The sequence below is a fragment of the Malaclemys terrapin genome, chromosome 15 (genome assembly GCF_027887155.1).
Source record: "Malaclemys terrapin pileata isolate rMalTer1 chromosome 15, rMalTer1.hap1, whole genome shotgun sequence".
NCBI classification, from domain to species: domain Eukaryota; kingdom Metazoa; phylum Chordata; order Testudines; family Emydidae; genus Malaclemys; species Malaclemys terrapin.
Window position 1 is genome coordinate 33,087,568 of NC_071519.1, and position 252,215 is coordinate 33,339,782.

Here is a 252,215-nt window from a genome sequence, read left to right on the forward strand (position 1 = left end):
GAGAAGGAGAGAGACGACCTATGTTCAACTTGGCCAAGTCTCCAGGGCTGGAAGGGAATGGTTTTCTGTTCTGTTTGTTCTAGGATCCAGTCCAGTTAAGTAGAACAGCAAATATTGTAAGACTCATGATAAAAATCTGAGAGTTGGCAACACTGTAAATTTATTAGTAAAAGTCCCAAGCCTGGGAGTCAGGTTATTAGCCAAGGATCTCACTTTAAGAAAGAAAGAAAGCTAAATTCCTATTGCTCATGGGATAACCTTTGTTACCTGTAATCCAATCTCATGGGTTTTTGGACCCTGACTCATGATTTGTGAACCCTTTGGGCTGGTGATGCTGCTAATACCTGTATTTTAAAAGGGCTTTTTAGGTTTAAAAAGATGCATGTCTCTTTGATAGTAACAGTCTGTTCGGGTTTATACCATGCCCCTCACCAGGGTATCGGAGAGCCTCCCACAGCACCAGAGCTCTCTCTACAAGCAGAACTGGCTTGGTGAGATGGCTCTCTCTCACACACACAGGCAGTGGCCAGTTAATTGTCTCCAATTACTGCGCAGTTACCCCCTTATTAACCAGCAAGAAGCAGATTCTTCTGCATTGTTCCATTAACATCTGCCAGGACCGTTCAACTTGTCAATGAAACAGTGCTTCGAACAATTAAATGACTGATGACACTCAACATGTATCAGAGGGGGAGCCGTCTTAGTCAGGATCTGTAAAAAGCAACAGAGAGTCCTGTGGCACCTTTAAGACTAACAGATGTATCGGAGCATAAGCTTTCATGGGTGAATTGCATCCGACAAAGTGGGTATTCACCCATGAAAGCTTATGCTCCAATACATCTGTTAGTCTTAAAGGTGCCACAGGACTCTCAATTAACATGCTGATTGGCCTCTCAGCTAATTGGCGCTGGCTTGGCCTGCTCCTTGTTGGTGGCGACTTCAGCCTTGAACGGTTCCTCAGCAGCTCCGGCCCCAGGGAAGCGGTAGCTTCCTGCAGCCATGCCCAAGAGCTGGCTCTAGAGATGCCAGGCACTGTGCAGACTGCCTTGAACAGTACTGGCCAGGGGCGATCCAGAGTCCCCCAAGCCTGTGGGATGTTCTAACTAGCATTAGAGAGGCAGTGTGGAAGGTACTGGATTGGGAGTCAGCAGCCCTGGGTCTAACCCCAGCTCTGCTGGGCAAGTCACTTCTCTTTGGGCCTGTTTTCCCCTCCCACCCTTTCACTATGCAGACAGTCCCTTCCGCAGAGCTCACCGGGTGTGCACAGTACCCTGGACCTTGGGGCCCCAGCCTGCGAGTGACTGTCCCCTGCCAGAGGGCTGTGTACTTTCCCTTGGTTGTTAGCGGCCCTGCGGACAGCCCCTGCTGCTCCTAATCCTCTGTCAGTTACAAACCTAGCCTGGGAAACGCAGCACCCTCCCCTCCTCTAAGCTCCTGGTAACCTGGCATTCGTGGGGTTGCTAGAGCGCCATTCACATTCAAATCACCCCTGGGTGAAAGGCAGGAGACCAGGAACCATAGCAACCTGCAACACACACTAAACCCCTGAGCTCAGCCCAAACGGAGACTCCTTGGAGCCCAGAAGTAGCTGCTTGGAGCACTCCTGGGTCCGTACTGCCAGCCCCGTAGCCCGTCGTCTCCTGAACCAGACACTGCCTCTCACGGGGGCGGAGGGATTCCCTCCGCCCGCCTGACCCAGCAAGCCTGGGAGATGGAATCCCTGCGGTTTGCTTGTCTCTGTGAACTGTGCGACTGTGGGTAAGTGAGCGCTCGAACAGGCACAGACAGACACACGCCCTTATTTATTTTTGCTGAAGGCTTCTAGAGCAAGACTGGATTCGCTTCGCCTTCCCCCCCCTCTCCACACACCAGACCTGATCTTAAGCAAAAGCTGCTGGCACTGAGTTGGGCAGGCGGGCTAGACGCCATGGGCAGCGGAGAAGGACATCCGGCTGCTTTATTTCTCTCGCTCTAGGTCTCTTTCTCTCTGCGTTAGTATGGAGCCGTTTTAGAAAGAGCTATCATCACTTGTACTGCTGTGGAACCTAGAGGCATGAGAAAGTCTCTGCCCCACAGACCCTCCACGTGCATGTGCATAGATATATTCTGTAGTGTTTACTCACGGCCCTGGGGACTTACAGGTTTTAACCACCTCTTTACAGAACATGACAGGGGCTTGCAGCCGTGCCCTGAGCCATGTTGCTAGTGGGTTGGGTAATAGCAGGCGGGGGGGCGGGTCATTTCACAATATTTGGTAGCTTCCAGCTCCTAGCTCCACCACAGGAGAGATCTCTTCCTCCTACCAATTGCAGCTGTCTCCCCAGAAGCTCTGAGAGACGCCGAGTAGAGGGCAGCAATTCTCAGGGGCCCATCATCCGACTGCCCAGCACACAGCTCCCAGCGAGCAGACCCGGTCGCCTTGGCGGTCACCTCCCCTGGCTCTGATGGCTCCCCTGAGGCACGCGGGCTGGATGTGGAGAATGTTCCCAGAGGGGAGGGGAGCCCGGTTTCAATTTCTCTCTCTCAGCTGCTTCTCTGTCACGCTCAGTCGACACAAGCGCCACAAGAACTGCAAGAAGCGGAGCAGGCCAGCGCCTCAGGACTGCAGGAGGCCCCAGCTGTCCCATTACAAGGCCACTTACACCCAGCCACCAAGTAAGCGAGGGAAACCAAAGCAGCCTCCCTTGGGAGCGTTTTACACATGCCCCGTGCGCCTCCCGGTCACCTCCTCACTCTTCCTCCCCTCCAGACGTGCATCCTCGAAGCAGCAAGAGGCCGCTCCGCACCCCTCCACACCCCAACCCCCCGGCCATGGCCTTCAGCACCACGCAGCGGGCAGAGTTCATTCCCTGGGAGCTGGGCCAGAGGACCAAGCCGCCTGTCCAGGTAACACCAGCACCGCAGCCGATCCAGGCTAGGCTCCTGCCATCCCCCTCTCCCGAGGGAGAAAGGAGAACCCCTCTCTCCCCACCCGCCCCCTTGGAGAAGGCCAGGGCTCTACCCCACCCACACACCTGCCATGGCAAGGCCTGCAGGCCACGGGGGCTCTGTGAATTAACCCACCCGTCGCCCCTCATGTGGGGAGGTGCCCTCTGCGGCTGGGCACTCTGGAACCCAGTCAGCGCCAACGGGGGCTGCGCTGCCTGCTCTCCACTGGGGCAGGGTTAGCGCCATGGGTCGCTCCCTGGGAGCGGCGTGGGCCCAGCAGCCCCACGGGGAGGAGACAGGCTGACCTCTCTAGCCCCGGGCACGGGGCGGTCATGTTTTGCAGGAGGCGTATCAGTGCCCACAGGAGCCCTTCCAAAGCCAGAGTCTGTACCGCCTCCACTTCCCGCCCAGGGAGCCGGTCGTGACCACCCTCCGGCGGCCCCCGACTCCCAGGCAGCCTGACAGCTCCGGCTTCCCCCACGCCACCACCACCAAGGAGAGCTACAAAGGATGGCGAGCGGAACGCCCAGCCTGCTATGGAGAGCCACCAGCCCTGGCAGGTACAGCTGGGACCCACCCCCAGGCTGAGATCAGCCAAAGGGGCTTCATTAACTTGGGGTGCCCCCATTCCACATGCCCCATCCCTGAGTCCTGGATCCCGATAGTGCCCTGAGGGCTCACCGGCACTACGGGAGCCAGGAGGGGCTCGCCAATGCCAAACACCGGGCCCACAGTGCCTGAAGCGGGGCTGGGTTGTGCTGTGCTGGGCTCTGTGCCCGGGAACATGCCCGAAGCCCGGGCTTCAGCCTGGCACGCTGGGAACACTGAGCGGCACCAGCCCCGTTCTCTCCACCCTAGGCGCTCTCCTGTCCCCTGACCAGGCAGCCGAGATGGAAAGCACCACGCAGCGAGAGTTCACTGAGAAACGCATCCCCAAACCGGAGCTGGTCAAAGGCCTCCAGGCTCAGCTCACCATTGAAGGTAACAGAGAGAATGAAAGCTTCCAGCCCCACATCCACATGGGCCTGGAAGCAGGGCTGCCCCCGCATTGGCCCGGCAGCACGCAGCCGCCCACGCTGGGTTCCATTCGCTATTGGCGTCTTAGCAATCCCCTCTCCAACCCGCGCGAGCATTTCAAGCACCGCCCTGCTGGTTTTATTGCTTCATTCCGCTCACCCTCCCTCTGCAGCCCTCTCACCCAGTAGTTCTCAAACTTTTGTACTGGTGACCCCTTTCAAATAGCAACCCCCCCCTTAAAAAGTGTTTTTAATTTATAACACTATTATAAATGCTGAGGGCAAGGCAGGGTTTGGGGTGGAGACTAACAGCTTGTAACCCCCCATGTAATAACCTCGCAACCCCCTGAGGGGTCCTGACCCCCAGTTTGAGAACCCCTGCTCTAACCAGCTTTGCAGGGCACAGGCCTGTCCCCCCCTCATCAGTGCATAACAACATCCTCCTGGTCGGGGTTAGAACCCCCTCCCCAGGCCCACTAGCCCCTCCTGGGCCCACCGCTGGTTAGCGCTCGTGCCTACCTTCTTCCTGAAGGGCTGCAGGCAGCTTCACCCCAGCTACCGCCTTTCTCCAGGCCCTTCTCGCAGCTGCCTCGCCACGCCTGTCCCAGCTCCTCTCTCCTGGGTTCCTCCCAACTGCGTTCTCTGTGCAGCCAGCTCCAGTCCCCCCCACAGCTGGGACCAGTCACTGGCCTCGCCTCCACATCACCTTCAGCTGCCAGGTCACAGCAAGGCTCATCCCGCTCCCTTAAAGGGCCAGCCTGTGACCAGGCCCTTTTCCTCTAGCCCAAGCGGCTCCCAAGGTGAGACAGTCTAGGGCAGTGATGCTCAACCTGTGGCCCAATCAGCACCGAGCTGCAGCCCATGTGACATCCTCAGGGCCATACAGGTAGTATTGAATGCGGACCACAGTGATGCTCAGCCTGTGGCCCAATCAGCACCGAGCTGCAGCCCATGTGACATCCTCAGGGCCATACAAGTAGTATTGGATGCGGCCCACAGAGATAAATAGGTTGAGAACCACTGGTCTAGAGCAGAGGTTTTCAAGTGGGGGTGTCCATCAGCTCATCTAGAGGTTTGCCTGGTTTTACAACAGGCTATGTAAACAGCACTAGTGGAGTCAGTACAAACTAAAGTGTCAGACAGACAATGACTTGTTTATGCTGCTCTGTGTATACGCTGAAATGTAAGTACAATATTTATATTCCAAGTGATTTATTTTATAATTAGTGGTAAAAACAAGAAAGTTGGCCCCTGTTCAGTACGAGTGGGCTATGACACAGGTGTATTTTGTCTGATTTTGTAAGCAAGTAGTTTTTAAGTGAGGTGAAACTTGGGGGTAGGTAAGACAAATCAGACTCTGGAAAGGGGTACTGTAGCCTGGAAAGGTTGAGAGCCACTGGTCTAGGAGTACATCTACGCTGCAAGCACAGGGATGATGAGGGGGGGAAGCTGGTACAAATTACTGGGGCCTGGCAGTCTAGAAGGGGGCCTGGGGCCTGGCTTCCCCTCCTCCCCCTGTTGTCTTACCAGGGCCTGGTAGTCTGGAAGGGGACCTGGCTTCCCCAGCTTCTCCCTCTCTGCCCCCCGTTGGCCCTGTTTAGCCAGTCTGCCCTTGCTGGGGGGCCTGAAAAAAATTTTTCAGCAGGGCCTGAACCCACTCTGAGTGGCCCTGTGCAAGCGGCAGCAAGTCTACGGCCTGGGGCTTGTGTTGGGTGCTAAAAACAGCTGTGGGGAATTTGCAGCTCGACCTCTGCAGCTCACCCCATTCCCTGGGGTTCTGAGCCCAAGTCTGAACAGCTCCATGTTATTCTTAGCACAAGCCCTGAGGACCCAGGCTCTGAGACTCCCTGCCCCTTGCAGTGTAGACACCCCCCAGGAGGCTGGTCACGGCTAGGCGTTATGATACGGCGCCGGAAGTACAGGATGGGGCTGTGCCATGTGCAGGAAGCAGCACAAAGTTTCAGAGACTTGCGAGCATGGCAGAGCTGAGCACACTGGGTGGGTGGGCTCGTTTCCATGTCATCTCTCAGCTGCCAGCCCAGGGGCTGTCTGAGCACTGAGACAACATGGAAAGCCTGGGCTGAGCTCTCCCTGGGCTACTTTCCAAACCAGAGCTGGGAAAAGCGTCCCCATTCTCTAGCCTGAGTTTGAGACCCGCTGGGAGATGCATCATTTATTAATCCGGCCTAAGACAGGGGACGCTCTTGATTTCTGCAACCCCTCTCAGTAGGGCTGGCAAACCAGCCAAACCCTGCTCCTATAGACTGGGTAGCCCCTCCAACGACTAACCCCCACCCCCTCGGCATGGGGCAGTACATTGCTTTCTGTTCTGCTAGGTGATCATGACATGACGACAACTCACCAGAGCACCTACCAGTCTGTGCCCTTGGAGAAGCGGGTAGCCCAGTCACGCGGTAAAGGAGTAGTGCCAGCAGGGAAACGAGCCTGGGTGGAATACATGACCAAGTACCAGAGCGATTTCCCAGCATGTAGCTTGTTACCTGCACGGATTCAGCCTGCGCAGCCTCCTCTGGACAACCTGGCAATCAACCAGGGCTTCAGGTGAGTGCAGCCATCAAGTAACCACCTTGGGCAGGGCTTGGAATGGGGGAACTCCAGGCAGGGCGAGGGGGTTGTCTCATCATTGCAACAAGGGGGCTGTGTATCCCTGGAACAGCAGAGCAGGTGAGCGGAGCCTTTAATAGAGAGTTAGCACAAGGGCCTTCCCCTCCTCACAGTCTGAGGAAGGCTGCGTCCAACCCCAGCAACAAGTTTTGGGAAGAGGAAGGAAACATGATTTTGTTCCTATAAACAACATTGCCAAGGGCTTTGAGATCCTCAGGTGAATGGTGCCTGGCAGGCAGACATTCACTGATATTAACGCACATGCTTACCAAACGCAGTAGCTCAGTGATGACCCCATTTTACAGATGGGGAAACTAAGGCATGGAGCAATGAAGTGACTTGCCTGAGGATGCACAGAGAGTCCTCGGCAGGGCCATGAATAAACTCCAGGAGATGCTGCAGTGATGGCTGGGGATGCAAAGCTCTAAAACACCTGATTCACCTCACCGCTGAAGTGTGTCCCTCTTCCACCCAGCACAGATTTTCAGACGGTGCAGAGGGAAAGCTACCATGGCTGGGACACCCGCAGATACCCTCGTGCCAGCCCCATCAAACTGAAAGAGGAGCTGGCAGACTTGGGGAAAGAGAGGGATGGAAAATTCAGTGGAGACACGGTGACCAAGGTAATGGGAAGGGAAGGAGATGGGGGTTAAATGGAGATAAAGGGACTCTGAGCACAGTTAAATTCAGTGAATGAATAAAGATTCTCACTCACACAGTGGGAATAAATCTAGTGAGTAGAGCACAAGGCCTAGGAGTCAGGATGCCTAGGTTAATTCCCAGCTCTGCCACTGCCTTGTTTTGTGACCCTGGGCAAGTTTCTTCCCCTCCTGTCTGTAAAATGGGAACAGTAACACTCCTTTGACCCATAGGCTGGGAGGCTTTGAAAATCTCCTCCTTAATTAGCCAGTATTTGTAAAGGGGTGTGGGCCACGCAGTTCCCATGGATGAATTGCTTGGAGATTCTTGGACAAGCCATGGCAGAAGTTCAGGATATTGTATTCTGCATTCATTCAATAAGTCAGTAACTCTAAACCAGGGTGAGGTGGGGCCAGTATCTGGGCACCCCTTGGCTTTTGTGGTGGGGGTGCAGTGGCTGCTTTGTGTAGCATGGACAGAGAATCCCCTATTGCAGTGATCCTGACAGTGGGGGGGGGAGGGGGAAAAGGAAGCTAAAGAGAAAATGAGACGGAGGGAACCTTGCCTGAACCCCCGCCCCTAGGTATCAGTGTCACTGTCCACCGTTTTGTCCTGTCCCTGCATGGCAGAAATGGGCTGGCTCCCTCTTCACCAGTGTCATTGTGACCCAGTAATAAACCATTGGTGTAAATCTTGCACTTGGCCATTCCAATCCCAGCTCCACGCCTGGAACAGCAAGCAGCATTTCCCGCCACCACGTTCTCTACGTACCAAGGGACAGACTTTTTTTTTTTTTTTTTTTTAAACTCTGCAGTGTTCTCGATGGGAGCTACAAGGTGCAAAACTCGTTTGAAAATCTGGCCATGCCTCTCTGCAATCTAGAGGTGAAAAGTGCTATAAAGAGCTTGTGGTTGTTCTGACCCTCTCGTGTCTCTTTTCAGCTCTCTTACCCTCCTCTGCCCTTGGACAGGCCTCCGGGGACTATCCAGTGGACCCCACAGTGCTGAGATCCCTCCCTGCAAAGTTTGACGATTCCACAGCCCACAAGTTCTTCTTCAGAGAGTGGAGAGTCCAGCCCCGAATCCGGCAAGGTGACCCCCACGATGGAGTCTACATCCGACCTCTGGTAATACGATGGGGGCAGGAGACCGCTCCTGCTAACTGGCTGGCACCCTCACACAACACAGACGGTCCTGTGAAAGCGGAATGCATCCAAGAGCCTCAGCACAGCCTTGTACACCAGACAAATTCCACAGGGTACCACAAAGACAGAGGCCACTGTCCCATGAATGATAATGCGCTTGAGAGAACAGCAGCCAACTCCTATTTCAGTCAGGGTCGTACCATGACCAGTGCTGCATGGACTCCCCAGGCATGCAGTCCCTGCCCTGCAGAGTTTATTATCTGAATAGACGCATGGGGAGAGGGGGATTTGAGAGACAGGCAGCATAATGGATGCAGGTATCACCTTTTAAAGAAGATGTGTGGCACTAACATGATGGGAGGTGAGGGAGTTGTTACCCAGGGCAGATGTGTAGGGAGAGGAAGCTGGTGGGCAGGGAATGAGGGAGGGGAACAGGAGCTTGGAGCAAACATCCAGTGAGGAAACCATGACCAGAACAAAGACAGCCCTCTTGCTGCAATGTGTAGTGGGGCAGGGGGTGGGGTGGGAGGGAGAGAGAGAGAGGAGGCTGGAGCTGGGCACCCTGCTGCTACCAGCCAGTGTAGGGTCCTCTACTGCTCCCCCCAGGAGGGGCACAGCTGAGACAGCAACAGGTGGTAGGGTGACCAGATGTCCCGATTTTATAGGGACAGTCCCGATTTTTGGGTCTTTTTCTTATATAGGCGTCTATTACCCTCTGTCCTGATTTTTCACATTTGCTGTCTGGTCACCCTAACAGGTGGAGGAAAGCAGGCCTTAGACTAACGTTCACCAAGTTAAACCTGGGTATTTTGAATGCTCCCCTGGCAGCACACACATGCTACCTTATGTCCCAGACCCCCTAGCAAACAGCGTTCAGGGACATCCAGAAACAGACGGCAGAGTCCAAACCGGCCATGTCTGTCTGCCCCCTGTACAGCCCTATTGTATATTTACAAGTGCCTTATCTCATCTGTTATTTTACATTGGCAGTGACAGAGAATCTACAACTGACCGCAGCAACAACAGGGGAAAAACCCCACTTCCTTGCTCACACACTTTAATATTTCCTAAAAGCAATTTCCTAGTTTTCTCCAGTTCTTTCTTTTTCAAATGTAATTACCTCTGGTCCACATGCGGAATGGAAAGGAAGCTGACAGATTGCTGCAATCTCTAGTTAGCAGTTGGCTCATGTTTAATGTAGGCATGGCTGGGGCAGGGGGTGCTTTGATAGCGTCTCCCAACACCTTGCAGTGTAAAATACCAAAAAAAGGGACTGAACTCTGTGACTGTTTGGATTTCTAGGGCAAGTTTGAAAGCCAAACTACCACACACAGCACATTCCTGCCCCAGAGAGCAGAGAAGGTGAAGAACTGCAAACCAGAGCAGAAACCCATCCGAGCACAGGGAAAGCAGGATTTCTCCACCATCCACAGGGAGTCTTACAGGTACAGCTTCTATCTCTTTCGGTGATCAAGTCCAGGCAGGCCATGGCAACATTCTGATTCCTGCAATGCAACTACGGCTCCGGTTGCACCAGTCAGACACATAACTGGGTTCTCAACACTTTCTTTTCCAGGCCTATCCCACTCCCAGTCTGTCGTTTGCAAATGTACCTGATCCAGCAACAGCAGCAGGGAAGAGAAACAATTAATTCTCTTGTGCCCGTTAAAGCCTGATATGCAGTGTGGATCCAGGTCCCTCAGCCAAATCAACTCTGTCCCCAGAATGCTAATGGGCAAACCATTACTAACTAGACAATTTGATAAACTGTTTTTTGTGCATCTTAGCAACATTAAAATGGCATCTAAAATCTCTGAAACTTGAGTGCCTACACTGCAGAGGTGTGATTGCAGCTCGCACAGAAGTACTCGCACTAACTTTAATCTAGCTACCATGGCTAAAAACAAAGATGCAGCAGCACAGAATAGGAACCCAAGTACGTACCAAGGGTTCTCGGCCGGCTTGTACAGCCTGCAGGTCTTCACTGCCTCTTAGCCAGGTGAGCGAGATTCAAGCTAGCGTGGGTAAGCAATCACCGTGCAGACACATCCTAGAATAGCTGCCGTTAATTTGGGTGTTGTGCATGGATGTGGTGGTGGTTTAAGTTACAGCAATACAAAATGTAATGGCTATTGAAATTATTCAATAATTTGTACCTAATTTCATTGTATTTCCTGTTTGTTTAAGGATTCTGTAGGAATGCTGCCATTAATATTTTAACACTAGCTTTCAGAGTGCATTAGTCTATTTTGCATTTTATTTTAAAGATAATAAAAATTGCTTGTGCTTAGTGTTAGCACTTAAATGGTCCTGATTAAACAGATGTGCATTCCTCAGCAAAAGGGGTGTTCCCAACTTTCTCTCTATCTGAAGAATCCCAGACAGTAGTTTTCTGCAAGTCTGGAGTAACAGAGGAGCACCAGCAGCACGTGACTTATCAGAAAAATCAGATGACAAAAAAATATTTACATAATGTACCTCCCATAAGGCTTTATGGAAATATACTTAGAATGTGTTTTATGCTACATATGCCATGTAACATATCTCCGTAAAGGTTATGATCTACTGAATGTATTAATCCTATTTGTATGCATGTATCATTTGAATGTTGGCTGTGCACTGGCTTGATTTCTAAATAACCTTAGTAGAGCATTTGGTCAGTTCCTGGAGAAAGGAATGTTGAAATTAAGTACCTAATCAAGCAGCACTTAAAGGACAATGGATCTTGGAATGCTCCAATCCACATAAGATGTCTACTTGAGGACATTCAAGGTAGCATGTAAACAATGGATGCTGTAAAAACTGAGTCATGCAGGGACATGTGACTTGCCCAGGTGATTCCTAAACTCCATCTTGGAGCTGGACTTTGCATAGGAGTGAGGAGGGGGGTCTCCACCCACAAGAGTCTATTTAAACGCCTGGGAGACCTCTCCATTTTGTCTTCGGCTGGCTAAAGAAAGAGCCTCTCCACCTTTCAGGACACTTGAAAGAAACTGGAACAAAGGACAGTGTGCAAGGGGTGTGAGTGATTGCTGGACCCAGGCTAAAAGGAGTTTAGCCTGTAAAAGGGAGCATTCTGGAACTGGTGAGGATCTTATCTGTATTCAGTTTGATTAAACATAGATTTATGCATTTTATTTTATTTTGCTTGGTGACTTACTTTGTTCTGTCTGTTACTACTTGGAACCACTTAAATCCTTTCTGTATTTAATAAAATCACTTTTTACTTATTTATTAACTCAGTATGTATTAATACCTGGGGGAGCAAACAACTGTGCATATCTGTGTTATAGAGGGCAAACAACTTGAGTTTACCCTACATAAGCTTTATCCAGGGTAAAATGGATTTATTTGGGTTTAGACCCCATTGGGAGTTGGGCACTTGAGTGTTAAACAGGAACACTTTGGTTAGCTACTTTCAGGTAAAGCTGCAGCTTTGGGGCAAGTAATTCAGACCCTGGGTCTTTGCTGGAGCAGATGGGTGTGTCTGGCTCAGCAAGACAGGGTGCTGGAGTCCTGAGTGGTAGGGAAAGCAGGGGTAGTAGTAGTAATCTTGGCACATCTGATGGCAGCTCCCAAGGGGGGGTTCTGTGATCCAACCTGTGACACATACATCTATCTCAAGAGGGCAAAGGCCTACAACTTACATTGACTTAAAGCCAGGGGTTAATTTTTTTATCATTAATTCAAACAGTAACCATAGTGAAAGATTGATATCTGCCCCATGCATAAGTTTATCTTACACATGTGTTTAGAGCTGGTCTTCACCAGGAACTTAAATCAGAGCTACTTGTCTCAGGGCTGTGAAAAATCCACACCCCTGAGACACACTTATGCCAGCTTAAACCCCACTGTATTTTTAAAAAAAACACACCACACACAGAGCCAGCTAAAAAACATTATTATTTACAATTTTTCATCCAGGTTACAGGACTGTTAAAAATTTAACCTGTTAAATAAAAAAGGAGCATCACCTTTTGACAGGGAGAAAACACCACTCCACGAATCACATTTCCTAAGAAAGCCTGTACACTATACTTCCCACCCAGCACCCTCATGCAGCATAAGAACCATGGGAGCCTAATTCCTATCCCAAGACCCAGACCGCCACTAAGGCAAGGACCTTCCATGGAAACAGCTGGGCATTCAACACCTTCTCTCTGCAAAGTAAAGAAAGAGAAAACTCCAACGGCCTGTGAGATCAGAGGTGCTTTCTCAACACATTGTCTCTACCTTAGCTGTGGCTCAGAGTCTTGGTAGAGCGGTCGTCTTTTCTGAAAGTCAGATTTCAGGTTTAAACAAACCTGCAGACAGCAATGCTGTGACTATGCAACTGCCAAGCTAGCTTGGCCCTGTCAGCCCTTGTGATAGATACCAACCCCTTGCCATCAGATGCTCAAAATAAAAATCACATTCAGGGTAGTACATTTAAACCCACTATTAACTGAATCTTTCCATGAGCAGTTAACCTAGACCAGCTGCCAGAGTTTCTAGCCAGGATGGGTTTGTTGTCAAATACAACAAAAGAGTTTCTCCTCCACACCCCTCTCTCCAAAAACCCCATTTAGGAAGGGACCAGACAGTGATGTTTCACCATATGGCGCAAGGCATTGTAGGAAATATTCATCTACTTAGCATAGCTCAGAACTAGGAACAGGAGGGGCTTTCACAGCCAGTCGGGGAATCCACATTGCAGGACAAAAGAGCCACTTCAGGCTCCTTAGCAATGACATCAGGCAGACTTGCTGGGGCACAACAGCGACAAGCCAGCTGACGGTATTAAACCTATGCTGCCACCACTGCCTACAAACCCCTGTTGAGCTCCCCAGAGCTGAAATCTCAACTTCCAGTTTACAATCTTGACACACAAAAGCATAATTCTCTGAATGAGTTTTCTTTAATCCTCTCCGCACCCCAGAGAAGCACCTGAGATTTGGGACACAACTGAAAATCAGCAGATCCCAAAAACACCTCCAGGGAACCAAGAGTTTGGCTGAAAATAGGATTACAAATGTATTTACATATAATTTGTTAAAAAAATATTAATGCCAGAAACTGGTGTCTCTTCTGCATCTCACAGCAAGTCCAAGAGAGCAGAACTGCTCCTGCAGGTAGCTGGATACTGCACTTTCCGGCTGCTCGCAGTAAAGCTGTAGGAGTTCTTCTCTGTGCTCAAGGGACCCAAAGTTTCCCGCCTTCTCCTCTCTGCCTGACTGGAGAGAGTGACCTGTTTTCATCCTCTTCCAGGAGCATCTTGAACTTTCCTTTAGAGGCAGCCTTCTCACCCCCAGGTCATCCATTTTAACACTGAATGCTAAGTGTTAAAGAAGAGGTGTTCAAGGAAGAATGAGCCATTCCTTACAGCTCTTGCAATGTCATTAGGTTGTACTGGGGTCTCACTTCCTCCCCAAAGGGGAGCCAGGAGCAGTCTTCCATTTGGTTTTCTCTTTTGTTTACATGTCCTCAACACTCCACTTATATGCAAGCTCCTGAACTGCCTTCTTGCTGGCTAGCCTGGCAAAGCGCTTCTGTTCAAACCCATTGGACCTACAAAATAATATCAACAAGAGTGTGGGTTGGTGCACAATATACTTTACCAAGCCATTTCTGAAAAATGAAACCTTCTGGAACGACCAGATGGCTCAAGCTCCCTTCCATTTCTAGATTGCTGGCTCAGTTTCAGCCCCATCTGTGGTTAACAACAGCTGGTGCCATCTGGTGGCAGTTCAGTGGCCACTGTACAGCAAATTAGGTGGGTCTCCTTCCAGTTTTTCATGATAAATGTCCCGACTGCAAAGGCCACGTATCCCCACATTGGCAAGACAGGCAAACTATGGAGATAGGTCTCCCAGCCCACCATAGCAAGGATCTGCAAATGTCAGCACTGAGGCATATTAGCAAGGGGGAGAGCAGAGTGTGGGAAGCACAGATGATGAGAAAAGGGCAAGTATTTTCTGTGAAAAATTAAACACATTTCATGGAAGTTTTTGATTTTTCATCAAACAAATTAAAAAATTGTTTATATTCAATACAAAAAAAGAGCAGTTGGGGCCCTGCTCCCACCTCACTGGAAAAAAAGAGGGGAGGATGGGAAAGGGGAAAAGAGAAGGGGGCAGGCACTTGAAAAAAACTGAAACCCAATAATTTGACATTTCAATTTGACCAACTATTTGTAAAATTGCAAACACAAACATTTCAATACCACTGAAAAGCCATGTTCACCCCCCAAAAATGCAAGCAACTCTAACGAGAAGCCTGCAGTGCTGCTTGCCAACAGAGGACTCTGGTCTTCTGGGGTGTTGAGCCAGCACCTCACTCTGGCATGAAATTCACATAATTTAAAAAAAAGGTTTGGAAGCTCAGTAAGCCAAGATACTGTGTGAAAACGCCTTTGTGTGCAGGCAGTACAGCATACTTCCCCCATGCTTTTGTCTGCGTTACCCTGGAGCTAAGGGTAAGCTCTTCAGGGCAGAAGCCCATCTGTTACCTCTACCACCATGCTAGGTGCAATACAAACCGATGAGGAATGCCTACCTGTCCACTCCATCCCAGCGATACCCAGGCCATAAGTTAAACCTGTTCAGGGGAGGTGCTGGTCCATTGTACCTGGGCTTCTCTAGAGACAGAGAAAAGCAGCAATATAATCCATTACTATTTCAGCTCAACCATGTGGTTACGTTATCATCAATCTAAAACAGCATACACACACATGCACTGACTGCTGAGCCAGCCAGCCAGATCGCTGAGCGCTGACCATTATTCATGGAGAACTTCCAAATACCACCTTTCATCTAGATGAACTCCGTTGGTTCACAAGAGCACAGCACTGTTGTTCACCTGGTCTCTAAGCCAATCAGAACACAGCTGGCCAACAACAGTACAGTGAGTCATTACCACTACTGCACTAACAGCCACCAAAACCAGACTGATCCGTTACGGTGAGTCTCGTGCTGTGCGTTTATTAACAGCCGCCTTGCTCATCAGTGCCTCACCTGAGCCCTGAACTGCCATAACCTAAGTACAAACCAACCTTTCTTATCCTTGCTCTCTTTGGCTTTCTTCTTTCTGATGAAGTTAGCCATGGGGTCCCCTTCTCTCTCCTTCTCGCGGAGCATCTGATCCAAGTCTTGGTCATCAATGTAACGAGCCAATGGCTTCTGCATCTCCTTTACGGCATCCTCCACATTCTGCTGCTGCTGCCTATGCTGGGCCAGGCTTGGAAAGAAACATACAAAGCCTTATGGTCGAGCACGTCAGACCCAGGGCACATCCTATTGCTTGCTCAGTGAGCGTGGCTGATTGCAATCCTGGGCTACCAACAAGTGTACAGCACTCACAATCCACACACCAGTGCAGGACAGGAAGAGTCAAGAGATCTCTAAGATGAGAGAGAACATTTGGTGTACAGGTCCAGAATCTCAGTGCCTGGTCAGTGCTCCCTGGGAAAGGAGTCCAGTGGTCTCAGTCCAGTCACAAGCGGGCCTGCATCCATATCACTAAAACCACCTTCACAACGGCCATCTTTGTTGGCAACAGAGGTGTTACATCATTAGGGGGAGGGGATGTTATGCCATGGAAGAGGACTGAGCAGTTTGCTATTGAACCCCGGGGCTTCTTACCCCTTGCCCCACTTGGCATAGAGCTCATCTCTCTCAGATTTCGCCTCCGCCTTCTTCTGCTGCTCAAGTCGTTCCTGCATAAGGTCCCTCTTGCGGCCTGACTTGTCTCGAAAGACTGTTTCAGCATTTTGGGATTCATCTGAAGACATGAGAAGTTGCAGGTTAGTCATTTTAGAACATTTCCAAAATCTCAAGTCAATTCAGTCCATCACTTCTACGCACTTCAACAGCCCTGTGTTTTGGTTGGCTGAGGTATATTTTTTGTTTTTAAAGTATTCCAACCTCAGAAAAAGGTCACCAACCAGTAACGATAGAACCACAACCACCAGTTTCTAGCCACTGACCACAGCTGTCCTTGTAGGTAGGCTTACTCAAATCTCAGTCTGACCCGGTTCTTTTAAGAATTGCTCACTGATCCTGCCTAGCACCTTGATGCAAGTCCCAAAAGCTTCAGCCCTCTCTATTATTATTTCATGGGGAGCAGTGCTCGGGGATGGGAGGGTTCCACCATTTACATTTCATTTACTTTACAGGCCTAGGGCCCTTCATTTTCAGTTTTTATTTAATTTAATTTTTCCCAGGAATTTATCAGTGTTTATTACCGCAACAACAAAAACAGATGAAAATCAGTGCAAAAAACTATTAATAATGTGTCTGGGTAAGTATCAGGGTTTATTTTGGTGAACGGAAAGACGGGAAAAAAGTATTCAGTAGATTGATTAATGCTTTGAATTCCATTCAATGTGGTTTGCTACAAAACTAAAACAGATCTCAAAACACAATGCCACTTCTGAGTTTAAGAAAACAATACATCTCTAATCCCCAAATAAAACTTTTCATTTGAATAAACAGTTTACTGTTGTAGGCTTAGAACTATGAGTCTATAAATATTTACATTTAATAATTGGGCCACATTGTTTGCAGTGCATAAACTCAACTTCATCCTTTTCTCCTGTTTTGGGGGTTTTCTTTAAACTTTTGAATACTTGTGTTCTGAAATGTATTCTGACAGATTTTAATTTTCTTCCCATTTTAGTGTGTCAAATCTTTAAACCGTTATCTGCTTACAGCTTGAAATGTGTACATGGCGGGCATGAGATGTATCAGTAGGTTCGGATGCACACGCACTTCCGAGCTTGCGGGCATGCCTGTTTGTTTATTGTGTGTATCTTATCTAGACTAATACATAGCCTTACTTCAACAGGCAGTTTTGCATACACACAGACACACACAGACACACACACACACACACAGTATTGTATTATCGTAATACATATCTCTCATGCAATGTGTTGTAGTTTCCTAATAAAACAAGTTATTTTTTATATATTTGAATGATACAAAAGTAGGGTGAAAATGAGAAAAAAAATGAATACTTTTTGTAAAACTTGGGACTTTTTTGGTAAAAAAAAAAAATTTAAACTGAAAATGAAGGGGCTTATACAGGCCCCACCCATGACACCACCCTTGAAGGCCTTTCGGAGTGCCTAGATGCTACCCCACAGAGAAGCACTTCAGCCAGGGCCCACCACACCCCAAACCCCTACAACTAGCACAGAAAAAAGCAGTAGGAACCAGGCTGTAGGTTGAAAGCAGGTTGATGCCCATTACAGTCTCATTAACTCTTTACCTTCCAAGTGTTTGTTATTTCTATCATGTCTCCTGAGCTCCTGCTGTTCTCTCCGCAGCAGGTCGGCTGACACCAAGCCAGCTTTACCCCCAGAGAGCATCTGGCTGGCCTGCAAATCCAAAAGAGATACCACACATTACCACTAGCTGAAGGCTGTGGAGGCTCATCCATGTAAAGAGCTGGTGATCTCAGTCCAGTTCTTAGGAGAAATGTCCACATCACCAAGCCACCTCCCTCCCCGGGGCAATAACTGGCTCCCTTGTGGGCACTCTCAGCAGACACACAATGACCGAGTGGGGCAAGAGGACAAAGCTATTCACTCATCCTTAGCAATGCTCACTGCAGGATGGGGTGAGGCAAGTAGTGAAGGCAGCATAGGAAACTTATACCTTACAAGCTTACCCTCTGGTCCTCTCCTCTCTCCCCCTGGAAAGATCTTTTAGAATCTGGGCCTCGATGAGGAGGCAAGAGGCCAGGAGAGGTCCTTGAACCGTGGAGTTTCTTTCCAGCTGCCTGACTCCTTCTGGGAGGAGATAAATCAGAATCTGAAGACGTGTTCTGATTCCTCTTGGGAGGAGAGAGTTTGGAGGGGGAGTCACGGTGTAGCAGGCCTGGTCTATGACTGTTCCGCAGGGGGGAAAGGTCAGAATCAGACGAGTCCTGGGAACTCTTCCGTGCCAGTGAAGAATCAGAGTCATGTCTCTTGCGCCTTTTAGGCGACGGAGCCTGTTTAGGCTTTTTATTGGCTGGAGAAAAGCCTGCAATAATATGGAGATATCAAATTATAATCACAGAAAAAAATACAGTTTGGAGCCCTGTAAAAGCCTGGACATGCTAGCGTCTGAGGTGCGTCTCTGCAGAGCTAAACTAGCCAGTTTGGAAACCAGAAGAGATGTTAAACATGCCATGTCATAATAGGGTACACAGACAGCTAAGCCCTGGGCACTCCTTTTAGAACTCTATATCAAGCACTGAGAACAGCCCCGACTGGTCCTGGAAGTTATTTTGAAAATCCCTCTTCTACACCTATAAAAATACTGGTACGTACACTTAGGTATAATCAGCATTGCTCCAATAGTTTCATTCCTGAATGAGGCTATTTCCCATCAGCATGGGCTAGGTCAGCGGTCCCTCTTGGGAGGAGAGAGTTTGGAGGGGGAGTCACGGTGTAGCAGGCCTGGTCTATGACTGTTCCGCAGGGGGGAAAGGTCAGAATCAGACGAGTCCTGGGAACTCTTCCGTGCCAGTGAAGAATCAGAGTCATGTCTCTTGCGCCTTTTAGGCGACGGAGCCTGTTTAGGCTTTTTATTGGCGGTCCCTAAGGCCACCTCTTCACGTGCGGGGAAAAAGGATATTGTTAACATTCGCTAACACGTGTTTGAAATAGTCTTCTCTTTGCGTGGGGTTCCTTTTACTCGCAATTTGCCTTTGATATAGGCACTCTGGGTTGATTTTTAACCCCTTGCTAAGTCTGTGCAGAACAGGACTGAGAGACTTAGCTTTACCATTACAAAACGTTCGTTACTGGGGATTTTTGTACTTCTTGTAAGGTAAGTCCAAGTCTTTCCATCTTTAACTTACCAAGAAACACTGATTCCAAATCCCACGGCTGGCAGCAGTGTGCAAACATGGTCACAGACGGGGGCCTGACAAATGTTTAGAAATAACACGAACTTGAGTGACTTGCTGTTCCCAAGAGCACCCGGCTAGCACTGAATGATCTCATACATACTCACCTCTTGTGCTGCTCTGTTTTTTCAGCCCACTAGGTGATCCAGTTCTCTTTCTCCGAGATGGTGATGGGGCTAGGTCAGAACTGTCTCTGTTCTTCCTGAGGGGTGAAAGATCTGGAGTTATCTGCCGCTTATGATGTGATGAGGACTTGTGTGGGAAGCCGGATCTCAGATTAGATCGCTCTCCTTGGATTCCTCCCGGTAGCGATTTGTCCATAGTTTTCTTGTTTTTTTTTCCTGACACTGAGTCGTGGTGGCCCCGGCGGGGCGGCGACAGGTCCGGCGAGTCGCGGCAGCCCTGGCGGGGCGGCGAGAGGCCCGGCGAGTCGCGGCGCCCACGGCGGGGCGGCGAGAGGCCCGGCGAGTCGCGGCGCCCACGGCGGGGCGGCGAGAGGCCCGGCGAGTCGCGGCGCCCACGGCGGGGCGGCGAGAGGCCCGGCGAGTCGCGGCGGCCCCGGCGGGGCGGCGACAGGCCCGGCGAGTCGCGGCGGCCCCGGCGGGGCGGCGACAGGCCCGGCGAGTCGCGGCGCCCACGGCGGGGCGGCGACAGGTCCGGCGAGTCGCGGCGCCCACGGCGGGGCGGCGACAGGTCCGGCGAGTCGCGGCGCTGATTCCTGGATAGAGACTCATCTGAAGAATCATGACGCTGCCTCCTGGGTGGAGAAATCTCAGGCGAATCATGACGACCTCTCCTGGGAGGTGATGGTTCAGATAAGTGTTTAATTTTCTTTTGTTTTGTGGTTTCTGAACTGGAAATAAAAACAAAACAAGAGGTTTGTAAAGCAGCCAGCAGGGTTTAAAGCCCTGCTGAATGAAGCGCTGGTTACCAATTCACATTTGGTTCTCAGTTTCACAGACAGACGTTCACACAGATTAATGCCTGAACTTGTCACCTCTGATCTGTCACTACCAGGCCAAAAACCCCAAAAGGGTTCCTATACCTGGGCCCTCTGAGCTCCAGCCGGGTTGGCACTTAAATTCTACCGGAATCACTTTATGATCAATCCACTTAATAGTGGAAGGGGCTGAAACAGATGTTATGGGCAGTCGGAATATTTTCAGGAGTCATGTGAGAATTTAAAGATCCCAAGGCTGTTATGAAAAGGAGGGAACTCTACTGTCCTCATCACATTCCGGCTTTGCTTGCCAGCATGCAGCCATCTATATTTTCCCTACGTATTTAAATGACTATGGAATAAATCTGCTTCCTGTGTTAAAGTTCTGGGTATTATTTCTGTACACTGTATTAGACAGTTACTGTGTTCTCCCCCAGAGGTGAATGCATTTTAGCGCTGAATAAAGCAATCCTCATATATCCCTTACCTACATCATAAGGCTTAACTGTAAAGTACTGAGAGACCACAACCCCAGGCAAAGCCCCATACCTTGCTGTAGACTTGGCAGCTAGAGAAAGGTCTGAGCTTTGTGAATCTTCATTCTGATCTAAAAAAAAGAAAAGAATCATCACTTAGATTCTTATCATAGTGGACCACAAACTAAATATGAGTCAACAGTGTAACAGTGTTGCAAAAAAAGCAAACATCATTCTGGGATGTATTAGCAGGAGTGTTGTAAGCAAGACACGAAAAGTAATTCTTCTGCTCTACTCCGCACTGATTAGGCCTCAACTGGAGTATTGTGTCCAGTTCTGGGCGCCACATTTCAGGAAAGATGTGGACAAATTGGAGATAGTCCACAGAAGAGCAACAAAAATGATTAATGGTCTAGAAAACATGGCCTGTGAGGGAAGACTGGGGCAGGACGATATGATAACAGTTTTCAAGTACATAAAAGGTTGTTACAAGGAGGAGGGAGAAAAATCGTTCTTCTTAACCTCTGAGGACAGGACAAGAAGCAATGGGCTTAAATTGCAGCAAGGGAGGTTTAGGTTGGACATTAGGAAAAACTTCCTGTCAGGGTGGTTAAGCACTGGAATAAATTGCCTAGGGAGGTCGTGGATCATTGGAGGTTTTTAAGAGCAGGTTGGACAAACACCTGTCAGGGATGGTCTAGATAATAATTAGTCCTGCCATGAGTGCAGGGGACTGAACTAGATGACCTCTCGAGGTCCCTTCCAGTCCTATGATTCCTCCATACAATGAGAGCACATCTCAGGATTTATGGGGTACATGCTTCTTCTGTTGGTGTTTCATTTTTCAGCTTGCAGAAGCAAAACACTCAGGGGAAGGGGATGGAAAGTTAGCCCAGACATGCTCCCTAGATGAAGTCAGACAGGGCTCCCTGCAAACAACTAAGAAGGCCCCTGCCCTCACATCTTCTGCAGATGATGACTACGCTCACTTTCACCCTCAGTTCCATTGATGACAACCTGACAACTGCAGGGCACCACCTTGCTGAAGTCAAGTTGAAGCTCTTGCCTTTATCTTCAAACCCATTCACAAGTCCCCCCATCCTCATCTCATCCTGTGTCCTACTGTATCCCATCAGCCCCTCTGTTCTCTGTACAATGCCAGTCCTGAATCTCTGTTCATTTCCTTCTATCACTCTCCATGTGTAATTTTCCATGCTGCCCTTTCCTGTGGAACACCCCTTCTAAGCCAAACCATCTCTCTTCGGTCAAGTCCCTCTTGAAAGCCCTTTTCTTCTGTAAGGCTCATAAGAAGATATATGTATTGAAATGTGGAATGAAAACCCTATAAAACCTAAGTCTTCTCCATCTCTGGGTTACCCAATGTTTCCTATCTTCTACATACCTATCTTTAAGTGTAAATTATTTGGAACAAGGACTTACTACATTTGTGGGGATTGAACCAAGCTGAATACTTTGCTGGGGATAAAACAACCACAGCCACCACTCCAAGCTTACCTCCTAAAAGCTTCCATTTACTATTTGTCCGGAATTCTTCCATCCGTTTCACTTCTTCTGGACGCTCATCAATAAACTCTGCCACCTGAATGCAACATAGCAGAGTTACAACCCAGGAGATTTTCTACTCTCAAAAATAAACACACACAGGCAACTAATGTGGTTGCCTGTAATCCTCGATTATTATGCTGCACAGACTTCTTGTACATTGATATCAAAACACACAATACTGCTAACGCCTCTGACTATGTATTAGTCTCTGGATTGTTCTCTGTAGCTCTAGAATGGAACACATCCCTTCCTACTTAAATAGCAAAGTTTAGCTCACATCATCAATTGCATGGGCTTATTTGATTTCATTACAAGCGGTTGTTTTAAAACTTTTCAAAATATTTCTCTCATCTGTTGCTTTTGTTTTGCAACAGCTCTCCACTGCTTCTTTTTCATTTAAAAATCAATCTCTAAAGACCCACCATGTCAAGCAGTCTCAGCTCAAAATTTAGATTTGGCTCAAAAACAGGAATTAGCAAAAAAATTTCAATCAATTCCAATGGGAACTTTATTTGTCTGAAGGCAAGTTTTAGATATAAACAGTATCTGTTCACCAGACACTGAAGTTGGGCTACTGCAAAAGAAGCAATAAGTGAAACTGATCAGTCTAATTAAAAAATTTTCCATATCTCAGGTGCTGTTAGTAACTCAAATAAAGGCTTTTAAAAATATGATTGTTAACTCAATAACAGCCCATTAAAAGTTACTAGTGACAGTCTATCTACGCACAGTATGTCATTGGAACCTGTACTAGACAAAGCACAGGAGAATACGCTCTAGCACAGTAGTCCTCAACCAGGGGTACAGGCCCCCCTTGGGGGCTGCCAGCAGGTTTCAGGGGGGCCTCCAAGCAGGGCCAGCATTAGACTCGCTGGGGCCCAGGACAGAAATCCAAAGCCCCACTGCATGAGTCTGAAGCCCAGGTCCCTGAGCCCCGCCGCCCGGGGCTGAAGCTGAAGCCTGGGCAATGTAGCTTTGCAGGGGCCCCTGTGGCATGGGGCCCCAGGCAATTGCCCTGCTTGCCACCCCTAATGCCAGCCCTCGGTTTTATATGCAGAAAACAAGTTATTGCAGCACAGGTGGGCCGTGGGGTTTTTATAGCATGTTGGGGGGGGGCTCAGAAAGAAAAAGGTTGAGAACCTCCTCTGCTCTAGGAAGCAATTACCCCCAGAAGAGGAACATGAGTCATGAAGCATAATAGTAACTGAAAAGCACTTAGAGACCTTCAGACACTGGGCATCCTGGATTCTCTATGGGACGTGTAGTGTAAAACAGCCCTTGTGCAGCCACATTTTTCACATATGCTCTGGAACAAATCTGACACTGATTAAGGCCAACAGAGTTGCACCCACTTATGCTACTGGTCAATTTTACGTTTGATTTCTGAACCCCCTTCACGGAACAGCAGCTCTGCAGGGTCAGCTGCTCTCTCCTTTTGCTATAATGTTGTTTTGTTAATTTTTTTAATGCAAGATAGAGACGTAGTATCAGTCCCTACCCGCAGTAGCTTACACACCAAATGCTGCCTTTGCTGATGGTCGTACAAGGCCTAGCCGAATGAGGCTCCAATCTGCTTTAAGCCTTTAGATCTACGGCAATGCATATATAAAACATTTGAATGCAAAATATCATTCTTTCTAGGATACTAATGAGATCTCTCTACGGTTAAACCAGACAAGTTATTCACTTTGTCCACTTACACAGGCAGCCATTCCCCCGGCAAGTGTTTCCCCCCATGATGACAGCAGGAAGTTTGTAGGGGTGCTGAATACACTTAGTAATTTGGTTTTTGATAGCACAAGCCTCCCGACCCTAGAGTACCCACCACAGGCAGGTCCCCTTCATCCTCTGCCTCCTCCTCTTTCTCTTGTGCAGCAGAAATGCTATTCCAGCTCACATCATCATCCACTATTCGCATCCTGAGAGGAGGGGGAGAAAGGTAGTGGCATTAGGAAATGACCATGGCTCAGGGGAGTACAAAGCAGATGATTGAAGCAATAAGAGGCATTTGTGTCCAATGTATGCAACTCAGGTGGCAGGCAAAAGAAGGACCCTCAGAGACACAGCAGTTGCTTTTTGCATCCCCATAGTCCACTGTGGTAAGAGCAACTGTCCCCAATCAGCTACCTGGGGGGGATGCTCTAGATCTACCTCTCCCCAGACCCAGTGAACAGTGCAGGGGGAGCAAGAAAAGAAGCTACACAAGCCCCAAATCCCCTAACACACACTGGAGATAGGGATAGATACAGGGGTTCTGGTCTCAGAGGCAGGGGAGATCCTTGGTGGGGCCCCATGGTTAAGGGGTTACTTGGGGATCCTTCAGAAGTGAAAGTGGGGGAGGGCTCACAGATTCCAAGGGCAGACGGGACCATTGCGATCATCTAGGTTTTCAACCTGCGGGCAGCTTGTGGTCCAATCAGCACAGAGCAGCAGCCCACATGACATCCTCAGAGCCATACAGATAGTATTGGATGCAGCCCACAGTGGTAAACAGGTTGAGAACCTGACCTCCTATATAGCATAGGCCAGGGAACTTTACCACAATAATTCCTAATCTTCTATAAAAACATCCAGTCTTAATTTTAAAAACGTTTGAGATAGAAAACCTTGGTAAGTTATTCTGATGGTAAATTAGTCTCACTCTTAAAAATGTACACCTTATTTCCAGTCTGAATTTGTCTAGTTTCAACTTCCAGCCACTGGATCGAGTTCTACCTTTCTCTGCTAGATTGAAGAGCCCGTTATCACATATTTATTCCTCATTTAGGTTCTTACAAACTGTAACCAGGTCACCCCTTAACCTTCTGTTAAGCCAAGTAGTCGGAGATCCTTGAGTCTGTCACTATAAGGCAGTGGCTCTCAACCTTTCCAGACCACCGTACCTCTTTCCGGAGTCTGATTGGTCTTGCGTACGTACCCTCAAGTTTCACCTCACTTAAAAAAGACTTGCTTACAAAATGAGACATAAAAATACAGACGTGGCACCGCCCACTAGTACTGAACAGGGGCTGACTTTCTTGTTTTTAGGAGATAATCAACTGAAATATAACTATTGCACTTGCCTGTATCTCAGCGTATAGGAGAGAGAGCAGCATAAACAAGTCATTGTCTGACATTGTAGTTCGTACTGACCCCACTCGTGCTATTTACGTGGCCTGTTGCAGAACCAGGCAAGTCTCCAGAGGAGCTGATGGACCCCCCGGCAGACCTCAGCACATCCCTGAGGGAGAACCGCTGCTACCGGGCACATTTTTCAACCCATTCATCAGTCTCATTTCCCTGAGCGCGGGGAGGGGGGAACCCGGGGGGGGGGGAACCCGGGGGGGGGCGTTGCCAGGGGAACCCTTAGGGCAGCGTGGGGGGGTCCCTGGGAGCAAGGGGGGGCTAAGGGCTGGGGGAGCGCCGGGGGCCGAGGAGGCCCTGGAACGGGGGGGGGGGGCAGGGCACCCCAGAGGCAGGGGGACCCCGAGGAATCCGGGGGGGGGAACCCGGAAGCGGGGGGAGGGGCGATCCCCCCCGGCCCGGCCGCTCACCCCCTGCCGCTGCTCCCCGGCGGTTTCTTCCTCCGCTTGCGCCTGCCGCCCTCCGGCTCGGCCGCGGCCCCGCCCAGGTAGCGCCGCAGGTACTCGGCCTTGGACAGGCCCGGCGCCGCCATGGCGGAGCGGCGCAGACGGGTCGGCGGCGGGGACAAAACAGCGCGAGGCGCGCCCCGGAAACCGACTGGCCCCCGGCCGCTGCACGTGGGGCGGGGCGAGCGGGCGGGCGCGCGCTTCCGGCTGCTCACGCGCTGCGCAGGGCGTGTGACGTACAGCGAGCGCTGGGAGGGGGCGGGGCACGCGGCTCCTGCAGCGGGGAGTTCCCTTGGTCTGCCCCGCCTGAGCCGGGGGAGGGGGAGGGGAAGGGAGCTCCATAGGCTGCAGCAGGGTAAATTATTAAAACTGCCTCTCCGGCCATTAAAACCTCAGGTAAGGCAAAGGGCCCTGCTGGCTGCAGCCTTGTGGGGGCGACCCCCCAGGCTAGGTTATAAGGAAGGTTAAGATTTTGTCATGGAGAGTTTTCGTAATGGCACAGATAAGTTCCAGGCCACACAGAAAATTCACAGCAGGCCAGGACCTGGCTGACTTTTACTACAAAAAAAAAAAAAAAAAGGCCATGACAAACTGAAGAGCTCAGCGATGGGGTCTCCCCACTGGGCACAGGGGCTAGGGAGTTTTGGAGGGTCCTGCTGGCTGCCATAGGCTGAAATCACAGATTCCATGGCTTGCACAACCTCCACTTAACAAAACAAAAACAAACAAAAAAACCATAGCTGTCCTGAGAAGAAGCCAGCATCCTCTTTGCTCCTACAAGTGGTGCAGAAGAGGGCAGTACAGCTGCCCCATTTTATCTCAGAGGGAACATTAAACAAACCCAGTTAGTTATTGTCACGTTACTCCTTTTTTATTTTGAGCAAAGCTAAATACATTGAACTGCATCTACACTGCCAAACCCCTTCTGTGGGGGAAGCATTAGCCATAATCAGATTGTGTTGATCCCCTCTTAATCATTGTTAGCTTTCCTTCCCACCCTTCAAACCCAAGCTTCTCTGTGCTTGGAGTCTTCTCAGATGTGAGCTCGAGGACATGCACAAAAAAACAAAATGACACATGAACTATGCAAAAGCAACACTTGGTTTAATACTTTACATGGGAACAGATTACAGAGACAGACAGTGAGAGTGGTTTTCATTTCAAAGTAGAAGTGTACCATCAGTCTGGAGCCACTAGCTGCAGAGCCAACAGCTGCTCAAGGAGGGGCTCGACTGATCCCAGTTGATGCATTTACAGGTGTGCAGGGAGACAAAGAACACAACTGAAACCCAGGCAAACAGGTTGTTTACATTTTTCTTTATACAAGTATAAACCTCCAAAACAATTAACAGACTCAGAACTTTTGACCTTAAAGGCTGCCCACCTGCCAACTTCCAAAAAGTAAGTTAAGCAGGTGTACCCTCCAGCTGTCCAACAAAAGGAAAAAGCTTGCTGCCAGTGCAAGACAGGGCAGCTCCTTAGCCCTATTGTAATTAGTAATAACTTAGTGAAAAGAGTTTGGCTTTTCTGTCCCTCCGTGTGCTGCTACCGCTCAGAGGTCAGCCCAGTTTCATAGCCCTCAGTTCGCATGTCATTGAGGCCCAGATCCTCATTCTGTGCAAACGTACGCTCGTAGTGCTCCACTTTTAGCTCTGGATCTTCTTCTGGAGCATAGACGTTCTTCGGTTCAAAGAGAGAGAGAGAGAACATTAGTTGTGCTTTGGTATGGGTCAGAGCCGAGCATAGCTGCGTGTGTTGCACTTCTCCGGCAAGTCTCAGCCAGGGATCACAAAGCATTTTACAGATAATAGTTGAGCCTTACTCTCCCTTTTAGGAGGGCAAGGATCAGCCCCTTTAGAAGTGAGTTATGTGAGGCAGAGAAATCAAGTGACTTGCCCAAGCTCCAAAAGTCAATAGCAGACAGAAGCAGAGAGTTAGGATCCTAGCTCTCAGCCCCCTGAAGAACCATGCATCTAATTTTTTCCTACCACCAGCAATGGAATCACCTCCTGGAATGAAGGCAACCAGTTAAGGCACAGGGGCATGGAGGTGAAATTATCTTCCCACCTCAGTCCACCCCCAAAGTGATTCCTTGGTTGTTTTCAATAGCATGGGGTGGGGGAGAGAAGGAGAAGAGAAAGAAGGTGTGCATCTGTGGATTTCTGCATTCAGAAGACCCTAAAAAGGAAGTCTCATTACAAGTGCTCAATACTCTACCTGAAGGTAGCTGTTCCCTGCAGGATCATCCAGAATGAAGTGAGCCTCCATGTGACCCTCCATAATCTGAGGAAACAAAAGGCAGATTAACAGCTTCAGCACCTTTGCTGAAGAGTTGCCAGGACCCCACATGCTCCATTTTAGCAGTGATCAATCCTAAAATCCAAGTCTCTGCTGCATCTTGCAGGTTGTCATCACCACACTCACCTATGCAGAGGAGCTACAGAAGCCTTATACACCACTCGAAGAATGCACAGTGCTTTCTAGACAGAACATTTCCTGTGCATAACAGCATTCACTCAAGACAGGACATGCTTCAGGTGAGGAGGCTTAGAGCAGGACAGAGTTCCAGGCATAGGAAGCCGCATGACAGTAGTGCTTTGCTATCTAGTGCCTGTTCAGATCATGAACAGTTGCGACATTTGAAGGTTTGAGTAGTCTGGTGTAACAAATTAAGAGAGTGCGTCTCCCAGCCCCATTATCCAAGATGTTCAGGAAACATACTGCAAGCCAATGACAATCTGTAAATAGAAGTGCAGCTTCTCACAGCTGTCCACACTGGACAAGGAAGCAGTAATCTAATATGGCTGTGCCTCCATCTCCCAGCATGCAGTGCTCCATCTTGACACCCCCCCACCCATCAATTGGATCACTGCATGCTGGCAGACACAGCCAAAAGTGTATTATATTACTCTTCTGAATACTGGCTACTAGAACACTAATACAGCCAGTGATTTGATCCAAGTCCATGATGCATATAGTTCTAGGTACTAGATTTGGAGATCCTATGGCATGGAGGTGCCCCAGAGCATTAGCTCAATGTACATGGGAAGTTAGCCCCCTTTGGCCTGGACAGTATTGCAGCATGGCTGGTTTGCCTCATTTCAGTGAAAGGAAGGCTCTGCCCAACCTTTAGGTGGCCCAGAGGAGGGATGCTGATCTTTAGTCTAGCTTGTGTGATGGTCTGAGGTCAGGGCAAGCTTCAGGATTACTGCCTTCATCGGGTGCAAGCATGTTGTGTTAGGAGGTATTCCCTGCCTAATGATGTATGGAGCAACATCAGTGGTCCTGAAGCAGGAGCCTCAAGCCCCCTCCCTGCAGAAGGCTTATAGCATGGCTACACAGGACACTGATGGAAGGTGGGAACTGAGAACAGGATGGCAGGGTAAGGAGGGGTAAACTTTACATGCCTGCAGAGATTCCCCAAAGTTACACACTTCAGACTTGCAGCAATGCTGCCAAAGAACGCATCTGAGCAGGTCAGTCATTTGCCAAGTTCGGTGTGAATAGGACACCAAAGCTACTAACCTGATATACCTTTCTGCCAAACTCTTGGAGCTTCTCCACTCTGCTTGGAGTGGAGCTGTCCCCCAGAGTGAAGGGGTTTTTCACAACCTGCAACAGAAAACAGGCTCTTTCACACTGTGCCACACTGAGTTACTATTGCTGAATACTTTGTGGTACCTGCATGTGAACCATGCCCAGCCTGGCCCAGGGCATTCAGGGGAGCCCTGGGAAGTCCCTAGTTAACAGGAATTGGCAGCCTTCTACAATAGCATGCTGCTCTAGGTAACCCATAATAGGCCTTTGAAAGCTCGTTCCTGTCTTCAGATCAGTCAAGGGCAAGTCCTGCAGCTCAGCTCAGAGGGGAGAGGGGTGTCTTAAGAATCAAGATCTACAGGGCAGAGGCCCTGTACAGAGTTCTCAGTCACACTGTGCACTGGTTACAGATCTCTTTGCTTTCAGAAGCAGATGTAGGAGCTAGAGGGACACTGTCCGTTCCATCTACTATGACCTCAGCCACCCACTTCTACAGCCTGCCTTCCTGTGGGCATCAGTGTGCCAGAACAGAGTAGGCATTAAGCTATGTCACATATCAGAGCTGCCCTCAGTTGTTCAGAAGGAGGGAGCCAGGACTGGCAGCACATCCAGAGCCTAGGGAAGGAGTGATTGATGCCGCTCTCAAGTAACCCTCCGATTCATGCACTGATTGGCTCTAGGGAGCAAGGTGTACAAGAACAGTTGGAGTGAAACATGGAGAAGGGGAGGGAAGACTTCTGGAAGGACAACCCACCTCTCCCCAGAAGAGGATGCAAGCCACTGCGAGTGGCTGATGTGCTCCCCCCTCTCCAGGCAGGGTGAGTGAAGGCTGCAGCATAACATGAACGACTGCGTTCAGTGGTGCCACGCACTTGCGCAGCATATCCAAGTCTACAGGAAGCTACAGGTACTCAGCACTCATGGGGCCTATGCATCCCAAATACAGGTACAGACCTCAGCTAAACAGGAGCTTAATATAGGCCACTTACCAGATTTCGGATATCTTTCAGCAGCCCCTCCAGAGTAGTGAATTTTCCCCCCAGCGCTCCCATGCCAAGCTCGAATTCCAGCTCTGGAATTTCCACACTACACGTCTCTGACTGTAGAGAACAGAGAGACACACGGTATGCTTAGTTCCAGGTCATCCAAAATGGTGATGTGCTAGAGAGCAGCTTCCATCTGAGAGCCAAGACCACAGAAAGTCTATGGTGAGCTGGGAATAAATCCCAGAAGCTCTAACTAGGCCCCATTCCCTTCATCAGCAGGGCCAAATTGAGAGAAGAGGTCCCAAGAAGCAGCCACACACATTTAGAGATTATCAGATATCTGAAGGAAGAGATTACCTTTAGTAGATCTCTCGTCATGTCTGAAGGGTCTGTAACACGAAGGGTGATCCTGGTACCCAGCGGTTCTATTGCTCCTCCAGATTTAACCTAGAGACAATCTGTTAGAGTTAGTTTACAAGTGACAAAAGAATTCAGAATATTTTAATCCTCTTGCCACTACAGTGTGCTTTAATAGTTGGTGTATGTCTTGCGTCTAAGACCCTGCAGTGGGCCAGTCAGATCTGGGGTCAGTGCCTCAACCTTAGGTTTAGGACAGATTTTGGGGATAGAAGGGTTAGTCTCCAAGTCAGCCACTTAGCTCATAGACTCATAGACTTTAAGGTCAGAAGGGACCATTATGATCATCTGGTCTGACCCCCTGCATGCTGCAGGCCATAAAACCGTCCCTACCCCTTCCCTGGACTCTGCTGTTGAAGTCCCCAATCCTGTTTTAAGTGACCTCAATCGGCAGAGACCCTCCTGCTAGAGATCCCTGCCCCATGCTGCGGAGGAAGGCGAAAAACCTCCAGAGGCTCAGCCAATCTGCCCTGGAGGAAAATTCCTTCCCGACCCCAAATATGGCGATCAGTAAGACCCCGAGCATATAGGCAAGAGTCTCCAGCCTGACCCGTCAGCCATTATACTATTTACCTACCATTGCTTGGTTTTCCTCGACTACTATGTTTTATCATTAAACCATTCCCTCCATAAACTTATCTAACTTTATCTTAAAGCCAGACAGGTCCCTCGCCCCCACCGTTTCTCTCGGAAGGCCGTTCCAATATTTCACCCCTCTGACGGTCAGAAACCTTCGTCTAATTTCAAGCCTGAACTTCCCCACGGCCAGTTTATATCCATTCGTTCTCGTATCCACATTAGTACTAAGCTGGAATAATTCTTCTCCCTCCCTTGTATTAATTAATTAACATACTGTGACAGAGCTGCAGGTATTTGTTCCCATGCTAGCCACTCAGCTGCTGTGGTCTTACCCACCTGCGTTTGCTACAAAAGACATTTAACAAACCCCATCTCTCCTAGTCTCCTCTGTCCGATGTGTGATCCAGGAAGCCAGATTATGATAAGGAGTGGGGTGCAGGCAGGGGACAGACAGAAAATTCCATCCCTTTGGAGAGCACAGAAGAGTGGCATGTTCCGAAGACGACATAGTCAGATTTGCAGCTCACCTCATTTGTCCTGTGCCCACAGGCCTCGCAGTTTGTAGCCATGATGATCACTTCCTTGAAGTGTGGAATTTCTGGGACAGACCGTTAGGAAGTTTGCCTGAAATACCTCCAAGACAAAGAACTTCTGGCTTCCTTACAGAGGACTAAGCTACTTCCCAGCCCTATCAGCCTTGCCACGCAAGGATGCAATTGTCTTCAAAAGAGCATTCAAAGGAGATTAGCATGTCAGTGCCAATGCAGGTACTGAGCACCAATGCAGAGAGTCATGTTGACAGGCACTAGTAGATTTCCAGCCTTTTGCTCCTATTTAATGGGATCATCCATCAGGATTCAAACATGAGCTTGTTTCCAAGCTATAAGTAGCACTTAGCTGTGTCTCCGGAGTCACAGACTTTGCTATCCTGGGTCAGACCTTTAAGCCTCTCTCTGGCAGAATACAAAGCACCAGGCCTGTGCACAATACTGAACCCCACCCCCTCTGCACAGGAGGAAGAGGCCAATTTGTACGGTCACATAGTCCCATCAGAAGGATACGCACTAGCTTCATGTTAGTGTTGGCTGGGGCGTTACACTCAGGACAGTTTGTGTTGAATTGTAACACCTGCAATAGAAGAACACAATGAAGAGTCTGATCTGTTGCACTATGAGCACTTACTTGCCTAAAGACAGATACCAAAGAATATTGCAACCAGGAGCAACGCATGAATTTAGCTTCCATCTGGATACTTATGGCCCTGATCACTGTAGCTTAGAAAGAGAATTAGCCCAGCAAATGGGGCAGTTTAGGTATCCCTGTCTGTGTGCCCAATACCACATGCTCCTCAGAGCAATCAGGACAGAGCTACAATCCAGTTAGCCAGCTCCAGGTGGCCAACAAGGAACATTACTCACTTCATTCCTCAGATCTTCCACAGAGTCAGCTGGGTTCTCATCAGTCTCCTCCACCTGAAACAGCATAGAGGCTAGTATCAGTATGCCAACTCAGACAGTTATACCTCATACATCTTCCCATTCATGGATCTCTGAACAGACTTTGGGGCAGGGTGGAAGAGAAGAATGCCTCTGCTACTCAGCAGCATCCCCTCTAGCATATAAAGGAGGGCACAGACTAGGATTTGAAGGGCATTTTGCCCTTCCGTTATGGAAGACAGGGACTGCAAAGCAGGAATGAGGGAAGAGCTAACATACACCTGCCAGGCCTCCCCTCGCTTCCGACTTTAAGACACCTTCCCCACCCAGACGCAATACCTCAAGTCCAAGCATAGCATCCTGTTGGGCAGTCCTCCTGTAATGAGTAACCACAAGAGCGTCATCTTTCTGCGGCGCACGAGGATTCTCCACAAAGCTGTTACCTGAGGGGTCGTCTATGATCTGACAGAAGGAAGTATAAGGAAAGTCTTCAGGAATTCTCCCTGTTTTGCCCCCAAAGAGAGAGGGGCAGATGCATTCCCTCACCCTCCTGCTAATACTTACAAAGGTGAAAGAAGAATCCACTTCCTTCAGCTGCTTGAGTTTGCCAATAAACTCATCTATTTTTCCTGCCACATCTTTGTCTGCTGCCTGTGAAAGGAGAGACACTTAAGATCGGATTGGATCTTTGGTACCAGCCTAGACCTTCAGATAGGCCTGTCACAAGCACAATGGTGAGCCAAGAAGTGTTCTCAGCTCATCATCTAGTAGGGGATGTGTAACCGTGATAGGTGCAGAATTTGTAGTTAAGTGTAAACCATAAGCAGACATCTGTTTTGAGATTCCCTTCTTAAAGCACCTTACCCTGCGGACTGGCTGATCCTGTTCCAGGCCAGCGACAGCTCTGTCAATTATTCCCTCGATAGTGGTAAGAGCTTGATAGAGGAAGAAAACAGACCTAATTAAAGCATTAAGTACACCAGAGCAATGTTGTTAATCTTCTAAATTTATCATCCCCAGCCCACCAGTCCTTCCTAGAACTATTCATTCCCCCAGATGGGAAAACAAGAACTCTTAAGAACGCCTGTTTTTTTGCCCTGGTAGGTCTAGTCTCTTCCCTACTCAGACAGCACCATCCAGCTGCAGATTCACCATGCACACGTCAGTGGACAGAAGCCCACACCTCCGATAAAAGAAGCTGCTGCTGCCTACATGAGAAGCATCCATGAAGGAAGAGACGCCTCAGGGCTAGGCTGTGACACTGTCTCCAAGACACTGCAGGATTTGGGGGAAGCGAGCTTTCAATGCTAGGCACTGACTAGCAGCAGGATAAATTGGGATCCAGAGTACAAGAACGGGAGATATTTAAGACAGTAATACCACAGAGCCTAGCTCTACCCACCTCCATCCATACAGCCATCTCAGTAAAGCTGGGCATAAACTGATTCACACCAGTACAAAGATCCAAACCCTTGTCTAGACTAGGTCATACTCAGATAGAGTAGCCGTCCATTCCAGTAGCCAAAAGTTGTTGTTATACCAACACCTCTGCTAAGCTACCAGCCACCCCAAGCCACATGCGAGCTCAGATTACATACCTACCTCCTTTCTGAGAAAACGCAGGAATTTCAAAGTCTAGCTCTGGGATTCTAGCCGTGGCACAATCTGTCTTCACCACTTCCCTATTCATATCCTGGACAGAACAATTTATAGGAAAGATTAAAAATAAAGCTACAACAGGCCAGGAACCCTACACACGCTGAGCAAATAAGAATGAATTCAACCCTGAGAAGCACATGGGAGGATGCTTACAACTGTGTTCCCAAATAGAAGATCATTCACACACACACACACACACACCCAGTGAAACCAGTGTTTCCATTCACTGTCTCCCTGGGCTGCTTCTCCCACCTGTTATTTTCCCATACACCTCAGTTCATAAGTAGAAAGTTACGCTTGGATGGTTGCCACGCTAGGCCACCCCCATCTGCTCTGCCCACCTTGTAAGTGCAGATACATCAAAGCATCAATGAACCCGACAAAAACAACAAACAACAACCTTTTCTGATCATAGCTGCCATGCATCAGGGCAAACACTGATCCACTGACTGGCTCTCCCTTCCTCAAATGCTCACAATGTCTCCACAAAATAGCCTGTTTTAGCATGTTGTGTGGACATCTTACACCAAAGTACTTCCCAGAAAGTCAGCATCCCATTAATCAGGGGGTAGCCATGTTAGTCTGTATCTACAAAAACAACAAGGAGTCTGGTGGCACCTTAAAGACTAACAGATTTATTTGGGCATAAGCTTTCGTGAGTAAAAACCTCACTTCTTCGGATGCATCCGAAGAAGTGAGGTTTTTACTCACGAAAGCTTATTCCCAAATAAATCTGTTAGTCTTTAAGGTGCCACCAGACTCCTTGTTGTTTTTGCATCCCATTAATGAGCAGTTGATAGTGTCTCATTAAATATTAGTTACTTTACAATAGTCAGAGAAGCAGATTTGCTGCTGTATTGTACTCTGAGGGCAGCTGTGACTTATACGCAAGTATTCACAGTCCTAGGGTCTTGGCTGGAACCTGCTTACCTAAATTCCACCCCTTTCAACCCACGCTATACTTTCAGTCAGGATGCACAGGCACCAAACATGCTCTTCAGAGACGCAGACAGCCCAGGATCAGCCACTACATTTCAACAGGCATCAGAAGTGTAACCTGTGCTTATTCAGTGGGACACTCCTTCCCCCTTCAGTGGCTAGGCAACATGTAGGTTCATGAGCCTGCTACAACATTGACTAGAAGAATTGGGTCTACTAGGTCAGGCAGTAGGTACTCAGGCTTTTATAGCACGAGGCCCCAGATTCAGTCTGCACGATCAACAATATACTCAGGGGCTTCCTATTATCTCACAAGTGCTGAACGCTTAAACTCAGGCCATTTGTATCCCCCAAGCTGAGGCTTTTGATAGCTTGGCTGTTTTTCCACAATTATGTTTTTATTGATCCAGACAAGGCCAGTGGCGACTAGGATACCTCAGAATTGCCAGGACATCTTCCACCCGGCGCTAAGACGCTACCGGCCATCAGGTCTGGACCTGGACCTGCCCCCGGCTCCCTCCCAGAGGGGCCGAAGCGAAGGGGCCCTGGCTCACCTGCCGCGCAGTAGCCGCGAGGGTGTAGCGCACCCCCTGCTCCTGGATCCGCCCCACCGACTGGATCTCGGTGTTGGACCATGCGCAGCTGCCGCAGGTAAAGGAGCTGACGATGATCTCTTTGAAGAAGGGGATCTTGGTGAGCAGCAGCCGAGTCACCCCCTGGAAGAGCAAAGCCAAGGGAACATGGAGCAGCTGCTCCCACCCCCCCCCGCCGCGCGAGCCCCGGGCCAGGCGAGCAGCTGCCCCCCCCTCCGTACTCCCGTACCCCCCCCCCGCCGCGCGCGCCCCGGGCCAGGCGAGCAGCTGCCCCCCCCTCCGTACTCCCGTACCCCCCCCCCGCCGCGCGCGCCCCGGGCCAGGCGAGCAGCTGCCCCCCCCTCCGTACTCCCGTACCCCCCCGCCGCGCAGGGCGAGCCCCGGGGCGGCCCCTCCCCGGCCTCACGTTGCGGTAGCAGCTCATGCAGAGGGACTCGATCTCGTCCGGCTGCTGCTCCTCGTCCTCGGCGCTGAGGGGCCGGAACAAGGGGCCGCCCCGCACGGACTCCAGCTCCCTGATCGCCGACATGCTGCTCTCTGCTTCCGCTTCCGCCTCCCGGCCACCCTCTGACCCGGAACTTCCTGAGCGGGCCACGCCCCCTTTGTAAAGCGATTGGGCGGGGCGGAGGGGGAGCCGGAGCGCTCCGCGGGCCTCGTGTGGGCGGGAGGAGCGCCTCCGCTACGTCACGTGACGCAGAGCTACTCCCACACAGGCTTCAGGGTTGGGCGTAGGCCTCAGCCTGGCACAGGGGATGGCAGGAGGCTGAGGGCGCGCACACCTCACCAACCTGTTCCTAGCAAGGATTTGGGAAGAGGGGTGGACAGTCAGGGGGCAAAGTTTGCAGACGCTACAAAATTATTCAAGATCGTTAAGCGCAAAGCTGACTGCAGAGAGTTACCAGGGGATCTCACCAAACTGGATGACAGGGCAACAAGATGGCAGCTGAAAATCAGCGTTGCTAAATGCAAAGCAATGCACATTGGAAAACATAATCCCAACCATACATAGAAAATTGATGGGGGTCTAAATTAGGACAACATCAGTTCAGTGTGGACCAGCGGTCAAAAAAGTTAACAGAATGCTAGCAACCATTAAGGGATAGCTAGTAAGATGGAAAATATCACACTAGAACTGTATAAATCCCCAGAATATCCACATTTTGAATACCGCACGCAGCCCCCATCTCAAAAAAGTTATATTTGAATCAGAAAAAGTACAGCAATAGCCAACAAAAATGCTTAGGAGTATGGAATAGCTTCCCTATAAAGAGAGATTAAAAAGACTAGGTCTGTTCATTTTACAAATGAGACAACTAAGGGAGGATATGATAGAGGTCTATAAAATCATGAATGGTGTGGAGAAAGTGAATAAGGAAGTGTTATTTTCTCATAACACTAGAACCAGGAATCACCCAATGAAATTAATAGGCAGCAGGTTTAAAACAAAGATGGGGAATTGCTTCACACAACTCACAGTAAACCTACAGAACTCATTGCCGGGAGACATTGTAAAGACCAAATGTATAACTGGATTAAAAAAAGAATGAGATAAATTCATGGAGAATAGGTCCATCAATGGCCCATCAGGGACACAACCCCATGCTCCAGGTGTCCGTAAATCTTTGACTGCCACAAGCTGGGACTGGACACCTGGAGATGGCTCATCAGTAAATTGCCCTGTTCTGTTCATTCCGTCTGAACCATCTGGTACTGGCTACTGTCAGAATACAGGAGACTGGGCTAGATGGACCAATATGGCCATTCTTATGTTCTTGTGTTATACTGAATGCCAAGATGCTGAGCTGGGTTTTGAAACCCAGATATATGAGTACAAAGTTGTGGAGCGAGACAAAGCAATGTGGCTCCTACATAGCCTTTAAAAGTCTACACATTGTGATAATGTATTTATTGTGCAATTTCAACAGAAAAAAAAAGGAAAAACCAACTCCAAAGAAATCTAACAACATGTAACTTTATTGAAGCAGATTTGACAGTTAAATTGCAGGGGAAGAAACCATAAAACTGGTATAGCAAATGGCATATCAATACCGTAGTGGCAGTGGCTTACAACATCCAAACACCTGAATTCCCATCGACTGTTCCATAAAAAATGCTGTGATTATAGAGAGGGATATTTTATATATACACAGAATGTGCAAGGAAAGTGTTAACCCTGCAGAGTAACCTAAGTAGGGTGCAGTACACTAGCAGCATGTACTATTCACTCTAGTAACACAGAGAAGATTGTTAAAGTCCAGAAGTCCAGCTTCAAGAGTTTAAAAAGAATTCAACATTTCAACTCTGTATTAATCCAAAGACATACAGTATGGACCAGATGCTGGACCTTTTACTCCCATTGACTAGTACTTACTCACCTGAGTAGTCTCACTGAAGTCAATGTGAGTAAGGTTTATAAAACTGGGCCATATATATATATATAGTGTATGCTACAGGTCAGAGGTTCTCAAACTGTGGGTCGGGGCCAAAGCTGGTGTTAGATTTGCTGGGGACTAGGGCCAAGCCAAAGCCCAAGCCCAAGCCCCACCACCCAGGGCTGAAGCCCAAACCCAAGCCCCACCACCCAGGGCCAAAGCTTTGGCCCTGGGAAGGGGGACTAAGGTTACATGCCTCCTGCCCAGGGCAGAAGTCCTTGGGCTTCAGCTTTGCTCCCCACACCCCCAGCCCGGGGTGGTGCGCTCAGGCTTCGGTCCCCCCCTCCTGGGGTTGTGTAGTAATTTTTGTTGTCAGAAGGCGGGGGTGGGTCATGGTGCACTGAAGTTTGAGAATCACTGCTATAGGTAATTACAGGTATGGTACTTATTCCCTCTTTCCTGCTGCTGAGATAAGCACTCTGCCCATTTGGCTTTCAAAAGACCACAGCAATGCTAGTTTGTGGAATTATTTTAGTAAAATGGCATGATTCAATACGGAGTCACAAAATTGTATCCTTCTGACAGAAGGTGACTTTGTGGCTTTATCTTTCTAAGAGAGAGCAGGTTGCCGTGTTTTTTCAGCCGCAGGGGCCTGCCGGGCAGTGAGGGAGGGGCTGGCTGAACGCCCGTCAGATTTGAGAACTCTGGACTAGCACTGCAGCTAGACAAAAGAGCTGTACTTATGTGGCACGAGAAGCCATGTTGATGGCATGTTATAGTTGTCCAAGTCATGGCCACAAGTGTCCTTAGCCAACAGTGCAGTAGAGTAGGACATGACCTCTTGACAGTTTTTCTTTTCCACTAGCATGGTTTAAGCATGCGCACGAGCACACACACACACTCCCCTCTCTATACACAGGTACAGGATTTCATTGTAAATCGCTGCTTTTCTCATTTAAACTCTGGGAAATATCCTTCCACAGAGAGTCAAGCCGGACATGCAAATCCTCCAGAGGTGCTGAGCTGTCCTGAAACTCCTCTGAGTATGAGGACAGTGGAGACAGTTTGAACTTCATTTCTTCTGTCTCCCGGTCAATGGTTCTGGTGAAGTCGTCTATCTGGAGGAACGTGTCCCTTCTGAACTCCTCAATTCTCTGCTGCACTTCCTGAGCCATGCCCTCCATGTAGGGGTCCACAGCCCAGTGAGGGTCTACAGTAGTGCCAGCAATGTGCTCCCGGAGGCCACTGGGGTAAAGGCGCAGCTGCTCCTTGAGGTGGTTCAGATTCCTCTGGATCTTCTGATGGAGATCCCTGGCATTCTGGGTCAGCTTCTCAGAGAGCTCCTGGATGTACTGACTGAGTTTTTCCGGGCTGACTTTGGTGTGTGGGATGACGTTTCTATGGAGCTCTTCCACGTTGCGGTGGATCTCCGTCACCAGTCTGGCAGCGTACGGATGGAAGACCTCCTTCACTTGGTCAGTATGAAAGGCTATTTTATTGGCATACTGAGACACAAACCTCTGAACCTCATCTACACCTTCCAGAAACTGGGCCTTCACGTCTCGAGTGGGGGTGAGGTGCTGCTGGAGCTCCCTAGCTTTCAGAATGACCTGATCCAGGAGCTCTTGGGTGAATGGGGTCAGCTGGAAGCGAAGCACTTCCAGGTTCTTGCTGATTTTTTGGTGCACCTCATCCACATAAGGAGACAGTTTCACCCTCAGGCCTTCCAGCTCCTTCCTGATGAGCCTTCGCAGGCTGTCGGAGTCTTGGTAGAACCGGGGCTGAAGTCCTCTGTTGAGTGGGGCCAGTTTCTCAAGGAGATTTCCCATGTAGTTAACTCCTTCTTGGATACTTTCTTTCACTTTTCTGTAAGAAACAACAGACACATACTTCTAACTGCCTGAGCTCTGATTCCTCGTCCTAGCCCTTTTGTTACTTTACTAGCAATAGTGACTGTACAGTTGGGCACTGCATTAAGAAAGGGGGCTCTCAAAGATGTATAAAGTACTAACTTTTCACCCCTTGACACCTGGGCCTTGGGTCTCATTTTAGAGTAATCCCTTGTGGACTTTGCCCATAGAACAAAAACTACATGGCAGAATTCGTCATGAGTCTAAGCTCAGGAGAGGCAAGCAGGTAGTGGGATAGATTAGGAAAGAGGTGCATTGGCAGAGCTGGAATGAGGGTCATGAATGGAATAGCAGGGAGGGGATGCAGGTCAGGAATGAGGGGCACTGGCAGAGCTGAGTTGGGGTATCACAACTGCAATAGAGCCCTCAGAGAGCTGGTTGCATAGCACTTGCCTATGTTGTTGCTGGTCTAACCAATATTACCAGTCACGCCAGTCTCACTGTCCTGTCTCAGCAGAGAGCCCTTGCCTGTGGTCCTTGCTCCCAGTCTTGGCTGCTGGGCCGGAGCTCATATTCGCCAAGCTGCAGGAATCATTTTTGGGTTTCCACTGGGCTTTTCTTTGTTGTATTTCAGTTATTATTGGGTAGGGCCAGTTGGGGGATCTCCAGCCACATAGGGGATGGATAGTATTGACACAACAGATTTTGGAAATGCCAAGATGCCTATATATATATATGAAGGTTTTAGGGGCACTATGCCTCTCTAAAAATCCATCAATAAACCAATCAGCCTGGAAGCAATTGGAAGGCAAAGTGCAAGAACCAGATGTTCTTTGGCCTCTGACAGGGCAATGGGCTTCAGGGTACTGCCTACAAATTCTTTAACCCCAGAGAACGAGGTACTCACTTGATCTCTTGATCCAGCTTCATGCTTTGGGTATGTGCCATACTGTCCTTGTCATGAGTGAGCTGGCTGAGGTAATCCCAGAACCCATTCCTCGCCCGTTCAGCCTGAGCAACTGCATGGGTGGAACAAGAGCATTTAACAGAGTGACCCTGGGAGAGCCTTGGTGGCAAAGCATGAGGTTGGTAGCAGGGACGTGGCATGGGGGAGCTCTGTGAAGGGAAGACCTGGTGTTGGGAACTGCTCTTAAACTGATGGAGTTCACAGTCTGTAAATCCTTGAGACAGCGTTTTATCCCTGGGATGCTCAGGAGGCTTCTCTACACTGACAAGTCCCAGGGGCGCCCCCTCCCCAAAGTAATAAAGGCCCTGATTTCCAGAGCTGCAGCCCCCATTAACTTCAGTGGGCGTTCTGGGTGCCAGGCCCAGCATAACCCAAAGGATTCGTCAGGGGGGCTGCCTCACATGACACAACAGAAGTGGAGGCCAGTGGCACATGTTGGGTCCAGATGCTTGAGACTCCCGTGACAGGGTCAGAGCTACCCTGCCTTGGGGTACAGCGATAGCATCAAAGGAGCAATACATGGGGGACTTGTCACTGGGTCATCTTACTGTGACACCTTTCTTGTCTGGGGCGAGATGGGTCAACGGACTTGTCATCTCCTGTCCCAAAATACTATCTCGCTAAGCTGCATCCTCCTGTAAGCAGCCAGTGCCCCCTGCCACGCAGCTGAATCCCCAGCACTGCCCCGACCAAGGACTTTCCACTGTTGTGTCTAGAGCCAGGAAATGAGTCCCTGCACGTTGTTATAGAGAAGATCACCAACCTGAGACGGTGGCCAGGAGCAAAGCCAGAAGTGCAGCTTTGTGAGACATGGTCAGTCTGGTCACTGGGCTGGGACTCTGCGGAGAGAAAGCAACCAGAAAGCAGTTAGTGGAGTTCCTGCCATGACCCAGGTTTTGCCTTCACTTTATCGGCTCATGGGGTGGGGGCCAGGTTCATTTTCCAATGACTGGGTCTTCTGTCTGGGTTGTTGCTTTTTGCAATGACTCTCTTTCGATTCAAACACATTTCAGGTGGGGATTTAAATTGCAGCTGGATGGCACAAAGTCCAGATGGTGAATGTAAAATACAGCCAGAGGCCAGATTCTGATACCCTCCCATTGAGCAGCACCTTACCGCTTCATTGATTTCATTTCAGTGGGGCCGCTCAAGGTGTAAGGCATTCTCAATGTGAGTAAGGGTATCAAGAACTGGCCCCCTTGGTCAGCAAGATAAACTGCCTCTGAGTGGGAACAAACGATGGACACAACCTATGGTTCCTGCTCCATGACTAGGGCTTCCTAGGCACTATCATAATACAAATAAATAAATCATAATACAAGTTCAGTGGTCCTTGTGAGGAGAGCACAGGTGACCTCAATTTGCACACATGCATGGTAATCACCCCTTTGTGTCAATATCACCGTTGGTTTGAAATTAGTTATTCCAAATGATCAGAGAGCTCAGCTGTGCACTGGGCACTGTTTTCAAGAAGATAACTCAGAACAACCTCAGGGGAAACCATTTTAACAGATCCGTCCACTGACGTCAAGGAAAACTCTATAGCCCTGATACAGGTTCATTTCCAAACTTCTTACAGTGCTCTAAGGTGAGACCGCCCCCACACCTCACAGCTTTATGCCCTTGTGGGAATCCATACAAGAGCACTATACCCTACTAAAGCATCTTTCATCCAAGGCTTTCAAAGATCTTTGCAGTCTAAGTAATCCAGCATCACAGGCCACTGTAGCACCAGTAGATCAGCATTGTTATCCCATTTTATAGCTGGTGAAACTAGGGCTCATAGAGATGTGACCTAGAGTGTGTCAGTGAAAGAGTTGGGTCTAGAATTCAGGAGTCCTTCCAGTTCCCTGCTCTAACCACTAAACCATATTCCCCCCGATGCAGAAATGGAACCCAGGAAACATGACTCCCCGTGTCCCTATGCACTAGGTAACATTTCAAGAGGTGGGAATAGAACCCAGGAGTCCTGACTCACAGCTTTCTGCTCTAACTTCTACACAACATTCCCCGGAAAATGCCTTGAGCTGCTGCAGAATTAACGAATTGTATCACCTGCACCTTACCTAGCCGCTGTTCACCTGCTGTCCTCTGTGAGTTGGACCCTGGATCACGCTGCTCACTTTATATATGGAGCAATATTAGGCAGAAGTGCTCAGGTGACAAGAGGTCCCACACGCATCTGCATGTAAATACAACGTGGAGGTTCAAAGACATTCTCAGAGCATGACGTGAGTACCAGTCATCTGACTGGCTCTCAGATCACTCACCACCCTCGCCCCACCCATCTACCAGACCAGTTCAGTTCCAGCTACCCCAGCCAACCACCTCTCTCCCCAGTGGCTTACAAACAAAGTTAACCCTTTGCATGCTGCAGAAATGTATGTGCCAGACATCCTCCTAAGCATCCACTGGGCTAGCAAGTTAGAAAATACCAGAGCTCCAGGGTATCCAGGAACAATAGCCAATCACAGGTCCTCACCTTTCTCTTCTTGATGGATAAGATGGTATATTACCAGTGCTAAGAGAGGCCTTGCTGGTCGCGCTGCCCAGGTCTCTGGATTCGGGTGAAGCTGGATTTGGGGCTGACCTTTGTATCCCAGTCTCATACACCAAGACAAACAGCACTATCTGTTTGCCTGGCTTGATAGTTCTGCCACTGGGTTCCACAGCTGCGCAACCAAGTGTGAGCTGCCAATCCTGTGGAAAAGGCAAGAGGTTATTTGCCCTGAAGGGGGTAGAATCCAAGAGGGGAAAGCAGGGGCTGTTAACCTTTTGGAAACTGGCAACCTACAGCTGCACGTCCCCTTAAGGGAATTTGGATTACTAGTGTTTTATTATCATGGTAGCGTCTGGAGGCCCCAATTAAGATCAGTCCCTATTGTGCCGGGTGCTGTACAAACACATAGTGAGAGTCTGTCACTGCCCTGAAGAACTTACAGACGGACAAAGGGTGGGGGAAAGGAAGGGCTATTGTCCCTACTTTACAGCTGGGGAGTCTCTGACAGAAAGGAACTGAACCTAGATCTCCTGAGTCCCAGTTCAGGGCTGTAGCCACAGTACCCATCTTTCCACCGGAAGCTTTTCTTTGCAGGAACCATCTCTCTGTATCTGTCTGCACACTGCCCAGCACAAGGGACCCTGATCCCAGCTGGAGCCTGGTGAATAGAACTATGAAATATAATAATTAATAGCAAAAGGGGGAAAAGATTTGGGAAAATGGTGCCTTTTTGTCCTGAGCCATTTCATAACCCAGACAGCTCATCTTTTGCCCAGTTTCAGCAAAATGGCTATTTGTCCATCCAGAACACCCAACATGTAACTTTTTGGCATGTTTTATTCATGTATTTTAACCGGTGAAACAATTTCAAATTTTGTAAACAACATTTTAAAAAGCATATTTGTCACTGAAAAACCAGCCATGCTGAGTGAAAGTGGGGCCAGTTTAAAGTGAAAAGCCGCGTTTGAGAGCGTTTTCCAAAACCGAGCCATTTTCAAACATTCCGAACAAATTGTGGGCCCCAGGCTCCAGGCGCCTTTGACTGGCATTTCAGATTCTCCACCCAGAGCTTCTCCTGAGGACGGCAGGCGAGGAAATGGACAGCACCCGGAAGGGTCAGTTCATACCCGTCACACTGTTTGACAGCCCCCTGTGTCTGTGCTGATGCAGAAGCAGTGACCAGCAGCACACTGAACACAGCAGGCGAGGCAGGTAGGAGACAACACGAGACATCTCCAAGACATCTCCAGCACACAGGTGATCCATGGAGGTGTACGAGGATCCTACCTGAGCTTCACTCATACAACCAGATGCAGAGCCCTGGGGCTCTGTGCAGCATAGACTGTGCAGGTGCTTCGATCTCCAGGCTGACTTCTAGACCGTGCACTGCTACTAAGATCTATACGTTATCTATACGCTTCCACTGGGCTCAGGTTGCTACAGCAAACCAAAGCAACGGAACAGCTGGTGAACTCTGGTCTGGGCACACTGGTGTGTTAGTGCACAGCTGCTCACAAGCACTGGGATGCTGGCACTGCATTTGAAATAGGAAAACAAAGCTTGGAAATATTTGTTTTGAGGGAAATGAATCAAACTCTGTAAACAGTGACGGGAGTAAACTCCTCAGACACTGTCTCTCCACCTCCGATTTGCTTATTCCGAGAACTGATCTGCAAACCTTTACCTCATTTAGCTTTTGTATCACATTAATACCTAAGGCCTTTCTGGGAAACAGGCAGACAGGGTACTTCATGTTTTCAGCCTCTTTCCCAGTGAGGATGTGTTATCTGCATGCAGATTAGAGGAGGTGACAATCCACGTATTTGGCAAAGTCCAGCCTGAGGCAAGGGTGAAGTTCCAGGCAGTCACTGACCCTCCTCTGACACCAAAGTTCACCTCTCTCCCCTGAGCCATGCAAACAGGAGCGGCTCACAGGGCGCAGGGCTCTGCTGCAGCCCCATTTTCCTCTCCACCTGATCCCGAAGTCACTCTCCAGCCCGGACAGGTAGCTGGGGAGCTGCTCCTGCGTGATGCCTATTATAACTCCCTCTAATTGGGCACCTTCCAGCCCCTGGAGGAACGTGGCCCTAGTCCATCAATTTCTGCCATTATTATTATTCCATTTAAAACATTTTTCATGTGAATGTAGCACTGGGGCGAGGTAGCCTGGGGATCTAGGTCCTCTCCGCATCTCCGGGACAGGAGCAGCCCATGTAAAGCTCCCCAGAGTGCCTCACACTGACCTCCTTAGGGCTGTGAGAGGCGTTCAGTCTCCAGGGCCCGTTCAGCCCCTCGCCTCACTCCTGAGACGGCCCACAAGGGGGCCAATTAGTGCCGAGAATGAGGCTGGTGTTTTGGGGGACATGCAGAACCGGCCACTGGGGACTGGAACGAGGCCATCAAAAGAGCCATGAGCTGGGGACAACTTTCCGCCTCTCCCTGCCGGAGCCAAAAAGCTGCTGAGAAAGGAAAGATGTGTATTGTTTATTGATGCAGGACTGAAGAACCCAGAGACCCCACCTGAGACCAGAGCCCCACAGTGCTGGGCATTGCACAGAGTTCACAGCCCAAGTCTCATGAGCCATTCCCACAGGCCTTCCCCAGCTTCTTCAGTCATGTGAGTGGGCTCGTCTCTCTCTGCCCTCGTTCCCCAGCCCTGCTGCCCTGCTCCACCCCCTCTCCAACGGCTCCACATGCACCCTGCTCCTCAGGAAGTCGATTCTGATGCTGAGTTAACTTGGGTTTCTGACGGGTGAAGGTGGCTGGTGTGGGCACTAATGATCAGGGCAGCCCAGCCAGGAGCAGGACATGGAGAGTAGCAGGTATCTAAACCACATAACTGGTCTGTAGTGTTACAGTAGTGACCGAGACCCCATTGTGCCAGGCGCTGTACAAACACAGAGCAGGAGCTTGCTGGGGCCCCTGCATCACTCTTTCCCTCTGCAGCGAGGTGTCTCTTGGGGTCTCCCATGCAAATACAGAGCCAGCCTAACACTGCTTAGTTTGTGAGAGCAGCCTGGCGGCAGATTCGGTGTCACTTTGGGGAGCGAGTTGTGCACGCAGCAGAAATCCAACCATTATTTCCGAGGGGACGTGGGTTACAGTGACTCGTCTTCACAACTGCCTGAGCTAGCTTGCTGCTGCCAATGCAAGCCCTCTCCTTGCCACCTTAATCCCAGTTAATCCCCTTAGTCCCAGTTTGACCCTCCTCATGGAATGCTAATAGGTAGGCCCAGCTTCCTAGGGGCCGTTGGGCAATGGGAATGCCTAGTGGGCGCTAGATAACCCACTATCGCTCTAGATGCTGTTTGCCTAGCATAGCACTCGCCTGGACTTTAGCAGGGCTGTCCTTAGAGAGATGAGGGGCAGTCTGGGCTAAAGCCAGTGCAATGCCGGAAAGCTTCCCCTTGCAGGAATGTGGATGATGAAGATGATGATCAAGGCCCAAAGAAGCCCTCCACCCACAGGTGTCAGATTAGCACCCCAGACGAAATCAATGCAGCTGTAAAATAAAACGGACCCGCTTCAGCAGCTTCCTTCCTGGGGTGTCTGAAAGAGACAAAGCCCTGCTCCTCATTCGTTGCGGACAGTGCAGCGTAAGAAGTTCAGTGCACACTCACACACGCATACGCAGTCACACACACAGAGAACAACAAAACAACAGCACTGGGCTGACCTACCCAGCGTTATGAAGGCATCTCCTCATTTGGGGACTGTTCAGAGGCTGGGAATGTGGCTATATGGTTTGGATTCAGAGCAACGCATTCAAGGGCTTCCGTTGCTACATCACCAACATACCGGAGTGTCGGCAATCCACCCCTCTAGATTACAGCTTCACAGCGAGCACGGGGTGGTAGGCACCCAAAATGGTTTTCATGCATTGGCCATTGAGAGGCCTCGTTGAAACAAAGAGGTGGGTGGGTCTCCAGCCCCTTGCTGCAGGACAGGCATCCCCATCACTCACAGCACTAACTAGCTCCTCGTTAGCAGCCTCAGCCAAGGGGATGAATGCACCGTGGAGCCTGCAGTCCCTTCTCCCCCCGGGAGAGGGAGCCCTCGGGCCAGGGCTGTGACAGTGTGGGGAAAAGCTGTCCCTGTTCCGTGGGTAGAGACCCTTGGGTGGTCAATCCAGCGTGATGTTCACTTTGAACCAAACACTAATAATTCCAGCCCTGGGGTTTTGCTCCCAGGCCAGGCTGAGCTGCTGCCGGCCCCATGAAGAGCAGGGCCAAGGTGGAGTGATTGCTGTCAGAGCGCACAGCTGGCAGACAGTCACAGCTGCATATCAATATGGCTCAGATGTTAACAAACACCACCGCTGTCTGTAGCTAGCAGCCCTTCATGTGTCCCCAAACCACGCTCCCTCAGCTGGGGGTGTTCCATGGTCCCTCAGACCAGGTCCTCGGGTGATGCAAAGCACCATACCTGCATTGACCTCAAAGGAGCTGCACCGATTTACCCCAGTGCAGGGTTTGGCTCCTTGTCTGTAGATGAATGACACACTATTAGAATAGGAAGTGGAGCCCGGGAAAACCAGAGTGCCCTGTTCCCAGGGCAGCAAGTGTCTTAGCCTGGCAGAAGAGGACCCCTGGGAAACCCCGTCCAATCCTGGGACACAGGATCTGCTGCTCAGAGAAGTGGAGTGGGGCAGAGTGGGGGGTGCACGAGAGCTCACAGCTGGCTGGTGGCTGCCAGGGCTCAGGAGGCGATTGTAAGGGGGTCATTCTCAGGCGGGCAAGCCAGGGAATGTTAATTCCCAGGGTTGGTCTGTTTATCAATCCACATTAAAAATGTTTCCCCTTGGATTTAAACCTCCCTCTGCAGTGTCTGTACCCCAGACACTGCAACAAGTGTTCTCCAACTAGCTCAATGCGTGGACCACAACCTAACAGAGACACTGTCTTGTGGACACCTCCCCTCCCTGCTTCCATCACCCAGCCCCATGCCCCACACTATTCATGACCATGCAGACCACCTTGCGTGGAGCAGGTCCCTTTCCATCCCCCACTGCCCAGACCCTGCTTCCCTCCCATTGGCAATCACCCGGGTGTATCCACAGGACATCCCAGCACAGGGCTTTCAACTGGTGAGAAGAAAGAAAGAAAGAAAGAAAGAAAGAAAGAAAGAAAGAAAGAAAGAAAGAAAAACCAGACAATCTTTTTCCCTCTCCCCTCATCCAGCCTAGTTTATCCCCTGGTTTCCTGTTCAGACTCACTGGAGTGTACTGGGCTCATTAATTTAACAAATTAGACACTTTATCACGCCACTAGAACTGGGAAGGGACAGCACCCCCCACCCCATGCACCCAAGGAAGAACCTAGGGCCTCTGCAGAACCAGTAATAGCAGAATGCATCTCGTATGGGTCAGGCTAAGAGAGAGACAGAGTCACCATGTGCATTGCTGTGTTGCGTTTTTATTTCAGCAGATACAGTAGGTGCAATTTTGGAGTGAGGGCAAGGGCAGGAAAGTCGGTAGCAGCACAGACAGTCGTCCAGCATGTGCAGGTCTCCTGGCAGTCACAGCTCCGGGTCCCTTTCCCGCGCTGTGGCATGAGCTGTGGAAGACCAGCGAGCCCTTGAGCCTGTCCTGGGGCTGGTTCCAGTGCTCTTCGCCCCGGGCTCTGAGGTAGACAGCGGCTTGCCTTGTGCAGTGGAGGTGAGGGTGAGCAGGTGGCGATAGGAAGCGAAGCCGAGCCCTCTTAGGAATCCCCTTAGTTTTCGATCTGCTTGATGGTGCTGAAGAAGGAGGCGACCTTGTCCCGCACGTCCTTCTCCAGGAAGCTGAGATGATCCTCCACTTCCCCAGCGTAGGGGCCCAACTTCTGCCTCATCTCCTCCACCTTCTGCACCAGCTGCTTGTTGAAGGCCTCCCCGTAGGGGCCCACGGTTTGGCGGAACTCCTCAATCTTCTGTTCCATCTGCCCGCTCAGGCCCTCCACGTAGGGCCCCAGGGACTGGCGCAGGCCCTCGGCATCCGTGCGCAGCTTCTCCTTCAGCTCCTCGGCATAAGGGTTCAGCTTCAGGCGCAGCTCGTCCGCGCTCTCCGAAAGCTTGGCCCGCAGGTCCTCTGCACCCTTCTTCATCTGGAAGGACAGGCCCTCGAGCTGGCGATTGAGCTTGTCCTGCACGTCCTGGGCGTAGGGGGCCAGTTGCTTGCGCAGCTCCTCCACGTTCTGGTCTATCTTGACTTGGAGCGCGTCGGCCAAGGGCGCCAGCTTCTCTTTCATGTCCGCCACGTTTTTGTCAATCTGCTGCTGGAGCTGCTCGGCATAGGGGGCCAGGGATGCCTGGAGGCCGTCCACGTTCTCCTGCAGCTTGTCCCGCAGCTCTTGGGCGTAGGGGGCCAGCTGCCGGCGCAGCAAATCCGCATTCTGGTTGACCTGGCCACGCAGCTCCTCGGCATACGGGCTCAGCTTCAGCTGCAGCTCCTGGACGTTCTTGCTGATCTGCTGGTGCACTTCGTCGGCGTAAGGGGACAGCTTGACGCGCAGGTCCTCCAGCTCCTGCCGGATCTGCTCCTTCAGCTTCTCCGAGTCCTGGCTCAGCTTGGCGTGCAGCTCAGTGGCGAAGGGGATCAGCTTCTTCTGCAGGTCCCCCGCATAGGAGTTGACATTCTGGAGGTTGTCCTGGAAGAGGGTGCTGGGGGAGAAGGGGAAGGGAAGCTCAGCACCTGGAGTGTCTTTCATTGATTCACTGCCCACTCAAGCACCGTCCCCTACCCTGTACCCTTGCAACTACAGCTAGCGGCATTTCCGGGGTACCCATCTCTGTGCGCTCACCCTTGTCGGAGCAGCCCTTGGCTGCAGACCTGCCTGTCGGTGCCTCTAGGGAACCCCATCTCTCCCAGCTACCCTGCTCCTGACCTGGTGGGGGGGCACGTTTCCCTGCAAGCCTGTTGTCCCCACTGTTTTGTATGAGAGTGGGTCCCTCCCGCTTAGTGGGGCAGTGGGTCTGGCAGGCCATACGCCCTTGTTACATCAGGCAGCCGGCTTCTCTTTCATTGCTGCTTTTTGCTCTGGTGTGACTGTTTATTCTGGTTGGATCTCCTAAAACCAGTGCAGAGAAGCAGGTACCAGCGCTTTAGTCTCTCCACCCGTGCCAGCCCCAGGAACCTGCTCAGGTCTCATCCCTCCCACGGGCTCCAACACACCCCTCCCTACGGATCGCGGCCTCACCCGCCCACCCGTGGGGGCCAGGGGCTGCTCTCAGGTGCACTCACTTGAGCTGCTTGCTGATTTCAGATTGCTGGATCTGCTCCATCGTCTCCTTGGCATTGCCGGTCAGCTGGGTGAAGTAATTCCAGACCACATCAGCCACCTGCCGGGCACTGACATCTGCATGGGCCCCTATGGAGAAACGAGCACCAGCGCTCAGCGCCATGTGCAGCCAGCCCTATGCCTGCCCCACCCCTCTCCTATTCCCAGGGGCTTTCTTTCCATCCAGCCTCGCAGAGCATCCTACATAGCCCTGAGGCCACATCTCCAGGTCAGGCCCTCCTCACTCCCTGGAGCCGACCCCGGCAAGACAGGAGCAAAGAGTCCAGTTGGCCACGGCTCTGCGGAGCAGGATGCTGGGACGGGGACAGGAGGCAGCCCGAGAGGGCCCCCAGCCCCAAGGGCTGCACCCACCCAGCAGGAGAGGCTGCTCTCCCTTACCTGTGATGGCGAGAAGCGCCAGAGCGAGGGTGACAGCCTTCAGAGACATCCTGCGCTGTTTGGGTTCAGGGACCAGCCAGGCAAAATGAGCCACTCTGCAGAGAGAACAAAATGCATCAGTCTCCCCGTGCGCACTGACCCTGCTCTTCCCGCAGCGCCCCCCCGCCCATGCTGAGCCCCTCGCTGTCACAGGGCAGGCTGGGACAAACGAGGTAGCTTGGGATTCCTCCCCCTCCTCTGTCCCCCCGTCAAAGCACCCCTTCTTCCTGCCGGGCTGAGCTCCCCGCAGGGACCCCGCAGCTCAGCCATTGACCTGGAAACGGCTGCGGTTCCCAGTGCCCATCTCACCCACCCACTGACTCCTCTGGACAGACCCGTAGCCCCTGCCCGTCTCCTGGCTGCACCCCTTGTAGGATGCCCCTGCAGCCGTTCCCCAGCGAGACACTGTGCAGTGACCACTGCCCAGCAGGGCCTGCGGTCTCATGCTCCTGCAGCTCCCTGCCCCAGGGGTTAGCTGTCTGCTGCTCCCCCTTCCAGCCAGCTGACCTGTGCTGCTGCCTCTCCCCGGCTGCCGGTTGTGCCCTGCTGGCCTGTATTTATACCGCAGCCAGCAGCCCCCGCCGGCTTCCACGCAGGCTGGTGACACAGTCCCCAGGGCTTGGACTTTAGTAAGGACACAACGTGGAAGCTCCTGACGTGTGCACGGGTGTGTCGTTATCTGCTGGGACGCGATGCTGGAGATGGGGGGGGGGGCACTGCAGGGAACCAGGTGTAACTCACGGCAGCCAACAGGCAGGACATGGGAGAGGGAGAGCAGAGCTGGACTCAGCCCAGGCCATTTGCTGGGCTCGTGTCTGGGACTTTCCACTGAGGCGGCCCAAGGGGGATCCCGTCTCCCTCCCCCTGCTCAGCAGCTAGGGAGAGGTGTTGTTAGTCAGCCCAGCACAGCAGGTGGCTCTGCAGAGCGGGGAGGGGGCTGCCCGGGGAGGGGGCTCTGGGATAGCGATTTTTATTTCGCAGGGTCAGGCCCAAGAATGAAGCACATTTTGCCCAGCCAGGCACAGAGGCCAGGCCGAGTCCCGGGCTGCATGTCTTCCTAGCCGATACAGGAGGGGAACTCTCCGCTAGCAGGACAATCACTGGCAGCCTCTGCTGTGATTATGCTCCCAGAAAGAGCCCGCCTGCCCCCTGACCCCCCGGCCATCAGTCTCCAGCACTGCCTGCAGATGCGCCTGCTGAAACAAATTGCTGTGAAGCTGAGACATCTGTAATCCTGCTTGCAGGGGTGGATGTGAAGCTGCTGTGGTGGTAAGAACCGGGGTGGAGGCATGCAGAACACTCAGGCTCTACTGGCTCCGCCACTGGCTCTGGAGCAAGGCTCATCACCCGGCTCAGTGCCTCAGTTTCCCCTTCTTGTATCATGGGCAAAGTACATTTAACGTCAGTTCCACCCTTTGGTCCTCACTGCCCCCTCCCCAGCCAGCTTCACTGCCCGCATGGAGCCCAGCTCCCAGGTGCACCGGAGTCCCTGTCCGTACTGATGCCCTGACGGACCCACCCCACACAGGCTCCGGATGGCCTAGCAAGGGGCCCAGTTCTTATACATCCGTCCCATGATTTTGAGAAGAAAAGTCTCTGCGCTGAGCCGCCCCCCGGCCGTCTGGGGCATCAGAGCACAGGGGCCACAGGGCCAGAGCCGCAGCTGATGTGAAGCAGTGCAGTGACTCTACTGGATTTGCCCTGATCGCCACCCGCTGGGGATCCGACCCATTGTTTGTCATTCCAAGTCACCCCCACACACACGGTGTGTGTGTGTGTGGGGGGGGGGGGTGCGTGTGTGTGTGGGGGGGGCGTGTGTGTGAAGGGACATGCATGACGACATATCATGCAAAAAGACGTCACTGTGACCAAGCCCCTAAACTCAGTGTGGGTCCTTCTCCCCCCACCCCATGGGCCATTTCTTCAGGCACTGCCTAGCAGGCCTGGCCGCTCCCCATGCTGCAGGTGGCCAGGTGATGGGCTGCTGCCCCAGCTCACCCGGATCAAGGGTCCCAGCTGAGGAGGGAGGAAGCAGTCCCAAGAAGGCTAAAGAAACGTCAACAGCCCAGGCCTGATTCTCCAGCTGTGCAGCAGGGCGGACGCTCGGGTCAGGTACGGGGAGCTAGGGACAGCGCGTGCGCCCAGCCAGCCCTCGAGTGCGGAACGCCTGTGCCCCTAGAGCTGCAGACAAGCACGCGGTGTGTGTACAGGGGGAAGGGGCGTGTAATGGCTTTGGGAACACTGGAGCCAATGCGACTTGCTGTATATCCTGTGGGAGGAGGGAGCAAGCCCAGGATTTCCGTATGAGGCGCTGGCATTGGACAGGCCTTGGCAGACGCAGGCCCAGCCCCACTCAAACCCCACAGCATGCTTAGTGCCAGTGTGTGAGAAGGCTGGGGGCAGGGGGCGGATCAGGGGCACAACAGGAGCCCAGCACAAAAAGAAACTGATTTTGGAACTCTCCCACCCCCAGGCCCAGGCAGCCCAGGCCCCAGCTCGCACGGTGTCCAGCTGGCAGGGGCCGAGAGGCACATGGCAGAGGAAGCCGTCAGCGCCCAGTAAAGACTAATTGCCCAGGAGTCTCCCACAGGAGGGGGAAATGTGTCCCAGTCCCAGCGGACGCTGGGCTGCGTGAGGTCGGGGAGCCCTAGGAAGCATTAGCACAGTGGCCAGCAGTGCAGGTGCTGCTTGTCGAGCATTTCCTTCAGCTTTGCCTCAGCCAGGGCCTGGCCACGAGCTGTGTCCCCAGTGCTCACTGACCTACCCGGCAGGGGCCGTGCTCAGCACACTGCAGGATGAAGCCCAAGATGCTTTGCCCCAGGCAGCCGGCACAGTGCCCTGCTCGCCACGGGTCAGTGGCGGGTGCAGAGCAAATCTAGCCTGGCCCAACCCTGCAGCTGTGTCCAGGGCAAGGCGGGTTTGGTTATGGGCAAAGTGGCTATTTGGTTTTCCTGCCCAGCGCAGGGTCAGTCTCCCAGCAGGGATGGAGGGAGGCGACCGCTCTGCATGGCCATGCTCCACTGCTCTGCTGGCTTTGGGCAGGGCTGGATTGAGCAACATGGTCTGCGGGTGTTTGCTAACCAGACGCTGGTGTCAAAGTCCTGGCTTCCAGCGTGGTACTGCCAAGGCTGGACGGGAGGCAAAGTCTGAGTGCACATTGGATGCACCAAGGCTCGGCTCCGCTCCACTCCCGCCTCTCGGACTCAGTGACTTAACGAGGGCATAGGGCCTAGGTGTATGCTGTGCCCGGCTCTGCCAACCCACCTCACCCTTCACCCACAGCACCCCTGTCTCCAGCCCTTCCCTGTGCCCGGCTCCGCCAACCCACCTCAACCTTCACCCACAGCACCCCCGTCTCCAGCCCTTCCCTGTGCCCGGCTCCGCCAACCCACCTCAACCTTCACCCACAGCACTCCCATCTCCAGCCCCTCCCTGTGCCCGGCTCCGCCAACCCACCTCAACCTTCACCCACAGCATCCCCGTCTCCGCCAGCCTTCCCTGTGCCCAGCTCTGCCAACGCACCTCAACCTTCACCCACAGCATCCCCATCTCCGCCAGCCTTCCCTGTGCCCAGCTCTGCCAACGCACCTCAACCTTCACCCACAGCACCCCCGTCTCCAGCCCTTCCCCTGCACTCTGGATCTGCTGATGTATGTCAAGTCTTGCCCTGTCGCCTCCTCCATCTCCCACCCTCTTCTTGACAATTAGGCCCCATTGTACGAAATCAAGGCTTGCTTTTGTGATGTGTCCAAATCTGCAGCAGGGAACAGACTGCGCTTCATTCTCCTTGTGAGCGAAGGCGCCGTGCAGCCAGCTGCCAGAGGCTCATGTTTACCCCTGGAATTGCCCCAGTCTGGAAACAAACTGGATCCAGACAAAGGAAAAGCCAGTGCTCTAAAACTACATCTGCCTGGAGAAACCATCACTGGGCCGGGGAAAGAGCGGCCCAGTCCCACCTGCAGTTCCACCAGATCGGCCAGAGGAGAGTGGCGAGCTCCTGGGACAGCGTCTCCAGCCGAGCACTCCCCACAGTGCCCTCACTGCTCCACGCAGCCCGGCGCTCTGCAGCTCCGTCTCAGCCCAGCCCCAGCCCCCGGGAACCCTGGCCGGCATTGGGGCACCCAGCGCAGCCCTAGAGCGGCAATTGCTGAGCATACGGCACAGCGCTCCCATAGGGCCCCTCCCAGGGCAGCACGGAGACCACGCCGAGTCTTTCCTCTCTTGCTCATTGCAAGGCTGAGGGCCTGCCCCAAATCCACACTGGGAAGGTGAGTCTGTGACGTGGCTGCTGGCCACAGCCCGTCTGTCCTCTCCGAGCGGGCGAGCCCCTTCCTGTGGTAAGGTGGATACAATCACCAGTGACCGGGCTCAGAAGCAGGATCCCAGCCGGGCATGGCTAGCAGGGACCCCTCACCCAGCACAGAGTCCCCGTTGGGCTGGGACGTGGGCAGGGCCCTGGCTACGCATTCCTCCTGGCACCACTGCCCTGGGCACCTGGCAAAACGAGCATCTGCACAACCGACAGGCCCCTCAGGGCCGAGACTGGGGGCAAATGTGCCTTTAACCCGCCGGGAGCTTCCCCAGTTGTGGGGCCAGCCAGGGGAAAGTTAGATAGTCTTCGGGGCAAGATTAGCCCCATTCCCCTGGCCACACACCCAGCTTGTCCCTCATCCCAGGGGCTGCAGCCATTGGTCTCCTTCGTGACCATAGGCAGGGGGGGCCTGCGGGCTGGGGGGAGGGCTATTTCCCACCCCCTGGATGGCACTCGCTGTCCTGCGAGTTCCCCTCCCTTGCCCTGTGCTAGCGAGCAACCCGCCTTGTAGGAGTCCTGGCTCGGAGCTGCTCAGCGCTGAGACAGGGCTTGGAACGGGCCCTTGCCCCCACGAGGCATATCCCCCACCTGACATCATAGTCTTCGCTTGGTGACATCACAGTCGGTTCCATGGTGGCCGCTTATGATGTCACAGGGCGCGGTTCAGCCCTGAGGAGGGGAACGAGCAGCAGCGGGAGGAGATGCAGCCTGAGCGTAAGACAAGCCACCTAAGCGCTGAGGGAGAAATGGAGAGCGCCGGATGGGCACAGCTGCAGGCGTCCGCACAAGCCTCCCCCCGAGTTTTCCTAGTTCACATTTAAATGTCTCCCCACAGCTCGTCCCCCAGCCGGAGGCAACCCAGAGCTTCCCCAGAGCTGCAGCACATTGGCTCCCGGGCCCAGGCTGCAGCTCACCTGCCATGTGTTCTCACCGGTTCACAGTACAAGGTGACTGGGGCGCCGGGCTAGTGGCAGGGCTCCGTGGGGATGACGCCCAGAGTCCAAAGAGCCCTGGCCGCAGAAGGCCCGTGTGCAGGACACCAGCTAGCTGGAGACCTCAGGGAGGAAGATGCCAGCAGCAGCAGGATGTCCCGGCTCATGCTGAGAGCAAAGCAACGCAGGGCTGGTCTGTGCGCTCATACCATCCCTCCCCTACCAAACCCAGCAAGCCTGGAGCCACAGAAAGGCTGAACTGCTTGTTACCATGCTGGTGTCCGCTACAATGCCCAGAGCTACCAATTATTCCCCCGGTGAGCAAGTCTCTCTGGGCCTCTGCTCCCCACTTGTGAAAAGGGGGAACTTCCTGGGCCAGTCTGTCTCTCTGCTGCCAGCTCCTTGGGCAGGGACTGTCTGTGCAGGGCTGGGACCTCTGTTTGCTGCTGTAATATCCCTCAGGGGCCTCCTCTCCAAACCTCCACGCAGCTCAGCTGTGCTGGAGCCTGGCCTCCTTTCCGCTCACTGCCGCAGGTGAGCGGGACGTGCTCCGGAACTGGAAGCTAGCAGGGCTGCAGCTGGTGCTTATGGGGGTCAATGTGACTGGGGAATGACATGGCCTGGAGCCCTGGGGGCTGTCACTGGGCCAGAGCCAAAGGGTCATCAGAAGCAGGGTCACCCTGCTCCTCCTCTCCCTCCCTGGGGGGGAGCAGGTTGGACCTGGGTCTCCACTCTCCATGGGGGAGTAGCTGGACAGGGCCCAGAAAACTCCTCAGTAACCAGGCAATCCAGCTTCCCACGTGGGCCCTGCTGCTCTCTCTCCGCTGCTGTGGTGCTGGCACTGCCCCTTCTGCCAGCCAGGACAACGGGGGAGCAGCCAGGCCTCACACGGCTCTTGGTGCCTTCAGGAGCCGCTGCGCTGAGCACAGGACCAGCGTGCCCCCCGGCAGTGCAGTCCCGCCCCAGGCCCTCGTGGCAGCTAGTCCAGACCCTGCCTGCCCCCAAAGTCAGAGCAAACCGGAGCTGGATCCAGTGCCCTGCCCACCGATGCAAGCTGGATGCAGGCCACTGGAGGTCACTCTTGTGCCATAGACAGAGTTGCCGCCTCCCCTGGGCCCAGCGGGTCAGGGAGCTCGGGACAGGCTGGGGTGTGGAGCATCTCTCCTGGCAGCACTCACCTGGGGCCCACCCCCGAGAAGGGGAGAGCCAGATAAGGAGGCGACTGCAGGGAGTTAGAGGCTCTGCAAAGCAGGGAAGGGATCCCTGTCACTGCTCTGCACTGACCACCGCAGGGGGGGTGTGCGTGTGTGTTACACACACAGCCTTGGCCCCGGTTTGCTGAGGGATTTCTCAACTCCCCGATGGCGCCCTGCAGCCTGACCCTGAATATGTCTGGCAGCAAGAAAGTGAGCCATAAATGCAACCCCCCGCCTCGGTTCGGCCAAGCCACCCCGCTGACCTTTGCCCAAACGGCCCCTGGAGGCCGCTTGCTGGGGCGGGTATAAAAGCATGAAGCCGGGGCTCTAGCTGGTTAGCAAAGCCCAGGAAGCAACGCAGCCAGGTAAGCCTGGAGTTTGACACGTTAGCTCCTGGGGCAGGGGCTGGGGGGGCACGGCTGGGGCTCGCGCCCCCCTGGAGGTGAGTCAGCTGCACGTCAAGCCGCAGAGCATCACCGCAAAGGCAAAGCAGTCCTGGCTGCAACGGGGAGGAGATAACAGGGAAAAGCCAGTCCTGCCCCCGGTGAACCAGCCTCCAGGGTCCCCGTAGGACGCCCAGGGAATGCCACTGGGCAGGGGCACTCTCCACCCCCGGGAGGGGTGTGCAGCTTCATGGCACGACCCCCCCATGCAGACAGGACCATCAAACCGTCCTGCATGTGTTCTGAGCCAGCCGCAAGGCGCTGCTCCGGGGCCTGCGCTCGCAGGCCAGGCTGAGGCTGGCAGCAGGGCGGGGGCAGTGGGAACAGCCCACAGCACTGGCTCCAAGGCTGGGGAGAGCAGGACAGGACCCAATCTGCCTGAAGGGACTCTGTGTTCTGCCTGCTGGGGCTGTCAGTCCTCTCCACCTCTGCTGGGGAAGCTGCCAGACACACACACGCGGCAGCCTGTGGAGCCAGAGAGCAGGGAGCTGCTGCAGGCGGAGACCCCAGGCTGCGCGCTAGCCCCAGACCGGCTTAGCAGAGCCGGGGTGCATGGAGGGAGGCAGTGTCCTTCCCCCAGCTTGGGGCTGGGGCATGAGTGGGGGGACAGACGGGGATGCCTGTTTATTCTGAGCCCCCTTGTTTCCAAGCCGTGGAGCTGAACCCTGCCGCCCGTTCTGCCCCCATAGCTCAACTCGCGGGGGCCGCTCGCGTCCTGGCTCCCCACATGCCAGGCTGGAGCGGGGCTGGGGTGTGAGCGCTGGCCCTGACACCGTACAGCCCGCTGGGTTTGCAGCCGCTGGCTCCGGGGCCAGGCTGTGCCTACGTGTCCAGAGGGGCACAGCAAGAGGCTGGGGGGACTCGGTGCACCACGCCCAGCGGGGAGCTGGCTGGCTTTGGATCCAGAGGGCAGCTGGGGTGGGGGACATGGGAGGGCGGGTGCCATTACGCCGGGTGAGGGTGCTGTCACTGGGACGGCCCCTGCAGCCCTTCACTGCTCTGCTGCTCTCTCCTCAGCCCGCACCATGAAGGCCCTGCTCCTCCTCGCGCTCCTCGGCCTGGCACTGCTCGCTGCCGTGGCACGTAAGAGCCGCCACCCCTCTGGGGGCGAGGGAAAGGGGGGCAGACTTGGGGGGGAATGGGGGAGGAAGGAATCGGGTATAAGCAAGAGATGAGAAGGGTGGGGGGGAGCAGGTTGGGGGGGTGAGGTGGGGAAGAGGGAAGAGGAATCATGCAGCCATGAAAGTGCCGTTAGTTACGATGCAGCAGGAGGCAGAGAGGGATTCACAGAAACGTGGGGCTGGAAGGGACCTCGAGAGGCCACCCAGCCCATGCCCCTGCACTGAGGCAGGACCAGAGAACCTGGACCGTCCCTGACAGGTGTTTCTCCAACGTGTTCTTAAAAACCTCCAGTGCCGGGGACTCCACAGCCTCCCTTGGGAGCCTGGTCCAGACCTTAACTAGCCTTAGAGTTAGACATTTTTACCTATTCTCTACCCTAAATCTCTCCTGGCTGCAGATTAATCCCATTACTTCTTGTCCTGCCTTCAGTGAACATGGAGAACAACTGATCCCCGGCCTCTTTATAACAGCCCTTAACGTATTTGAGGACTGGTGTCAGGTCCCTCCCCCATCTTCTTTTCTCAAGATTAAACGTTCTGGTTGCTAACCTTGCCTCATAAGTCAGGTTTTCTAAACCTTTGATCGTTTTTGTTGCTCTTCTCTGCACTCTCTCCAGTTTGTCCACATCTCTCCTGAAGTGGGGCAGCCAGAACTGGACACAGGACTCCAGCTGAGCTCTCCCCAGTGCCGAGTAGAGCAGGACAGTTATCGCCCATGGCTTACATACAACAGTCCTGTTAATACCCCCCAGAACCTCCCACCCCCCTTCCCCACACGGCTTGGTTTGTGCTTGCAGAGGCGGAGGCCCCCGGGGAGGAGGAAACCATTGTGAAGAAGGTGCACGATTATGTCCAGCACGTGGCTCAGACGGCCAAGGACGCCTTAACCAAGGTCCAGAAATCCGAGGTGGCTCAGCAGGCCAGGTACGCCCCCCCATCCCTTCTGGCCCAGGGGTCTCCCCCACCTCTCACCACAAGCCCTTCCCCTTCCCACACCTGCCCATGCACAGCCAGCATCCGGAGAACTCTGGCGACCAGGCTAGGGGCAGATACAGGGCTGGGCAGTGCCCAGCTGTCCGCGGGAGCTGCAGAGATCCGCCCCCGGGAGCAGCGAGCAGGAGCCCTCAGCCCCCTGCTCACCAGTGTGGAATAAGTTGGGGTACAACCCTGGGCCCAGGAAGCCGGTGACAAAGCTCCTGTGACCTTGAGCGTCCCACAGCTGCAGGTGAGGGCCATGGGCACTGCAGGGTCAGCACCCGAGTTGCACCCGTTCTGGCTGAGGGCCCCGAGCAGCTGGTCTGCTCCCAGTGCCTCTCCCGAGAGGCAAACACTTGGCTGGCTCGTACCCAGCCGCCTTTGCCAGGAGCTGGGAGTGCTCTGCTGGGAGAGGGAGAGGGAGCCGGAGCCGTCACACCTAGGCAATGGGGTGCAGCAAACCCCGAGCGCTCTGACTGCCCCAGAATGCAAACTGGTTCATTCAGGGGCATAGGCATGAGACCGAGCAGGGGGCTCAGTCCAGTCCCTCGGAGGACACAAAATACCCCATGAATCGGTCTTCTAATTGGCAGCTCAGTGAAAGGGCAGGGACTGAACGGGCCATGGACAGATGGTCCCCCTGTGACCCCAGGACTGGATGGGGGAAGCTGGCATTGCTACTACCCCTGCTGCACTTGTTCTGTGGCGAAGTGCACCAGTCCCATCAGTCCAGCCCAATCCCCAGCCCCCAGGGGATGCCCTGTGGCCCAGGGGTTTCAAAGAGTTCCAGGCTAGGCAGCGTGATTATAAAAGCCATGCCCGACCCTGCACTGCTTATTAAAGCAGCATTTTATAGCACAGGGACAGCCCCAGACCCACAACACCCCGTATACGGTCCTTCCCTCTCTGCCCCCGCATGCGTGTAACTCACAGCTTGATTGCACTGAGTCATATTATTAAAGTGGCTATCTTAGACCTGTGCAGATAGGACCCCCCTTTTAATATAACCTCCTCCTCTGCTCCCCCCCCCCCCAATGTGTGTTGAATCCTTCAGGGACTGGGTCAATATGCGTGCTGAGGACGTACACCAGTTTTGGGATGTGCTAAAGGACAAGTTCTCCGCGCTCTGGGAGCAACAGCCGCCTGGGCAGTGAGCCCCACATCAGCAGCTCTGGTCGGGTTCTCAGCTGAGTGAGTGCAGGTGCAGGATGTGTAATGCAAATTGTAACCAAATTGACTCCCTGCTCTGGGCAGAGAGCGCAGCATCCTTCCAGCTAAGCACTGTCCCACCTGCCTGCCTGTCTGTCCAGTAACTCAATCTCCACTCAGCGTGGCGGGTTCATACGCTACTTCCACTGGGGCCCAGGAGTTTTGGTACCAGCTGGTGTGTTGGTTTGGAGGGGCTGGGTTTTTTTTCCTTATAAAACATCATAACTCAAAGTTTGTCATGTATCTTGCAATAAAATGAAGTAAACTTGAGATGCATTTGGTGGCCTTTACTGGAGTGTTGCAGTGAGCGCGTACACAGCTTGTATGCAGTGACCAGTGCGCCCAGGAGAAGCAGGACAGTGTTTGAGAAGCTGTTTGCATTCTCTGTGCAATACCCATCATTAGGTAAAGGCAGTGCTGGATTTTGGGAGTTCATAGCCCAGGCACCTCTGGGCTTGCTGCATCAATTATGAATGTAAACAAAATTGCTTGAGCCCCGGCACCTCTTTCATTACCACTTAGACTCATTGGAACCAACTAGGATTCGGGAACAATTGCCCAGAATGGGATTTATTGGCCAATGAATCACCATCCCCCAGGCTAGGACTCAGGTGCGTGCCCTGGCTCCCAGTCCAGCCCCAATCCTCCAGCTATGCAGGCGGACGCCCATGCTTGGCACATCCCAGCTCGCTGCATGGCAATGAATGAAGTCAGCATTAGGCCTTTCGTGCATCCCCCCCCACACCCCTTGTGCCACCTGCTTCTTGGGTACCTAGGAACCGCAGCTGCGTTTCTAGTGGAAGGAGGACAGGGGAATGGGGTGCTGGTTACCTAGAGGAAGATGCTGCTTTAACAATGGCTGCCTAGAATATGCTTTGAAGTACAGAACAAGGCCACTGCTGTGGTTGGGGGCTCCCCGCCCGAGACACCGGAGAGGGGGCTGGATTTTCAGAAATTGCTCAGGATCAGGCCCCTTCAAGGTGTCTGAAAATCTTGGGCCAGACCGCAGGGTGGCTGTTCTCCCGGCTAGCGTCGAGATGTGGATTTGGCAAAACCTACAGCCAGCATAGCCGGGTGGGTGGTTATTGTATGCAAACCCCAGAGCTGTGCAACACAGCTGCCCCCCCCCACACACACACACACCTTGTAGACACGCACTGCTGTGCGGCAGACCCCCACAGTGGGCTCATGGCCTGGCCCCGGCCCCAGCAGGTTGAAAGCAGACGGAAACAAGGCCTACAAGGCCTGTAGCTCAGGCTGCAGCCAGCACTGCCGGGCTGCCAGATGCGGTCTCGAGAGCAGTGCACAGAGCCCTTCTGCTTTGCTACAGAGGGGGCAGCTGGCACCAGGGCCCGGCCGGACGCCCCATCTCGGTGTGATGCTGGGATGTGGGCTGGGTGTCGCGCACACACTAACCACCAAGATGGCTGCAGGAGCATGAGCAGCTGAGTTTGCAGGACCCAGCTCACGCCAAGCTAACCGTCCCACCCTGCTCGGCTCTGGTGAGGCCTCAGCTGGCAAATCAACCCTTTGTGCCTCACCCACTCTGTCTTGGCCAGCTCCATGAACAGCCCTCAGCTCTGACCGCTCTGCACCACCCCTGCCACCAGCCAGGCCCAGATCCTGCCCCCGAGCTGCCAGCCCCAGCCGGCTGCCGCTCCCCTCAGAAGCAGGTTTATAACAGCCCAGCTGAGCCGCTCCATGCACAAGGGACACAGCTGAACCTGAGGGGCTCATTCCCCTGGGGAGCTACAATGGCCTCACCCCTTGTCTGCTGCCCAGCACCCCTCAGCCCCACATTCGCCTCTCCCTCGGGGCTCCCAGAGCTCTCAGATTGGGCTGGGCGTTGTGCACGGCCCTCTCGGCGGCTGGGTCCTGTGGGAAGGTGATTCCGATCAATGCCCCTTGGAAAGAGCCACCCTGGGGCAACCTCCCGCTCAGCTCAGGGTGTTCTGCAGGCCTGCACTGGGATTGCTAGAGCGTGGGAAAGGGGGGACCTGGGAGGGCTCCCCACAGGGTCCCCTCACCCCGTCGCCTGCAGACCATTCCTCTTCCTGCCCCCCAACCTCCCTCCTGGTCTGCACAGCCCCTCCCTTCCCTTCAGTAACCTGCAGCCCATGGACCCCCGTGAGCCCCCATGGAGCTGTGTCTTCCCTGCCCCACAGTGCCCTCAGCCTCCCATTTGGTGCTCCCCACCCCCCCGGGAAATCCCCTGCAAACACAAGCTCCCAGTAACTTAAATCACTTTTATTTGACAAAACAAACAAGAACGAAAAGTTCTGTGGGGGGGCAGGGAGGAGGAGATGGGAGCCCCGAGCCTGGAACAGGCAGGAGAGCTCTGGGCAGGATGTTCCCAGCAGACTGGCCTTCGCCGTGTGCTGGTTTCCACCCCAGCCCCCGCCCCCCAGCAGAGGGACCCTCGTTCTACAGCGATCGATCAGTAAGTGACAGCCACAAAGGGCCGAGACGCTTGGCCCAGCGCTGAGGGCGCCAGGAGGAGGAGGGAGTTGAGCACACCTGGTGTCTTCACCCAGACGCGCATTAGCAGCAGTGGAACGCAGGGCAGTGGCTGATCAATTGGGGGCTCATTGTGGCTAGGGGAGGGGGTGTCAGTCCCTGGCCCGGTGCCACTAGTTGGCCTGGGCCATGTTCTTTTGGAGGTTGTCCAGCAGGGTCAGGAAGCGGGTCTTGAGGCCCTCAGCATAGGGGGTCAGGCGCTCCTTGAAATCCTGCACGAGGGGCGTGACCTTCTCTCGGAAGGCGGTGAGGTGCTGGATCACCTTGGCCTGGTACTCGGCAGCCTGGGGGATGCCCTTCTGCCGAATCTCCTGCAGCTTCTGGGTCAACTTCTGGCGCAGCTCGTCGCTGTAGGGGGTCAGGTTCTTGCGCAGCTCATCCACGTGCCCGCGCAGCCGGTCCCGGGCCTCCTCAGCCACGGGGGTCAGCTTCTGCTGCAGGGCCTCCACCTTCTGCTTGGTCATCTCCTTCAGCTCCTCGCCGATGGGGGCCAGTTTCTGGCGATAGATCTCCAGCTCCTCTGTCCACTTCTTGTAGAACTGCTCCAGGAAGGGCTGGATCTTCTGTTTCACCTCTTCCATCTCCTTGGTCAGCTCCTGCTTCAGGGCCTCGGTGTCCTTCACCCACAGCCCCCAGGTCTCCTTGTAGTCCTCCTGCAGTTTCTGCGCCGCCACCGTCAGGGAGTCCAGGTTGTCAGACAGCTTCAGGCTGCAGGAGAAGACAACGGGGCAGGGGTTACACACTGCTGCATGGCCTCTCTCCTGGCAAAGCCCAGGGAGGCCCTGGAGATGCAGCCTTGTTCCCAGAAGGGATGGGACGGTACAGCCGGCAGATGGGGACTAACTCCCACGCTCTAATCCCAGCTCTAACACCGCCTCCTTCTGGCCAATCACCCCACCCCCGCAGTTTCAGAAGGGTTCACACATTTTGGGTGCCCAGCTTGAAATGCCCAGGGCCTCAGAGTGGCTGACACCCCAGCTCTGGGTCAAGTCAATGGTAGATTTAACCTCTTCCAAGCCTCAGTTTCCCCAGACAACCTGGGGACGACAAGGCTCACTCAGTTTTCTGGTGGTGGAAGGAGGGAGAGTGCTAGATCCACTGCAAAGGTGAGGGGTGTCACAGCTGTCAGCTGCTGTGCAGTGTGGGCCACTGGGCACCCCACCGTGACAGCAGGGACAAAGCGCTCCTTAGCTCCAGGGGAAGGGCTTTGTGGTCACCATTAGCTCTTGGGTCCTAGGGCCTGACACACAGTTGAGCAGTTCCCATTCCAACCAGCAGAGGGCAGTGGCGCCATGTGGGGGGTGGTTTCAGAACCGGGGGCATCCCAGACTGCACATGTAGGGCCCAAGGCTATAGGGCCTGGTGCTTGACCTCCTAACAGCCCGCTCCTCCCCAGAGTCAGCTACTTACTCAAGCTGTTTGCCAACTGCAGAGGTCTCAAACTGGGCAATGGCTTCCTTGCCACTGGCCTTGACGGTCTCCAGGTAGACTTGGACCATGTCCTTGAGGCGATCCAAGGGGGTCTGCGGGTCGTCATGCTGCCAGAAGTAGCGGGCCTGAGTCCCTGCAAGGAAAGCACAAGAGGGCTCAGGACCAGCTCCCCAAGCCCCAATCCAGAGACGCTCACCACCTCCTGCCCAGATCCGCCCCTGGGCCGGAGCTGGCAGCTGCTTGTGTTACCAGCCGCAGGCTGGGTGGACAGTGCCCGGCTGTCCCAGCCCCCTAGGCAGGAAGGGTTTCCTGGGGGAGCCTGGCTGGTTTTACACAGCTCTGGTTTGGAGAGGTTACAGGCTGGGTCCTGCAACCGGGGGCAGTGGGCTTACCTGGCCCAGCCAAGATTATAGCTCCGGAACTCCTGGCTCCCAAACCTCTGCCCGCTGGCCCACCCTGCCCCCTCTCTGACCCAAGCGTGCCCCACGCTCTCCCTGCTGCACATCGTCTCTGCCCCCTGGCCCAGACAGGTGCTGTTTTACAGCAGGGTAGTCTCCAAACCGCTTTTAGAGTCACTCTAGGCTGGATGCCTTCTGCAGAGGTTGCTTGGGCCTGGCCCCTTGCACAGCAAGACACACGGGCCTGCCCAGGGCTCTGACTTCTGGGGCATCACATGCCCTGGGCTGAACACAGCTCCTGCGCCCTCCCTGCTCAGGGGTGTCTGGTTCGAGACTCGTGCTGGTTTCTGGCCCTACCTGTGAGGAACAACAGGGCGAGGATCACAGCGGATCTCATCTTCGGCTGCGTCTCTCAACCTGGAGAAGGCAAAAGAGTTTGAGGCTCAAGTGAACAAATAGAAACTGCTTAATGGAGCGAGGAGATGCCAGTCGATGATTAATCGCTGGAGGATGGTGACAATCTGGGACAAGCCTGGCTCCTTCTGCCATTATCCCCCCCACACACACACACTGTCCCCAGGGGAGAGCCACTTACCCACCTGGCATTGCCCCATTCTGCCCCTGCCCATTTAAAGCATCTCAGGGCTCTGCACCAGCCTGACTGGCGAGACCATGTAACAAAGGCCATTGGGTGCCTTTACAATGGGGCGAGCAAGCACCCAGAGGGAGGCAATGGGCAGATTAAGGGGTCTAGGACTCATGATCTTTCTGCTTCCCAGCCAGTTCTCCCAGGGTGGGGTGAGGATATCCCCTCCCCTCCATCACCTCTCACAGCAGTTACACTCCAGGGCAGGTTTAACCTCCCAGCGCAGCAGGGCCGCACAGAGCAGCACCAATGCCCCAAAACAGGGCAGGACTCCCCAGCTCTCACCAGGAACGGTTCCCAGCAAATCACACTCCTAGAAGGACTGAGGCGCTTACCAGTTTCACTGCTTCCTGCTGCTGCTGCTCCTCCTCGAGTGTGGCTTGTGCGTCCCCAATGCTGCTATTTATACCGGAGAGGGGATTTATCACGGAGATAAGCTCGGGAAAGCACTCCCAAGTTCTGATTATGTGGCGCTTAGAGTTCAAGGATCGAACACATCCCCGCTGCGGACGGGCGCGATCAAGGAGCAACTGCCTGGGAGGAGAGGCCAGAACAAACAGGCTCCTGCAGCGGGAGCCTCCAGACCAGCTAGGCTGTTTACACTTTGGCTGACCCAGATTTTCCAGCAGCCACACTGGGACCCCTCCCTACCCCCAGTCCTTCAGAAGCCCCTGAGATTCGATGGGAGCCGGTGGGCAAGGTTTGCATCCTCAGGACACCTCAGGCCCCCGCCTGTTTCTTTTGAAACAATTAAACGCACACTAGCCACCACTTACACCCCCCCCAGCCCTAAAGTAACCACTCGCAGGTCGCCTCGTGTGCCCAGCGCAGGCCAGGCCAGCGCTCAGGCAAATGGGAACCTGCCAGGCAGATAGCGCTGAGTCCTGTGGTGCTGTGTGCCATGGGGGGCATAGGATCACTGCGATGGAGGTGGGGCTCAAAGTCTGCAATACCAAACGCTCCGGCCTCCCAGTACCCTGCCACGGCCTCTGACAAACTCTCAATTCCCAGGCTCAGCCCTGAGGACGACCTCCAGGGCCGAGACTATCCTAAGCCAAGCCACCTACCTAAGCAATGCCCTGAAGAACAGGGGGCTCGCCCCATAGCACTTCCCCTTTGGCCTGTATGGGGCCAGGGGAAGAGGGCTCAGGCCAGGGAATCAACTCCTTTTTCTGGCCATTTAAATGGACAGGATTCTTCACAGCCATCGCAGGAGGCAGCCCTTCGCCGCCGCCCACCCTGTGGAGTGTCCCTTGGGCGGCACAACCCTGCATTCAACTGGCTGCGGGCCGTGTGGTGTGAAGGGGGATTAGATCGGCCCTGGGCAGCGACCTGGCAATTGGTGCAATCTGGTCCATTGCAAGGGAAACGATTTGCTCTTTGCAGACACGGGCGTGAGCTGCTGGGATAATTCAGCAGCAGAGAATTCACCCCAACTGCACCCAGGGGATCCGATCATGGGGCCAGCAAGGGCTCCTGCTGAAAGACGCCAGCATGCTCTGGATTTACTGCACCAGTTGCTTCATTATCACACGTGGCTGGTCCAGCTGGCTCCCGCCTTTCTGGCCTGGCTCAAATTGAGAAACGGCACCGGGATGGGGCGGATCTGGGGCACTCAGGGCAGGAGCTGCCCCAGACAGAGAATGAACAGGCACTACCAGAAGCCAGGGAGCTTCTTAAGTGAGGTCTGTGCTACCTTTAAAAACAATTGGCTGCATGTGGATGCACAATGAAGTCGATCCATTGACAGTCAGTGTATTAAAGGTCATCTAGCCTAGGGAAGTGCTTGTCCATTTGGAAAGAACGGGCAAAGACCTCAAAGACCTTCCCACCCCCTGACACTTCCCTACGCCCAGCCCCTGACCACGCACCTTCCAGCCATGTGTTAGTACAGTGGTTTCCAACCTTTTTTCATTTGCAGACCCCTAACAAATGTTGAATGGAGGTGAGGAACCCTTTGGAAATCTCAGGCATAGTCTGTGGACCAAAGGCTGAAAACCGCTGTGTTAGTAAGTTTCATCCTGAGGCGTTCAGCTCAGGTGGCGCTCAGCAGGTCGAGTGAGTCTGTTTCCACATGTTATGCAGGAGCCCCCATTCTGTCTATTTCAGCTTTGGAAAGTCAGGAGATCACCACAAGGGAGATTTCATATGGCAGGTTGGATAACAGACAGACAAACATGCAGCAACTGGCGAGCAGCCAACCCTGGCATACTGCAGGGACGCTATTCAGAGAATCCAAGTTGGGCTGGCTTCTCCTTTGCATCAGATATTGAGCAACACCACAAACAAGAGATCACAAGATCATAATCATGATTTTATTTGTCATGATCCCACTGTCCAACTAAGTTACTAGTTGCAAGTGACCCACAAAAAATGGACTAAAGATTTACTGAAAGTTGTTTGTTTTTAGTCCAGCATAAACGAGGAAGAAAAAATACTTCGGACATTTCCAAAAAACAGAAATAATAGCAAAGTATATTAATATACATTCAACATATACTGCGCGTATTGATTACTACAATACAAAGCAATGATAAAGTGTGATACTGCGAAATGGCATGGTTAAGCAAGTCCCTGCTTTTCTTTTGGATGGCTACTGTCGGGCGACTGTCAACTCTCCCAGAAATACAATGTCATGTAAACAAAAGGAAAACAAATCAAAGGTACAGAGCAATGTCAAAGCCTTTCAGTGTTTCTTGGTACCTTCTCACTGAAGTCCGGCAAGCCCTGTCTGGGTCCCCCACCCCCACCCCAACACACACTGTCTATTTTATATGTTAAAGAAAATGTAACTTGACAACTACACACCAATAAAACCAGAGTGACATTAGGCTTTCTAGAAACATTGAGCTGGGAGGTATGTTTGTCAGTTGCAGATTTCTTCTCTCCCCTCCCCTCTCCTTTTCTTCTCATTGCAGGTCCATTGATGACAATTGCCAGGGGGGGCTTTGGGGAAGAGATGGTGATAGCAAATTAACCTTTGCCATGCTGGTCTCACACTTCCTTCTGTGCAAATTCAGAGGGTTGGATTGATTTTTCCTTTATTTAAAAAAAAAAAAATTCCAAAAAAGTGTCAATAATAGGAATTTTCAGTTGTAGCTTTTAAAGTTCCAAAGGCAATGATGACACAAAATACTCCCTTAGCCCCAACCACTGGAGGGGGCATTGGTTTCTATCAGTCAAGGAAAGAAATTAAAACGAATGAGAAAGAAGAGATCTATGCACATCTGAATTTGTATAAAGGAGAACACCACTTCTGCCACTGGCACAAGAGAAAAAACCAGTCACAATTACAATGTCATTAAAAAGAAATAAAATACTTTGAACAAAAGGTGCAAGTCACAATTCAAATAGAACAGAATCTAGTTAAAAATTTCTCTCAAACAGAAATTCCTTTTGTCTTTTATTAATAATAATAATAATTATAATAATAATAATAAAAACAACATTTACCATAAAACAATTCCTACATGATCAGGAGGAAAAGCTAGAAAAACAAAGAGAAACAACCTGTCTTCTTTACTTTAAACTGAGAGGTGGGGAACAAAAAACAAATCGGTCGTACATGGGTTTGAAAGGAAAAGGTATTAAAAAGGGGGGGGGGGGGGGGAAGGAAATGATCCTTTTAGCACAATGACCAAAAAAAAAAAAAAAAAAAAAGGAAAGAAAAGCAGACAAAGATGAGAGAGACAAAGCGTATTGCACCACTGCTGGGTGTTGGAAGAACCAGTGGGGTGGAGGACGTAATCGGACAGGGGTGGGTTGGACAGGCTAGCATTGTGGTAAGGGAGACTGAGTTGCTCTTGCCCCAGAGTAGCTCTGGGCCCTACTATCAGTTCAGATGCAAAGGATATGGAAATAAAACTACAGCGTGGCCTTCTTCTGCCCATGGGGCTGGGCTTGTGGGGCGTGGTGTGCGCTGGAACCCTGGAAAAACGACTCTGGTTTTGGACTTGGTTTTCAGGAGCTCTGCTTATTGCTTGCCAAAGGACAGAGCTTCAAATTCCCTCCCTGCCCCTTGCTTCCCCTATTCAGGCAGGCTCCAGGAAGGCATGGGTCCCATGCTCTCCTACTTGTCCCCAGAAAAAGAGGATGTTGGGCAGGCCTTAAGAGCGGGGTAGGATGAAGGGGAGAACGCCTGAGTCTGCACCATCCGTGATTGCCTGGCCCTTCGCATTTAAAACCCCCTCCAAACCAAATGCAAAACTCAAGTTCCATCAATCCTTTCACACAGGGTGTAGGACTCAGGTTTTCTGGTTAGCTCTATGATAGCTGAAGTTACAGGCAAATGTGGCAGAAACAAAAGAAACCAAAGGAACGACACACTGAGGAACTGATTATGAGGAAAGGAGCCACGATATTTCAGTGAGAAATACTATGGCGATTTGGCGCAATGCTGCTAGATACTGTTGGTTTAAAATGGACCTTTTCATTTCAAAGCTGTACACAAAACCTGGAAGAGAGAGAGGAGATGGAGGGGTGTTAAAGGCCAGGACAAGAGACAGACATTTCTCCTTAAACATCCCTCTGCCCGCCCCTTGCTCCAGCCTGACACGGCCAGCTACATGCCCCGAGCGCTCATGCTGCCAATGCCACAAGAGGTTTGAAAGAAAAGGGAAACGTGCACAAGGAGGGGCTGCGCGCCCCATGGAGGTGTGCCCACTGCTCCAGGCAGCTAACAGGATCATGGCAGATCGACACACTACCATCTGGACGTGCCGTGTCCTTCCACCAACAGCAGCAGCGGCTCCTGAAAGCTGCCCCTCCACAGAAAGGGGACGAGCTGAACAGACAGGCCTGAGTCACTGTCCAGCTGTTCAGAGCTGCCTCCTGGCAACCCCAGTGCAGAGCCCACTCTCCCCACACATCACAGTACAGACGGAAGATATTGCTGCATGTGCTTGTTCTTGCACAAATGACTGAGGCCTTCCCTCACCAATCCCTGGGCTCCCACCCAGAGACTACACAAAGCAGAAGTGCCGAGTGGCCACTGAAGGTCACCAACAGCAAGTCTGTGAGGGTGGCACTGTCAGCAGTGCAAACGACTGACCTCTGGAAGCTCGGCAATGACATCCTCTATCTTAAACTTCATTCTCAGACCCACAGCTGGGGGGGGAGGGGGGTGGGGAAGGGGAGGGCAAGGAGTTGTCTAGGGATATCTAGCCCCTGGTACTGGATATCTACCCTAGAGGCAGAAAAGGGAAGATCTGAACTTACAGAAACAACAGAAAAATACTCACTCCCTCCTCCTGCTACACCCCAGCCTGCTCCATCCCAAAGGGCACCTCCGGGTGCTTGTAGCTCAGGAGGACGTCTGTAATACACGTAGATGGATAACAAGAGGTGTTTAAATGCTGGCTGACATCAGCTAGATTTGGGTGCTCTTGACCTTCCAAACTTTCCCCACAGTCTGCAAGACCAAAGAGTAACATCAGAGTTTGTAGGCGAAAGGGAAAACACTCTCACTGCTACTTGGGATGGCTACCAAGGGCCAAGGAGAGCAAAGTTGATTGGAGCTTCTGGCAGAGGGCTCAGGCAGGGCCTGAGGTGTTGAGTGTGGGTCAGGGCTGGCATGCAGGGTTGTCCCTCGTTTTAACGGAAAGTCGTTGCAGTGAGCATGACACAAAACCCTTTGCCGATGTCACATCTACCTAAGAAGCACACCGTGCTCTATGTGCTACAGCCCAGCTGTCTCCCTGCTGCTCAGGGCATACGGGAGAGGAGATGACGACAGACCTTGAGAAGCATGTGTGGAAATTTACCTGGAAAGGACTCCAGCCAGTAGCGTGAGCTTCACAGGAATCCAAGACAAATGTCACTATACAGGGAAGCCACTATGTGCTTAAAACTGCAGCACAACCCAGAATGACAAGCGTCTGTAAGGGCTGCACCAGAAATAAGCACCAGCACACGCTCTGTGGGGAGTTTGGTAACAGTGCTTAGAGTTAATCAGTGCAAGCTTTCAATACACCTCAACTCTGACCTGCAACAACTCCTGATCTTCCAGCCTCCACAGCTCTGCCAATGCAGATCTATTATTCCAGCCCTTGGCCACGCTTAAACAGGGAATGCCAATTGTACCATACTCTACAGGATTACAACATGCCTAGCACACTGCTGGCTCTATGCACAGGAATACCACCAAGGGAAGGGACTCTGGTGCGGACCTATATCTGATAGATGAGGATGGCACAAATCAGCGTCACTTCTGACCCAAACCAGATTGCAGCAGAATTCAATCACCTCTGCAAGATGCCTTTTCCGCCCCAGGGAAGTCCTTACCCTCGCTCTCCCTGGCATGTAGCTGCTGGCTGGCCATGAGCGATGACTGGCTGAGTACTGCATCAGACATCCGAGCAGAGCTTAGTGCTTTTCCAGCCATTAAACTCATTCCAGGCAAGTTATCCAACTGGACCTGAGGAGACGGCAGAAGGAGACAGAGTCACACCCCAGTGCTCCCCCAGGACCAAAGGAGACATTCACAAGCGCACATTTTCTTCCAGCACACTAGTAAGTTATAAGGAAAGTTACACCAGGCCTGGACTATGACAGAACTGCTTCCTAACCCCAAAGGGCTGATGTAGACGGTACTCAGCGCAGCTGTCCTTGCTCCTCTCTCTCAATGGCTGAGGCCGCACTGCTAGGTTGTTCACCAATATTGCCTGGCTGGAAGTTTGGTTCTTTCGCAGAGTATGAGACACTCTGGGCTGTATTCATCCCTGCTGCAACTCAAATGTTTTCAGCAGAGGTACACTAGGGTGCGCTTGACCCTGCAGGAAAATCTCATATGGACTTGGGTATATGTGGGTAAACTAGGCAATACTTGGTTAGCCACAGGTGGGAGATTTCACTTTGGGGTTGGTCTTTGCTAAAAGCACTTGAAATCCTGCCTGGTACACAACGGACATGCCATTGAGACATTCCAAAGGCAGAGGGGGAAGCATGTTATCGCATTGCTCTGCACAGCGCTGGATTCCAAGTTAGCCCTACAGGTTTATAAGCTGGTCTGTATTTGGCTAGTGAATGGCCTATTTGCTCAGCCCTAGAATGAACACTTCATAGAAAGTTTTACACGGTCTAGAACACCTGGCAGCCATGAACCTTCTCAAACCTACATAGGCATCATCGCTGTTCTGTATGGTGTGATGTCTCTGCAAAGTCCTGGGTCTGTGGTGTTCAATGGAAGCTGGTCTTGCAGAATAACCCAATCCATTATGATTGGGCATCTCCATAGCTTGTCCTGGAGAACTTCTGTCCATACAGTTCCCTACAATGGATTCTTGGAAGTCAGACAAAAGAGAAAGGGGGTTAGTATAAAGAAGCCAGCGGTTTCCTGAGTGGTACATAACATGGAGTAACTGCCTTAATGAAGAACTCTGGTAGGATCACAGCAGTCAGGGGGGATGAATTAACAATCCATTAGCCTGTGATGACTGTGCAAAAAGGATCAACTGAACATATACTTCTTGTTCCTGACTGAGGAGCACAGATTTGTTTTTCCTTGACTCCAAAGACCCTGGCTGGGCTGCTCTATTGAAGAGGATTTCACGACTGGCTTGACGACCGATCCCAGTCACAGCTAGCAGTCGACCGGAATCACACCACGAGAACTCAGAGGGAAGAATGCACAACTTCTGTCTCAATCAGATACACAATATTTGAGGAGAAAGAAACATTATCACAATGCCTGGAGACACCCACACAACCTCGCTCCTGTCCAGTACTAAGACAGCCTTTTGCTCCCACTTGTTTGAAGGGGTCAGACGTGCCAAAAAAGAGATGTTTATGATTTCCGTATAATGAAGGTCCCAGAAGGGCCGTTCTGCATAACCTTGGAAAAGGGAGTTACCAAGACACTAAATCTGTATCAGACCACTGCTCCTTGCCCTTTGCAAACATGTTTGTAGGAAACTGAATATCTGTGCAAGTATCCTGCCTGGCAAAGTCCATCCATAACCTGCTGCAGGAGCTGCTGTGTCTGAGGGCAAGGGTTACGTTTCTATCAAGCAAAATCTAATGTTACTAAAGGTCACATCGGACTCCGAATGAGCGAGGAAACCTCTCCTCGTTCACTTCTGTCACACACTGAGCAGACTGTTCCACTAACCAGCCCTCTCTTTTTTCTCCAGGCAGGCAGAACAAGCCAGCTGCTCTTTACACAAGCTTTACAGCTCTAGGGGCCTGATACTTGGGAAATCATGGGATCAGTGAGGTTGAAAGGGGAGCATCCACCTGTTAGATCATCAAGAGAATCTGCTGCAAAGGCAGGATACACAATCTCTGCTGGGGACCTACCAGGCATTCAGCTGAATGCGTATCACAGCACCATGACGAGGCCCTGGTTCAGTTTTCCTGCTCTCCAGGCCACCAGGTGTCGGGAATACTCAGGGACAATGTGACCGCTCACGGGTCAGAGGAAAGGACCAAACACAACTCTGGAGCTGCACTGAATAGCTCCTCCATTTCTCCTTGGGCACAAGGACAGCTGCCTCAGGGCTTCAGAGGTCCTACCTCCTTGACTGGGAAAAAAGGAGCTGCCTGGTGCAGTGAATGCAGAGGTGCTGCACTGCTTTGGAGAGGCCCTTTCCAAAGTCAATATCAGACATTCAGGGACAAATCCAACCTGGGTGTCACTCTACTGGTGCCTATGGAGTTATTCCAGGGATAGCTGTGGTCTCTTTGCTTTGGCAAGATTTCATGCCTGGCATTTATCGTAAATGATCTATTCACTGTTTCAAGAATGACCCTGTTCCCAGTGAAACTTTTAGCAGAACATCCATTCATTTCAGTGCCATCTGGACTGGGCCCCAAACTGTGCTGCCCCAGGAAACTAACACAATTCAGGCATGTGGGGGGGACCTGCCCCTGTCCTAAGGAAGATACCACATTTTAGCAAAAGCAACAACATGGCCGCCCCATTCCCAGTAGAGAACATCCGTCTCTCACTCTGCAGCCAAACAGCACTTCAGAGTCTGGGATTCCTGCTCAGCAAATGGGTCTAGACTCCAGGTCGCTCTGCATTAACATGTCCTGGCTCGCACGGACGGGGTGTAGGTACAGAATCTGGGTTCAAATCTTCCTCTGCATGAAGAATGGGGTTTGGCAGCCTCTTGTGCCAGCACTCCCTTTGCCCACTGTCCAATCCGATCTAAGTGGCGTTATCTGTGATCAAACCAGCTTCCAACTCAGCTGGCAGAGACAAGTGTTACATGTGGCTCAACTTGACCGTCTATCCGTACTATTCCTCAGCCATGCCAGTGTCCCTAGCCCCTCCAGCGTATGGCCTCCCAGCTCCCTTGCTGGCCCCAGTGTTTTGGGGGGAAAGGAGGGAGTTGAAATGCACTGATCATGCTGCTTTATAATCACAATTACATGGTACTTCACCATGCTGCGGTGTTATGGGAGCAGATTTTGCAATAATACAAGACTGGGTCTTGGCTTTGCCTCCCTCTGCACGGCCACAAGGTTAAGTTCAGTTAAGAGTCTCACTTTCCTGGAAAAACAAAAGAAAACTTGAGTTACCCTGGAAAACCAACTGTTGGAAAGAGGCTGTGAGAAAGAACTGCCACCCACCCACGGCTCCGGCTGCTGTTCAAACTGGGGGAGCGGTTGTCTGAGTGGGCAGCTCACAAGAGCCTGCAGCTATCAGCAACCAGCCTCCAAGTGCTGCACAAAGAACATCAGTACAAATCTTGAGTGAGAGAGGCGCACAGTTAGCAGCCCATGAAACCCAGTAGCCTGCCTCCACTAGGGCAGCCCATACACCTGAGGCTCCAGGGAAGGGAGGAGTTCCCTCCTGAACCTCTTGCTCTATACAAACAGCGCACCGAGCAAGAAAACCATTTAGCACTTGCAGCTGCCACTGCTGTCAGCACTTCTCATGGTCAGGCCCAGGTTACACACAAGCTGGAAGGCTCACATTTGTATCCATGTTTCATTGCAAACCCCAATCTAAATTCTTTCCTTCCCCCACCTGCTGCCTGAGCAGGGTAACGCTCCATGGCGGGAGTCAGTTATCCACATCTGCGTAAGACAGACAGTTAGGTTCCCACTTCCCTGCATAGCTTCAACACAACAGATGTGACACAGCAGTGATCTGACCCTCCCCCACATTAGTGAGTAACCTCCAGAGCTACTAATGGTGTTTGGGGGCTGGAAACCTGGGCTGGGCAGCGTTTTCGAAGCTGTACGGCATCTGGAGCACAACGATGCCCCGTAAGCGAGTCACTGAAATCCAACCACAGCTGGTGGGAGCCTTCATCAGGATTTAGGTGACAGGCAGCAGTCAGTGGTGGCATGCCCCCCAAACTCTACGTAACGTCCCAACACACAATCACACTTCTATGGGGCAAGTACGTGGACCAAAGCACTCACCAGGCATGCCAGAGAACTGTAACCAGGACCAGCATACTCATCAGTGTATAGACCGAAGTGCAAGTGACCGGGAAGTGGCTCATAATGTCTCAAGCATAAATATCTGCTCTATTGTTTACACAATACATTTTCCTCTTAAGGGAAATTATAATTTAAAAACCATTCAAACATTGTCAATGTAACTAGGGGAGCTCAAAGACAAGGCTGACAGTCTAACCTTTGGGGGAGAGGGGGCTGGGAGGGCAGAGAAATCATTCAAGAGAAACCATCACAGAGTGACACTTGTTTGGGTTAAATATCCCCCAGCAGTACTCCCCCAGTCGCTCTTCAGTGTGCATGCACAGAGCTGCTGCTAACATTTGGACTGTTTTGTATGCAACAGAGTGGAAGTGAACTCTTTAGTGCTATTTACATGGAGGTTTTATTTCACTTAATTGTACACAAGTGTGCCTGGGTCGCTTAAATGTTAGCCCAATTGGAGCAGGAAGAGTGTAGGCTAGATTCCAACTGGGTTATTAAACACAAGGAGGAAAATAAAGGTCAGGGGAGCTCCACCTTTGAGTATAATGTACTATATTAACACTCCCAACAGCCACATGCGCACTCCCGCCTCTTTCAGAACGGCTTGCACAATTCCTGGTAAATGTTGACTTCTCTTTACTCATTTACAAAGTCTTGCAGTCTAAAGTCCTGCTCTCCTGTGTATCGTGATAGTAGCAGAGCAATTAGTGGGGCACGAGCATGGCTTTTGGCTTGTTTAGTCATTCACACCATTTTACATGCAGTTTATTTAGCTGTGTCAATAATAAAAATGACCCAGGTCAGTAAAAAACAGGAACTCAGAAAAGAGGAGTTTCCAGAGCCTGCTTGCACTAGGACGGCGCTCTCCTTGCCCAGGGCCAGGCCTGGAAATTGAAGCCCAGCAGAAAAACTGGGGTCTGACAGGGCCAGCGCACTAGTGATCTAAATCACCCAAGGCACAGCGAACGAAGGCCACTCCTCGCCCTAGTCCTCACTCTGAAGGATCCCGTTCGTCTCACACGCACACCTGCTTGAACACACAACCTGACCAAATACCTGTGGTTATTGTCTCAACATTAAGCACTGCCTCCTGAGTGGGCAAAGCACCAGTACAGCCAGGGGGTCAAGCGAAAGGTGGTGGCTTCAAATAAGATGCATCTCATTCCTACAGCAGATACAGATCTACCCTGCTCAGGCCTGCCAAGTGGTACTGCTCAGTGCCTTCGCCCCTCTTGAATGGGTGGGCAGGAGATTAATTCTAAACACACGGGATGCACAGAACTACAATGCAGGGAGAACAGTCATTTAAAGAGACCGCATGTCATGCTGCTCTGTCTCCACAGTCACAGCGGGTGGGGAGACCAGGAAAGGGGAAAGTAGTTTCCACAGGACCAAAAGCAGGCCCGAGCCACTCACTAGGAGCAAGTTTAACAACCAGTTTTCCTAAATCAGATCATTCAAGCTCGTTCTGGGGCTCCCAGTCAGTGCTCTCTAGTACGGTAGTGGAGGGCGCTGGCCCAGGAAAGGACACCGTGCACTACAGAGTACATTTCATTGACCCATGTAGCACTGCCTGAACTTGGGGGCTGCTGATTAGCGAAGGAGGAACCAGTCACAGTTTTGGGCTGTCGGGATAATTTAACACACACGTACTCCCTTAATTTGGGACACTAGATTTTTTTTTTTTTAATAAAAAAAAACAGATAAACCACCCAACACTTTGCAGCTCATCTCTAAAGGCAAAGCAGGAATCCAGGGTCTTTTTTCATTACCTGCAGGTTATAATCATCAAATTCCAAGTCCTAGGAGTCTGGCAGTGTCCCTTTATTATTTAACAATTCTCCTCCTCGTTGTTTGGTACAAAGTTTGTACGAGTTCACAATTTACTTACAGCCTTAATAGCCAAAAGATTCTAGAAAATTCTGCCCTAAGTTGACTGTCACCGAAACTCCTAGTTCTGTCTGATATACAGAGTCATCTCTGCTTGCACGTGGTGTGTATCTGACATTGGAAGAGGCTGTTTCATGTACACAAGTAGCACTAAGTCTTACCTCTGCTGGGCACCTTATTCCTACTGAATCCGGTAGCTGGCTGATGTCTGTAATGATGCGTCCCCAATTCCTGCCCCTGATTAACAGTTCCTAGCAGAGATTCTGGGTCCCCATGCCCTCCTGCATTTAAAAGCAGTGGGTTCTCATGGCCACCTTTGGTCAATGTATTTGAACTCTTAGTGTCCGGAAAGCTGTCCCTGGCACCCTCACATGCACAGTCCTCCTCCATGCTCTCCGAATGGATCAGAGCTGGCTGGTGTACATACCCATGTGGTGCCACGGCTGCAGATACCTGCTGGATACATTCTTGTGCCCTGATTTTTAAGAGCTGTTGGGGGCTGTTGTGATGGTACGTGTCAGCATTCTGATAAGGCACAGACAACGACGGACGCTCTGAGAGGTTCTGTCCCAGGCTGGTGCTCATATTCCCAGCATCTCCTTGGCTCATATGCCTGAACAACTCTTCAAATTCTTGCTGCTGCTGCCGCCGCTTGATGAGCTGTGCAAATTCTGCTGGGGGCAGTCGCATGTCCGTGTGCCCCGTGAGCGAGTGCCGGGGGGAAAGCAGTCCCTGGAGGATATGCGGTACCTGCTGGTGTCGGCTGTAATCGGACGGAGTTGGGGACAGCAGTGCCTGCTGTAGTGCCGATGCCGTGTAGTGCTGCGGCTGCTGCTGATGTGCACTTTGAGGGAAGCTAGGGAACTGGTCAAGTTGAGGGACCTTCAGGGCTTGCTGCGTTGTGGGGAATCCCACCCCTGCTGATGGGCTGTAGTTGCTGGGGGATGCACGGGCCTGATCGGAGAACAGGTGGGGATGTAAGTGCACCTGGTCATAGTTAGCAGGGGGATACCTGTTCATGTTCAAGCTGCAAGGAAGAAACGACAGTCATTGTGTTGCAGCAACCAAGAGTAAACCCATGAATGCAGAGGAGGCCGCCACCACTCAGGCACTCTGCACAACCTCCCAATCAACTCCAACAGGCTGTACATGTTCAGGGTGGTGGCTTGAGCGCCTAGCTGGAGTGGAACAGAGGGGACCCAGGTTTGCCACTCAGCATCTCTTTCTGGGAGAGCTGAAGAGACCACACACTCCACTCAGACCCTGCAGAAGAGCACATGCCCCAGGTCATCGATGACTCTGCAGGGCCAGGTAAGAAGGAATGTTTCAAGTCTCTGGAGATAGCTGGGGGAGCGTAGATGGAGAAAAGGTGCTGTTAGAGGCAGAGCCCGCCTGTCGGAGCCAGGGCCGGCTCTAGGCACCAGCAAAACAAGCTGGTGCTTGGGGCAGCACATTTTTAGGGGCGGCATGGCTGGTGCCAGAATGCCGCACCTAAAAATGTGCGCCGGCCGCCCTAGCTCACCTCCGCTGCTGCCGCTCGCACGCCGCTGCTCCCCCTCCCTCCCAGGCTTGAGAGCCTGGGAGGGAGGGGGAGATCCCGAGCGGTCGCGGCGCACGAAACAGCTGATTCATGCGCCGCTGCTCGCCCTCCCTCCCAGGCTTGAGAGCTTGGGGGGAGGAGGCAGGGCTGGGGATTTGGGGAAGGGGCGGAGCTGAGGCGAGGCCGGGGGTGGGGTAAGAAAAAAACGGGGGGTGGCCGGGGTGGCCAAAATTGTTTCTGCTTGGGACAGCAAAAATCCTAGAGCTGGCCCTGGTCGGAGCTCTTGAAGCTAGTGTAGGCTCCAGACAAACCAGGCACGAAAGGGAATTAGTAACAGTCTCTGTACTTCTTTATTTCTCCCCTCTTATTAAAGCACAAGACTCTACTTAAGCAGCGACCTGCATTCCTAGAGAGAAAGCTGGCTTCCTACCCCGCCTGGCTCAGGAGTTGTGCTGACTTCACACAATCCTCACCCCTTGGCTGTCTGACACCCATGCCACTAACAAAGCCCTGAAGTCGAACGCCATAACGGGACCAGCGCATGGCTGCTGCTGGCAGCGAGAGCTGTGCTCAGGAGACGGGCAGCCAGCCTTGGCACACGGAGCCGTGGTGGCAGAACTCTGACCGGCCCTGGTTCTTTTCTCCCCCCTCCCCGGGTTAGCAGAACAGTTAGAGAACGGCTTACCTGTGTGACTCTGCACTATCAGCACTGAGCTGCTTGGACAGTGGCCTGTGCCCGTACGTGAGAGAGGCCATCAGGTTAGCGCGATGCTGCATTTGGATCTGATTAGCACTCGGGTTGATAGACGTGCCTCGCGGGTGCGGGGACATGCCCTGCCCTGCCACAGCTGCCCCTTGCAGAAGGTTGTTGCTGAGCATATCTCCGGGCTCTTGCACTTGGATGGTGACTGGCTGTGGCTGCGGTTGCTGCGCCATGCCCATGCATGTCAGTGCCACGTTCGGGGGAGGGGAACAGTTACCAGACTGCTGGAAGATCGCACTGTGGGAAGGCATCCCTTGGAACTGGGACTGAGAGGCCGCACCTACGAAGAACAATCCCTTTGAGTAACTGCACTGAGCTGCTGCAAGGCTTGAGAGCACCTTCTGTTTAACAGATACAGCGTCTGATGCTATCAGGGCCAGAGGTAAGATTTTCAGAACCAAGCTGCCTTTCAGTGGGTGATGAGGCGTGCACCTTTCCTGACTATTCAGAGCTAAAGTTTCACCCTACTACAGCCACAGCTAGAAATACTTGTAAGGTAAAAGAAACAATACCAGTATAAAGTTATTTGCATAATCAAAGAATAATATCCCTCCTCCCCGCCCCCAGAAATGATAAGCAAAGACCTCATGACAGGTAACAACATATTCCAGCTGGCAAGTACCGCAATAATACCAGCCCCTTATGCCAGATGGAGACATCGGCTATCTGCGCCAGGCACTAGAATTTGGAGAAGACATGAACTGTTTTCCCAAGCGCTCTATAAAGCTGTAAGGTTCTGACAAGTGGCCTGCACAATAGGAGGACAGATGGCTTGGTCCACTCAGTGCTTACCATGAGTCTGCAGCATGCTGCTATTCCCAGGAGGGGGGCTGCTATTTGGCTGCCTGAAGAGATGATTATTAGGGTGGTTTGGGGGTGGACTAGATGGCTGAATCCGTAACCTACACAAGAAAATAAGCATCTTCGTAAATTGCTCTTCCTGATAAAGACGCTTGTTCATGTTTTAGAACTGAACCCTAAGTGCTTTTTCAAAAAAACAAAAACAATATAAAAAACTCCTTTAGAATCTTAAAGGCTTTGCAACATAATTTCTATTTTATCTTCATTAGCTAGCTGGATAAGGTAGTATGGCCCAGTGGTTAGAGCACAAGTCAGGAATCCTGAGTTCTATTCCTGACTCACCATGACCTATGGCAAGGCTCTCCCACTCTGCCTCAGCCTTCCTCATCTGTAAAATGGGATGATATTTGCTAGCCAACAGAGGGACTGGGTGGGAGGGGGAAGGGTCTAAAGAGTGTTTGTAAATGGCTTGGCATTCAAAGTGCTAGAGAAAGTGTTCATACTATTATTGAAGCTCATTTGTTTTCAAGTTGGCCAACAAGCAGCAGTTCCATGTCAATTTAAAACAATGTTATGCCATCAGGTTACTTTCAAGGTTCTCTTGGACAGAAATGTTAAGAGCCTGATTGCCAGAGACTTGCTCCTACAGCTCCAGCTGCAGCCTGCACGTGCTTCTAGGAATGAGGCCCAGTTCTCTAAGGTTATATGCTCCCAGCTGGCTCTGGGACAGGCCTGAGTACATCACTGAGTGACAGCTCCCGCCCCTCCCCGCACTTTACCAAAGCAAACCCCTTTCTTTACCTCTGCAGCTGGTGGGTGAGCAAAGCTGGCTGGTTTTCACATGGAGCTTGCAAGGGTGGAGATGGCTGAGGTGGGCGAATACAATCCTGAGCCAGGCACCAGAAAGAAGGGGAACAAAAAGTATTTGCAATTAGTCAGTTCCATCTCGACTGAGACAGTTTGGACCATAAATTAATCAACCTGAGACAGAAGTTCTCGCTATTCTACCAGCTGTGCATGCATTGCTTTTGAAAAGCCTTCCCCCTTGTTCTTCATTACAGCAGGTCGGGCACTCTAACTTGCCACATACACAGTTTTTGTTTTCGTCCCTAGTCTCATGTGGCCATTCAACACCTCTACTGCAGGAAAACCTGGCTAGGATTCAGGGAGCATGGTCCCGGTTCCAGTACCTGAATCTGCTGATGGAGAATTTGATGATGCTGCTCCTGCTGGTACAACATGTGCTGCTGCTGTGTCTTCTCCAGAGTTCTCTCGTCCATATGCCCACCATACATCTTCTGTAGTTGCTCACACTCCTGTAATGAATTCAATACACCCACAACATGATCTCTTCCTGCACAGCAACCCTGCTGCGCAAAAAAGGCTTTCACTCTGCAGTCTCCAGAGCCAGAGAAAAAGAAGAAACTGCAGGACAGAAATCCTAATCCATGTAGTTAGCAGCATGTGTGCGCATAATACCAGGGTCATCGCAACTCTCTCATACAGTGGGAAAGAAATAGATGCTCATGGAACTAAACTCATGGGCTATTTAGTCTCTTTACACTGCAATTGCAGGGAGTGCAAGTGAAAAGCATCAGACATGAAAACCCCAAGATTAAATTAGCATCTCGTGCTCCTGCTGTGCTGCACAGGGAAATTCCTCTCTCGGGGCCAAATCCAACTCCAACTGAAATCAACGACAAGACTCCCCCGGAGGTCAAAGAGAGGACTATGCAATTTATGCCACAGCAGAGCAAAATGGCCTTTCCATGACCGCTATGGCATGCGATGGGACTTCACTGCCATTAAACACTGGTGAAGGCACCAGTGGCTTTTAGCAGCCGTGGCTAAGAGGATTTTCAAGAGTGTTCTTCAGTCTGGTTACTCTGTGCAACACCACGGATTGTTATTCAAACCAATCAAACAAGCAGGCCAGGCCCAAGAACCAACCATTTCAACTTTGAAATGGGATTCTGGGGACTGGTTTCATTGCGTGCGAGTCTTGGGAAGAAACTCAATGACAGTTTCTAGGGAGCACAGGTATCAGGGCCCACGTTCCTCACTTGAGCCTGACTTCTCGGACCTTACATGTGTTTCTACAGTGATATGTCAAGTCCCCAGAAAAGGGGAAGCCCCCAAGGTCCCCAGGCTGCAGCTGAGATGAAGAGGAGGATGGCAATTCTACAAAGCACACTCAAATACCCAGAAGGAGGGAGAGGATATGCTCCCCAGCTGCAGCTCTGAAGAATGTTTAGATCCAGGAGACAAAGCAGTAGGAAAGGTTTCCTCTACCAGTAAGTCAGTGACCTAAGCTAATTCATTGCATCCCTCTTCCTTCCTTTACCTGCTGAAGCTGTTTGATGCTGCTGTTATTGCCCATTTTCTCCAGGTGGGCTTTGAACGCCTGGATGCTGGCAGCACCGTCAGAAAAGCGGCGAACCGGGGAGAAGCGCTCAGTGGGGAGGTGCAGGGTGTTTGAGTCCTTGTAAACAGAGCTGAACACATGGGGAAGTGGGTTAGTGAGGCCAGCTGAAAAACAAACTCAGCTACAGAGACATTTTATTTACATCAGCTCTGCCAAGTTCTGCCTGCCCAGAAGTTCTGTTTCTGGGTGAGAAGTAAAGTGCCATTAGTTTATTCATCACCCACATGGTACAGGGTTAGCAAGTCCATTTTATGCTAGGGTAGGTACATTTTCTCTAAGATTTTGGCAGTCTGATTTATATCCTACCTAGATTATAACAGGGGCCCCAGTCTGTAACTGGCCATACGACTCGGCCTGGCACTTGGTTCCCCCGACCTGCAGAAACCATTCAACTGCTAAGAACTGAAAGGCGTTTCTCCATCTGAGAGCCTTTTTCATTCACTATACTTTGGAGTTTACACAGTGACATTTTTGCTAAGCTGGAGCATCCCTATATTCCAGTGGGATGGGAACACTTTGTGCTATGAAAAATGGTTGCCTGTTCATCTATCTGAATTGGGGAAGTAGGAGCCAGTCAGGAGTGCTGCTGTCTTCGACGAGGTGATTCTGCTGCTGAGAACAGTTGTCTCTCTATGGCAAGGCCTGTTCGCTAAGAGGAGACCCTAACAAGCACAGCCGGAGCTTGCCTGCTCAGTCTAGTTCTAAAATACAGTCGGCCAGCACCGTAGGAATTCTCATTTAAACAAGTCCAGGAGCAGGACCAGCATAACAACCTCCCCCCCAGTCCCAGCCCAGATGCTTTACTTGCAGGTACACCTAGAGAGAGACGTCACTGAGAGAAGAGCAATCCACGGGATTTCCAGGAAAGGAAGAAAACTGGAAAATACTCATTTGTGCATCAAAAGGGGCACCAGTAACCCTGACTTCTGTGGGAAATGGAGGCTTCCCATTTGAATGCCAATAAAGCTTAGACCATCACCTAGCAGTAAGACCTGCCCTCTCTCAGCACACACACAGGCTTCCAGGATCTTCCATTTCCTAGATGACACATGCGGGTGAACCCATCAGACTGGTTTATTCCAAGCACTAACACATATCAGGCCTTGAAGATGAGGGAGTTTTAATCTGAACACGTTCTGCCAAATGTTGCATCTCATGTGACCACAGAGGGATGGAGCGGGGGCGGAGGGGGGTGTCAAACAAGGAAGCTGCACTTGTAGGGGGCCCTCAAGACAAAACCAATAATGGCAAAACAAAAGTTTTAGAAACATTTCTAAGTCTCCAGTACGTGCAGATAAAAACAGCCGTGTCACAGCACCAGTGGATCGGGGTGGATAAGATTCACACCCCAAGGGTAGGAAAGACACTGCTGACTACAGAGCTATCAGGTCTATCCTGCAGCCACTCTGAGCCAGAGGAGAGGCCGGCATCCACGTTCAGAGAGGCACTAATCCCATTGTGGGGGGATGATGACAACTTTGTTTCCAGGAACAAACTTCCCTTTCAATCTGGGTTCCCACATAGGAGTCAAACCCAAGCACACTCCTCCTCAAGACTACATCTTTAAGAGTATTACAAAGCACTGCTCTCTCTCCACCCACAGAGCAAACACTAACACATGAGGACCCAGTTAGTTTTCTGCCCAGATGGGTTTAGCTTTGTACCAATTCAATCCATACAGAAAACGAGTGGACAACAGTTTGGCTGCAGCAGTGGTCTTTGTCTGTGAAAGGCCCTTAGGGAACAAGTCTTTAGAGCATTCCTGCGGATGGTTTGGTTGTAAAACAAACAGAAGATAATCGAGCTCCATATAGTAGTGCTTCAAACTGAATTACGTTAGACAGACAAATTGGTACTTTAAATATTTGATGTATGCACAGAGTTCTCTGCTGAAGCCTGCTCTGAAAGACCAAACGGAATCTCTGCGGGAGAAGCTACCCCTAGCAGGAGGACAATTCTCATTCATGTTGTAACATTTCCAGGATGTCAGTTCCAGTTAGTTTCACATATTAATGTATTTCAATTCATTACGATTTTAGATATGTTCCAGCTAAGGTTAGAGTTGGCTGGCTGTCACGTTCCCTTTCTGCCGGTCAGCAAGCCAAATCTGTCCATCTGACCTTCCAACTCGGTAACGGGCAGTGCAGCAAGTGAGGAGCATGAGCATTGTGCATCAGGTTCCCAAGCATGCTAGGGTGATGCACGGTAACCCTAACCCCTGGCTCTCCAGACTGGCTTTCTAGACTAACAATTGTTGAGACCTTTTTAAGTACAAACCAGTTTCAAACAGACTACATTAAACACCAGAATAAAAGCTGAGAGCTGTTCAGTAGGCAGTACTTTGTGGCTTACTGCAGGTTTTGCCACACTACACGACACAGCCTTCCACTAGCTCTGTCTGAGGTGTACAGAGACTTCCAGGTGCTTGGTCTGGGGCCAGATGTGATTTTCAAGCTCCTCTCTTTTGATCTCTGCAGGTCTGTAGTCCCACAGGCTTACAGGCCTCTGCTGTGACATGTAAAATGCTCATCATTGTGAATCTGGAATGAGCCAATGCTCTCCTGTGCATGTGCAAACAGAGGAGCAGACACATGATGAGAGATGAGAGCCAGTGGGGGCAGGGTAGGCTCATTCTAAAGAGCCTTACAACAATCTCTCAATGGCTTCGTTTAAACCTCCATTCTGAAGTGACCCTGGAAGCAGGACATACAGTATTTTCTGTTTATTTACTTTGCAACTGTTTTTCTTCTCTTCCTATAAAGCACTCGGTGACCCAAGAAATCTTCCTCCTCCTCTCCTGCCTCCCTACAAGTGTTTCTACCCAGGAGTAACTCAGGGTTTATCTTTTGTCTTCTAGAGTTCCAGCGTGGCACCAATGCCGACTCAGTCTGCTCAGAGTTCACCTGATTACACCAGCGCCCAGCTCAGCAGGTATCTGGCTACAATAAAGAGTGCTTTCACAAGCTTGCCAGTGTGAGCTGGTTAGAGGATTTAACATGAGCACAAATCTGGTTTTCTCGGTAACTACTTTCTCAATTGTTCAGCAACTGAAATCAAAGAAATGAGCATGACAGTTTACACTTATGTTACACCCTCTGCTTTGGGGTCGGGGTGCAGTTTTTAAGCTGTGTCTGAGGCAGTAGGGTCTCCAATTTGCTGCAGCATCAAAGGACTCTGTAGAAATAATAGTTCTCCAAGTCAGGAGGGCCCTTCCTCCAGAATTTTAGCTCACTTGGATCCAGTTTTGCAACAGTTCCCTCAGTCACAAAAGTTATAATTGTTCTCCCCCAGATTAGAAACAAAAAGACAAACGGGGAGCTTTGCACGGAGACTCTGCAGTGGAAACACACAACTCTGGTGCAGTGAGGTATCTAAACCTACGTATAGTTTACTCCTGGTGCAGCCTTTCATACAGCATTCCACTACTGAATATTCCATAGCAGATTTACTACTCACTACAGGGTTGAGCCTTCCAGTACATTAACAAAGCTTTCCACTAAACTGGATCGTTTAATCTTAATCCCAGCCCCGGGGCAAAGGCAGCCATCCTGGCCAATCATCTCCAGCCACAGAAGTGGGACTGGAGGGGAAGAGCCAACTGATCCCTGCCCGTGAGTGCACCACGCATTTAGCAGCTGAGGAGCCAATATCTATCCAACAGGGCCAGCCAGCGTCTGCTTTGGGGGTCTGCTGCTTTCTTCTTTTAACCCCTTTATGCCAAGCTGGATTTTTCCTGCACTCCATTCAGACGACATCTGAGCGGGTTCCCTGGCACAGAGCTGCCCGAACGGCCGGTGCCATTACTCACCGGTGCTGATCGGGTACCAGGTGTGGAGCCCAAGCCCGGGATCGAAAAGACTGCTGTCCTAGCTGCCTCTGCAAGTCTGGAGGGATTTCAGCTGTAGGGTTGGTCATTGCCAGAGTGTGCCTTTTTGACCTATTTGCCAAGTATCTGCAACAAGCAGGAGCATATTTTATAAATGGAAGAGACTGACGGGAATACTCCAAAAGAAGGGAGCAGAAGCAGATAATCCAGAGTAATTAGGAAAGGAAAATGCTCGCTGCAGTGCTCGGAGCCTGCTGTGAGTTGTAGAACACCCATGAAAGAGCAAACCGTACTGCCAATGTCTGTCCGATTAAAGGGATGTTAACTGCTTAGTGGAGGACTGAAGTCATAGCCAGTTTTATTCCAATGCCAACCTTGGTAAGAAACAGAACGACCATTCACCATCTCAGGAGAAAAGCCCTACTTCATCTCATGGGGAATTCTCAAGCACATTCATTTAGATCTAGTTTCAGTGACTAGTTAGTTTCTGTAGGGATTCTTTCTCCTAAAGTGGTGCTAGTCTGAAGGGTAATAGCACTGTCTGCTTTACATCATATGCACTATGCCCATGGGACTGTTTGCGTGAGTAATGCTTACAGCTCGGCACCGTGCAGACAGACGCTGTGCACGTTCCCCTGCGTGGCTCAGCCTGCGCACTTCAGTCCTCACCTGCAAACGTGCTCAGTCTGGAGTCTGAGCAGAGATCAGCACGCTGAATGGTCCCACATCGGATGATGGCATTTACGACATCGCTACCACCGCTGGAGATTAGGCTGCCCTTTGCACTGTGTGTGTGATCTAACCTGGATCTGAACGTAGGTTCAGAGAGAGGAACAGCGTGTGTGTAAAGTGCGCCATCTAGTCCCCACTCTTGGACACTTCGAGCAGAGCCTGGGAATCAGTGTATGGAGGCTGCACCAATGATGCCTAAAGCAGAAATGGCAAGGGACAGTGAGGAGCTAATTCAGCCCATTCCCTTCCTGGAGCCGCAGCCCTCTGAGAGCTTCCACCTTCAGCTGTAGACTAGTTCAGGGCTGGTTTGGGGATTTTTAGCCCTATTGTTCCCTTTGTGTTTTTGTTGGATGCTAAGGCAGGAAGGGCCTGATTCAGTGAGATGGCAAAAGGTGCAGCTATCCTCGGATATTCTTCAATCTTGGGCAAGCACCAGGACAGCTCTCTCAGGTGCTAGCAGTGGTGGAGACACTGACAAGGTTTGAGGACAGAGTGGAATCAATGCCTGTACCTGGACTAACCCTCCCACCATTGCTAACTCAGGTGAAGCTGCATTGGTGATGAGTTATGGCTACAAAGATTCCTGGCCTCCACAAAGCCAGAGGGTAAAATGGGGGTTACAAATACTTCGATTTGATTTCTTTTTAATGTCTGTAACTAAAACCTGTACAGTAGGGGAAACAGCGGCACTTAAAACTATGGCTCTGCAAAAAGCATTATCCATTGACACAAAAAGCAGCCAGTTAACAGAATGACGAGTACTTAGTGGTGTGGTGACTTGCCAAAATCTGAGCCATTAAATGTTTGAGATCCATTAGATGGAGACAGGGCGAGTTTCCCAAAGAGCTTCACAATTGTGGTTTGCTACAATCACTTTATTTCATGGCTCCAGGGAACAATCCAATCATGAACTGCAAGTGTTTGGCTGAAAAAAAAAAAAAGTTTTGCAAGCTCCGAAGAGATGTGATTGTGCCCTGGGCACGGGGAATGGAATGCACACTATTTCAAGGTCAGGCAACCTAAGCAAACAAGGGCAAAAGTTGCTCTACGGTCATTGCAGAGGGCATTCAAACCAGTGTTCTGAAAAGATAAATATTAGCTCCTGTCCCTGGTGTTAATCCTGTTTACTCTTCTGCTGGTGATTAGTGGCATGTCACAGCGTAAGAGGGTGGGGAGATGGAGGGTTAATGTGCACCCATTAAGCACAGTTGAAGCCTGGTTCCGTCCAGCGGCTATGGAGAATGTGGCATGAGCGCACACAAGAAGGATTTGGGGGCAATAGTTTCAAAAGTAGCTAAGCCCCATTTTCAAGGGTGACTTAGGTACCTCAGAAACTGCATCCCATGGACTTACAGTGAGACTTAGGTTCCTAAGTCCTGCACACGTTTTTGGAAGTTTTACCCTTGGTCTCAAAACCCTACCTGCCAAGCCTGACTCTTGGAACCTCGAAGGATTTGGCTGAAAGAGATTTTAAAATATGGGCACTCTAAGCTTGGGCAGATGAGGACACATTGGCAATTTGCCAAGAGCCGCAGGGCTGCATCTTATTTGCCCCAAACGGAAAAGGCTGCAGCTTTGTTCAGCTTTACAGTCTGGAGTGGTGGCCCATGGAGACTGCAGGTCCCAGCTTGCAACTTCTGCTCAGATCTGAGCAGCGCCGTCACTGGAGAGTTCTGATGCCAAGAGACAACGTTCAGCATCGACTGAGGGCAAGGCTTTTGTCACGACAGAGCATGTCATGCTGGGCCCTGCAGTGTCTGCGGGCCATGCCTCCATAATAAAGATGAGAATGACCATGGGTGGCACTGTATAGCTTCTTAGGCCACACTTTGACTACCCAGAATGTGTAGACTCCTAACCACTGGAAGTAGAAGGCATTTTTTAACGTGTACCATGTTTGGCTGTTTTCTAAGGTCAAGTAGCCAAGGGAATCTTGGCACATGGCCTGGACAAGCCACTGTTGTACCCAAGTGTCCATCACCATTAGAACCCTTCTGTTTTACAGCACTGAGACCAGTGGAGTTTACAAGGGATCTAGGAAATTATAGGGAATTAAATGGCATTAGCAGCAACTCCCTCACTTCTATACCTGCCTGCTGCCCACCCGGTAGCTATCTGCATCCTTCTTGGAAGGACAATATCCATAAAAGTTGAAAAAGAGCCTGTTCTCGCCAAGTTCCTGCCCACCAAAACTGGGGAGAATCCATGGAACTTAATAAGGAGGATCATCTGCACCAGTTGCTTAGCAGAAAAACTAGCTAAACAAAAGCTACACTGGAAGTATTAGCAAGGACAGTGTTAGTGTTTTCAGTACATACTTTGGCTGGGGAGAGAAGTGAAGTTTCAGGGTCGATATTGGACCACCTCTCACATGTCGGAGCAGACTGTTTCAGGACCTACTGCTATGGCTAGAAGTCTAAATGACTACAGATACCCACGTTTTTATCAAACTCACTTCAAGGCATCAGAGTTGGATGTTTACTGCAGGTCTTGGTCCAAAAGCTGCACAGATAAAAGGAGACCACTTCCCCAAGTCACTCAGCAGGGATGAGGGAGGGTGCGGTGTCTTAGCACTAACTAGGCAGGTTAGTTTGCTTTGCATGCTGATGCACCCTCAGCAAAGGAGTTTAGTGCTCAGAGAGATTCTGGATACCCTATTGTTCAAATAGCCTGCAGAATTTCAGGTTGTTTTACTGAGTTATTCATTCGCCTGTTAGCGTCAGGTAGGGTAACTGCCTGGTGTAAACAGGCACCCATAAAGGAAAAGTTGAAACCTTCACCATAATCAACACCTGCAGCTTGGGATGAGGTTGATTAGTTGGGTTTTTTATAAATCAGCTTTAGGGCACCACAGGGTGAGCCTCTCCAGCAGCACAAGGGGAAAGGCCAACGGATGGGATGTTACCTCTGCACAGCTTCCTGATCCGGCTCCCCATCGGAGCTCTCCTCATCCACAGGGGTAACTGCTGGCACGGCCTGAGGAGAGAGGAAAGGGGAACCATGGGCTCCAGAAGGTGGCTTATTTAACACTATCTTGGGCTGCAGAAACCTGACTTTCTGGAAGAACATTTAAGTACCAGACATTTGGGGGCACTCAGAAACCTCCTCCAAAACACACCCTCACCATTGCACCCTTACATAGTGCAACCTATATAGGGGCAGCTTCTTGTGGTGCTAGCAGGAAATTCAGTAATACACATACCTCCAGGGGGAAGCACTGCCGACATTAACACCGGCAGATTTTCCTTTCTCTCAGCAAATAAAGCAAGAGAGTTGCAAAGCAACCTTAGCAAGAGAGAGTTACAAACATCATGCTCTTCTCAGCACTTCTGAAGAGGAGAAATATTTCAATTACTACTACTAAATGAGAAATAAAAGGCCCATTCAGCATCAGCACGTGACATTTCTCACAGCAGCAAGATGCCTGGCCTCTAGTGCTAGCAATTTTGTGCAGGTCATTAATGGAAGGAGGAAGATACTCAACTGGACAGTGAAAATAACATTCATCTTTGAAAACATACAGCTATGCCCCAGACACAGACACTTCCAATGGGAAGGAGACAATCAAATAGGGGGCTGGCTTGAGGAACACGTGTGCCCCCAATGGTCAGCACTACTCAGATAGGGGCTATAGCCAGACAGCCAGGCATGCCAATTCCAAACGCGGGGCTCTCTGGCAGCGGTGTCACGAAGGAGGAGACCAAAAGCCAGACGCTAAGCAAGCAGCAATGCCGAAGGATCTTGTGAGACAGGGAAGGGCTGCCGGGAAAGGAGAGGCGCTTGTGATGCACATGGTAACTGAAGGACCAAAGCAGTTTAAGTGCCAGGAGCACAGGCATCGTGGGAGATGGAGGCTACCAGCCCTTCTATACACTGCACCGAGGAGACAAGACCAGTCAGAGCACGGCCAGGAACTTGCTGATACTGGCAGTGAAGCCACCGTCTGTTTTAAAAGGTTCCTTTGAATGCCGCTTCAGCTTTGCCTCTGGAGAGCAGGTAGGTAGAGAGGGCCAAGGGAAAGAGTGAGGAAACCCTCCCAAAAGGGAACATCATTGTAGGATGAATGTCCCGGAGGAAGGAAAGCAAAAGCAAATGGCAGGTGGCGAGTCCCTGCCAACGTTGGGAATCTGGCATTTCATTCCCTGTCCGCCCCCGCAGTTCTTTCGCACACGCCACTCCTCCCCCCCGCTTTCACTGCCAGCAAGAGGACAGGTTTGTAAACACGCCACCAACTCTGTTCTTCCTTTGCTACTTACTGGCGTCATAGTGACGAGTGGGGAAGGACCTCGAGGACGCTTCAGCAGTTGTTGTGCGTGCAGCTGGATGTTGGCTCCACCGTCTGAAGCCCGCCGCCCCAGAGGGCCCATTCCATTCAACAACTGCAGAGTCGGGGGCTGCAGCAAGGACTGCTCCTAGGAAGAACACAGGGGAGTTATCACGGAATACTCCTCCTCTAGTGCCTCCCGATGGAGGATCTTAGAGCTCTGTATAAATACCAAGGAAACAGCCTCACTGGCCTTGGGTGAGGGGAAGGATCTTCCACACCTTACTCCTGGGGAAACTGAGGCACAGAGTGGTGGAATGACCTGCCTGAACTTGGTCAGTGGCAGAGCTGGGAGTAGAACCCAGATCTTCCAACTTCCAGCCCTGAGTTTCAGCCACAAGGCAGGCTGGGCCTCTGGGTTTCACACACTTGGAAGCCAAGGACCACGGCGTGATCTATTACTAAAACCACTGATCTCCCGTCCCCATCAAACAAGTTTCTGAATTTCAAATTGTGGGGTGTTTGTTTGCACTCAGAACGACACGAGGGACAATCCCAGCAGTAAGCGACAGCCAATAGAACTAAGGTCCAGGCTCAGCGATCAAATCGATCATTAAACCTATGGAGCAGACTCAGGGCGTCTCCAAGAGCACCAGCCTGTATCTCTGCAAGGCACTGGCTGCAGTTGTGGGGAACATACATAGCAGTTGGTACCTTGTACTCCAGCTGGCCAGTTGGCTGCAGGTTCTGCATAGGCAGCATATTGTGCATGAAGTTCATGTTTGGAGTCACCTGCAGGAACGGTGCCTGGGGAGTGACACGAGGGAAGCCTGGCAGGAGCTTCTGGAGATCTTCCATCACTTCCGTGCTGTGCAATCACATTCAGAAACATGGGACTTAGAAATAACCCAAGCAAACCAACCTATATGTTTGCTACTGTCAGCTCTACTTCTCACTGGCTTTCCCGGTGGATTTCTCCAGCTCAGGAGTGGGGCCTGCACCTTAAATGTAGCAAGTTCTTCCCTTAGGTTCTCAGAATTGGGATTTTCCAGCGCTAACCATTGATGTAAAATACAATTGCACTTGGCATCATGACAGTCTCTAGACACTAAGACATTAAAAATAAAGTGGCTCATAGCTTTCCGACCTCCTTTGCCTCTCTGGCCAACACGGCCCCCAATTAAAATCTAGCCAGAAATAGCAACTGATTCATTGGGGTAAGGAGGAAATTGTGTCCCTGCCTGAGAGGCCTGCCAAACAGGTCACTGGGAAAATGGATTTTTCAAGTGAAAAGACATGGATTTCTGCTATTCAAGTGGCACCCGACTCCCTTCCCCACCCAGCCAAGATTATGCTTTCAAGCAAGAATCCCACCCTGCCATTCCATTCACCACAGAGCTAGATATGCCGGGAGCAAGAAAGCAAAGGGATTTCGCTCCTAGATATTGAAGGGTGGGGTTTTTGACGTGTGTTTTTCCCATTAAGATATGAATCCATCATTTTAGTAGATTATATAAAACCTCTGACCTTTCAACAAGAGCAACCCAAAGGTGTAAGAGCGTCTTACAACCTCCAAATCAAAGCACTGTACCATACCCAGGTGCCTCCAAGAGGCCATTAAAAGCCAGAGAAACATCATCCATGAATTCATAGAGAATGCCACGGGGGTGGAGAGGGACCCTTAAAAAGGCAGGAGTGGGTTCCTTTGCTCCCACTCAGGAGAAAGAGCCCGATACTAACCGTGGGTCTGCGACTCCAACAGTGTGCCTTCTCATTGAGAGATAGCGGACCAGGGCTTCAGGGGATGGCTCTTCCCCTTCGTCACTGTCCAAGTTCATTGTTCCATCAGTCTAGGGTGGGGAAAAACACAAGAGGTTTTGAAAGCAGGTGCCAGAAGCCCAGCGTGTCACTAAGAAAGGGTGCTCACAGGAGTCAGCAATGGAAAGCAACTTGCCTCTATGATCTGGTTCTCAGGGTTGATGAGCTGGACTTGTGGCACATTGATACTCACGGGGTTGCCTGCCTGTTCCGCCTGCAAAGCAGAAGGAATCAAAACCATAAACTGGGGGGTTTCTTTTCCATTTTAAAACCTGCAGCAAAGTCCTTCAGGTTGTGACTCTTCCTACAGGTCAGCCACTAACAGCCCAGGTAGCCCAGTGCTCTTCGGGGGGGGGAGGGGGAATCGCCTTCTTCCAAACACATTAGCCACTTGCAGACGGGATCCCAACTCTACCTTCCTCCTCCTCTCCCACCCATGCTCCCTTCTCAGACTCCTGCCATTGAACCTCAGCTGCATTCCCAGATGCTGCACAGCAGAAATTGGAGCATTTTCATGAAAAGCAGAACAGGGTTAGGCTCCAGCAGCATGCTGGTACAGCCACTTGGGGCTGAAGGGGGGAGATCCAGGAGCCAGTTCTTAACTGTTCTTTTCAGCCTACCCCCAGGAGCTCCTCTCTCTACTCCCTGCACCTCGTGCGCCCCTTCTCACAGCCTGACCTCTGTTAAAGCAAGTGTCTGTTCCTCAGCAGCTCCTGCTGCCAATGGCAACAGCTTCCTCACACCAATCCCAGGTCACGGACTCTCCGCTTCTTAACCCCGAACATCCCCCCCCGCCCTTCGGCCATACGGACGTCTGCCACGGCATTACAAGGTAACTAGGTGCAGCGGGTTTGCATGAAAGACACTAGACTGAATAAAGTTGCCGTCTCATGGCCAGAAAGTTGCAAACCAAGAGTACAGTAACATTGACACACATGAAAACCTCCCACGCAGGCAAAGACTCTTCTCATCTCTCCTTACCAGGGTGAGGACGTTCACAAAGGAACTCAAGTTATTTTACTTACCCAGCTAAACAAACAAGCTCTGACCAAGCTGAGCTTTGCAAAGCTGGGGGAAGTAATGACTAACCCTGCAGCGATGAAACAACCCCATCTATGTGGAACCCACCTGGATGTTAGCTGGTGTGGGGAAGGCCATGGTCCGTGGCACACTGGGAGGTGCTGTAATGCGCAGATTCTTGTGTCTCTTTAATCGGTCGCACAGCAGGCTATAGATTGCACTGTAGTGATCATAGGCATCTGTCCTTAGTGACTAGCAAGGGAAGGATAAGAAGAGATTTTTTTTTCTAGTAATGAAAATAAATCCCCTCCCCCCGCAGACCCACTCTGCAGAAGAAAGTGTTAATTGGCAGGTGTGACCAGCCACCAACATGACATTTACCAGCTGCGGGCGACAGCCCAGTAACAGAGGCACTTGCAAGCTGGTTGGCGTTACCTGTAGCGTGCGCTCTTTGTCCAGCCCCATCTCCACCATTGCTAAGAGCACGTCTTCATTCAGTGGTTCCATCTGCCTTTCAATCTTCAGGTGCTGACATTCTGCTATTAACTGCCAGGGCACAGAAAGACAGTCAGTGCTCAGCACCCCAAGGGCGGCCAATGTTCACTAGTGGAGCACGCCATAAACCACCAGTGCCACAAGCCTACAGCTGGAGCGCCCGCGACCCATGCTGCAGCTCGGCACAGTATCTAAACACTGAGGGTACAGTGGCCTGCCTGGGCAAAGCAGGAGCAGAAACAGCACCTCACTTCACACTAGCATGTGATCTTGGGGGCCAGCTATGTCCCATAGCCAATGTGACTGGAACCAGGATTCCAGTGGCCTGGAGATACCGAGACTAAGAGAAAGATGTAAGATGATGAACGATCTAGAGCCCAAGAGAGGAGAGGGCACTAAGACAAGGACGACAGCGAGTAAGCTGCATGGCCCAGTGGGGAGAAAGAAATACCAGCATACTTGCACTTGGGAATTGTGAACTCTTAACACAGGACATTCATTTGGTTTTGAGGGTCCTGTGGCACCTTTAAAACTAACAGAAGTATTGGGAGCATAAGCTTTCGTGGGTAAGAACCTCACTTCAGTTCTTACCCACGAAAGCTTATGCTCCCAATACTTCTGTTAGTCTTAAAGGTGCCACAGGACCCTCTGTTGCTTTTTACAGATTCAGACTAACATGGCTACCCCTCTGATATTTGGTTTTGAGCCGCTCTAATGGTCTCCAATGTGCACACAGGGCCAGTACTCAGCCCTCCTCCCTAAAGCCTGCCTACTGGACTCCCCACACCCTTTCTGCTTGCTCACCCTGTCAAACTCTGCATCAGCTTCCCCAAGCTTCATCCACTTGTGTTTGCAGATCTGTTCCATTGACAGTCGCTTACTTGGGTCCAGCACCAGCATGTGGCGGATCAAGTGCTCACATTCTGCAAGAGAGCAACAAGAAAATGAGTAATTCAGTAGCAAAGGGCAACACCTCCCCAGGGACACAGCTTTACACTGTGTCGAGAACAAGGGTAGATTTTCAAAGTAACAGACAAACACACTACTCTGTCTACAGGGTCATTGACAAACATGCCTTGTGTCAGGCCTGATTCAGTCATGGACACAAGTGTGGGATTAAATTCCAGACATTTGTTGTCTGAGTTTAGCATCTACAAGGACTAGGCACACGCTCCGCCCAAAGCAAAATTAAAACAAGATCTCCAGCTCAGCATAGTTAAAGGGACCCCATGCGGCACTGTGCAACAATAGCCCTCAGTCCTCAGATGACCAGAAGTTAGTGACTGCAAGAGGTTTTGCAAGGCACAAGGGCAGAAAGACCCCAACGCCCAAGGGTCATCAATGGCTTCTGCCACTCAAGAGCATTGGTTTTCTTTTCATTATGGTGATGTGCAAGACAATGTTGGTGCAGACCCTGGGTTAGTACAGCAAAAATCAACTTTCGAAGTCTGTGGTAACATTTTCATTGGATTTCGGTTTTGCAGAAGCTTGCTTTGAAAGCATTGATATTTGGGGCCAAATCTGTCTGTAGATCTTTAGACCTGAAGAGCTCTGTGTAAGCGCAAAAGCTTGTGTCTCTCACTAACAAACAGTTGGTCCAATTATCTCACCACCTTGTCTCTCAAATATCCTGAGACCACCCGGCTACACCACCACTGCATATATACCTTTAATTCAGTATACTTCCCCCCCTATAAACCACCCAATACCAAAGTCCAGTTTTTGAATGAAAGACGAACTCACTCTTTCATCCAACAAGCAACCATCAGAATCAACCCTGTGATGTTTGTTACAGCCTGTAGGTGGCACACGTCTACTCTCCACCTACTTGTTTACTCTGGCAATGCAATAGGGCCCATATTTCAGGGTTGAAGGGCAAACCACAATCACCATCTAACAGGCTGCCAAGGCAGGATTACCAAATGCAGGCTTAATGCAGGAAAACACATTTCCCCAACTTCCTTACAATAACAAGCACCACCACACCTGACCTAAGCTTACACCACGTAAACTGATGACAAGTTCAACCTGAAGCCAGAGAAAGTGTCTTATTTTCAAATTAAATTTTCCATTAAAGCATGCTATAAAGTATGAGCTGGAGTCTCCCCCAGTAAAGATGGAGGCTTGTCTGTAGTTAACAACAAGTTATACATTTTCATGAACATTATTTTTCCTATTTACAACACAAGGATCTCTTAAAAAAAAAAAAAAAAAAGAACACAGTATAAAATTAAGATGCAAATTCACAGTGCAGATGTTTTTAAAAAAAAAAAACAACTATCAAACTGGTTCAATAAATTAAGTGGCAATTTAGATGTAAAGGAATAAAACACAAGTTGTTCCTTTCACATCAGGCCTAGCCATAAGCTGCTTAGTTTTTAAATACTGACTCTTTCTTATCTCAGCCATTAAAAATGCCCAAGCACCACACTGAATTCCCCTTGTGCAGTCACTGCCAACTGCAGCAGCTACCGCTCACACCACTTATCTAGCTCGCACATTTGCCAACTGAGCCTTCAGAGCAAGAAAAACCTCAACGTATTTCAGTGAAAGAAGATACACAGGGATCATTTTCAATGGAGACTGCAAGGCACCAGCCCTTCGACAGCAGAAGTATGCAGTTATGAATGAATCCGGGGGTGGAAGGGCGTGGTGTTACTGTGTCTCATCTCTAAGTGAGGAGCATTGTGGCTGTCCCAGAGGTTGGACAGATCTAGGAGTGCTTTAGATGCTCTACACATTTTAGTACAATATTTCTGCCTCAGTGGAAGTATTCAATTTCTTTCACTGAAGTCTCAAGGACTCAGGATGGAAGCATAGCAGTTAACAGCTAAGCCAAGTGACTGCACATCACAGGGCACGTACAGGGCAAGGAGTGATCAGCACATCAGGAGATAAGGTGGGTTTTCATGTGGCTGATGCATGCCAGTTGTCACATGGTACCCAAACCAGTTTGCCTAGGGGTCTGTTCTCAAGCCTGCTACTGACTCTGCCCGGGCAAGTCACCACAGCTGTCTGGGCCGGTCTCCTCGTGTGTAAAATGGAGAGGACATCCCCTCCTTTGTAAAGCACTTTGTGAGGAAGACTGCTATTGAAATGCTAGGAATTACTGCTATATTACCATTGTTCTAAGAATCCCTAAGGCACACAGAGCTTCTACAGCTTGTGAGCACAACGGAGGGGGACAGAAAAGGACAGGAGGAGCCTTACTTCTCCCTTTGGACAACATACAAGTGCAAGAGGACATTCAATGAAGATGAAAAACAAGCCATTTAAAACTGATAAAATAATGTTTTACAGAATCCATAATTAACCTGTGGAATTCTCTGCCTCGAGGTATCAAAGCTGAGGATCTTGGGATGATTTACAATAAAGGATTAGGCATTTATAAGGACAATGGGAACACCTGGGATAAGAGAGAACATATTTTTAAAGGGAAATAAACCCTCATTCCTTAGGGCCTGAGCCACTGTGTAACGAAGGTTAGGAAAAAGCTGCCTCTGTGGGCAAGTTATTCCATAACTGCCCCCTTGGGAGTTTCTTGCACCATCTTTAAAATCAGCTGGTGCTAGTCACTGTTCGATACAGGATGCTAGAAGGGATGGACGGCTTGTCTGATCTAGTCTTGCAAGTCTAGACCCAAGTATCTTCCCATGATACACTTTTTACAGCTTTGGTGGGTTTAAAGAGAATTTGTATCTGAATGGGGCTTTGTTGGAGTTTAATAGAGACACAAACGGGCATTCCACAGACACGAAATGAATGAAACTGAAAAAGCAGCCAAGGGCAGCACAGTCACCACTGCCATCCGCATTACAAGACCTTGCAAATACAGCCATCATGGGACTGTTCCCAGGAGAACTCCTAGGACTCCTAAAGCAAGGCACCGAGAAGAGGCAGAGGGTGAAATTAACTCTCTTTAAACCCTTCATTGTCAAACTAATAGGAGACAGCTGGTGTGGCTGAACTGTCGCTTCAAGTGTTGCAGGCTGAGGGCAGAGAATGCCATGAATTCTTCATGGTCACATGAAGTTGCACAGTGCTTAGCAAAAGCACAAGGCACTTGTTAACCAGGAGGCTCAGAAGGGATCTGCTGGAGAGAGAGAAACCAGGGCAGTTTAAGCACCTGTAAAGCAATCCTAGCTACACACAGCTCTTCAGCCACTTCTGTTCTCCTACTCCTGGAGCTGCTCAACATGCCTTTTCAAATGGCTCAGCCCACCCCTCCAGGCATTCCCGCCCTCCCCCTTTCTGCAATGTGTCACTCATGAGCTAAGACTTCAAAGACGGCCTCAGTCTGGAGAAAGCCCAGAAGGAAGAGGAAATAAAGCCTCTATTAAATCTCTAGAACATCTGCTTCTGGCAAAGGGGTTTATTTTTCATGAAACAAAAACACTGAAACAACATTAAGGCTCTAACTTAAATCAACCAGAGCAAGGACATGTAGTTAAGGGTGCCACTCTGTCCCTTCCTCGCCCAGCTGTGCACTGCAAAGATCTCAGACCATCAGATGCTCCTACATCTGACATAAAAGTGGCTTTGCACTTTCTTTTATGTCACTCCCTATGCAAGAGCCAGGTTTCTTTCCCAAATCCACATCTTTGGTGAACCCTCCCTACAGAGGTTTCTTGACTGACTAGCTCTCCATGGCATCTTGCCTTGGCAGTGATATCCCATGCATCATTCCTGGATTAGACTAATTTCTCTGCCTTCCCTTGTTTTTGTGACATACCATGTAAGTGGGCCACAAGGAATAACTGAAGAAGTCATTGATTAGTACATACCAATGAATCAAGAGCTTGTGTGGGGTGGGGTGGGGGATATAAACGACAGTGACATTTAGAATTCACTGGCTTATCTTTGGTTTGGTGGCAGTTAAGCTCTGGAAACTCAAAGCTTCAGGCTGGGAAGCCTCAGATTTAGTAGGCAAGCTAAACTGTATGGGACACAGAGACCAGACAGGCTTCTTGTGACTCTCCATCCTGCAGAGATATTGCACCAGAACAGGGAGAAGGGTCTTTTGTTTAAGAGAATTAATGAGAAAGCCATTCACATAGAGCTAAGATCAACGGCTTCCCTGCCTCCAGCCACAGGCTCTTCAGAGCACAACTCCAGTGTATTATGGCTTAAGAGCCTAGCAGAAAACTTCTTTAGGAAACCAACCTAAACAAAGGAAGGTACCATAATCATCTGTGGCTGTTGGATTAACCCAGGGACTCTGACTTCCCAAAGGGGTTGCTGTGCTCCTGTACTCTGCTACAATTACTTTGGATCTGACAGCTGGTATCTTGACACTGGAAAGTTGCAAGCCACACCACTTTGCAAAACTGGCTTGGGAGATCACAATATACTAGGAGACAGATATTAAATGCTATGCCAATTAATCCCCCTCATCATCTAGCCTGAAGCCCTGAAAGGAATTGAACTAGGCCCAGCATATCGAAGATGGGCCTTTTGACTGGCTTCTGTTTCAGTCTCTAACACACAGCTCTGTTCTTGATTAACTGAACTCAGGGCTGAGTGGTGTCTCCACACACAGAATCATAGAATATCAGGGTTGGAAGAGACCTCAGGAGGTCATCTAGTCCAACCTCCTGCTCAAAGCAGGACCAATTCCCAACTAAATCATCCCAGCCAGGGCTTTGTCAAGCCAGGCCTTAGCAGTTTTAGCATGCAGCTTTAGCAGTAGCCGTGCATGCTGCATTCGCCAAACACATTACAAATGATGCTACTTGCAGCTCCAGTGATAAAATGTTTATGTTCTGTTGCTTGTAGTTCAGTCACAATGAAGTCTAATCAATAATGATTCAGCCATACTGTCCACTGGAGATCTCTATTCTCTCTGGCAGCGCAATTATTCACTGAAAATTAATTTTCCTTTAGTTAAACATCTGCCCTTTAATGTTGCAACTACAAGGTGGGTGATCTGCTCTTAGAGGCTGAGTACAGTACCATGCTGTGCATTCGCAATCAGAGGATTTGTGTGCGCACACAAGTATATCAAGACGGCTGGTCTGAGGCAGGCACAGTGCCGGCAGGAACTGGGAAAGCTTCCCCCTCCACAACTCTGCCAATCCATTTTGATCCTGCACTAAAGCAGCCCTCGCTGGGCTGATTCCTACCCACACACAGACCTGCAGTCCAGCCCAGGCTGTCCCTCCTCCGGTGCACCTTCCACCTCTCCCAGCCCTGACCTGCAGCTGCTCTGCGGTTCCTGAGCTTCTCTCCTAAATTCCGACAGTGCTCCTGAGTCTGGGTTTGCAGCACCCGCCGCTATTCCAGGCTGAAACCTCCGATACGCAGTCACTGTGCATTATGCCGAGCAAGGAGAGGTTTTGGAAGAATGGGGAACTCTGCTGAGCTCAGCAAACCTCCCTCAATTGGAATCTAAGTCAGGGTTTGGACCCAGATCTCCAGAAGTGATAGACTACATCGTTCAGGGATTGCGTTGCTAAAATCAGCCCGACCAAAAAGCAGAAATTAAATTCCACTTTTCCTCCTGGAGAACAAAGCAACCTGAAACCACCTGCCCTAGGCCCCCTTTTCAGGCAGATCTGTTGATGGGACCTGCCTAGCACAAGTGGCTATGAAAGAGCCCTTAGCCTGAGAGCAGCTTAGAACCAACGTTGGTTTTACTAAACTCCCAAAAGTCTAAAGCGAAGGGAAACATTTGCATTGACGTGAAGGGGCTTTGGTAACATGCCTTCCCACAGCACACATGTAAAAATGGACGCTGCTTTCCTGGAAACTGAAGCAGTTATGTAAAGCTAGTGACCTGTATAAAACCTTCCCCCATGTTCCCGAATGAGAGAGGCTAGGGAATTGCATCATCTTCTGAAGAGCCAGGACCACAGCGAAGTTATCTATCCACCTGTGCTACAATGGCAAAGAATCATGAAGCAACAGAGTAGAAAAAGCAACATGCTTCTCCTCCTCAGTTGTACTCCCTACAGCAGCATTTCAGCCTGGTCGCACAAGGACACGGAGCCTCACCAGCACCCGAGCATTACCTAAGGCACATGTAAGTTACAGGAGATGCTGAACACTTCACTTTACCTCCCCTCCTTAAGTCAAACAGTTTTCTATGCTGCTCTTATGCCCCTAAGGCGACTGTCCTGAACTCTGCAGTGTCTAGCGCATTCTAGTGGAACTAAACGGAGAACAATTAGTGGGTTTTTTTAAGAATTTCCTCCCCCGTTCTGGCTAGCTGGGTGATTCTAGCATTCCCTTTCCCTGCCCCTTACACTAAACCCAGGTGGCCCAAGAACTGCCCAAGATTTAACTAACTGTGATTAAGGCTGCAGCCTTCTGAAAGGGCAAGCCTGCTTCATTTCCAACCAATTTGTCAGCTCTCTCTTGTTCACAGATAGGGCTGAATGGATGTTCGTCTCTCAATGCCCATAACACAGCTCAGAACTGCAGGATTAATGTCCAAGGTAAGGTGACTCGCTTTACCTGCTTCTCTGGAGGTATGTGTCTATGGGGGGTTCATTTAGTGTTATTTTGAAGTCTCTCTCCACATTAGGGGCCAGATTCTGGCCCCGTAGTTGTGATGAGCAGCCCCATGAAGTTATCACTCAAGAGCTCGTCTAGACAGGGAGGCTGCTGTGCAATAAACCAGGGTGTGAATAAGTGTCCACACAGGGAGCTTATTCCACACCAACTCCCGTGTAGACACTCGTATACCACACTAAGAGTGCCTTTGTGTGGGTCAGCTTAATCCAGTTCCTAAATGGACTAACCTAACCTGCTCAAAGGCAGGCAGTGCAGAGTAAGGGTGGCCACGTGGGAGCAGGTGTAGAAAAGCTACCGAGCTTTAAATTCACACCTTCGTTTATTCAAAAATAGCTTCCCCGTGTAGACAAATCCTCAACGTAGGAGGGCAAAACGTGGCTCCCAGTGGCACAGCTACCATGCCAAGAAGGGATTACTCCTTCTTTGTTATAGGAAGGTTTGTGAGTGAAGATCACTTTGCTAGTGATACAAAAGTTTGGGAGAGTTTCCCAGCTGCAACATGGATCTGATCATTAGTTCCAAACTTCTGCTATCGATTCGTTGGGGACTCTGGTGGAAATAAAATTCAGTATCAGCCAATCTAAAATACAAGGTACAAGAAAGGAAGCATGCGCATGTGCACACGCAGTTAAGTGTCAAATTAAAAACTGGGGTCAACTTGTGAAAGACAGAGAGATTAAATTAGAGCTGAGTATACTGTAGACAAGCATGGTACAAGCTGCCTACAATTTAGCCCAAACATATCTGCCCTAATCTCCTCCACAACTCTGACTGTGCAGTCCAGGCTTCCGCGTAAGCAGCAACTGCCAATGGTGTCAAACTATACAGGGAAGATGTGAGATAAGCAAATATGTACACAGGAGTAGGACAAAGCCTCTCAACTCATCTTTTGACCCCAGATTCCCCAAGATGAGAGCCTGGTGAAGTAACTCACCCACTTGGCTTTCAAAGTATTTTGTGCATACAGAGAAGAGAAGGATTCAGGGTGTGCAGGAAGTATGCATGTCTTTCCCTTTGTCTCTTCCCAATGTGTATCCAAATGACTTCTCTGGTACTTGAAAAGCAACCAGTGTATTTGACATAATTAGTCATGAATGTGAACTAGCATGCCCTGCCAAGGTGAAAACACTGATGGAAACAGCATAGCACTTCAGTATTTTTATGTCCTGTCTAGTACCGTGGGAAGATCAGGAGTGACCTCAAGATGACATGCATTAAAAACAAAATACTTAAAATGCACTCAGAGCAACTAACATTAAGAATTTACGGCAGACAGAACTGTGGTAATCTGCAAACCAGTCTCCTGAGGGCGTCTTTGAGAAGGAACATTCAACCCTAAATTAACACACTAAACGCCACAGCTTTATTAAGGAAGCACTGCTTATTAATAATGAAAGCTCATGTCTAAGTCATCTGTGTACTGTACAAGTATCATTTACAGGACTGATGTATGCGAAAGGCTCACTTAGACACTATCTTGCAGACTTGCTAAGACAACAAGCCGCTCTGGACATATTCCAGCAGACGCACGACACTCCTCCAGCTTTCACGATGCCAGGGATATTTCAGCTCTTGAGAACCAGGTCACTAGTGGTCACTGAAATGCAGTGAGAAAGAGAACCAGATGAGGCCAGTCCTGAGACAGATGGGAGTTATGCACAAGAATGTGCTGCCCTAGCAGCAGTCCTTGAAGAAGGCTGCACAGAGCACTGTCCCTAGCTGCAAGCAGGATACTGTAGTTTCACACAGCTAATGTGTATGTGTGGAGAGAAAGGGGGAGGGGGAAGGAGGAGAAGGAAAGAAAACACTATCTGCAAACTCCTGCTCAGCGCTTCAGTCCATCTACCTAGTGAAGAAATGGATTTTTCAAAAATCCCTGCAGCCTCCCACCGCTTGGCAAAGGAAGTGGAGATCAATTTACAGATATCTCCCAGTTCCCAATAGCTATATTGGCATGTACATAAAGTCAGCAACATATTTAAGTAGATCTAACTGACTTTTAAAGGTTAAATGTTTGAGCACAGAGAGACTGGAGCCCTTTTACACATTCACAGGTGAGGCTCTTCGAGGAATGCAATGCAGCTCAGCTTTATGGCAATGTGGCTCTGGACTAGCCCTATACTACGTTTAACTACTAACCTACCCTAAAGGAACGAGAATAGAAAAAAATCAAGCTGATCAGTAACTAGCCATCGGGAAAGCAGGCGTGTGTCTACTCACAGAGCTGCAGACAAGGAGATCCAACGCACAGCCATTTTCAGAGAGAACTTGGTTTTATTTTAAATGGAATCAGAAATTCTCCTGAAAGATTAGCTTTTCTGTTGAGCCTAGAACACGCTCCAGTCCAGCAGCCCACGTATCAATGTCCAGTAAGTGGTCATGTACCCAAGGGGGTTCTCACAGACAACGAAGACAAATTCAGGATTATTAATAGTATTTACCAGAGGACCCGCAAAATTCTCTTGCCTTAGGGAGAAATGGTAAAAGGTTCCAGATTCCTAGGGCCTGGTGTGTTTTCAGACTTTCCACCTTACAAGAGTTACTAAAAACCTGCCCTCACTAATATTTTAGTCATGTATTGACAGCAGTCTATGATATGCAAGGTTAGATATATGGGAACTGAAATTCTCCAAAAGAAAATTGATTTAGAAGTTCTCAGGAATTCAGAAATCAATACAGCTTACATGTTAGATATTAGTGCTCAACCCATACAGCTACTTGATGGGTAGAAATGTCCTTTATCTGAAGATAGAAACAAAATAAATGAATTCAGCCAGCTGGTATTGAAGCTCAACTGTTCCAAAGACACTCAGAGCAGGAAGCCTCGGACAGTGCCTGCGAACGAACAGTTTTAGAAACCTCAGTGCAAACAAATCTGGCCTTACCTGTGGACATAAAAAATGGAATGCGAAATTTCCCACTAAGCACCCTTGCCCGCAGATTCTGCAGAGTACTCCCATCGAAGGGCAGAGCACCACAGACCAGCACATACAGGACCACACCAAGACTCTGTGTTCAAAACAAAGATTTGACACACATTAGCAACGTCAAAGGGGACATGAGAGGCTCGGCAGCCTGCGGGGAACAGCAGCAAGTGTAGCTTTTGGAAGAATGCAAACACAATTAGGATATTGCCATCGTTTAGCAGCCCCAAACTGATGCTAGCTCAACCTCCCAAAGACATCTGTTCAAATGATAAGCCTGAGATAGGCCTGCTCTTAGGCCTCAAAAACAACCCTAAAATCCCAGCCCTTCATCACCACAACGGGAGACTCTGGGTAACTATCATCCCCAGTGTAAATCCACTTGGTTCAATAGAGTTACACAGTTTGTTAAATTCAGTTGTGGCTCTGTGGCAACTGTACATCCACCTAGAATACGCAGAGCTTAACTCATGCCGTGCTGCTCGCCCACCCTCTGGGCCCCTTCTTAAAGCGCACAGATGATCCGGCCAGGAAAACGGAGGGATGGCAGGAACTGCACGGCAACAAACCTCCTGCCCAGTTTCGAACCAGGCCTGTAAGGCTGCAGAGCTGTTACCAAACAGCTGACGCCTGTAAGGGCGACGGTTTCCAACTACTAATTGCTGTGGGATGGGAAGGCAGCTGCTAGCATTCTTCATTGCGCCCCTTTAAATGCTCTGTTCTGAGGGATATGATCTTTATTTGCTACAAATAACTACACCAGGTCAAACCAGGTACCAGTGAGACGTTGGCTATTCTGCTTAAGGGATTCTAACTCTTAAGAGCAAATCAAAATGTACATATATTTCTAGACAACTCCTACAATATTAAGTCCAGTGCCTTATAACAAGAAGTATGCAATTTAATAGCTGGAATAAAAAGTTACATTTCTTTGAACAACATTATTCCCACAAATGGGGCCTTCCTACAAGAAATGAATTCAATGCTTTGGAAGCAAAGCCACATGTAAAGAGCTGGGATATGAGATCAAAGCAAATATAGATATGTTCACTGCATACCCAAATGTCAACCTTCGGCCCATCATATTCCTTCCCTTCAAAGAGCTCGGGGGCCGCGTAGGGGGGACTCCCACACCAGGTTTTAAGCAGCTGGCCAGGTGTGAAGATGTTACTGAACCCAAAATCTGAAAGAACAATGAGAGAATCGATTAAACGAGGAGTACATGACCCATTCCAACTACTGTAAGCATCAGATGGTGTTTGTGTAAGCAAACTGCTGAGAGATACAGTCCAGTGAAGTCATGTGCAATCCCACAATGGCTGATTGCCACTTGGACCCAAGACAGGGAAAAAGAGCTGCAGATGATCTGTGCTGAACCCAACCAGCAAATTTGCAGCTTCTAATAGGGGGTATAGGGCACAAACTAACAATAGAGGCAGAATGCTGACAATAGCATATATTTGCCACATAAAATATACACACCATCTGCTTAACCTCCTTAAAAATGCCAGGAACCTAGCACCATTAGGACTGTGTCAGAATCTGCAAATACAGCCACCTCGCTTATTATATACACAGTTCTTACAAGAGGTGTTTTTCTTCCATTTATCAGACACGTATCTGCTCTTGCAGAAGAGACATGTTCTAGCAATTAGACTTAGCATTAGGATTTCAATTTACATTCAAAAGACTCTACATGAAGATTTTACATCAGTTTCTGGCCTCCATCCTTCCAGCTGTCAGTTTCAAAAATCTCACTCTCATGATCAGAGCAGGTGTTACAGCTAGAGCTGTTGAAACCAAGATAAGCTGAAGATATAAAGCAAAGAAAATGGGAAAACTGGGTTTTTCATTTGCCAGAAAGTGCTTTATTCTTTTCTGGCAACCTGAAAGCCCCAGTTATAGGGCACATCTTCACTGGCAACGTTAAAGTGCTGGCCGCAGCCAGGACTGGCTCCAGGGTTTTTGCCGCCCCAAGCGGTGGAAAAAAAAGCCGCCGCGATCGCAGTTGCGATCGGCGGCACTCCAGCGGCAGCTCCACTGCGCCGCTTTCTTCTTCAGTGGGAATTCGGCGGCAGGTGCTTTCCTCCGAGAGGGACCCGCCACCGAACAGCCCAACGTGTCGCCCCTTCCTCTTGGCCGCCCCAAGCACCTGCTTGCTGCACTGGTGCCTGGAGCCGGCCCTGGCCGCAGCAGCGCTTTAATGTGGCTTGTGTAGTCACAGCACAGCGCTGGGAGAGAGCTCTCCCAGCACTATAAAAAAAAAAAAAAAAAAGCCACCTCCACGAGGGGCGTAGCTCCCAGCGCTGGTGCACTGTCTACATTGGCACTTTACAGCGCTGAAACTTGCAGCACTCGGGGGGTGGGGTTCACCCCTGAGTGAGAAAGATGCAGCACTGTAAAGTGACAGTGTAGACAAGACCATAGAGGACAGCTCTGCAAACTGATCCAGCCATTCAGAAACAGCGAACAGTAAACCCTGAGACTGAAGTTAAGAGAAAAGTCTTGGTAACCAAACAGCAAGATGTGGCCAGCCAGCCAATCATTCAAACAGCATTTGTGCTCTGCGGGTGATGACAGCATTCCACACGGATTGCTTTGCCACCTCCAGTGTACCGTCCAAATCCCAAAGGTGGTTTTTGCGTGTGTCTGCAGGTGTGGAGAAAGGGGTGGAATTTGGGAGACAAAGGTCTGCATCTCATACATACAACACTGTTTCAGCTCAATGGATATTAAGGGTTCCCCTCCCGCATTGCATCAGCAGAAAGAGCTTTGCCCAGAACATGGTATCATTAACCGTTTCTTCCCTTTTTCTCTCTCCAGTCAAGGAAAAGAAAACAAAATAGCATGATGCTGTTTACATGCCACATAAACAGCAACACCTTACAAGCGGAATTCTATCAAAGCTTATTTGCAAATTGCTTTGCCTTTGGATGTTTATGCTGATAATGCCCCAGTATGAGCACGAATGACGTTAATGCACACCGACCAGGGCCCACATCAGTAACACACTGTTTTCATAGTATTTGCATGAGAAGCAAATCTTCATATAGGGCTTCTGAGAGAGATGGTGTAAAAGCAGGGAAGCCAGTGAGGAAATAACCTGTCTCACAAATTCGATGTGAATAAAAAAAAGCAGGGCACCAAGGTGCAAGAGAGAGTACAGCTGGTAAAAATAGAAATGTCTTATGATGAATTTAGTAAGATTAACTTTGACCCCCTAACTGCAATGCATGGGGGATAACATTAACATCTTTGGCCAAAGCACCAATGAAACACAGGCTCCAAGCTTTGTACTTCAAGCAGAATTAGTCTCAACCTAGCACTTTGCTAGGTTAAAATCTGCTCTCCAACAGTCCGCTAGAAATATGGAGAAATGGAAAAGAAACTGGCCTTTGGTATTTATGGAGGTGGCAAGGTGTATTCAAGATGCAGAGATACCAAGAGATGAGCTCAGTCCTTTACACTGTGAAGATTTTTTTCCCCTACTTTCATTTTGCAAAACTGTCACGAACATTTCCCCACCCCAGCACATAATCTACTTACCCATGCTTAAAAATCGTGATTGATAATGGAAAAAAAAAAGTTTTATTTTACTTGTTCATCAAAAAAGTTACTCCCCGGGGGCAAGCAGAATTATGCAGGTCTGGCTTATAACACTGAAAGCGCTGGCATCTGGATAGACACACACAACTGCCGAGCGTATCAGACAAGATCTCCATATTTCAAAGAGGGAACTATGAGAAGAACCAACAATGGCAAGCAGCCATCTTAGGGATTCCCATAGCTCCTATCGCCAGAGTATCTCAACACTGCACAAGACGCCTATTTAACTTTGACGGTAACATGTTATTCCATACCCTCCAACCCACTGCCAACCTTCCTCCCCATCCCCATCCCAATCCACATGTTTCAGCTTCTCCAGCGATCTTTGCCTTTTTCCGTGCTGACCCTTATTTGGAAAGCTCTCTCCAGGATGTGCTCCATGAGACTACCACCCTCTTCTCTTTCAAATACCTACAATGACATCTACAAAAATATTAGCCAGCTAACTGATGGGGGCTGGTCATGGTAGGGGAGAGCTGACGATAGTTTAAACAAACTTAAAAAGAAAGAATACGTTCGCTTTATCCTCATCCCACCCTTCAGTAAACTGCTCGTCATCTTACAGAGAATAAAAACACCAGGGCTGTATTTCTATTAACGGAGGGGGCCCGGCACATTGTGGTTGCTACTGTAGTACATCACACCACATGAACAGGACAGTTCAAGACCAAAAACTACTTCAAAAATCAGCCAACAGATTAATATAATAAACTCAAATTAATTTCAAACCCACCACTTGCAACTCCTTGGGTTTTGCACAATGTTGGGAACCAAATAAATTACTCTGGCTTGGCAAATACAACAACATTCAGCCTAAGGGACTGATTCACAGAAACAGCACACAGCTTGGAGTTTCTCTAGTCCACCTCTGCAAACCTTTGAAATGTGCTCTCATGCTTGCAGTGGGACGCTTGGCAAGTCACTGAATTCCAACTGCCAGGCAAGCACTAAAGCCTACAAAAGTGGGCTGCACCTTTAACAACAAACCATGTGCAATCAAGCTTAAACGCAAGTTTTTCCTCAAATAAACTGGCATGTGCTGCAACTTCGGTAGCTAGTTGGCATGGTTTGGTTTTTTATCCCTAACATTCTGCAGGAAGGCAATGTGTTCCAAAGAGCTTTAGAGCATTCTTGGGAACCATTACCATTATTAATAGTGAGCTCTTTGCAGCTTGAGAATCAGGGGGAGGAGGGCAGAGAGGAGAAAGGATGATACACAGAGGAAATGAAAGAACAAGACAGGCAACAAAACCACAGCTCCTGTCTCAAAGTGTTAAAGGCAGAACTTAAACAAGCTCCTCCCACCCAATTGTTAACACGAGCAAGTCTATAATCTTCACCACAAGCTGCAGCAAACCTCAATGGCAAGTAACCAGAACTACAACCAAGTCCAAGCTGAGATTTTTTTGGGAAACCATCCTGGCTGGGATTGTCCAAATGGCCTTGGGAACTCAGCTCTGACCCCTGTGGGTCCTCTGACAATCTGAGCCTAGATGCATAACATGCACATTGCTATGTGGCACATACAGGCTATTGGCAAGTCTAAAAGACTCAGGCCATGTATGCGAGTGACAGGTGGGTGCAGAACTCAATGACGTGGAAAAGCTCAGACACAAACAATAGGTATGAACATCTCAGAGTATCAGCTGTTTCAGTACTCCACCCAGTACTGATAGCAGATTTTAAATGCCTGCACCTCTCTGCTCACAGTCCATTTTTAATACATTTTCCCCCCAAAGACATCTTAAATCCGAGCATCTCATTTGACAGATGAAGCACTTGTTGAATAACTTAAGTCTGGTAGGACGTTTAGGTGGCTTTAAATAGCTTTGGTCCTAGCTGAACACCGAACCAGTTATTGTAGAAACAATGATCCTAACTGTCACTTCTACCAAGGATATAGTCCCAGGCATATATGTAACTGGGGCTAAAACAACACAAATGCCTCCTTGCTTCAACAGCATGATCAGAAAGCTCATGGTTGCTAGCCTTCGCTGCTACTCTTGAACCAAAATTATCCGTACAGCAAACAGAAGAAATGTCTCAGGACTCTGGAATCAGACATGTAGGTAAGGCAGCCAGCAGATCCTAAGAGCACTGGTGTTCATTTTGCATTGTGGCTGGGCTTCGGTGGGGAAAATAACTCACTTTGAAGAACTTCCTCTTTGCACAGCATTTCAGACTTCACAGTGATTCATGCCTTTCAGCTCTACAGGGAGCTAGAATCAGATGGCTCTCTTTGATATGAAGTCCTGCTGAACGGCTGGAAATAGTTTTCCAGAACCCACCTGTGCTTAATGAACTGAGGTCAAATGTGGGGAGGAAACAGACTTCTTAAAGCTGTGTGGCGCAAGGAGGGAATATCTGTGTGTGAGAGGATTTTAAAAGTAAAACTCTGCTTTTTAAACAAACATACTTACAGTCTATGAGAACTGTCACAGACTGAGGGAAAATACCGGTTTGCCTACAGATCCACCTACCAGAGCGCAACCAGGATGTTGTCCACAAACAGAAGAAATGGAGCACCCTACAGAGCACTCTTACCACTGGTCAGGACTGAATGTAGCCACAGCAGCTGGGAGAAGGGGTCTTAGGAAAGCCATTTTTATTATCTGAATCAGCTAGAAGTTGTTAACTAACCCAATGGCTGGCACTGCAGTGGAAGCCCTGCCATAGGCTAGGAGGGGGAACTCCGAGATGGACTAGCTGTGGTATATTCTAGCTCTGTTTCCATAGAGCACTAGAACCAGAAGGGGACAGAACATCTGTACAGTAACTGGCTTTTGCCTTCAGAAGGTGGAAGAGGTTGAGGAGCATTCTTGTTAAGCGATGGTCTTACAGATGAGATCCTCTTCTGAAAGTGGCTTCCAGGATGGCCCTGGTGTTTACCGAGTGTCGCAGCCCCTGGGTGAACTTTCTGACTGTAAGCAAAGAGAAGCACATTGCCAAAAACTTCTGACTCTCACCCTTTGAGCAGATACGCTGGAGAAAAACCCTCCACGGGAAGAAGCAAGCTAGGCAGCAAGGCAGAAACATTTGCAGGCGTAAGAAAGTGCTTTCTGTTCACCTGCAAGTGAGAATAGCAGCACTGCCAACTTCCAGTCATTGTTACTGCATTTTACTTAAAGGCAGTTACTTAACAGTATTGCACTTACCAATATTCAACCATAAAAAGAACACAAAGCCACATACAAAAGCCCACTACAGAATCAAAGTACTGGAAGCTACCTCGAGAGGTCATCTAGTCCAGTCCCCTGCATTCATGGCAGGACTAAGTATTATCAGACCATCCCTGTCAGGTGTTTGTCTAACCTATTCTTAAAAATCACCAAGGATGGAGATTCCACAACCTCCCTAGGCAATTTATTCCAGTGCTTAACCACCCTGACAGTTAGGAAGTTTTTCCTAATGTCCAACCTCAACCTCCCTTGCTGCAATTTAAGCCCATTGCTTCTTGTCCTATCTTCAGAAGTTAAAAACAATCATTTTTCCTCCCTCCTCCTTGTAACAACCTTTTATATACTTGAAAATTGTTATCCTGTCCCCTCTCAGTCTTCTCTTTTCCAGACTAAACAAATCCACTTTTTTCAATCTTCCCTCATTAATCATTTTTGTTGCTCTTCTCTGGACTTTCTCCAATTTGTCCACATCTTTCCTCAAATGTGGCACCCAGAACTGGACACAATACCCCAGTTGAGCTCTAATCAGCGCTGCGTAGAGCGGAAGAATTACTTCTATTGTCTTGCTTACAACACTCCTGCTAATACATCCCAGAATGATGTTTGTTTTTTTGCAACAGTATTACACTGTTGACTCGTATTAACTTGTGGTCCACTACGATCCCCAGATCCCTTTCCGCAGTACTCCTTCCTAGGCAGTCATTTCCCATTTTGTATGCGTGCAACTGATTGTTCCTTCCTAAGTGGAGCACTTTGCATTTGTCCTTATTGAATTTCATCCTATTTACTTCAGACCATTTCTCCAGTTTGTCCAGATCATTTTGAATTATAATCCTTATCCTCCAAAGCACTTGCAACCCCTCCCAGCTTGGTAGCGTCCACAAACTTTATAAGTGTACTCTCTATGCCATTATCTAAATCCTTGATGAAGATATTGAACAGAACTGGACCCAGAACGGATTCCTGCGGGACCCCACTCATTATGCCCTTCCAGCATGACTGTGAACGACTGATAACTACTCTCTGGGAACGGTTTTCCAACCAGTTATGCACCCACCTTATAGTAGCTCCATTTAAGTTGCATTTCCCTAGTTTGTTTATGAGAAGGTCATGCGAGACAGTATCAAAAGCTTTACTAAAGCCAAGATATACCACATCTACCACTTCCCCCTATCCACAAGGTTTGTTACCTTGTCAAAGAAAGCGATCTGGTTGGTTTGACAAGATTTGTTCTTGACAAATCCATGCTGACGGTTACTTATCACCTTATTATCTTCTAGATGTTTGCAAATTGATTGCTTAATTATTTGTTCCATTATCTTTCTGGGTATATTCTGCTTATAGAGCAATAGGAGCTCACTGGGAAGTTCACACTGGCAGGAATTGGGGAGTTTCCCATTACCCTCCAATGGGTGATTTGCAAGTTCCTGTAAAACTGCAGAAGCTGGAGAGCGCTTTGCACATAATGCCAAAGATCAGACATAATGCACTTCGACAATACTAACCATCTCACAGCATGCTATTTCCCACAGAGCTACACATGCAGTGCAAAACGGAACTACACAAAACATGACCCCTTTGCTTCCTTTTTATCTTGTATACTTCGAGAGGCAGTGTAGCCTGGTACTCAGAACAGGGGACTGGGCAACAGGATTTCTAGATTCTATTTCCAGATCTGCCAGTGACGCTATGTCCCTGGATAGGTCACTTCACCTTTCTGTGCCTCGGTCCCACTCTGTGAAATGAATGAAGAATACCACATGGAGGCTTGTGAAGCCCTTTGAAACACTCAGTTGAGGGGAGCTATAGAAGTAATATCACCTGCCTCACAGGGAAGAGGTTTTTAATTTAGAGATTGTTAAAGGGCTTGGCAGTAAGGTTCTGCTTATCTTTCATCCTGTCTGTACAGTTCTATGTATTTCTCAAGTATTCATTCTGGGGGGTCCTGCAAGAAAAAAAAATCAGCTGCTACCACTTTTTGTTCTTGACATAACAGAATCACCGGTGTCAAATTATAATTGATGGGATCTAGGGACAAAACTAAATACTTGGAAAATCCTGTACTGTAAATCAACTTTTCCAGGCTGTTCTTCAATCACTACCAAGTCTCCCTGCCAAGTAAAACAACACTACCACATGGGTGGGAACTATCTTCTAGAGACCATTCTGGGAGCAGAGATTGGGAAGGAGAATAGTTTCCAGCTTCCTTAGGTTTAAAAAAAAAAAAAAAAAAAAAAAAAAAATAAAAAAAAAAGTTTCCACAATTTTCAAACATTCACATAACTTGTCAGCATGTTCATATGGACATTTCTTCAGGGAATCCAGCCGCATTTCAGATTCTGCCAAAGTTATTTCTGAAGAGTTTTTTTTTTTTTTTTTTTAATTGTACATGCAGGAATTTTTCCCACTCATCATAAAAGAGAAAGTCTAAAATTATTTGTAAGTGTATTTGCATACGGCAGACATAAGAATATACATTAATCATAAATAAGGCTATGATTTTGTCACGCATTTTTAGTTAATTTCGTGGCAGAGGTGCAGGGGGATCCTCTAGTCATGGAAAGGCCGCCACCCAGAGGAGTGTTGGAACATGAGCCCAGCCCTTCAGCAGCACCTCTGGCCCTGCTCCAAGCATTGTGACCTATGCAGGTTTGGGCTGTTCACCTTTCCATCTCCATCAACCTGCCACTCGCATGCCACTGTCTGCTCTAAGAATATCTTAATTCTAAATAGTGATAAGCAAAAAGACTAGGAACAACATATTTGTAAAGAAAGTTAAATTCCTCTGCCAGACTTGTGACCAAAATACTGCGATTTAAACCTAGAAAATGTACATCTCGAGATGATGGCTCACTAAAAAAAGTTCCTAAACTTGGTAAATCAGGTCAGTATTAAAATTGCTCCCAGACTGAGTAGTTCTGTGCCAAGTCACAGCCCGAAGCAAGTTTCAGTCAAGTTATAAATCCTTCTAAAAGGGGTTCTATAATTAAAATGCTGACAAACCTTTCACTATTTCAGCTCTGCCAGGTACTACAATATGGATATTCACCTAACCATTGAAAAGGAAAATGCACACACACATTATAGAGGGGAAAAATAAATACACAGGGAGGCAGAGAAAGGAATCATTCACATCGGACATCAATCATATGTGCCACCACCGGAGCAGCTGTTAGCATTACACTCCAGCCACTGGGCTAGGAGAGAAAGATGAATCTGAGGCGCTCTCCATGGATGCCTATTTATCAGGACAGCATGGAGCTCTTTCCACAGCTTTGGCATTTGCTGGGATCCATGCATCAATGGAATTAAATGGATTGCTATTTGCCATCCCAAAGGGAAAACCTGTATGGTGAGGTGGCCAAATGGATACAAGACCTGCCTTTGTTTTGAGCAGACATTCACCATTCATATGTATCTAAGTGACATTAAGGACTAGCTGGTGTATTCTGATCTAAGCCCAGAGAGTTTAGATGGTAGACTGATGACAGCCTCTCTGGCAGCATAAAAAAAAAAAAAAAAAAAAAGCAGCGATCGTGATTTGCGGTGGCAATTCAGCGGAAGGTCCTTCGATCCGAGCGGGAGTGAGGGACCGTCCGCCGAATTGCCGCCAAATAGCTGGACCTGCCGCCCCTCTCCGGAGTGGCCGCCTCAAACACCTGCTTGCCAGGCTGGTGCCTGGAGCCGGCCCTGTGTGGAGCTGGACAGATCAGACACATTTTCATACTGGGAAGCAACACAGACACGAAGGTCTGTGTGACAACAGTTTAGAGAGTGCCTGTAACATGGGCTTGACTAGAAGGCATGCTAGCTGAAAAATATCCACCCATTCCACCAGGACTTATTGACGCATGCCAGAACAACAGAGGCTCCTATCATTGTGCAAAGAGCCCGTTGCTGAAAACGTGTACGTGGCCTTGTTGGATCGTCTTCAGCTTTCTGCTCCGTTCTTGATATACTGCTAAGTGAGACGCTATTGTGGTGATTTTCTCTCTTCAACACGAAGAGAACGGAATTGATCAAAATCTCTTTACTTTCTCTCAGCCTCTCTACCACTAAACTTTGTCGTCTTTATTTTTCCACACTCCCTACCTCTCGTTCACCCTGCCCCACTTCTGAGAAACCCTAAACTGAGAACAGGACTCAGCCTCGAGGTCAGCCTCTAGTTGTGTCTCACACATTGGAAAGTGATTGGAACACCATAGCTTTTGTAACACCAATACTGCCTGCAGAGTAAAAGCCCAGTATTTAGCACCATGAAGGGGGATATAAATCAACACACTATAATTTATCAGAGCAGTAGCCGTGTTTGTCTGTATGCATAAAAACAACGAGGAGTCTGGTGGAGATTAATCTGTTAGTCTTTAAGGTGCCACCGGACTCCTCATTACTCTATAATTTGTCATTTGCTGGCTTTGGGCCACACAGAAATTTTAAGTTTCCTTTAACTGAACGGTGCTTCCTTCTTTCTGAATAGCATAAACAGCGAGTGCCTCCATTTATCAACTTCTAACAGCGGTTGCCTTCCTCCCCCTCCGCTAGCTCCCAGCTCACCTGCTATTTTGATGTTAAGGTTAGCATCCAGCAGCAGATTCTCTGCCTTCAAGTCTCTGTGAACTATGTGACAACAGTGACAAAAGTGGACAGCAGCTACAATCTGCTTGAACTTTCTCCGAGCTTCTTTCTCAGCCATCCGTCCATGGGCTACCAGGTGATCTGTAGGGGACCAAGAATAGAACAAATGGTTATTGGCACAGGAAAGACAGGCAGGAAATGGGCATCTGGGGTACTGCTAACAAGAAAAGTAGAGGGATAAAAAATAAAAAGCAGTATTTCACCATGACATAATCTCCCTCCATTAAGAAGTACAAGCTTCAGTCCAATTAATGCTTAGGTTACTGGAGAGTGCTAAAAACTCACTGAGAATAGAAGGGCATTTTTCAGTTACAAGGGGCACGTTTTCATGGGGACAGACGATACTCAGAACTAAAGACTAACTCCTGCACTTTCACACACACATTCATCAGAGGAGGAAAGAAAGAAACTACCCAGCAAGGGGTTGGGCCTACTCCGGGATCCTCCTGACTCAATGGGTGCAAAATTGGGAGTTATGTTAGGGCTAATAAATGGTGTCACTATGACAATTACTCATGCTGTCTGCAAGCCAAGAGAAGTGTCATAAGGCTGGAGGCTGGTCTGCATTTAGAGAATAACTACACTCAGCTGTACAAGTAAAGATACATTTTGGAAGTATTAAACCTTCTGTGCAAGACTCAATCCAATCTCTATTAGAAACCAAGATACCATCTCACGTGTGTGGGGGGTAGACTGGCAGACTATCCCACATCTCCCTACAGAACCACCTGGTGCTGGCCAGCATCATAGATTCTAGGACATCAGAAACAGGATCCTAAACTGCATGGCCCTTAGGAACTGCCAGAGTGGATCAGACCCATGTTCCCAGGGCTTTGGAGTGGAGCCTGGAGCTGGAGCGCGGAGCAGCTCCGGGGCAGTGGAGCTGCAGGTTTTTGCCTGGAGCTGGATCGGAGCCGGACCACAGCTCCAAAGCCCTGCATGTTCCTACAATATAAATGCTCCTATTTTATCAACAGGATTCTAGTGACTAAACCCTATAACACAGAGGAAGACTACGAGTACAACTCCCTAATGTATGCCCATATGTATTTCATTTTTGCAACACTTCCTGAAGCGAGGAACATTTTAAAATGTACATCCAGGAATTTGCCGCCCTGTGCCTTTATGCTTGCTCAAATTTCTAGGTGTTTGCTGTTTTAATAAGTGACATTCATGTTTTTATATATCTGCACAAGTGTCATGAAGTGAGACTTTCTGCATAACTAATTCATCATTGCAAAAGTCAGGTAAATACTGCTCCTGGAGAAAGTCTGGGTACTTAGATATTTTGTTGGAATATTACCTTAATTTTTTTAAAAAAAGCATTTCATTTCAATGTAACATCTGCTGAAGCTGGGCTTGTTGTTGGAAATGTCCTGTCCAAGTACTGACCCAATTTGACCCTACTTTGCTGATAAGATCAGAATGGGAGGTGGCATGACTGCAAACCAAGATAAATTAATACACTTTACATTTAAACACCTTTACAAGGATAAAGCTTTAAAAAGACAGGATTCATCCCAAGAGGAATTGTGTCAAACTACTTGGCTTTCAGTTTTGGAGAGAGAATTTCAACCGGCAGAAATACAAACCCAAATCCACAGGCCTAGCCAAGTACCCTGATGCGTCTCTGCAAGTGTGCACAAGGGCAGGAAAGGTGGACAACGAGATAGGGAAAGCAGCTAGATTATTGTAGGCAACTGAGACTGTCAAGGGGAAGCATCTCTCAAGAGCCTAAGAGAGATTTCCTTGAGGCTGTGCCAAGCAAAGTAGCATTCAAAAATCTACCTCTCCTATTTTATTACAGCAGAGGTTCTCAGTCTGTGACCCATGGATCATTCAGTGTCCACAGAGCACTTGGGGACAGTCTGAACAATTGACAGGTTCAACTATAGTGGCTCCACCTCCTTGCTTCTATCTTCTACTACAGGCATTCCACGCTCATCTAGGTAATTGAGGAGACAGAGAGGAAACAAGAGCCAGAGACTCCATCAGAATTATTAGAAAAAACAATGCAGTTTCCTAATATTTCTTTGCTTTGTAAGGAACCACCCTAGGTGTTGCATGATTTGCAAATGGGGTAGGAGGTGTTTCCCACAAGGGGACCACACTGAAAAAGCATGAGGAATCCTGGTTGAAGGCACACTAGAGCGCACACTAACCAAATATCCCAATATTTACAAATTGTCTTGTTTCCCTTACAAATGGGAAGAGCAACTTCATACACAACCCTATCCCATTATCCTCACTTGGGCCCATTCTCTATCTACAATAGCATGCATCAGGAACAACTACACAATAGTGCATTTGTTTCATGTGTTTCAGAGAGCCTCATCCGATTTAAAAAGCTGGAAGATCGCTACTGCTTGAGATCTGAAAAAGCTACTGTAAATACAGTTCATGGCACCTACTGACTTTCTTGTTCAAAGCAATAAGAAAAAAAGTTAAGGACACACCCTTATTACCCTTCATATCCTCCAGGTTAGCTACACAGCACTTTGTGCCATAGCGGGGCTAAAAATCAAGCTATGGAACAGATTAACCAAACACCAAACAAAACGCATAGGTACTTTTTCTTCTTACTCCTGTCTCTATATACTTCAGAGAACATATAACTGTTAACACCTAGACTCCTTGAGAAGGAGTTCAGAAAGAAAGTGTGATAGGCTACTGGAATGCTCTCCAACCCCCCACTCCCATGAATAAGGATGCCAGAATCACACAATCTTTGAAAGCAGACAGAAATCAATGACCCCTTGTAATGATGCTTTATGAATGTACACTGCAAAGAAATGTAACAAATGAAAACTCGATGTCACATCCTCCCACGTTTTGAGAGGCCATTTATTTTAAGTGAACTGTTGATCTGACCTCAAAAGGCCCCCAAATCCAAGGCCTGATTGCTTCAATATATTTTACCTCATAAACTGCATTAATTAGAGAGCTTGAAAGAGAAGTCCGTTCTGGAGAATAAATACAAACCACTTCTGAAGGTTTCCCATCAGGTGGCTGCTTTGCCAAACCACCCATTAATTAAAATACCAGAGACATAATTGTCTTGCAATAAATACTAATTACAAAGATACATCAAAGCACTTCTACTTGCTTCTGATGAAAAGTAATTCATTTCTTTGGGGGCTGATTTCTAATGCAGTTGGATAGAGTCTGATTAATTTCCCCCAAAAAACTTGCCATTTAAGTTTAATTTATTCCTACAGCCATGTACGTAGTAAGCACATCTGCAGCGAGTCTTGGAAGGGGATACATCCCCTATTATGATGTGACCCTTCAAACATTTCCTGCCAAGTGCAATGCCTATTACCACAAGTAGTCCCAACAGAGCCCATTAAGCACTATGCTTTACCATAGGTTCTTTACTCATGTGAGTTGTCGCATTGACAAATGGAGCATGATTCAGTGTAAACACTCCCATAGATTTCAACAGGCTATGGAGCATGTCCCAAGCAAATCAAATCACTCTGGTGCTTCAGTCTTTGCAGGATTGGGAACATCATTTGCAAATGTAGTAAACACACCTGATAATACAAAATTCCAGATTCTGGTCGCTCAACACTGAAAATCCACATGTGCATTTTAAAAGGGTTCTTAAGTGTCAGTACTGAAGGCAAGAAATCAAACTAATTATTCAATAAGGAATATTTCTGGAAGGTTCCCATGAGCATATTATGCTCTATCCAGATTCAAATACCAATGAGGATGAAAACATGCAAGAATAGAAACTGTACTTTGGTCATTGTTAAAACCACATTTCACAACCTAGAAAGCAATTGCCATTTCAGGACTTCCGTTTGTACAGATTTCAGGTCTTCTAATCAGGTTCTAAGAAATTTAATCAATCTTAACTATGTCAACCAGATATCACCACTTACAAACAGACTGGAGGGATGACATGACTTGTAATTTAAGACCACAGTTTGTTTAACACAAACAGATTTTGGGACGGCGTTTGGGATTGCATAAGAGAATCTCCTGTCACCCCACACTCAGGTCAGCTTCTGCTATGACAACTGCCACTTTTACCATTTGTTTTTCAGCTCCCTTAGGCATCATTTCTCAGAACTCTACCCTAACATTCAGATTTACACAAACATTTTGGTTTAATAAACACTTCAGAGTTTGATTCTTAAATGAAACTCTCCCAGACCTGTCTGCACACATAGCACTGTCTCCTCTTTCAGCACGTACGGCTTCATTAGACTGCAAAAATTCCTTTAAACTTAGATGTGAAATTTCACTACCATGAAGAAAGCCAGAGTGGAGGCCCGTCCCTGAGCTTTGCACGTAGGCACCACACTTGCAAAATGCTGACATTTCTGTACAGGCTCTAGAAGGATAAAAACAATGAAGCTACAGAATACTTCACATACCACTGAAAGCAACTGTATTCTGAAATTAACCATTACCAGCTTAGTCTGCAGAACATCTCTTGTGCAAGGCAAGTCACACTTGGCCTAAATGTTGAACTGGGGGCCTAGCCACCTTAGTCCCACATGCATCAAATCCAGAAGCACAGGCTCTTGCAGCTGAATCCTAGGCATTCAGTGTTATCCTCAAGTGTTGTCTTCTGACCAGAAAGCCGGGTGTGACTCCACTTCAGGTTCTTTTCTAAAAGGATCAGTCACTGCTCTCCATAGAGCTAATATCAAGAGACCAATCCTGCTCCTGCTGACTTAAACAGAAACAGGATCAGGCCCAAAGGGAAAAGGCATAAGGCACAGACTGGGAATTCAGCAGATTCCATTCCTGGTTCAACAATACACTCCTTGTGCCTGACCTAGGCAAGTAGCTTCCCTATCTGTAAAATGAGGATAATACTGATCTATCACACGGAAGACATGTGACACTTTAATAAAGTCTGCAGGGTACTTCGAGACCCTGTGATAAAAAGGTCTTAGAGACTGACATTCTAGCCAACCCCCTTTCAGTGACTGGCACATCAGGAGTGTCATCTTACATTTCTATAATGGTAGCACCTAAAGCTCAGGGTTCACTTGTGCTGGATGATGTACATTTAGAGAGAGAGAGAGAGAGAGAGTGTGTGTGTGTCTCTGCCCCAATCAATAGGCAATCTCAACAGACCAGATAGACACAGGGCAGGAGCAGAGACAGAGGCACAGAGATCAAGTGACTCACACAAGGTCACACAGCAGTTCGGTGCCAGGGCCACAAACAGAACCCAAGCCTCCTCACTCCCTGGCCAGTATCCTGCCCATTGATCATACTGCCTCAGAGTTTTCCCTTAAAAGTACAAAACACCACTACACGGACTCATCAGTGTGTCACTTTTATTTGTGGCACGTATTACTGTTACATCAGCTAAAATACCTTTCAATTAAGATTAGGGGTGCAAATACTCTCCCTCTCCACTTCCCCCCACCACCCCTGTTTGCTTACTCTATGCATTGACAGCAATTTGCGTAGTCAGTTTCATCCTCTCTCTTGCATAGCCAGTCCATTTCCTGTTTTGTGGTTGGTCTGAGAGAGAACCTTTCTGAAGTGTGATTGCAAACATCCCAGCCCCTGGCAGGGAGACTCAGGAACAGGTGGGATCTGAGATTAACTCACCCATTCAAACCAAATTGATTCCAAGTGGATAGTATGCATTTAAACACCTGAACATCTTTATTATTATTTTGAAACATGAATGCCCTGCCCTTCCAACTTGCACTGGCTCTCACGGACCTCTTGTTGCATTTCTAGAGCAAAAGGCTGGGAATGTTTTTAACTGAGCCAGTTTAGATAGTTTTCAGAGTAGCAGCCATGTTAGTCTGTATCCGTAAAAAGAACAGGAGTATTTGTGGCACCTTAGAGACTAACACATTTATTTATTTATTTATAGTAAGGAGATATAGATACATATAGAACATGAAAAGGTGGAAGTAGCCATATCAACTCTAAGAGGCTAATTAATTAAGAGCCACAAGTACTCTGTTCTTTTTAGTTTAGATAGTAGGTGTGTGAGACTTCATGCAACACAGGAATCCGGTAGTTCTGACCACCACGTTCTCTTACAAGAACTGCAGGTCTAGCAGCACTCAAGCACAGATTTCAGAGTAGCAGCCGTGTTAGTCTGTATCCACAAAAAGAACAGGAGTACTTGTGGCACCTTAGAGACTAACAAATTTATTAGAGCATAAGCTTTCATGGACTACAGCCCACTTCTTCGGATGCATATAGAGTGAAACATATATTGAGGAGATACACACACACACACACACACAGCATGATCAGGTGGGAGTTGTCTTACCAACTCTAAGAGGCCAATTAAGTAAGAGAAAAAAACTTTTGAAGTGATAATCAAGATAGCCCAGTACAGACAGTTTGATAAGAGGTGTGAGAATACTTGCAAGGGGAGGTAGATTCAATGTTTGTAATGGCTCAGTCATTCCCAGTCCTTATTCAATCCTGAGTTGATTGTATCTAGTTTGCATATCAATTCCAGCTCAGCAGTCTCTCGTTGGAGTCTGTTTTTGAAGTTTTTCTGTTGTAAGATAGCCACCCGCAGGTCTGTCATTGAATGACCAGACAGGTTAAAGTGTTCTCCCACTGGTTTTTGAGTATTATGATTCCTAATGTCAGATTTGTGTCCATTAATTCTTTTGCGGAGAGACTGTCCGGTTTGGCCAATGTACATGGCAGAGGGGCATTGCTGGCACATGATGGCATATATCACATTGGTAGATGTGCAGGTGAACGAGCCCTTGATGGTATGGCTGATGTGATTAGGTCCTATGATGATGTCACTTGAATAGATATGTGGACAGAGTTGGCATCGGGCTTTGTTACAAGGATAGGTTCCTGGGTCAGTGTTTTTGTTCAGTGATGTGTGGTTGCTGGTGAGTATTTGCTTTAGGTTGGGGGGTTGTCTGTAAGCGAGGACAGGTCTGTCTCCCAAGATCTGTGAGAGTAAAGGATCATCTTTCAGGATAGACTGTAGATCTCTGATGATGCGCTGGAGAGGTTTTAGTTGGGGGCTGAAGGTGACGGCTAGTGGTGTTCTGTTATCAAGCACAGAGATTCCCTCAGAATGGAGAGCCTTTGGCAATGTGCCACACACAGCTACATACCATGCCTCAATAGCTCCCTTCTTCCGGACGCTCCTTCTGCACCTTGGTTCCCTTGAGTAAAAGACAGGTTCCCTTTCCTGCCCTTTTGCTATTGAGGGCATTTCACAATCTGGCAGGAAGGGGACTGGGTTTTCTGCATTTTTACAGCCAGCACACTCACTCTAAGACCTTCTGCCTTTGTGACCGATACAAGAGACACCCTCTTGATTGCGCTACGAGAGCTGCTAACTCAGGTGTATGCAAGTTCCTTCCATTTCCCAGGACATTCCACTGACTTTCAATCAATAGGCAAGAAAATGCTGCGTTGATATTTTTAGCTTAACTGCAGCAGTGAGTATCTTGGATTATCGGCACTAAAGAGGTGAACCACGTTAGGATGATTTTCTGTATAGCAGAACACGTGCTAAGTGAATTATATTAATGTGTAAAATTATATTGTCAAGCAGTGCTTGTTCGAGTAACTGTCATCGGTTACGGTGCCCCCCAATGGGATTTTACAAGGCAGACTGAATAATTCTATATGAGTGTAATGAGTCCGATGGAGGGGCATTCTGAATCAGAGCAAAAAAGAGAAGCAGAGGCAATCTAGATGCCAAATTATGTTTTATCTGAAATCCACTGGGGTACAGTACAAATCAACGAAGTGGGGAATAGTCACCAATAAATCAGAGTTAATTGGTTTAGCAGGAACTACTATTTAGTGGATCATAAACTACTGTAAATTATTGCTGTTATCTCCTATATACTAACTACTATCATCTTAATCCAACTCACTTTGTAGGTACAAATTTGTATTTATGAAATAACAGATTTTTTGAATGAGAAGATACAATGCATTAGAATATAACCCCCCGAGTTATATGCTCCCTATTCAGTTTCTCAGTTTTCAGCCTCTGTAAGCCCAGAGTTTGGAGGACAAACTCTTAGGCTGTTTAGTTATAGCTTGGGCAATCATCTGATGCAATTTTTATTTACTGTTGAGAGTTCCAGCTTAAATAAAGACATGTATGCTTTGATACAATGTGTTCGCTTCTTGACTCCACATTTATACTTCGCTCTTTTCTGTCTTATAGTCCCCTCTCTGACAAATTTCTCTATTCCTGTCACTTCACCTTGCATGCCTTACGACACCATCTGGGCGTTTTGTTTTACAGTCCTTACAGTTTTCTTACTTCTGCTACAGCTCACTTCCTCCTTATTTCTTCTCCGTTTCTCTTTCATTACAGTTTATCTTTTATTATAGCTTATTTCCTTCACATTTCATTCTTGCTTTATCTTTCTCACTGTTTTCGTTTTTTCTAATAATTTCTTAGATAACTGAAGAGTCTCCAAGTATTTATTCTTCTTGTTTAACTGCACTGTTCTTCCTTTAAGTTTTCCCCTTTTCCCCTTATAGCACTGTCTTCTCTCCTTCTAGGTACTGTCCCTACTATTCCTACTATCTGTCTTTCCTGTCCCTCCTGAACTGGACGTTCTCCCTTTCAGCTCTGTTCCTGGCATTCCAGGGACACAATTCGGCCCCGCTGTCCCTATCCTCTGGCTCCCCACTTCCTGCATCCCTTCTTTTCCGATGCCAGTTGCTGCCTCACTGGCTACTGGCCTCTCCCCCCCAACTCTAGGCAGCCTTCCTCCGGACTCCACCAGCTGTTTCCACTACTGTGCTGCCTGTCTGCAGCTGCGTTGGGCTGGGGGGCAGGAAGGCACTCTCCCTCCTACTCTCTGCCATGGATTTTTTCTTTTCCCCCAAAAAACAGCCCCGGGCTCAAGCTCACCCCGCTTCACTGCCCAGAAATCCTTGGAGTTGTCTAGGCCGACCTTGACCCCACCCAGAGCAGCTGTTTTGGACTCCCTTTTTAAATAAAAGAAAAACCAATATGAGGCTGTTTCTGAGCAGTCAACTTGTGCTGCTCCCATTGTGTGTTTGGCCCAACAGCCTCCAGTACAGGTGGGGCACTCACTAGCACTTGTGAGCTTTTGGAAGATGCTCGGAATCCTTCTGGGACAGCCTGGGTCGCAGTTGTGTGTGCCAACGGCAGGCTCATTCCATGGAGGGAGCAGCTTGCATCACTCAACAGCTACCTCTGGATGGGTTGACAGGCACAGACAGGCTCTCACAGAATCCTAAAATATCAGGGTGGGAAGGGACCTCACGAGGTCATCTAGTCCAACCCCCTGCTCAAAGCAGGACCAATCCCCAGGCAGATTTTTTCCCCAGTTCCCTAAATGGCCCTACTCACAACCCTGGGTTTAGCAGGCCAATGCTCAAACCACTGAGCTATCCCTCCCCCCTCCCGAACGGTCAGTGGTTCACCCAGGAGAACTGTAACTTACACGTTACTGCCCTCCCCATATACAGCAGCTCTCTCCCCCCGTGGCTGTCGGTCCCTTATCCATTGCGCTGTCCCCCCCAGGCTAAATGAGCGTCCTTCCCCTGGCCAGGGTATCTCTGCATTCCAGTGCTTATTAGACAATAACCCATGCTCCTTCAATCACTGCCCTAGAGTTTCCATTTTTTCACTAATTCCATATTTTTTTTCCAATCTCATTCATTTCCTACATGATTTATCAACGCACAGTATCCAACTTGTCATAATGACCAATTAGAAACAAAATGTCCTCAGATAAATGTAGCTAATTCCAGCCATGTGATCACTCTGAAGGAGTGTAACAATCTGGATAAAAAAAAAAAAAACCCTTTCAGGAAAACAAATCAGTTGCAAAAATGTTTTTCATAGAAAAACGTAGAAGAATAAATGTCACTGAGATAAATCCACAAGCTAATAACTGGAAAATCAGATAGTCCCTAGGTATTCCGCCATATTATCCACCTATCTTACGTCAACGAATAAGATGACAATGGATAAGGGCACTGGACCCAGGGAGCTTGGGTTTTAGCCCTGGTTCTGCCGATGACATGCTGAGACACCTGGGAAAGTCACTTCTCTCTGTGTGCCTCAGTTTCTCTATTTGTAGAGTAGGGATAATGATACTTCCCCAGCTATAGAAAGTGCTGTGGAGATCTATGGATGACAACCCCTATATAAGAGCTAGGTATTAATAATAAATATTTGAAGAAAAATAATCTTGTGAGTTATTTTAAATTAATCTCTTAATTTAATTTTTGTAATTGAGGGTTGAAGAGTATTTGTTGTTGTTGTTAATATTAATGAGTAAATAACAAACAGAAACATGCGTTTAGCCTATTTTCTGTTTGACCTCTCAGATAAAGGAATGCTGTCAAGACAGGTGGAACAAAAATGTGACCTACCTTTAAGAGGTACATGTATTTGTTCACACTGTCAAACTGCCAGCTTGTGTGCATACAGAACATGTACAGGGCACAGAACACAATGATGTGCTCTGCAGTGCTTTGACCCTACAGCACACCACAAGCAGCTCTCCATCATTCCCGCTCACTGTTGTGCCTGGCCGCTTTCATTCTTGAAATGAATGATCACATCAATCGCAGCTGAGTCAAAGAACTCGTTTACATGTGGGCCATTTGGAGGGCTTCTGAGCACACACTGAGCCTGTCTAATGAAAGCTCAAGTAGACAAGTACAGCAGCTCTGGCTGGAGCTAGCCAGGACTACAGTTCAGAAGAGCTAACAAGGGACAAAAACAGCTAAGCTTTGAATTTTAACATTCTTGAATACTGATGCCCTTCACAGCCACACCTATTTACAGACATTATCATCCCTTTTCCAGTTCAAGAATTGAATCCTATGCTCATATTGTGTAAAATGTTACATTTTGAAAAACTTTTGAAAATTTATTTAAACACTTCAAAAATCACTTCAAGTCACATTACATACAGAAAAGCCTACAGACAGTATGCAGAAATGTATAATGCAATACCTCACACATGATACAACGGAAATGATCCTTATACATGAGCAATGTTTCTCTTTCTTGACATTTTCTGAACACAGAACATTATGGTTGCACTTCCCCCCCCCTTATTTGGGGGTTCAGTGCAGTGGTTTCACTTTAAAACTTAGCTTGTACGGCCACACATACTCAGAGAGCATTAAACAAGCAGCCAAAACTCTCAACACAGACATGTAGCACAGAGGGGATCTCCCTGGTGTTCCAGAACAGTAGATAATGGGATTCTTGCTGAGGCTGTTCCACCAATGCACCCTGTACCAAGCTGTGATTTTTGCCATGTTATGTGCACGGAAAAATATTCTACTCATACAGCTGTAGGAAGGGAAGCACAGCTCTTGAGATGATGATAGGTGCAAGCATGCAGCCTATTCCAAGCCTGCTTACCCACACATTTTGGCTGGATTACCAACGGAAATTAAAAGTCACTTTAAATACTGAATATGTTAAACGTTTCCCCTTCTCCAAAAACACCTTAGTCTTTTTACAGTAGCTGCACTGTAAACGAATAGCAGGGAGTTATCACTACAGCTGTTGTGAGAAGGAAGATTCCTCCAAAGACGTTCACAGTAAATCCAGTGACTCCAAAAATGGTAGATACTTGAATGAAGGAAAACCTGGTAAGCAAATTTTACCTACAAAAAGATCTGTCGTACACCTTCTGATTTCCAATCTCAGAAGGCAGCCTGCAGTACACTTAGACTATTTCTCTTGACAAAATGAAGATGCGAGATTCTCTTCAGTGTTGTACATGCTAATGATTGCAAGGAAAGATTATTTTCCAAATGGGCTTCTGTTTGGTTCCCTCCCCACCTCCAATAAACTGCTTCCCATGTTAGAACAAAATGTCTCACTGGCTACTCAGGAAACTGTGCTGGGATTCTGGCTTCACTCTCTGAGATATAAAGTTGGGAGTTAATGGACCTTGTGTGAAGTTTGAAAACGGTCAGAACCTACTAGAGAGAGGTAGACATTGTCATTTACCTTCTAGTACATAACTGATAACTAGATGTATCTGCTCACAGCCACAACTGAAGCTATAGTATGGGGCAATGTACTGTAAATTAGCAATTCTAATTATCTGAATTTACTACAGCATAAAATATCTTAGAAAACAATTCAATTTATGCTTTCTATTAATGTACAGGGCTATTTTTGTAGCCAACAAAACTCTTCCAAGTCTGCATATGAGCTTGCTAGTACATACACAGTTCTGGATAAGAGGGAAATACTTGGATCATATCTGCCAAATTCAACAGGAGGAAGGGGGTAAAGAGATAGTTTGCCTCTTTGCAGTGACCCACAGAAAAGCAAAGCCTCCCACTGTGTGTGCGTGAAGAACCATACAATACTGCTACTTCGTAGGAGGTGAGAATTACACCAAAGAGTAAGCTGAACTTCACAAGTCTGCAGAATTATGGGGCATCTGACAGTACAGAATTAATGGGAACTTATGTTTCGAGCAGGGGTTCTCAACCTTTTTTTGAATCAGGTCCCACCTTTACATTTTTTGTTTGCCACCCACCCTAATAGTGAGAAGGATACTGCCACCTAGCGTTGCTAATGTGTTTGTATAGCAGAGACCAGGCAGATTGCCTAAATCAAAATGTAAGTCAAGTGGTACTATAAAAGCGCACCTAATCTGTCACTCAGAGTCTCAATGCCACTCGCTCAAGTTTGGCCCGGCAACCTGTCCATCATGAATTAAAAGGTTCGTTGTGCTACCGCCCCCCAGTTTGAAAACTGCTGCTTTGGAGAGCTAGCAGAAGGCTCAGCTGGGCAAAGTTAAGTGTAGATTATCTGAAAACCTATTGATTATCAGGTATCAGAGTAGCAGCCGTGTTAGTCTGTATCCGCAAAAAGAACAGGAGTACTTGTGGCACCTTAGAGACTAACAAATTTATTAGAGCATAAGCTTTCGTGGACTACAGCCCACTTCTTCGGATGCATATAGAATGGAATATATATTGAGGAGATATATATACACACATACAGTGTATATATATCTCCTCAATATATGTTCCATTCTATATGCATCCGAAGAAGTGGGCTGTAGTCCACGAAAGCTTATGCTCTAATAAATTTGTTAGTCTCTAAGGTGCCACAAGTACTCATGTTCTTTTTGTTGATTATCAGTTATAACTTGTTTCCTCCTTAAGTTGCCCCTTCCTTAGAGAAGCAGGAATCAAAGGAGCAGTGGAGGATAATGGGAGAAGTAATGGATGTAGATTCTTCCATTAATAATTACTGAGTCATTAGCTATTAATTACAAAGGCATTGAGAAATGTCAGTACGTTAGATATTTTATTTTATTTATTTTTAAAGGTGCTTTTTAGGCTACTAGAACTGTTACCAGCAATTTATCGTTCAAGTCTCTGGTTATTTACCCACAGATTTTTGGTTTGCTTTCTCTAAAGGAGGTAGTATTGTCTAGACTAGCAGAGCAGGGGACCATGCACAGACCAGAGTACTGTCTCAGTCAACAGCCCAGGGTCACATAGTGATTTATTCAATACCTCTGTGCCTCAGCTTCCTCATCTGTAGGCAGCAAGTAACATTTGCCTACATCCCAGGAATCCTACAAGAGACGGAGATCCTTGAATAGCAAGTACTATAGAGGTGACAAGTATTGCTTTACTTGCTGCTGAGAACTGAAACATCTGCCTTCCCTCTCCAACATGTACAAGAATAGCCAGGAAGCTGTTCAGACACCGCAGATATTGCTTACCACACATTATAACCCTTCCCCATAAGACATGAATTCCAATAGGAGCATTTTCCCGGGATCCAGGTAAAAGGAACAACATTCAGGATAAAATGTGAAGAATTTTATAGCACTTAGCAGATTTCAGCTCCCAGGAGGTGCTTTTGTGTTGGCATAACTTGGACTTAACTTTTCCTATGAAGTTTGTAATTTTGCCACAATGACTTTGCTGTGAATTGGTGAATCCCTGCTTCATTAAGAGCTTTGTCCTTTGTTACACCCTCACGTCTCCTCCAGCAAAGTCAGAGCCTTTTCTTATTTTCATGGCAAACATAAATGTTGACGTTAAAGGAGATATAATAATCTCAGTATTGACTGAACAGGAATAAGTCAGAGAAGACTAAATAAAGAGAGAACTCTTTGGCTTTTGCAGATGTGTCTCTAGATTTTGCTCCACACCGAGATCAGAACAATATTACCTAGAACTGGGTTTAAACAAAGTTATTAGTGTGATTTTCAGACCTGTTTTCCTGACCAAACTGAACAAGACTCATGCGAGATAAACGGATACAGATCAACCTTGCAAAATACTGACTCAGTTACCTGGGGCAAAGAACTTTGACATGTGAGTAAAATACCATCAGATTTTTCATTAGTCATCATTGTAAAAGCAATTTTGTGATTCTAAGGCAGTTACCATTATATGGTTTTCAGACAAACACTGGTCAAGAAAACCCAACTAGAACCGTGTTAGCAAAAAATGGAGTTTTAAAATGATGCTTCTAGGCTTTAGAATGCAGGGCTAACAGGTCATAAAAAAATATCAGAAATCTCAGAGAAATCATATGATTTGAAGTATAAAAGACTGCAGAGCTGCAAGACGGCCCGTCAGCTTAGAGGTCACTAATATCAAACACCATCGCAGCTGCAGCCAATAATCTCACATTACAGCTTGCCAGGAAGTGAAGTTTTTAGCACCTCTTTAAAAGGCAGTTCTGAAACCAATATGCAATACATTTAATCCCAAGTGTCAGCATGCGGATGAAGAAAAATGGAACTGCCTCTAAGAATGAACCTCTTCATCCCCCTGACAAAACACAGACGATGCATTTTTAAATGGAATGGTTTATTTTTCCTTTAAGTTAAATGATTGTATTCTTTATTCCTTTGTCAATGGAAGTTTCCAGGGCTGAAGGACAGGAGATATGAGGCAGCTATTTTCAGCTTACTGTAGTTGACCAAGTATAATATCTGATTAAAGAATGCAATAAGCGTACTTACCAAATATTTCCCCTCCGCTAGCATACTCTGTCACCAGATAAATCATCCTCTCCGTCTCCATAACCTGAACACACAAGGATACAAAGTGACAGCTAAAGAGACTGCCCAGTGTAAAAGGAAATGAAGCTAATTGGAATTTTCTTTTGTTACTTGTAACTTTGACACAAACCGCTTTCAGCAAATTAAAAAGAAGTGGATTGCAATGCTTTAGAGAGCAATGGCGGGGCGGGGAGGGGAAAAGAAGAATGATCATTAAAGGGGCTATTTTAAACACTACTTAAATCCTTCTGCATCCCACCCACAAAATATTCAGTTGCTAGTCTCCACTTGTTTCAAGAACCTCAGAGACTTCTCTGGGCTGCCAAGACTGAAAAGTTCACCTTCGGATTAATCATTCATCACTCTGAAACACTCAAATAACTAGGGACACTTTTTTCGAAAGGAGGGACTACCTGCCGAATTAGTAAATGACTTTCAAATGACTGAAGATCTATCAATCATAAAAGCGATTGGCTCAAGAGCTTTGCTCTAGGGAACCTTCACATTTAAGCGAGAAAACAATGCCAATCTTTATAAAAACCTTCCAGGGCTCTCAGTGGGCATGGAGCTCTCCAACAAATGAAGGCCAGTTACAGTATCAAAACTAGTTCTCCCGTTTTCAGCAAGCCAATTAAATGCCAAAATTAGTCCCTGGGAAAGGTCAGATAGTTCCACTACAAAGCTGACTTGCTCTAGTAGCCATAGAATAGATGACCAGGCCACAGTAAGTTTCTCTATGGACCCATCATGGTAACATCACCCCGGACGATGGGAGCTGCAGAGGTAGTTGCCCTGGTGATACCAGGGTATGCCAGAACAAGCCGAGGGTGCGGAAAAGGATTCCAGTTTAATTAAAAGGCACAGCCCCAAAATAACATGTTTTAAACAGGCCAATTTCTTGACCTCTTACTATCGACACTAAGAGCATTAACACTAAGAGAAGATTCCAAATCTAAACATTCTTTTAGCTTTTCATGCTCAGGGCTCAAAACACTCACCTCACCTGAACGTGGAGTAGACAGAGCAGAGCGGCTGAAGCTCCATGCTCCTTCCCACGAGGGACGGGGCAAGTCTGGGAGCAGATGGGTGTGGGGGCATCGATCCTTTCAGAGGAGGGACGTGTAGAAGAAGAGAACAAAGCAGCCTGGAGCCTCTGCTGCTATTTTAGGCCAGGGGAAGGGGAAGGAAAGCCAGGGAGAAAAGTGGCTGGAGCAGTTGCGTTTTTGCTCAGGATGGAGGATGAGAGTCAGGGAGTAAGGCAGCCCAGGTGCCACTACTGGTTTAACTGGAGGGAATGGATCTTCTAGCAGCAAGCTTCAAAGTGTGCCCACGAGTGTGTATGTGTGGGTGAGTCCACATGGGTAAGCTGGTGGATGTAGGTAAAAGAGTTTGAGGGGACACATTAAAAAATTAGAGAGTAATTCTCTGTTCGGATTTCCCTCTCCTTCCTTCCACTTCCCCAAAAATCCGAGAGAATTTTAGTATTAATGCATTTGCACAAAATAGAGGGGGAAATCTCTGGGGAAGTGGAAGGAAGGAGAGGGAAATAAGGATGTGAAAGGAAAGAGGGAGCACTGCACTCAAAGCATTGTGACAAGATCCAAGGGTGGGATTTTCAAAAGCATTTGACTGATTTAGGAGTACAAATCCCATCGACATGAAACCTGTACTCCTAAGTCACGGTTGTACTTGTGAACCTCCTTCCCCCAGGACTGATAAGAAAGCATGCAGAGATGCCCAGCTGGAACACTTGGCCTAAGAAAGGTCAGGGACAGAAAGCTACCTTTCAAATGTTTATTAAATAGGAAGTTGGCTGACAATGCACAATTACACGCAATACATTGATCTTTTACTATTTTAAATTGCATAGCAGTGGCTTTGGCAACAGTAGCTTTTATGGGCACGGCAGCACAGTTTTTCCACCATGGCTTCAAGGACTAGTCCTTGGGCAAGCTGATCTCTGGGAAATTTTCCAAGCCTCAATTATGCTATTAATTTTACGCATTGCTTGAAACTTGGACAACAAAAATTAAGGAAGTCAGTTTCATTTTCCAGTTATCAATGCTGAAACAGTTGGACTGCAAACCCTTCAGGTGAGCTTGGTTTAACATCCATGTTTCTGCAGGATTTTTAAAATCCTGAAAACACTGATTACATTTAACTTTTCCAGAAAGTCTAAATAGTCAGCTACATTTGAGATGACAGTTCCTCTCATGCTGAGAGAGACACTAAGCACGTTGGCTCTTGGTAAGAGTTTGGGCTTGAAACATGCAACCTTTAGATTAAAAAAAGGATGTCCAATCTGGACAACTGCAGTTCTTTAACCAGCAGGTTTTGTTTCTTTTCCCAGAAAAGCTAATAAATGAGTGTAGCAGAGACAAGCCCTTAGATTCAGAATGTGCTATCCAGCTTTACTCAATTGTCATGTGATGTGGTTAACAGTTGCCACTTAACAGTTACTCCACATATGTGCAAACAAAACATCTGGGTGTTTTTTACATCTTCCTGTTTCCAGGCAAACCTGGTCTCTTACATTTTTTCAGGTACTGGAGACACCTTCTCCTCTTGCATTTATTGGTTTTGAGTGTTACAAACCTAAAGAAATGTGCCATTCAGATCTTTAATGAATGGCTGGGGAGGAAAGGCTTTAATGACAAAAGGGCTTTGATTTCAGGTTTAGCAGGTGTTTTATAACAACCATGCACTATTTCAAAAATCAGAATAAAACTTCTGTGGAAAGCACCCCCTAGAACAGCCAGCTGAAAAACACCACACAGAGGATGCTGTGTTCTAACCCTGGCGGAGCGGAGACATGGCTGCCATCTCTCGGCGTATTCTCTCTGGGGCTTTATATTGTATAAAATAGGTTGACAAGAGCTTTTGGCTCAAAAAAGCGTTACAGGCACCAGCTCTTCCAGAGAGGATATTGCCTGTGCATTGTCACCCTGTACAACTCTTCAAATGGCTGTCACAGGCATCTCACACATGGCTCTTTGGCCAAGGTATCAAGTCATTAACCTTTTCCACCCGAGATTCTCAGTTTTAGTTCCTCTGAGTCTAAACAGCCACTGACTGCAGTGAGACAATAACTAGACGCAGCTTTGCCTCAAGCAGACAGCAGCTGTTTCTAGGGGAGGGCAGTCTCTACCAGTGCTCATGGTGTCCTCTCCTTGGCAAACATACAGAGCCCCCCATTAAATCACAGGGAAAATAAGCCCCTGAATATTGCAACCGATACACCAAATGTTCAAACTGTGTTGCCAGCCAGCAGAGACAAGTAGCTACAGACACCACAGCAGACTTTTGGTTCTAATGCATCTCTGGCAACCCAGTTCCTTCTCAGGCTAAACTTAATGCACGCCGAGCCTGAGAAGACAACGGCATTTTCCCTACTTCATGATCCAGCCCTCAGGAATGGCAGACAGACGAATGTGACAGTACACTCCATTGGCTCACACAGAAGCTGTCTCTGCTTTCCAATTTAATCCATTGTTTTTAAAGCAGGAAATAAAGGGATCCTACTTGTTAATTCTATTTCTGCATCTTCAGCTCAGCAGATTGTAGCTGAAAGGCAGTTCCGCTTCAGCCTGTCACCCAACAGGCAATATTGGCAGGATACAGGAAAGGGAGTCCTTTTCCAGATGGCCTGGTCAAGGAGGTCCAGGACCAGGACCTTTTACAAGACATTTAAAGTTTCACCAAGGGTTTAGTCCCCATTTAGTTCTCCATTCACTTCACTCAGGTGCCACATCACTTCTGGATCCCCTCTGTTGTCCTACTTGACCCTTTAGTGAGAGTGGCACCTCCAGAGCAGTATGTACAAACCCACACCTCTGCACAGAGCCGAGGGGCTCATCCCACACTGCATGCAGCGGGGACCTTTCCCTGGTGCTTTTTGCCAAGTAAGGAAAGCCAGAAAAGCTGGAGAAAAAACTGCAACAAAATACTGGAGTGATGCTACCACCGTTACTGTCAATGATCACCTTCCACTGAGGACAACACAGCTAGTCTAAACTGGGAAACTGAAAGGCGCACAATAGCCATAAACAAACGGAAAGAGGCTGCCCTCAAAGGACATTTGATCTTCCAGGAAAACAGAGGACTAGCGACTGAAACACTTTTTTTTTTTTGGGGGGGGGGGGGGGGGAGGAGGAGGAGGAAGAGTTGTTTTTTTAAATCAAGGTATTTTGTAACCCTGAAAATAGATTTTTTTCCCCCATATTTTACTCTATTGAAAGTACAGAAACAGCCCTATATGTGATGCTACTGCACAGGGTAAGCCTGTGGCATAGCCCGCACCAGGAGGGAAAAGCCCATTACACAATGCTCATACCTGATATAATCGGATAATATGCGGGTGGCAGAGCATCTTCATAATCTGAACTTCTCTAAAAATCTTCTTGAGGTTCTCTTCATCCAACTGTGTCTTGTCAATGATCTTTATAGCAACCTGGCAAAGAAAGAAAGAAATGGGTCACTCACTTAGTGACTATACAGAATTAAGTATTTGTATCACCATAGCGTCTAGGAGTTTCATCAAGGACCAGGGCCCCTTGGTGCTAGGCGCACACACAGAACAAACACATGGTCCCTGTCCCAAAGAGCTGACCATTGAAGAATTGTCTAGCTGATTCAGGAAAATTCTCCCACTTTAGTACAGACTACGCTCCAGCAACATGCAGGAGATGTATTTAATTTTCTGATCGTTAACGAGAAAAAAGAACGTATGCCACTGAAGTGTGCAATGCTGATCTTGGGGTTTCATGTTTTCCCCTCTTCCTATAGTATCTGAATGGTCACCCTAGCACCAGTGACTAGTTAGAAAAGAAGCTTCCTGGAATCCTGGATTGAGTCCCCAGAAATTCCCAGCTGCCATTTGTTCAGTTTACAAGTCAAAAGATGACTTGCAGCTTGTCGCCACTGCATCTTAATTAATATACAAGCAGCAAGGCTGTCAGGTTAAGTGCTGATGAAAGATGCCCAACTCAGCCTGAACACTGAAATCCTGTTTGTCAACAGAACAGGAACCGCACAGGCAGTGACACTGCAAGACACACACTTCATCCACCAACAACTTTCAGTCACCGCAGATCTGGACTGGACTTGAACCAGGGGTGCGCATCATTACCAAATCCCTAAGCCATAATGGGGGGGAGGGGGGGAGGAAGAAGAGAGAGAGAAGAAAATTTAAGGCACCTATGAAAATTGGTTTAATCTTATCTGGGACCACAAACACCTACAGTGTCTTAATCACACAGTTACGACCGGGTATCACTACAAGACAAAGTTAAGTTTGTTGGGGTACCTTAATTGTGCATTTCCATATCTTAGCATGTTTGATTTCTTTGATGTTGACCCTTAACAGTGAATTTCCTATGTTTATAATGTTTGGTGTTGGGATAATTACATCATCCCTGCAATATGTTTTACCCTAAATTACGGAGATTTACTCTCATCCTTAACTCTACTTTCACATAAAATTTTGCCTGGGAATGATAATTCAGATAGGAAGGCTCAAACTACAATCTTTACACTCCCAAGAAGTAGGATTATTTTAATTCATTTTATGAATGACACCTCAGTATAGAAATTGGAGAGGCTTCAAAGGGATAGGAAGTCAGTGAGAAAACTGAGGAATCAGCAAACTTTGTCAGCTTTGATCAAAGCAAGGTTGAGAACAGACGACTGGCAGGGTCAAGCCAGCAAAACCTTTCCACCTACAGTAAAACACAGCCAAGGAGTTCAACGTGCCAGAGAAAAATCACTGGTACCTTCCAATGCCTATCATCAGAAACCATGGGAATGGGATGTAAAGTGAGGGTGGGGGAGAGAAGGCTTATTTAATTTAAAAAAGCCTCAGCAGACAATAACAAAAAAGCCTTCCTTAATCTCAGTGTTTTCCCAAAAAGATTATTAATTCATGATCAACTGAAGCATCCGTCAGAAACCCACACAGAAGGAAACTGACAGCAGTGAAATTTACTTTGTGCTCTATTTTTGCATAACAAAATGTTACCCTCTACGTGTGGACTGGTGAACATCAGCACCGACAGGATGGTTTGTAAAAATCCCACTGTAGGCAGGTGGCCAGTTAGTTATGTGTTTGGACATTTAATTGTTCAGGTAAGATACTTTTTCATGAAGCACAACCTACAGTTTTTGATGTTTCTTATTTAGCAAACCTTACTACCTCCACCCAGCCGATCTTTAAAAATTCCACATCACAAAGAATTCCTTTGCTTCCACCCCAGACAGCCTCCTTCCCTCTGCTTTCCCATCACTTCTTTGCAGTGGCATTAAACTGCTCCTCTGCAGCAAGCCTCAACACCTATATGTGCCTGTATTTAAGGTATCAGTGCATCACATTCCAGAAGATGGAACTCCACATATATCACCACCTGCATAATCCAAAGTATATAGGTTGGAGATGGACACGTAAGCTGCCCTCTACCCTAGCCTCATTCAAACAAGTCTGAATCCCCATCTTGTTACATAAGCCGGAGTTTCATTCTCTGCATCTGTTTTCCTTCACAGAAGCTATCTAAGCTCACATGCCAGCTCCAGACCTAAAAAAAGCAACAAAGAGTCCTGTGGCACCTTATAGACTAACAGACGTATTGGAGATGTATCCAGACCTAGACACTGTGTTATGTTTGATCGTGCTGCCCAACTGCATAGAAACTGGGTCCTCATTGTTATCAAACTGGCATCAAAGGCAATGTGAATGATCCATCAGCTTCTAAAAGATGGAGATGATTTCTGCTTAGATGGAGAACATTTAGTTTGTGATGAAAATCAGTTTAATCTCATGCCTGACTTTTTAATAGGTGCTCATTAAAAAGTTAGAAGCTATTTTTAAACAATGAAAAAAAGTGATTAGGTGAAAAACAAAGTCAATTTTTTGAATGCCAGGGTAAATTGTCTTCTAAAAAGTCCCATGCTTGTCTATGCATACAGAAGAAGTGTTTCTTCTCTTGAACTCCTTTCTACTTATCTGATCCAGTAGTAATATGTAGGCAGAGCACACAAGACTCAAGGTTCAGATCAGAGACAAGAGTCAGGTCTACTGTCTGAGGCCAAAGAACATACCCATCACGAAACATTTCCCCTCTAGTGCTCATGGGATTTGCCTGTGGAAACCCTACAAGGGTATAGTGCTGGCTACACAAATATGCCAGGAAACTGAAATAGGCAGGCACTTCCTGAAAAGTAACACTGCATTTTCCCAATTTTGAACTACGCTTTTAAAATATTGAGCTACACTGGAAAAATTAAAAAGCTCTGTTAAAGTGTGCCAGTAAAGGGGCTGGGCTTTGATCAGATGACAGCAACATGTGTCCATCATACATGGAAACAGATTGTTTAAGTGAAAGCACCTGGATAAAGGACAGACGTCTGTTCTACAAACTGTTTGAGCAGCTGCACGCTGCTATAGTCTGAAGGGAGAAAAGCTAGCTCTCACCGCATCGCTATCCACAAACCATGCCAGAGTAAAAGGATAAGCAAAATGGAGTCTGCTCTCAAAGACAGAAAGGAATACACCGACACATGCTGCGGGCATCTGTAGCAATGCTGCAAAGTCAAAACCCTCCGCAGCACACATCCACACACAAAATATGCATGGTCCACTCTAACCAAAACCCCACCCTACTAAAAAATAACCAGGACACTTGGCAATGCAAGAGTGACCGCTACAGTGTGCCAACAGGTGATGAACAAAAATGAGTCCATGATTTGGGGATCCACCAGCAAATTTTCTGTTTAGAGTTGGCATTTCACACTAGAAAAGAACCACAATACAACATTCTGTGGTGGTATTTCTTTGATTTTCTAGTGTTATTTACAAAGACAGCCAATTGCAAGGAAGGGTAGATACCATAAGCCACCAAGTCAGAGTGGCATGGACACACACATAGCAACACCCTTGTAATGATGTTCCCGAAATTTGATTAAAAGCCAGACCACAGCCATACAGCAGACCAAATGCCACATTTTTTGCAATACTGAAAATTCTCTGCAGATTCCTCATTTTGGCCAGAAACTCATTCCTGGGATGATAGGGCTTCAGAAAGCCCAATGGATTCCCCCTGTCCCTTTGCTGGGAGGCTGTCAGAACAGGGAGTAGCAAGATACCAAGAGGCCCCACTTTGGATTTCATTTCAATATTTTATAAAAAATGTTAAAACCACACAGAAGTGATTGTTCGAGGAGATGTGATTTACCTAACTACATTAAAAACAATCAAACACTGAACTGGAGAAACTGGAAATCCCAACTATAGAACAGCTTGTCTGTAGAAGACTACAACATTTGCTTAGAGGGCAAGCATTTCACATACTGGGACATGCCATGTCAACGGACAAAGAAACCGCACTGGCACGAGATCTGAAACACACATTCACTATTTGGAAGTAATCTGGGAAGCCAGAGAACAAGATCCCCATCACATTATGAGTTGCATATTCCTACCAAATGCTGCTCTCAGTTGTGGAGAGAGGGGGAGAGAGGAACGGGTTGCAGGCTCTTTCAAAATCTGCATTCCAACAGTAAGATTGTCCTGAGTCCCATGAGCACAGCTACATGAGATAGAACAACTTTATTTGTGGTTAGAGAAAGCTCACCCAGGTCCTTTCCCAAAACAGCTACAGCCCTACAAGAGATAGACCTTTTAAGTCTTAGCATTACCCAACAGTTCTATAGCTGCATCCACAATACTAGTTAGCAACCAGTGGTATCACCCCTAATAGCTCTGTTTTAAATGCAAAAAGGTCCTGGGGGCAGTGGCTGCTTTTGAAAGGGGGAAAACAGAGGTAAAATGTAAAAACACAGAGAATATGTTTCATAGTTACTTAGGATCCTTGAATCAGGATAAATAACGGCTAGCTGAATAGCTATGGGATTAGTGTGCATGAAATTTCACATCCGTGTAGCACTACAGACTACATGAGTTAAGGGCTTTACTCTGGCATTCGCACCTTGAATGCAACAGACTCATATTGCATGTGGAACTGAATGTTACCATAGCAAACTGTAAACAGGCAGGTAAACATAAGGCTTAAAACACTAAAGAACATGCCTAACAGAGGACATTTGCTACCTTGGAATTGAACACTTGCTCTATCATGGGAAAAGCACTTTTCAAAAGAGAAAGAACAGCCAGATGAGAGGAGAATCCAAAATACCCCAGAGACCAGGGGTCGGACTGTAAGCTCCACTAGGCAGGAACATGTCTGTGTGTCCTGTACAGCAGCAAGCACATTGTCACTGCTCCGCTAATGAGCTATAATTAATAGTAAACAATCATAAGAACGGCCACACTGGGTCAGACCAAAGGTCCGTCTAGCCCAGTATCCTGTCTTTCGACAGTGGCCAATGCCAGGTGCCCCAAAGGAAATGAACAGAACAGGTTAACATCAAGTGATCCATCTTCTGTCGCCCATTCCCAGCTTCTGGCAAACAGAGGTTAGGGACACCATTCCTGCCCATCCTGGCTAATAGCCATTGATGGACCTATCCTCCATGAATCTATCTAGCTCCCTTTTGAACCCTGTTATAGTACTGGCCTTCACAACATCCTCTGGCAAAGAGTTCCAGAGGTTGACAGTGCGTTGCATGAAAAAAATACTTTGTGTTTGTTTTAAACCTGCTACCTATTAATTTCATTGGGTGGCCCCTTGTTCTTGTATTATGAGAAGGAGTAAATAACACTTCCTTATTTACTTTCTCTATACCACTCATGATTTTATAGACCTCTATCATATCCCCCCTTAGTCGCCTCTTTTCCAAGCTGAAAAGTCCCAGTCTTATTAATCTCTCCTCATACAAAAGCCGTTCTATACCCCTAAATCATTTTTGTTGCCCTTTTCTCAACCTTTTCCAATTCCAATATATCTTTTTTGAGATGGGGCGACCACATCCACACACAGTATTCAAGGTGTGGGTGTATCATGGATTTATATAGAGGCAATGTGATATTTTCTGTCTTATTATCTATCACTTTCTTGATGATTCCCAACATTCTGTTTGCTTTTTTGACTGCCACTGCACATTGAGTGGATGATTTCAGAGAACTATCCACAATGACTCCAAGATCTCTTTCTTGACTGACAAGGAGAGCGGTGGCACCTTAAAGACTAACAGATTTATTTGGGCATAAGCTTTCGTGGGTAAAAACCCACTTCTTCAGATGCATGGAATGAAAATTACAGATGCAGGCATTATATAATGACACATGAAGAGAAGGGAGTTAGCTCAGAAGTGGACAGCCAGTGTTGACCGGGCCAATTCGATCAGGGTGGATGTAGTCCACTCCCAATAATAGATGAGGAGGTGTCAATTCCAGAAGAGGAAAAGCTGCTTCTGTAACGAGCCAGCCACTCCCAGTCCCTATTCAAGCCCAAATTAATGGTGTTAAATTTGCAAATGAATTTTAGTTCTGCAGTAATTTTCACTCCATTCATCTGAAGAACTGGGTTTTTACCCACGAAAGCTTATACCCAAATACATCTGTTAGTCTTTAAGGTGCCACCACTCTCCTTGTTGTTTTTGTGGATACAGACTAACATGACTACCCCGTTTCTTGAGCGGTAACAGCTAATTTAGACCCCATCATTGTATATGTATAGTTGGGATTATGTTTCCCAATGTGCATTACTTTGCATTTATCAACATTACATTTCGTCTGCCATTTTGTTAATAATAATAAACAATAATAATTAGCAAAACATTAACTCAGCCAATCACCTGGATGTTCCCTAAGCCTTTTCTTCCATCAGTTATGAAAACTTACCCTCCACCAAAACTACTTTATGGTTCCATATACAGTAGAACCTCAGAGTTATGAACACCTTGGGAATAGAGGTTGTCTGTAACTGAAATGTTTGTAACTCTGAACAAAACATTATGGTGGTTCTTTCAAAAATTTACAACTGAAGATTGACTTAATACAGCTTTTAAACTTTACTGTGCAGAAGAAAAATGCTGCTTTCCCTTATTTTTTTTAGTAGTTTACATTTAACACAGCACTGTACTGTATTTGCTTTTTTGGGGGGGGGTATGGGGAGGCGGAGGAGGGGGGGTCTCTACTGCTGCCTGATTGCGTACTTCTGGTTCCACTGAGGTGTGGGTTGACTGGTCAGTTTTTTACTGTATTTGTGGAATAGAAATTTCAAGTGTACATTTTTAAAGTTCCTCAAATAAAATATACAGATGACAGTTTTCTGCTTAAAAATATTATTGGTTAAAGCCAGTCAGTTTTGTAGTAATTGCACCCACCACACCTCCATATCCTCAAAGTCTGAACTTCCACCACACCTTCCAAAAGATCTCCTCCAGTGCTGTAGTTGCAGAGTTCAGGAGTACGGGGTAGACAGTACCCGGTAGACAGCACAATGCCCTCTGCCCATCCCCTAGAATTCTACCTTCATGCTGACAAGCCCAGGAGGAGATCATCTCCCCTCAGTCTCTATGGGGACTGTTGTGGGGAGAAAGTTACCGTAGTGAGAAATGACCAAGACTGAACAAACCTGTCCAGTTCACCAAAAGGTTCATACACCTCAAACAAGGTTTGCTTTTGTTATGAAGTTCTGTAAAGCTCCCCTCCTGACTCAAAGCACAGCCCGGAGATCTGAACTGCAGCTTGGCACTCGGGACATAGTTCTATTAAGGGTCGCTCCTGACAATCTGATAGACTCCGAAGTTTTGAAGTTACGGATTTCAAAGAATAAAAGAGTAAGTGCTTTATCTAAGCATCACAGCACTGGATTGCTGGGAAGCCCAGGTGGGGTGGGGGGTGGCTCTTGACTAGGTACCAGGGTCTTTACTTCAGATTTTAAAATAGTGCGGTTGTGTACAGTAATGCCCTAGAGTCACTGAGGGTGTCTACTACAGTAAAAATGGCAGACAACCCAGGGCAAGCTGTTGGCAGATTCTGAGGTCTCAGGCTCACATGGGAATGGCAAGACTGTCACATGCACACGAAAAATTCCAGCTCTGGTTTCAAAAGTCACTCCTGCTTGAAATGACAATATCCAGCAAACCAATCTGGTCACTGGGATTAGAAGCGGCTGCCTGAAACGGAGTTAGAGCTGAGGGACAGGGTGAAATGGCAAAAAATTAGGCCCCTTTCTCCACTTCCTAAAATTGCAGGGCACTAACAAGCTGTGATTAATGAGGTGACAAATTGCTGCTGTCATGTTCTAGGCTTGCAGCATTCTTCAGAAGAGTAACCTCCGTTGTGCAGCAAATATGTGAGCAGTGCAGATTTTCATTAGTTACACTTTTGATAAGCCTACAATATGTGGTAAAGAGGACAGCGCTGAATGGCAGACTGGAAAACTAAAGGAGTCACATGGGACTCAAAGATCTCACAATCACATTCTTTTCGCTGAGAGGATTTTCCCAGTAAGAACAAGCTTTTGTAAAGCTTAAAAAAAGGGGGAGGGGGAGAGGGACTTTCTTCAGATGGTGGCAGCGAAGATGGCCCTGAGAGCTATGAGAAGTTTAAAAGGACAGCACTGTACATGGGAATAGGTAGAGTATTCCTAAGCAGCTTTATGTTTTTTAAAGTCACATTTCTGAAGCTATAGATCTGCTTTAGGGAAATCGGACAAAGCCATATAGCACAGCTGTGTTAAGCTGGGGGACATTTCATGGCCCAATGCAGGACAGATACAGATAGTATATTTTGGTCAGTGTCTCAAACCAGAATAACTGAATTATTACGCTCTCCTCTCTGACATCTGACTGATTACATTAGGATTTGGTTGGCTATGTTACACGACAGTACGTGAGAGATATGAACTCATTATCCAGCTGCACTGCTGTGGACTTAATACACTATCTTTAATAAAAATATATCAACCACAAAAAATAATTGCGGTCACAAAGGGGACATAGAAAAATACCAGCTAGAAGAGCTATGCTGTTGTAGCCGCGTGGTTCCAGGATACTAGCAAGAGAAGGGGGTGAGGTAATCTCTCTTGTCACACTTTCAAGCCAGAAGACCTATCCTTTAAATAAATGTTTGTACTCAAAGTTTAATCCAATGGAAATGCCCTTGAACAGACCAACACAGTCACTTAAACAAGAGACTTGGCACTTTCTAAATAAAGGTTCTGCACAGACAAACGCTTTGGGTACCAGAGGTACATAATATAAGAAGATCATTGTCTCTTGGGAAAAGTCTGGGGGAAGTTACCTGTGCTACAGACCCAGAAAACACAGAGCTTCCCTAGGAGCTTGCAAGAGGCAATGAGGGTTAAGTTGGTACAGGTCAATTTCCACGTTATCTCTCAGCATGGAAGCAAGAAGGGCAGAGGGGAAGTTGGGGGCTTAAACAACGAGGAGTCCAGTGGCATCTTAAAGACTAACAGATTTATTTGTGCATAAGCTTTTGTGGGTTAAAAACCCACTTCTTCAGATGCATGGAGTGAAAATTACAGATGCAGGCATTATATATGACACATGAAGAGAAGGGAGTTACCTCACAAGTCATCTGTCAGTATATAATGCCTGCATCTGTAATTTTCACTCCATGCATCTGAAGAAGTGGGTTTTTAACCCATGAAAGCTTATGCCCAAATAAATCTGTTCGTCTTTAAGATGCCACCGGACTCCTTGTTGTTTTTGTGGATACAGACTAACACGGATACCCCTTGATACTTGGGGGCTTAAGAGCATTTTCAAAGAGACAAATAAAGTTGTTTTCTCCATGCTGGCATTTCCCGGCAGCCTAGTCTCCTTCCTCATTATAGATGATTCAGGTTTTCACCACAGTAAAACTGGCTCTGACCACATCAGCCAAGCTGACTTCCTCCAAGGCCTAGTCACAGGGAAACAACTGAAACCAATGCTACCCTCCCTCAGAATGACAAGTCTCATCAAAAACTACCCCCTCTCCCAGAAAGGGGTGGGGAAGATTCTTTTCACAATGGTTGGCCAGTGAGCCCGAGCACTGACAAAAAGCACCACACCATCTCGCATGACACCTTGAGCACACCAGAAGGTGGAAGGTAGCAACGTAGGAGGGAATTAGCTCTCCTTAGTTCAGCCACTGAAAACTCACACAGGGAGGAAGTGCTGCTCACCTCATGGAACCAGAATTATGTCTCTATTCTCAGACATTGACATGGATACTGATCCCTGCCACAAGGCAAGTTAGAAGAGGCTTGTGAGTTAATCTGAAACCTTGGCCTGAAATACAATAATGTATTGTTCCTATACCATGAGATGGTTCACATGGTAGGGACTCTCTCTACTGATCATACGAGGTGCAGCCTTCTGTTAACCTCTGGCTATGTCTACACTGAGTGGCACAGCTACGGCACTGTAGCTATGTCGCTGTAGCTCTGTAGTGTAGACACTTCCTACAGCAACACAAGGGGTTTTTCTATCGCTTAAGGACCTCCAGCTCCTTAAAGCCATGGTAGCTAGGTTGAGAGCATTCTGCCATCAACCTAGCTGCATCTATACCGGAGGTTAGGAACTTAAATTTTATTTCCCTAACGAGTGCCTGTTCATTTCATGAGCTGCATAATGAAATGTTCAAGTGGGTGATTAACTGACTTCTCCATGATGTCTAATGGCAATTCCTCCTTACAGATTTTTGGATCATTAGCTCCCTTAGAAGGGTTGCAAGAAAAATGTCCATCAATTGCACTGTTTTACATAAGAAACCATTTCAATCCTCATTAACCTACTTTCTCCAGCTGTCCCAATATTGTTCTAATACCCTGGCGTGGCACTGAACTACATTCGTACTCTGCCTGGAGAAGAGGTAGTGGGCAAGATTTCCAAAAAGTGCTTAAGTGACCTAGCAGCCTAACAGGACTTAGGCTAAGTCACTTAAGCACTTTTTGGAAATCTTATCTGGCTGTCCTAACAGTACTCACAGGTTCAGCCTTCCTACAGATTACATAATAAGGCGGGGGGGGAGGGGGGGGGTTGTGATTCAGCCAGAGAGAGAAACGAGAGAGATTTTAAAAGTTCACAACAATAAATTAACACTCACTGATCAAATCAAGATCTTTGCTCTGCCTCGTTGCCTTTCACCTTCCCACAACTACTTCAACACCATAGATTTTACTCTCGGCTTTTAGTGAGCTATATTGCAAGAGCATATTAATGTTTCCATGGGATGCCTCCGGTGATTTGTAGTGGGACATGGAGGCATTACTTACGTGTATGATATTTGCACAAAGAGGTCTTAATCAAGATCAGGGCCTCATCATACAAACATGTAGTAAAGAGAAACTCCCTGTCCTAAAGCATATACTATCTTGGTTCATTAACAGATGCTACAGCTGGGAAAGGTGAAGATGGAAGATAGGATAATTCAAGCATATTTTCATATAGACTAGCTGTGTGCAAAATATAACCCACTGCCTACCGAGCCACCCATCGCTGACAAAAATGTAGTTTAAGTTCTGTAGTGACCTTCATTAGTTACTATTTCACAGCAGTTTGGAGGCTTCTGAAAGGAGTTGGCACTATCAGCCTAGTTCTCAATAAACAAGTATTCACATCTCTCTCAAACACACACACACACCCCCACCTCAATCAATGTTCCTGTGGGCAGTCTCAGGAAACAAGGCACGGGTTGGATCGATACGAATGATAAACTACATCTCTATTCTCAGAGGACCACCTTCCAGGGCAAAGTTGAGGTGCACGGGCTAAGCAATGTGAGGAAGCTTACACTGCTGTTGCTTATGCTGTAAAGTACCGACTCTGTGGAGACAGCACATCAGTTTCCATTGCTGATAACCCAGCTTCTTCACCTGCATTGAATTCCTATTTTAGCTTCAAAGACAAAAGTAGCCCCACACTGATAATGAGCATCAGAAGAAGTGTGGGCAACTCAGGTTTCACACTGCAAAAGAAAGGAACATTCATGGTGAAGGAGCCAGAAGTAATAAGACTTCCACAATATTCCTTTACCTATCTGAAAAGAGAACTCCTCAGGAGCCCTATACAGCGTGCTGAAAGCTGGCGAGCACCCACTCTCAGACCTTCTGTTACCATGTAAAGTATGTGGGGAGTACATTAAATGAAGTGTAAATCAGACTACAATTAGAAGTGGAACAAAACCATAATCCAATTTCTTAAAAAGTGAAACACTAAAACAAAATACATCTGAACAATTAACAATTCCATTATCAAAAGCTAATGAAGCTTACAGATTATAAAAAACCATGCCAGCTCACAGCATACGTGCTGCTACCAATTAATAAAGTGTTCCTTCAATTTCTAAAACATTTAAGTGTTTTCTCACTCCCTTGGATCAGACTAAAATTTAACCTAATAATTTGAGAAACAAATTATTATATAGGAGAAAGGTTATTTAAGCTCTAGACAGCAATTTAGGTGAAGAAGATACCTCTTCAAACTGAGAATTGCACTTTGGGGTCTTGCTCTCAACAGCCCAAAACAGGGGGTTTCAGGGTGGTTTTCACTTGAGTGGTGCTCTCTATTTTTTGGATTCTAGCGCCATATCAAGAGTGTGTGAATTTGCCAGGCAAAAAGCATTGGAAATTTCAACTGCAAAACACTATAAAGGAAAAATAGACTGCGAGGCTACCAAGGGAGAGGCACTGAAATGCTACATGGAGAAGCCCAGAAAAAATGTTCCCTTATCACGGATATTGACAATCACTCACTGCGCTGAACATGAAATCATAACGGAGAAAAACTACATTTAGGACAAAAACAGCCACTCAACATTTTCAGTGCAAGTCTCATGGCAGGACAAGCAACCATGGAATGTTAACAAAGATATTAACTCTTGGGGCCACCAACCTAATGCAGCAGCAGGATTGTATTCAGAAGAGCTTCAGCTCTCGCAGTCCTCTCAGTTTGTATGACCTAATGCAATCCAGTATGAGGAACCCTTTTACTATGGTTAAAACCAACCTCCTGGGGCCTCCCAAAGCCTTTGGGTCTTATAACTGCCTGCCTTGCATCCAAGGAATCTGTCTCTGCAGTGTTATCGCTATGGCACAGTGAAGGCAAAATACTCTTCCAACTTATAAAGCTCAGAATCAGCCTTGGGTTTAAAAACCAAAGACTGATCCAGCAGGACTCATTTTTAAGAGCACAGGTGACAGTCTTGGACTGCTCAATACTAAGTGCTCTGCCATTGTGCTCCCAAATAGGACAGTGCTGAGATAGTTCTCATAGCTGCTCAGACGGCTCCCAAAATATAAAGACTTAGCTACAGGCAGGAAGGCTTTAAAGCAGCCACACTCCTCAGAATAAAACAACTCTGAAAGGCTTGGCACCTAAAAAAAAAAAAAAAAGGCACAGAATTTCCATTCCGCATGTTTTAAGGCCTGAACACTACTCTGGTCAGTCTTCATTATGGTACAAGAACAGGTACTAAGTGATCCAAGGACTGGAAATGTGGCAGCAGTGGCACAGAAGAGAGAATAAGTAGAAATACGAAACCCGCTTTCTTTAGGCAAACAGAGAGGCAGTAGCAGGGAGCAGAGGAGAGAGCCTGATGAACCTGCATATAGAAGAAGCGACAGCTGCAAAATCAGGTGGGACAGCAGCCAGAAGGAACATGGAAAGGGGAGCACAGCACGCCAGGATAAGTAATACGGAAGAGCAGTACCTGAATATAGTCAGAGGAAAGCAGGGGACACTCAATAGATAACGCAGGAAAGAAACAGCTCCTCCTAGTGAAAGCTTAGACTGATTTTGAAATCGACAAAATCACTATCTACCTAGCGCTAAAGGAACAGACAATAGTGAAATAAAAAGTGATGGCGCCATTTCAAGTATTCCTGACAGACTTCAGAAGACCATAATTGCGCCAGTCACTATGCAGTCAAGCATTGAAAAGTCTCTTCTTGGTATCTGTCATCCTGCCAGGAGATGGGCTCAGGGTCTGCAAATTAACTGCTAAAACACCTGATCCCATTGACTTTAATGGGACAAGGATGTGACCTTATGTGCATATTAGTGGCTGTGTAATGAAGATGAAATGGAAATATTGAGCAGAAAGTTAAATTGCATCCCAAACATTTTCCTTTTTAAAGAGCAGACCTTGAGACTGCCGGCTTTGGCTAACTCCAGCTTTCTCCTTTCCAAGCTTCCAAAAACCACCGTCATCATTACCAAGTCAACAGCCAGAAACATTTAAATTGCTCTTTTTTGACCCATAATTTCCCAAAGTAGGTCAGGGCTGAATGTCATTATTGGGTTTTTCATTCTTTCAAACCTATTGCAGTGCAATAAGCCGGCAGAGATGTAGTAACGGAGGCAAAATGCTGCAATAAATTTCAGAAGCACATACAACTTCTACTTTTGAACTGTTGTGTTACTAAGAATGTTTGTACTCCTACAGCGTTCAAAGGACATCTCAGAAGGCAAACAGACCAAAGATCTTACTGAGTGATTGTTTAATCATCAAAAACATAGCTGCCTGGAGAACAGAACCAACTCACTATTCCACACAAGCGCAGTCTGCTAATGCAGCTATGCTCTAATGTTAGCTATCACTTTACACGCATGCATTAAAGACCGGTGGGATCTCTCCACTGGAAGACAAGGTTTACAACAAATTAAAACCCTCTTCCATTGTCATTCAGACACAAAACATCGAACAATATAGAGGAACAACAACAAAAGGGGTGGGGGAGGGCATTTGCTTTAAAAGCTAGTCCATATCAGATATAGGGTAGGAGAAAGGCAGGCCAGAATATGAGAGTAATGAAAATAACCCACTATGATTGCAAAGAGATGAGTTCATGAACCAGCTAATAGCAAATGCTGAGTTAGTGCTAAAACCTCTTCCAGTAAAGGAAAGCAAAGAAATGGGAAGTCAGAGGATTACATGCAACCCTATATCAGCAACTAACAGTGCAGGGCTGGGGACCTGAAAGGACATGCTGTGCTTTTTCCAACATTTATTGGAAAAGTTCCTGGGGAGGATTTTAAAATAGCAAATGTTAATTCACTACCAGTAAAGAAATCACACATTTTCATTACTAGACTCTTGCTTTCTAGTGACAATTACAGTGATGTTCATCAAAACATGTGTACTTGCTATTTAGAAATGTGATGCCTACTTGGATGGCTGCACAGGTGCATATTTGTGCTAAGTATAGAAATCTCATATTATGGTCATAATTATCCCACGTAAATGTGCATAATGGGCACAATACTACTCCCAAACAGAAGTGCTATTGGTGTAACTTCACCCATAGCAGGGTGTGATACTACACCCCATATTCTTCATAGTGATATTATGTTATGATTATTGCATAATTATAATGCATTTTCTAGAAGACGGGTCATGTGAGATGTCATTGGAAAAGTTATAGTTTGCTGAATACGATTATCCTATTTGCATGCATGTATCGTTTTTCTATCTGAAGTTATGAATATTGACTATATCTGTATTTCAAATGTAGTTACAGTCTAGATAGCTGGTTGGGAAGGACCTATTCAGGGCAATGAGCCATTGGGGAAAACAACAGGCCTCAGGAGAAGCTTCCCCCTCCCCCCCCCAACCTGGTGAGCCTTCCTGAGAATGCTCCAGACAGCCTGTAAGTAAGGCCTGCTATGACTCTACAAGGGCATGTGACCAGACCACATGACTCTGGACTCCATATTGGGGTGTCTGTATTTTTCCACATACTGGTCTGGGAACTGGTTTTGGAACAAAGGGTTCCCATCATATGCTAAAGCTATATAAGGAAGGGAGTGACCTCATCTCTTGTTCTTCACTCCCCACACAAGAAAACTCCTGGAAACACCTAAGGAACTGAAGACTGAACCGGGGGAAGTGCTGGACCCAGGCTAAAGGGATTTCTAGCCTGTGTATTTAAAACCTGAGGATTCCAAGCTGCAAAACAAGTGCAGCTTGGGCCCTGAGAATCTGCTTGTACCATCACTCAGGGTAAGAAACTACTAATTCATATCCAATCTATCTAGTATGTTAAGCTTAGTTTGAGTTTTTTGTCTATTTGCTGGGTAATCTGCTTTGATCTGTTTCTTATCCCTTATAATCACTTAACATCGATCTTTTGTAGTTAATAAAACTTGCTTTATGTTTTAATTTAAACCCAGTGTGCCTTTAAATGAAGTTTCTGGAGGGATGGAGGGAGGAAATCTCAGCTTGGTTCAACACAGGCTTGTTGCATTTCCTCTCCACATTGAGGGGGAGGCGAACTGGCTAATCAATTCATAACTGGTTTGGACCAGGGCAGGACAGTACACCTCTAGGGTCCTAGGCCTGGAAGCTGGTGGTTATTTTGGCTGTAGCCTCTCTATTGTTAGTTTATGAGGTGCCTGGTCAGATAGCCTGCATGTAATTGCTGCTGGGTGTGTTCCTGTGTGAATGCTGGTGGAAGTGTAGGACCAGGAGCAGATCTGCAGCGTGTCACAGCAGCACAGTGTGAGAGGGAGCCCAGGCTGGTGGGTCAGAGGGCTCAGTGGTACCCCACTTCCAGGTGGCACCCTGGGGGGAACCTGTCACAAGGTACACACACACACACACACACACACACCCCGCCACAGTCCCTACCCAAAGAGTTTACAATCTCAAAGGGCAAAGACAAAGTAGTACAATGTTACCAGTTGCACCTTTAGTTACCATTATTCTATTTCAATTATTGTAATAGCTGCTACTATGATTGACAGGATTATTCTCATTTCAGTTGAGCTGGGTTACACAGAGCACTGGAGGCCTCACAGGACTTGACTAGATACCCAAGAGGGAAACTGAAATTCTGAGCAATATTCAATTGTGTTAAATTGATGTGTATGTTAAAGAATGTGAGGGGAACAGATGAGAAAAATCTTAGAATGAATAACTATTGGTTACCATAAAGTACACAGTACTGAACAAAGAGGAACTGTCTCTGAATTTAGGTATTTGGAGAGGAAGATTAAAATAATTTAGAGAGATTTTTCAGCCACAGAGACCTGCATCCTCCATTTAGAGTTCTCATATGCAGTTATTAGTTGGTGGTTAAAAAAAACTACTTCCCGGTAAGACACTGGAAGTTGGTGGAAAAACCACTTGAAAAAAAATCTTTGCATTTGAGCCTGAGACTACAAAAAGGAGAAGTTAGCATTCTGTCCCCTTAGGATAGATTGCCCTGTCTGTCTTCAGTGACTGAAGCTCAAATAATAATTAATTTGACACCTGAAAAGTTTAACAGTCAGGGTGGGATGCTGTTAAATACTCCCTGGGTCAGTACCATTTCTACACTCTCAGTTTGCATAGCAGCAAGCTCAAAGAAGGGAAATTTGTAACCTGAACTATCTGAGAGTTTCTCCACTTGTTGGCCTCTCTACTTTTCCTCTAACATCATGCTCAATTCTACATAGTCAAACCCAGAGATTTGTGAGGCCAGAAGATTTTATTTTTCCAACTCTCTCTAGCAAAGTTCCTGATTAGCAATTGTGCACCTTCCTCAACCATCTGATGGCCAACCACACAGGTGTTTGGAATTTAGCAGGATGAATAGATTTAAATCAATGTAATTTATATCACCAGTGTTAATCATGATTGAAATAAGCAAGCAGGAAATCTTGATTTAAATCATACATTTTTGCAGTCCTATTTTTAGTTATTTTCCTAAAGAAAGGTTGATATAACTAAATATAGCCTTGCCACTAAATTTGGTAGTTTTTGCTCACCAGCAGGCTACACTATATCTATGCACATTTAAGCAACTATATAGCTCAATACACATTTGTTCAGATTTTAATTTATTTACGTTTTATGTTAGAAAATATTGCATGATGGAATTCTTATTTGATTATTAATTTTTTAAACTAGTAATTTGTAGCAAACTACATTTGGATATAACTAGGACTTCAATTAAAAATGCACAAAAACAGTATTTTAAAATTATTTTATTAGTTAAAAAGTTTAATCACTTAAATGCAAAACATGTTTTGATAAACAAAAGGAAGCATCTGTAGTTAGTGAATGTAATTGACTGTTTCTGATCACCATGTCTTTCAAGATTTTAGAACTAGTAGAGCTCATCCTCGTACATTTCATTTTTATTGATAGATTGAAAACTGAAAATGGGCCTTCTTGCTCTTTTGACTTCCAGCTCCTTTCTTAACTTTGAATGAACTTAGTCATTTAACTGAGCTAGTTGAATAATCTGAAAGAAAATATTCTCTCTGCACCTGCAGAAGAAATTACTAGTGTCATAAATTGGTTTAGCACTTCAACAATCTGGTTCCAGATGTTTAGCCAGTAACTTCCAGCAGTTCAGTGGCTTGACTTTAAAACTTTGGCAGCCAACATGTGCTGCTTGAATATTCGTTTTTTTTATTTAATTGAAATGTTCATAGATTATAGTAAGTTCAGGGCCTAAGTCATTATTTCAAATTTAATTTTTAAAAAGAAAATTGTATTTAATTTTTTTTTTAAAGTCAAGATTTAAATAAAATCTATTTGATTTTTTTAAATCAATTTTGATTCAGGAAAGATAGTAGTCGGAAAGTAGCAATGTCTTTAGATACGTGTTCAGCAGACTGCTACAGGGGCCATCTCTCCTAAGAGGATAGGGAGGGTTCCCAGGGCAAAATACCAGATCCAGTAAAAAGTTATGATATTAGAAGCAGTGCAACACACGCCACAGTCAAAACGGTCTAGCTCAGATCTCAGTGAGCACAGAGCCAAAGAATTTCTGCACAAGGCTCCGCACAATTTCTTTGCAGTAACAACTACAGTATTTTGAGCTATGAATTCAGGAAGCCATTACTACTGGAAGCTCTGAACAGTAAATACTGGTTAGAGCAAGAAACTAAAGGGCATGGGTACACGGGAGTCTACCTCTAGGGCAGACTCAAGGCACTTAACACATTTCTGAATGTCTGAAGACTGTCCAAAGGAGCCTTTGTTCCATTTGTAGTTCATGTAGGGATCAGCGGAGGTAAACCATAAACATTTGTATCCAGGATCCAACGTCTGGGGAGCATCCAGCCTAGCCTGCTACAAGCATGTTAATCACTATGAGTTAACTAGCAATAAGCGTTAGGTTAAAAAAAAAATTAAAAGCCCTAAAAGACTAATTGGTTTGTCACTATTATTAATTGTGAAGCAGACTAATTATACCTCCATTCTCCGAGGACAGCACAGTACCAACAGACCTGCTACACCTGTGATGTGATCATAAAGAGGTGGCCTGATTGTTCTATTGGTCACACAAGACTATAAGAGATAAGAGTCGGCACTCAAGAACCATTATACCTGGAAGGTCTCCAAACAGGCTATTTCACATTTGTGGGAGAGAAGGGGGAGAGGAGGAGGTTTATGACACTGGAGGAGAGGTGATGTCCCAGGTAGACAGCTCTCAGGTCATTTAGGCTTTGTAGGCCATAACCAACTACCCAAATTCCACCCAACAATCATGAGGCAGCCAGTGCAGATCTTGGAGCACTGGTGTCATGTTCCCAGCACCATGTTGGGCTTGATAAACAATTAGTTGCTGTGCTCTGCACTAGCTTCAGTCTCCGAATAGTTTTAAGGTACAGTCCCACATAGAGCACATTGCAATAGTTAATTTTTACATAACACAGGGGTGGATAGCAACTGCAAGCCCCACATCCAAAAGGGAAGGATAACCTCTTGACCAGACGTAGATGATAGAAAACTGACTGGCGGTCAGGAGCCAGTCAGTTACAAGAATTTGGATTTTGCAATGTCTTATATGGTAGGTGATCAACATATACAGGAAACAGGAGACACTGACAGTTTAACGGGCATGTATATTTCCAAGAACATCACATTCACAGATCAGTTTGGGGGGGGTGAGTGGAAATGTCCTATATCCAAAACGCAACTTTCACTAAGATTCTTAAAGGAGTCTGATGAGAAATTCCAAGAACTATGTGCAAAAGGGTCACTAAAGAGTTGCATATTCAAGTAATGTTTCACTTAGCCGACACTATGAGAAACTGGTCACCACCTTCCCGCTTGCTGATTTAAATCATGATTAAGATTGGCAATTTAAACCACTTTGATTTAAATCAGTCCACCCTCGGTCCCAGCCACACCATATATTTGAAACAGACCAAGGACTACTGTGTTAAGTGGGTTCCCTGGTGCAACCATTTTCAGAGTGTTATGTGCCCTGTTCTCAGAAAAGTCTCAGTAAACATAGAATCTGTGTTCCCATCTAACAACCTGGAGGAAACGAACTTCATCAGAAAGGTCTCCATTTGTTGTTGCCATAATCTCTTTTGTTGAAGGAAATCTTGGCTGATGGTACTGCAGAATTTCCTGCCATTTGCTACCTTGACAAATAAAAGTGCCAAATCATGGGCCAAGACAATCCATCACCTCAGTAGTGTGTCTGTTTGTAAATGGAAGTGAAGAAAAAGGGAGTGAACAGATCACATCACGGATTAAGCAGACTGTTGGAGGAAACAGTGGCCCTGTTACAGGAGATAATGCCCTCTTGGTGAGATTAGAAATTAATACAAAAATCCTGTTTATCGATTTAAATTGTGGCTAATATTCATACATGCTTGCTTGAAACAAATACTGTCCCATATGCATCAAAGAAAATAAATTCATGCTAGCACTTCAAGTCCAGACAAAGGAAGCAAGGAGAGAGGCTTAGACACCTGACCAAAAAAGCACTGGATCATACACTGGCTATATATTACTCATTCAAATAGGGAGACTACAGCCATCACATTTTTCACTAAGCAAAGCACAACTAGCAATGATCAACCCACGCATGCTGGCTGCTTAATGGAAAGATGCTGAACAGAAAGTGTTTTGTTTGACTTCTTGTGTAACGTGACCTTTCCAGCGCAGGCAACTAAAGATCACAGTGGGACTTGAAGAGGAAGCCCATGTGAAAACAGGTTTGAAAGTGTAACTAACTATTTCGTTAGTAGCATTCATTACAGATACTCCTCTACAGTCCATCTAAACAAGCTACCAATATGCAAGCTCTCCACTATAATTAGACCAAAAAAAACACACAAAAACACACACACTTGCTCAAATTGAGAAGGATGGCAGAGGATGTTGCACTATTCACTACAGAGGATATTTTTGCAAAAAGCACTTGAAGATTTAAAAACCAAGCAAGTCTGCATAATTAAATCCCACATGGAGTATTTATTTCCATATGCGGATCACAGCATTCTCTGCCTATTTACACAGGGAAATGACAAGAGCGTTCTAAAAAGTATTATTCATATAATATTACCTATTTGTGACATCCCTGAAGAGACAGAGTTGGAGGATATGCCAACATGGGTATATTGGTACTGCCCTCTCAGAGCACAGAGGAACACTCATTTAATTTCCTGATCAATGAGAAAATGCAAGTATTATCCCGATCATTCATAGTCAGGAGAGCTGAAAGTAACTTTCTTTTTAAGTTGAGGACTCACATGTGGATGCTACTGAATTAAACTGCAGCTGCTTTCAAGTGTGATGCTTTTACATTGATCTTTTTGATAGCAAGTGGATGTACTTGTACTTCTCCTCACAGCCACATCTAGTTGCCAGTAACAATTAGTAAGAAAGCTAGAATGCCTAGATCTTTTGTGCCAGATTTAAAGTTACCAATATCACAAATTCAGACATAAGGGAGGTATTCTTAAAAGCACTCATTAGTGGCCTATTTCCATGGAAATTAATGGTAAAACTCCTATGATTTCAATGGGAGCAGAGTTAGGCCAATGTCCAGTGCTTTTGAAAATGCCACTTTAAAAGCTTTGCCAGAATTAAATACTTTATGGGACAGATTTTAACAGTTACGCATATGATCACATGCAAAAATAACTGGGGCAACCTTGCGCTCAACTTGAATGCACGACAGCGGCGCACACTAAGGAATCTGCAGGTGCAAATGGCTAATGAGATGCCTAGGAGAATATTAAAGATGAATTTTGTAATTAATATTTCAAAAATCACATTATACACATGCATTCTATGTAAATTCAGTGCAGCAAGGAGCTCCCAACATTGGAGGAACAAGTATACTCAGTGCGAATAAGTTACATTTAATAAATTAATGAGTTAATGTTTATCCTTCTAGGTTACTGTTTAGCCTTCTAAATTAAGACACTAGAAAAAAATTTAGAAAAAAAAATATTCTGGTTTACCCAAGTGTTATCTGGCTGAAAATTAACATCACCTGACACAGTCAGTTTTCATCCAAGTCTAGTCAAGTTTCAGTTTGTGAATGGGGTTCTGTAACAGAGGTTGCCTGCAATAGCGGGGGACTGGACTCAATGACCCAGAAGGTCCCTTCCAGTCCTATGTTGCCTCTCAGATGACAGTGAACCACTTTTGGCATCTTTGGAGAGGCAACAGTGTTAATACTGACCATTCAAATTATAGATGTGATGCTAACACTGTCGTCCTTCTTTCAAAGGCCAGCACCAAGAAGTGATAAACTGTCAGAGACAGCATCAGAGTAACAGCTGATCTCAAAAAAATATTTTGGCTATAGACTGCAAGTGCATCTTCAAACAAACAGCTTTTTTGTTACCAGTAGTGAGGAAAGCTTCAAGTTAAAGCTACCCTCTGTTGTATTAATTTAGATGGAATACAGAGGCCCAAAGACATCAACATAACCCAGTCACTGTCCAACATTAAACAGTGTTAAACAAGGTCCAGGGTTTGTTATAGGGAGACCTCAGCCTGCTTAGTCCCATAGCGAACACATCATTAAACATCCTTTATTAAAGATAAAGAAAAGAAGGAAAAACCAGTTAAAACATTGGAAAGTATTAAATAAGGCTTTCATTTTAACAACATTCCCTTGTTCCCTTTTCCTTTAGCTGGGGAATTTTTAGAAGAACCCTCTCCCCCCCCCTTGTTTGACAGTCTCTTAGACTGTATCAAAAGTGGTAATTGTCCTGTGGGGGAAACAAAAAGAAATTAGTTGTGATGGGCTAGAGCTTCTTGTTGTTGCTGTTTAAGCCCAACCCCATTTCATCCAAGGTGATGTTTGGGATTCAGCTGGAGCTGACAGAAGTGGCAATGTCATCTGGGTCTCACTCTCAGGCCAGAACATCACTCAGGATCAGGATGATAAAGGGGGTCCCAATGAAGTCGCTCACTCCACTAGCCTCGGTCTGTTCTTCTGCTTTTTCCCCTGAAGAAATATTTCTTTAAGGACCCCAAAAAAGGAGTGATGGGTGGACTAGCCCATTACCTTACTATTTTGTCCACCAGCTAGGCCTAGTATCCAACACATCAATTTTGGTTTGTTAATTTCCAGTTCCACATCTTCTGTTTTTCCCAAGTATGATTTTAAAGTAGTCCATGAATCATATCAGGAGGCCCTTTTGTTTAGACTAATTCAGTCTCTCCCCTTTTCGTACCTTTTCCCATCATCATTTGTTGTTATAGGTGACTGTGACATCTCACGAACTTTCACATTTCTACAGGTGAGCTTACAATTAGAGTAACCTATAGGCCTAATTATCACAACACCGCCAAAGCTAAAAGCTCGTATTTTGTATTGCACTTGCAGGTATTTTGTATTATAGTGTTGTTACAAGGGAAGTTTACCAGCATAACTATACTGGCCTAATCATGCCTCTAAATTTCACTGTATAGACAAGCCCCTAGGAACATCAGCTCTTTCCATTATATCAGCAACTCACCTTATTCACAACAGCAGCCACAACAGGCGGCACTAGCTAATGATCCGACTGTGTAAGAATACAATGTGTTTATTTAGGAAAAACAGAACTGTCAGAAGTATGAGTCTTCCTTTCCGCCTCAAATTCCTTATGGCAAACCTGTCAAATATGAACCAGAAGTGCTCTTGGTACAGAACATCAAGTCCACAAACATTCCTTTCTCTAAAAATCAACTAAGAGGGCATATGCCTAGTACAACAGTGTTATAACCTGTCACCACTGTAGATCTGGGGCCTAGTTACTGAATGGAGTTCAGAGAGAGAGAGAGAGAGAGAGAGAGGTGTGTCAGTATCACAAAACCACCACACACTGGGCAGTCTGAACAGAAGTAACAAGGATTGGTTAGAGCACAGTGCGCACAGCAGATGAGGACAGAGATTCGCTGGCAGAGTTGTGTGGGAAGCCAAGGACTGGAACACCAGATCATGCTGCACGTCAAGCCTGAGGTGCACTAAGCTATGTGGGGAGTCATAGCTGATGTCTTCCTGAATATCATTCAGTTAAATGGTGCAGAACCAGCAGACAGATCCTTTTAGCTGCAGCCTAATAAAGGCTACGTCCAAATGCCAGCATTAAATTAGGTTACCCAGCAGTGCCATTGGCTTCAGCCACTGATGCACTCAGCCAGATCTCCCTGAGAGAACAGATATTTCTAATCAACTCCAAGACCTGAGCTTTTTCTATATTGAGACATGCACACTATGTCTGATATGATTCCTCTCTGGTTTCCATTCCAGTAGGTCACCTAGCCAGAAGGGATCAAAAATATAAGCCCTGGAGAGATAGAGGGGAGCCAGTTAACTGTATCCTTCTAGTTACTCTGACACCAAGCTTCTACGTGACAGAAACCTTTGAAGAGCTCAGGAACACAGCTCATTTGGAATAGATAAATCCCAGGGGAGTGAGGGGATCACTTCAATCAGACGATACAAGGGCTTCACTGAATTCCAACAGCACAAAAAACCAAATGGAAACTTAAGGAAATCAGAGAGACAGAAAATGTCTGTGACATTAACGGTGGGAGCGAGCCTGGAAGTGCTGGAGAGCTACAACATAGTTCTGATGCATGCGTTTGATGATGCTGTGCAATATTTGCACACAGTGCATTATTATGGAGACTCAGTAACAAACAGTAACTATACTTTGATGTCCCTTAACACTGACTCAGGGCTTACTCTCTCTCTATCAACCCATTCCTGCCAGAGGAATGGAGCACATCTGCTCCAACATGCCCTATCTGGCATATGTGAAGCAGGACCCATGTGATTAGCACTCTGGTCAGTTCAGATCCATGGACTCCAGAGGAGATACAGCTATCTGGTACCATATTACCCATTGCTCAGTCCTAATGACATAGCCAATGTCACAATTTATGCCCCAACACCGCAAATATGAGGGGGGTGCAGCAGTCCCGTTGCATTCTTCACTGACAGCCAACATTGATCAAGTCATTGCACAAGCAAAAGCAACAGCCTCTCCTGTTTCAGGAATTTAAGTGGGCAGTTGGGCCTGCAGGAGTGAGCTTCCACAACAGCACAGGAGGTAGAAAAACACATGGGGTTTGTCCACACATCCCACCACACGGCAAGGTTTGGTTCAACCCTTTGCGTTCGTTTTCACAGAGTTCTTCAGACATTCATAAAACAAATCTACTAGCAAAGTTTCTTCTCTTATTTGCTCTACAGTCTTAAACAAAGCCCAGATAAACAAGCAAGACAGTCATTCAAATGGCAATGCACATATTACTCACATCTGGAGCCACTTTTCATTGGCATATGCACATTAATCAATGCTGGAGACAAAGAGCTGAACTTTAGGCTTTTGTTGGTGACCTTACATAACAAATGCCGGCTTTGCAGTGTGCTGTTGTATTGCAACTCCTTGTCTTTGAGTGGTCAGTCTGATGGCACAGGTGCACATTTTTCAAGTGAGCTGTCACCATAAATCTGCCTGTGTCTATGAGGCTGCTAATAGGGTAACCTATCCACAAGTAATAGTTGTGTAATTTCAAACAAGAGAAAAGGTCCCACAAAGGGGGTATTTGCTCTTCAGTTTGACATTCTAACAGGATAGAGAGCAGGGCACCTTTTACTGAACCAATGTAACCTCTTTTGACAGGCTTAAAGACTAAAATGGAAGAGTCTCCTCTCTAACAGGAGCTGACTGGCTGGCCAGCCTTCTGTAGTCTTCTTTCCAGCAGTTCATATCGATACTGAGAATCATTTTTAATCTCATGAGAAGAATAAAATTGCCAAAGGGAAAAATCTCCATTGCATGTATGAAAATGACTGAACAGATCAGCCCAGGCCATTTTATAGCAAACTGGTGGCTTGAAAATAAATATTGCCAACACCTGAAAGATGGAAATTTGAGGACCAAAGTGTTTGGTGCATTAAGAAACTGCATTTGCTCAACAATGAAGTTCTCACCTTCTCCACATCCTACACCACCTCATGTATTTTGCAGAACACGAAGAAAATGCTGAGGGCATTTTGAGAAAGTCAGTAGCGCCAATTCCTCTAGGTCTGTTGGGGCTTTCATACTCTACTTGTCTAAGTACTGTTCTCTGCTGTGACCATTCCTGGCCCACAGAGGGACCAAGCAGTTTTATCCAAATGACAAAAGCGTAACATTCAGACCTACAGTTCAATATGCCAGCTAAACACTGAAAGGAGATTGTTTTCAGATGCCTGAGCAGCAGTAGCCTATAAGCAGCCCTGGGATCTCTGCATCCCAGGTGGAGTGGCTGGTGTCTCAGAAAGTAAATACGAGAATAATACTTGCTCTTTATTTTCAAATTTTAATATTAAACTATACTGCCGTTGCAGTCTTTCCTTTGCAAAAAAACAAAACAAAACAAAAAACCCCACACGAGCAAGTCTACACACAATATTCCTGTCTGTCTTTCCATTTGTGCCGGGATCTCAGAAATCACAAGCTAAATGGAGTCCTACTTGGTCAGTATTTAGAAGTGAGATCTTGAAGGAAAAAACCTGTGCTGTGAGAAATACATTTGGTGGCACACTTTCCTCTGAGTACTGAATATAATGCTCTCGCATTGTGCTAAAGAGATCTGTGCTGCTAGACATGGCATCTTCTGATTAAGACACCTCTTGTCCCCCAGCTCCTTCTTGCAGTCATCAGAGAACCCACAGCACTGTTTGTACGAGCCCTGGGGAGATCTCAATATTACTTTTCCTCTCAAAATCCCCCTTCTGGCTTTAATTAGATGCAGGATTCTTCTTCACTTCCTGTCCTAAACTACTTAATACTGCTGTGTGCTGTTAACTACCAAGTTCCACCCCAGAACAGGGTAGGGTGCACTTCAGAGTTGGACAGAGTGGATGTAACAATTCCTAGAGGGGCTTTATGAGACATCTGAATAAAAAGAGCATGCGGACCGTAGAGGAATTATTTCCTGCTCCTTATCCCAACCCGAGTGGTCAGAGACTCCCTATAGCAATGTCATTTCTAGGCACAATGGAATGCATCAAAAGGGCCATGGCGGGCTCAGTAGAAATCCTTTGGTTTATGCATAACGATTTAAACATTAACTTCAACATTCAAAACCAAATCCTCTCAGAGTTCCTTAGCAATGCAGTTCAGTCAGCATCCACAGTGAAGGGAGTTCAGAAACAGGTTTGACAGTCGGATGGCAATGAACTAATTTAGTCCTTTGTCTTCCTCCTACTCTATACGCCTATTCACTTTTGCAGAAACTCCGGAATTTGGGATGGTGTCCTTTGGTTGTTCAGCTACAGGGGGGATGATGCAGCAGCACTGTATGTTGCCTGCCACACGGGGGATGTTACTGTATCAGGAATCACTGTCAGGTAGATCACAAGCTCACCAGCACAACTGGAGAGAGAGAGAGCGAGCGAGCAGAAGCAGCATGGGTTAAAATAATTCTGATCACCATTTGTATGATGCACTGTTGCAGGGATGGGGAATTCTATTTTCCTTCTCCCTCAATGGAATTTATTTTATATGCATCTGAAGTCTGGAGTAAGACAGCTACCAACTTAAGGGCCTGATCCTACAAACCCTTGCTAACACCAGCAATCCTTCCTCCTGAAGTCAAGAGTGACTACTAATCTCACTACAGGTTAAGATTCTTTGTATCTGATGTGCGGCAGGCCACTTGAATCCACTTGATTATAATGAGGACTGATAGCAGTCCACTCAAGTAATGAAATGCATGTGAAAGGCTGGAAGACTTCAATCCAGATGTGTAAGTGAAAAACTGCAACTTGTGTAAGTCCAGTGTTGTAAACTCTTGCGATTTTATCGTGTCACGATATTTGGTATTTTTCTTAAGGCCCCAACTCTTCAACTCTTGTTATTTTATGAGAATCTCAACTTTAGAAAAAAAAAGTTAATTTTTAGCCTTGTGGTTACAGAGAAAAGTTTGAAAACGTGTCCCAGATGCGCCCTCAAGGTTTAACGAACAGAAAGCAAATAAAAAGAACCCAATATTTTTTTTTTTTTTAATCTCATGATCTTTCAACACTTCGGTGGAGATAGCAATACTGGAAACCATTGATATCCTAGATGTCCAATTTCTACGTACTTGTCTAGATGGGGAAATTCAGCAGCATAATTATATCTGTATAATTATATTACTATAGCTGCATTGGTACAACTCCCGAAGCGAACAATTTTATTCCCACATAGACTTATACTAGCATAACTACTGCAGTATAATTATACTGGTAAGTTTCCCCAAGCCCTAAGAATGTGCATGTTTGTGAAAATGGAACTGAAGCTACTGAATTCCAAAGCTGAGTTTTGAAACTTTTGGCAGCAGTCATCTTCTTAATGGAAGCAGTAGACTGTCTGCAAACGGAAACATGACATTCCATGTTCTGGTAGCAGTGGGGCATGAGAAAGGATGGCAGTTGAGCACAGCAAGTAGGACATCTTGGCCGTGATGTAGCACTTCCAGACCACCAGTCTCTGTGCTGAGTTCATCTAGCGAATTACCAGAAAATTTGCACTCTGTTGTACAGTAAGAGGTGAAAGTTTTCCCAAATAAAGTTGCTCTTGCAGAGTGAGTGTGAGGCGTTTCATGCAGAATGCTTCTACTGTTCTGGAGGCTGGGGGGCTGGGGAATGACAGTAACATCCTGCAGGCTTGGGTACTCAACCGACAGGTTGAAGATTTTTGGAAGTAAGAAATTAGCAGTCAAGAATATCCTACAAACAGTGAGTAAGATAAAGCCTTCTCTCCCCCAAACTGTGCCTTCATTTCAGTGGAGCTATTGTAGTCTGTATTCAATATGACCCTATTCTCTTATGCTCGCCACAATCACCCCACAGTCAGTCACCAGCACTGCTTTTCTACACAGTCCATTTCCCCCAGTCATTTAATTTCTTTAAAGAAAAATAAACCTATCTGGAGAGTTTAACATTACCTCCAGCGGCTGCTGAAAATGCTAACGTAACACACCTATCATCACAGGTTTTGTTCACTGGGAACAGAATGATGACTGGTAAGTTCCCCAAAAGAGGCAAGGGAGGTATTGCAAGAGACACTCTGAAGAGGAATAAACGAGCCACTTAATCATACTGCAAATAATGCTCACTCACTTTTGTAAAGCTGATCAGAGATGATACAAGTGCCAAGTGCCATTTCAGTCAACAACAAGGACATACCGAAATAGCAATTTTCAGCTGTAAACCAAGAAGCAGGTCTACCTGCAGAGCAGGGGAGGCAGCCTAAGCAGTTTGCACAGGAGCATGACAGTCACCCTCAGGTTTGTTGACTTGATGTGTCGGGAATGCCTCCATTACACAGTATTAGCATGATTAAACATGACTGGTCAAAAGAGTTAGCAGACAGGATACTGACTAGGACGTAGCTGTCCATGTAGACTGGGTCAAATCATGTCAGCTAAGCACAATTTGACCCAGACCTGACAACATTTGCAGGCTCAAGTGAGAAAAACCAGCCCTGCCACTGCCTCAGACAGTTTTGGAAGTGTGTATAAGATTTCTTATACAGTAGAATCTCAGAGTTACACCTCGGGAATGGAGGTTGTTTGTAACTCAGAAATGTTCCTAACTCTGAACAAAACACGGTGGTTCTCTTAAAAGTTTACAACTGAACATTGACTTAATACAGCTTTCAAACTTCATTATGAAGAAGAAAAATGCTGCTTTCCCTTTTTTTTTTTTTAATAGTTTACATTTACCACAGTACTGTACTGTATTCACTTTTCTTTGTCTCTGCTGCTGCCTGATTGTGTACTTCTGGTTCAAAATGAGGTGTGTGGTTGACTGGTCAATTTGCCACTATGAGGTTCTACTGTACCACATTCTTCACTCAGGGTCGTGTGTGAAGTCTCCTGGTCCCAACTGCTGCTACCCTTTCTTCTTTGGCATAGCAAAGGCTGCAATTTTCTGACACTAAAAGTCAATGCAAATACATAGCAAGATTTAGCGATCCAAATTCTAGATGTTCAGAACCAAAGGATTCAAGTGAAAGGTGTATCCAGCATTTCATTGCACTTTTTGCTACAAATCAACCCATTCTGTTTTCCATTTAACAAATCTGCATTGTACGTACTCTACCCCATTGCCCTTCTATTTAGTGCTCTCTGTTAGAGGGAAAGAAACAGTCAAACTCGGAGGCTGGTCAAACTTTCGGGAGTATCCTCTAATGGTTAAGAGTAGGCCTGTGCAAACGAGGACTCCCGACTCATTATAAGACTTTGGCTATCCCTTATAAAAAGATGATGATACTTCACAGGAGCTTAACTAACATCTGTGAATGCTTTTAAGGTATGGCTACACTGCAGTTAAAAACTTGCAGCAGGCCTGTGCTAGTGACTTGAGACCACGGGGCTCAGACTAAGGGGCTGTTTAATGGTGGCAAAAACATCCAGGCTCAGGCTGGAGCCAGGGCTCCCTTCGACATAGACTGGCTACATAGGAGGCCTTACAGCGGTGCAGCTGCAGCAGTACAGCTGTGCCGCTTTAAGGTCTGTCGTGTAGACAGCCTTAGGCTATAGCTACACTTGCAGAGTTTTTGCGGTCAGTTTCCAGCGGTGATAGTGACAGGTTGGTGTACTCACTCACTTCCACAGGCATCAGAGTGTTTACATTTGAGCATTTCCATTGCCGATGAGAGCAGCGATCCCACAGTGCAGCTCTCTCCATTTTGATGATAGGTCTTGTGGAAAGGGGGCAGAGGGGATCACGGGGCATCCTGGGTCCCTGAACAGCCTCCTCTCCCCAAACACTGATCAGCTCCAGGAGCTCAGTATTTGCTCCGTGGAGCAGGCATTGTCACCTGGCCAGAGAAGTGAGCACTTGCCGTGAACACAGGAAAGAGTTTCAAAGTTCCCAGGGCTTTACTGGGGGAGGCGTGGGTGTCTGTTTACCTGGCATCAGAGCAGCAGAGCTGCTGGCCAGAGTGATCACCTAGACACTGTGGGACATCCTGTGGAGGCTAAAAGCTCTGTAAACAGGAAGAACGTGTCTTCACTTGCACATCACTGCAAAAGCATCACTGGTAAGAGCTGTACTCCTCTCATGGAGGCGGTTTTCTTTTTGCAGTCAAACTTCTGAGTTTCACCGCAAAAAGTCATTGGCAAGTGTAGACGCTCCCACAGTTATTGCACAAAAAAGGGACTTTTTCCACTTTAAATTGCAAATGTAGGCATGCCCTTATTGAAAGTTACATTCAGAAATGGATAATACTGGTAAGAGTGAGTCAGTCAGTCAGTCTCTCTCATACACACACACTAACATGCTGAACACTTCGAAGTTTATTGCCACTAGTTCTATTCAAATTAAAAGTCAAGAGTTATCGACTTTGCCTACACACAAGTTGCACTAGGTTGATTCACAAACTGGTTTAGGTTAATTTAGTTAAACTGGTGCAAACCCCTATGTGGACACACACAACCTGGTTTATATAAATGTATAGTAACCAGCCTACATAAATCAATTTTAGTTAAATTGGCATAACTCACGGGCAGACAAGGCTTAAATCCACTCTTCATTCAAAAGCAGGTTTAAGCACAGTGCCTCAGCCTAGTCCCAACCAGACATTTTCCCACCACACAATCTGGCTTGCTGGCAGTCTGATTGAGATGCAGAGACGAAATACAAATCAAAAATGAGGTGAGGGTACGAGGGAAATCATGTTGAGGAAGTTACCCAGTACTGGCCCACATTCCATGGAGCACGGGCCAAGTGCTCTGATTACCCCCTTATTTTCATGACACTGGCTATGAAGATAATGGGACACGTCTGGAAAGGCCTAGTAAATCAGACGATACAATGCAGGTTGCTCAAGTCTATCTGCTGTCTTTCCCACACATGTACAGAAGTGCACATCACACTGCATGTGGGAGTAGAGATGAAAAGCAGCTTGCATGTGTTCAGCTCTGCACCTCATCATCAGAGGAGAAAAGCGGAGAATCTGAGGGGGAGAGAAAAGAGAAGGGAGGAGAGGTGCAAGGACGTCATCAGGGGGCACAGATCCTGCGGGAGGCCAGGTTGCCTGGAAACAGAACAAGGAAGAAGAGGAGGAAAAGCCATTAGTTGGAAGAAAGCTGAAATGCTTTTTATAACGCGAGTTCAACCCGGGCCTCAGTAGGGCCATTGTGGGGAGACTAATCAGCCTGGCTCAAGATATTCAAGTGTGTGCAACTGCTGCAGAGACTGATTTTTTTAAAAGTACATTTCAAACTGTACATTAAGTACAGTGACCAATTCTATTATCACGTGAAATACGTTAGTGAACTAAAACGTGAGAGATATAAATTTACGTTTGCTTCCTTTCACACCGGTTAATAGAAAGATCGGTATAAACTCTATTGTTATAGCTCATGACATCACAGTCTAGAACAAAAGGTTACAGAGTCCTGTGACAACAGCTATCTATACCTCCAAGTTCATACAAGCCAGTCTAGAGATCTATTCTGATCCCATTTAAACAACTAATATGCAGTTAATACATGGATTTTACTGTACTGATTTAAAAAAAAAAAAACCCTGTGGAAGAGCAGACTATCAAGAGTTCATCTACTCTGTCAGTTGGGCCTGTTTGTGCTAACATTAGTGATACCTAGTGTAATATTCCAGTTCATGAATGCTGAAATCTGGACATATCTGAGAAAGTTGGGAGAAGATGCTGTAATCACAAGACACTGTCTCCATCCACTGACTGGGAGGAAATCACACTCAAGCATTTGTACTGGTATAGCTGATTGATGAGAGTTAGCCACTATCAGAATGAGAAAGGCACAGTCTGTTCCATTACTGGGGGGCTTCCAGCTGAATATTATTATGGTTAATTCCATAACAAACCAACAGCACTGTTCAACTCCTCTGTACACCACTGACCTGGACATCCCAATGAACAGGTAGGGGTGGGAGTACACAGAGGAACTCATTCATTTGTTCATTTATAAATAACAATCATCTCTTTACTTTGGGGCTTTTCTACAGCAGAATATTTTTCATTTGTACTGTTTCTACGGATTCGACTGTTAAGGTAAATACATACAGAGGAACATCTGAAAAAGGTCTCTGGAACAGGGGCTGTCTAATGGAGTGCCTCACACTCCAACAAAAGATTAATATTATACTTCACACCTGACTACCTATTTATGTGAGGTTTTTAAACTCTTTGAGATGTACTTTAGATTTAAGACACTTTCTTTAGATGCACTTCTAAAATCCTAAGTGCATTTTATTGCAAAACTGTCAAACAGCCAATACTAATAAAACTAAAAACCAACTGTCTCTAACAAGGTCAGATCAGTGAAACAACTGTGATAAAATATCATATTAAAGTGATAGGATAGCTTGTAAAAGTAAGAGTGCATCCTATTAAACTGCAACTGATTTACTGTTACTGTGACCAGAACCAATTGACAGTGGGAGCAGGACTCAGGCCAAACATTTCAGCTAACATGTCCAATTCATTCCGCCTGCCAGTGTCAAGACCAGCTTGTAAGATCACCTGTCTCTTAATGAACATGTTTCTTAGCTTACTAATGTTCTCGCTGCTGTCAGCAGAGTTGGAGGGAATAATGTCAGCCCAGCAAGCCTGTTACTCACTGACACTATATTAGAGCACTAGAACATTAGACAGAGTTGCTTAGCAGCAGTTTTGGAAACGTAGTCACATGCAAGAACAAAGTTGTCACAGCAGGCTGTGTACCAAGAATGCTGAACAGCAGCCGCCACCAGTCTCTCTGCTGAGAAACTGAACTGTAGAGAATAGCTTCCCTGCAGTGTGTTTGAGGAAAGATGGAGGAAGAGCCATGCTCAATCTTTTTAAAAGTATGCTTTGGGAAAGACCAACCCCCCAATACCAGCACAGAGTCCTTACAAAGCTGTTGGGATACTGGGAATACAACAGATTCAAAAAAATGGAATACTACTGTAGCAAAGCCCGCTAAATATACACTTCGCTCAAATTAAGACACAAACAATGAATACTTTTTGATGACAAGGAAAGAGTTTGGGGTCAGCATTAATAAAGCTGTTAAGCAAACAATCAGATAATTATGAAGCTGGAGAGAGAAAGCTATTCTGTTCATGCTTCCTCTGATGGCCAACCTGATTGCTACTGGGTGCTTTCCTGAGCAGCATGCACATAATCTGCAGAAGTTAAAGAAATGCTTTTTCAGGCCCTGTAAGATGTTCAAAGATAAAGCAACAGCCTACTCCAGATTTAGAAAATGTAATACCTGAGACAGTGTTCTGACCAAATGATTAATGTGAGAGGCACATGTGACATAAGTGCAGCATATTAAGCACGGATGGCTTTGAAATGAGAATTTTGTCCTAAACCTGGGAGATCACAGCTCAGAATTCACTGACATGGTCATGCACTAGTAAAAACGATGACAAGTTTTTCAATACAACATTAGGGCATGACTGGGAAAAAAAAATTTAAGAACCAGGCGCTTTCATCACTGACAATTACCCAAGTGTACGTGGGGATTTTTCCATTATCCAGTGATGAAGTTCACAACTGGAAAATGACTGCAATGACACTACTAGACATTGAATAAACCTGGCAGGAAGGAGGAGGGGGAAGTGGTTTCTTTTCAGTCCAGTATTTCGACAACCAAATTGTGGGAAAAGAAAAAGCAAATGACAGCTTAAAAAAAATAAATAAATAAAAATCCATAGATTCCAAAGCCAGAAGGTACCATCATGATTCTCTAGTTTGACCTCCTGGCCATAGAACTTCCCCAAAGTAATTCCTGGAGTATATCTTTCAGAAAAGCATCTAAACCAGATTTTTAAATGGCCAATAATGGAGACTCTACCACCACCCTTGGTAAATTGTTCCAATGGTTAGTTACTCTCACTGTTAAAAATTTATGTCTTATTTCTAGTCTGAATTTGTCTAGCTTCAACTTCCAGCCATTAGATCATGTTCTACCTTGTCTCTCCTAGACTGACGAGCCCATTATCAAATATTTGATCCCCTTGTAGATACTTATAGGCTGATCAAGTCACTCCTTAACACTATAAGGCACGATTTCTAATCCTTCAAACATTCTCGTGGCTCCTCTCTGAACCCTCTGCAGTTCATCAATATCCTTCTTGAGCTGTGGACACGAGAATCAGACTCTGTATTCAGGTAACAGTGCACCAGTGCCAAACACAGAAATAAAATAAAGTCGCTACTAGAGATTCCCCTGTTTACGCATCCAAGGATTGCATTAGCCCTTCTGACAACCGCGTCACACTGGGAGCTCAAGTTCAGCTGATTTTCCAACAAGATCCCCAAATCTTTTCCAGGATAGAGTTCCCCATCCTGTAAGCATGGGCTACATTCTTTGATCCTATATGTATACGTTAAGGCATAATAAAACTAATTGTTTATTTGCACCCAGTTTACCAAGCATTCCAGATCCCTCTTAATCAGTCACCTGTTCTCTTCATTGTTCATAAATCCCGACTGGATTAAAAAAAAAAAAACCACACACACACACCACTCAGGGAAGTTTTTAAGAAACATTCAAACAAGTTTCCAACAAGCGCCTTCTGCAGATTGCCATGATCAGACAGCAGTTTCTATGGAAACACAAGTAAGCATCAGAGCCAGTAAGTAAGCATCAGAGCCAGTAAACCTCTTGTTAATTTCCTACAGTTGTGAGTGCCCAGGATCATGCAGGTACTGTAGTCAGCAGTGTTTTATATCTCAGGGATGAATTATCTTCATTTCCCAGACCTGGTGATTTCAGGAAAGGAGATTCAGCAAACCAAGGCCAGCCACATTCTCACAGTGATGACCAACCCATCCAACACCGCCTTTAATCACTTTTACCTATTTTATACATATACTATACATTATGGCACCATGGGATTACACTCCTATTTTTGGAAAGGGAAAAAGACAATGCTTTGGTGTGTTCCAATCACCATAGCATCACTTTGCTTTCATTCCAAGCGCACTGTTCATGCTGGTTTTTCTTGAGTGTGTTAGGCCCCAACAAGGAATCTACACCATCTACAGCAAGATGGGTTTATGCCCGGCCAATCAGCCACAGAGCAGATTTTTACCGTTAGACAAATTACTGAATAAGCCCGAAAGTTTTGGCACAGGAAGAACGAGATGTATACAGCTTTTATTGATGTAAAGCGGCCTTTGACTTGGTTGATCATCGCTCCCTTTCTGCCTGCAGGCTAGTGGTGCATCTGGCAAGCTCCTCAACCTTCTCATAGAAATGCACTGCCAAAGAGTGAGCTGTGTGTGCTTACATACTAGGACATCCGCTTAGTGAGAGTACAACAGCAGCGCCCATCCAGGTTGTGTGGCTGTCCCTAATCTGTTCAATACCATTATTGATCAAATGATGGAAACTGTCACTAGCCACATATTGAGAATGGTACTACTTGACTTTTTCATAACAGAGCTGGAATGTGGATGACGCTGCTATCTTCGCATCCTCACAAACTAATCTCAGCAATTTCCTGATATATTTATGGAAGAAGCAAGTAAACTTGGTCTTCAAGTCAACTGGAAGAAAACCAAACTGATGAAAGTGGCTGATAGACCTCTACCCCGCTACGTAATCAATGGACAACGTGTTGAATTTGTCAACTCATTTTAGTATCTTGCTCTGTTGTCACTATGACGAGGAAAGTTGCCTTGCTGACGTAAAACACTGAATCAGGAAGTGTCATGCAGGCTCTTTGGAACTGTCTGTTGCATCAAGGCCACATATCAATTCAGACTAAGATGCGTATCTATGAAGCAGCAGTGGCTTCTGCCCTTTTGTATAGCTCTGAAACCTGGGTCACACACATACAAATGTGCCAGTTGGACTCTTTCAACATGAAACAGCAACACCTATTGAAGGCATAGAGTATTTTCATCATTACAAACGCGGATGTCAGGCATCAAACCAACTAGCCTAATAGGTCTTCCCAGGTGACAACGCCAACTTAGGTGGCCTGGCCCTCTGCTCCATATGCTGGCATCCATACCAGCCCACCAGCTTTATGCATTCAATTCAACAATAGCTGGATGGGGAAGATCTCATCGACAGCCTTGTGCATGCTGGAGGGATGTCATGACTTCCAGCCTCGCCTGCCTCAGCTTTAATACAAAGCGGGCAGCAACACTGGCAGGAGACCAGGCTCTCCAGAATCAGGTGATCTGAAGTATACACTTCACGTTCCACGAGCAGAATTAATGAATGAATAATGAATATACTTTACACAAGCATACGAAAAAGGACAAATTTGCAGAGTGGTCCTGTTACAGAGCTGGGGACTCCTGAGTTCTAATTGCTGCTGCTGACCGGCTGTGTAACCTTAGAGAAATCCCCTCACTTCTGTGCCTAAAGTTTTCCCATCTGTAAGTGGGATCTACACCTCCCCCCTACACACATTGATAAGTCTTAATTAGAGACAAAAGGAGATACCATCAATGGCTAGAGAAATGGTTTTTAAATAAAAATAGTACCAACAATGCATGACCACACTGCTTGTATGTTATCTCTCTGTCCCGTCCCCCCCACCCCCCCAGCCCCAGCACTGTTCTTCAGGGCCAGGCTGTTCTTCCCTACATCCCTGTCTACGGCTTAGCACATTTGGGGCATTGTTGTAATAAACAGTAATTAATAGATGTCTATATAGCATTTTGAAGATGAAAAGCATTGTGAATGCTAAGCATTTCTTCAAGTATATGACAGGTCTCAGATCTCAGTAATTTGTCCCGTTTGCCCAGAAAGACATCTGAAACCTGTATTCCTAGAGCAGACAGAGCATCTGAACCAAATAAAGCAGGAAAATATGAAAAGTCAAATCTCATACACCAAATTTTAGCCCAGAGCAGATCCTAAGGATCAAGTTATCAGCTCCTAAGCAGAATCACAGTGAACATAGCAAGAGTCCTTAACTACAAGGCCAATATTGCCACTGTGATTGGTAGAGTATAGAACTCACGCATGTATACTGTTTACCAGAGCTAACACAGGCCCCAATCCTTTGGAGTACACCCCTCGTGCAGCCCTTCTGCCAACAGGACTGGGGCCCCAAGTAATTGCAGGGGTCCACTCAGACAGAGCAGTGTGCAGAATCAGGCCTTTGTAGCTAGGAACATTTATTTATAAACACACACACTTGTTCAAGCTACTGACTCAGTCAGCCTCAAAATATTGACTATTTGAGATACTTTTTTAAAACAGCTACTGTTTACATCTCAGAGATGCATGCATTTAATTCAGTGTTTTTATGTTTCTGCCAAACCTAGTAACTTTAGTCTGCATTTGACCCTAAGAGAGAACTGAAATGATCGAATCACTCACGTACAAAGCTGTTTAAAAGACTACAATATTACTTACAATTCCAAGAATGCGACAGAATCAAAAATATTACCCTGCCAAACCCAAGGCCTTCAGCATGCCATCTCCACTCCCTGATTCAATTATAACTCTCCTAATTAGCTGATTTAATGACTGGTAAAAATTATTGGCAAACAAGATCCATTTCAAAATCTTGTGGTCAATCCCACCACTTTGCTTACATACATTTCAGATTCAGCAGGTAGAGGTCCCAGAGTTTAACAACGAAGTGGACAATTTCAGAAAGGGCAGCAACACTTAAACTGTAAGAGCTAAAGACTTCAAATATATTAACCCTCAAAGAAAAAAGAAAAAAAAAAAAAAAAAAGAGCACCAGAAAGTTGCAGCCCTGCCCAGCCGATATCACATGTACTGAATTGCTCAAGTGTTTCCTGAAATCTCTATGATGCAAAGTGACTTCTCCCCACACCAGATATCTATTGTTGTTACTTGCACTGGCCCAGAGGATATTAGCTAGTCATATTAAAATAAGTTGCACTGAAACCTCCACAAGGTTACAGCAGTGTCTCTGCTGCAAAGCCAGCAGGCAACAAGGTGGTAACGAAACTCCATAACTAGGTCTTCACTACAGGGGGGAAGGGGGTCGATTTAACATATGCAAATTCAGCTACGCGAATAGCGTAGCTGAATTCGACGTATCGCAGCCGACTTACCCCGCTGTAGGGACGGCGGCAAAATCGACCTCTGCGGCTCCCCGTCAATGGCGCTTACTCCCACCTCTGCTGGTGGAGTAAGAGCGTCGATTCGGGGATCGGTTGTCGCGTCCCAACGGGACGCGATAAATCGATCCCTGAGAGGTCGATTTCTGGTGGGTAGTGTAGACTTAGCCTAAGTATCAGGATTACAAAAAAGAAAATGAGTTCAGAACTTTTTAAACTGACAAAAGAGGCAAAAGACCATCACAACAAGTCAGGAAACTCATTAGAATCATCCAAACCATACCTCAGTGGAATGGGTTTGACACCTGTAATCCATAGCCATGTTCATTTAACTTCCAGGTTTGGGGTTCTTCCTCATTATTTTACACCACAGTCAGTCATTGTTCCCTGCAATACCTTCTCCCCGCCTCCAAACGTTTCTGAAAGTCTCTGGAGTAGGGAGGGGGCCATAAGGACAAGGTGGTAGTAGTAGTAATAATGGCCAAGTCAAAGCTCACTACAGCCCATTAACCTTTTTAGGGCTGCTCTACACCCATCTTTTGGCTTAGAGAATTACAGGCTGCTTTTGCCTCCGAACTTTGACAAATGCAAGTTCAGTAAGATTTAAAGGAAAGTACCAGAATGGCAGTCACCCATTTTTCACTGCAGCTTATGTTTCATTACAAAGTTTGGTTCAAACAAAGCCATAGAAACACACATACACTCTCTTTCTCTCTCTGTCTCTAAGAAGCAGAAATCTGGGGGGTAAAGGTACCTAACCAGAAACACATGCTCATTCAGTCCTTCCTCCACAAACCTCTCAATAAGCCACTAACAGCCGCCTGAGGCTAGAGGAGATTCTAACACTTATTTCAATTAATAGTTTGCTTGTGTTGTCAGTGCCAAGTGTCTGCTTCACTCTTTACCCTTTGTTGCTTCATTTTACTCCCCATGACAGCTTCAATTAGGGTAAATGCACATTTCTGGGGGCCCATGTCAAAAATTAGTTTAAAAATTCATCTGTCTTATGACAAAGCCAGCTATGAGGGAGGCCGGGTTTAAGAGACAGCCTTCTGCTGCAATAGCTCCACATACTATCTTTTTAAAGAATTGGCTTTCATTTTGGTCTACAACTAATTCATAGGAGCTGACAGTCCATTTCTGGCACAAATACCTGGATTCAGTTCAAGGAATCAGAAGTGGTTTAAGCACTCAACTAGTAGGCTACTCATCTAGAGGTGAAAAAACATGCCTAGAAAGCTAAAACTCCATAAAGGAGCAGCCTCTGGGAGAAGCATAGTCAATTTGAGTGTTACACAACACTCACAGCATTAATACTAGTTTTAGGACTATCTCACGTAATAATAGGATCACCCGTCAGCAAGTGTGAAAAATCAGGACAAGGGATGGAGGCTAAAAGGAGCCTATATAAGAAAGACCCAAAAATCAGGACTGTCCCTATGAAATCGGGACATCTGGTCACCATACATAATAACAGATGTTCCTCTTCATTTGTGAGCCATAAGAAAAGACGAATGAAATCCTACGGAGTCTCAATGGCAGAGTCTTTTACATTAACGGGATTGCTACAAACCTCTCACCTTTCTGAGGGATCCCGCTCAGAAAGCTGGCACTTGGTCTCACAATACACAGTACCTTCCCCCCCACAAACACATGTGTATAGAGTTTGCAAGTTCCAGAAAGGCATTCCCCCCCCCTTTTTTTTTTTTTTAAAATCAAGATGGCAAGGAATCCCCCTCTCTCCTTATTTTCAATGATTGTAACCAAGTGGAGGAAAAGAGACATTCTGTAAAGAAAGGGTTGTTGATCTACTGGTCAGAGTAAGGTACTGGGAGGACATCTAAGTTTTATCATGAGTTCTGGCTGATGTTAAGCAAGTCATTTTCCCCTCTGCCTCAGTTTCATGACCCTGTACAATGGAGTTACTATATACCTACCTCATGGGGTGCAGTAAAGCTTAATTCTGGTTTAGAATGTTTGATCCTCGAATGAAAGGGACTATAGGAGAGGCAACATATTATTTGTACCCAGATACTACACAGAGCGCTACCAGATAGACAGGAGGGAGGTTAGACTATGTCAGGGATCAGCAACCTTTCAGAAGTGGTGTACCGAGTCTTTATTCACTCTAATTTAAGGTTTCGTGTGCCAGTCATACATTTTAACGTTTTTAGAAGGTCTCTTTCTATAAGGTTTTTAAAATGTTTAAGAAGCTTCATTCAAAATTAAATTAAAATGCAGAGCCCCCGGACTGGTGGCCAGGATTTGGGCAGTGAGAGTGCCCCTGAAAATTAGCTCACGTGCCGCCTTCGGCACGCATGCCATAGGTTGTCTACCCCTGGACTATGTGTTTATGACTCACCATTGCAACCTGTTGGATCACAATTATGCTATATAGGAATCCTTTAAAGAATTATACTCAACACCCTACCACTTTCAAACACTTATGTAGGACCACTATGACCACAGGAAGGAATGGGCTTGGTGGGTTAACAGCCTTTGCATAACTCGCTGGGCTTGTGGTCCCCAAGGTATACAGCAGAATGGGTCCAGGTTGGAGTGTAAGAAATAAGAGGTTCAGTTCCTTGTCAATACTGAAGTACATTGTCAAAACAAGAGCGTCTCAGACTCTGAACCAACGTGTCTCATGCCTGGTTAAATAATAATATATGGAGATATACCTATCTCATAGAACTGGAAGGGACCCTGAAAGGTCTTCGAGTCCAGCCCCCTGCCTTCACTAGCAGGACCAAGCACTGATTTTGCCCCAGATCCCTAAGTGGCCCTCTCAGGGTTGAACTCACAACCCTGGGTTTAGCAGGCCAATGCTCAAACCACTGAGCTATCCCTCCCAGCAGCCCCTCCATGTTCCAAATGCCTGTGCAAAATACAAAGCATGTGTTGTGTGTGTCCTGGCTTAAGGTCAGGAATGGAAGTGAATTTCGTGGCCTCATGCTTGTAGCCTCCATTCATGCACACTCTAAAGTTAAAATAATGATATATGCTATTTCTGAAGAGTTGGCTCTCGGCTGCAGCCCAGGACTCAGGTGCCTTTGGAGAGTTTCAAGGGGAAATCTGAACAGTGCCAGAGCTCTCGATGCCTGGCTCACATCAGTGCTATTATAGTTCCCAACTTGCATGAGCAATTGATACACCCACCAATTTCGTAAGATAAAAAGTGAGGGGTGTGTGCGTGCTTTCTGAGCTGGGAGACATTGCTATTTTGGAGGTGGATTTCAGAATTGTGATTTGAAAAATCTAATTTTAGCTTTTACATTTTGGTCTGCTACTGTAAATCAAACTCTGAAGAACTAGGACACCAGCCAACACATGAACATGGGCAGAATAAGACTGGGCTTCTATAGGCATTTGGTGTGAAGAATAATGTTCTTAAAAGATTTAATTTCTTGGGAATGTTTAAATACTGAAAGACAAACACTGAATCTGAGCCATGCACTAAATACAGGTAAAGGCAGCAAGGGCACGTGGGTGTAAAGCCACAACCTGGAACTCACTCAATGCCTCTCCTTGTAAACCCTACACTCAGGAGCCTGCAGAGAACAAAGCCTCTTTATCCTCACACAAACCACAGGAAAACAAAAAACAAACAAATAAATCCCACCTAAGGAAGCATTCTGGGGTCTTAAACAAAACAAATCTGCAGCACTAAACTTTATACATTTGAATTTTTGGATTGTGAATTTTTGCTATTACACGCACATGCTGCTACAGATCAGTTAACTACTAAAAACTCAGGGAATTACTAAGCAATAGCTTTATATTTGGCCTGTACATTGATGAAGCAAGCAAGCTGGTTTAATAGTTAGAGTAAAGGTCAAGAAATCAGGATTTGATTTGCTGCATGTCCTTCCTGAGGCGACTTGAGTACCTCAATTTCTCCATGTGTATAATGGTGAGAGTATTGCAGAGCTTGGCTCTATAAATGCAGTGTACTATTCCTGTCTTGTCTTCTGGGGTTTTTATCCATCGTGGGGAAAACCAGATAAACAAGTACTGATACTATGCACTTAGTGATGTTTTGTTTTAATTAGACTTGGTAAGCTGGTCAATTGAGCATTTATTATTTGACCATGGTCAAATACTGTCAAGTATTCCAGCCAGAATGCCCTGAGGTAGGCAGCAGCCTACCTGTCTGGTTGCATCATGCTGCTTCTGTCTGGTTTAGAACTTTATTTCTTTGTGCTTCACATATTTCTAAGTTAAAATAACTTAAGTAACTTGTTTTTTATAATAAAACAAATATCCAAGGCTAAACCTACTACAAACCATGAACTCTTACGCTTTTGTTACTGACCCAATGACTTAAAATATTTGACAATATTTAACTAATATTTGACCAGTCAAATGACCAATTTTTGGACTGATCAAATGTCCAACTCTAGTTTTAATAGGCTGAAGATAGTAACTTTCTCAGAAAAAACAGATACAGATACTAAATTAGTTTATCATAATAAGGAAAAAGAGTATAAACAGAAAACAAAGTAAGAACCGTGTAACCAAATTAGCCCCAGCTAATAAACAGAGAAGGTACAATGAACAACAGCTCAATAAATCCTGTAAACAAGAGATATAGAATGCAAAACGGCAGATGCATGTGGCTGCTGAGTGAACTTTGTATTTCAAAAACTCCAGCCATTCACAACTGCATGTGAACAGGGCAAAAAAAAAAAAAAATATATTCAAACAGCACAAAAGAATCATTTCTAGATCCTACTTTGTGGCGTGTGTTCTTCTTCCACACCCGTCAAACTGTTAAGTTCTGCTGTGTCCACTCTCGGAGGATTCTATTCAACACTTTTCCCAGGAAAAGCAAGTGTGTCACCCATTAACACTAGCAGGGCCAGCTCCGGCATTTTTGCCACCTCAAGCGGCACGAAAAAATAGAAAATTAAAAAAAAAAAAAAAAGCCGCGATCGGCGGCACTTCGGCGGCAGCTCTACCACTGCCACTTCATTCTTCGGCGGCAGGTCCTTCTCTCTGAGAGGGACTGAGGGACCCGCCGCCAAAGAGCTGGACGTGCCGCCCCTTTCCGTTGGCCGCCCCAAGCACCTGCTTGTTGCGCTAGTGCCTGGAGCCAGCCCTGAATACTAGTGGGAGTGAAAACTTGTACAAGCCTTATCTCTATCCCCTTCAATTTAGCAATGGGAAAATGGACCCAAAATCCTCTGCTGGCTAAATACATTAAATTTAAGTTCTTGTTCACATGCTAAGTACTAATGCAGGCAAGTTTATCATATAGTTCATAGTTTTTATAGGAGCTCTGGTGTATAAATTCATTTTAACATTCCTCATCCCATACAGCCATCGGTATTTTCTTCATGTAGCACAAGTGGGAATGACTGCAGATTATGCCAAGCACTCATTTACCAGTTTTTGCTAAATTATCCTTGCAGAAGTGCATCCAGTAAGAAGAGAGTGAGGCGTTTGACAGTAACTGAGCATCCAACGCTAACCAGAAACACTCAGGAAACTCAACCATGCAGAACAAAACCTAGAATTTAGTCATCTAATTTTGTTAGCTGGCTGCATGGGAATTTTGTAACCAAAGTCAATTTAAGATGCCTCCAATATAGAGACAACATGTTAGCACAGAACTGGGAGACCCAGAGACACAAATTGAGAAAGTTAGACAAACTCTAACTTCATATACCATATGATCAAACTTGTTAGTTCAGTCTGACAGGGCTGGCCATTTAGCTCAAGACTTCAGCCACAGTTCTGATTCCCTGCCTCTTATCACCCTTTATATAGAAATACCTCCAAATGCTGCTGCTACAGAGTAACTCTGCACAGCCAGAGTGAGAAGGGCACCTCCCCCGCTTTGCAAACTTGGCAGGTTATGTGAGAATTGGTACAACTAGGGTGGGCAAGCTGGAATCATGAGAACAGTTTTGGCTCCTAGATTAGAAGCCTGTAAAATTGGAAGCGGCACGCCATTTGTTTAAATTACCTTCTGAAGCCATGCTCCATATGTCAGAGTATACAGTTGCACTAGTACCACTGAATGCTACCAGGAGTAAATTGTTCCAAGATGCACATCTGCATTTACCAAAGATCAGACAGACAGGCTGCCAAGTCAGAATTTGACTCTCCCTATTCACTGGATTTTCTAAGGCACTTCTAACTGAAAAATTCCAAAATGGCAACTTGGAAAGGTAACAGTATTGGAGATATTTTTAGCATTTTTATTGCCTTCGTCTGTCCAATTCAAGGCAAAGGCCTCCCTAAGGTGTCATTGGGTATTAGCTTTAGGCCAACCAAGACCATAAGACTTAAAACTCCCTCTTTACCTAGATACTTGTATGACCTACATGGTTGTAGTGCCAGAGATCTTGTTATTAAATACATGGCAAGATCTCTCTTCTCTCTCCCACCACCTCCAGCCTACATGAGAAAGAGCTCAATTAATTTAAGAGGGAGCTTTCATGTCTCATGCAAAACTTTTCACAAACCAATATGGAAAATGTATTGAGGGAAAGCCAAGTAAAATAAATTGGTTTTGCATTAAGTTCTCAAAGCCGTGAAGTCCATGGTCACTTCTCTCTTAAAGGAGAGAGTTTTCCAGTTTAGGTCCAGCTCCTGCAAAAAAACTTGTCTCATGAATTCAGCACATCCCGGTTGCATTCAAGTCCATGGGAACCGAGCTGCCAGAGAGGCCCCAGGCACTGACATAAGACGGGTGATCTCTCAGGTAGCAGGACCAATCCCAGAGAGGCCTTTCACGGTCAGGACACAGACCTCAACCTGGACTCAGTTTAATAGGGAGCTTTTGCAGACATCGAACCATCAAAGATGGGCTCACAGTGACCCACGTTCCAAAACGCAGCAGACTGTCTGCCTAGCATCAGCTGGAGATTTCTCAGGCTGCATGGCTTTGCTCCTACGTATAAAAAGTTGCTATAAATTAGGCCTGAAAGTCACAAACATGCATCACTGGACAGTGCCACACTGGATAGGATCAGGCAAAAATCTTCTCACCAGTTGCAGATGAATATGGGCTATTTCCACCATGGCTGTTCAGATAGCTAAACTCCTACAAGTCCAAAATGAACATCAGGGTTGTCAAACAACTTAATCTCAGGGCAGACATCCTCTGCAGCCAGAAGCATTACAAAGGAGACAAATTCTTTGAAGCTCTTCCTTCTTCCTATCAGCGTTGCCTCAGTCTTGTCTGTCTGTCACTGGGAGTCCACAGTGAACATAGTGCACTCTTGTGAAAACCTATGCAGTGCCCACCCACAGTGTCTATACTTCAGTCTCTAGCCTTTGAGCTTTGCTTCAACTTTGATTTCTGCTCCATTTTTACTGTACATATGGGTAAAAATGTTGTGTTTTGTTTTTAGTGGAGAAGGGCTCAGACTGAACAGCTATATTGGATAACATGTTGCAGTAAAACTATCTACTTGCCTTCTGAACCAGGAACATCACAAGACTGCTATGTAAATGTCAAAACCCATGTAGTTCACTGGATTGCAGTTAATCTGTTTGTTGCTTGCTGGTTAACACTGTGACAAGCAATCATGAAAGATGCATTTGTATCAGATTCCTCAATAGTGTGTCAGTACTGTATGCACTGGGACACCGACAAATCTAGAAATTCTCACCCAGCGGCTCACACAACCCAAGCCTATATGTGCTGTAAGTGTCACAAACAGCCAAAACCCATTTTTAAGGTCAGGTTTTGATATCATTTCACATAGTTCTGAGTACTCTGTTCCCAAGACACTGTTCTTTGTTTAGGTTCTGAATGGAAACCAAGAGCTAACAACAGGATACTTAATTCTTAATCACTAACTTACATCATTCTCACCAACTCAGAAAGCATTACCTCAACCACAAAAAGCATGACCCTGGTTTTAAGAAAGTGTTCTGAATTCCCAAGACTTCTATATTGGATCAACTTTTATTTACAAGCCAGTCTCTCCAAAAGCTGAGCACTGTGCCTCAACAGAGTCTCCAGTTTTTAGGATTCAGTTTATTCCACAACCTATACATTGGTCAACCCATTTCCAAAAGGAATATAATGGGTTCTGAGCAGAAGCCTGGAGCAAGAAGATTTATGACAGCCTTGCAAGATAGTCCAGGAAAAGCCACCATCCCAAGCCCAATACCTTGCTTATTCATAGTTGACACTGATATTTTATTCAGATACTAAACTCCATTACTAGGCCTTTGCTAGCTAACGCAATGTGGCAAGTCGGATTTATAGCGAGTTCAATTATGTGTTCTTTTGCTTAAACTGATGGGCACTGAAAGTCCAAGAAGCTGGAAAAAAACTAACAGAATCAAGGTTTAATTTTTAAGAATTCAAGAGCTACACAGACTCCATAATCCAAGATCTTTCTATGCAGCTGCAAAGTTGTACATAAATGCTACATAGCTCTCCACTGGGCACATACTGAACCAATTATACAGGAGCCTTGTAAGACCCACACAGCCTCAGGAGCTACCACATTATAGATCAATGTCCTTATGTAAGACACAGTGACGTAAATACACTCTCCCTTAACACATGGAGAGAGCAGGATGAGTGAGCCTGAAGGAATCTCAGATCACATTTCCATCTTTCTCTACTCATTCACTTGTATCATTTGCAATGACCTTGCTCTCCAGGGACATATATTACCAGAAGTAGCTATACAGGATTTCTATTAACTTAACGTGTACCAGTAAGAGAAGAAAGCTAATATCTTGCAAGGGTGAGAAGTAATCTTTCCTTCTTGTAATGGAGACTGCAAAATGCTAGTATATTTACTGGTTGTGAGGTTAGAAATGCTAGAGAACTGGAAACTAGAGAAGCAAAAAAATGTCAATATTTCAGCTACAATATGATCTCATTGGAAAGAGACAGAACCAGAATTACTTGCATTTCATTTCACTTTCTTCAGGGTACAATAGTGTGGGGAAAAACACTGACTAGGTGGGCACTACTGCCTCCCCCCCTTCTTTTGGGGAAAGGGCATGTGCAAGGGAGGGAGAAAGAATTCAGAGTGGGGGGGGTCCCACAATGAAGTCACATAGTCACACCAATTAGGCACTATTTAAAAAACCCATATGCTTTGAGTATTCTTTGTAATGTGCTAGATGATACTCTGTATGTAGGGTTTCATTCAAGGATCAACTTGTCTATAGGATTTTTTAAAAATTAACTCTTGAACAATATATATTCTGTATAGCATCCCTCCCAAAACTACCCTGAGTCACCCAGTCTTGTTTGAGCAAAAAAGTATTCAGCATGAAAGTGAGTGTCCTGGGCCCATTAGACTAGAGCTGGGCGAAGAAGTTTTTTCCACCAACTCCACACACACAAAAAAGCAGCAGCAGCAGATTCGGGTCAGTCGAAACATTTTGCACATTTGTGTTGATTTTGCCAAATTGTTTTGGGTGGTAAAAAAAACAGAACCTTTTGATTCAAAACAAAGTCATTTCCTGCAATTTCATTTTCACAATGTTACAAGAAGGTTCAGAATCTAAACAAAATTTTGTTTGACTTGAAATGATTCTCTCCCTCACCCTCCGGACACACAATTTTTCAGATATGACAGTGAACCGAAAGAAGACTCTGTGTAAGCTCAAGTGCTTGCCTCTCTCACCAACAGAAGTTGGTAAAATAGTTATTACCTCACCCATGTTGTGTCTCTAATATCCAACACAGCTACAACACTGCATATAGTGAACCGAAAAAAGTCAGTTATTTATACGGCTCTACATTAGAGACACATCAAGTAAAATAAATGTGCCTGAGATAACATCAAAAAACAGCCAGCCAGCCAAAAACCATCCCAACTTCCTGGTAGGGCTGAAGGGAACCTTATAGGGTCATCAAGTTCAACCCCTCAGGGCAGGTGAGCCCCCACAGTAGAATGAAAGCCAGAAAGCACAGATCAAGGAGTGCTGGGAGGTGGGTGGTAGTGACAGCTAACCTGCTTTATACTGCCTCACTCCTGTGCTTACTTCAGAGATGCAGAATCTGGTTTCTAAACCCTATGAGCACAGCGGGTGCATTGCTACCATGACCACACCATGTGCTGCAATCTTTCCAGGAAAATCTCTTTCAGAACAGGCATGTATCCTGAGTGCCTGCCTTCTGGGCAACGTTTATTTGAAACGCTGAACTGTAATGCATATGTTTGTCTGTTGGCTTTAGTATCCAGAGTATCTTCCAGTTTGACAGTAAGTCAGTTCTATACATTTATTTGAGAAAAGCGCTGGGGACAGCAGCCTGATGAGGCATGTCACTTTCAGGAGCTACACACTGCAGAAAGGGTCAAGAATATGAAAACTGGCATCTACTTTCCTTACCCGAATTCCCCCAAAACATTCCCCAAAGCCAGCCAAGCTCAGCAGCTGCGAGTAATTCCCAAGGAATCTTTTCCCAAGCAAAGTTAGCCAAACCCTACAGCTTCATCCAAGTAAAAAGAGTAGAGCCAGTCGCTGGGCAACCTGGCCACTCACTTCATGGAAGCTTCTATTTCTGAGCATATAAACCAGATCTGTCAGTGTAAGCTAAACCCTCTCCATTAGTTAGCAGAAACCCCTCTGTTACTATCACTGCAGGAAAGCCACCTTCCTATAGTTCCTGCAGGCAAAAAGACAGCCTCAGATTCACACACGCAATTTACAAGTACACAGTGCCAGATTCCAATGGAATTATCCCTTAATTAATGAACCCACCTCCATTTGAACTTTGACAGGTTTTGGTGGGAGGGAGGAGAGAGAAGAGGCAAATGAAGCTAGTATGTCTAGAAAGTATTTATGTTAAGGAAGACAACTGCCCCTTGTCTGTCCCAAAGTAAGATTTTTTTCAGACATGTAAGGTTTGGTTTCTATTATTCAGGTATAAAATGGAAAAAGGGCTTCTATTCCAGAGGGTAATAAGCAGCTTTCAAACACAGTATCTTCCACTGGGTAAACAAGAACTTTTCATTGGTAATGGAATGCTGGGTTTAACCACTGGCAGATTTTTAGAAAATAAATAAAAGTGACATCTGAGATAACTATAATAGGCTAGAGTACAGTATGTTCATCTTTTAAAATAACCACAGCACTGCTAAAGAGTAAGTCATTCTCACCAACAAGTCTTAATAAAAATGTGTTTCTTCCACTCATTACAGGCTACAGTTTCCCATAATTATGCATCTCATTCTGCCCATCACCCTAAAGACAAGACAGCCAGTCTCTGTAGAGAGCAAAGTATAAATCAGATGTTAAAGAGACTAACCGGGCTATCATTATATACAAATGACCTACAGAGACCTAGGGTTACAAGAAAAGAGAAGGAAAGCAGTGACTGTAGGAGGAAAAAAAATAAATCAATTTAGTACTTAATATTTACACTATACTTAACTGTTAAAACTTTGAGAATGTATTGAGAAAAGTAAGGTATCAGAAGGAATATGTATAAACAAGATGCGGTTGTTGATCATTAGTGTCTGTAACAAAAGGTATTAATGCTTGCCCTAATTGTTAATCTAACAGAGACTTGCCTGGGACGGGGGGAACCCCTGTCCCAATGTACTCTCCCTTTGCTAAGTGTCAGGAAAATAAACTGTCTCTGACTTGTTGCAACCAACCTGAGAGTGAAGACTGTTTTCTTCCACAATAGATTCACAGCATAAAAACGAAGATAGCCCTATGACTGACTGGCAGAGTAGGAATGGTGTAGCTAAAGCACCATTCAGCTTTGATAGTTACTCCACAGGACATAGAAAGTGAAGAACATCCTGCTTAATGACCTCAAAATGGTGAAAAAATCAAGCTATTCTGTCATTTTAAATACAAATATTTCCAGCTTCTCAATCTGTACCATGGAGGATAACTTGTGTATATAAAATATTTTAGTATAGTATCTGTAAATCAATTTATTTGCTTGATCAGCAGTTCCTAAACTATGCTCCATGGACCACTGCTCATCCATCATCTAGTCTGAAACAGCAGATAGACGTAAGGAGCTTCCCTTGCAAAGAAGAGTGGAAAACTAGGAGGAGCATTGGCCCACAAAGAGGAACGTAAGCTTTTGCTGTAGCTACCAGAGGAAGCTGCCTGGTTGTGGATGGGATCCTGATTGGGAGGGGATAAGAGCTGTGCAATTGCAAATGATAGAGAAGGCAGGCCAAGAGATTCTCCCTGTAGTAAGATGTGGTCCACACTATGGGAGTTTGACAATACCTCTCCTAAAAAGTATTGCCAGTACTTAGAGAATGTGTTGGGTTACCCTCATGCAGCCTCTCAGAGATACAGTAACCAGCATTATTAAATGCATTGTTACACAGGCTTCAACAGGGATAGCTTTAACACTGAACTGTGTCTGTTACTAAAGAACATACCCCGTTTCAGGGTGGCGTTAAAAAGCTGTAGCAGTGGAGCGTTCAGACAACATACGCTGAGATGCTGTCCATATAATCAACTCGCAGGGAACAAAAAGGTCCAGCTGTCAATGCTACTTGGTCTCAAGTTTTCACAAGCAGAGTTCCCCAACACAGAGACAAACTGAGCCCCTGGGTCAAATGCAAGAACAGTCCATGTGTGTAATCCAGCCTATGAAAATGCTGCTCTTAAAACTTCTCCCAAATAAATGGATTGAATGACTGTATCTCTAGCATAACATCTTTGAGACATGACAATGAAGGAGGGTGAGCGAGATGCTGGCATAGCACCTCATTAGAGCATAGTTAAATGCACTGGTTACTATAGTGACTCTCCTCTAGTGATGCTCTGATATCTCCCTCCATTCATCTTACTGTAAAATGAGAACTCTTGGTTTTGTCTGTCTAAGGGGAAGCTGGCTCTGACTGAGGGTAAACAGTGCTGCTCAGGCCCTCTAGGGGGAAATTAAGAAAAAGAAAAGACATGCAATGTCATGAAAATGGAATGTGAGAGAAAACTAAATGTATGAGGACTTTTTTTTGGGGGGGGGGGTGGGGGGGGTGGAGGAAGAATGTAGCGGCAGGACAGCATTACAAACCCAAGCCTGCACTCAAGTCACTGAAAACACAAACAGTGCCTTTAGCAATATCATCAGCTTCATGCTTAAGTTCACTTTCATTGAGGGTCTTGAGAGATACTTTGGTTTACAAGAAAAGCTATGCATGTTAATAAAGTGATTCATTTGATAGGAATGTTCAGTTATCCAGATGCAATGGAAAAATTCAGAGATTAAAATGCTCCATCTCCCATCCAGGTTTAAAGGTTATAGTAGCGTATCTCAAACATATTACTCATCCTTGCTTCAGATGTATTCCGCTGCAGAGAAGATGTGAAAAAATAAAGCTGAATAGTATTAATGGTTTTCATTGATTATAGGTACCAAAACAACAAGGGTATGAAGATCCGAAGAACCTGAAACAAGATCTGAAAGCACTGAAATTAGGCCCCATTTGCTCAACACCAGGAAAGAGTCACTTCCTGTTTGAACCTTGTAGGTAGCAGATACTCTAGATAGTTTTCTATTCTAATCCTCTCTTATTGTAGCATTAGAAGACACCTTAAAGTACACAGCGCTCTAAACAAAGAATTTCATTCGCCAGTCAGAAGAACATACAAAAAGTGTCTGTCTGCACGGAAATATAGTAACCATTCATTCCATGCACCATGCTAGGGCTCAAAAGATTAAGGAATAGCAACAAAGCCCCAATTTTCCCCTCGCAGAACTTATCACACACGATGGGGAGAGAGCCAGGTAAAATGGCCCAAAATAATTTGTTAGAAAGTAAAGAGAAACCCTACATACTGAATCTCTTACATACTGGATATGCTTGATACAAGATTTAAGACTTCTTAATATCTATTTTTGATCTTGTTTGCCAGCCTCTGGGTTCCTCAGGTTGGGACAATCTCCAGTCTTCTTCCTGAATCCCACACAGAAAATGGTCTTGATGGTCTACTTGCAGACACATTTAAAAAGCCATTCTCAAATCCACAAGCATTCTGTACCTTTGTGAGGAGCCAAGAGGGAGATAGCTACACGTCTTGCTTAGTTGTAGACACTCACTCTGTTTTCTTACTTGTCTTTAAAGGAAAGGTCAGAAAATGGAGATCTCCAAATTGGAGTTCTTCTAACCCTTCCCTACAAAGGTTTGTAAAAGAATTTGAGTTGGCCAAGATGAAGTGGGGTATCAGTTCTATGTCTGACACATCCTTTATCAAGGCTACCAATGATACTTGCAGGGAGATGACCTCCAAGTCTTTTCTAACTAATTTTATGATCCTGTGACTTTATGGATTCAAAATACAAATGTACAACAACCTCGCACTTCTCCACAAAGGCCAGCATGCTGCACCTTAACTTCCTGCAGGGAGTATGGGGGCGGGGGGTAGACACATGTAATGAGTTTATTTAACGACAGTAGGGCCTTCTTCAGAAGCAATAAAGATGGCCTAGTTGTCCTGTGGTCTGTTGAAAGAAAAATGTTAGAGAGACAGAGTTCAGAGATTGTTTTGGTTCACTACAGAAGTAACATTACTTCCCTTCTCAATGAAGGCTGGTATCCATGTGTTACTGTGACTAGCCTCTATCTCTTACGGAATTCTTTTTTGCAACTAGTCTGTCAATAAAAGGATTTTCATTACTTAAAGCTCAGGCCTTCCCTCTTTAATATGAAGTCCTTTTATGGGGGAATTGGGATATGGAGCTCGCTGCTAGGACACTCGTCTGGATGCAGCTCAAGTTGCACCTAACTGAAAGGTGGTATCATCCAATGGCCTTTCAGTGATGTAGGCAAACCTGGTGTGTTCTCAGTCTAGTTGCCAACTGGAAAGAGTCTACAGTACAGCACTGGTCTCAGCCAAAAGGTCAGGAACTGAATGGGCATGGAAGTTAGCATCCCTCTCCCTCTTGATGTACTTCCAGCAGCTCAGCATTGAGTCATTATGTGGGAAAGCTTGCCTTAGTATCACACCCCTGGGAGCCTAAATGTCCACATGAGCTGTCACTGGCATTTCAGAAACATCAATTCATTTACTTTAACCCACACACAACCCCTTTCTCCCACAGCAAGTCTGGACATTGGGCCAGTACACCATTTTTCCATAATATAATCTCATGCTTTTTGGAGGATGTGTCATTCACTGTCTTTAGCATAATTTACTTCACCAATTGTAACTGACAGGTGAACAGAAAAGGTTCATTAGTTACCAAGTACTTTTAAATAACCTTAGGTTACTGACGACTGCTCTCTCCTATGTCAAATGTTACAGGACCAGGCTTGTTTTCTGTAACAATGACCTAGTAGCCTTTTACTGTGATAGCACGCCCTGTTTGCTTGATTACAGTGGCTTAGAATGCTTAGCACACTAGTGCCTGAGAAAGTGAAAGGGGTCTGTATGCTCCAGTGTTTATTTCTTCTTTGGGGCTTCTTTGCTGGCAGGTATTTAACAGATTGTCTTTTTGATAGGAACTGTAGAAATAAATAGTTCTCTTGCCCTCAACCATGGTTTAGAGTTTTAGTCAAATGTATTTTCCCTTCCATTGTGCATGTCTTTCATAATGTATATTTTCTCTTTCACTAAAGAGGTTAGTTAACCTCAGGAAAGAGAGATGAAGTTTCTTAAGTTTCATAACGGATTTAACTAATGCTTTTCCAACCCACAAGGAGTCTCTGTTAGTTTCCCCGTCAACTGGTAAAAGTATACGAGCAGACAGCAGACCACTATATACTTAATACTCACACCAAAAGGGTGGGCCCACGATGGTAGAGACTGGATTGCCCTTGGGTACACCATTCATTCTCAAAGCCCATCCTGACATGGACCTTTACGATGAGGTCTATTAAACCATTTTACTGTAGAAGCACCCAGAAGCCCCAATCAGTGTTAGGCCTCCACAGGACTAAGCACTCTAGTAACAAGGTCCCCAACTCCAAAGAATTTACAAGCTAAGAAGGCATGCGACACACAAAGGATGGTACAAACACAAACATAAGCAGTTTTTGTGTACATTTACTGTAAGTTATAAATAGTCCATTATCCCATCTGATCCTCAAACTAAACCATCACCAATTGTCCAATTTCTTATTGGCATTGGAGGCCTAAGGATAACAACTTTGCATGTACACATACCCTTCAGCTCAGGATCTCAAAGCCACTTAAAGGCGGATGAGCATTACCCCTCTCAAGAAAAATGAGGCACGGGGAGGTGAAGTGACTTGCTTAACAGTCACTGATGCAGTGGCAGAGTCAGATTCCAGAGGAATTTTGGCTGGTTAGGGGAAGGAAGGGATGAGGCTTAGGCCCTAGCTAGTCACCTAGACCTAGAGGTGGTGGAGTTGCTGAGGGTCTCCTCAGGACAGAGAGAACGAACAGGAGCCTTAGCAAGTAGCCCTTTGGGGGGGATAGAAATGTTGATCCCCAATGGGTTGGATTGGAAGGGAACCCCAGAGACGAATGACGACACCCAGAGGGGAGCGGTTAGGCCACTAGTCTTAGACTCAGGAGACCCAGGTTCAACTCCCTGCTCCTCCACAAACTCTCTGTACAACTTTGGGTAAGTCATTTAGTCTTTCTGTGCCTCAGTTACCCATCTGTAAAACGGGAACATGTCCCTACCTCACATGAGTAATGGGAGGTGCTCATAGTATGGTAATAGGGGTTATGTCAGTGCCTAAAATAGGTAGGGAAAAGATTTTGATTGGTGCTGCCCTAACTGGCTTTGAAAGTGCGGATGCTACCAGATAAAGGCAGGAGTATTGAACCACCTCTCTGGATGCACTACCAGAGGCAGACAATCTGGATATGGGTAGAAGGGGTGTAGTCAAGCCCTGGAGCCACGTTGGCAAGTCGGGGCAGCCTTCCGCATCTTCAGGAAGAAAGGAACAATCACGTCTCAGGCTAGAGGAGTGGGTTGGGATCCAGAATTATTATTTCAGCCTCAGTAAAGCTGAAGTTGAAGACACTTGGTAAAATGCCATTTAAGAAATCCTAGGGCTTAGTAGGATTCAGCAGGTTTAATCAAACTTAGGACCATGAGAGTAAACAATTCTCAACCAAAGTGTTACATTCCACGCCGCTAAAGAGGAGGCCCCAGTTCTGTTTAGGTGCTGAAAGGATAGAAGACGATAAGTAGAGGTTTTTGCTGATTATAGCAAATAAAAACCATACAGCAACCTTTGCTTGAATGGACCTGGAAAGGAAAGGGGATGGGGAAGAGAAAAGAAAGATGCAAAGAGGAAGGCAGGAAGTCCTTTAAGACAAGTTTTATCCCTCCTTCCCTCATTCACTGAGCAGGGAAGGAAAGGCTGCTTACCAATCCAGAAATAAGCAGTAGTCACAAAATATTCCTTTAACAGTGCGTGACCTGTCTAGTTTTAAAGACTCAAATCAAGAAGTCAGCAGCCAGGATGAAACTCCACTTTACGTTCCTTCAGGGAAACAGCTACACAATCTAACCAATTTAAAACCCATCAGTGACCTGCATAAAATGAGTTTGTCGTGTCATTGAAATTCCTGTTGATAGATATCCACAACAACAAAATCAACCCCTATTTCTTAGGGAGCAGAGCGGCCTGGGAATGAACAGGCTATAGCATGAACTTTCCTTTCACCCAAAAAATGGTCCCTGAAAATCAGGGTTTAGACACACTGGCAGAAGATTAGACGCCCCACCCCCAGCTTGTATTCTCTCTTCTGTCAATAGCAGAGACCTCTTGTGCAAAGGGCTGGATTTACCATCACTCATGAAGTTATTCACATGCATTATTTCACCCTTAAATCTATTTTTATTTACTTAGTTTCTGGCCCTCTTGATTGCAGAGTAAAGTTTGAATACATGACTTAAGTACACACCTAAAAATTCAGAAGTCAGAAAGAAAAAAGGGTGCTTTTTACTTGAAGCCTCATGATTTTTAAACCAGTCTTATGGTTTTTGAGCTCTTCAGATTAGATGTATTGCTTTTGTTACCTCCAATTTTAATCCAATTTGGGGACACTGGTGAGCTCTTTCCAAAGCACAATAACCTTACTGTTCATCTAGACAGTAGAGGGGTCAGACTGTTACAACAGCAAATTTTTAAATTCAAGTCAATTGAATCCAGAGGTGCTGCATCACCAGCAAGAGCCTCACCATGCGCTAGTCCAGATAAGAGTTTCTGAAAACTCAAGTTAACAATTACTGCCTAGGGAAATGAACTAATGAAGCTGCAGCTTGACTGGCTACAGGAGATTATTTCAGTGACTGACAAAATTTGGAGCTGCTTGGGTCTCAATTAAGTGATGAGAAAGTCACTAATCTTGGAGTTAACTGTGCAATGTGTTGCCACCATATCAGCAATCCAAACTGCTTTTAGGCAAGGTCCCCAGGGCTGGTGCTTCAAGGAAATTACCTGTACAGATACCTGAATCAATCATATCAGCATAAGAGGCCGGGGAGACATTTGGAGGGAGGAGAACAAAAAGACTTCAAGAGAAAGGCTTTAGAGAGTTGGGAGATGACTTGTAAACTGGGGACATTTACATCCTTCTGTATTCCTCCAGCAAACATCCCTCACTCCAGTTTATTTTGGAGGGAACTGAGAAGATGGGGGAAGGCACAAGACGATAGATTACAAGGGCGGGGATTTGGGAGTTCATCACAGTGGTAGGTAATTTTCCCCACTCCAAAATGTGGAGGCTCAGCTATCTAGAGAAAAATTAAGACCAAATGAATGTTTGGAGAAAAGAGTTTCTAAACTGAGACTGTAGGATGACAAGTTTCAACCTAGAGCACTTTAAAAAAAAAAAAAAAAAAAAAAAAAGTCAACATCAGTTTATGGGACAACAGAGCCAACCTTACACAGCATTACTAGTAACAGAAAGCATAGCCATAATGTTCATATGGCACAAGAGTGGATCAACTCCTCTTGATAAATCCTGTTCTTTTATCAATGACCTAGGAAGTATTAAAACAGGCTTATGACACACAAAGTGAAGCAGTAAATTATGTCAACGTTTACTACAGAGTGAATAATATAGAGTAAGTCCCCCATCTCCAACTGAACACTGCATAATCCAGTGTTCCTCACAGGTACCATGGATCACCAATGGTTTTGAGAGTAATACAGTCCACACAAAGGTTTATCAATTCTAGTTTTAAAACATTTCCTGATAAATTACTCCTGCTTTTTGTTCATGTTTGCATTGTCCTCTAGAAGAGAATCTTTTCTCTAAAGACTCCACCGCTGGATGGCTGGTATGAAAGGTGGGTTTCTCGCGTGAACTTGAGGCAAAAGGATTCTCAATGCAAATTCTAGTGGACACATGTCCCGTCACAGAAACTGAAAACTCCATTTTGCAGTAATTGGTTCCTGGATTGATAATTTCAACAGACACCGCAAAAACAAAATGTATCATGAAGACATGAACTAGCCGTTCTTAACGGAAGCCTTCGTAGTGCTGGTCCTTCCAGAACAGACTTGAAGCATGCTGTGGAAACTTACACAGCCATTGAGTGGGCCATACTTGGTCTCTAAGTAAACAGAAGAGTGCTCCACAGCTGTTGATCCACCACCTTTTGTGACAGTAAACATTCAGTGAAGACATCGCTGTACTCAAATCGTAAGTGTAATGAGCAGCCATAGGCATAAACAGAGGCTCCCACTGTACATTTATCCAGACAGGATGAGCCAGGCACTCCTAGTAAAAAGTAGCTGGAAAATATCAGCTTGACAGACACTAAATGGGCCTCCACGGCCTTCATCCATTGAAAACATTACTGCGCAACATCCTCATCTAATATATAGGAAGAAATTCAGACTTCAGTCCAAGCACATAAGCCTATACAGACACCCCATTATTTTACTTTTTAAAAATGTGCACACACCACGATGCAATCAAGGACCTATAAAGACAATCTCTACCTCATCTATCGCTTGCATTCTTGCTTTGGTTGTTCCCGTACTGCCTAAACTTCTTGTCTAAATAGACTGTAAGCACCTCACAGAACCTGTCTTCCCGTCTCAAGTGCCATCAGCCCTATAGATTTGTGATGGTCCCATAAGAGCTCAGCTAAAGATGTTCCCTACTCTTGTTGATTCATCTTTTGTCATCCTTGTCCCATCACTTCTTCCTCACCCCCTTAGTCCATAAGGAAACCATCCAAGTGGGAAATTCACAAGAGAGTAGCACCAGATGTCATTGTAGGAGAGCGTAAACTAAAAATAGTTATGTTTGAGGACTAGGAATCCCTGCAACTATGAAAGAGAACTCCCTTATGAAGCTAGAGCCTGTGACAGAATGAGCACAAGAGTAAAGCTAGCGAGATTACATCACTTTGAAACCCAAAGATGGCCTGTGAGCTGTAACTAGTGCCCGTTTTTAGGTGGGCCACAACTAAAGCTCAGCATCACCCCAGTCTGCAGCAGCACAGACATCCAACTAGACAGACTGCTAATTAGATGAAATTCCCACATTACTATTTTACTTTCCCAAAGGCAGTTTCTATACTTCACTGACAGTCTGCGCATTCAGCTTGTTGCCAGCTATGGCAATCTTGTTGTTGTTTAGAGTCTGCCCATTTTGTTTCTTAAAGCTCCAGCTCTAGGAGTCATGTAAATACATCAGAATTTTAGCTTTCATTAAAAACAAAACAAACAAAAAACCTTTCAAGCTTTTTTCCCACTGACCAGAAGGGCTAGAAAGTGTGGCTCAACTGCACCCTAACTGGTCAGAAACCAAAGAAAATGAACCCAAAATGGTTTAAAGTCTTATGATTTTCAAATAAATCTCAATATCGGGGGGGCCTGACTCATGATTTTTTTAATATTTGGAGTTGATAAAACTGACAGTCCAACACGCCCCAACACGTGACTCAGGCTACTGTGCCTACAGAGCAAGGACCGTATCAACATTTATGCAGATCTGTCCCTAATGAGGTGCCACCCTTTCTTTTTGCTTCTTGCCAACTGAACATTCTTTCACTGGAAGTTTACGCAAGGTTTAGGTTTATCACCAGAGAACCTTTGATATTAGCGATCAGACCGGACAGATCTAGTCCTGTCCTCGCTACTCCCCTGCTGGAAGAGAGGCTAAGATTTCCCAGATCTAGACACACACACACACAAAGAGGTCATCTATTTCCTAATCTCTAGGCATCCTCAAAGTAACTGAAATACCCATGTCCAAATAACACTGGCATAATGAACAATAATCCTGCTGCCCTCTAGTTATTTCATATTTGAATCCAAGGTGAGTGGAGGTCGCAGTAGCCTTGGATTGATGCTAGCATCTTACAAGAAGCCCAACACGGTGGCTAGCTTCATGCTTAGACCGGCACATGCCCTAGTGATATGCATGCACTAGGATCTCCAGGATAAACATTGTTATGCCTTGCCTTTGTTGGCTATCACACCCAAGAGCACCTGGAGGAACCCACTAAAATAAACATCCAAAACCAGAAGTATATGGGCCCTTACATTGTACTCTACTGCTATATGATGTATTAACAAGCCTACTAATTCACATGGGCACAAAAAGCAAGAGAGGTGGAAGATTTTTATTTTAACAGCAGCCATTGTCATCTACTAGTCAGTTCTGCTTCAACCTCGATTCAAGGTGATGTGTTTGGGAGGGGGTATAAGAGAAGTCAGGGCGATATAATAATACTGCAAGACAGTCACACAAAGAGATTATGGATGAACAGAAGCATGAGTTTCACTTAGAGTTGTAACAATCTTGTACTTCATGAGAAAATATTGCCTAACTAGTCTAGATTAATTTTGCCACATGTGGATCATTGAGGGTAGTCCTACTTGTGCAACTTTAAAATCTAAAACAATGAACTTTAAGTGCCACCCAACTTACTTTGGTTTAGTGACATTAACGTGCATTTCATAATGTTTTGAGGACCTGAGTTTTATTAATCTGTTTAAATAGATATGGTTGACAGCAGCTTTTGAATTACAGCCAGTAGCGGTCCTACACTGGACGGTTTCTGAAGGTACATCATAAACTAGGGCATGTCTACACTACAGCCCTAAGTTGACCTATGTTAGGTTGACTTACAGCCACCGCAGTAATTATTGCAGTGGCTGATGTCCACACTATCCTCCTTCTGTCGACTGTGTGCGTCCTTAACAGGAGCGCTTCCACCAACTGAAGAGGGGCAGTCTCACCCTAACTACACCGACACAATTCCACCTCCACAAGAAGTGGCGTGCTTATGTTGATGTAGTAGGGCGCTTATATCAGCAGGACAAAGCTGTAGTGTGTACACTGACATAATTAGGTCAACATAAGCTGCCTTACAATCAACTTAACTGTGTAGTGTAGACCACGCCCGAGTCTAAACCGAGGTAAGAAAATTCTGAAATATATTTTTCAAATTGATGTAATTTATGAATTACCACTCAGTTATGTCTAATTTTAATCAGCATCTCCTACTAACACAGCTTCATGAGAACATGAATAGGTCACACATGAAATCAAATGAATCCCCATTTCCCTCCCCCACCACTTTGGTGCCTATCATTGCTCTGCATTTTATGCACCCACAGAAAGCAATGGGAGTTTGAGGTCCCTAAGGAATACTAGATTGGAATCCTGGGTCTGTATTTCAGGATTTTTTTCTAGTTAAATTAATCCCTAAGGCAAAAATCTCACCCACACCAACTCAGTGTTTAAATCAGCTAGCAGCATCTCTGCCTTCCTACTTACTAATGGTTCTATTAATATTGGGCATATAACTAGACCCCCAGCATTGAAGTTAACCATTCTTCAACCATTCTAAAGCAAAATGAAGTTTTCCTTCCTTCCAACACAAGGAGGAATGATACCATGAACAACATGCACGTTAAGATATTAAGTATTTTTCTTTACAAGGCTCCAAAACACAGTTAGTCCAAGTAACTTCTCCCTCTGCCCCTGACACCCTTTAAATTAATCAGACAAAAAAGTTAGTTCAATTTAAAGCAAATGATCCAGCATTAACATTAGCACCAATACTTAAGCTTCTGAAATTTCAAAATCCACCCTTAGTAAAATAAAAAGTATTTTACTATATACACCTTATTTCTAAGTTTTTTGTTTTTTTTTAAAATAGGGCTAATCAAAGTTAAGCTTTTATACATGCCAGGGTGCCTATGCACCATCTCCTGTTTAGACAAGAGTACTTGCTCCCATGGCTATTTTAATAATGACTCATTCAAACAAGCCGGGGCACCCTGCTAGACCACACCCCAAGCTGCTGACTTAGAGTTTGTGATGCAAGTCTGTTAGGAAACAGTGTTTCCCTCTTGAATGCCAAGAGGCATAGACCTGGTCATTAAAGCACGTCGAAACAGGATGCATCATTGTACCTAGACTGTTCTGGCCACAAGAAGAGTCATGCTATTTTATGTAACTCAAAATAGTTTTAAGAGAATTTTTCATGCAAGTAGATGTTTAATACAAACCATTATACACTAGTAATTTAAGTCTAGCCAGGACAATATCTGCACAGAAACATCAATGTAAGCTTTAAATGAACTACACTTAACAAGAAGCTAAAAGTTTTGAGTTTTGTTTTGTTTGTTTGTTTGTTTACAAACTAAACTGGTAGCACAGAGGTCTAACAGGAAAATTCCAGTTCATTTGTCAATAGCTGCAATAGCGGCGTGGAGGGTAAACTTAGAAAGAAAACAGATAGGCTAAGTTGATTATAAAATATTCCAGTTTTTATTCAATATTGCTCAAGCTGTTTTGATCTTTAATATTTGTGTTTCACAAAAGTCAAACCCTGGATGAAATGTCTTTGTTCATCCTCCAAGGGACTTGCGATATGCCATGTGCAGCTCCATCATGCCTCTTAATTCCACCCGTTTGTAGTTATTCCTGAAACTACAACAGTATCTGTTTCAGAACGTAAGCCTGCATAAGCCTCCAGAAAGCCTTTCCAGTGGAACCATTCCAATGAATTCCACTTTTGTTCCATGAAGCATATGAGAAAGTCAGAGTCCATGACAAGTGCTAGCAATAATTGCTGTATCGGTTTCCACCTCTGCCTGGAAAGAGCAACGCCTGTAACTATCTGCAAACTATAATCCATGTAATACCCTGCTTAAATATGAAGAAAACAAGCTCTTGACTAAAAGCATCATACTAACACCAATTAGGAACCTCCTGCTCCAAGCGCTGCAGAGTATGTACAGTGAGCCTGAGTGTGAGCCTCACAAATGGCAGGTGGAATTTCCTGAACGATTGAAGAATTGCTAATGAACACTTCACATTGCAAGCGCATTGACTGAGCATCCAATTACGTCTGAAGGTAACAATAGGTAGTACACGACGAGATTCTTTCACCTACTACAGTGTGATTCAGGACCGGCTCCAAGCACCAGCGAAGGAAGCAGGTGCTTAGGGCGGCCAATGGAAAGGGGCGGCACGTCCTGGTCTTCAGCGGCAATTCGGCGCGGGTCCCTCAGTCCTTCTCGGAAGGAAGGACACGCCACCGAATTGCCGCCGAAGAATGAAGTGGTGCAGTAGAGCTGCCACCGAAGTGCCGCCGATCACGGCTTTATCGTGTGTGTGTGTGTCTCTCTCTCTCTCTTCGCCGCTTGGGGCGGCAAATAAGTTGGAGCCGGTCTGGTGTGATATCAGTGTCACCATGTTCTCCTCGTAATCAGTTGCTGATTGCAAGACCAGTAAATACTGCAATAGATTAAAGATCCAATAATCACATTAGTACCTTAGCTCAAAGTAAAAGTTATTCACAATTTTTCAGTGAGAGTAATTTAATTATGCCCATCATTACAGAGGACTAGACAATCAAGCACCTGGCGCTCTGCTGCATGAAATGTAGAACTAGTTAGGCAATATTGTCTCTCATGTGGTACAAGACCGTGTAAACAAGAGTTGATTGGCTAGTGGCATATGAAGATTGCTAAACAGTTACAACTCTAAGCAAAAACCCATGATGCTGCTCATCCATGATCTCTTTGTATGAATGTCTTGCAGTATATTTTACCAGCCTGGAAGTCGGAATGCTGAAAATTTATCTACTAGATGGAGCTGAATCACTAAGAGTGTTACTGTTGCTCATAGTCTGTTATTTAGAAACAATCATGATGACCAGGTAGGTACTTCAAACAGGGATTTGGAGATTTTAATATTTAAATCCATTGCACCTTTAAAAAAATAGCCCAGATGTTTTGCCAAGGTCAGAATTCACTTTTAATCTCCACTTGCGAAAGTGCACTGCTGTCTTATTAATCCTTTAATAGCAAGGCAGCTTTACTCGTCCAGGAAGCATTAAAGCATTCTTGTTTGCAAGTGGGATGTTTGCAACTCATGCAAGAGTTTCAGAGGCAGACTATGTCTGCACATCTTCAAAAGGTCTCCATCCTGCCATGCACATATTTGACCTGCTTTCCTCTCATCCTGCTGTCAGGGTGTACACTTGGCTCGGAGACTCTGTTGCCATGGTGAAAGCTCTGACACATGTACTTAGTTTTCTCACAGATTTCCTGCAGTATTGTGAGCTACTGAAGTACAGCACCTCATTGTAGATCACTAGGGCATAGAGGCAGAAGAATTCTCAAGGTCAGATGTGACTTAGCCAAATGCTCTTTTCCAGCACCTTCCATTTCCACACTGCGGGAGCTGTAGTCCCAGCTACACCAATTAATATCACAACTTGTCCTGTCTACATTAGGATTTTACATGCGTCATCCCTCTCATTGTAAAAACACCCATTTTTCCTAGCACTGATATGGCCGTGGGCTTTTGAAAATGTTACCCTACATCCTTAAGTTAAAGGCAGCTGGTTTGCAAAATAATGTATTCATTTAGGCAGTCACTGGAAGTTTGACCACCCTACAGAGCTGCTGCCAGGCCACCTTCTTCAAGCATTTGGGGGAAGGTGGGAGGCAGGCTCCAATCGTGATTAGTGTATTGAATAAAATACCTAAGAAGAGGAGAGAAGTCCATTATCAGAGTCTAATCTTGTAACGGTTTACTTTTCATGAAGTGTCCAGAGCACATGAAAGGTGCTTGAAATAAATCTCGGGTCTATGACCAATTGGCAGAGTCCCTCAAAAGGATTTACTTTCATGGTTGTGTATAAGTCAAGAAAAACCTATGCATCACTTTGCTATATGTATATTTTTGAAAAGAAAATATCTTCATTGTGCTTTTTAGCAGGAAATGAAACAAAGTTTTCCCTGCTTTGGAATGAAAATAATTTATATCCGACCTCCTGATTTTGGGTGAAACGCTAATAATTCAATTCTTGCTGCTGACCTCTCAAACCTCAGAAGCTGAGAGTCCCCTACTGTCATGCATGTTTTCATATCATTGTCCCTTCACTCAAGAGGACACAGTATGGAGACATGGATGATTCCTGACCACTGAAACAGAGCAGGATTTTTGTGAATTTTGATCCTTTGTTCACAAGTAGAGGACAGCATGTTGCCGCAGATCTACAAGTGAGCAGTAACTTTAGGCCTACCATCCTTCAGTACACTTTTAACAAAGGCACTAGCAGCTGTCTCCTATTCCTTCTTATGGAGACCCTCCCCAGTTCAGTGGGAAACTTTAGTAAATCCCTTAGTCTAACTTGGTCTATTTCAAGAGAAAGGGCTCAGCATGTTTTGACCAGCCAACTCTGTCCTGAGGAAAACCAGACAGTATTTGCAGAGGACCTTTGATTTTTTTGCCTACCCACCTTCGTCTCAAACAGTTGTGAAGACTAAGCTGGAGTCTTCCGATATCGGCAGGATAATTTATAAAATTTGTGTAGTGCATGCTCTGATTTATCCTTCACATTTTTCTGGGTGGTTTTGGTTGTTTAGAGTTGAGCACGTCGGTGGGGAGAGTGGTGTACACGTACGAGCCTTTACTGCAACCACAATAAAGTTAGGATGAACAATCAGCGTACTTCCCTGGGAAAGCTGCCATTTTGAGTACATTTCATTTGTTTTCCCAGGTCTCCTCTAAAAGCTATTTAAAGAGAGTGAGTAATTTGTTATTCATTTAATTCATTCCACACTATCACGTGGGCATCCAGAGCAGGTCTGAAAGGTTAGTGGCTATAATCTTCAGTCTTATAATATCTCCCCTAAAGAGTGATGTTTTCCATTCAGCTAAACTAGGACACTTCCCAATCTCCACCTATACGGGTCACTCCACTTTAAACTCCATTGGCCCAATAAGTGAAAATGACAACCAGTTTTATCCCCTGAACCAAACTGGAATAAGCAGCACATTTACAACTAACACATTTGAAAAAGTGAGGTTACATGCAGGCCCACATGTCTGGCAAATGACTAACTGCAGAAGCAGCTGAGTGGGAAAATACCTACATTCAGACTTCACTATGCTTTTAACTATGAATTGGTATTCTTAGCTAATCTGAAAAAAATTAATATTCTGTTCTGACTGAACAAAAGTTTCCCCATACAAGTCAGCCAGTGTGGGAGAAGGTACACCCCCTGCTTCTCTGCAAGGGCCAGGATTTCTCCAGAGGACATAAAACACCCAAACAGCAAGGAATGTTATGTAGGTAACTATTACTTTAATTCCCCCCATCAATTTGGTATGATTGGAAGTAAATTACTAGCAGCTGAATTAACTGGCAGCGAATGGAAAGTCAAAGATTTATCTGAAACACCCAAAGGAGCTTTTGTGAAAACCCTTGAAGTCAAAGATTAAATCTGCACTGAGAATCAGCCATGAACTTGACTTTTCAAGCCATGATCTCACTGGCAACCAATAAATCGCTGTATATTAGTGACAACTGGCCAGTTCAGACAGAATGCTTGAGATGCAACAGGCAGGCGCTGTGCACTGCTATTAATGGATTTCACTATAACCAGCGGTCATAACAGACTTGCATTTATATGAAATTTGTTTATTAGTGCAGAGTAAAATGCCACTGTGTGTACCAACTAAACTTACAGGAAAAGATCTACCACCTCAAAGTAGCTACAGGCGGTTGTTACCAGCCTCAGGAAACAAGAAACCAAGGTCCTATTTGAAATGTACCCCAGAAGAACACTATTCTGTTTGTGTCACCTTGTTATGACAAGATAACCCAATATAACTCAAGTGCTATTTTATCCATTCAGTTTTGATCTGGAAAGGCCAATATGATTCTCTATCGCAGCCCTATGAGTGTCAACATGCTATTTGGCAAGTGTGAAAAAGCTTATTTGTATTCACTAATGTCTCTAGCTACTCAAGTCCAAGAGATGCCATGCATACCACCAAGGCCAATATTTATCAATAACACTCCAGTCTAGATGATAACCACTTGCAAGAGTCTAGTGCAAGGATTTCCTTCAAGTGTAATATCTTGAGAGGAAAAATGAAGTGCTGAGACCAAGACTTTTCATCTTTAGTTAGTTAACACTACTGCTTTGGACTTAATGTTGCACTAATCTAAAATGTAAGTGCACACAGAATTATGCAGTTAAAGTAACTGGCCAAAAGTAGATATTTTTCTAGAGCAAAGGCACTTAAGGACCCAAATTAGAGTTCAGTGCCTCACTATACAAAGCACAGAAATAGAGACAGTCCCTACCCCAGAGAGCTTAACTGATCAGTCTCACGCTACATACCTGCAAGCCTTTACTTAAAGCAAAAATCTGTTCAGATACGGTGCATCCAACAGCCACAAATAAGAATCCACTGCAATTTAGCATATTATCTTATCAAACTGTTATACTTAGCCTTAATTACACATCGCTAACAAGATCTTCACTTGTAAGCTAAGTCTTCAACAGGCTTTGAAGGAATAAACTAATGTACTTAGGTTCAGGTGAAATTTGAGTTTTGGTGGTTTCAATTCAGTTGCTTTTGGCAGTCTATTGAGAAGTTTAAGACTTAAATATATTGCTATCTCCAGAGGTACCACAAACACATGGAAAACAGCTGATGAGCCAGAACAGGATTCCAGTGAACCTAGTTCCTCAAAAGCAGGGGGGGGGGGATGGGATTTGTAAGCATTTCCGTCCAGAAGACTGCCATGTTTTTTTACACATCACTGAACTCTATTGACAATCCTTTGCCAGTCACACACACAATGAAAACGTTACTGTTCCGTAAATGCTGCTCGCTGTTATACCAATTGCCAACACTACATCACACAGGGTTCTCAGGGAATATGAATGAAAGACAAAAGCAGACAGTTCAGTATGTAAACACCCTAACAGGACAGAATGAAGAGAAACTGTACTAAGCAATGGGGAACCTTAATGCAGGAAACCGGTTTTTACAGGAGATTTCCTACATAACTGCATAACATTTAGAAATGTTATAACGCTACTGACATGTTTAAATCGGACTCAAACAGGGGCTAAGCATGCTAGGACAAACAGATCTCCGAAGGGGACATGAAGCGCTCGATAGTCTAGGGCTGTGTGTAAGCGTAACTATATATGTAGAAGGTAATGCTCAAGTTTCAAAACCCATATTTTAATGGAGGCACCTTGGTACCATTTTTCAACCAGTCTTATTCCCATTAATATCAAGCCATGTGTTTCCCCTAATTGAGCATGGACAATTGTTGGGGCCCGGCTTTGCCAAATCACTTAAGCCCTAGCTTCAGTCTCTCAGTTGCATACTGGCATCCTATGCAAATTCTCCCGCCCACCCTCACCCACATCTCCAAAATCTGATAAATACACAATAATGTACTAGAATTACATCAGGTGCTTTAAGAAACTGAAGGCAAAGCTTCCAAGTGGTAAACCATATACAATGACAGCACAAATTGAGAGATTCAAATGTTTTGTGAAGAGACCGATTATATCAACCGTTAGCCAAGATACTTTTGGTTGTATAATATCGAAATAAGAGACTGTCTAGAATGGCTCGAGCAATAAGCTCAGTCATCTACAAATCAGTTGACTCATCCCCAGATTGGTTCCCATGAACTTCTTCCACTGTTTTTAAACAGTTCTACAAAAGCTAACTCTGAGATCTTGAAGCTGCCAAGATAATGTGTCACTGAAATGTTATTTCTCACCGTGTGCACGCACATGTTTATTAAATTAGGGATTCTTAGGAATTCTTGGCTCCCAGCTTTTTTGTGGGGTGGCTTTAAATCAGTGAAGCATTTGGTGCTGAAGATAAATTGCACAGATTTTTGAACCCAAAGCAGGTAAGTCACTCTGAGCCAACCACACTTAATAGTGCTTTTTATGCACTATGGTGGTGTGATACTGGTGAACAACTATATCTAGGATTTTGGTTCCAAATCTTGTTGATCAAAAATATAAAGCGAGTCACCGTATTTGCATACCTAAGATTGCCAATTAGTTACCATGGCTACCAGGAGCTTGGTTTTGAACTATCATTACACAGAAGCAGGCAGCAGCGCTACCTAACCCTGGTTTGAGTTCAGACTAGCCATTGCCTCTGTTTCCCCTCCTTGGGCACGCCTATGTCTTTGACATGCTTGACACACAAGCCCTTCTTGGGATCTGGGTTTATTAACAAAGTTCAAAAGGAAACAAACACTAACCCCAGACTTCCTAGCTGGCTCACAACTTTTGATGCAAGGTTCTTGTCCTGTTCCTACTGAGACTTTCCTTTCCACACTCCATTCTTACTAGTCAACTCCTAATCCCTACCAGCTGGCACCCACAGGTCCTCTGCCTGAGAGCTAAAGCAAAGACAGCACTGGCCCATCCTACTTGGTCAGAAGAATGGGGATCTTAAGGTGACGGGCATATTATCAGCATAGAAAGAGTATCTCCAGTCCTTAGTGCATGCCCTCTTCTGTGACAATAAAATGATTTTAGAGAAAAATTAGTGCCACAGTATTCACCTCAGAACTGCAAAGCCGAACACTATATCCAGAATTGCTGGATTAGGAAAAAGTTAACAGCTTCCCAATTAAATTTTAAATCAAATATTACCACAGTACCATATACTGGATTACAGCTGGCTGAGCAAGTACGTAGCTGATCTAATAATAATTCCCAGCATGAATTTTCATTACAGAATACATAAAGCTGCTGGAGGAAGTTCCAATAGTAAAAGTGAAATATGCACGCTGTATGTTAGTGTTAAAAGTTCTTCAATTCAACAGTATTTGGCTACTCTAACCTAGCACAGTTATGTCTTAATAGAGAGCCCATAGGCATATATTGGGTCTTTGGCTCATTTCAGTCAATCCAGACTGCCTTGGGATATCATGTCCATCCTCGCTGTTTGATTAGTACTGACCAGTGAAATGAAGCCATTTCTTCCCCCACTTCACCAAGATGCAGCCAACTTTGTGCTATATTTGAGCACAAACTGTGTCAATTCCATTGGGTGTGGGAGTTTGCGTGTTTGTATGATTTGATTTAGCTGAGGCCACATAATTCCCTTTGATGACCGTTCGACAGAATGAGAGGTTTCGCCTCAGCTACAGAGACATAGGAGTAAATTACCAGAAATATCCCAATGACTAACAATGAATCATAGTCCTTCAGGGGTTTCTTCACTTGAGCGCTAATGCATCATATTAATCCCCTGGACTGGCATCGAGGCCTAGCCTGTAATCCATTGCACTCGTCTTAACTAGATCATTTTAAAACTCTCTCCTGTTAAACTAGTGCATACTTCTAATGTGGATACTCAAAATCAGTTTAACCCTTGCTTATGTCAATGCATATGAAGTTGGTGTTGCTGAATTGACATAAGCAAGGGTTAAACTGATTTTGAGTATCCACATTAGAAGTTTGCACTAGTTCAGAGGTCGGCAACGTTTGGCACGCGGCTCGCCAGGGTAAGCACCCTGGCGGGCTGGGCCAGTTTATTTACCTGCTGACGCGGCAAGTTCGGCCGATCGCGGCCCCCACTGGCTGCGGTTCGCCGTCCCAGGCCCACGGGGGCGGCGAGAAGCGGCACGGGCGAGGGATGTGCTGGCCGCAGCTTCCCACCGCCCCCATGGGCCCGGGATGGCGAACCGCCGCCAGTGGGGGCCGCTATCGGCTGAACCTGCCGCGTCAGCAGGTAAATAAACTGGCCCAGTCCACAGGGTGCTTACCCTGGCGAGCCGCGTGCCAAACGTTGCCGACCCCTGCACTAGTTTAACAGGAGAGTTTTAAAAATCATCTATTTAAACCACTGCACGTTTTCATAAAAGACAAGGCCTAAGCACATCAGTGGCAATTTTTATCTCTGATATTTATCACAAATAACTTGTGATTTTAATATCAATGATTTTGGGAGCAATGAAGTCACACCAAGCTCCACACACAGTGTTCGTTCTGAATAAACAAGCAGGCATTCTGTAAGAGCAATTAGGAAGAGAGTGCTGTTTAAAATGATATCCCCACCAACATGTCAACTTGCTACAGTTCCTACAATCAAGTCAAGACACTAGTGAACAGACTTGCACTGCCTTCTGTGATTTATCTGCCCAGTGAGAATTCTAATCAAAGTTCTGACATGCTAACGTTTGAGTGGGGTGATGTGGCTTAACAAATATGCTTAAGCAGTCTTGCAAAAAAAATTTTTGCTGCAGATAGTAAATTCAGTTTTTTATGATTTTGGCAAGGATAAGAGAAGAGGGGAGTATTTGGGCTAGCAACTTTACAGGACAGTTGTACAAGGTTTCAGTACTGTATGTGTTTTCTTGCGGTTAAAGATTTTTCCACAGATTCTCACAATAGTCTGATCTTCCCTTAAAAAGTTGGTATTTACACAGGTACTTCCTATTGGTGCTATTTTCCTAAAGACCTAATGCCATGTATCTGTGCCACTAGGGAGAGAACAAAAAACAGTGGCTTACACAGATGATATTGTCACTTAGCCCAGTACTAAGAAGGAAGACACTAGCCCATCAGGACACTAGTCATCACAGTACCTGCTTTTTTCCTTCAGGGAGGCTGTTTTTGTGCCTAGCCTATGAAATAGAACTTTGACCATCAGTTATTCTCTTTACACACACAACCTTCCTGCCTCTTGGCACACAGCTCCAAAGCCTCAACAGAATAAGCAATGAAATGCTGGGTTACTTTAGGGCAAAAAAGTCAAACCCACAAAAGCCTCATAGGGAAATGCCTTCAATGAAAACATGATACTCTAAGAGAACCCCTCACCCCAAATCTTCTGTTCCTCTTCAACAAAGCTCATCTAACCATTAGCACCATCTTACCTCACACAGCTAGGACACAGGTGTATTATAAGCTGGGAAGGGAATGCCTTAAGGGTAACAAGTAAACAAGACATAACCTTGCCTAACAAGCTGCCAGTGACAAGCTGGGAGAGCAGACTGCCTGAAAGCCATGCTTGATTAGACTATTATCCCCTCCAAAAAATGCTAAGCAAGCACTAGGTTCTTTAGACCAGGAAGGCCAATTCATCAAATTCAAAATTAGACTGTTAGAGCTCTATCAGCTGGTAGTGATACACAAATCCTGTTCTCAAGGTCTTCGGTGTAAGCTGTCACCAGGACAGAGCCTGCTACACAGGGTCTCATGCTCAGCAGTGTATATGCATTCATCTGTTGGCTACTTGTAAATTCCTTCGTACAGCTCAGAAATGTCTAGTGAAATGCTAGATGCCATTAGTCCAGCATGCAATCAGTAGATAGGAAGTGAAGACAGTAAATATGCTGGACCAGAAGACCCTTTCCTTCTCTTAGGAATTCACTAAGCCTGGATATTCAATGGCCGAAATACAGTGGCTCTTTTGGAACATATAAGCAGCAAGATCAGCACCATGTGAGCAACATTATACTGCATGCCAGAGGAATTATTTGTGATTCACAATTAATCAGGGTTTCTTATGTTTGAGAGAAAAAAGAAGCAGAAAAAATGTGCACTAATGGGTACTGATGAAAGGGAAAGTGACTAACAAGGTTACCATATTAGCTTCTCACATAGTTCAGTATGAAGCTAACGGCAAGAGTATTAACCTGTTTCTGTTTGACACAATACAGAGAGATTGGTGAATCACAGCATATTGAACCCAGTATAACACCCCTCCACAATCATAACATGGAGTGCTCTTAGCAGAGGCTTTGGGGTTACCTCATGCCCACACTTCTCACAGGCTTGCTCAAGATGGGGAACAACTGGGTTGTGCAAGGAGCAGCCCTTACTCCCCACCAGTAGCCCCTCTGAGAGCAGCTTTACTTCCCACATTTTACGGAAAACAAGAATCCAGGCAAGAATCACTGTGTCTCCCTGAGCCGCTCACATTCAGGAGCTACAATGCCATAGTCATAGAAACAGGCCCTTTCCATGGCAGCCCACTCCCACTACCAGCTGAGTCAGCCAGCCAGATCTCATACTGCGTTTTAAGTGCTGTGGACCCACTTCTGTCTGAATTCAATGCCAGATTCATTTCTTTGCCTCAAAGTTACTCATGTATAGGTCTAAGTCTAGAATCTAATTAAGCTATGTCTTTGATAGACTACAAAGGAAGAAAAGTGTTATTTCTATTGCAAATATTTGGGAGGCATTCCAGTTTGACAATGAGGGGCATCACAGAAGTAAATAGAAGAATGCACACATCAGTTCACCACTAGCATTTCCACTACTCTCCCAGCTTCTGTACCTGAAATAGCAGGTCTATGTCATGCCAAGGCGTTAAATTTACCCTGAAACCACCATATTTGTATCTCAGATAGAATTTTTTTTATGGACAGCCTGAAACTTCTGTACTCTAAGTAAACACTGCTTGAATGAGTGATACTTTTACCTAAAAAGAGTCAGACCTGCTCTGGGCTCTGCACGTTATCTAGTTCTATAAACCCAAGAATATACATATGTAGCTGGAAGGAACAGAGTATGGTCTAGTAGATCAAGCACTTGACTGGAAGCCAGGAACTCCTGACACCAAGTCCTTCGGTGGCCTTGGACAAGCCACTTATCCCACGTCGGGGGGGAAACTGAGACAAAGTTTAACACCTAACTCTCATTGGTGTTTGAAAAACCCAGTAAGTGCATCACAATGGGTTGTGAACTCACGGTAACATCTCAGTTTACAGAGGGGGCTTGACATACATACTGATGTGTTCCTTGTTAAAAACAAAGAGTCAGAAACTGCTCAATAGCCTGTAGTTACATGTCCTCATAGCAGAGTTGGAGTAGATCACTGCATGCTGCAGCTGACAAAAAGGAGAAAAACAGGTGCAAAATGCTTTCAGGACTATAACATCTCTGCTGTTGTGAAGACAGATTTTAAAATAATACACTACGCTTTACTACACTATCCTGAATATGAGGGAAGGTGAAGGTAGATGTGCCACAGTATATGCAGTCAGCTCTATCAGCAAACACCATTCAACTCTTATGAAAGAACATGGCATTAAAAACAACTCCAGTGTCTGACCAGAGTTAGAATACTAATAAAGTCACTTGGATGATTTATAAATGGAAATTGTGCAGTGAACAATCCATCCAATAGGTCACTTGGAGGATTTTTAAAACAAAAAACAAAGACTGATTTTTGTGAAACACCAGAACACTGACAGAGGAAGGGAGGACAGGAGGCAGGAAACAGAAATGGAGAGATGTAGCAAGATATCCTGCAGGTGCCTAATTAATCCTAGTCAGAGAAACAACTCCAGTTCCTGTCCAGCCATCAGAATAGCTCTGTTTTACAGCATACTAGATTCCAAGTTTGCATAACAGGGCCTGAAAGTAAGTTGCTGGCTTAGTTAATACATAAGCTGTCCAGCTATGCCTTTTTATTTAGTTAATTCCTGTAGGGATAATTATGACCCCAAGCATCCTGCCCTTTAGAATGATTAATGTTTCCTTTCACAAGTGTCCCCAACATTACTGACCCATATTTAAATTGTGAAATTCAGTTGTGTAAACTACAGTCTTGTGTCAGCAAGACATACCAGACTATTGTTGTGAAGTATATAGAATGTGGGAACATACTAGCTATGCAAATAAAAATATGTCCTAGACAGTTTCAAAATGGCTACAAATTATAATACTCAACCTAAGTCAGTGGTTCTCAACCAGAGGTACGTGTACTCTGGGGCGTACCGCAGATGTCTTCCAGGGGGGTACATCAACTCATCTAGCTATTTGCCTAGTTTTACAACAGGCTACATAAAAGCACTAGTAGAGTCAGTACAAACTGTCATACAATGGCTTGTTTTTACTGATATATATACTATACACTCAAATGTAAGTACAATATTAATATTCCAATTGATTTTATAATTATATCGTACAAATGAGAAAGTAAGCCACTGTTCAGTAACAGTGTGCTGTGTCACTTTTGTGTTTTAATGTCTGATTTTATAAGCAAGTAGTTTGTAAGCGAGGTGAAATTTGTGGGTACGCAAGACAAATCGGATTCCTGAAAGGGGTACAATAGTTTGGAAAGGTTGAGCGCCACTGATCTAAGCAATGTGTTATGAGTTTTTTGTTTATTTCTTTTTTCAGGTGGGAATGGAAGGGGGATCTACAGTGTTTAAATCAAGACATACCCAGGTGTCACATCAAAGTCATCTGAACTTGCAATCAAACATCTCAGATCAACAGGTAATCTCTAAGTTCACACAATGGTAAAAAACTTTAAACTGTACCAAGCAGGTTAATCATCATCATTTAAAAGTTATCAACATTTGCTGTGATTACTTTCGGAAGGGCACAGTTCCAGTTTGAGTGTCACTGAAGAATAAACTAAGGTTCTTCCAGTGAGAAGTCAGAGCATCAAATCTGTTAAGCAATTTGATTCGGCTGCTAAATTTTAACATTGCACTATCCTTCTGTGCAACTGCTAAGGGAAGATTATTGCTGGAAGGGGCTGCTGGCGGCATTGACTAACTTTACTATGCTTGAGTTTCATGATCAACAATGTTTTTAGTTTCTTTACTAAACAGGATGATTTCACAAATATTCCGTTTAAGTAATTTTCCTTGAGTCAAACAATTTGTTACTATGAAGAAAACAAACCCTTCATGGGTTTCATTTTGGTGCTTTCACTGCCCTCTTAAACAACAGACTTCCCATATCCCGTTAGCCCTTTCCGATTTACTGAACACAGATTCCTCCCAACAACCCCCATCTTTCTGATGGAGCTTGAAATAGAGCTTTTTGATTCCCCCCTTGTTTGTACATCACAGTCAGCAGTGTCCAAACTACTGACCGCTCCTGAGGAGAGCAAGAACAGCATAAAAACAAGATTGGGGGAGGACATAGGTCCTACATATGAAGTGATTTTCTTTCGTTTTCCCTCTCTGTTTCTCAGACAGAGGTGAGTTTTGAAGTAAACTAGACTAGAGTTTCCTGGTGCTGAAGATTTTCAGTTTCCAGTTAGAGAAGGGAAACCTGCTCACATCTATTGGAGGAGAACTTGAAAATACATAAGCTGCCACTATAATTTCTATCTTTGGGTTTAAGGATTGAAAGCATCCAACATCTATCACCATACCATGCAATATATACGTCTCCTATATGGAAGAAGACAATTAAGTTTACCGACTTCAAAATTACAGATGCAAGTGGCACAGGCCTTAACTTAGAGCAATGGCTTTTCATTAGCGGAGATTAAGTTCAACCCATTCTTAGATCATTTGGTAGTCTCAATCCACGCACTACTAGCCACCTGGTCATAAATAGGCCCGTCAACGGTTAAGTTTGTGTTCATCTTTTCACTATCTTGCAAGATCTTTAGCCATTCACCTGCAATAAACCAACTCAGTGCTTCAATATTTCACAACCTTCAGAATTAATAATGCTCCATACAAAGCCTGACTCAGCTAGGAATGCTGAAAACAGGAGCTCAGCTAATAATCGAAGGGCTGATTTCTCATCAAGAGGCTCAGTTTTCAGCATTTAAAGCAACTAAAGTGGGAGCATTCCTGCTTCTATCAGCAATGTTCAGGAAGTGTAGTTTTTAATCACTGGGCAAGTAATGATCAAGCCATAAGAAACAAAAGCTGAAATACAGGCTAGACTGTAGCATTTTGCAATTAAAGGCAGAGGCATCTCTGAATGTTGTAAATACTACATATACAAGTGCAGCTAATCCAGTACTAAAAGATACTGTAGGTATTAAATTACTTTAGATTAAACTTTATCAGCCCCTGGGACAAGTTCTACTCAGGCAGATGGGTGTAAATCCAGAATTTAAGAAAATGGAAGAATTACTTTGTGGTTATACTAGTGTCACAGCAGGATTTGGCTCCTAAAATTGACATGGCAATTAAAAAGTGCAAGCCAAAAAACTCTTGATAGGCTGACTTTCCCTTGCTGTCAAATTGCTGCTATAACGGACAGAAGCATAGAAGAGATGGTCTGTGGTAGTAAGGACCCATCGCCCTGCTGGACCAGCATGGCCCCTGATTAAGTTTCCATTAGGGTTTTTAGGACACTATTGCTTTTACATAGGATCCCACAGAGCACTGCGCTGTTGCCACTCCCAGCATGTACTAGCATATTCAGCACTAAATTCTGGAAGACAGAGGATGGGGTACTAAAAATGACAATATGATACTTTTATTAGTTGCTGGAATGTGACTTCTGATATGAAAATAAGTGATATACTCATCAGCTAATCTGTACCTCAAAATGACCTGCCTGCATATGGCAAATGTTTGGTCAACAAGTCTTTTCTTCCTCTGTTTTATTCTTTACAGTTTATAGTATAGTCCTGGAAGAATAAAACTCTTTAAAAAAAAAAATCTGGGGAAAGATAGGTCTTTAAACTGAAACATAAGTATTGCCCTTTATTAAGTTAGCTAATAACCCCTCCTTTCCAAAAGAGTCAGCTCTTTTTTCAGGTTTATCCATGTGAAATTAATTAAATAAGAGTCAGGATCAAAGCAGTCGCATGACATTCAATAAGAAAAACTCTTCAGGACGCTATTTTCACTCGTGAGAACTGACGAAAGGTCTGTGGTGAAGAGGATGGCACCAATATCACAGAGACAAGGTGGGTGAGGTAATATCTTTTATTGGACCAACTTCTATTAGTGAGAGAGACAAACTTTCAAGCTTACACAGAGCTCTTCCTCAGTTAACAGTCATTCTGACTAAACCCAACGCTATGACAATGGCTACAGAGTTCAGAATCCACCATCCAATTGAGAAAGAGCATTTTCTGCAGCTTCTTTTGTTACCTGTGGCTGTACCAACAATTCATATGCTAGACCAGGGGTTCTCAAACTGGGGACCGTGACCCCTCAGGGGGTTGCAAGGGGGTTACTTGGGGGTCGCAAGCTATCTGCTCTGTGGGGTGACAGCCCCAAGACCCCATTAAATTGAATGACTGCCCCCCCCCATTTTTAATGTATAAGGGGGGGGTCACATTCAGAGGCTTGCTGTGTCAAAGGGGTCATCAATACAAACATTTGTATCATCAAGGCCTGGGAATGTTATATCAACAGGTGCTAGCCCTAGCCAAGTTGTTTAGAGCAACAACTTCTTCTAAAGTAGACACAGGCAGGAATGAGGAGCCAAAAATATATATGACAATCACACAAAACAGGACATTTCACTGATTGGTGTCAGTGATATAGAGGATCAGGGTCTCACAAAACCTAATACTGAGAAATGGTTTCACTGTTTGGTGTTTATGGTTTAGTTTTAAATCAACAGTTTTTGTTTTGGATCTAAACTTCCCCCTGAAAAGTTTGTAATTCAAACAGTGCAGCAAAAGAACCAGAAAGTGAAAGTGACCAATACATTTTCACTGTCCAAGATGAACAGCGCAATTAAGAAATGCAGATTGTGAACAAAGCATAGCTGGTGAATGATAGAATTTTAGAACCTTTCAGTTCAAGAATTTTGATTCTCCATCTACCTGCACAATCTGATTTTAACCCTTTAGCAAGCCTTTAAAACATAGCCAGAGACATTGTCCATCACTATGTTCTAAGCCACACTGCACAGAGAAACCTCAACACAAGTAACCAGTTGCACATGCTAATGTAGTGCAGGGCTCCTGACATATCCATGTGCAGCCGCAGTTGCATAATAATAGTGCAGCAACACCACTGACCAGGGATATTGAAACCCAGCAACTAGCAGGGTATGGCAGAGTCCTGAAGGCCCTGACCCACACTGAGACCCAGCGGGGAGGGTCACTCAATGCAGCCTTCTCACTGTGTGGGGGCAAGGGCTGGCAGTGAGGCACTAGGACGAGTGGCTGATGTTCCAGCAGCTGGAGATGAACTTGGAGCCTGCAGAACTGAGAATTCCAGCCCAGGCACGAGCCCCCCCGGGCACAGGGGATGCCCAGCAGACCACGGGGCACGTCACAGCACCCACCCTCCCTGTGGGATTGGGGGGGGACCAGCCCCCGGGGTACCCCATGTATAAGGCTGTGCATACTGCTCCCCATGGCATGCTGGGGGCTGGGGTGACACCAGCCCTCTGCTGCGGGGTGACGGCAGGGGGAGCCCTGCTCTGACATCAGCAAGACCCCAACAAGACTGGGTCCCCTCCACCCCCGCGGTTACCCAGGTGACCAGCCCCATGCACGGCGCCCCCCAGCCCGACCTCATTCACATCACCCAGGTCACCGGCCCCCCAGCGCCGGGCCCAGCCCCCCTTTACCAGGTCACCAGTCCAGCCCCCACCGCCCCACTACTCACGTCACCGGGCCAGGCCCCCCGCCCCTACCCAGCCCCGCTCCCGATAGCCCAGCCCCCCGGTCCAGCTCACCGGCCGCCCCCCCTCACCTTGGCCCGGGTCACCAGGTGGGTCGCCAGCTTCACCACGGCGAAGTTGCCCTTGCCGATGGTTCGCTCGATCTCGTAGTATCCGATGCGGGCGGGGCCCGGGGGCCGGGGTGGCGGCGGGGCCGGGGGCAGCCGGGACCCGGGGGCTGGAGGGGGGGCCCCCGCTCCGCCGCTCGCTGCAGCCACCGCCGCCATCTTGTTGCGAGGAGCAGAAACTCCCCCCCTCCCCTCCCGGGGCTGCGGCACCGCGTGAGCTCATCGGCACGGGGGCGGGGCCACCGCTGCCATGGCAACCACCGGGGGCGGGGCCCACTGACGCCAACAAAACGGCCACCGCTTCAACGCGTCACGCCGAGCCGAACACGGCATTGGCTGGGCCGGGGTGGGGCCCACCACGGAGACGCGACCGGGCGCGGGAGGGGGCAATCCCTGGGGAAGCCCCCCGTCTCCGCGGCTAAGCGGGCCCTGGCGCAACGGGGCGCAGTCTCCGCTCCCCCCTCAGGGGCCCTGGGGAACGGAGACTCCCTCAGTCCCGCTCCCCTTACTCCTCCCCTCCCTTCCCCCCGCACGGGGACATCCCCCTCAGCCCCCCCCCGCACGGGGACATCCCCCTCAGCCCCCCCCCCGCACGGGGACATCGCCCTCAGCCCCCCCAATGGGGACATCCCCGCCCTTCCCCCCGCACGGGGACATCCCCCTCAGCCCCTCCCCCATTGGGACTCTGCTTCTCTGCCCCCCCCCGCACGGGGACATCCCCTCCCTTACCCCCGCACTGGGATCCCCTCAGCCCCCCCGCACGGGGACATTCCCCTCAGCCCTCCTCCCCCCGCATTGGGACTCTCCTTCTCTGCCCCCCCCGCACGGGGACATTCCCCTGAGCCCTCCCCCCCCCCCCGCACGGGGACATTCCCCTCAGCCCCCCCAATGGGGACATCCCCTCCCTTACCCCCGCACTGGGATCCCCTCAGCCCCCCCCCCCGCATTGGGACTCTCCTTCTCTGCCCCCCCCCGCACGGGGACATCGCCCTCAGCCCCCCCAATGGGGACATCCCCTCCCTTCCCCCCCGCACGGGGACATTCCCCTCAGCCCCCCCCCGCGCGGGGACATTCCCCTCAGCCCCCCCAATGGGGACATCCCTGCCCTTATCCCCCCCAATGGGGACATTCCTCTCAGCCCCCCCCCCCCCCCCCGTATTGGGACTCTCCACCTCAGCCCCCCCGCCGCACGGGGACATCCCCGCCCTTCCCCCCCACACGGGGACATTCCCCTCACCACCACCCCACCACCCTCACTGGGGACTCTCCAGCTCAGCCCCCCCCACCCACAAATGGGGCCATACCTCTACCCCCTGCACTGGGACCATCTCAGCCCCAATGAACTAGGACACTCCCTTTCTGAACTCGGACACACCGTGACCCCTGCACCACCACCCCCAGGATTGGAATCTCCCATCTCTGTGACAAATGCTGCCACTCGGGAATCCTGGTAGGTGTGAAAGGGGATGACTGGAGGAGGATGACCCTACTGTCCAACAGCAGGACAAGGAATTAAGGGACACCTCAATCTGCAGAGCCCAGGGTGTGTAAAGGGACAGGCATTGCAGATGCAACAGGATCAGAGAAGGAGACAGCAGCTTTAGGTAACTGGGACCAGAACTGGGGAATTGCTGTAGTCCTACAGACTGTTTCTCTTTTTACCAGCACTGCATATTATTAAGGAATTCTATTCTAGTCAGATTGTACCCATCATTGTGGTATCGAAATGCCTTACTAGACATATATGTACAGTCAGGAGTGTGCATGTGCACAAGTTTCATGGTACCATTTGGTATGCAACAAGTTACTCCATAGCCAATATGAATCATTGGGTGTGACACTCAAAGTGACGGACTTCAAAATTTTATTAAACACCTCTCGGCCACAGGTAACTAACTACTAGAGACGGGACTCAACGGTGAGGTCCAGGAGCAGCACCCTTGTAAGAAATTCACGCTCTCCCCATCCCAATTGCTGGAAATAGGGAGGATGTTGAGATTCCTACAATTCATGGACCCTGCTTGGGGCTCCATTTTTCAGTCTTTATCTAGCCTCTGTATGAGAAATTAGAAAATACCAATCATCCTCCACCTGTTTGAAAGGAAGTTCTCTACTACTCTACCACTTCGCCTCTATGTTTTTGAGTCTTTTCCCATAAATAGCTGTATCTTCTGCCTCTGGCATTGTCCATAGCTGATCCAACCAACAGCAGGATGAAGCTGATATCATACTGGACAGTTTCTGTGAACAGTACCTACGAAATTGACCAGCCTAGTTAGTTTCTCTGTAATTGCTATACAATCATAAGGGCTAGCTGGAAACTTACATTTCTGCTGAAGTTGTTGTCTTAGACTCTCATGTTCACCAGTTCCCACTGGTTAGCTCCCCTCTCACAAGAGAAGCCAGCATGTACTGGCATATCTCTGGAAACATCTGCTAAATGCAGCTATAGTGCCAGCAAACGGATTCAATTCCTAGGATTTAGTGTCTTTGTTTAAAATGTAAACTTTGGTACCAAGTTAAAAATGTTCCAAAACTAGAGGATTTTCCCCATCAGATTATAATATGAGGACAAACCAGAACCCTGGATCCAAACACACCTGAAATTTGAGAAGTTCTCAAAAAAAATCCCTAAAAATATTTTTTTTAAAGAGGATTCAAGGCACCAAATGTGACCCAAGAGCCTCAATCAAAGTAATACTTTAACATAATTTCTGGGTGTAGGCAAAACATTCAGAGCTAAAATTGAGAACAGGACTTATACCAAGAATACTTATAATACATTTGTGGTGTGCACCCCAACACCAAAGATGTTTTACTTTTAGTTGTTTACCAGAACACAGGCACCAGAAAATGCAAGCTACCAGGAAGTCTAATTTTCCAGAGAGAGGCAAGTACACAGTGTGTTTGATACACCCTCTCCTCTTGATTAAATATGCTCTGTCAGTAAAAGTTACTGCCAGTACCACCAAATGTGCTTCCTAGCCAGCCGCTGTAGTCAGACTATTCACATACATCAGCCTATTGTTCTATGTAGCTACAGTTGTGGTTTTATTTTTGCCCTCTTAAGTTTTAAAGAAAAAATTCCCTATCTTCTAAAAAGCTTCCTGAACAAGAACTTTTGACTGTAGTGACCCCAGCTGGTAAAGCACAGCCAATTGCAACTACAGAATGCTCTGGCCAACAGGCTGTTCATTATAACATGAATATCATTTACAAGATCACATGCAATCTAGCATCCAAAGCTAATCCCTCCCCTTCACTAGTCCCCCCACCCACATGCCGGTACTGACCACATAGGTCCAGAAAATTCTTATCTAAGCTGCAATACTAGGATTTAAGCCAGACTTTCACTCTGTTCCAGAAGATTGAGACCATCAAGAAGGAAGGAAGTGGGTTTTGGTGGGATAGTTGCTCCTGCCTATCATGAAAATGCCAATCACTGAAATTGTCTCCTGTCCATGTCGGTACCGATACACATTGGTGCTGTTTGGCAGAAGCCATCACTTAGTGATCAGTGCACTACTTCAGCATTAATACTTCAGGCTTCTCACAGCAACTCTATTAAGATATACTAGATTATTCAGACTCTGTAGTAGCCACTAGCTTCAGATTTTTGCCCCCAAGCTTCATCCCACCACCAAGAATTCTACAAAACAAGTTTTTTAATGGACTAGGTAACTTTTTAGAGCTCTGACAATGGGAACCCTTCTACAGAATCCCCACCATCTGCAATTATAACAACTGACTTTCATGGTGGGATTCTGAGTGCTGAGGGGGCAATGCTGTTTGTTTTCAGGAGTGCCAAACACCTGCAGATTCTATGGAAATCAGTGGAAAGCACAGCTGCTCAACACTGCTGAAAACCAGGTCCATTGTGTTTATATTTATGGACTATTTGCAATGTTTTGTGTTCCACTGTTCTACTTAATTGTACAGGTCTCTTCACTATGCCAAAGTCACTGCCTAGGTTGTGGGAGTTTTAGTGCTTATGAAGCAGTGACTACAAGAAGTACAACTCTGCCCGTTACTCTGGACTCACAGCACTCCTGGTTATTTCTGTCCTCAGCTCCTCATGCAACTCTCACTGCATCTTATTCCCAAACTGCTCCATCTCCTTCTGTTGCACTTATCGTCCTCTTCTGGTCAGAAACTAAACTGCTCCAATTAATATCATGGCTTTATGATGTGGAAAAGCCTCACTCCACATTACTCTGTCACTAATTCTTGCAGAACAGTGTTTTGTATTGCAGGATGTTCTAATAGGTTTGATACAATATAGTGTGGGTATTTGTCTAGTATCTTTCACTAAAGGCTATGCAGCCTATTCCATTCAGTATATAGACTGAGACAAGGAAGCTACTTACACTGTACTCTAGAAGCAGTTGTGCTAGAGGAAGGAAGGCCAGTTTCTTGAGGGGCTGGAGGAAGACAATAACAGATGAGACAGGGCACTGAGGCTCCAGAAGTAAGGTTGTATTAACAAGACTAGGTTTAATTGTTCAATGAATTTAGATAATACAGAGGGGAATCTGTACAGTGTGTCAAACTGAGCATGGACATAAATTCATTAGGCATTCATGTTGCATCAAGGCTGAATTCTAACACATTCTTATTGGTCTAAAAGTACAAAAAATAAGGAAAGTTGGGGATATTGAGGGTATAAAAGAAGACTCGAAGGGCAGCAACAGGACAGTGAGAATCTAGGACAGAGGAAGCTACCTGGAAGATTACAAGAAACAGGGATTCAGTTAGACAGTTCAGCTCCTACTTATCTATGCCCAAGGTAAAAATACAAAGAAAAGGGCTAAAGGGAGGTTTCCAACAGAGGCTATTTATAGCCCAGTCTTAAACAACAAAGACACATAAACTCTCCAAAAAACCCATTTAAAGATCTTTGGAGACTAGACAAGGAAGTATCAACTTCTCATTCTTCAAGGTTAAAGTAGCTATCACCGAACTAACCTTGGCCTACCCCAAGGGCAACAAAAATTATCAGTTATCAGAGGGGTACCCGTGTTAGTCTGGATCTGTAAAAAGCAGCAGAGAGTCCTGTGGTCTGACCCAGTATGGCCATTCTTATGTTCTGTCCTCCACACCTCCTGTTTTTTTGGAGGCTCATATTATAACACTGCCAATTTGCTCTGCTGGGGGCTTTTATAAAGAAATTAATTCCCATCATGCCTAGCAGCACGGTTGAGGCCACCTTAGATGTTCCCTTTGATGGACAGGCACTCCAGCCAATCCATTGGATAGCAGAACTTACATCATTTTCTGTTAGTCCAATCTCTCTCTTCCTCTTTCTCTCTTCATTCATCCATCATTAATTCACTGCATAACAAGCTCCCCTGGAACAAATTACCTGTCAGGCTTGGCCATTGGCCATAGCACTGTAGTCACTGCTGTGAAAAGGAAAAGGAAGCTGGGGCCCCAAACCAGAATCTCTCTTCCTTTACCCTCAGTCGTGAAGCCTGTACGCTGCTATGTTCGAGTCTCAGCATTCCTGGCAAGTGAGGCCAAGGTTTTACTTTTCCGGATTTTGAATGGACCAGAATGGCCCTCAGAGTCCAATAAGGCAGTGTGTGGCTGCCCTCTCCCTTTCAGCACTGACCAAGGGGAAAAGCTGAGCATTGCAGTTTATTATTGATGGCGAATTCAACCTGATGGGCCATTTCTGTTCTGCTCGCAAGGAGGAAATATTCGCGCTCCCTGCATTTTGCTTTTACTTTAAAACATTTCATTGCAAATCACTTTTTGCCCGCAGTGCTCAGAGCCTTAGTACCTTGTAAATGAAACCTATAGGTTAGGGATACAAGGAAGAGTTGATCTGTTACAGTGAAACATTAGTCTGCCTTATTCGCTATTAAAATGGGGTAACTATGTCTATTTCTTTTATACACATGCATATCTATATCTGCTTATCTAGCAGGAGACTGATATCTTTGACTATAGGGAGCACAGCTCTGCCAGTGCACTACACTCAGCACTGCAACATCCCCTGTTATTCCCGTCCTGAGTTCACCCATCCAAACTTTGCCAAGGCGCCTCAGTCTTAATCTGCAGCACCTCCATCCTTTCCAGCTCTGTGAGCCTCCCCTAACCCCAAACCAACCATTGTGCAATGGGTGTGCATGCACAGGTACACAGGAGCTAGGGAGGGAGCAAGTTAAAACCACTTCATAGTAATCAGTTACCTATAAGGACTTCATTGATTTAGACACAGTCAGTGCCAAGCAAACATGTACACTGCAATTTACACTTCAAGGGCAATGAGTAATAATTACAGCCATTGTTATCTCTTCTTGTTTCCTTTTCTTAAATTTCATTTAAGTCTACAATGGTTCTCTTCCCTAGCATTCAGCTGGGCTTGTACTTATTCATCTGTAAAGATGCTTTGTTCCTTTTGCAATGCAGGCAAAATAATGCATTTTTGAGCTTTTAGAAAGGTCTACAGTTCTCCTGAGATGCTTGAAAGCTTGGGGATGGTGCAGGTGTCAGAACTGAGGTGCATTAGCAGTGCTGTTTGGGGAAGCATGCACACCACTTACTGCAGCCCCGAGCACTGCAAAGCAGCACACACCCAAATGTTCATGTGTGGACACTGAACAGCACTCAGGCCAAAATGTAGCAGCCCAGTGTTGCAGTTTGCCTCTCTTTAGTCTTGTCATTGCTGCCGGTTAATTGGGTCAGACAGAGGCAGGAGAATGAAATCCAGCATAAAACAGAAACAGCCCTCCAAAAGGGTGGATGGTGGAAACTAAAATGGACACCAGGTGACCAAAGAGTAAGCAGCCTGAGGCATACTATTTATCTGCCAGAGAAAGAGGGGTAGCTCAGGACCTCAGCCCTCCGTTGTTGTATAGGCTGGGGTTCAAAGAGCTTTGTGTGCTTCCACTCTAGATGTTAACGGAATCCAGCTTTTAACTCTAGCAACTGACATCAAATCCACAGGAGATGAGAATGTGGGGCCTGATTCTCAACTACCTGGCACCTTGCATAGCCGTTTACATAGAGGCAAGATTTGGTGGCATTTTACATCCTTTTCACAGCTTGAAATGACAAGGTAATGAAGAAACAGGCCTTGAATTTTTTCAGTTTTCTACCCCAGGCTCCTCCCTGCCCCTCTCCCTGCTCACACTTCCCCCCACCCCCCCACCCAACACACCCATACACTCAGTAAAAGACTTTGGGGGGGGGAAATTGTCAATAAGTGATTCACCCGGACAGTAGAATGACCATGGAAACTGCTCTTATTGTACCTAGAATTCAAGGACTAGCTGCATCCCTGGGGACTCTGCCACTCCATTCACTTCAGGGTAAATATCCCTGAGATGAATTTGACCCTGGTATTTAGGTGGGGAGAGGAGCATCTATGGATCCCTGGCCCTATATAAATTTTGTTGAGGAGGGAGGAATTGTCAGAAAGGTGGCAGGCCTGCAAAGAAAGAGGAGTGGGATTTGAAGGGAGTAAATTCAGGCACAAGATGTAGATAATGCACAATGATGCCGTTTTCAGATGAAATCTACAATAAAACCCAAGCCTTTTACTCAGAGATTATTGTCCTCACCCTCTCCTAGGTCAATAAACATAGAGCTGAGGGCTCTGACCTCATCATTAATTTTTTTCACCAATAAATCTTCATTTATCTGCATCTGTCGTTCATTAAGGACGTTCCACAGAACTTTGTTGTCAAGGTTGCCCAGGGAAACTGCTGAATTAACCTCAAGTGGTCTAGCTGTTGCCAATGGCAACACTCTAGCTGCATCTCCCCATCAAACAAGAGACAGGTGTGCTAGTTATGTATTTAAAAAAATAAATAAAAAGCAGCCAATTGCTTGTGGCCCTGACTTTATGTAATAAATATTAATCTTCAACCAGCCTGCAGTGTGTGTACATGGGAAAAGCCTGTCAGATATGGTGAGAATTCATTGCTGTTGTAAATATCAAGGGAACCTCTAGCACAGAGACCGTCACCAAGGAACATTTATGCAGTGCTTTCTTTAGATTTCCTCCTGGTGGCTGCATCCTTCATATCCGTCCCAGGTCCAGACAGCATAACCAAAGAATACATGAATTCTCCTTCCCCATCCTATCAAAATTGGCCAGTGTGGGAGACACCCAGATTAATGACAAGCAATGAAAAGTGCCTCGTCAGTGTCTCCTAAATACATGGGAAATTATACAATTTACTCTGATTTTCTGGAAAAAGCAAGAAATAATACATTAATTAAATAAACAGGTGATTTCTAGGAACTTCCACTGTAGAATATGCACCCCGCTCTGCTGTCACTTTTGTATCGGCAGATTGGGCACAGGGTGCAAAGTCTGACTTTGGGCACAGACCTATTTTCTGGTCTCAGGTTCCCAAGTCACTTAGGTGTGTTTAAAAAAGGAACCCAAGGTGACTTGAATCACTAAAGGAAGCCTAAGATCACCCTCATGGCTTTCCAATATTTGTCAAATATTTCCAAATGAGGGATATTACATATGTAACAGAGGAGACCAGGGTTTCAAATGGTATGGAGTTCATTTATTTTAAACATGTATAAAGTTTTCTCTAACCTCACTTTTAAGATTCTAGGTTTCTATTATTAAGTATCACTTACATGGCACTGCTTGAGTTTTCTCTGTATGATTGTCACCAAGTGATGGTTTGCAGATGTGGAAAATCACACTTAGCTTTGATTCCTTTAATCCTGCCCAGATTCAGCTTCAACTTTTAGATTTAGGTATCTCAGGAAATTCTCATTCTTGAGTGGTCCTCTATGCAAATTATATTTGGAGGGGTCTTCTGAGCTACCTCTGATGCCTAAATGCCATTTCATCCATCCAGCACAGTCAGAAATCTGGAAATTCAGCATACAGTACATGCCATTCTCGTGGCATTGTCCTGAGCATTGCATATATCTGAGACAGTAATCTCAGACCCGTTTCTAGTGGGCAGGTGTCCACATCACAAATCCACCAGGAATATAGAACGATGTGCAGTCACTACCAGACACAGCTGGACTGAAAACAGTGGCATCAGGTGAAAGTCTCTGGATCCTCTTGATCACCAGAACCACTCTGTCTCTTGCTGACATTTTGCTAGTATGTAATTTACATTTCTCATTACTGAAATTTAATCCATTGCTCCTTGATCAGCTGTCTCAGCCCCTGTAAAAGCCTTCACATTGTTTATTCTCTCTATTATTGGTAGACTCTTCTTCTGCCTCCCCTTACATTCCTTTTCCCTTACACTGGTATCATGTTTAGTTCCCTCGTAGATTCTCTCTTCTAACCTGCAGCTGATGGGCCAAATGTAATCCGTAGCATTATAAAACACGTCCTCTCTGTAACCACAGGGAAGGACACAGATGATGAACTGGAGGACTTTATTTTTGGTGAACTCAATAACAATTAATTGTCCTTTTCATACTGGGTAGAATTTTTTAAAGCACCAAAGTGATTTAGGACTAATCTGACTGGGGCTCCTAGGTATTTTAGGTGCTTTTGAAAATGCTACTCAATATACATAATATTTGAATGGCTGTCCTGAAGCTGTACTGGGGTTCATTCTCTGCAAGAGAAGGGTAGAAGCAGTTACACCGCTCTCAGCACCTTCCTCTTGCTGATTTAAAAATGGCATCGATCGTCTCCCAAACCACTTGGCCAGAATCTTCCAATCACAACTACGACACAAGGATGGTATTTAGAAAGTGGGAATCCTCTTTAAAAGCTAACCCATGAGTTGTCGGAGTAACAAAATAAATCTCTTTAAATGGTTACAATATTCATGCAATGTGTGATTCAGCCACTGAGAAATCAGGACTTGAATCAGGACAACCTTTGTGCCACAAGTAAGCTGAGAGTCAGACTGTGCTCCTCCTTTAGGGCTGTCCGAGTGGATATTTTAGGAGAATGGTGATAGGATAGTGAGGTTTCCATCTCTCTGTACCTCATTCAAAACCAGATTAGGTAAACAGTCGTTTCCATTTGATGACTATATGGCAGCCTGCATGGAGTGAATTTGGTAGGTCTCAGTTCAGTTCCCAGTGGATAGCTGTCCGCATCACACAGCCAGAAATAGGTATTAACTGGCTCCTTTGTTATCACTGAGTCCAAGAACCGAATGACATTCTCTCTCTCCTGTGCCTAGTCTTCAGTCTCCAAAAAAACTATATTCAATTTTTTCAAATATCTTTGCCTAAAGTTAAGCATTTAAATAAGTAACTTGATTTTTCAGAGATGCTGAACACTTACAGTTCCTATGGTCTTCAATGGAAAATCATTGGGTCAGTTATCTGATACCTAGATATGGATTTAGTGGTCTGATTTTCAAAAGTGCTGGGCACCCAACAGCTCCCATTGAAGTCAATAAGAGCTGTTGGGAGACTTAGCACTTTGAACAAATGGCCATTAGGTACCTGATTTTAGGCACCCAAGTTTGGAAAGTTTGGCCTATTGTTATAAACTGATGTGTGAGCACCCCCTATTGGCCAAGCAGCAGTTGAACTAGTATATCCTTTTTTATAGAACAGTGTCGATATAACCAAAGCTGTATGTGTCCAGAAAATTATGTAGATAAAATGAGCTTCTTAATTTCAGCATTGTTAGAAATACAGGGGGAAAGACCTGTGTCTGCCAAACTGACAAAACTGGCAACTAAGGAAATGTCATTATAATTCTAAGAGGGTGTTACAAATAATGGAGATAAAAATGTACAACTTATTTTTAAAAATATGTAATAGTTTTTTATAGTTCCAGTTTTAATAAACCTTTTTCTTACATTTGTAATGTGTATATAGTTCTTTTGACAAATATTTTCTCCAAAGCAAATGACTCTGTGTTTAAAAAAAGTAAATCACTGCCAGTAGCCCAAGGCTCATGAGAAACCATACAGCAACAAGGCACTCAGTTACTACAATGTTGTGCACCAGAGAGAGAGAGATCAAACCTTAGTGCAGAACCCAGTGTTCATGATCACACCTGAAATAACAAACCAGTGCTGATTAGAATCTCAGCTGTAACAAATCTTAAATAAAATCTTGTATTTAGATTGAAAGCTCTAAGTGCTTGTGAGCTCTTTGTGGAAGGGACTGTTTTTTGTTTGTACACTGCCTAGCACAATGGGGTCCTGGGCCATGACTAAGGTCCTAGATGCTATGATAATACACATAACAACAAATTCCAGTCCAGTGAAGCCCAGCACTGCTACATTGAATGATAACATCATCTCACTGCAATGCTATGCATCATCATAAGAACGGCCCGACAGGGTCAGACCAAAGGACCATCTAGCCCAGTATCCTGTCTTCCGACAGTGGCCAATGCCAGATCCCTCAGAGGGAGTGAACAGAATTTGGCAATTTATCGAGTGACCCATTTCCTGTTGTCCAGGCCCAGCTTCTGGCAGTCAGAAGTTCAGAGACACCCAGAACATGGTGGTTGAAGAACCCACCCGCCCCCATCCGTTGCATCTAAAGAACTCACTCAAACAACAGGTTGTCAAATTATATCAGACTATCATCGCATTGCACCACAACACTGACACACCATGGCACCAAGAAGTTGTACTGGACAAAAGAAGTCCCCGCACTGTGACAGTGGATCAGCGGGATAATCGAAGTGCCATCGTTCTGTGTCACCAGCCTGGGCAAAAATGTCATCTCACAACAGCAACATGACCTCAGGCAGGCAGGGTCCACCTGGGACCCCACGCGTGCCATCATGATGCCCAGTTAGGTGACATCATCAGGTTGAGCCACGGCCTCATCGTGGATGAGGTCATCACGTCAGCACACGCATCGTTGACATTCGGTTTGCTCATCATGCTGAGCGATGACGTCATCACACCGAGCCACTGCCGCGTCGCCAATGAAGTCACACGTCACCGGGAGGATCATCGTTCTGTGGTGACACGTTGCGCGGTGACCTCATCAGGCTGTGCCATGTCCCATCACAGCACCAAGCCCCCCCCCGCTGTCCCCGCCAATGGGGAGCGAGGCAGGCGCACGGGCCCCTGGGCGCCCCCTAGGGAAAGCCCGGAGACGGGCTGGGCGGGATTTCCGGCACATCCGGCACGTGATTGGCAGGCGCGGGTGAACGGAAGCGGAAGCAGCGTAGCGCGCAGGCGCAGCGGCAGTCTGGGCTCCGCGGGGGAGGGACGCGCCGCCCGCCCGAGAGCGAGATGGAGACGCGGGGGGAGCCGCAGCCGGCGTGAGTGAGAGAGACCCGGGGCCGCGCGCGGGGCCCCTCCCCAGCGCCTGGCGGCGGCGGCGGCCCTTTGCCGCAGGCCCGGGGGCGGGTTCGCGTGGGCCGGGGGGCAGCGGCCTGTCCGCCCGCCCGCCCGCCCCGGAGCGGCCGTTTGGTCTCCCGCTCGGGGCCCCATCCCCGCAACGGGCCCGTGTCCCCCGGGGCCGCCTCTCGCCAGCAGGGACAGGGTGGGCGAGGGGCCGGGCGGGCTCGTGCGACCGAACTCCGCTGTGTCTTGAACCTGCCCTGTTCTGGGCGAGAGCGTGTTTTAGTCTGTGTGTCTGCTTGGCCCTTGGCTAACAAATCATCATAGAGTTGATCCGAGACTAGCAGGGCTGGAAGGGACCTCAGGAGGTATCTAGTCCGGCCCCCTGCTCAAAGCGGGACCAATCCCCAACCAAATCCCCAAATCCTTAAATGGCCCCCTTAAGCATTGAATTCACAACCGTGGGGCTGGTAGGCCAATGCTATGTGCTGGGAGGCAGTCACTGTAGTGACGGGGGTGGGGCATTGGGAAAGGGGACTGCTCCTCCATGAATTCACCATGAACTGCTCCACCCTGCTTCTAGGGTCTTTCCCAAAAACACACTTGAGAAATTAAGTGTAAGCATTGTTATCACTTTGCCTGTTACCTTGGAAGGTGATTAAATACAAGACACTTGAATTTAAAACCTTTCCTCTGGACACAAGAGATTTTGAAGGCAATAGTTATGCTGAGATAACTTCTGGATTTTTATTTATTTATTTATTTCAACCAACCAGGAGTTCTGCTTGTGGCCAATCTGACCAACAGCCTCTTCACCTCACAAACACGTTAAATCTACTCTGTGCCAGACTCTACCATCAGACACAGCCATAATAATAGGATACGATTCCGGAATCTGTTCACGTCACGGGTGGAATAAGATTCTCAATCCTAATGGATTTGGGTAGCAAGGGGGAGGAATACTGTAACAGACAAGTTCTAACTTACTGGGGCAATGTTTCTTTTCTTCCTTTGGCATCTCTTTAAAAACTATGTGAATCTTCTGGTGAAAGGTGTTGAGTTGACAACCAGGGGACTGGAGTCCTCTGTTTGTCCCCAGAATAGCCAGCTTCCTCCAGACTGCACCCGCCAATGTGTTTCAATGTAGCCTTGAAAGGAACCCTTTCAAACGATGAGCGTAGCTGAGTCTCTCATTTACTATATGGTCTTTTGGAAATAGACTGTCAGGCTACCAACAGTCTAGCTAAGGCCTCATTATTTGCTCTGCCCCCGTTGCCGTCTGGTGGTGCACATGACTTTATAAAATTATTTCTGAGGGGATGGGAGTGGGGAGAGTTATTTGAGGCAAGAGGAGAAATGTAGAATTTGTATATACTGTCTCCTGATTTCCCTTAATGGTATATAAATGTCCATGATTTAGTCTTGCTGATCCACTGAGTGTAAACATTTTGTATAACCTCAGATTTTTTTGCATAATCTTTTTATTAGTCATTTTCCGTTTTTGAACCAAGATAAAACCAAACATCAGGGATGTGCTATTAGCAAAATTATCATCATCTGACTTTACAAGGGTAAAATGGAAATGATGGATATCTGTAGCTTTGAATATGGAACTTCAAACCTTCCCAGGTTATGATGCCATATGTCTTTAAAGAGGGACTTTCACACTGGGACATTGTCTGATGCAAACAGTTTTGCCACTTTTCTCCTGCTGTAACTATCAAATATTTGTTTAAAGAGACGCTTCTTTTCCTCACAACTTGGCTGCTTCATTCCTACTTCATTGTGGTATCAAGTTCAAGAGGAGGAAGCTGAGTGGAAACTGTTGTTCTTTGTAATCATAATGGGAGGTGTACGAGTAAAGAGAAGACATTTCTGTTAAAGGATAGAGGAGAATTCTTAGACCTCATTCCACCTTGTTCCAAATTGACCTATATTCCTGAAATGGAGCTCTAACTTCTTGCTCACCCATCTGGAGGTGTAAAAATCCTTTGTCTAGTACAGGATCAATCCCATATGCTTGTGTACGAGAGACTATCATCTGTACTATGATCCACCCATTTTCATGTCTGTTTCCCATTACCTTGTATTTCTCAGCATTGCATAAAGTCACGTTTGGGTCTCTGATGCTGTGTGTTCTAGGCACATTAATATTATGCTAGAAGAGGGACTGGCCATTGTTGGGTGGGTGGAAACTAATAATACACTCATGGAAAAATACCTGAATCTATCAATACTGTAATGCTCTTTGCCACTGCAAGTGAAAGTCACTGGTCAGTTGATTAGGTGAGACTTTATTCCCTACATACACCTGCATACTTTGATACCACAAAACAGTTATCTCTGCCAACCAAAAGGGTTTCAACCAGAGTTCTTGCCAAAGATGTGTTGGTGGAGATATTGTGGGACTTGTAAGTGATAAGTGTATTTAGGGTTATTTAGGTTATTGAATCAAATCATGTGACTGAATTTTTAAAGGGCTGGTTAATTTCATGTCCATTAGTAATAGCTGTAGCTCAGATCTCATCTTCAAGACTCATTCCCCTCTTCCCATACTGTGCTGTATTTAAAGATGAATTGGATGTTTATATGGATAACAAAAATATTGGCTCTAATAGACTATGCTGCCCCATAAAAGTGTTGGAATGAATATAAAATCTCATGTTTCATGTCTTAAGACAATCTCTAACTGTTAGGGGTTGGGATGAGACTTTCATGGAGTCTGATTATCCCACGTCTGTCTGCTATGGAGTTCTTGACCTTCCTCTGAAGCATTTGGTGCTGGCCACTGCCAAGGACAGGATATTGGATTAGATGGGCTGACCACAGGTCTGAACCAGTATGGAAATTCATATGTTCTGTGATCGGTGAATTGAGTTTTCTCCTTTCTCTGAAGCATAAGCTATTGGCAACTGCAGGCCACAAGGCCAGATGGAGCTATGTCTGATCTGGTGTGGCAAACTTTTCTTGTGTGCAGTAGACCTTTTACTTCATTCACTCTAGGGCAACATTGACCCAGAAGGCTTCAGGAAACTTGAAACTGTTTTCACCAAAATGAGTAAGTGCTGTTGTGCATCAAACCCTTTGTCTCCATAACAATACTTTTATCTATGGTTGTCAGCCATTAACATTAGCATTTCCTGTTGTGAAGAGGGCATATGTTGTGTAAGCATAGTTTTGGCAAATTCTCCTTCCAGTGCAAGGCTGTGTGTTCTGCTCTTAAATGCAGGGATAAATGTTTATGTAATGCTATGTGACTTATTCCTTAGCAAGAGTCACTTGAGGCGAAAAATGTTAGAATAAATATTGGTGTCAGTCGCCTCTTGTGTCAGAAAAGGCTTGCTTTCTGGGAGCGCTGTGTTCTCCCTCCTGTTACTCGCCTTGGAGTTCTTTGGGTACCTGTGTAGCGGTGAGAGTAATGCACAGAGTGTACTTGGCACCTGAACTTTATAGGGCAGCTTGTAAATGTTGTGATAGATTCAGTTTTTGTGGATAAAGCAGTTATGCGGGTTGGATTGTTGCATATAAAAGAACACTCCAAAATTGTTTTCCTCTTTATGATAATACAGTAGAGCCCACTTCTATAGTCAACTTGGCTCACTAGATCACTCTGTTTCTAATGGTATAGTATGAATGCCCTAGGTTTCACTGCATCGTAGTGAGCAAATTGCAATTATGCAAACAGTGAAACCTCTTTTTGACAAGAGAAAAATTACTTCTAAGAATATTTCACAGTATATGTGTGTGTGGGCATGTATAGAGCACAAATTGAGAGAGAATGCAAGCTTACAGAGCAAGATAACATTAACTATCAATCACTAATGATATTTTGTCTGCAAAGACTTGGAAAGAAATTACTCTCCCCTCAGCTTGTATTATTCTATATATGTTACTCAAAGGGAAGCACTAGTCTGTAGGGTTAAATATGAAAATACTTTAGAGCAAATATTTTTAAATGTAATTTTATGATTTATGATCTCTGGCACTTGGATATGGGCATTCCCTTGCCCTATTTGCATGTGCCAGAAGGGACCACCTGGTCTCTCTACATTTTGCATCTAACATAAAACTACCAAAGTGAGGGGTCTTAGGCTTTCACCCAACTTTTTTCATGGCTGCATATTTCAGTCACATTCCTTTCTTTCCCAAGTCCTATTCCTCTCTATCTCGTGTGTGTTGGCTAATGGTATTCTCCACTAGACTACCACACTGGCTTCGGAATAAAGTTTTTTGGTTTATTACATAGAGCTGCAGCTAAAGATACTTCGGAGGTGCCAGCCCTGTGTGGAATGCTAATGTTTTCTGCTTAGACCCTCTTGGGCCAATGGAGATAGTTCATTGTCTTTTGAAACCAGTTAATCCATCTGAAATGTATATATGCAGTTGCAGTCTGGTATTGTACAAGTAATGGCAAATCCTCTGATAATTAGAATCTATACTGTGTTATAGTGAATAATAAACATGCGTGAGATAGGTGCTTCTGCAAAGATTGCCCTAAAATGAACTTGCTATTATTATTAAAAGGTTGTTTTCACCTGTCTGGATGTCACTGATCAGAAGTTGGTAGAGTGGTTTCAACAAGATCATGAGGCAGGGACAATTCGGGGTTCCTGCATGGAATAAAACTTGCTTAAGTGAGTCTTCCAGGCATATTAGCTTTCAGCAGAACAGATGCAGTTCTTTCAAGCTAAGCTACTGCTGGTCTTGACTCCTTGTACGAGTGTATGGCAACAGCTCTGGCCTCTTGAGAGTCAGAGCTTGATTTTGATCCTTGGTATATAGCGTAACATATATTAAATGTTCTTTCAACAGGAATAGAATGAGCCAGGGAGACTCCAACCCAGCAGCAGTTCCACATGCAGCTGAAGACATTCAAGGAGATGACAGGTGGATGTCACAGGTAAAACTGAAAACACAGCTGACAGATAGGATCCTCTTTACTAGCAGATTGTGAGGTAATCAGGTGCATGATGAGCAAAATACAGATGCTTACATTTCTGATTCTGTTCGCAAATGTTAGCAGCGTTATTGATGGCTTCCAGTAACCTGCCACAATAAAAGAGGCAAAAAGCAGCTTTGTGCCATGACCTGCAAACCACATTTTGAAATAGAGTTCCAGAAAGATATTGCAACTGGCTCATTAATTGGGAAGAATTGCCAACCAATTTATTAAAAACTGGATAGCACTGAAGTGTGTAATATATCCTGGCAGTTACAAAGCTGAGAATAGCTGAACTCAAGTGTCTGGACTCGGAGTCTCCTGTTCGTACAACTAGATTGTTAAAGCTACTTCTAGACAGGGTGAAATAGTCTGAGGAGACTTGTATTGTGACTAGCCAGCAACCTGAATGACTATAGATTTAGAATTGCTGAACACAGTATCTGGAGCAAGCACCCCCTTTGTGTGTGGTGCATAGTGTAGCCTGAGGGGCTCTGAGTTGTAAATGAGTGGCCATTTAAAATGTCAGAACTTGTCTATGCCAGGGAGAGAGCAGGCAGGGAGGAAGTTCCAGCAGTTAAGGAGTTAAACTAAAGATATGTGCCTGAGGGGCAGACAGGATGAAAAGTCACAAAGTTTGGCACCAGAGGAACTGGTTGGGCAACTATCACTTTCTGTGCATGGGCTACAGATACCTGTCAGCTGGAGCTTATGTTGCTGCTTTCTTTTAAACAGCACAACAGATTTGTCTTGGACTGCAAGGACAAGGAGCCCGATGTGCTGTTTGTGGGTGATTCCATGGTGCAGTTGCTACAGCAGTATGAGGTATGGCTGGAGGGGATGAAGTTGTGGGGTTAAATGAGTGAGATGGTGCCTCCCTATCACTTCTAGTCCAATAACTGGTGAACCTATGCAATACTGACAGTGCCTCCCTGTCCTCGGGTCCTTTCTAATCTTACCTCCACTTCTACAGCTGCTTTCCAAACCTCGATCCCTTCCATTTCCCTGTGCTTGCCCTAGGCTTCTCCAGTCCAATCCCGTCAGCCGCTTTGAACCTTCACCCCACCCCTTCTTTCCCTGAGGTCATTTGCAGCCTTCTTAGTTTCACCATACACACCCGTTTCTGTCCCTCTATCTCACTCTTGCCACTCTTTCTTACTCTGCAGTTGCTGTGTGAGCCCATGTGTAGATTTAAAATGAATTCTGTCCTCTCTTCTCCCACACCTTCTGTATTCTAGATTGTGCCCAACCCACTTCCAATGTGACTGTTTTTCACTTGGTTCTCAATAATGAAGCTTCCTTATCTCGTAATGGTACAAATATTAAATTTAGTGCGTGTATCACCTTAGCCAGAGAATTTCAATTTAACCCTCTTGCATGCAGTGTCCTAGCATGCTTGTCCCTCTGCTGGCATAGAGACTGTGCTATCGACTATCCCAGTGTCCAGAGATTAGGAAAGGCAGCAACTAGGATATTCTTAAAAAAATGTGTAAAATGTTTTGAAAGCTGTCCCTTCATCCACTATTTCATCAGTAATGGCTACCAAACCGCTTTGCTCTGAAAGTGTTCCTTTCCAATGTGACTCATTTGGTTCTAGACTTCTTACTTCTTAGGCAGTAAAAGGAGTTCCTTCAAGATTTCCTTTCTCTCCTCAAAAGTCCCATGTTTAGCTGAGCTCTGGTTCTGGCCTTGATGGACTGGAGATGGCTCCCTTTCTAGGCCATCAACATCCCTCCTGGATGGGCTGAAGGGAGATTGCTCCATATTAGCTCCCTCTTATCTCTGTGCCAGGACTGAGTTAATTAACTGCTGTGATTCCACCTCTTCTGGCCCAAAGAATGTGTAATGCTTCCACTGGCAGCATCTCCATTACCTGAGTTACCTCTTTATGTAAAGTGTTTTATTTTTGATGCTGAAGAATAACACTTGATCTAAAATAGTAAATTGGTTTCTGGTTACAGATATGGCGAGAGCTTTTTTCACCCCTTCATGCATTGAATTTTGGGATCGGTGGGGACACAACAGCTCATGTTCTATGGAGATTGAAGAATGGTGAATTGGAGAACATTAAACCCAAGGTATAAACACAAACAGCTGCTTTTATGTTTTTTTATTTTAGAAAAAACTCTGAATATTGTCTAGTACAGAGCTGAGGGCACCAAAAGTCAGAAGAATAGTCATTCTCTAACCAATGAGCTCTTAGCTTCTTCTTTAGAACTTCTCTATAAAAGGTGTTTATTTACAAGGAATGTACAAAGTCCTGTGTCTCTGAAGACCGAAGGAATCAAATAGCAAGAAACAGCTTCTTTTGCTCATAGCACCAAAAACACTCTCTTCATCCTGCACCCCGACCCAAAAACCTCTCCCTAGGTTTTTTCAGGATTAGACACTGCATTTAGGTGTTCCTTCAGGTTGTCTAATTTTACAGTTCTATTAATTGAAGGGTGCATTCGTACCTGTCCATCTCAATGAGGTTGTAAGTCAGGCCACAACAAGGTTTCACGCAACTAATAACACATTCTAAATGACATACAGTGTACCGGGGTGTTGTAGGCATTTGCGAAGCACCCTGCACCACAATACATAATGTACAGCACAGGTTCAAGTTTGGTCACCATTGTCAAGCACATTCATGACCCCAACATAAGAGTTAAGGCTTAAAAGTAGAGAAATGCTATAAAAGGGTTTCATTTGAGAGCCAAGACTGTGGTTGGTGCTTTACAAACAAATAAGCCTCTTCACCTGTGATGCTTCTAGTCTGCTTCATACACATCTAGTATGTTGTAAGACAGGCAAGGTGCAAGGTACTCTAGGAGTCTGAATTGGTCACTAAACACAGTGCAGAAGAAGTGTCAGATATCTGTTCCTGTGCTGATCAGGGTAGCTTCTTTTAATACTGTGACTCTGGTTCTGTACTGGGTGAGAGGGAGGAGTCTTAAGTTGACAAGAAATGATTCAAGAGTCGTCAAAGCTGACAGTCCGGGACTTTTAATATTTAAGCCTAACTCTTAATTGTTTTGTCTGACTGGTTGCAGACAGCCTAGGCCCTAGCTATTGCCCTTTCCCCAAGAGCCAGAATGGCTGCTACAGCCTCCCCTGTTTGTGTACCTTGAGTGGAGTGCTAAACTTGCTGCACAGTTCCTGTTTCCTCTTCACAGGTCATTGTCGTCTGGGTTGGAACAAATAACCATGAAAATACAGCGGAGGAAGTAGCAGGTGGAATCGAGGCCATCGTGCGGCTGATAAATACCCAACAGCCACAGGCCAAAGTTATTGTATTGGTATGCACATCAGAGGGTTGTGATAACATAGCACCATTGGAACAATCCATGTCATGTTGTTTGCACCCCTATCCCAATGGTATTGGGTGTTACCTGTGCATTTTGGGGGGTGGGTCATAACTTATTTACAATAATAAACACTGTAGGATGGTTTCTCCTGTTCAGGGGGCTTTGCCAACATTATCTAACTTTCTCAGCCCCTTCAGAAGAGTATTATCTTCTCATTAGAGGCGTCTTTGTCCCAGACAGAGAAACAGAAGCAGTGAAATCACATGAGAGACGAGGATGATGGAGACAGAGCTGAGACTAGAACTTGAGCAATACCAGTTCTGATCCTGTGCTCAAACAGCTTAGAATGTCTCTTCTTCTGCTGTGGGAGTTGCATAACCAACCATTAAAACTGCATTGAAAGAGGGCATAAGTAGCTAATAAGAATGCTAATAAGAATTGGTGAAAAGAGAAGACTTGCCCATGGGTCAGCAGTGTCCTTCAGACTGTTTTCAGTCATGTTTCAAAGTGGGGCTGGAGGGGGTGAGGAGGATGTGCAGGGGAGGAGTGGGATAGACCTTTTAAAGCTCAGAATGAGGGCCCAAGTCTAGAAAGAGACTATAAGTTACTATATTGTCTGAGTCACTTCAAAGCTCTCTTCTTTGCCTGCTTCCCTTATCAGAGCTTGCTACCTCGAGGCGAGAAACCAAACCCTCTGCGGCAGAAGAATGCCAAGGTGAACCAGCTGCTAAAAGCCTCGCTCCCAAAACTCGCCAGCGTCCAGCTTCTGGACGTCAGTGGGGGCTTCGTGCACTCGGATGGCGCCATCTCGTGCCATGACATGTTTGATTTTCTGCACCTGACGGGAGGGGGCTATGCAAAGATCTGCAAACCCCTCCATGAACTGATCATGCAGCTACTGGAGGAGACCCCTGAGGAGAAGCAAGCTGCTCTGGCCTGATCAGCTAATATCAGTGTTCAACATCATCCCAGCCCCATCAGATCAGTTCTGTCACTGGCACTACAGAATCCTTCTTGCTTAAAGCACTTTCCATTGTAGAATGTTACTGGATGTTCGTATCGAGTGTTTTGAGGGGGAGGGCTAACGTCAAACTGGTCTTGTACATAGAAGGGCAGGGCTAACTGGTTTTACTGCAGGAAGAAATTAGCTAAAGAAGATTTTTACTTTAAACCATTCCTCATTTAAAATGAGAACAAGACTGTCACCTCTGTGCCCCTCACATGCATTATTGCTCTATGGTGCCCCTAGATCCCTGTCAGCCTGACTCTAATAACCCATGCGCAGCTCTCGGTTTAGCTATTCCCTTCCCTAGGCACTATACTCTGTATTCGCTTGGGAACCAGAATCGCATTCCACTCACTAGAAACAAAACAGCTGCATTTTTGTCAAAAACCGTTCCCACCTTTAGAAGTTTTATTTACTAAGGTATTTTTAAAAGACACTTGTTGCTTTCTGGCTCTTTGTTTTTGAAGCAGCATGAGACTAGATGTAACTGGAATTCAGAAATGTAAAAAAACAAAGTGTTAGTTGAGCTGAACTCATTTAACACTCCCAAAACATTGTTTTGTTTTTCAAAGTCTGTTAGCTGTGACAAACTTCATTCCACTGTTGCTTGGACTGTGGGCAGTCTCATGTGGGTGCTGTTGAATATCATGTCTCCTATAGAACCTGTTCTTTGTTTTGGTTTGTGTACAGTATTGGCAGCTTTTAACAGTTCTTTGGTTTAGGAGCTTAGTTTTCCAGCAAACGTCAAACACAAGCCAGTCAGAAACGTAGAACTGACATTTCATCCCACTATGAGGGCTGTGCTACAGGGTTCTGTGCAGTGCTGTTCATGTTCATAGTTCCAATTTTTTTAAAGTACGACTGTTACGCCTTTTTTTTAATCCATACTCAGCCCCTCTTTGCAAGGCCTGAACCAATCTAATGCTTTACGAGTTCTAAGGTGTATATTTCTTTATTGCTTCTGTTTTACTTGTACAAACATTTTATTCAAGCAAATAAGGCCTTTGACAGTAAAGAATTGAGTCAGTTTGTAGCCTTTTCCTCTCCTGGACACTGCCCCTTTCCCCTCCAGCAAAGGGAGTTAGTGTGGAGAGTGGACTGTTCACAGGGACTCTGTCTCGCTAGAGCTTTTTATATGAGAGCTAATTATAATCTGTGTAATGACTATATAAAATTGTCATTCATTTAAAGGTGAACAGGAAAAAAAAAATTCTTATCAATAAGAAACTGTTTGAGACCCAATGCAGAGCCTTGCTACTTAAAAATAAAAATACTTTAACAAAGTTTATTCTTCCTTGACTTACCTACCACAATTGGAGTTCAGCGGTGGTGGTATCCCTCATAATGGTTCGCGCCACCGCGCGCTAAAATACAACAGCCAATGCAGGCCTCTGCACTGGTTGAAGTGTTCGTGAAGGCTGCAGCCTTCAACTGTCATGCTGCTTTTTGGCAGGCAAATGAAAAAGGAACTGATTTTTGTTTTACATTTTTGTTAAACCGGAGATCTACCTAGATTGCTTTTTCCACCCCACTACAAAAAGTACGTATGTAGTGTATATAACCTGTTTGCCCTTTTATTCTAGTAAAAGGTTCTGTTTAAGGCAGGCTTTAATCTAGCACTAAGGAATATGTTTATGTCCCCATCACGCTTTTGCTGCTGCTGTAGAATTTGTCATAGCAGGATTTCTGCCTGGATTGCATGCATAGCGTGTGTGTGTGTGTCTCCAGTATATGTGATCCACACAGAGATGTGGAGGAAAGCCGAAGAATCCCACTTCCCAGAAATAAAGGTTCAAGTCTGATAGTGCTCAGTGGGAGAGGAGTAGTCCTGGTCTTACCTCCCCAGGCCAGCGTGGGTTGGGGGAGTGCTCCCTTCCCCTCCAACAGCTTGGAACATTAACTGCAGAAACATCATTCAGCTCTGCTGAAAGAATGGAAGCCTCAGCACAGGAACTTGGGGGTGTGGAGGAGAGAGAGCAAGCAGATTTTAAAACCAAGGTTGGGAGGAGGAGATTTGGCAGGGTGGTATGGGTCCACCTGTAGCAAGAGTGAGGGGATGAAACAGGACTTGGGTCTCTGCTAGTTTTTGAGGGTTGTAGGCTTCTGTTGAAAGGTGCCATGTTTGACCCATGCACTAAATGTCTCCATGGTGTCACCACACTGGTAAGACAGCTACTTGCTGGCAATCTAGTTTTTTTTATATAAAGCACTAAGTCTTTGTAACAGTGCAGTGTGTTTACAGCTGAGGCTGTCTTCAGCTGTGAGCCAGAGCCCCTTGGTTAGGTGCTGATTGCAGTGGGGTGGGTCTGGCCTGTTGAATACACATCCGTTGGGCTGAGGAGGAGTAGTCAGGTGGCTTTCCATGCTCAAGGTTGTCTTGCTGAGGTGCCATGTTGCTTATGCATGGGTCAGCGTTCGCCGCCCTTCATCTCCAGTCCGCATTGTTTCTTTCCCAGCTGCGTTAACCACCTCTGTGTGTAGCCATGGCGGTGGCAGCTGTGGACAGGAAGGGCAGCTTTCTTCTATCTGGGACATTGAAGCTACTGTCCTGTTGCCACCATCTAAGCAGTGACCAGGCCATATCCCAGTGTAACCACATATCCCTTGAAGAGGGCAAGGAGGGAATTTTTTTCTCATTGTACCAAAATTAGAGCCTGGTCCTGAGAAGTAGTGAGCATTTGCAATTTCAACAGTAGGGTGCTTGGCACCTCTGGGGATCAGGCCCAGCAAACCCCAGTCTGGGTGCCCCTGCGTAGCCTTTATGACTTATTCCATTGTAACTGGCTGATTGTGAAAGAACTGACCCTTTCTGAACTTTTAATTTTTTAAACTAATCTAGTTACCGTTTACAGTTGTATGCTGAAGCCTGGAATCTTGTTTGTGCTGTAGTGTATGAGCATTGCCAATTTTATATTTATTGCAGTGAAGAAAATGCAAAGGAAAAGGTGTGAAAGGAAGGAGAGAATCCTTGTCTCTGAACTCGTATGTGGGTGCAAGCAAGGGGACTCCAGGTGCAGGCTGGGGGACCTCAAAGGCTGGAAGCTTGCACAGTATGTAAAATCCAATTACAGCCCTGCTTCAGGGTGACCTTCCTTGGGGTGCTGCCCACTGCTGGGAGCTGACTGAACCTTCCCCAGGAAAAGCTGTGATTCTGCTTTGGCAAAATTGCATTGACTGGTAGAACTCACTATGTTTAGTGCATATTTCAATATAAATGTAAATGTTTCACCCCAATGAGGTCTGGTGTGCGTCTCTCTCTGGTTTCCCTGTGTGTGCGTCGGGGATGGGGAGGTGTCCAGTGGGTTCATCAGAATGTGTTGGGTGATGCGCAGTGGCTAATGGTTGCAACCTGTCATCACCCAGGGGTGATGCAGCGGGAAGGGTGACATCTGATGGGGTGAAAACCTTTATCAGGTAAAAGTTGGCTGTATTCATCCTTGTGGTATTCAAAAGGACACTCACCCGAACCTTCACTTTTAATTTAGCCTCCTGTGTGGTGAGATGCACTCTGATTCTCTGTTGTTCTCCTCTGACTTAACAAGGACCTATTTTTTTTAAAACTAAATTTAGGTTTTGCACTCAAAACTCTGCTCTTTTGTTTTCAGATTGGGGGGTCTACACTGAACACTAATCAGTGTTCAATGATTATTCGGCGGGGGTGGGGGGGTCAATATCCCTGAGACGGAATAGGAAATGAACTTTTGTACTGATGTAGCTTTAAAATCCGTCTAAAGGAGGCAGTGTTCTGAGTCTGAGAGTCGAACTGGGGAGAGTGGTAAATAATGAAGAGGACAAGTCGCTGATACACAGTGATCTGGATCACTTGGTAAACTGGGCACAAGCAAACAATGTGCATTTTAACAGGCTCAATGTAAAGTGATACATGTAGGACCAAAAGAAGTCATCCATCCTTACACAGTGCGGGGACTCTCATCGTGGGATTCAGTCACTGAAAAGGACTTGGGGGTCATGGTGGATAATAGCTGAACTTGAGCTCCCAGTGTGACCCTGGGGGATATAAAGGAAATATCTAGTAGAGGAGAGAGGTTATTTGACCTCTGCTGCTGGAATCCTGTGTCCAGTGCTGGTGCCCACGATTCAAGAAGGCTGTGGATAAACAGGCGATGGTTCAGAGCGGAACTGCAAGAATGACCGAAGGATTGGAAAACATACCTGGGAGTGATAAACTCGAGAGAGCTCAATCCGGTTGGTTTAAAAGAAGGTTAAGGGGTGACTTGATCACAATCTAGAAGTACCTCCATGGGGAACAGAAATTTGACAATGGGCTCTTCAATCTAGCAGAGAGGTAGAACGCAATCCAAAGGCGGAAGTTGATGCTGAACAAATTCAGACTGGAGATAAGGTGCAAATTTTTAACCATGAGACTAATTAATCATTGGTACAATTAACCAAGGGTCATGGTTATGAAAGCTTATGCTCTAATAAATTTGTTAGTCTCTAAGGTGCCACAAGTACTCCTGTTCTTTTTTTTAAGGGTCATGGAGAGTTACATGGATGGTTCTCCATCACTGGCAATCTTTTAATCAAGATTGGGTGTTTTTCTAAAAGGTATTCTCTAGTTCAAACGGGACTTAATTCGGAGAAGTTCTATGGTCTGGGTTATGCAGGAGGTCAGACTAGGTCATGGCGGTTAAGGTTAGAAGGGACCACCAGATCGTAACTCTGACCACCTGTATATCACAGGGCACCAACAACACTCCCACAACAAGCCCAGTAATCAGAGTTAAACCAAAGTATTACAGCCCTCAGGAGACTAGACTTGTGTGCCCCTGGCAGAGGCCAGTGGTCCCTTCTGGCCTTCGAACCAAGAAGTTTTTCATAGATTATATTGCTGTGAATCCTGTGTGACCTTGGGCAAATCACTCAGCCTCTCTGCGTTTCATCGTAAACTGCAGTAATAATACACACGGATGTCGTGAGACTTATCAGTCAAGTGCTTTCAGATCTTCAGATGAAAGGTTGTATAGAAATAAAATTCCCAATAGCACTGGCACCTTGTCTGCCAGGCTTCTCACATTTGTCCAGCAGCGAGTAAACAGAGGTTAACAACAGACACTGACACTTCAGATTTGGTCTAGTTGGCATCAGGCCTTGCATATGGGACTGCAGGTGCTCAATTAGGTGACTGAGAGTAGCGTCCCACAGTACTATATATTGGTCATAAAGCCCTTTTTTAAAAAAAAAGACTGACAAACTCCCTGTTGGCTTCCACATGTGCCAAGCTTCCCCAACCCATCTGGCTCTGTGCAATGCTGCATGTTGTGGGGAGCGGTAGCAGGAGGCTTGCTTTTAAATAGCATGTGGCAATCTCTCCTAAACGAAGCAAAATGACAACTTTGAGTTCCTGCTGTGTGATCCATAGAGATCATTTATTTTCTCCTCCCCTTATCCTGTAGCTGTCTCTCCTGAGCAAATGTTGACTCCCCCCCCCCCCCCAGAAATTTGCTATCCTTTGGGGGGTGGGGGGCAGTCAAGGTGCCCTTTTAACGTAAACAAGGAATGTGACTGGGAATAGCATGACCTCCTAGATATAAAGGGAGTTGGTATTGCTTCTGAGGCATTTCCTAATAATTCCATGTCAGAGATGGCTGCCAAACAGTCAGAGCCGGCTTTAGGAAGTGCGGGGCCCGATTCGAACAGTTTTGACGGGGCCCCAGCAAGGATGACTGAAAAAAGAAAAAACACGTAAAAAAAACATCTGGGGCTTGTACTCACCGGGCGGCACTAGTAGTCTTCGGCAGTTTGTCCTTCACTCGCTCCGGGTCTTTGGTGGCACTGAAGGACCTGCTGCCGAAGACCCAGAGCGAGTGAAGGACCCGCCGCTGAAGTGTCACCGAAGACCCGGAGCGCTGCCGGGTGAGTAAAAATTAAAAAGGAGCCTCTAGCCAGGGAAGGGATTCTTGGCCACTTGCCCCAACCCTGGCAGCCCTGCCACTGGGCGCGGGGCCCTCTTAGGCGCGGGGCCCGATTCGGGGGAATTGGTGGAATTGGCCTAAAGCCGGCCCTGCAAACAGTGGTGGATAAATCAATGATTTGTAGTTTGTTTCTGGCGCCTTGCTGACTAAGGAGACTCTGTAAATATAAATTAATGGAGATTGTAGAGGTCTCCACACAGAGACCCTGAAAGACAAAGCTGAAAGGGGGCAAGGCACCTCCTATGCAGTTACTTGCTTGGGTATCCCCTCCGCTCCATGTGTGTCATTGCACTGCTATCCGGTCTGGAGAAAGGAGGGAAGGAAGGGCTTTGAAAGAGGCCAGTAGTGCCCTCTAGTGTTACTTGGTCACTTTCCTCTTTGTAAACTTTGCCATTTGCTCCCACGCCACCAGCACTGTGCAGGAGTGACTGGGCGTGAGGATGGTAGGAGAGGAGGAGTTGTCATCCGTGTTCCAGTTCATGTGGGAGCTGGACGGTAAACACAGAATGTCATTCAGGAACATGGGGCAGATTTATTGCTTCTCTTTGGAAGTTGTCCCCACTAACCATCAACGTCGAACTGTCACTCTCACAGCACCAGTTACAGTCTAGTTATTGCTTAGCCTGGCTGGGAACAGAACTGCTGCCTCCCTTGGTAAGAGCGGTTACCTTTGGCACTGCACTGTATATTATGGGCGAGACCAGAGGGGGAAGCCTGTGTCTTCCACAGGGAATGGAGCCTGTCTGAATGCCAGAAGTAAGCCAAGCATAGAATCAGAGAAGTGTAGCACTGGAAGGAACCGCAGTAGCTAGCAGGTTTGATTTGAGTTTCAGGAGACTTCATTTCTTCATCAAACAGAAAACCCCACATCTAGTGTACGTGTTGTGGAGAACATGGGACTGGAAGCCATGAACAATCTGAATCAGTAGATTCTCTCTCCCTGCAGAGGAGGCAGCAAACAGGGCGGCTAACAGGGGAGTTTGAGAGGGAGTTCGCAGGGGGAGGTAAGGGGGGAGGCAGGAGGGCACAGTGTGGTGTGTGCTCTGAGTCCACAGGCGCCGTGGGCAGGGAGCCCAGCAGGCATGAGCCAAGCAGCAGCAGCAGACAGAATGCAGATGGCTGCATGTGGAAGCTGTGGTATGTATATGGTCCTAGCAGGGGAGCCGGAACACAGGTATGTGTGTATGAAGTGTCGCCTGATAGTGTTACTGGAGGAAAAGATTAAGGGGCTAGAGATGCAGGTAGATACCCTGGTGGAGTTTAGGCGGGGGTTTGAGCAGCTGATGGAGGACAGGCAAGGAGGGGCTGAAGGAGAACGCCCTGCGGCGCAGGTAGAGGCAGAGGAGGGTGATAGGGGAATGGAAGGGGGAGAGCATGGGAGGTGGAACCATGTGACTGTCAGAAGCAGGCCAAGGAAAAGAAGGGCCAGTGAGGGGGGAATAGAACTCAGGAATAGGTTCGAGTGTTTGGATAGCGAGGTGGAGGGGCAGCAGGTGGCGGCTGAAGGTGGGAGAGTGAGGAAGAAGAGAAGAGCGGCTAGTCCGAGAGAGAGAGGGGAGGAGTTGATGGAGACAGCACCAATTCTGGGCCCCGGGAGGATTCAGGAAGGCATAAGGGGGAGCATTAGGGAAGATAGGAACAGGCTCAGGTCAGGACTAGAGGGATTAGAGACTAGATTACTAGATGGCACTGTTGCCAGGCGAAGGCAGGTGTATGTAATTGGAGACTCATTACTGAGGAGATTGGACAGGCCTGTGACCAGGGCGGACCCGGAGAACAGAAGGGTGTGCTGTCTCCCGGGCGCAAAGATACGCGATGTGGACCTGCGGTTGAAAAGGATCCTAAAAGGAGCAGGTAAGAACCCCTTGATAATCCTTCATGTAGGAACGAATGACACGGCTAGGTTCTCGTTAGAGAGAATCAAGGGAGATTATGCCAGGCTGGGGAAGACGCTCAAGGAGATAGAGGCTCAGATTATCTTTAGTGGGATTCTGCCCGTTCCGAGGGAAGGGCAGCAAAGGGCTGATAGGATTGTGAGAATAAATACTTGGCTAAGGGAGTGGTGCTATAAGGAGGGCTTTGGGATGTATGGCCACTGGGAGGCTTTTGGGGACAGACACCTGTTCTCGCGGGATGGGCTTCACCTGAGTAGGGAAGGAAATAGACTTCTGGGAGGGAGGCTGGCTCATCTTATCAAAAGAGCTTTAAACTAGGAAGTTTGGGGAGAAGGTTGGGAGATGCACAGTTAATCTCCACGCCAGATTCCAGTATGGAAAAGGTGAGTAAAATGAGAGGAGACATAGCCGGGGAGACGAGATTGGACATAGGAAGGACAGGGGGGACGGGCGCAAGGCGGCCCGCAACATATAGTGCTACTAATGGGAGACAGGCTAAACGACATACATTAGGGTGTTTATACACCAATGCGAGAAGCCTAGGTAATAAAATGGAGGAATTGGAGCTCTTGGTCCAAGAGCTGAAACCGGATATCGTAGGAATAACAGAAACGTGGTGGAATGACGGTCACGACTGGAACACAGGTATGGAGGGGTATACGCTGTTTAGGAAAGACCGGAACAAAGGTAAAGGTGGGGGGGTGGCATTGTATGTCAACAGTGAAATAAGCTGTAAAGAAATAATAGTGGATGGATTAGATAACACAGAGTCCGTCTGGGCAATACTCACACTGGGTAATAGGACTACTAGAGCCTCTCCGGGGATAGTGCTTGGAGTGTGCTATAGACCGCCGGGATCGACCCAGGATATGGATAAGGAACTATTTAATGTGTTTAGAGAAGTAATTACTAATAGAAACTGTGTAATTATGGGGGACTTTAACTTCCCGGATATAGATTGGGGCACAAACGCTAGTAGTAATAATAGGGCTCAGATGTTCCTAGATGTGCTTGCTGATCAATTCCTTCATCAAGTGGTAGCTGAACCGACGAGGGGGGAGGCCACTTTAGATTTGATTCTGGTAAGCAGTGAGGACCTCGTTGAGGAAGTGCTAGTGGGGGACAATTTGGGCTCCAGTGATCATGAACTAATTCGGTTTAAAATACATGGGAGGAGTAACAGAATTAAGTCAAAGACTAGGGTTTATAATTTTAAAAAGGCCAATTTTAACAAATTAAGGGGACTGGTAAGGGAAGTGGATTGGGCAAACGTATTAAGGGATCTAAAGGCAGAAGAAGCCTGGGATTACTTCAAGTTAAAGATGCATGAGCTGTCGGAGGCCTGCATTCCAAAAAAGGGAAAAAGATTACAAAGCAGGAGATTTAGACCGAGCTGGATGAGCGACCGACTCAAAGGGGTGATTAGGAAAAAACAGAAAGCGTACAAAGAGTGGAAGAGGGGAGGGATTAGTAAAGAAACTTACCTTAGTGAAGTCCGAGAATGTAGAGATAGAGTGAGAAAGGCCAAAGGCCGTGTAGAGTTGGACCTAGCGAGGGGAATTAAAAGCAATAGTAAGAGGTTTTACAGCCACATAAATAGGAAGAAAGCAAAGAAAGAAGAAGTGGGACCGCTGAAGACTATTGCCGGAGAGGAGATTAAAGACAATCTAGGCATGGCGCAATATCTCAATGAATATTTTGCATCGGTGTTTAATGAGGCCAATGAAGGTATTAGGGATACTAGCACCACTACAGAGGGGCATTCGGGATGGGGGATTACCGTATTCGAGGTAGAAACAAAACTTGATTGCCTTAATGGGGCTAAGTCGGGAGGACCGGACGATCTTCATCCGAGAATATTGAAGGAATTGGCGCGGGAAATAGCAGGCCCGTTAGCGATAATATTTAATGAATCTGTAAACTCGGGGGTGGTCCCGTTAGACTGGAGAATAGCTAATGTGGTTCCTATTTTCAAGAAAGGGAAAAAAAGTGATCCGGGTAACTACAGGCCTGTTAGTTTAACATCTGTAGTGTGCAAGGTGTTAGAGAAAATTCTGAAAGAGAAACTAGTTGAGGACCTGGAGGTTAGTGGCAATTGCGATAAATTACAACATGGTTTTACGAAGGGCAGATCGTGCCAAACGAATCTGATCTCCTTCTTTGAGAAAGTAACGGACTTATTAGATAAGGGAAATGCGGTGGACCTAATATACCTGGATTTCAGTAAAGCGTTTGATACTGTACCCCATGAGGAATTATTGGTTAAACTGAAAAACATGGGGATCGATATGAAAATCCAGAGGTGGATAAGGAATTGGTTAATGGGGAGAATGCAGCGGGTCGTATTAAAGGGTGAACTGTCGGGTTGGAGGGAGGTTACTAGTGGAGTGCCTCAAGGTTCGGTTTTGGGACCCATTTTATTTAATCTATTTATAACTGACCTCGGGACCGATTGCAGGAGTGGGCTGATAAAGTTTGCGGATGATACGAAGGTGGGAGGCGTTGTAAATTCGGAGGAGGATAGGGATATCCTGCAGGGAGACTTGAATGAGCTTGTGAATTGGAGTATCAGAAATAGGATGAAATTTAATAGTAAAAAGTGTAAGGTAATGCATTTGGGGATGACTAATAACAATTTTAGTTACAAGATGGGGACGCATTGGTTAGAAGTAACGGAAGAGGAGAAGGACCTAGGGGTCCTCGTAGACCGCAGGATGACTATGAGTCGACAATGCGACGTGGCGGTGAAAAAAGCCAATGCTGTCTTGGGATGCATTAGGCGAGGTATATCTAGTAGGGATAAGGAGGTCCTGCTCCCGTTGTACAAGGCGCTGGTGAGACCTCACTTGGAGTACTGTGTGCAGTTCTGGTCTCCCATGTTTAAAAAAGATGAACTCAAACTGGAACGGGTGCAGAGAAGGGCCACTAGGATGATCAGAGGAATGGAAAACCTGTCGTATGAAAAGAGACTAGAGGAGCTTGGGTTGTTTAGTCTGACAAAGCGAAGGCTGAGGGGGGATATGATTGCTATCTTTAAATATATTAGAGGGATTAATACAAGGGAGGGAGAAGAATTATTCCAGCTTAGTACTAATGTGGATACGAGAACGAATGGATATAAACTGGCCGTGGGGAAGTTCAGGCTTGAAATTAGACGAAGGTTTTTGACCGTCAGAGGGGTGAAATATTGGAACGGCCTTCCGAGGGAAACGGTGGGGGCGACGGACCTGTCTGGTTTTAAGATTAAGTTAGATAAATTTATGGAGGGAATGGTTTAATGGTAAAACATAGTAGTCAAGGAAAACCAAACAATGGTAGGTAAATCGTATAATGGCTGACAGGGGTCAGGCTGGTGACTCTTGCCTATATGCTCGGGGTCTGACTGATCGCCATTTTTGGGGTCGGGAAGGAATTTTCCTCCAGGGCAGATTGGCCGAGCCTCTGGAGGTTTTTCGCCTTCCTCCGCAGCATGGGGCAGGGATCTCTAGCAGGAGGGTCTCTGCCGATTGAAGTCACCTAAAACAGGATTGGGGACTTCAACAGCAGAGTCCAGGGAAGGGGTAGGGACGGTTTTATGGCCTGCAGCATGCAGGGGGTCAGACTAGATGATCATAATGGTCCCTTCTGACCTTAAAGTCTATGAGTCTATGAGTCTATGATACAGAGGTATCTTATAGCAGGGGTTCTCAACCTCTTTCTTTCTGAACCCCCCCCCCATGCTATAAAATCTCCATGGCCCACCTGTGCCACAAAGCCAGAGCTGGCGTTAGGGGGTAGTAAGCAGCGGAATTGCCCAGGGCCCCACACCACAGGGGGTCCTGCGAAGCTAAGTTACTCAGCCCCAAGTGGTGGGGCCTGGGATCCCAGTCTTCAGTCCTGTATGGGGGGGCTTTGGCTTTCTATCCTGGGCCCCAGTGAATCTAATGCCAGCCCTGCTTGGTGGACCCCCTAAAACCTACTCCAGGACCCCCAGACCCCTGAGAACTGCTGTCTTACAGGGAACCAAGGAGCATCTGGTTATAAGAACTGTTTTAATAACATGAAAGTTGTAACACAAATTGCCATCAACTACAAACAGGCAGATCAGAATAGCCATACTGGGTCAGACCAAAGGTCCATCTAGCCCATTATCCTGTCTTCCAACAGGGTCGAGTACCAGGTGCCCCAGAGGGAATGAATAGAACAGGGCAATTATCAAGTGATGCATCCCCTGTTGTGGAGTCACAGCTTCTGCAAGTCAGCTGGTCTGTCTGCAGCAACTGGCCATGAGGCATGATAACACGAGGCTTCCTTTAACACTGCCTGATTCCACTATTATTTTAAACTGTCTGAATTAGGTATTGGTGAGAGGGGACTGATAACCGTGTGTGTGGTGGATAATTAGCTGGACTGGGTATAGAGAGCATCCAAAGAGGTAGGTGACGGCTGCACGGGAACCATCACCCTGACTGCTCTGTTGGCTGGCACAGACCTTCCCACCCCCCAGCATCTGGCTCCCTGCAGTGAGAAGCACCCAGCAAGTCCTGGAGCGGGACAGGTGCAGTAGAAAAGCAGTGACTGCTCTAGCCCAACAAAGCCTTTATCTGATTTACTTTATTGCCTTTGTTTTTCTCTTTGGTTTTCTGGATGGACTTTACCTCACTCTTGTGAGGTGGCAAAATTGTATTTACTTAGGATGGCTAATTGCCCAAGGCCCTGGAGCAGAGATGTAGTTTCACAGTTCAGACATAGAGCTCACAAACTGCCTCAGGCAGTGCTTGCTACCATTACAATTTCTGCGAAGTTCCTGGTGCCCAGCGCTTCTTTGCAGCAACATTTAGTATTTGTATCTTTGGTGCTGTACGATGTGTCCCCCCAAACCCCAGCTGTTCCCTGATAAGTGAGAGAGTGCAAAAGAAAGGGCATCCTAAAATAGCCATGATCCTCGACCAGCAAGGTTGGGAACATAAGATTATAGGAGAGATATTTGTGAAGTACATGTGGATTCATGGATGTTTGCTCCTTATTTACCCAGCTCTACGAAGTGGGTGAAAAATGGACAAATATTCATTGAATAATTAATTGCAAAGTAAATATTATGTGAAGAGCAATAATATCGATCTATCTTGGGGTTCATACTGCTGCCCACCGTAGTGTCTGAGCCCCTTCCACTTAAATCAAGAGCAACTGCCTAGCCTTTAGTGGACTCCATGAAGTCCCTGGCACCTCTCCCTTTTCCAAGTACAAACTGCTTGGGACATGGATGATTTTTGGTTGGTTGATTGGGGTTTGTAGGGTGAGTATTGGGTTCATGAGGGGGTCAGTATTGTGAATGTCGTTCTTGCAATGGTGGAAAAGCTTGAAGGATGAGGGAGGCCTTGTAGCATTGCCCAGGAATGGTCAGGCTTTGGGTCTGTCCAGTCCCCTTTAGAGTTAGACAGTTTTTCCTAATATCTCACTTATAGCTCTCTTGTGTGTCTCCTATGTGGATTGTAAGGCCTGGTCTACACTCAAAACTTAGACCTACCTAGCTACCTCATGCTAACCCAACGCCTGGTGCACATGGAGCCATTGCTCAGGAAGGTGGAGCTCCTACAAGGAGTAAACGCCCTTCTTGTCACTGTAGCTATGTCTACATTACAGGGTGACTATGCTTCCATGGCTATGTCGTTATAGTGCCTGCAGTGCAGACATGGCCTGACTTTACAGTAGTTCGCGTCAGGGGGCCTAGAGCTTGTGCCTAGGTGGGGGGTGTGCATTTAAAGCAGAAGAAATAAAATAAATACAGTGAGAATTCCCCTAATGTTCCGTTTCCATGCTAGCAATTGCTGCAGTTGCTGGCGGGATGTTGTGTCAAGATCACAAATGGGAAGG

At 46.5% G+C, this 252,215-nt stretch overlaps 9 protein-coding genes across 16 annotated transcripts; 3 read left to right on the forward strand and 6 right to left on the reverse strand.

Moving 5' to 3' along the window:
• Positions 1-1,679: 1,679 nt before the first annotated feature.
• LOC128823483 (stabilizer of axonemal microtubules 2-like) lies at positions 1,680-11,582 on the forward strand. Its single transcript, XM_054005790.1, is given in 11 exon segments — positions 1,680-1,758; positions 2,325-2,655; positions 2,750-2,886; positions 3,272-3,488; positions 3,787-3,909; positions 6,281-6,506; positions 7,045-7,192; positions 8,150-8,198; positions 8,201-8,334; positions 9,655-9,797; positions 9,929-11,582. Coding segments are annotated over 10 exon segments (1,488 nt in total). The 5' UTR covers positions 1,680-1,758; positions 2,325-2,444; the 3' UTR covers positions 10,029-11,582.
• Positions 11,583-12,237: 655 nt separating this feature from the next.
• Positions 12,238-25,943, reverse strand: BUD13 (BUD13 homolog). Its single transcript, XM_054005444.1, has 11 exons — positions 25,746-25,943; positions 24,038-24,131; positions 22,162-22,246; positions 20,720-20,777; positions 19,338-20,083; positions 18,004-18,359; positions 17,602-17,710; positions 15,972-16,110; positions 15,383-15,567; positions 14,887-14,968; positions 12,238-13,899 (listed from the first exon to the last, which is right to left on the reverse strand). Exons 1-11 carry the CDS (start codon positions 25,865-25,867, stop codon positions 13,806-13,808), a joined length of 2,070 nt encoding a protein of 689 aa, XP_053861419.1. The 5' UTR covers positions 25,868-25,943; the 3' UTR covers positions 12,238-13,805.
• Positions 25,944-26,864: 921 nt separating this feature from the next.
• On the reverse strand, positions 26,865-39,119 carry ZPR1 (ZPR1 zinc finger). The gene is made up of 14 exons (XM_054005589.1): positions 36,334-39,119; positions 35,889-36,050; positions 34,339-34,429; positions 33,601-33,671; positions 33,301-33,387; positions 33,076-33,198; positions 32,719-32,772; positions 32,362-32,428; positions 31,828-31,898; positions 30,662-30,751; positions 30,308-30,418; positions 29,307-29,393; positions 27,999-28,064; positions 26,865-27,461 (listed from the first exon to the last, which is right to left on the reverse strand). Exons 1-14 carry the CDS (start codon positions 36,454-36,456, stop codon positions 27,327-27,329), a joined length of 1,338 nt encoding a protein of 445 aa, XP_053861564.1. The 5' UTR covers positions 36,457-39,119; the 3' UTR covers positions 26,865-27,326.
• A 74-nt stretch (positions 39,120-39,193) lies between these two features.
• On the reverse strand, positions 39,194-45,562 carry APOA5 (apolipoprotein A5). The gene is made up of 6 exons (XM_054049463.1): positions 44,904-45,562; positions 43,599-43,816; positions 43,183-43,298; positions 41,880-41,955; positions 41,057-41,168; positions 39,194-40,165 (listed from the first exon to the last, which is right to left on the reverse strand). Exons 4-6 carry the CDS (start codon positions 41,926-41,928, stop codon positions 39,229-39,231), a joined length of 1,098 nt encoding a protein of 365 aa, XP_053905438.1. The 5' UTR covers positions 41,929-41,955; positions 43,183-43,298; positions 43,599-43,816; positions 44,904-45,562; the 3' UTR covers positions 39,194-39,228.
• Positions 45,563-49,010: 3,448 nt separating this feature from the next.
• Positions 49,011-51,890, reverse strand: APOA4 (apolipoprotein A4). Its single transcript, XM_054005384.1, has 4 exons — positions 51,818-51,890; positions 51,272-51,366; positions 50,836-50,962; positions 49,011-50,255 (listed from the first exon to the last, which is right to left on the reverse strand). The coding sequence occupies exons 2-4, from the start codon at positions 51,318-51,320 to the stop codon at positions 49,328-49,330; spliced, it is 1,104 nt and encodes a 367-aa protein (XP_053861359.1). The 5' UTR covers positions 51,321-51,366; positions 51,818-51,890; the 3' UTR covers positions 49,011-49,327.
• Positions 51,891-58,085: 6,195 nt separating this feature from the next.
• APOC3 (apolipoprotein C3) lies at positions 58,086-61,768 on the forward strand. The gene is made up of 4 exons (XM_054005385.1): positions 58,086-58,115; positions 59,211-59,276; positions 60,112-60,238; positions 61,344-61,768. Exons 2-4 carry the CDS (start codon positions 59,219-59,221, stop codon positions 61,441-61,443), a joined length of 285 nt encoding a protein of 94 aa, XP_053861360.1. The 5' UTR covers positions 58,086-58,115; positions 59,211-59,218; the 3' UTR covers positions 61,444-61,768.
• A 1,962-nt stretch (positions 61,769-63,730) lies between these two features.
• On the reverse strand, positions 63,731-67,006 carry APOA1 (apolipoprotein A1). The gene is made up of 4 exons (XM_054004836.1): positions 66,826-67,006; positions 66,202-66,261; positions 65,426-65,579; positions 63,731-64,723 (listed from the first exon to the last, which is right to left on the reverse strand). Exons 2-4 carry the CDS (start codon positions 66,239-66,241, stop codon positions 64,129-64,131), a joined length of 789 nt encoding a protein of 262 aa, XP_053860811.1. The 5' UTR covers positions 66,242-66,261; positions 66,826-67,006; the 3' UTR covers positions 63,731-64,128.
• Positions 67,007-68,791: 1,785 nt separating this feature from the next.
• Positions 68,792-217,192, reverse strand: SIK3 (SIK family kinase 3). 7 transcript variants are annotated; one of them, XM_054004830.1, is made up of 25 exons: positions 217,040-217,192; positions 137,651-137,767; positions 133,279-133,342; positions 118,238-118,399; positions 107,957-108,081; positions 106,860-106,983; positions 97,264-97,382; positions 96,400-96,510; positions 96,073-96,216; positions 95,081-95,158; positions 94,867-94,976; positions 93,841-93,994; positions 93,119-93,274; positions 91,768-91,838; positions 88,113-88,256; positions 84,224-84,374; positions 83,070-83,195; positions 82,681-82,766; positions 81,871-81,980; positions 81,001-81,358; positions 78,937-79,802; positions 73,606-73,769; positions 72,734-72,905; positions 71,731-71,900; positions 68,792-69,529 (listed from the first exon to the last, which is right to left on the reverse strand). In XM_054004830.1, the coding sequence occupies exons 2-24, from the start codon at positions 137,690-137,692 to the stop codon at positions 71,743-71,745; spliced, it is 3,795 nt and encodes a 1,264-aa protein (XP_053860805.1). In that variant the 5' UTR covers positions 137,693-137,767; positions 217,040-217,192; the 3' UTR covers positions 68,792-69,529; positions 71,731-71,742. The 7 variants fall into 7 exon arrangements, with proteins under 7 accessions (XP_053860805.1, XP_053860804.1, XP_053860809.1 ...); XM_054004829.1 differs by having other exon boundaries at positions 68,792-70,943; XM_054004834.1 differs by having other exon boundaries at positions 68,792-70,943; positions 72,773-72,905; positions 217,040-217,189.
• Positions 217,193-229,173: 11,981 nt separating this feature from the next.
• On the forward strand, positions 229,174-241,765 carry PAFAH1B2 (platelet activating factor acetylhydrolase 1b catalytic subunit 2). 2 transcript variants are annotated; one of them, XM_054004819.1, is made up of 7 exons: positions 229,220-229,274; positions 232,300-232,354; positions 234,109-234,196; positions 234,971-235,060; positions 236,197-236,313; positions 237,394-237,516; positions 238,187-241,765. In XM_054004819.1, exons 3-7 carry the CDS (start codon positions 234,116-234,118, stop codon positions 238,463-238,465), a joined length of 690 nt encoding a protein of 229 aa, XP_053860794.1. In that variant the 5' UTR covers positions 229,220-229,274; positions 232,300-232,354; positions 234,109-234,115; the 3' UTR covers positions 238,466-241,765. The 2 variants fall into 2 exon arrangements, with proteins under 2 accessions (XP_053860793.1, XP_053860794.1); XM_054004818.1 differs by lacking the exon at positions 232,300-232,354 and having other exon boundaries at positions 229,174-229,274.
• The last annotated feature ends 10,450 nt before the right edge of the window (positions 241,766-252,215 follow it).

Coding starts and splice junctions, on each gene's coding strand:
- ZPR1 (XM_054005589.1), bottom strand. CDS start 36,456: ATGTCGGCGATCAGGGAGCTGGAGTCCGTGCGGGGCGGCCCCTTGTTC. Junction 33,672..34,338: donor TGCGTTTTCTCAGAAAGGAG/GTAGGTATGTAA, acceptor TCCTCTATCAAG/CTCTTACCACTATCGAGGGA. Junction 32,773..33,075: donor ATGCTATGCTTGGACTTGAG/GTATTGCGTCTG, acceptor ATGCTGTTTCAG/GTGGAGGAGACTGATGAGAA.
- APOC3 (XM_054005385.1), top strand. CDS start 59,219: ATGAAGGCCCTGCTCCTCCTCGCGCTCCTCGGCCTGGCACTGCTCGCT. Junction 59,277..60,111: donor ACTGCTCGCTGCCGTGGCAC/GTAAGAGCCGCC, acceptor TTGTGCTTGCAG/AGGCGGAGGCCCCCGGGGAG. Junction 60,239..61,343: donor GAGGTGGCTCAGCAGGCCAG/GTACGCCCCCCC, acceptor TGAATCCTTCAG/GGACTGGGTCAATATGCGTG.
- APOA5 (XM_054049463.1), bottom strand. CDS start 41,928: ATGTCTCACAAAGCTGCACTTCTGGCTTTGCTCCTGGCCACCGTCTCA. Junction 41,169..41,879: donor GCTCCTGGCCACCGTCTCAG/GTTGGTGATCTT, acceptor CCACCCATGCAG/TTGCTCAGGCTGAACGGGCG. Junction 40,166..41,056: donor AAGCTGGATCAAGAGATCAA/GTGAGTACCTCG, acceptor TGTTTCTTACAG/AAAAGTGAAAGAAAGTATCC.
- SIK3 (XM_054004830.1), bottom strand. CDS start 137,692: ATGAAGATGCTCTGCCACCCGCATATTATCCGATTATATCAG. Junction 95,159..96,072: donor CCACACCAGCTAACATCCAG/GTGGGTTCCACA, acceptor TCTGCTTTGCAG/GCGGAACAGGCAGGCAACCC. Junction 93,275..93,840: donor CTGGCCAGCTGGAGTACAAG/GTACCAACTGCT, acceptor TGTTCTTCCTAG/GAGCAGTCCTTGCTGCAGCC.
- BUD13 (XM_054005444.1), bottom strand. CDS start 25,867: ATGGCGGCGCCGGGCCTGTCCAAGGCCGAGTACCTGCGGCGCTACCTG. Junction 20,778..22,161: donor TAAATGGAAGCTTTTAGGAG/GTAAGCTTGGAG, acceptor TCTTTTTTTTAG/ATCAGAATGAAGATTCACAA. Junction 18,360..19,337: donor AAAACAGAGCAGCACAAGAG/GTGAGTATGTAT, acceptor ATATTATTGCAG/GCTTTTCTCCAGCCAATAAA.
- APOA4 (XM_054005384.1), bottom strand. CDS start 51,320: ATGTCTCTGAAGGCTGTCACCCTCGCTCTGGCGCTTCTCGCCATCACA. Junction 50,963..51,271: donor GGCGCTTCTCGCCATCACAG/GTAAGGGAGAGC, acceptor GTTTCTCCATAG/GGGCCCATGCAGATGTCAGT. Junction 50,256..50,835: donor GAAATCAGCAAGCAGCTCAA/GTGAGTGCACCT, acceptor CTTCTCCCCCAG/CACCCTCTTCCAGGACAACC.
- PAFAH1B2 (XM_054004818.1), top strand. CDS start 229,246: ATGGAGACGCGGGGGGAGCCGCAGCCGGC. Junction 235,061..236,196: donor AGTTGCTACAGCAGTATGAG/GTATGGCTGGAG, acceptor TTCTGGTTACAG/ATATGGCGAGAGCTTTTTTC. Junction 237,517..238,186: donor AGGCCAAAGTTATTGTATTG/GTATGCACATCA, acceptor TTCCCTTATCAG/AGCTTGCTACCTCGAGGCGA.
- APOA1 (XM_054004836.1), bottom strand. CDS start 66,241: ATGAGATCCGCTGTGATCCTCGCCCTGTTGTTCCTCACAG. Junction 65,580..66,201: donor CGCCCTGTTGTTCCTCACAG/GTAGGGCCAGAA, acceptor CTTTCCTTGCAG/GGACTCAGGCCCGCTACTTC. Junction 64,724..65,425: donor GCAGTTGGCAAACAGCTTGA/GTAAGTAGCTGA, acceptor CTTCTCCTGCAG/CCTGAAGCTGTCTGACAACC.